We start from the raw sequence: 243,793 nt of genomic DNA on the forward strand, positions 1-243,793 counted from the left end.
ATACACATGCATTAGGACTGTTGCAAGCCCTTTATTGCTCTCCCTTTCATATTAAGCTTTCTAGTAATCCCTAGACAGGGTAAAATAGAGGGGTGGTGGTGTCTGTCTCTATGTGAGAAGTGATCTCAAAGTGAGAGTGAAAGAGGACCTAGTTGATGGAGAGTGTAATGAGTGAAGCATTATGGGTGGAACTGTACATGGGTGTGTGTACTGCAAAGGTTGTCATTGGAGGTTGTTATAGACCTCCCAGTGTTAATGAGGAGGTGGAGACTCTGTTCCTTGCACAGATGGAAAGGGCTGGGCCAGTGATAATGGGGGATTTTAACTACTCTGAAATTGACTGGGGTAATGGCACTGCTGGCACAGTTAAAGGGCAAACATGTATAAACCTATTAAAAGCCAATTTTATGGTCCAGTTTGTTGAGGCCCGAGTAGGAATGAAGCTCTGCTGGATCTGGTCATCTCAAACCATGCAGAGCTTATTACCAATATTCATGTAAGACAACATCTGGATAGCAGTGACCAGAACATGATTTCATTTAATGTTAGCTTTAAGTAACAAACACATACGGGTAAGATAAAAACACTTAAGTTTAAGAGAGCAAATTTTCCAAGGATGAGGGCTGCTCTCCAGCAGTTATACTGGTAGGGAATATTGGCATCAATGGACACAGAACAGAAATGGGCATTCTTCAAAGTGACTGTATGTAAACTTACTGCAAAGTATATTCCTATGGGAAATAATTTTAAAAGGCTACAAATAAAACCTATGTGGCTCACGGCCAAAGTTAAAATAGCTATAAATATAAAAATGAAGGAGCGCTATCATCGTTTAGATGTTACAAAGAATATAACAGAATATGTAGAGTAAAAAGGAAATCAAGGATGCAAAAATTCTAAATGGACAAAAAGATAGTCAGAAACCCCAAAATTCCTCAAATATATTCAAAGTAAAAAGGTCAGGTCTGAGCACGTAGGTTCTTTACAAAGAAATCTAGAGTGGGTGTCTGGGGACAAAGAGAAGGATAAATGCATTAAATACTTTCTTCAGCTCTGTTTATACAAAGGAACATGGAGGAGCTCATGTCCATAATGGGGGTGGTAGTGACACAGCCCCAAATGATCCACAATGGCTCAAAAGTGATATGGTCCAGAAATATTTAGAGAGAATAAAGGTGGATTAAGCACCTGGACCAGATGGCATCCACCCACGGATCCTAAAATAATTGAGCTCTGTCATTTCAAGGCCATTCTAATATTTAGGGACTCGTTAATGACTGGAACGGTACCAATGGATTTGTCAAGGGCCAATGTGATGCCCATATTTAAAAAGGGATCAAAGTATTTACTAAGTAACCATAGACCAGTTTAACTTCTATAGTTGAAATATACTGAAGAGTTTAATAAAAGACCACATAAATGTTCTACATGAAGTTTTTACAGCTGCTATAGAAGGGTTGAGGAAAGCTGTAATAGGAGCGAGAGAGCAAGTAATAAACAGCCTTTATGTATGGGTACTGTTAAATTAGACAGCAAGATAAATGGCATGGGTCACTTTAATTGTTTTCTGAAGGCTCCCTCGACAAATATTTTGCTTAATCAATTTGTGGAATGCCAGACATTTGTTCTTTTTTAGTTTAGTGGTGAAGTGTGGGAGCTTCCACAAAGGTTGTAATGTATCTGCTCCAATCAGAGAGATACTGCTCACGTACCCACTTGGACATAGAGTTAAGCTTCCATACCATTAGTGCACTTTTGTTAAGATGCTTTTCTTTTTTAGGAGCGTTGATTCAATTTTCTAATGGTTAGTAGGTGGTTAGATGTCAAATTGACATTTATTTTTAACCAAGGTCACAAGAAAATTTTAAGGAGCAGGATGGAAATTTTTTTTCAAACAAATTTCTAACAGTGAATGTGATTTTTGTTCAGTCAAGTGGATTTGATTCAAAATCAAATGTTAAAAGCCAATGAAATTTTGAAGAACCTTCGAAAGACATTTGTTAAGACGTGAAATGTGCAAGAATATTCATATGAATATTCAATTCAAAGTCTACTAGTGTATGATCAGTCTAAGGGAAAATCTCATCTCTGTTCTTCCTCTGAAAGCAACTGCTCTGTGTATACATTGTTGAATTGAAGGCTAGAAAGCTTTTGAGCAACTGCTGGGAGGGGGGCAGGGTGCAGAAAGAACTGGCCAACTTCAGTGCTTCTGCTCAAAGTTTTGAGGATATATTGCTTCACAGTGCCCGCAGGTACATTCATCACTGAGGTCTGGTTCACACTTATGCAGGTTGCAGTTTGCATAACGTATTCCAGGTGCATTTTGCATTTTTCAATACACGTTTTTGATCCATTAAAGTCTATGGAACCAAAAACCAGAAAAAAAAAATGTCCCTGGCCCTTTCCATAATAATGCACAGATGTGAACGTGACCCATAGGAAACTGTGTTAAATGGACTTTGTTTCTGCAAAACTGAAAACGCACTAAAAAATGCATAGGTGGGAACCAGGCCTGAAGGTGTGTTTTAAAGTTAATTTGCTGCTTAAAAATATAAAATACATCATTGCCTGGCCACAGGGTCACTTTACATAGGACATCTGTGTTACAAATATACTATATGCATTGACGATTTTGTCACCTTTCATTTACCAGTGGTTTGTAGATTTTTAGGAAATTTCTCCTAAAGCTCTACATACAGTGTTGTATTTATTAATATATTTGAGCAAGAACACAATACTGATGTCTGTACATACTTCAGTGTTCAACTGAATGCAGTAGCAACCTGACTGGTATTGTGAAAGGGGTTAATGCTGCCTATTTCTCAAGTTTTTGAATGTGGGATTGGCTTGTTAGTCTTCTTTTGGCCAGGTTTCTTTTTCACAGAAAGACCTAAAGTTTTTCAGTAGACTGCATTTCTTGGATCTCATCTTGGATTAATTTCAAACATGTGCAGTCTATTTAGCAAGGGCCTGGAAAAGCAAACTGAACAGACTGCACAGGTTCAGAATTGCACAGCCGAGATAGAATCCCACATACACTATATTCTCAAAACTATTGGCCCACCCGTTGCAGCTATAACAGCTTCAACTCTTCTGGGAAGGTTGTCCGCAAGGTTTAGGAGTGCGTCTATGGGAATGTTTGACCATTCTTCCAGAAGCGCATTTGTGAGGCCAGACATGTTGGATGAGAAGGCCTGGCTTGAAATCTCTGCTCTAATTCATCCTAAAGGTGTTCTATCGGGTTGAGGTCAGGACTTTTTTGTCAAAACATGCAGTTTTTTTTTCCAATAAATATTTGCCATACGCTACCAGCATTTTTTCAGTTGCTGTGTACAATGCACAGCACATGCTGAAGATAAGGTGGAGGAAATGTAATTTTTGTGCATTAGTGGCCGGTCACAGGGGTCAGTCCCTGCTGGAGATGGGAATTGTGCGAGATAATGAGCTGTGCTTATTTGCACATTATGGTAAGCGCCCACCAGAAGCCTATGGAATATAGTTCTGTTTAAATCTTCTGTGTATAAGGCCAGCCATACATGGTGCAAAATTCTTTCCTGCAACCACGAGTAGCAGGAAAGAAATTCCCCCATCAACACAGACTGTGCTGACAGGGGAATAAGCAATTGTCTTCTCCCGGTGGGGGTAGGCGGGGGAAGCCGTCCCTACCAGGAGAAGACAGCGATTGCTGCAGCCGCTAGTGATAATCGCAAGGGAATCCGGCTGGCTGGTTGTACCCAATTTGGTACATTCAGCCGACCCATTAACTGTTCAGCAGGAACCGGCCAGGATCTGAACCATGCATGGCAGGCCTAAGTGTAAAGGGAACAAAATTTGAGACAACTGTGCTTTCAGGTCTCATGCAATTCTGTGCACCATTTCTGTAGGTTTTCAAAAACACTATCAAAAATAATCATTGTAAAAATAACATGGGACAGACAATTGGAAATATGGCCTATTTATTTAAGAAGCATTCATTACACAGTGCAATCATTTCTTTGGTAAAATCACTGTTTACAATAAAAAAAAAAAATAGCAAGGCACTTGGTACTTTTGGTAACATCAAGACCTGAAAATAAATATGCACAGTTTGCAGCATCCAGAGGTATAGCCACATAACGGACAAAGTACAAAACTCAGTAATGCAAGAAAAAACAATTGACAATAAAACAGTCCTAATGTATGAAATACAGCTGTACAATTGTGGCAGTGAAGATACAATGTGAAGTGCTCTGAGGACTGTAGTTTCTAAAAACACTTTGAGAAAATAATGATTTTTCAGTGGCAACACCTTTAAAAGAGGAGACATATTTAAAGCCCAATTTAATTTTTAATCTAAAATTGGCCAAGCACATTCCAGACGCATCAAATCAAAAAGGTGTGTAAAATAAGTTTTTCCTCTAAAAATCAACCACAGCCTGAATAAAAATGCTGAGAGGTCATGCAAGGCCTTTGCAATAAAACCAATGCTCTCACACAAACAGCATGGATCTTACTCTGAAGCTGCTGGCAAGGGACGGGCTTTTTTACTCAGGAAATGAACCAGAACACATCAAATGCCTTTTGTTGTTGCACCTGGGATGTACGGTATTTAGCTAATGGGTGGTTCAGTAGGACATTAACTGCATTAAAAGTCATCAACACTAAGCTTTAATCCGGTGGAAAAAAGAGCAAGTCCATGGTAAAAATACTATTTGAATCCATTCTATGGCAAGAGCTTCCTATTGCAGTTTTCATCTTTTCCCCTCTGCTACAGCCATGAAGACATGCAAAAACATCTTCGGTATTTAATATACAATAAATTTAGAAAAAATCCCACAGTGGGACATCCACATAAAGCCCACATCAAGTTTGTGAAACTTAGGTTACAAAGGTAGATAATCCAACCTACATATGTGCAGCTAATAATGAAGTGTCAAAGCAAGCTGCAGAAATCCAGTATCCGCACCTGTCTTCCATATGTTCAACTGAAGTCAGTATAAACTGATGCGATATCCTGACATAATGGAACTGACAGTCTGGACATAGACCAGAGAAACACCAGGCCGACAGCGCCCCAAGTTCTAATACAAACATCTGTATTTGCATTGAGAACTTGTAGTGGTATTTTTTTCTGGGCTATGGGTCTCAGAGACAAGCTGAATGTGCACCCAGTAAATCTTTTGTGGGCAAGAGTGGACTGGCCTAAAGTGGTAATGTTTACTCGTAATATTGTCTGGACAAGGAAAGGTTTGGTCAGGGACTTTAAACAGCTAGGAAGGTAGATGGATTATAGTAGCATAACAAAATAATCTAATCCCTAACCAAATATTTCATTCAGATGGAGTTACTACTGAAATGTTGCCTCATCAGTGCTTAAGTGTAGTCTCACGTGGGGAAAGCTGGTAGTTTAGTGCCTAATGCCCTTACAAAATAGCATCCATTATATGGGCTTTGCCAATAAGAGAACAGAATAGAAGAGTTTAATGAGAACACCAAGGTTCAAATTCTGAAATTCATTTTTTTTTTTTTACACATAATGCATACAACAGTCACTGTAGTACTTTATATACAGGGAGTGTCTTTTTACCCAAGAACCCTTTAGAGCTAATCCGTGGCCACCCCAACAAAGTTATATTTATAATTATTATGCTCTGAAATGTATTTTGTAGCTCTAAAATTCAAAGCTATGGATTTTGAAACTACTTGCTAATGACTTCTCTAATGGCAGAAAATCCAGCGGGGAACGGCTGTAGCCTAAGCCCTTGTGAGAGTGCCCACACTGGAACACCACCACATTGCATTAAATTTAAGACTATGGACTTGAAGGAACATGAACAGCACGTTTCACGGATCCCTACTGCCTGTAAAACCACTCTGCAGGAGGCAATGCTCCAAAAAAAATGCACATATGCATATATACACGCTGAACAGGTTCATTTTACAGTATTTGTTAGCTACACTCTGCTTTCCAAAATATCAGGCAATTTTCCAGTAGACAAGGAAAAACTGATCCAATTGTAGCACTGTACACAGCATTCAAATCCACCATTAAAAGTAAATGGTGGTAACAGGCTAAATACAGCACTTAATCTTGTAATTTTTCATGACACCTTGCTTTTCTAAGTATATTTGCAATTCCTTTCAGTGCTTGGATGTAGGGCCAGTGATTGGCAGGTGTGGAAAGATGCATGAGGAACATAAAAACAGGAAATAGTGTGCGAAACCGGCATCAACTGCCATAATAATCCTTAAAGAAAATGTTTTGTTTCAGTGTTCCCACTGAAAAGATTTTCTATTGCTTGAGGTTCTAAGAAGAAGTAAAGGAACATTTCTCCAATGGGCACACATTCTGTTCTATTCCTCCCCCACTGTCCGAAACTAAAGAAAAAGGCTTGAATCTCCCGTTTTACTAATTTTCCCATGGGACTGTTTAGAATAGACAAGCCCATCCTCCTCCAATAAACGCATAGCCAGTAGAGGAGAGTAGAAATTATTAACCTTGGCTGGAGAAACTACTGCTCCAGGATCCTTCCCTTCAGTGGAGAATGCATGACAAAAAAAACAATGCATCGAACCATATGATCACCCACTAAAGGATCACAGTGCCAGGATATTTTGGTGGAAGCTGCTACAGTTGACTAGTTAATAAAATCTGGTATTGGGTCTGTCAAGCTCTGACCTGGAACAAGCATCGCAGCCACTGATATGATGAATTCCTTTCCTGCATACTTGCATGGTAGTAAAGTAAAAGCGCAGTCAGGATGACAGACCTGGAATTCACACCTTTGCAAACAAATCAGCAATGGCAGATCACCTTTTTCTATCCTCACAGATCATTAACTATGAGGACTACAAAGTCAGCTAATCTAAACACAGTAAATGAGAATGCTTCACTGTAGGGTGTAACTTCATATAAACCTCAAACAGAGACAGCAGAAATGTTCTACTTTCTCTGGAAGCAGATTTGCAAGTTATATAAAGTTAAAATCCTAAGTGAAACTCTCAAGCGAATGAAAGCTGAACAAAATCATAAAAAATACTGTCCTTACATAAATAACAGAAAATAAGCAAAGTGGTCCTCCTTGGTATAAAAAACTAAACTAAATGGGGATGATAATAAAGGCAAATATGTTGTTCACTTTGCAAATAAAGTTGCACTCTGAGAAGGAACGTTTCCTAGAGATTAGTGAATGTAGTGAAGCTTCATTTTGCAAAGAACATCCAATCACATTTATATAAAAACATTTTTACATGTACATGATTGGATGATGCAAGTCAGAAGAGCTTCAACTTATTCAATAAGCTCTGGAGATCATTGCCTTGCAAAGTGAACTATTTCCCTTAAGTAAATCAGCCCCATTAAGTCTTTACAGGTATTGTACATACAAGAAATATTATATTTGCGCAATTACCATTAATAGCAACTAATTCAAATGTATCAGTAGGGTACTACGAAGATGAGTACACTCTTTGCTCACCTTGTTTAGTTTAACTGTTTGTTAAGAATTAGTAAATCACATTGCTGTGTCCCTATACATAAAGAAAGAAGACATGGTGAAGAGGTGCTTTTGTTTGACTGAACATCAGTCATGTGAGAAGGACCAGAACTGTTCAAGCAAGCAGGAAGTCCACAGCTGGTCACATATCTGTGCTTTACAATAATGGTGAGCAGATGGGTTCCTGTCAACACGTTGACTCCTAAATAGGATGGGCTACACCAGTTCCCCTTTTATCAGCCAAGAATGGCATAAGTATATGACAAACAACTGATCAAACTGGTTGACAAAAGACTGCAATAAGTCGCCTAGTCTGATAAATACAGTATTTACTTCTGCTGTCCTATCCACCTGGTAGGTAATTCTTTCAAACTACATTGAAAGGGAGGTTCAAGACAATGAGTGTGAAGATCAAAAATCTGCAAAAAAACTAACATACACCAAAATACCACAGTGACATTTTAGTACATTGCTAATCCATACTGCTAAAGTCAAATTTGGAGTTTTAAGCTGGCCATACATTATACAATTTTCTTATTCAATTTCCTTTAGTTTTACCTTCAACCATGTAGTGCAAGGGCCTGCCTGATTACATACAAATTAAAAGTGTTTAGGTTTGACCTCATATTATATGGTTTTGGTAAATCTAAAGGTAAGTTGTACAAGAAAATTGTATGGCCAGCCTTAGGTGTGTCAAATAAATTGAGGGCATAAAAATACTTTGGAGGTCACTAGAGGCTTTTTGCAACCTTAAACTGGTAGAATAGATAGAGGAATGCAGATTACTCACTTCTAATCTAAGTCCAGATGGGTCTACGGTGCTTTCTATCTAACACAGATTGTGTCCTTCCATAATTAAATAGATCAATGCACAGTAATGTATTTCTTTCACAGTGCATCATATTAAGAAGACAGCCAACGGAATCTCTTTTTTTTTTTTCTTTTGCACTACTGTCTTCAGTTACCTGCTATTGTTCACCCAAGTGGGTAGCTGCAAGAGTGCCACTGGTGTTACCGAGGAATACTACAAGTTTTATGTAGATGCTGGATGAGTTTCAGCTTCCTGCAAGCCTGTGTACCAAGCATGAAACCTGCCAAACACAAAACATCAAAAACACTACACTCAAAGTAATTTAAAAGTGTCCTGGCACACAACAACGCAGGAGTAAACAGGAAAGTGCAAATCTCTACAAGTTTGCTGACTGCTCTTTCAAGAACTATTGTACTCCATGACAGTGACACTATTCATTATGAACAGTACTTTAATTTAAAAAAATTGGAGAAATGCTGTATTGGATAACGAATGGATATAACCATGTGCTCTAAAAAATAAACTTGTTCTTGAAGTCAAAGGACTTAGAGTGGATGGTGAACTTAGAGTTCACTCACATGCCTTTTCGGGCCTTTTTTGTTTTCATGGTCTCGGAGGGCCATAGTCTCTTAAAAAAAACTGCTTTCTTACTCTGGAGAAACAATTGGTCCACCAAATACAAATAAATCTTAAAAGCAGCATAGCCCATAAAGCCTACACACAACAGACTTGAAACACATAATGATAGCTGGAATCTGACCTTTAGCCGCTTTGATTTTATACATCAGTTATATTGTGAAGACAGCATAACCTTAAATGAGGACAGGTGTGACATGTTCACTGTTATCGGTCAAGTTTTTATGATGAAGATTGGGTATGATTAAATTACATGCACTTAACAGGACATAATGATATTTTAAAATATTATATATTTGGCTGCAGTTCAAGAAGTCTGTTTTGCCCATGGAAACTATATCAATGAATGTGTTTTAAATATGGCATACAAAAATAACAGCTGTAATGAGTTTGCTTGCTATGTACTGTATAATATCTCCTGCAGCTATTAGGTTAACAAAGTGCAATGGCTATGAGCCAAATCAAAGCCACCCCAACCAAACATAGAACAATAAATCTGACAGGATGCTATGGTTTTACGACACTATTAAGATGTACTCCTTTAAGAGCAACTGTACATGGAATTATTTAACCAGATAGATTTGGGCTTTGCTTTTTAATTCTATATAATTTTATTTAAATATCAAGAATACACCTAAAACATCTGTGGACAGTAGCCCTTACAAAGTCTCTCCAGAAAAAAGGTAAACCGTTCAATCTCTCAGGGAGTAGACTGCTTACTGGGTCACAAACTTGTACTCTTCTAAAACCCCTTAAACATCCACTATCATCCAAATGCATACATTTCTCTGGGAGCCCTGAATCCCAGGTGCTCTATTAAGAAACTCTTGACTTGTGACATCAGTGTTTTGGCCTGCTTTTTTTCCGCTCCAATGGATCTTTGTTCTGATGAGACCATCTTTTTATGTTTGACCCAGCGCTACGCAATTGATAGCTGTAATCTGGCTGGCTGTTGTAGGAAACAAACACTTTTTACTTTCTTAGATATACCATGGAGGCAAAGGTGAAGTTGAAACTTGGATAATATATTGAGGCTCCTGTTATGCTCCGGGAGAAAGCTAAACCTACCTGTGGGCAACTGGAAATGCATGTTTTTCAATGAAAGTAGGCATTTTAAGAGATAAGAGAAATATAAGTACACTTCAACTCCCATAGAAGAGTGGAGGACCTTGTGCAACCAGGGCCCTTACCTAAAGCTAGATGTGAGGTTGTCTGATGGTGAGGTGAAGTTCTGCTGTAGAAAATCTTTACAGCTCAGTAGGTATTTATGGCAGAACCCCCCCTTAACAACTAGTAGTCTCAGCACAGTTAGTCTTAGGCTGGCAACAGACATAATGGTATTCAGAAGATCCAAGCACTAAATTTGTTTGGTAGAACAGTCACTGATCAGGCGTGCAGAGGTGCCCTCATATATACAATGATTTTCGTGATCCAATTGTTAGCAGACATGCAATCTTATAAAGAAGCTGTAGGGTGTATGAAGACTGCCACTGCTCACCTATCCATTAAAAACAGTAGATATCATGCCAAAACTTGGCTTCAGTCATTTCTAAGTCAATATCCCACACACATATGCAAATCCAAAGTTCTGACTATACTTAGCCTTTCCTGATCTGTACATCTTTTATGGTCAGTGACTTAGAAATTGGTAAGCCCAGGGACAACTAGCATCTTAAGAAGGAGATGATCAGCAATGGCAGCCTGCATATTCCTTTCATCACAGGTCTCCTCAATCTGTGGCAGCTTTAGAAAAGTTAGGGTTAGACTTCACAAAAGTCTCTGCAGTTCTAAGATAGTTACTGAATTGAGGGCTGTAACCCACTGAACAAGCCCTGATTCTGAGCACATGGAAAAAGTAAAATTTTTCCTTCATTCTTAAAGAATACATGTAATAATCATTGGCTAAACTTTGTTTTTTTACTTTATTTCCCTATGCATTCACATATGCTGGTTAGTTTTCTTTCTTACAGCCCACACAGTGAGCAGTTTATGAGGTATGGCTACTGTCCTTCAAAGAAGCTAGAAAGCTGTACTTTTTGAAGCTTTCTACCTTAACAACTAAACAAAGGCAAGTTTGATGCAACTGAAATCCTAAAGCAAACCTCAAAGTATTAAAATGTATCTGTTCTGTAGCGAATCAAAGGTCGGCCATGTTTGTGCAGCAATTAATGGAGAATGGGAATGCAGGTCATCTGTTCACAAGGAATGTGTGTCCCATAAAAGTGTAGGTAATTGGCTGACTGCATTACAATGATATTGGCTCAAATCTCAAAATGGCTGCCTTCAATTAAACAATTTTAAAGGAGTTGTCCACACCGCTGACAAATTTATATGGTAAACACAGCAGCAAACAACAAGCAACAAAGTATAATGTTCCCCGCTGCAAGTTATAACAGCTGTTGCATTAGCATTGCCTTTTCATAACAGCAGTGCATGGAGTTCTAATATGTACATGAAAAAGTACATAAAAATGTAATTAAGGAAACAAATTCCTTTGTCAAGCCTTACCATTAGAGGAAATGACTTCAGTTTGCAATAAGCATTTTCTATTCCCAGGGGTAGGGAAACATGTACCATTAATCTTTTTTATTATGAAGTGGACAGGGAGCTACAAAGTCAGTAAAGAACTTTGATATAAAAAAAACAACCCAACTGGTATACAAAGCCATTCATTTACATGCAAATGCAAATATTGTCAGCAATAAGGAAATGTTGGGATTCCAACCAAGCAATGGGTTCAGGTGGCACCATCTTCAACAATTCTGGTCTTGTGTAACATAAGCAGCACCTAAGCCACAGTTTGGGGGTAGATGTGGTATAGCAGAGGTAACTGCATAGTGACTACATACAACAAAACATGTAGTAACCCCTTCTGACCTAGCTCCTATGGCCTCATTCACTTCACATGCAAGATGGTCATTAGTAGACTGAGTTTAAAGCTTTCAAATATTTGAGCATCTTAAAACAACCTAGAGACTGGCGGTGCCAAGTTGTAAGATATTAGTATGAGTCATTTCTGGAATGCAACTTTAAGCACTTGCAAAACATTCCAACTTGCTAAAGACAGCTGCAGTGGCATTGCAGTTCAGAGTATTATGCTAAAAGTGTATGTAGCCAAATACTGTCCCCATCCTACTTGCCCAATATCTGTGACTAAGATATTTTCAGTTTCAATAACCTTCAATATTCCAGAGCAATCTGTAAACAGGTCTTTCACATAAACTTGTATTCAAGGCATAGCCTTTAAGGGCAATGTGTAGAAAACAAAATGTTGGCAGAAGTGCATAGAGCTGTTTAATACCTAATAACAATTGTTCTCACTATAATACTTTGTGATGTGATGAGGTCTAGTAATAAGAAGACACATAATACAAAAAAAACAAGAAAAAAACCCCCACAAAGAAGTAGTCAAGCCACAAACGTTAAGTCCTTTTGCGCAGTGCCTTTAAACAGTAATGGTATGAAAGGTTTATTGTGAAAGGCACAGTATAGAATCTGTATATAAAAACAAAAATATATATTCAACATTCTTGTTCACGTTGGGCCTGAGTTATTATAAAAATGTAAATACCGTACTATTCCATAGGCACACAATAGTCTCAATTAATAACACTGCTCAAAGAACACTGGAGAGCCAGTAACTGCTTGCAACATACGCTAGAGCTAAGCTAGGCTGCTGAAAGCCGATTTGATTGGTTATTTGTCACTGACCCCCACTGCTCTTTTGCACTGTGTTATTAAGGATGCCCATTGGTATTTTTATTACAGTATGTCCTTATGACAAAAAAATATTATTCACGTTTAAATAAATGTTTTCTGTCACTACATGATAAAAGGATATCTTAAAAAATAAAAAGTACAAAAAAAACAACAACTTTGTACATAATGAACATTTAATTTCTAAAATCTTCTAAGTTTGAGGGGTTGGTGTTGATTTTGGTATGAAAAGAATATTATGGGAGTTTAGCACCACTTTCGTTTCCTAACCTGAGAAACATTTGAACCAATAAAATATGGCTGACATATAGTCCAATATCCTGTCATCATTTTATATATTTCCCTTTAAAAGAGATTGTGTACGTACAAAAGAAAAGAAAACATATAATAACAACCAAAGCAAATCGTTTTCCGATATTGTAGAGGTGAAGATTGTGAATCTGTGGGGAGTGTATGAAACTCTTGCTGTGACCCTGGTTTTACTGACTTCAGCTGCTGTGATGCATGGAAATCTGGGTATTATGTTTTCTGGCTGTTATCTGTGCACACCGGACAGCAAGATCCTTCCTTTAATACTGGCACCAAGCAATGAGTGGGAGGGCAGGATTCCACAAAACATGTAATTGAGCCATCCTGGAAAAGAAACCATCAGTGTTAATTAGATATAAAACAGCTGGGATTGTTTAGGAAAGAACCATGAAGATCATTGTAAGGTCCGTCAAAAGTGGACAAAGTCTTTCAATGCAGTCCTGGCTTACAAGCTGGGATAAACCAAGTATGGATAGAGTAAGGATGATTTAGAACCTTCAGTACGTCTGCATCATTGGAGAGATTTGCAGTGGGGACACAGACAGCAATAAAAAGCTAATAGTTTATAATTACATCCTGGACAGACTTTGGGTCATGACATAGGAAGAATTGACCAGCTGACCTCATTAGCACACACCCTGCATCATCTACCCTCAGCTGGTCAACTCCTTCCTGCGTCAGGATCTAAAGTCTGTCCAGAAAGTAGGGCGGAAGTAATAGAGCAGTGTTTTCAAACAGCCATGAAGGCAGTGAGGTAAGCGTGTGTATAATAAATGGAAAACTTTTTTATTTTTGCAAAAGAAGTACATTAATGCTATATATGTGCATAGCAGTGCTGGGATTTAGAAAAAGAAAAAAAAAAAAGGAAAGGTGAACAAAAAGGTGAACTTAGCCTTAAAAAGCAGTAGTCTTCCAAACTGTGGCCCTTTGCTTGCTTTTATCCGGCCCTTGGGGCACAATTTTATCCACTGACACCAACATTAGGGCATAATTCCCTGCACTGACACCAATGAAGGGGCACAATTTTTCCGAATGACACCTACGATGGGGAACAATTTCTCCCAGACACCAACGATGAAGCATCATTTATTACCAGTCATGTCAGGACCTTTTCTACTTCCTAAAGTCTGAAGGACAGTCAACAGCCCATTTTGTTTAGAAAGTTTGGAGACACCTGCCTTAAAGCGTCATTAAACCTATTTAAAAAAAAAAACATAGATCTTCCTTTTTATTCATAAAGAATTGCTATAAATAGGCTGTATAGAAAAAAAGAAGTTGCCCATATACCTTATTACAGAGTGCCTATACTGTGGTCATGGGACATAGCTATATCGCTCCCTGCCGCACTGAGGAGCAGCAATGAAAAAATCCTGTGATAAAGCCATTCACATCACTCCAAGATGTCTCCCTCCCCATTGCCACCCCACCGATCTGCTTGAGGGGGTAATCATTGGCAGAATGTGACCATAACAGCACCAATCAGCCCTGTGTGGGCACAGGAAGACCCCATAGGATCTGACATGCAGATTTTTCTGTAAGAGCGATTTATTTTAGTTGTTTGCATAGTACACAGATTATGTGCTATAATATACTTTTAAAGCTAAAGCATTCAAAAGTATTTAATACAAATGCGTTCTTCCAACTTTGTTGCAAGATTTTGGGGACGGCCTTTTTCTGTTCCAGCATGATTTGTGCCCCTGTGCTCAAACCCAGCTCCTTAGAGACAGCTCATTTTTGATGGCTACCTATAAATCTTTATTTGCCCACTATATCTACCATGAGTAGAAAACGCTATATAATAAGTATGACTGTGGGCAAGTTAACAGATACCAGTTAGGAAAACTACGTGAATTTAGGCTCAGATTCAAAAGTTTGGGAATTTCACCTGACATGACTGCTCATTTCACAAATGGTATGGAAAAGCTGGCAATACTGAGAGGCAAGAGAAGATTAGGCAGAAGAGGAAAGGCATTCAGCATTGGCAACAGAGACAGCCAAGAGATGTGCACTATATGGCCACAAGTATGTGGGAATTCCTTCAAGCTCAGGTGTTTTGAGTAAATTATACTTTTAAAGCTAAAGCATTAAAAAATATTTAATACAAGTTCTTCCAAATTTATGGCAAGAGTTTGGGGACAGCCTTTTTCTGTTCCAGCATGATTTGTGCCCCTTTGCTCATACCCAGCTCCTTAGAGACATGGTCTGAATAGTTTGGAGTAGAGGAAATTGAGTGGGCTGCACAGAGCTGTGACCTCAAACCTACCAAACACCTTTGAGATTAATTGGAATGCCAAAAGCAAACCAGTTCTTTTCGTCCAATATCAGGTCCTTGGCTTAAATAGGCACAAATTTCCAAAGACACCCTCTGAAAACTTGTGAAAAGCCTTTCCAGAAGAGTGAAGACTGTTATAAGCAGTGGCACCTGGTCCATAAGTGTGCTGCCGCCGCCACAAAAGTTTCCAATGTGAGTTTGCAAATAAAAAAGCTAATCATAGAACCATTTATTTTTAAATAACCTAATATGACCAACCTTTTTTTTTTTTTTTAACATATTGAAAGTTAAAAAATGCTAATCATATTAATATTTATTTAGAAATAAATCATATTATCATTTATTTAAAAATCAATCGTTGTATATGAGTGCACTGTGCTGGGCGCCAGACTATTAGGTCTGTCAACTTTTTACAAGCATGTGATTAGAACCTAAGGCTCTAATTGGCTTATTTTAGATTGTCCTAACAACACGGAAGCCGCCGGGTATCAGGGGAGCCATGACCGCTGGAGAGTTCCATTTGTAGGTAAGCCTCACAGTGTCTTCTGGCGAGTGAGGACCTGGAGGTTTTTTTTTTTTTTTTTTTTAGCACTAGCCGCCACTGGTTACAGGGATTGTTAAAAAAAAACAAAAAAAAAAAAACAAGAACAGTCAAATTTTGCTGTAACAGTTGATAGAAGTGAGCAGATCTTCCCCAATAGCAGCTGCCCAAACTTCAAACATCTACTTTTTGGTGGACTAACCCTTCGCTCCACCAAGACACTGACCACATGGAGTATTAATGTTCACCCCAAATCTCTTAAGGTATTACAATTTACCCACAGTGTGCAAACTCACTGGAGGGTAACTACCTTCAGAGCAGATTTGCATGGGATGGGTATAGCAGAGTAAAAATATTTACAAATCTTTTACTATCCAAATGGTGCAACAGCCTCTATTTTAACAAGGTATCTGCATTTTTGCGTTCACTGTGATAGAGGGAAAAAGACAGCACGGAAGGATTCTTTTTTTTTATGAATAAATATATATGTGTATATATTTATATATGAGAGTAGGAATATTGCTTATTGGTACTTACTTTACATTCACATTTTGTACAAGGATCTTTTCTCCATCTTTCATTAGTGGCATATGGTTTTCCGGTTTCATCAGTGCAGTCTGTGCTGCTTAAGCGAGATTCAAGGTTCTTGATCTAAATATAAAAAAAGATGACAAGTTGAAGAACAGTGCATGTGGTAAGTAGTAGAGACAAGTTGGGACATTAACGAAGCCATGGCCTGGTAAGGTCATGTATTTCCATCCTAGGGGACTTTAAATGAAACCATGGCCTGGTAAGGTCATGCGTTTCCATCCCTATTCAATTCAAAAGAAAGGGGGCAAGGGGAGAGAGGGATATTGGGACTTTATATGAAGAGCAGTGCATGAAGCTGGACAAGGAATCGGCCATTGAAAGGATGCATAGGCACCATGTGTCTGCTCAATGTTCTTCAGGGCATGTGTCAATGGGCTCTGGGTTTTGGATTTAAGAATTCATTGTCCGGTGCATCTGACCTGCATTTTACCTGCTTCAAGCAAATGTGCATTCACATATACTTCTAAAGGAATGCAAAAGCCAGCTATGATGAACTATATTAAGTGTACTTAAAGCGGTGTTTCAGCCTTATATTTTTTTTTTTTTTTTTAAAGTCAGCAGCTGAAACAAAAGTAGCTGCTGACTTTTAATAAGGAGACTTACCTTTCCAGGGCACCCGCGATGTCGGCCGCCGAGGCTGACATGTCCCTCGGCTCTCGGGTCCCAGTGCTGCCATCCTCATTAAGGGAAACAGGCAGTGGAGCTTTGTGGCTTCACTGCCCGTTTCCTACTGCGCATGCGCGAGTCGTGCTGCGCTTTGTGAATGGGACGCGCCGTGTTAGGGAACACACAGTTCCCAGAACACAGCGCACCCCATTACCCAGAAGACAACGCGGAGGAGGGGAGAAGACGAAGATCACAGAGGAGCAAGAAGAAGGCAGATTAGGAAGACTGCCTAGCAACAGGGATTTCTGGCAAGGTAAAAACATTTTTTTTTTTCACATTTTTTTTTTTTTTTTTAAGAATATTAACTAAGTAACATCCATAAATGCTAATTCACGTGGCAAACCAATCAATACAGACACAAAAGTAATACAAGATTTTTTTTTATCTTATGTTAGACAAAATATCCATATGTTGAATAAACTGAATATACTTTGTATTTGATTTGAAACAATTTTAATGAAATGCGGTGGACAATATAATGACTACTATGTTCGATTTTTAGTTTTAAATTTACTTGCACTCAAATGTATACTCGCTCTATACACTTAATCATCTATAAAGACTGAATTTATACACCTGGTTTAATCATTATGCATTTTTGATGCAAAATAATAAAAATGTCCCTAAAAAAAAAAAAAAAAAAAAAAAAGATACAAATAAAACACACACATCAGTTTTACTTGCCAAAGGATTCATATTTCTGTTGATCTAGTCCCAAGATTTACACAGCTCTTCCACACAGCACAGTTCTGTATAGCTGAACAGCGTACCTGATTTTAATATGCTGCAGCTAAAAGATACATGCAGGTCTTCTCCCGTCCCCAGCCTGTAACTGGACTATTTAAAATAGAACTAAACTCTCTCTAAACTCTCTCAATCAACACTATTTTTAATACTTATGCTGCTAGCATTAGAATATAACAATAGATAGGAAGGTAGAGTATATTTACTTGTTTTAATTTTTTTTTCCCACCTTTCTTCGGTTGCTTCCTGGTTTCTAGCCTAGGTCAAAAATGATGTCATACATCCCAGGAGTCTTCATGGGCATGTTTTTTCTTTCCCTTACTCAAGATGTCCATGGTTAGAAATGCTAGGGGGTGTTTTTCAAAGTGATTTCTCAAAAAAAATAAAGCATGAAGACATGGATGGATGGGCAAGTTTGCTTTGAATATTAAAAATGAATTAAATAGCTTTTTCACTTTGTGGTGCGCAGATACAGTTTAGTTCCACTTCAAGAAGCAGCAGAAGACACATGAGCTCATCTCTCTGCTATCTCCTCTTATCAGCACATCTGATAGCCTTTTGCAATCCCCTGTACATGAGGCTGGCAGAGAGAAAATCAACACAATGAACAAGACCACCAGATCAAACTTGGGTACTTGCACTTCTTGCATTTAAATATTATTTTTAAAGCTGAACTATATTCACCTCCAGCGGTGTAACATCTGCAAGCTCCCACACTGACATCTACATCTTCTTGGATTGTGATCTTTAGCCATCTTGTATGGCTTGGCTGGTATGATGTAACTACCACACATACACATGGGAGTTCACTTCTCAAGCAGAATGTAAAAAACAAACAAAAAAAATAAAAATACGGTTTTTAACCCTCCCCTAATTCAAAATGAAAACATTTGGGCTTTTTATATATATACTTTTATCACTTGCAGACCACCTTCCACTGATATGCTGCAGCAAGGCAGTTCGGCTGTGCAAACCGACGTACCTGTATGTCGATCTGTGCATGAGATGGAAGCATGCAGGTGCGGCAGACTTGATGTCCACTGGCCACCAACAATTGTGGTACAGCGAGGCAGAACGGTGATCTGAATATGTAAACAAGGCGGATCCCGGTTCTGACTGGGGACAACACAGATTGGCAGTTCCTAGTAATCAGGAACAGCGATCTGTGTTGTCCCAGTGAGGCCACACAGTTAGAACACACCCAGGGAACACAGTTAACCCCTTGATCGCCCCCCCCCTCCTAGTGTTAACACCTTCCCTGCCAGTGTCATTTATACATTGATCACTGCACTGCATTTTTTTTTTTTTTAACACTGATCAGTGTATTGGTGTCACTGGTTCCCAAAAAGTGTCACTTAGGGTCAGGTTTGTCCGCCACAATGTCAAAGTCCCACTAATAATTGGGATTACCAGTAAAAAAAAAAAAAAAAAAAAAAAAAATTAAAAGTCCCTAAATCTAGCCCTATTTTGTAGATGCTATAACTTTTGCGCAAAAAAAATCAATATACACTTATTGGGATTTTTTTATCAAAAATATGTAGCAGAATACATATTGGCCTAAACTGATGAAGAAATTTGATTTTTTACATTTTTTTTGGATGTGTATTACAGCAGAAAGTAAATAAATATATATATTTTTTTTCAACATTGTCGGTCTTGTTTTGCTCAGTGCAAAACATAAAAACTGTAGAAGGTGATCAAATACCACCAAAAGAAAGCTCTATTTGTGGGGGAAAAAAAGGACATCAATTTTGATGGGTACAATGTTGCCCACCTGCACATGTCAGTTAAAAACGACGCAGTGCCATATCGCAAAAAAAATTACCTGGTCATTAAGGGGGTAAATCCTTCCGGGGCTGAAGTGGTTAAGCCTACACAGTATTTCACATTTGGGATCATATACATAGTCTTTATATGGTAGTACCTGTTTCCTTAGACTTGTTATCGTCTTTTGCAAATCAAGCACAAACTCTTTGAAGTCATTCACTAGCGGCAGATTGGCTGGTTGCTTGGTGGTTAGAGTTGTGTTCACAATATTCTCTGGCAAGCTGGAAAAGGGCACATAGAACAGTTAAACGAAGCGCTTCGTAAAGAAAACTCAAAAAAAAAAAAAAGCCATAATTTTCCAAATTCACCCAAAATATCCTTGAACCCTGTGGAGAGGAGGAATAAGTAACAAACCCCCACTTTCATGCACCTGATCCACCAAAATAAAATTCTAAAATTGTGCACTTGCACAAATCGCAATGCATACTATGTTGTATACACATTTTTTTAAATTATGTTCAGCATTAAAATTAAGATGTTAAAAAATATATATTTTTTTTAGTAAGGTATGTATTAAAGACTGCCCCTTTAAGGATTTTGTTAAACTAAGGTTTGAAGCTACACTTCACTTCTCGGCCTAAGTTTTGGCTAAGATCAAGTTTAAGGTTTGAAGCTACTCTGACATTATATCATTTCTCATAACCTCTCTTTTCTCAAAAACATTTACATTACCTGGACTTCTCTTCAGTGACAGGAAGGTCCTGAGGTTTTTCTTCTTTATAGCTGTGTTCTGTAGACCGTTTACCTCTGAAGTGACCCGAGAAGGAACTAAATTGTCCTCTTGACCTACAATCTGAATATACAAGCCAACACTGAAATACATGCACCACACCACAGCACTGGAGTTATTTAACAAAGATCTCAAGAAAAAGTAGAAAACAAAACAGTGGGGTCTTTTAAAGGTATTGGTCCCCAGAGGGCACATTTCCCTTTACTTCCTGCCCTGATGGACTGGTGTCACTGGGGCATGGGAATCTCCCCAACATACACACTGACAGCAGTTATAACCTCTCAATACACTAAACAAAGATGAACAAAACTCTACTTTAAATACACAAGCCAGTTACAGAGTTAGCCCTTGTACACACGTTCGGAGATTCCGACAACCAAATCCGTCAGATTTTGTCCGTCGGATCTTGTCCGAAACTGTTGCATACACACAGTCGGACAAAGTTGTTGGAAAATCCGATCTTTCAGAACGTGATGACGTAATTTAGTTACGATGGGACTACGTTCAGGCTAGTAGCCAATAGCTTTGATGTAGGAATTTGATCTGAGCATGCGTGGCACTTTGTCCGATCGGAATTCTCTACACATGATCAGAGTATGTCCGATCGGAGCATTTTGTCGGAAAATATTTCCGGCAAGTTGGAAAATTTGGTCTGACGGATATTCCGACGGAAACAGTCCGATGCAGACCACACACAGTCGGAATATCCGACAAAACGCTCTGATCGGATACATTCCGTCGGAATCTCCGACCGTGTGTACAAGGGCTAAGTCTGGTTGAAAAGACACAAGTCCAACCAACTCAAACCAATCAGCAAAACGTGAAACAAAATTTACAAAATTGATGAAAATTTTAATTTTCCTAGTGCCATCACACAAAAACCTGTACTGATCACTTGCTCCACAGCTACGCCACTCAGCACCGGGAGGAGAAACAACAAGGTGTAGAAGAGCAAGGCACAGTGAAGTGCCAATTAGCTTTGTCAAACGTGGCGTCCATAGCCCTGTGTAAACTAGGACTACTCCGGTGACCCAGGCTTTTCTTCGCTCCTGGCTGAGCGGAGTAGCAGAGAAACAAAAGGCTAAATATGCATTGCTAGGGGAAGATGCTTTAAAGTGACCTTGCATGGGCACAAGACTGGTTGACTTCTAGCTTTTGATTTTTTTTTTGGCACAAAATAACTAAGCATGTAACTATTTTTTATGGGCAACATAATTTTCCAGATTTAAAACAATTGTAATTTACAACAATATTGGTATAAGGATGATATAAGAAATTTCACCTTCACAGCAGTCCTGCCACATTCGTAGGTCCATTTTGGGAATCTTCTTGCAGTCAATATAGCCATGAGGAAATTCGGCAACTCTAAACACATCAGGTTGTACATGGGTTATGTTGTCCCCATTGTCACACATAATTCTGGCGAGAGATGTCTGCTTGATCTGGGTCAGCTGCGCAGGGGCAAACACACCAGGGTTTTCATACCACAGCCTGTAGAACCAAAATGATATCCATGACTTTACTTTTATGTTTTATGCAAAAGAGTTTATACTAAATTGCTGGAGAGTTCACCCTCCTGAACCACATATGGTTAAAGTAAAAAAATGATTCAATTTTTTTTATTTAGTTTTGGGGAACAGAACATGTTTAATTAACAACAACAAAGAGCATTGCTGCAGTTTACCATAGACATCACAGTTTCATTGACACTGGATACAACACACACTGCTCTTCTAGCACCTTGCATTCCATGAAAAGACTACAAGGCTTTTGGTGAGTAGATGAGTGGAGAGAAGGGGCTGGGTGAACAACGGGATGCTTTACTGTATGAGCCTTGAAAATTCTCAGCTGCAGAGCAGGAAAAAAGTAGTGTATAGAGTATCCTGCTATGATTTCACTGTAAACTGTGGATACACTTTATTAAATGTAACTTATTACATTTGTGGTGTTTGAGATAAAAAAAAAAACTGAAATTCTGCTTTAATTTAAGGGCAAGAGCTGAAGTTGTAGCAAGACAGGAATCACACACTCTGCAAAAGCCTACTACAAACATTCCTCAAGGAAAGGGGGATCAAAAACCACCACGTTAGAAATTTTTTTTTTTACAAAAGCAATGGATAAAGGTACATTTACAGTATATTTCATCTGTTTTTCGTAATGCATTACCCTGAAAATCCTTAACTTGCTTCCTAAAGCCTCTTTCAGACGAACGATCCGCTCAGGTCTGCCTGTCAGTTTTTTAGGTGGACCTGAACGGATGCTCCATAGACCTCTATGGAGTGTCGGATGTCAGTGGTGACATGTCCACTGACATTTGACCCGCTCCAATCTGAAAAAGTTTGACGGAGGAAAAACCTACTTTTCCATCCGTCTGCGGATCGGATCGGGTGACGACGGACTCTGCGGTCCATCGTCATCCGATCTACCATAGGGGAGAGCGGCGCTCTGACAGGTCCATCCCGGCACAGACCTGTCATCTTCCTCAGCGGGGATCGACGGAGCAATCCCCGCTGAGCAAGCGGATGTCCACGGGGCGGATCATCAAGGATCCGTTTGTGTGAAAGAGGCCTTAGTCCTTGTACACACGGTCGGACATTCCAACAACAAAATCCGTTGGATTTTGTCAGAAACTGGTGTTTCATACACACGGTCGGACAAAGTTGTCGGAAAATCCAATCGTTCGGAACGTGATGACGTTATTTCATTACGACGGGACTACGTTCACGCTAGTAGCCAATAGCTTTAGTCTAGGAATTTAATCTGAGCATGCGTGGCACTTTGTCCAATCGGAATTCTCTACAAAGGATCAGACAAAGTCCGATCAGATCATGTTGTCTGAAAATGTTATAGCCCAGCTCTAAAACTTTGTTGTCGGATATTCCGACGGAAACAGTCCGATGAAGCCCACACATGGTCGGATTATCAGACAACGCGGTCCGATAGGGACATTTTCCGTCGGAACGTCCGACCGTGTGTACAAGGGCTTAGACTTTGCAGACAATGTACATAAGGAAGGAACCTAGTGTTTCCAAAATATTTAATTCTTATATTTTTAAATAGCCACTAATAGGTATTATACTTTAGCAATACTTTGTGCCTTCTCTACATGTACATGTGACCTTGACAACATGGAACATAATTTGTTGACTTATTTAAAGTCCTTGTACATACGGGCATATTTTTAACTAAATAGTAAACAAGTTATACTTACAGTTGTGCTCATAAGTTTACATACCCTGGTAGAATTTGATTTCTTGGCCATTTTTCAGAGAATATGAATGATAACACAAAAACATCTTTCACTCATGGTTAGTGTTTGGCTTAAGCCATTTATTATCAATTAACTGTGTTTACTCTCTAAATCTAAATTACAATTACAACAGCTACCCAAATGACTTTGATCAAAAGTTTACAAACCCTGGTGATTTTGGCCTGATAACATGCACACAAGTTGAGAAAAAAGGGGTTTGAATGGCTATTAAAAAGGTAACCATCCTCACCTATGATCTGTTTACTTGTAATTATTGTGGGTATAAAAGGTCAATGAGTTTCTGGACTCCTGACAGACCCTTGCATCTTTCATCCAGTGCAGCAGTGATATTTCTGGATTCTGGGTCAAGTAAAAGAAATGTCAAAAGATCTGCAGGAAAAGGTAGTTGAACTGTATAAAACAGGAAAAGGATATAAAAAGATATCCAAGGAGTTGAAAATGCAAATCAGCAGTGTTCAAACCCTAATCAAGAAGTGCAAAAGGAGGGGTTCTATTGAAACCAAACCACGGTCAGGTAGACCAAATGAAATTTCAACCACAACTGCCAGAAAAATTGTTCGGGATGCAAGGAAAAACCCACAAACTTCAGGTGAAAAACAGGACTCTCTGAAAATGTGGCGTGGCTGTTTCAAGATGCTCAACAAGGAGGCACTTGAAGAAAGATGGGCTGCATGGTCGAGTCGCCAGAAGAAAGCCATTACTACGCAAATGATACAAAATATCCAGCTTACAATACACCAAACAACACAGAGACAAGCCTCAAACCTTCTGGCACAAAGTTATTTGGAGTGATGAGACCAAATTGAAGCGGCTTTGGGCAGCTTTATCATCTGAGAAGACAAAGAGCCTCAACCACAAATACCACAAAAGACTTCAAGCTGTCATTGATGTTAAAGGGGGCAATACACGGTATTAAGAACTGGGGTATGTAAACTTTTGATCAGGGCCATTTGGGTAGTTTCTGTTGCCATTATGATTTAAAAAGAGTAAACACAGTTGATTGATAATAAATGGCTTCAGCCAAACACGATCCTTGAGAGAAAGAACATTTTTTGTGTCATCATTCATATTCTCTGAAAAATGGCCAAGAAATCAAATTCTGCCAGGGTATGTAAACTTATATGAGCACAACTATACTTTCTCTGTGCCATGGTATTATACACAATGTGCCAGTGTTCTCCACTTTTTTTCCATGTGGGCCATAGTAAGTTGCTTCCTATGGGGGCACATGTGTGGGTGACAGACACAGCATAGCGCGGCACAACTATCTGCCATCTTCCCATAGGATTTTACTGACAGCAGCAGGCAGCCACTACCTCCTGCTGCTTTCAGCCAAGCATCTGAGAGTAGGGGGAGTATACGAGACCTGCAGATGGGCACAGTAATGATCTGATACTGATACAGGACTTAAGTAAGTATTTAGGGAGGGAGGATAGAGGAACAGTAACTGGAAGGTTTCTTTTGCCTTAATGCACAGAATGCATTAGGGTAAAATAAAACCTTTTTGACATTAGAAACTCTTTAGCTGCTGGAGCCTTTTTTTAAATAATTTTTTGCATAATGCTAAAATGCGTTTGTTTTTTATAACATATTTAAAGTGTTACTAAACCCACATCATAAAAGCGATCAAGCAATGCTGTATTACATGCGGTTCATATTCACTCAGTCACTATGAGATTTGTTTTCTGCATTCTGACAAAATACCTGGTTGATCCTGCTGCTCTCTATCTGCACCTTCTGTCCATATCCCCAATTCAGCTAGGGATTTTGCAGAGCAGTGTTGGCAGCACCGCACATGCTCAGTTTTCAGTGAGTTTCATGCTGAGAATCTCCTCCCTATCACATCTGATTAGCCCATGTGACTATAGAGTTACACATGTGGGTGTATACACAGTGGCAAAATCCCTTCAATTTAGTGGTAAAAAACCTTGTACTCCCTTCCTCCTCCTCCATGCTCACTAATCAGCTAAATACAATGGGGGTGGGATATTACAATTAGATTGATGGAGGCTTCATCTCCCTGTTATTCTAAGACACAGGCTTGAGGGGCGTGACAGCGTGTGACTGGCAGAAATCCACCCACATCAGGTTATTGACAAAAAAAAAAGATTTGATTTCAAATATATATTTGTATGATGATGTAAAACAGTTTGATACTTATTTATATTTACGCTGTAATCTATGGGCTGTTTATATTGAACATGTGACCAGCAGCAGATGACTAGAAGATTCTCCTACCACTGTTTGCCTGCAGACAAGCTGGGAAAGATCTGGGTTATGTGACAGCTGTATATCGATTAGGAGAGAGGTACTTAGATTTTTTTTTTAAATAAATGAAAACAACTACAGCGCCATCATCCACATACTGCATGTACACATACGCAGGGCGGCCCTTAAGTGCAAATTCACGTACCTGTACATGATTTTTTTTTTCGGCTCAGAGGCGTGCGCACGTGCCACCAGAGCCCCACTTCCGCAGTGATTGGACACAGCGGGAGACAATCACTGATCGTTCTGGGGAGAGGCTAAGCCAAAACATGGATCTCTGTTTTCCTTTAGTGAAAGCATGTACCCACAGGTAGAAAGCACTCATATGGAACACATTTAACCCTTTGATCAGCCCTGATGTTAACTCCTTCCCTGCCAGTGGCATTAGTACAGAGACAGTGCATTTCTTTTAGCACCAATCACTGTATTAGTGTCAGTGGTTCCCAAAAAGTGTCAAAAGCGTCAGCTAGGTGTCTGGTTTGTCCACTGCAATTTTGCAGTCCCACTAAAAATTGCTGATCGCCGACATTACTAGTAAAAAAAAAAAAAAATTCCATAAAAATATCCCATAGTTTGCATATAACTTTTGCACAAACCAATAAATATACGCTTATTGGTTTTTTTTTATTTATTTTTTTACGAAACATATGTTGCAGAATACATATTGACATAATTTGATGAAGAAATTTTTTTTTTTTTATTGGGTAGGTTTTATATCAGAAAGTAAAAAATATTGTTTTTTTCTAAATTGTCAGCTTTTTTTGTTTATAGCGCAAAAAATATAGTCCACAGAGGTGATCAAATACCAGCTCTATCTCTGGGGGGAAAAAAAAGGACATGTTATTTGGGTACAGTGTCGCACGACTGCGCAATTGTCAGTTGAAGTAACGCAATGCTGTTTCTCAAAAAATGACCAGATCAGGAAGGGGGTAAAACCTTCTGGAGATGAAGTGGTTAAACAGAGTGTGTTTAGTACCACCATAAACCCCAAACTATTATTTTCTGACAGTAGATGACCCATGTTGGTAGTTGCAAATTTTTTATGTCATGCCACATTTGTGCTACTGTGTATTAAACCTATATTTTCAGCAAAAATTGCACATAATATTTAGGTAATATATTATAATCCCCATATTTTTGTTGGTGAATATAAAATATAAAATTGTGTTGAGTAAATAGACAGCAAATGTCAAGCCTCAAAATTTCATTTGCTAGCTCAGCAGACATAACTGCCAAAAAGATCAGTGGACTGCAAACTTCTCAATACTGCATACCATCAAAACCTAATTGTGCAATCAGGATCAGTGGGATCCTTTGGGCAGTTAGGTTCACCGAGATAACAAACTATGGAAACATGGCGTTGTGTTCTCCTTCCTGATAGGAGTTTTTGTAGTAAACATGGTGGGTTCTTAGTGCTAGAGGGCCCTGAGGATGTTCTATCGCACAAAACACGTAGTGACTCCTTTGTGCTGCCATCACACCGCTGCATCAGAACCCAAGCAGCTGCTTTTTTTTTTCCATGAACTTTTTTTTTTATTGAAATCAAAAAGATAAGTGCACACATAGCAAACTTTGCAGAACATTATATAAGTCCATGGCATGCAAATACACCATGGACCAAAGATGGCACGTAGGCCACAGAATACAGCACAAAACTGCAGGTATTCAAAAATGTCCACTCTACCTAAATACCCACCGCTGCACCTAGACAAAGCCTGCTCCCTCAACTAAAGCTGCCACTTGGAAAAAATGTAAAGTGCAAATCGTATTTTACCTTTTAAAACTAAAATCTGAAAAAAGGAAAAATAGTGGCGCTTAACTATAAATTATATCTAACTCCAAAAATGTGACAACAATTAGATGGTATGAACAACGTGTGTGAGAACAACAATTGTAACACCCTGTGAAAAGTGAACCAAATAAATGTGTCACAGAACAAACAAAATGAACCCCCAGAACCCCAAATCTGATTTGGGGTTCTGCTAATTCTGGTTGATGACTAATTATGGGGTCACGGGATGTGGTTTTGAGATGCATTTGCTCGGTGACCCCATGTTAGTACATCGGATGGGTATATTGAATATAACTTCACAATGTGATCATTACCCAAATGAGAGGATAGGATGGGAGCGCACTATGTTAAGAAAAATATGTACATGGTTGTAAAGCATTCTACTTTAAACTAACCATGTGGAATAATGTTTGAAGGATATAAAGCAGGGTACATGTATTATGTTAAATGCATACCAGATACGACATTGTCTTTGACCTAGGGTGTAATGCTCACTACGAACATAGATCATCGGTAGATTATACCAGCGGGGACACGAGATGTGCGCAAGCTCTGGAGGATCTTGTGAATGGGATGGATGGGAGGGTATAAATGGTTTAATTGTTGTGCCATGCAGCCAACCCCATGAGGAAGTCCGTGTATGACGAAACGTCAGGGGCATGGCTGTATAGCAATCATCACCAGTAATGTGCAGTGTCTGGAGCTGAGCAGGGAAGTGATGATTCATGTCTGTGTCTGGGCACTGAAGAGAGGGTGAGAACAACGAGGCTTGCTGTGACATAGATATCTATTTTTCTGACTTTTGAACTGTGAAATGTGAGTGTAAAGGCTGAAGTGTTTTTGTGTTTTAATAAATTGATTCGTACAGTTTTACACTATTGGAACACCTTTATTATTTTACATATTTGAATTAGCACAATGGATGATTGGAGCAACGGTTCACTACTTGCTGTTTGGCTGATAAGCGCTTAAGCCTGATACGAAAGTGCAGGCATTGGGAGTCGGTGAGTGCATTTCTTAAGGGAGTGGAATCACCGATCACTTTGGTGTGGTGGATGGAATAAGAAGAGACATTACATCAAAGGATATTTTTGGACACTCATGAACTTTATTTTAATTTTGTTTGTTCTGTGACACATTTATTTGGTTCACTTTTCACAGGGTGTTACAATTGTTGTTCTCCACATGTTCATACCATCTAATTGTTGTTACATTTTTCGAGTTAGATATAATTTATAATTAAGCGCCACTATTTTTCCTTTTTTCTGATTTCGGTTTTAAAAGGTAAAATACAATACAGCAAGATTAACAATACATTAAGTCTGGGGAGAATGATCTGTTTAGTAGAAAAATTCAAAGCTTGTTCATATCGCAATGCACATTTTGTCTTGTCCCACTATGCATAGTTCATAAAGTTCAATAGAATCCTTATATAAGGGTTCATTGGAATTTTAGTAAGGTCCGGGGGCAGTGAAAAAAAAAAAAACTGTAGATTTAGTCGCCTGTTTGAAGGCCCTCAAGGAGGGTTGGAAAGGAGGATGTGTCAGGATCTCTTGTGACCAAGGTTGAGGGAAGAGCCAAGAAAGAGTGTGAATTGGAAATTGAGTTTATGAGTTTTCTAGAGCTACCCAGTGTTTCCTGATTGCATGAATGTTCCAATCCACAATTCTTGTAAGATGACAGGCTAGGTAATATTTATGAAGGTCAGGTAGTCTAATACCCCCCTTAGTCTTTAAGCATGTAAGCCAGATGTACTTGATGCGTGGTGGGGAGTTTCTCCAGATAAACGAGCTAGCCTTTTTGTAAGTCGCAAAGAAGGTGGCAAATAAATTAGGATGGTCTGCATTAGGTACAGGAAGCATGGGGGGGGGGGGGGGGGGATAATCATTTTAAGCAAAGCTGAACGACCAAACCATAAAATGTTTAGACCTGCCCAATCTTTCAGATCCATTTGGGCTTTGTGTAAAGCCACTTGAAAAGTATGCTTATATAGATATGGTAATTTGGCCACTATCTGGATTCTCAGATGAGTTAACGCATCTTTTTTAAATAGGAATGGAAAAAAATTCTGACAGCGCACTACCTCTTGCACTGTAAGGGAAACGCTCAAAGCATGTGATTTTGTATAATTGATTTTAAGGTTTGCCAAGGTACCAAAGTGGTCTATATCTTTCAGTAAGTTTGGCAAGGTAATGCAAGGGGACTTCAGGGAAAGAAGGACATCATCTGCAAACACAGCAACCTTAAAATTCCCTCGTATTTGGAGATCTTTAATATCGGGGTTCACTCTCAAATTGTTGAGAAAGGGTTCCCTGTCAGGTTCCATTACTGATGGTGAAGGCGGTGGACAGGTGGCCATTAACTCGTATAGTGCTAAAATATGAGTCATCATGCGTGGATTAAGTACAATTTCTTTCAAAACTTCTTGCATGTAATCCCAAGCCACCTTGTTGAACGCCTTCTCTGCATCAAACGATAGGAGAAAGCCCTGGGTTTTAGATGAGGTTAGCCAATGGTTAAGGTTTAACTCTTGGATGGTATTGTCAAGCATCTGCTTTTATTGTGAGTTTCATGTACTGTCTTTTGGATACTTTAAATGTTTTAATAGTGATTAATTACAACAAAATATTATGCACTATGGTCCTTTTCTGTGCTCCTAGTTTGGTAGTTATGCAGCAAAACTTGCTGATACATCACCATATCAGTCTGTTACATGCTGCATTGTGGCCAGCTACGGAAAGGAGAGTTGTCTTGAGAAATCTTTGTGTTTTCATCTATTCGATTTTAAACTGATACTTCTGATAAGTGTGCAATTCACCTGTGGGTGGTGTGTGGTCATACACCAGAAGATTTGGTGCCAAACCATTGATGAGGGAGAATATAGTGTACATGGACAAGTACTTTGCATATAATTTCATGAACTTCTTGCATTATTATTTGCATTTTTGTATTTGTTGTACACATTTTCACATTGCTCACATCAGTGTTAATTTAGTCGGCTAAAACATTTTAGTCGACTAAATTAATACTAGTTTAGTAGACTAAAACACGACTAAAACTAAAACAATGCCATTTTAGTCAAAAGACTAAGACTAAAACTACATTTAAATTCGACTTCAAAATGAACACTAGTCTGTAGTGCATGTTCATACCTCAATACCATAAATAATAGCATATTCGATTTTTCACTCGAGCAGTATATAATGATTTAGGAAATTGTACAGAAATGTTACAAATGCTTTACGATTTAATTACACCCATTTGATTTTAGACGACTAAAATTTGTTTTTTGTCGACTAAAATGTACTGGAGATTTAGTCTACTAAATAAGACAAACAATTTCAGAAGACTAAAATGAGATTAAAACTAAAATGCCATTTTAGTCCTAAGACTAAAACTAAATCAAAATTTGCTGCCAAATATAACAGTGGTTAATATTTGTTGTGATTGGAGTTTTTTCACTTTTTGTTTATTCATTTGTGTTTTTCTGCTGCCTGTAAATTATGTTTATTGATAGGTGCCTTAAATATTATGGCACAATAATAAACAGTACCCAGGATTCACCAATTCTTACCTGTCTCCATCTCTTACGTTTCTAAACTGAGTAGTAAGTAGACACATCAGTGTTGGTCCCAGCCGACTCCCAGGAATGATGTCCTCCACCATCAGTGCAGGGAAGAGATCTATATTTAATGGTGATCCATATAACCTGAAGACAGAACCAAAAGAGTTCTATATTTAACGGTGATCCATATAACTTGAAGACAAAACCAGAAGACAAACACTAAGCAGTGGCATATTTTTTTTTTTTAATAAACTGCTATTACATGTTTAAGCTGTTTGCAGTAATTTTTAGTGAAACATGGAGGCTGTCATTGTAGACATCTTATGAAAATGCTGGATGCCTGGCATTGGATTCAGTACTTTCAGTTGCTTATCCAGAAAAAAATATGCTGATAAAGACCTTTGGCTTTTCTTAATCTGTGCTGTGATGAACAAAGCACAAAATAATAAAACTCATGGGTAAGTATAACAACCAGGCAATAAGTATTTTCTGAAAGAGAAAAATAAAGATAGGTTTTGTCTAAATAAGTTTAATTTATCACATGATAATTATGGCATCAATTCACATGCAAAGATATTGTTTTACATTCAATAGTTACTTAATCACTAAAAGTCTTTGTTTCTTATGAATCATCATTTCACCTCAAACTATCGCATACGAGTCAGAAGGTAGAAATATTACAGTAGAATGATGGCCTCCTATTATTAAATATATGCTGTGACACCTAATATGTATATCTGCTCATACAGTTCTCTTTTAGTCCCCCTGCAAAATCCCACTAATATAGGTTTATCCTGCCAGCGAAGCACACCCAAAACAGCTTCCTGTGATGGGGTGGCAACGATGCTGCAGTGCTCCTGCACTCACAGCAGAGTTGCCACTCCCTTGTAGGCTGTGCTTGCTTGCACTATAGTGGGATAAAAAAAGTTGAAGGGGGTGTGGTTATCAGCATTGTCACTGCTGATTCACATGCATGTAGCTTGTTACTCGACACCTTACTAGAGGGAGAAATGTCATCAGCACACCATGGATCTCTAGAATGGGTCCACAGCTTTATTCAGCGATCTTTAAAGCTTTGGACCCATTCTGGAGATCCATGGTGTGCTGGTAATATTTCTCGCTCTGATTCCAGCCGGTGGTCACTTCAGCACCCACTTATACTTACAGCCAACTCTATAGGAAGGTGTATGTTGGAAATAGCATGCTGGAATACTAGCACCTGGTTAAGCCAGCCGCTTTCTGGAGTGACAACACTGCCTCTGTTTCTGAAACCCTCCCTTTGTGAGCTTCAGCACCATAAATGGGGGGGGGGGGGGGGGGGCGCATGAAGCACAAATGAAGGTGGATTTGGCTCATTTAGGGAAAATAAAGGATGTTTTATTCCACTTAGCGAGGCTTGTGCATCACTTGATGGATTTGGTACATTTTTAGAATCATAGAGGAGCCAGAAGTCGTAATTTAACACACGAAAACCTGATCCTTGTAAAATTAAATTTCCCATACAAAAATACCCCAAAACCTTAAAACTTGAAAATACAAAAATGAAAAATCCTTTGGCCAGTAGGTGTTAAAAAAAGAAAGAAAAATAAATACTCACCATTCTCTTCTGTGCTGTGCCCTGCAGAGTCATCAATTCTCTTGTGGTTTAAAACCACAAAACAGCTCTGCCAATCACTGGCAATCTCAGAAGCAAACCAAATATCTTGCTGACTCACTCAGAAAACCTGATCTCTCAGCGACTGCAGTACTGGTATCCCACACAAGGTAAGATAAACTCCACAGATGTTCATAGCTCTGCAAGTCTCATGTCTGATTTCAGAACTCTGAAAACAACAACCTCCCCTGTGCCGCATATTTTCTAGGTACAATAGTATGTCAAAATGTTACTTTTGATTCAATAAGACATGCATTTTGACCCTCAGATGTTTCCTTTTCTAATTTACATTTATTTATGTTTTTCTAACAGGCAGTAAATGAGCTTTAAAACAAGCCCAGACCATTGTAGCTGCCAGTGCTGTGGAGTAATTCATCCTCAAAATTCAGTTTGCGCAGCCTATTCTGCTCCCTGCTTACAGTAGTTACTTGACAGCCTTCCAGCATTCTAATCTCTAAAATAAACATGTACCAAGAGCTCTGGGAGAGCAGAGCTCAAGACTTAACCTGACAGACTTCACTGCTTATTTTGTATAATCTGAGGAGGAATTCTTCCACAGTGTTTGCTCCCATAGAACTCACTATGGACCGGATTTAAAGCCCATTTGCTGCTTATTAAGAATACGTAAAGACTTAAATGTCCATAGCCTGGCCCCTTTGTGACCACAATAAGCCATTTTAAATCTACATGAAAAAGGCTCCTTGTCATGACAATACTAATTTACATGCCGCAGAGAACTAGTATTGCGCGAACTAGTTACCTGACACATGCTGGCAAGAGTAAACTTGGTGTGGTTATCTAACCTTCTAAAAACCCTGGTCATGAAAGGGTTCTTGAAATATGGAATTGACATCATCCCTACATTTAAATTTGTTCAGCCACCACCAATGGGAATAAAAAAGCAAAATACGTTTACAGCATGTTTGATAACATCTTTGACATCTGAACAGAAATAGTATAGTTAAACTGTACCTTCTTAAGGTTTCAATTATGTCTGGATTTTTGATTTCATTCCTTAGATCTTCAAAGGTATTTGCTGAAGAAAGATTGCAGTATACTCTAAAGTCATGGTAAGGTGGAATTCCATGGTCGCGTCCCCTCTGGATGTTGATGGCTGCCAAGTCTAAGGCTACAGTGTGTGCCATTGAGAAAAGCTTCTCTGTCAGCTCTGTATTTAACAGCTGGGATGGAACCCGCATTTTCCCAGCAACCCCAAAAAGACCTCGGAGAAGTGGATCTATTCCCCCCTCATTTACAATCCTATAGGGAGAAAAGAAAGCCCTGTGTAGGGGTAAATGTCCTTGAGGAATTGGCTCAAAGTTTTCATCCAGTCTGTAAAGAATAGGATTTATGAGGGTGTGACCAAATCTAAAAGCAGCTGTAGCAAACTCATTCAGAATGCCGGCATTGATATTAGGGTCATATCCCTTGTAATCACCAAGCATTTTCATGCCAAAGTCTCCAAATATCTTTGGCAGCCAATGAGCATAAGTTATGTGCTGCATTTCAGCTCCTACTATTTTACGAGTTTCATGGTAAATTGTATCTCCATCCCAATGTGGGTTCAGTCTCAACAATTCTGCAGCAATTCTATTATGTTCTCTAAACCACAGTGTATGCATGCTGGTTAGACCGAGTTGCTCATTAGCTCTAAAGTCACCAGCTAAAAAGCATGGAATGGGACTTTCATTTTCATCCCTCATGCATTCAGTGGGAGGCCCAGTGGCGAAAGGAAGGAGTGGTTTTCCAGATCTTTGAACAATGCCTTGTTTTAAGAGGCCCCGATGGCTTGCTGAATCTCTGACTTCCTGAGCTTCATGGTCAGAGCTTCCATATACATTGGAGGCATCAATGTAAGAAGTCAACTGGTTCATCTGTTCCCGAGGATAAACAGAATTCATTAACAAGGAGGTCATTCCACTACCACAAACAGGACTAGATCGGACAAAGAACATACAACGAGCACCATTCCTCACGCGTGGGTCGTTTGGTGGAATTGAAAGAGGAAAGCAAGGTGCATCATTTGTGCAGACTGCACTGCAATCCTGGCCATCAGAAAACCTAGCTTGACTCAAGGCAACTACTGTAGAGTCCAGGTCATGGTCAAGGAACTGTCCCCACTGCATCAACATGTGAGTAAACTGCTCATCCGGAGTTATAGTATGAGTTCCAATCAAAGTGGTTGAAACTGTACGAGGCAGAGGAAGCAGAAATCCATTATATAATCTATTGTATACGCCTCTTGGCAAATTGAAGCCGTTCTCATATACAGATTTCAGCAGACGCTCAAAGGCTGTCAATGATGCTCCCCACATTGGGTGCTGAAGGTTATTGCAGGTGCCATCATGTGTCCTGTATTTTTGGTGAAAACACATGTTGGAGCAATTATTTATCCTTCGATGGGCTCTACAACCTGAGAGATTGGCAATCATGTTAAGATAATGAGGAGAAACCAGATCATTGTAATGGTAGCCTGAAAAAAAAAAGAATAGATTTTAGTTAATTAAACTGCAAAAAATTGTACAGGCTATTATAAATGTACCTCATTCAAAGATTTGTTTAACAAACGATAAATGATTGAAACCACAGAAAGTTAGGGTGATACAAAGGGGAGGTACAAATGATACGGCCCCTTGTGTTAGATATTTGTTTCATAGTAGAATTGAAGAATCTTTAGTTCATAGGATACTTAAGAAAAAATGTTTATTCTTCAGAAAGATAAGCAAGACAAGACTTATGTGTGACATTTGGTAACATAGGGTATGGCTTCGGACATTAGAAGGAGAGAGTTGACAGATGTTATGTCTTCCATAGTATAGCGTTCCTTCGTTCTCTTTCGAACCATTTCTAACCATTCACAACCTTGCATTCTTATACTATTTCATAAAGTTATGTCAGCACTTCATGAGAGTAACACCCATTCTGCATATATGGTTTGAGTCTATAGTTAAGTAACATAACTCCACCCAATGTACTGACACAGTAACTCAGAATAGAAATACATAAACAGCAAGATGACTTTTCTCCATATCCTCTGTCAAAGACATACTGAAGTAACCTTCAAAACTAACATCATAACATTATGCATATGCATTTTATATATATTTCAGAAGCTTTTATCACTTAAAATAATATTAAACTCAAAATCACTAACACCTTGCAGATTGGGTGGACTCTGTCCAGCAGATCCATCTGCTCAGCAAGGGACGACAGGTCTGTGTCTGCTCCACTATGCAGAGCAGACACAGACACAGCCAGCTGTTCTCTATGGGGCGGTCGGATGGAAACAGATCGCCTGGTCATTTTCATCTGTCATTCGATCCGATGGACGGAAGGGGAATGGATCCCCATCTGTCTGTTTTTAGTCGACCGGACTGGATCAGAAGCCAGCAGGCGTCAGTGGATTTGCCACTTCATAGCAGACCCGATCAGTCGGTCAGTGTAAAAGAGGCCTTACAAGTCATATTAGTGAAAATAATTGATGATTGCTATTATTAAACCACTGCACACAGAAAAAAAAGGAAAGGATGATTTTAGCTGGAAGGAAAACACTGAAAACTAGAGTTATTGTGCACTTGGGGGCACACTTCAATAAATTCTAGGTGGGGCACACCACATGGAGTAGCAGAATACATAAATACTTACTTGTTCCATTTAAATCAACCATCAAGCCATTATGTACATGGTCTTGTATGATCTGAAGAGTCCGTTCAAATATCTCCCCTGCTCTAGCTTGTTCCACTGTGTAGGGATCACGGGGATATCTGAATAAAGCCAGAAGATCATTCGGAGAACGTGGGCGACTTGTATAAAAGAAGCAACAAAAAAAGATATATTTTACATCAGTGCATTACACCAAAGAGCAACATGTTTAAGAATGTTGAGCAGATTTCATGCATTCTAGCAAATTGCTGATCTAGTGTTGTATAGGAGCAGTAGTAGAAACTGAAAGCATGTGCTGCACAGCCTCAGAGATACCATAACATTTCTCATATGTATCTCATTATTCAGCCACACTAATCCTAAACTGGAGTTAACCTACTGTGTTTCTGGTTAGCCTGGAGTTTAAATAAGGACATCCTGTAATACCTGGTCAGGTCATTCAGAAATGCTCACCGTAAACACTCTGCTCCACCTGAAAACTACACAAAGCCAATAAAAGAATCTCTTATCAAAAACTACACCCTAATATAAACAGACCTTTGTTGCTGCATATCTTATTAAAACATTTCTTTATTTCTTTTTCAAAAGTAGCTGCCTTTAATCTGCACATATCAGACAGCCAACATTTATGGCATGGTTCTCATCTTAATAATCATCTTTTGAGATGTGCAAAGTCGAGAAGGACTGGATTACTATAAAGTATTTTAGAATTGTGTCTATGGCAGCAAACGTTGATCAGGGCTGATCCAAAATAAAAAAAAACGCCACTTATTGTATAACTTTTTGGCTGAGTGAGAGCAGGCTTTCATTCCTTGCCAGATCTCTATTACTCTACCATATCTTCATTTTCTAATACATCTGTGATTAACCAAGCTTGGCTATTTTGGTCTTGTACATATACAAGACCGGGGGGTCGCTGAGTGTAGTAGTTCCACACGTCACCCTGCTTGGCCAGGCATTCACTTCCAGACAATGAACCAGTCCTTCAGCTTGTTTTTTTTTTTTTTTTTTTTTAGGGGCTTTAAAGTGGTTGTAAACTCTCCCCCACAACTTTGTCCCATGTAAATCGGCATAAAAAAAAACATAATGAACACTGCTTGTAGATATCTCCTTACTTGCTTAGTATTGTTGTAATCCTTTTTGTTCTTTGGAATGACATCACTGAGCATGTCCATATCTCCCCCGATTTAAGGCACACTCTGTGTGCTTGTCTATTATCAGGACTTCCTACATCACACAACACTGAAGTTCCACGAGACTGCATAATCACTCAGAGCTTCCTACTATAACCCCATGTGACCTCACATGCAGTGTAAACCTGGGCATCAGACAGCATTACTGCAGTCTTATCAGCTGAAGCTGATAAGACTGACATAGGCAAATAGGCAAACACTAGATAATCGGCACAAGTAAATACTATGAAATAAAACAAGTCAGTTATGAGCAGGGAAGCCATAGAAACGTTGGATTTGAGAAAAAGGGTTAACAGTACAGGAAGTGATCAATGTAAGGGCGGAAATATACTCTACTGTGGACTCAGAAAACAATATTTAAGATGGCGCTGCCTTACCCTGGAAACAAGTTTTTTTAAAGTTTCTTTGAACAGTAAGTAATATGTGATTTGGGCTGGATTACAGTGGCTATGGTTTGGATAATTACTTAATATAATGGACTAAATGATCAGAGTGGGAGAGTTTACTTCCTCTTTAACTTGGATGGGGAAAAGGGACATGGGATGCCCAAATAATTGATCTTGTTGAATTGAACAAACGATTTTAGATCGATACTGGCAGTCTCTAAAGCTCCTTACTCCTCCACCATATCACTTGAGTCAACTGCACTTTCACTACTGCACAATCCTAGATTCCTGTCTCAGTTAGCACATGGTTAGGCCTCACTCTGAATAAGTCCCAACTGTTCAATAGCTGCCATTTGCTGGCAGGGGTCTGCAGGCTCCTTTGGTGTAGCAACCAATATCGATGAAAATAAGTACTTTTGTGCTAACTGAAACTTGGTGGACTACTGGTCCCAGTAAGTCATGTGCAAGTCCTACCAACCCTCCTGGCTGTAGCAACTTAACACAAACACCAGCGACATCACAGTCTCTCCTTCTGGCTTCACATCCACTCCTGTCATGTCTCTCCCATATCTCCACACTGTGCCTGTCACTCACTAACCAGAATGGATCCCCCCTAGTGACATGCCCGGCAATGCTCCCCACTGTCCTCTTCCTGCTCCTGTTCAGGACACCCTGAGATAGCTTTTGTATGAAGCGGTTCCCTCCCAGCTCCCAACCCAGAGTCCTCCTCCTCCCCCCAGAAAGGGGGCTCCCCACAGGGCCATTAACTCCACTAGTTCTTCTACCCGACAACTACTCCCACAGCAGGCTGACCAATATATATATATATATATATATATATATATATATATATATATATATATATATATATATATATATATATAAAGGCCTTGCCCTCATCAGTCCTAGTTGGGGATTGTTCAGGGCTCCCAGATACAATCCATGCCACTCCAACCCTCTGCCCTGCCTCTTTCCCAGAACATTATAGAAACAGAGGAGACACCAAAGAGATGAAATGCATGTCAGTCACCTGCTGCTACTCTCAAAACCACTCCCAGCCCCCAGATAAAAACAAACAGGCCTAGCTCACTGCTAGGCCTGCCTAAATTTACCTGTACTGACTGTAAAAAAACAAAACCACTACCTCTAGCACATCCTACCTAAGGTAGAGGGTGCTACACATATATTAAATCAATGTATAAAGCAAGCTTTTATAAAGTATTTGCAAAGCTTTCAGACTGCTTCCAGGTGGCTTTCTTGAAGCCTTTAAAGCACGCTTTAGCCCCAGTTGGCGAATTACATTATTATTTTGGTGGGAGTATGGAATTTCACTATGAATAAGTAGTTAGCAGGCTTCATAAGGCACTAATCAAGTTTTAAGTTATGCCAAAGCTTACTGAAGCCTACGGGCAGGTCTGTCTTAATGAACTGATGGACCTGGGCACTGCCCAGGGGCTCCAGGTGCATGGGGGCTCCATGATAAAGGTCCAGACAAGAGAAGTTGGGGGTGAGCACTGTGTTAGGGGGTGTACTGGGGATTTGGCCCCTTTTGCGGCTCTTCTTTGACAGGACTAACTGCAATGTCACTCCTGTAATGCCGCGTACACCTGATCGGAATTCTCGTCGATAAAAGCTCTGATGGTTTTCCCGATGGAATTCCACTCAAGCTGTCTTGCCTACACATGGTCACACCAAATTCCGAACGTGGTGACATACAACACGTATGATGGGACTAGAAAAAGGAAGTTCAATAGCCAATAGCCAATAGCTTCCATCTCGTAGTTGAATCTGAGCATGCGTGATTTTTGGTGTGTCGGAATTGCATACACACGATCGGAATTTTTTTCCGATAGAAAGTTTTTCCTTCGGGAAAATTGAGAAATTTCTATCAATTTTTGGCTGGCGGAAATTCGGACAGATAAATTCCGATGGAGCATAGACACGGTCGCATTTTCCGATGAAAAGCTCTCATCTGCCATTTTCTGGCCAGAATTCCGATCATGTGTACGCGGCATTAGAAGGAGCAGTGGCTAGCTTCTGCAGGAGAGAGATTCAGCTTTCTCCTCCTTCCTGTAGGGGGCGGAAGAGAATCGGCACTGTGACTGAGGACTCGGGAGAGGGAGGAGGAGCTGCCTTCATTGCAGGTGGGAACAACATTTGTCATCTGTGAGTACAAGGGGGAAGGCGGGGCACAGCTCTGATGTAAGGGGACATTGTTATGTGGGCACCTGATGTAAAAGGACACTCATGGGAAAACCAGATGTAGGGGGGACACTGATAGGGAAACTTGATTTAAAGGTGGGGACACCTGATGGGGACACCTGATGTAAAGGGACACTGTGATGAGGACATCTGAGGTAAGGGGACACTGTGATGGTAAAACTTCATGTAAAGGGACAACGATGAGAAAACCTGATGTAAGCGGACACTTTGATGGGGACACCTGATGTAAAGGGATACTATGAGGGGGATATCTGACGTAAAGGGACACCGGATGTACAGCATATGGGCACTGTGATAGGGGACACCTAATGTATATGGACATTGTGATAAGATACATCTAATGCAAGGGGGCAACGATGGGAACACCTGATGTATGGGGACACTGTGATGGGAACTGCAGTTTAAGCCGGAGCCAGCGATGCCGACCCTAGTACAGCCCTTGAGTGAGAGCTGCAGCAGTGACTGACAGACAATTACTACTCGCCACTTAGAGCAAACAATTTCATAAGAAATGAGCGATCAGCAGTCATGTCATTGCTCAGTTCTTGATCTTCAAGCTGGCATGGGACAGCTGTATCTCGACACTGATGCTGCAGCACAGAGGCAAGTATTCGTTTTGTTTTTTCATATCCCATACTTCTTTAGGGTTTGTATTTAATCTCCTGAAACTGAAGCTAAAGGGCGATTTAAGCTTGCTGTACACACTGTTCTTATACTAGCTAAAAAAAACGTATGTACAAGGCATTAGCTGGTTTGCTGATGTCACCACCTAAGCTACTTCATATATTATATATGGCTATGGGGAATCCACCTGCAAAAGCAGAACACAGTAAAAGTGCAATCTGCTCTCTAGTATACTCACAATACAAATATGTAGAGGGCCCAGACTGGTGACAACAATGACCTGGGATCAGGAGGAGGTTTTGCTGGGGTTTTGGACAGCAATAATAAAATTTATAGTGCCCAAAAATGACAAGGGGATGCAAAACCTCAAAGCTTAAAGTAGAACTAAAGGCAAAACCCTTTTTTACATTTTGGATAAAGTAAGGACTATAAATGCTATCAATTGTTTTTTCTCCATCTGTGTCCCATTGCAGAGATTTCCTCTTACTTCTTGTCCAATAGCCAAACAGGAAGTGAGAGGAAATCCCTGCAAATTAAGGGAATTCCTTGGGGACCCCCAAGTTGCTATAACCAGTTCATTGGAAGATTTCCCTTTTTACTTTTCTGGAAAAAAACACAAAATGTGGCATTTTCTTTTACTTTCAATGCAAATGGTGAAACAATCGAGAGGGCGAATATTCTTGATGGCGGTACAGACTGCAATACAAACTGACAAGCATTCTAATCTCTCTCTACTCTAGCCAAAACTAACAAAAAAAAATCAGTTCTAAGGGTCCTTTCACACGGGGCGGATCAGTTCTGATCCGCCCCGTGGATGTCCGTTTGCTCAGCGGGGATCACTCCGCCGATCCCCGCTGAGCAGGGAGATGACAGGTCTGTCTCCGCACACTGTGCAGGGACGGACCTGTCACAGCGCCGCTCTCCCCTATGGGAGATCGGATGACGACGGACCGCAGTGCCCGTCGTCATCCGATCCGATCCGCAGACGGATGGAAAAATAGCTTTTTCCTCCGTCACACTTTTTCGGATCGGAGCGGGTCGGATGTCAGCGGACATGTCACCGCTGACATCCGACGCTCCATAGAGCTCTATGGAGCACCCGTTCAGGTCCGCCTGAAAAACTGACAGGCGGGCCTGAACGGGACGTTAGTGTGAAAGGGGCCTTACACCTTCCTGTATGCAAGAGTGCCAGATGAATCATCCTAAATAGACCTAAACAAAAACATTTATCAATAAAGCCATACTAAGTTTATTAATGAAATGGTAAATTAGGCAACTTTTGGTCCTTATGAGCGAAATATAATGCAGCAAGTGATCATGTATAAGAAACACAGATGGAAACTACAATTATAGATAAGTAAAAGCACAAGAAGAGGGGCAATATGCTTTAAATACGACAATGTCCAAAAATATACACAATGGTCAGTTGCCTTATAAATGTGCATAACTCAACGGTGTATGTAAAAATAAATAAAAAAACACATTTTGACTCTGCTGCTATGCAATATTTTTAGCAGTCTTAAATCAAATTTCCATTACCCATCAAACAAATGTGACCTTGTTGAGTTTATGGCTCTATCAACGGTTGCAATAGCTTCATTAATTGATGCAGTAACAAAGGGGTCTCCGGTACGGCTGACTTCCGGCACTACAAAAGGAGGATATAAAACAATGATTAATAAAAAAAAAATTAATTAAGGCCACACCAAAAAAAAACTAGAATTTCACTCTGCAGAATGTCCCGTCCCGATCAGTCGCTGGAAATCGCTCTATAAGTGATTACATGCGATTGGCCATAAATAGCTGTCAGCCTCCTATTGTTTTCAATAAGGCTCTCCATCTGCAGCTAATTGCAGGGAACTCCCACTGGGTCTCCTGCATCCCATCAGAAATAGCCCTATGCCCAAGTGTGAATGGGGCCCAAAGTTTAAATGGCACTACAGCAAAACTAGTATTACAGTAGTATCACTAGAGCTAAAGTCCTCCTTGTATCAGATAAATACTAAAACAGCGCTAGAAAGCAGATACAAATGAAAATGAAAAATTTATGGTAATGAAACCATAGGGCAATGGCAAACACCACGGCCAACAGTCTATGTAGCAGATGGATATGTGGACAGTTCAGATTATTCACAGTCACTTTTCTCTTAGCGTGCACCTTCCACCAGAGTAAGAATGCAATTATCCACCTCGTGAAGCACACACCCCTCTGGGGTACAAACTCACCAGACGCCGCTATAAAGAAAGCCTTGTATCAGTATACAAACATCGCTCTGTGCTGACACCCCACTTATCCAGAAGGTCCACTGGTATAGGTACTCTGATTGCATCATAAAACACAAGCATAAATGTACATAGCGTAATCCTGTTTATTATAATGCAAAATTCCCATACAGCAGAAACCCCCTTTAATAATAGCTGCTTACATTTATAATGCAAACAACAAGCATAGAGAAAAAATAGAGGGCGCTATCACCATCTTCAGCCGTCCACTGGAAGTGTGTTGTTCCTTGCAGACACTGTATTGCACTTCCAAGTAGAAGGCAGAGCACGGTAGAGCACACAACGTCACTTCTGGTTTCCGTGCTGGTCCCGTCCTGACCGGTTTTGTCATCCGGCATGACAGCACAGCGTAATAGCTGATATATATACATCCGCCCGCCCGTTTTTAGCCAATGAGAATTGTCCAGTAACTGGTGACAGGTATCTAACCCAGTCATCCAATTGGACACCATCAGCTTGTAGGAATACACGGGGGAAAGTAATTAAGGCACAATGGGTACAACTTAAAATTGACAAAACACTGCCAGGTACAAACAATTTATAAATATACATCATTACGGTGGAGCAAGCACATAGGGGACCATATATGAGAGACGGATGGGTAATCCATAAATCTACACATTGATACTGTCAAAAAGTTATATGTTAACTATCGTGGATCGACTACATAACAGATTAAAGGCGGTGGGTTATTCATTCTCCCGCTAGAAACTATTGTGATCATTTGTATAAAATATACATAAAAATATCAATAATATTATCTATTCTTCCAAGCATAGTTTAAAATATATAGCTAGACCAATGACACAGGTGGCAGGCATATATCACCCTGGTGAAAGGGCAGACAGAGGACCCTATAACCATATAAGGATAAAATATAACACCTAGTGCTTGATTAGTAATCAAATGGTGTGGGTGGGCTGGATAATAGCCCAAATTGTATTCATACAAGAAAGATGTTTAACTGTAAGACGCATATATCCAGAAGGTAAGAGCAATATAAATATACTAAAAATATAATTATTGCATAAATATATATGGTAATTATGGTATATTTATGGTAAATGGTGCCATGTCTAAAAATCTTCAAATCCAAGAAGTGTATATTTGTGTCACTGAATTCACTGGTTAATTTTATATTATTAGTGTTGTTATTCAGTTCAGCCAAACACAGTTGTAGAGATGCTGATGTTCCAGACCATATAAAAACAAGCCATCCATATACCTATATATTAGTATTAGCTGGTCTCTTTTCATGGAGAAGATGATCTTGTCTTCCCATTCTCCCATGAATAAGTTTGCAATGCTTGGGGCAAACTTCGCGCCCATTGCCACGCCTCGTTTCTGGGAATAGAAGTTGCCGTCGTAACAAAAGTATTTGTGGCTTAAGCAAAAATCCAGGGAATTTCGTAAGAATATTTATTAATGGTATGCAAGATCATCTCTCTGACTTAAGGCCCAATTCAACGCTAGCAAGGCATCATCGTGTTGAATAATGGTATATAGCGAAGATACATCTGCGGTTACCAGGTACACCTCTTCTTTCCCTTGTAAATCAATTTCTTGTAGTAGCTGTAGCAGATTTTTCATATCACGTAAATATGCCTTGGTTTGTATCACACTCTTTTGTTAAAACAAATCCAAATATTGTCCAATCCGGGGGGGGGGCACCGAATCTATTCAATTCACTATAGGTCTTCCTGGTGGACAGAGTGCATCTTTATGGATCTTTGGAAGAGTGTATATCACTGGAATTCTACTACTACTTGGAACCAAGTATTTCTAGTATTTCTTTTCTTTATTGGATAGGACTCCTGATGAATAGCCAGACTCCACCAAGATCTTTAGATCATTTTGGTACTGTCTGGTGGGATCTCTATCCAATTTTAAATACGTTTCTGTGTTATCCAACATCTCACTTAGCTGGTTATGATAAAATTCCTTTGCAAGCAATAGGATTCCACCTCCTTTGTCCGCTGGTCTGATGATGAGATCTTTTTTTCTCCTCTAATGAGTCTCTCCCACCATGCCCTTACTTGTTTTTCTAGGACATTGCCCAGAGCATTAATAGCTCCATTAAAATTGGCTTGTGTTGTAGTCTGCTCATTGACTGCAAACACACTCTTAACATCAATATTTCAGCTGCTTAGGTACTGTAGGGCATCCATGGCAGCCAAGGAGAAACAAATAAATAAATAAATGAGGTGCAACTTCGGCCTATGAGTTACCCGCTCAGCGCTAATTTTAGCAAATCTACACAATTTTAAAGTGTATGTAAGGACAAACAAAGTTTTGGCTTTGCATATGCTTTGATTACTGCAGAACAGAGCTCTTCATTTAACCAACAGCCTAAAGCAGTCAAACCCTCCAGAATGAAAGTGGCACCAGCCTACATCATTGGTAATTATAAAGAAAAGCATATACATTTGAACAGCATAATTAAAAGGAAAGAATGCCAGTGAAATATCTTTTAAAGGTTCTCTAGTTAAGAACATTTTTTTAGATCAAAGTGAAATTCCGAGAACATTTACCTTTATAAAAGATGATGATCCTGCTGGCATTAATTGCATACAAACAATTAAGCCGAAACACACATGAACCATCTGGGCTGGGTAATCTCTACTCTGTATATTTCATGCTCTTTCAGAACACAAATCTACCTTTATAAATGAATAATTCTATACGGGACAATATAGTGTCCTCCTATCCAAAACTTATATTAAGGATGATGTAGTTTATTCAGCTGACAACCTCTCTTTGAGACTCTATTGTTGAAATGCCTTTGCTTGAGTTCCTAGGTCTGAACACCCACTGTTGCCATTGGGAGGGGTCCTATTCTACTTGTTAGATTCTTATATGTCACTATTAAATGGTCACTATTAATTTTGTTAAATATTTAAAGTGGTTGTAAACCCTTACAAACCACTTTGACCTACAGGTAAGCCTAGATTAAGGCTTACCTGTAGGTCCAAGAAATATCTCCTAAACCTATACGGTTTAGGAGATATTTACAAAAAGACAGGCGCTGCTGTCTACGGCGCATGTGCCATAGACAGCGGCGCGCAGGCGCACTGAGCAGGCCGCAGATCACATGATATGCCGCTCGTGTCGGCTCCCGTGAGCATGCGCCGGGGCAGCGAGACCCGGAAGTCACTCCGGGGTACATGGCAGCGGCGAAGATGAAGAAGGAGGACCGCTTCGGGGGCTTCGTTCTCAGGTAAGTTATTCATAATGAGCTAGTATGCTATGCATACTAGCTCATTATGCCTTTGCCTTGCAGGTTGCATTTTTTATTTTATTTTTTTAAATAGTCTTTACTTCCTCTTTAATGCCTCCATTACACCATTAGTGTACCCTAAGCCCCAAACTGGTTTAACTTTTCAGTGGATTACGGTTACATAGTTGGGTTAATAAAAAACAAATCCATCTAGTTCAACCAATAGAAAAAAAAATGAATACATTGAAAACTTCTCTATACAGAACCTTATACCCACAGTTGATCCAGAGTAAGGCAAAAAAAAAACAACCTTATAGGCCTAGCCTACACTTGCAGTTGGGGGGCGATATTACCCACTTTACATCCAGGCCAATTCTGACATTTGTCTCCTACATGTAAAATTAATATTTTTTTTGCTAGAAAATTACATAGAACCCCCAAACATTATATATATTTTTTACTGGTTACATGTTTTTAGTTATAGAGGAGGTCTAGGGCTAGCATTATTGCTCTCGCTCTAACGCTCGTGGCGATACCTCACATGTGTGGTTTGAACAAAGTTTTCATATGTGGGCGGGACTTACGCATGCATTCGCTTCTACGTACGAGCTCACGAGGACAGGGGTGCTTTAAAAAAATGTTTGGGTTGTTAATTTTAATTTTTTTAGTTTGACACTTTAAGAAAAAAAAATGATTACTTTTATTCCTATTACAAGGAATGTAAACATCCCTTGTAATAGGAATATGGCATGATCGAACCTATTTACAGTGAGATATGGGGTCAATAAGACCCCACATCTCACCTCTAGGCTGGAAAGCCTAAAATCAAAAAGAAAAAAAAAGAAAAAAAAACGAGCCGAGGTGGCTCCGTTATTTAAATGCAGAGGCCAGGCGTGACGTCATAACATCGCGCCTGGCCTCCGAACGATCATAGAGACTCCAGCGACCATCTGGTCTACCGGAAATCTCTATGATCACCATCCGGGGGCCGGCGGATCCTGTGTCCGACTCACCGATGGAAGCGGTGAGTCGGTAGAAGCATCGGAGGCCGGCAGGGGGGACATTATGGTGCAGGTAATCGCTGGCTGAAAATGCCGATATCTGAATGATGTCTGTAGCCTTAGGCATCATTCAGATATACCCCCAGAAAGTCAAGGACGTACTTTGGGCACCAAGTGGTTAAAAACAGGCAGTTGAGATGCATTTTTTATACCCTACACCAAGCTGCAATGGCAACCACATAGGGGTATACATAACTCCCCTCCCATTGCATTTGGCAACTAGTACAGCCTGACGGATGCGACTTATTGAAGTAAATGGAATAATCCCATGCAGTGGTGTGGGCTTTTAAGAGTTAAAACAGGCATAACACCTCCTCAGCACCTGCCAAACGTCCTCTGAACTGCAACCCACAGTGGACTGCTCTTCAAAGCCTACCGCTAGTGTAAGTAAGCCCTTAAAGCAGGGCCCAGCATGCTCCAACAGGGGAAAAAAAATCTTCCTGAGGCCTATGGTAATCAGACATTCCCAGGATCAACAATCCCCGGTGTTATTATAGTTAGGTCTGTGCATTTAGAAATTCTTCCAGCTTTTTTTTGTTAACAATCAGCTGAACTTGGTGGAATTTGTCTCAGGGATGTGCCAACCATTTCTTGTTCCATGTTAGGCTCTGGCATGCTTCCCAATGGCTTCATCCTCTAAGTTTATTATGCTTGATATTTGTTTTGGATGAAGCAAGATGGTCATGCCAAACTGCTGCTAGGTTATCTTTGAGAGATTATAAATTTACTGAATAAATCTTTATTTTCTCACCTGTTACAGCCAGCACCATGCTCACTGAAGAATATCCAATGTTATTTCTTGCTACACATTCATATCGACCTTGGTCTGCTGGGCCAGCATCTCGAATAGTCAATCCTTGAAGACTGACATGAAACTTTCCACTCTCAGTAATCTGTATTCCATCCTGCAACAGTTATTTATCCAATTACTATATGCAATCCCACTTCAGTCATCAATTAAATCATATGCTACATCGCCAAAAGTATTGCGAAACCTGCCTTTATACGCACATAAAATTTAATGGCATCCCAGTCTTAGTCCGTAGGGTTCAATATTGAGTTGGCCCATCCTTTACAGCTAAAACAGCTTCAACTCTTCTGGGAAGGCTGTCCACAAGGTTTAGCAGTGTGTCTATGGGAATGTTTGTTGGATGAAAAGGCCTGGGTCACAGTTTCCTCTCGAATTCATCCCAAAGGTGTTCTATCGGGTTGAGGACAGGACTCTGTGCAGACACGTTAAATTCCTCCAGCCCAAACTCCAAAACCTTTGCAGACAGCCTTCACAGAAGAATCAAAGCTGTTATAGCTGCAATGGGTGGGCCAGCTCAATACTGAACCCTACAGACTAAGACTGGGATGCCATTAAAGTTTATATGCATGTAAAGGCAGGCGTTCCAATACTTTTGGTAATATAGTGTATGTACACTATTAATGGTAAAAGCGATCATGGCAGTCTAATCACACCACGTAGATGGGTCTACGTTTCATGCTTGCATGATTGACGGGTTTATGGAAGTGAGCCAGAAACACTCACATACACAAAAGAAATTATAATCAAAGAGTTAAAGATGGCTTTTCATGTCTATACGTAAATGCCTCTGGCTCGTTTCAAAAAACCTATGGATCATGCACTCAAGCATCATGGACCTGTCTATGTGATGTAGTTGTGTTGCAGCAGGACCATGCAAGGTTTTGGACCCATGGAATGGCTAGCAAAGTGGATGTTTTAGCTGGTCAATTTATAGTGGAACTTCACTCTCCCAATCAACATTGATTATTTTTAATCCTTATGCTGCTAGCATTAGTAAATAGATAGGAAAGTATATCATATTTACTTGTTTTAAACCTTTTTATTTTTATTTTTTTTTACACATTTCTTCAGTCACTTTCTGATTTCATGCCTAGGCAAATGTTGTGATACATCCTAGGGATCTTCAGGAGGAGAGGAGGAGGGGCTTTCTCAGCTAAGCACACCTTCCTGTATGCAGGCTTAAGCAGATGGATTCAAGGAAGTAAATACTACAGGAATCATTTGCCCTTACTCAATATGGCCACAGCCAGAAATGCTAGGGGGATGTTTTTCAAAGTGATTTCACAACAAAATATAGCATGAGGTCGTGGATGGAGGGGGAGTTTGCTTTGAATATTAAAATTGAATTTAAATAGTGTTTCTGGTTGGTGAGATGCAGTGAAGATCCACTTTAAAAGCTAAAAATCTCTAAAGTATTAGAATATATAAAGAATACTCAGTCTCCATGGCAGAGTAGGTGCTGGTTAAGGATGAGCTGAACACCCCCTGGTTCGGTTCGCACCAGAACCTGCGAACAGCCCTAAACTTCGTGTGAACTTTAGAACCCTATTAAAGTCTATGGGTCTCGAACGTTCAAAATCAAAAGTGCTCATTTTAAAAGCTAATATGCAAGTTATTGTCATAAAAAGTGTTTGGGGACCTGGGTCCTGCCCCAGAGGACATGTATCAATGCAAAAAAAAGTTTTAAAAGGTGCCATTTTTTCGGGAGCAGTGATTTTAAAGTGCTTAATGTGAAGCAATAAAAGTGCAATATTCCTTTAAATTTCGTACCTGGGGGGTGTCTATAGTATGCCTGTGAAGGGGCGCATGTTTCCCATGCTTAGAACTGTCCCTGCGCAAAGTGTCATTTCTGCAGGAAAAAAAGTCATTTAAAATCACTTGCGGCTATAATGAATTGTCAACTCCCCGTAATACAGAGAACAGTCATTGAAAGTCATTGATAAAAAAAAAATAAGCATGGGGTTCCCTAAAATTCAATTACCAGGCCCTTCAGGTCTGGTATGGATATAAGGGCAACCCCGCATCAGGGATGTGGGGATGAGACCCTTGTCCTCATCAACATGGGGGACAAGGTGCTTTGGGGGGGGGGACCCCAAAGCATCCTCCCAATGTTGAGGGCATGTGGCCTGGTACGGGTTAAGGAGGGGCGCTCTCTTGTCCCCATCTCTTTTCCTGCAGCCTGCCAGGTTGCGTGCTCGGATAAAGGGTCTGGTATGGATTTTTAGGGGGAACTCCACGCCATTTTTTTTTTATTTGGCGTGGAGTTCCCCTTAAAATCCATACCAGACCTGAAGGGTCTGGTATGGATATTTGGGGGGAACCTCACATAATTTTTTTTTTTTATTTGACACAGGGTTCCCCTTAATATCCATACCAGACCTGAAGGGCCTGGTAATTGAATTTAGGGGAACCCCAAGCTTTTTTGCTTTTTTTTTTGCTCATTTCATCAATGACTTTCAATGACTTATCTGTATTATGGGGAGCTGACAATTCATTATAGCAGCGAGTGATTTTAAATGACTTTTTTCCTGCAGAAATGACACTTTGTGCAGGGACAGTTCTAAGCACAGGAAACATGTGCCCCTTTACAGGCATACTATTACACACACCCCAGGTACGAAATTTAAAGGAATATTACACTTTTATTGTTTCACTTTAAGCATTATTAAAATCACTGCTCCCCAAAAAACTTCAGTTTTTAAAACTTTTTTTTTGCATTGCTACATGTCCCCTGGGACAGGACCCAGGTCCCCAAACACTTTTTATGACAATAACTTGCATATAAGCCTTTAAAATTAGCACTTTAGATTTCTCCCATAGACTTGTACAGGGTGTTCCGTGGCTTTTCAAATTTGCCGGACACACCCCAAATTGTTCGTTGTTCGGCAAACAGGCAATGTTCGAGTCGAACATGAGTTCAACTCAAACGCGAAGCTCATCACTATTGCCTACTGGGACAGCCAACGACTTCATATTCCCATAAAGCACACATCTGCATAGTCTGGAACACTCCGCTTTCACAGTAGGCAGAAGTGAGGCAAATGCTGATGTCACTTTTGTCTACAGAAATTTAATGGAAGTCAGTGTTTTTACTTTTTTTTCTTTTTAACATTTACTCTGTGTTTTTTATTTGGGGGTTTGGGACTCCGTTCTAAGTGGACTTATCTGCTTTCAGTCACCCCCACCTACCTCATTCAACGTTTCCTAGTACACTCTCTATGCTACCCCCTGCCACCGCCTGCAGTTGGCAAACCAACCAGTCTGATATTTTTTGAACATTAGATGACTTCCAGTTTTGGGTGAGCAGCTATGACTTCCATCTCTGTTGTTCCACCAACTGCGCAGACAGCGCCAGGCACATCAGTCTACCTGAACACCGTTTTACTGGATATGCTGGATATGTACTGCTGAAATGTCAATAGCAGTGTCCTGAGCAATAGTGAAGAGCGTGGCTGATGGAGAAAGGTCAACTTTGCACATCTGCACCCCATACTTGTGGCTCTCTGCTTCTATATGTGGCCTGGCCTCACAAGTCCCACTACCATTTTGCTGATGGCTCACAAGATGAGAAGGAAGGTGGATGGTGGTCTTGCTTTAATAAAAATACTGGACTGCACTTTTGAATTGGATAAGCTAGACATTTTATTAGCAGGGAAAGTTTAGCACAAAGTCATTGGAGATAGTGATAAAATGCGATCTGATAAAAAGCACCTATGTTACTACAGCTGGATATTAAAGCTGCACACAGTTAAAGAAGAATTTCACCCTCTCAATCAACATTGACCATTTTTCATCCTTAGGCCTCATGCACACTGGATGTTTAAAAAAAAAAAAAAAAAAAAAAATCGTCAGTAGCATTAGCTGTAGCTATGCAATGAGTTTTTCAGCGTTTTTGCAGTAGCGTTTTTTTTTTCCACACAAAAGCTTATGACTCAGAAACACTGAATAGCTGCGCTTTTTTTTCTGCTGTTTTCAGAGTTAGAGCATTTTTATAGCTGAAAAACTCCTCTCAAAACCCACTAGTTCTGGGGGGTTTTCCAGCCAGAAAAAGGCTGGGGAGTTTAATGGCTGCAGAAAAAAAATGCCTGAAGCTAAAAACAGCAGCTGTAAAAATGTCCAGTGTGCATGAGGCCTTATACTGCTAGCAATGGTATGTAGATAGGAAAGTATATCATATATACTTGTTTGAAACTTTTATCTTTACATTTCTTTAGTTATTTCCTGGTTTTCAGGCCTACGCAAATATGTCATACATCACAGGAGTCTTCAAGAGGGGAGGAGGGGTTTTCTCAGCTAAGCACACCCTCCTGCCTATATGCTTGAGATAAGGGCAGATGGATTCCAGGAAGCAAATGCTACATGAATCATCCACCCTGGAACCTTATTCAAGATGGCCACTGCCAGAAATGCTAGAGGGGTGTTTTTCAATGTGATTTCTCAGAAAAATAAAGCATGGTGACATTGTTAGATGGCGATATGGATAGCTGGTGGAGTTTGCTTTGAATATTAAAAATAAATTAAATTGCGTTTTTTGGTCTGTGGTGCTCAGATACAGTGAAGTTCCTCTTTTACTTTTATGTTGTGGACAAGACAAGTATCCTAGATGTGAATCCCAAATATAAAGAAATTGTTGCGGAGTCAAAAAGCTTACACTTCTTTTTTAATAAATTCAATAGGGAACCTGCTTTATGTCTATTATTAATAGTATTATTATAGTTTTCCTTTATTGACTGTCCTGTACTTCATGTCAGCTTCAATTTATTTTACATAGCATCTGTCTGTAAAAAAAAAAAACAAGAAAAAAAAGTATATACAAGTTTTCAGTGTTCAATAAATCATAGATAAATTGGTGTTAAAAAACGGACAGCAATGCAGTGGGGAAAAAACATTAACAGCATGTTTGCCAGAAATTACCTTATTCCATGTTATCGCTGGCAGAGGGTCCCCTTGGGAACTACAAGGAATCTGAACTTCAGTGCCAACTTCTGCTGTCATGTCACTGGGCACAGTTGCAAAAACCGGTGTAACTGAAAGGCAAGAGAATAAAAACAAAACAGCATTTAGTGATTCATAAAAGGCTGATGTGCTCTACTACTGTAACTAACTTTTGTATTGGCGCAGTGTAACTGGGCGCACTGGGGATGATTTACTAAAATTGGAGAGTGCAGCTCTGCATAGAAACCAATCGGCTTCAGTTTTTTTTTTTTTTTTGTCAAAGTTTAATTCAATAAGCTGTAAGTACAAGTAAGAAGCTGATTGGCTACCAGATTTAACACACTCCAATTTTAGTAAATCAACCCATATATATCCAAAAGCTTCTAGACACTCGACCATCACACATACACAAGCTTGTTGGACATCCCTTTCTAATCTAATGGGCATTAATATGAAGCTGACTTCCTCTTTGTGCCTCTAATAGCCTCTGCTCTTCTGTAAAGACGTTCCACAAGATTCTAAAGCTTAAAGATTCTCAAACCAAAATTTGTAACATTAGGTACTGAGGCAGGACAAGAAGCCCAGGCTTGCAATCTAATTTATACAAAAGGTGATCAATAGGGTTGAGACCAGGCTACTCAAATTTCTCTACATCCAACTCCTTATGGGGCTGGCTTTGTGCACAGAGACACAGTCATGCTGGAACAGAAAAGGAAGGGCCTTGCCCAAACTGTTGTCACAAAGCTGGAAGTGCACATTTAAAATGTCTTTGTATGCTCTCACATTAACAGTACTCTTCACTGGAAGTACCTAAACTCAATAATTTGGAGGGTGTAATGTCAGGTGCCCACAAACTTTAGCCACATAGCGTACATGTAACTACTTTCAGCTACTGCACCATTAGATGTTAAAAATCCACTGGATTCTCCATATGTGATCCTGTTGCCCTGTTACTTCTTGAGAACTCTGATGCCGCGTACACACGACCGGACTTTGACAGCAAAGGTCCGACGGAACGAAACCGGACAATTCGATCGTGTGTGGGCTCCATCTGACCTTTGCTGTCCAAAAATCTGATGTACTTTAGAAATGGAACAAGTTTCAAATTTTTCCACTAGAACTCCGCCGGTCCCAGTTCCTATTGAGAAATCCGCTCGTGTGTATGCTAGTCCGATGGACAAAAACTGACGCTAGGGCAGCTATTGGCTACTGGCTATGAACTTCCTTATTCTAGTCCGGCCATACGTAATCACGTTCAAATCCGCCGGACTGTGGTGTGATTGTGTGTGGCAAAGTCCGTCCATTCAGAAAGTCCGTCGGAATTCCGCCGAAAGTCCATCGGGAAGACCGGTCGTGTGTACGCAGAACACACGAAAAGAACATTTAAAGCACCATTCATTGCTATATGCTTAAGTTGATAAACTTGAAAAATCCACATTATGCTCATCCATAGAAAAACATAGGCAGGGAAACCTGATCCTGGGACAGAAGTAACTGCAAGGCTCAAATATCTCATTGTATCCCCTCATCCAATGCTGAAATGCAATTAAACGAAAGCTTATTAAATGGACATTCTTTGAAACAGTCCATCAGGGTCTGCTCAGAAATCTCAGCGTTTTGAGTTATACTTTTTCATACAATGTTCAGCATGTTTTAAATAGTAATAAAAATTATTTATGTCTTTTAGAAAATCTGCACTTATTCCACAAAACAAAAACCTTGGCTGGCCAGCCAGCTTCTGAGAGAGACCCTGCCAAAATCAAGAGTAGGAAATTCAGGCTCACAATATATCACTGCCATTTACAAAATGCCTTGTATTAACAAAAACACAAGATACAGCATAAATGATAATGAAAACGAATATAGGGTCAGTTTAGCCAATGCATAATCTGCACTTATTTGGATCAGTCTGGGATTTTATAGAGATCAGACATGTCCCCAGTTCTGCCCTCCTTACTAAAGAGGGGAAGCGGGTGGAGCTAGGAATCCAGGACAGTAATGTTATTGTTGGAGTCCCTACGAGACAAAACTCACACATCATCCAACCAATGACAATCTACTCAAAACTTGATCATGACTTTCAGATGACGTGACCTATTAAAGTTCAGATTAAGGTATGTAAACATACATGCCTACATGACAATCACACGCTTATGCTTACATGTTCTAAATTTTAAGTATTGTTGTTCCATCTCACACAATAGACAAACTGAAGTAGATTATCAGCTATACTTTGACTATAAAAAAATGAATAAAACATAGCTCTCTCCAAATCCCCTTAAAATTATCTAACCTAGGACCCCTCCAATCAAGTGCAAAATTGCCTGTGGTGGCTGCCTCTTAAAGTGAAAAATATCTCCATTTAAAGCAGAACTCTGGGGAAAAATTGTCCCCATGCAGTGGGGCCATCCGAGCACTGCATGCATGAACTGCTCGTTTGTCCAGGGGCACACAGAAAGGCTATACACAATTGATCCTTTGTAAAACAAAGCTCCCCTACCTCCAGCAGTGGACTGTTCCTGCAGTCCTCACACCCGGAGCTGGTCTATGGGTGTGATGACGTCAGGAACAATCAATGCCCAACATCTCTAGCGTGCGGGGGAACAGGAGCAGCAGGTACTGGTTTTGCTCTTGGAGGATTGATGGATTAGATCAGTATATCTTCGCTCTCCTCACCCCTAGACAAAAACAAACATTAGACCAATGCATTGCAGGCAAATTTCCCCCACTTGCATGGGGGACATTTTTTCCCACAAAGTTCTTTCTTTGAGTCTATAGGAAAGTGTGCTTCCACATCAAGTATATGAACACTGTGGGGGGTTCCTTCTGCCAAGGAGAGGTATGCAATTATGTGAGCTTGAGGGTTTTGATAGTTCCAAGTTGACCTAAAGCGCTTGAAAGATACATACTGATGCATCTCACTTTACCTAGTTTGAAGGGTGGAAAGGCTTGCTTTACATAAAAATGGATTTTCTTGGAGCTTCATTCCTGTGTCAAAGTCTAGCTTGGGTATAAATAGAAGACATTGATCGTTCAGAGCAGCCTAAAACCAAAAGAAAACAGCTCCCCAATTTCTGGTGCCATTCCCTGCAGATTAACCCATTCACCCACTCACTAATCTAGTGATGTTTGCCTATTAGGCTGATTGATACCCAGGGTCATACAAACCACTTCCTGTGATCCCTGGGCATCATGTCTCCGCCCTGGTCTTGGACTCAGAACAAGAGAATACTGCAGAGGGCGATCCTATGTCAGTACAGGACACTGTTCTCTACAGTATTTAGGATTTGCCCACCACTGGAGAAGGAAGAGGCCAAAAAGGAACTGTGACTGCACTGGGCATCGCTGGAAAAAAAGTTATATAGAGAGAATAGAGGAATTGGGGAGCATGGAGTTGGTCACTATCATTGAAAAGCAGCACAAGACCTGACACAGAAACTTCTCATTTTTTACTAGCAACCTAAATGCTATTCAACTCAATTATATTTATGTCACTTTCTTGTTTCACGATTCTCCACGTTTCTGTGCCCTTCTGGAACAATGAACTGAAAACTCTCTAACTTGTACCTGCTAGACAGTGCAGAGCACAGCAGCCTCAGCATATATGGAAAAAGTTACAGAATACCAGAATCAAATGCCCCTGCAAATGTAGATTCTTGTGAGATAGAATAAAAAATAAGATTTTAAAGTGGTTGTAAACCTCAGACATGATACCAGAACAAAACATATCCCTTTATAGTGTATTCCTGTTTTTTCTGTTTGCCTGTTTTTTTCCACTGCTATCACCATGAATCACTTCTGACAAGTTTTACTGACATCAATCGAAAAATAGTGACAGGGGAGGGGTCTCCAGCTGATTAACAGCCTCAGCTGCTCCTGTGTAAAAGGGGGGGGGGGGGGGGGTGTCCCGAGGAGGGTTTCCCCTCCCTCCAATTGGCTCTCAGAGCTCTCCTAACTGCCCTCTGCAGTGTGTAATTTCAGCTCTCCTCTCCTTTTTTAATGAACCCTCAAACAAGCTTTATAAATTCTGGACTTTGAACAGATGTAGAGAAGACTGCAGATAAACATGTACAACGTATGTAGAAGGATTTGTTTCATCTCTGTATCACCTGAGGCCAGTCACCTCACTGGGTATATGTAAGGGTTTACAGCCACTTTAAAGCGCTCTTAATATTAATTAAATTATTAATCCCAGTTAAAGGAGTATGTACATAGAAAATCTCATAGCTTTTTGTTATTATTTTAAGGCATGAATGTTGAGTTTTATTCAAGATGTATTCAAATGGCTAGTTAGGGTTACAGAGAGCTGGCTGTATGCCACCAGAATGCAGTCTGGGATCTCATTCCTATTCAACAGAGTACAGAGAAGCTGGAGTAGGACCCAGGGATCCGTGAGGGCACTTACCTCTGGCTTGTACAGTCAGATGTGCTGAGGAGCTCTTAGACCCAACAATGTTTACAGCTTGACACTCATACTGGCCCTGGTCATGCAACGCCACACGAAGAATCCTCAATGTCCCAGAAGACAAGACTTGATGCCTTCTGTCAACAGACAGGGGGTTTCCTAACAGAGCACAAATGCATTACCCAATAAACACAGAGCACATAATCAAATAAACAGTTCTGAGTCATTTATTTAATATTAATCTCAGAGGGATTAGACTTGAATGAGAAATAAGAGAAAGAACACGATACAGCAATAATCCTGAGAACATTCTGTAAAAATCTGAGGTTAATTCCCAGCAAACAGAAGGACAACTGTTATTGACAGCTTATAAAATGATACAAAAAATAATTAGGAGTTGACCAGCAAGGCAAGTCGTTTACAACAAAGTTTTTTTAAACAGTTCGGAATATGTGACATATTATACAGACCTTTAATCTGGGTATTTATTATAACGACATAAAATGTGTTCTGAAATACATCTAGTATAGCTACCTGAAGCTATCCTTATTTTAGCTGACTAATTCTCTGCACTGCAGAACTGGGGATGGCCAAACAGACCATAGTACTGCACAGTGCAGTCAATCTAACAAAGGGTAAGTAAACTTATCACTAATGTCCTCGTCTTTTTACTCCTACCTCCCTAAGCATGTGTAACCCACACTCCCCTCTCAAAGCTCTATACTTACATATTGTTCTGAGAACCATGGCATTATTGACATTGATCCCCCCAACTCCTTTGCCCAATATATGTGCATTTAAAGTTAGCAGCAAAGACTTCTAGTGGACAAATTGGTTCCACTGATGACTATAAATATTTAAATATTGCACTTAATGTGCTTATATAAACAGGTTTAACCCAATGTCATGGTGCTTGGAAGTATCATTAGTTCTGGGTGGGTGAGAGCTGGAGACTGGTACAGACCAGCTCTCCTCCAGCTGCTCTGAAACCAATTTGCTAACTCTGCTGATTGCAAGACCCTATATGAAACGCCCTGCAATTTATGTTAAGTTCTTTTAAAATTTACAGTGTCCTTGTATAAAGCTAGTACTAAAAATGTTCATATATCTGACAGTCTAGGGTACATTGTTTTTTGATAATGAATCTGTTTTTTGGATGCTTCCAGTCTATTTGAGTTTTCTGTACCTATTGATGCACTAGTATGCTTTTCTTATATGTATAAAGATAAAAAAAAAAAAGAAAAAATATCAACTTATGAACTTATGTGTGTGTGATTTTTAGTCTCCAACAATTCCCATAACTGTGTATATTCTGTTTCCTGGGGAAGGCATCTACATTTTTTTGAAACTGTTAACACTCTCAGCTATTACCACTTCCTGTGGGAGAGGGATCCACATTTTTAGTGCTCCAACAGTAAAGAAGGCTTTCAGTAACCTAAGAAACCTCCTTTCTCCTAACTTCAAATCGTAGGCATGTGAAGATGAAGTCTTTAGCATTGTATCTATGGCTAATTTCTTTTTAGTTTTGGATAGTGTAGGATAGGGGTAATCAATTCTGTCAAGGTTCTTTCTTTACCGAGTGTCCCTGCTGGGGAGACTCACCCTCTCTATTTATTCGGTTGACCATTGAAAGTGAGGGCAAATCCAAAAATGAAAGATTTCCCTCACTTTGGAGAGGATTTACTTGTTTATCACAGTACTACAGTGGGCTGTGCACCTGGATGCTCAGTGGCATAAAGGGTATGTATGGTTGTTTGATTTGTATTCCAGGTCTCCCATAGATAAGCCCCATCATAACAGAACCACTTTATTGGCACAACCATGCCAGTGTGGAGTAGGTGACTAAATTAGATGCTCTGAAATCAATCTAAGGGCACTTTCACATGGGTATTGAAAATAGACAGTTGGGACGTGTTCTTACTGCTTCTTGATGGACTATCAACACCACTCAATATAGTTAAAATAGGGAGTGGATGGAGGTTTTCATGCTGCAACATCAGCATTGCCTCGCATCACATTCAAATAAAGTGAACACTGCCTGCATAGTTCGGCAGGCCTTGATGCTTTGCAGCCACCTCCGTTCACTTCTATTGAAATGCACCACAATTGCACCATAAATGCACTGTAATCACACTTAAGAGTCAATCAGTGATTTGTACAAATGAAAAAAAAAAAAACCATCTCCCATGGTATTTGAGATGAGTTGCCTGATGCCACATGAATGCCTGGGCAATGCAACCAAAATGCTATTAACGCTATAGGTGCATTATTGCTGCTGTAGAATTCAATGCCTGTTTTAAGGAGCCCTAATAATGGTATCACAGTCACCTTCATCTCAGCTTTAGAAAGATAGCATGTTGGAATTTCCCTTCCACAGGCGGTGGTCTCAACGGGGGGGGGGGGGGGGGGGGGCACTGATAGATTCAAAAAACTATCCTCCGCAACAACAGGGATATACAAAGTAACACTGACATATAATCACACACATGGGTTGGACTTGGACTTGTGTCTTTTTTCAACCTCACCTACTATGTAACTATGGGGCTGCCTGTGCAAGTTCCAATGAATGAATCAATAGCAATCAATTAGTAAGGACCCTACATAATTTTCCAAAGCATTATCCATTATATTTACTGAAAATGAAAAATCCATTTAAGACACAATGAAGGATCCATCATATGCATCGCTCCACACCACATAGTCACAAAGCAGATTCTGTGCACTTCTGTGTCGTGGGCAAGCTGATCTTTCGCTTCTGTGGGGTATCAGATTTATTTATTTTTCACCAAGGTTAAATAAGGCCCAATAAGTTTGTGGTGTCTGGGATTTAGCCCACATGTAATCCGCTTCTTAATCCCTTTTTGATAACTTACTGGTGTGTTTAAAAAAAGGACAGGAAAAGCCTCAAAGCAGTCATAACACTATTAATCTAAATAGCAGTGTAATGTCTTGGCCTAAGCAAAGGGTTTCACTGTTAAGCTGTTTGTGGCTTCCTGATGAGGGCAAGCAGAAAAAATTTACTTCTTGGATGATGTGCTATTGAGTTGCATTTAAAATACTGCATGAAGCCTGTTACCTCCTTTGGTCCAAGCAATTACTGGCTGTGGATTTCCTTGAGCTTCACAATGGAAATCCACATTATGGCCTTCAAACACATTCCGGTCTTGTGGAACAATGGTGAACTGAGGAACAGCTGAAAAGACAAATGTACATAATGTAATGTGCAGGCCTTTCTTATTGTTCTGCCCTATTTCTACTATATAGTTAATATAAAGTGAAAGTTGAGGCACCAGAATAAAGTCGCAGTTCTGTGGAGAAATGCTAAATATATGCACTTAACTACTTTTTGTTTTTTTTATTAAAATCCTCTGTGAAGAACTAGAAAATGGTCCTCCAAAATCAGGTCACATGATCCTGCTGTCTTGCTTGCTATTTAAAAAAAGCCTAAGAAAAGGTGTTGTGGCGGAGGTTCAATATTGGAACATCTAATGTGATCTGCACTGCATTACATTAATTGGAAAACAGATACGACATGAGGGGTCATTTAGACCTGCAAACTGGAAAAAAAAATAAAGTTACACCCAAGCATGAAAGCTGAAAAAGAAAATCTTTGAGGCCCTCCACTCTCGCATACACACACATATGGACGTAAATACACGCATTGGGAGGAGCCTATGTATAAAAACTTTGATTATGATGCATGTTACAAATCACATGCCAGTGTGAGAGCAAGAATTCTAGCACCAGAGCTCCTGCATAATGCTAAACAGATGACTGTAGCAGCTTTTAAAGCGCCACATATCAAAAACATAGGGTACTTGAGGTTTGCTGCCATTTCATGGGTGCACACAAATTTTGAGGTTTGAGATGTTGGGTATATATTTACTTGGCACAACCTTATCTTTAATGTGTTACCAAAAAAATGTAGTAAAATATTGTGTTTGTTTGTGTGCCCTAAAATTAACTTTAGTGTATTTTTTACTGGTTTCCTAGATCTTTTTGCCAATATCATGTAACATACAAAAATTGGAACTGCTTCTAGAAAATATATAATGTTCTGGGGTTTTATGCAATCTTCTGGGATAAAATGATTTTTTTTAACGTGTGCAAAAAAAAAATGGCCCTGGCAGTAATAGAGTTAAAGTCCAGTCATCATACATATGCGTTTATTGTGGTAGGAGGTTTGTGTGCTGAGGGCGCACACACAGCACAGCAACCGAGCATTCACTGACAGCTCTTGGTCAAGCCTTCTGATAAGGTCAGCAAGGTGGGCTCCCAATCACATGACCTCTGTGAGTACCAAGCAAAGCAGTCATATAAAGCAGAAGCCATGTTGCCTCTTGAGCATTAAAGTCTGTTAAAAAGGGCCGCTTGGAGGCAGTGTTAAGGGGTTAATATGGATCCATCTCCCCAAATAAGCAAATATGCCTTATTTTCAGTTTAAATGCAATCTCTAGGGTTAGAATATCCTGACTTGGCACTGAAGATAATTATTATCATCAGTTTAGGCATAGTACTTAGAAGAGCCCCCACCAAAGAGATTGTTGATCTTCTATAGTGGCTAGGATCCAGCTGGCTGATGTGGGAGACCTGATTAAGCAGAAATACTTATGGAGGGATATTGATGGAAACAAGACTGCAGCTGGGTCAGCCAGATGACCAGGACTCAGGACTTTGCAGCTGCTAAACACCGAGAGATCTGTGTAATGTGTGTATAATATATATAGTGTAAGTTATAGTGCAACGACTCAAGGACCCTCTAAAACACGATCACTTTACTATTTCATTTTCCATCTCATTACTTTTTTTGGCAGATGCTAAAAAAGCAAACAAAAAAAAATACATAAGTAAATAGCAGCAAAAAATGAAATAACGAAAAAAAAAAGCAATGCAGCCAGAAAAGTGATAAGTGCATCGTCGCAAATCACACAGCCTGTGCTCTTACCAAGCTTTCTTAAAGTAAACCTTTTCAAAGAGAAAGATAGCTAATTCGAATCTTATTCTAACTGCTTGGCTGTCATGCTGATTCATTGGCCACAATTCGATTACTTGTTGCAGAACAGATATGCAGATTAGAAAATTCAAGGAAAAGTCTGCAGTCCTTATTTGAAAACCTTATTTTCTGGTCAGTGACATAGTATGAATGCAAGAAAGTTGAAAGAGAAATTTTACTTTAAGGCCCCTTGTGCATGGGGGCATCTAGCTGCTGTGAATCCCTCACGTGGGAGGGCAGGTGTAATGTACCGCCATGCTGCCTGTCAAATGCAGGCTGCAGCTGGACGGGGCTGATGCTGTACCGAGTGGTACTCACGTTTGCAGCCCTATGCATTTAGGGACAAATTCCCAAAATGCAGAAGAACACACTCCTAATGAAGACACTCATTAGAAATTGGTTTTCCACCTATGCAACATGCGACAGACTCATGTAACTGTCAGTAAGTTGTAAATAAATCTGTTGCAGAATTGTTTCTTGAATTTGTTGTACGTGTCAGAAATAGCAAGAAAATATTTGCATGACTTTCATTAATTAGATGCAGGACTTTCTAATATGCCCATGATGCCAGAAAAGTGTTACAAATGATTTATTGATCTGAACCCCATTGTAGTAAAAATAATTAGAAAATAGCAGAAAACATTGCATCTGTCTGTACATACCTTGGACTATAATGTAAGCCGTGGAGTGAATAGTGTCTACAGTGTTTGAGGCAAAACATGCGTACTCTCCAGCATCCTCCTGGTTCACATCCTGGATATACAGTCCTCCAGAGGGTGTGATGTTAATACGGGGGTCACTTGGCAGTGGGGTCCTGTCTCCTCTGGTCCATGTGATCCTTGGTTGTGGCTGGCCTGCTGCGCTACATTCCAAAGTAATGCTTTCACCAATCAGAACTTCTGTGTTTTGGGGCTGAATCACAAAACTGGGCCTAGCTGTTTCAGATAAAAAGTCAAAAGACCACAGTTTTACAAAAGATAACAGATTTTTCACAGCCACGTTTAAATCAAATTTGTTCAAAGAATTCACTCTATATTAATGAACTGTCATTTCATTGCAGAATAGTTCTGGATCGCTCAGAAAAATCTCACGCCTGTCAATTTTTTCCTTTCCATCTTATTCTAAACTCAGATTGACTGCAGGTTAGTTGTAAATGTGGCTGCTTGTCTTCTTCCACTATTAGCTCTTCAGGAGTCCTAATATGTATGAAAATATGGACATGGTCCCAAAAATCAAAATAAAAAATCACCACTGCATAGAAGGACAGATTCACATCTTCGAATTGTGGTAACCTTTTGGCTAAGATTAAGTGTATATTGGACCCCGTGCTAGGGAATGTGCAAAAAATTTTTTTTATAATATATATATACATATACATATACACATACATATACACATACATACACACACACACACGTGTAAACCTATAGGAAAATCAAAAGGAGACAATAACTGCTGCAGTTATCCCAATGTGCTATGCTAAACACGAAGACCAAACTTATATAAAATTTAAACCACGCTGCTTTCTTCACTAATACTCAAAATATATATACCATCAACATTGAAAAAGTGTATGTGTCCAGAACATCAATTAAAACAGAATTAAAGTCCCATATGCAACTTGTATGGGGGAATATAGATGCGACGGCCATCTTTCACCATACAAGTTGTATATACCCGGTGTCGGCTTCAGAGGCGCCTGTAAATGTGAGTTTGATGTACGCCTGGGATTACTGATGGGCACCGATTGGTATCTCAGGTGGGCCCTGCTGGGCATCGCTGATGTGGCTAAACTGATAATCACTGCACTGACTATCAGTGCAGATCCCCTCCGTCAGAAGAGCCACTTATCAGATTCCCTCTCATGCCCTGTCAGCAGTGAATGGAGAAATGCAGATTACCGGCACAGCCTAGTAATGCTGTGATCAGCTGTGATTGTATACAGGTATTCACATGGTAAAGAGCCTATGTCATAGGCTCCTTACCATGATCGGAGATGCAGTGTGTTGGCGTAACACACCGCACTACCGATTGCCACACTACGCACTCACTGAGGCATGCGCGAGTAGCTTGTTCTGCTGGATGTCATATGATATCCAATCAGAATGGGAGAGCCACCGCCCATCCATCATTGTGATATAGGCCGAGCGGGAGGGTGTTAATTGATGTTCAGGACTAATTTGAGTATTATTGAAGAGAGCAGTGTGGTTTAAAATGTTATAGAAGATTAAGTGTAGTATCTGTTCTTATCAAATTTTGGTAAAAAGAATGCTGTTGTCCCTTTGAGCATGAATGAAGGTGCCATTTAGTAATTTCTGATGTAATAAAGTTGGTATGGTGTGAGGGATCTTATTCCCTCAGGTTGAATCTGGTCTGGTGCACCAGGCTTGTCCTTGGTTGTATGCAGGTTTTCCCTAAGTGCAAAGGCCTATCTAGTAGGAATGGGGCTGCTCTTGTCTGGCCAGGGGCTGGGATGGCAGAGAGACCACAGTATCAATGCCCCCCAGAGAGTGCTCTTAGTTTCACTATGGGTTGTGGGACCCCATTGTGAGAACGAGCACTAGGACTCGATGTACCCCTTTGTTCTTTTCCTGCTGTCACTTTTCTAGGTTTCTTTAAAACCACAGCTTTTTTTCTGCACTATGCCTCATGGGCTAAGCCATTTGACCAAGAACAGGGCAATTTATGTTACTAGGCCACAAAGTCTAGCTATTGTCTTGCACATTGGCGCTTTAGTTTTTCTTCACATCTGTCAATGCAGCTATTTATTTGTATCTTTCACGCATAGGATGTTAGGGTATAGGTCTTCTGGCATAGTCTAGGGGGGAGATGTGTATCCCTTAGGTTCCTTCCTCCACTGCCATAGGGGTCTCTCTTTAAGAGTGCCTTACCCCTGACAGGAGCCTCGTGGAGGGTCAGGAATAAATCCCTAATTTTTAGTTAAGAATCATAGCACACACCCTAATGCACCTTTGTGGGTGTGTTTGCATGCACTTTTCTGGTTCACTATGGGGTATAGTTTTTGCAAAATAATGCCATGCACATGAACGCACAAAGCACAGTGTAGCATTCCGTAGTTCCATTCATTTTGTGCACATCCTCAATGCACAACAAAAGACCTACATTTTACAGAATCCACAGATCTGTACCATCTGTAGGTTGGGGGTGCACGGCATTGACACAAAAGGTGAAATATGCTTAGAAGCATAATACTTGTCTATTATGATCAATTTAGGCCTTAGTGCATGGAAATGAGAATCTGATTAGGTGCTATCAGCAATACAGATTTTTTTTTAAGTCACACAGTCATTATTAAAGTAGATGTAAACCCTATTTAAATGCAATTTAGAATTTGCAAAAGCACTGTGTATCACAAGTGACATTTTTTTTTAAATAAAACCCTTATTTTTTCACTTTGGTAATTTTTTGTTGCATCTTAAAACAAGTAACCAGATTATTATTATGAAGTTATATGGTAAATAAAAAAGAACTTACTTGGTGTTCCATAATATCGAAGAGTAACCTCGTGAGTCTTCACCTCTCCAGCCACATTTTTTGCCATACACTGATAGATGCCTTGATCAGCCTCTTGGGTATTTTGGATCATCAATGTGCCATCTTCCAGGAGATTCAGTCGGATATCATCTTTCATGCTCAGTTCATTTCTACACAGATGAGGCCAAAACACATTTACTATGGGTAGAGAAGCATAAATCTTGATATACAACAAAAGACTACGGTGGGGTCCAGTCCAAAGGGTATGGGGTATGAAAGGTTTTGGGCATGTTCTGAGACTCCTTGGGTCCTGGTGCAGGCTTGACTAGTCTGGATCCTTTGGGTATTTAAAGAGCACTTTTAATTTTATCTACATGCAGAAGTATAGACAAATATCTAATCCGCTGATCATGTTGCAGCAATGAGTGCAAAAAATCATACAGATACAGTAAGGCTCGGTTCACACAGGGGTGACTCTGATCCGACTTCAGGTCTCCCCTAGTCGCGCTACATTTAAAAATCAATGTAAGTGAATGAGAGCCGTCTTAATGCACACTACTGAAGTCGCTCCGACTTCAGAAAAGGTTCCTGTACTACTTCAATCCGACTTGTAGGCGACTGGTACCCATTGATTTCAATGGAGGTCGCCTCCAAGTCAGATCTCCGTCTATACGGAGGCGACTCTCACAAAATTATTAGCTCTCAAGAGGGAGTTCCACGCCAAATTTATTTAAAAAAATTTGCGTGGGTTCCCCCTCCGAGAGCATACCAGGCCCTTAGGTCTGGTATGGATTTTAAGGGGAACCCCCTATGCCGAAAAAATGACGTGGGGGTCCCCCCCAGATCCATACCAGACCCTTATCCGAGCGCGCTACCCGGCCGGCCAGGAAAGGGGGTGGAAACGAGCGAGCGCCCCCCCGAGCTGTACCAGGCTGCGTGCCCTCAACATGAGGGGTGCCTTGGGGAAGGAGGGGCCGGGTAGCGTGCTCGGATAAGGGTCTGGTATGGATCTGGGGGGGACCCCCACGCCATTTTTTTGGTGTAGGGGGTTCCCCTTAAAATCCATACCAGACCTAAGGGCCTGGTATGCTCTCGGAGGGGGAACCCATGCCGTTTTTTTTTTATTTAGCGTGGAGTTCCCCCTTGAGAGCTCATTCTCTGATTGGCCCGGGGAAATTTAAAGTCATGTTGTAAGTCGCCCCAAGTCCTGTCCAAGTCGTGTTCAAGTCGTGTCCAAGTTGCCGTGTTGAAAGTAGAGTTGCCCCTGTGTGAACCGATCCTAATTGTTCGCACCAAACATCAGGATGGGCAAACTCAGAGATCTCAGAGATTGTTGGCATGATTGCTATTGCCAAACAAGCTGGTTTGAGTATTCTTGTAACTGCTGATCTCTTAGGATTTTCATGCACAACAGTCTTTAGAGTTTACTCAGAATGGAGTGAAAAAAAATAAAATAATTCTTGAAGGTAAAAATTCTTCAGTGTGCAGCACCGCCCTCAGCTTCTTCTAATACTTACCTGAGCCCAATCGCGAACCAGCGATGGGCACGGGAGCCTCGGGTCTCCCAGGTCTCTCCCTGCTCATTGGCTGAGATACAGTCAATGGCTCCCACTGCCATAAATCACAGCCAGTGAGGAGGGAAAGGGGGGCAGACTTAGCCACGCTCTGTGCGCCCCATGGACACACCGAGGCAGCTCAGGAGTGAGCATGCATGAGTGCCCAAGAGCAAGCCGCTTACTCTGGGGGAATTTGAGAAGGGCCAGACGCGCCAGTGGGGGACCCAAGAAAAGGAGGATTGGGCTGCTTTGTGCAAAACCATTGCTCAGAGCAGGCAAGTATAACATGTTTGTTATTTAAAAAATAAGCAAGCAACAAAGATTATGTACTGCGTTAGCCAGGATTTATTACAGAGGTAAAGAAGGCAAACAACGTTTACCTTTTTGTGGCTAACAAAAAAGAAAAAAGTACATGATTTAAGAGTTTTAACAGTCCTTCAGGTATTATGACAGATCAAATGTCTTAAGAAGCTCAATAGTCTGAAAGCTTCTTCTTACAGTGGATATAAAAAAGTCTACACACCCCTGGTAAAATGTCAGGTTTATGTGATGTAAAAAAAGAGACAAAGATAAATCATTTCAGAAATTTTTTCACCTTTAATATGACCTATAAACTGTATAACTCTGTTGAACAACAAACTGAAATCTTTTAGGTGGAGGGAAGTTAAAAAAAAAAAATAATAATAAATTTATAGTTGCATAAGTGGGCACACCCTTAAAACGAATACTTTTTTGAAGCACCTTTTGATTTTACTATAGCACTTAGTTTTTGTTTTTTTTTGGTATGAGTCTACCAGCATGGCACATCTTGACTTGGCAATATTTGCCCACGCTTCTTTGCAAAAACACTCCAAATCTGTCAGATTGCGAGCGCATCTCCTGTGCACAGCCCTCTTCATATCACCCCACAAATTTTCAAATTGGATTCAGGTCTGGGCTCTGGCTGGGCCATTCCAAAACTTGAATCTTCTTACTTCACGTGAAGCCACTCCTTTGTTGATTTGGATGTGTGCTTTGCGTCGTTTGCCATGCCAAGAGATGAAGTTCCTCTTCACGTTCAACTTTCTAGCAGAAGCCTAAAGGTTGTGTGTCAATATTGACTGGTATTTGGAACTGTTCATAATTCCCTCTACCTTGACTAAGGCCCATGTTCCGGCTAAAGGAAAACAGCCCCAAAGCATGATGCTGCCACCATAATGTTTCACGGTGGGTATGGCATTCTTTTGGTGATGTGCAGTGTTGTTTTTGCACCAAACATATATTTTGGAATTATGGCGAAAAAAAAGTTCAACCTTGGTTTCATCAGACCACAACCCATTTTGCCACATGCTTTGGGGAGACTTCAGATATGTTTTTGCAAAATTTAACTGGGCTTGGGTGTTTTCCTTGGTAAGAAAGAGCTTCCATCTTGCCCCTCTACCCCATAGCCCAGACATATGAAGAATTCGGGAGCTCTTTGTCACATGTACCATACAGCCAGTACTTGCCAGATATTTCTGCAACTCCTTTAATGTTGCTGTAGGCCTCTTGGCAGCCAGCAACCAGTTTTACTCTCATCTTTTCATCGATTTTGGAGGGACATACAGTTCTTGGTAATGTCACCGTTGTGCCATATTTTCTCCACTTGATGACTGTCACTGTGTTCTATGGTATATCTAATGCCTTGGATGTTCTTTTATACCCTTCTCCTGACCGATACATTTTAATAATGAGACCCCTCTGATGCTTTGGAAGCTCTCTGTGGACCATGGCTTTAGCTGTAGGATGCGACTAAGAAAATGTCAGGAAAGACCTACTAGAACAGCTGAACTTTATTTGAGGTTAATAACAGGCACTTTAAATAATGGCAGGTGTGTACTGACTCCTATGTAACATGAGTTTGAATGTGATTGCTTAATTCTGAACAAAGCTACATCCCCAGTTATAATTCGTTTCATAGCCCATCCAGTTCAACCCGAGTGAGTGTCTACAATTGTCCCTATCCCTGTACATTGCACACTCACATTGGTCCCTACCCTCAATGAGCCCACAATCCAAGGTCCCCATTCATATACTAGGGCCAATTTTTGGACAGAAGCCAATTAACCTACCTGCAATTATTATGTGCACACTTATGCAACCACATTATTTTAGTTTTTTAGTTTTACTTTCCCCCTAAAAGATTTCAGTTTGTTTTTCAATGGAGTTGTACAGTTTATAGGTCACATTAAAGGTGGAAAAAATTCTGAAATTATTTATCTTTGTCTCATTTATTTTTTTCCATAAAAGAAAACTTCCATTTTAACAGGGGTATGTAGATTTTTTATATCCACTGTATAATTATGGTGAGCAGAAATTAATCTCAGAGTGCACAGCCAATTGAATCTTTAGGAGGATGGGCTATAACAAGAGAAGAACACATTGGGGTCCACTGCTGCCAAGAACAGAAAGCGGAGGCTGGTCTGACGAATTTCGATTTATGCTGTGGCACACACACAGATGCTATGATCCAATTCCAAAAGAAAACCTTTGGGATGTAACAGAATGGGAGATTTGCAGCATCAGCATGCAGCTGATAAATCTGCGTGATGCAATCCTGTTATCATGAACCAGAATCTCAAAAGGAATGTTTGTGGGATGTGGAATCCATGCTATGAAGAACTGAGGGCATTTTTGAGGGCAAACGGAGACCCTGCCCAATGTTAGTCTCCTTAGTGTTTTGAAGCCCTTCCTTTCTCCTTTAATTATCTTGACATTTTTATACATCTGTTTGGAGTAATGTTTCTGTAAATTCTTTTTTTGTGAGCACACTAAACATTTGCCCAGCTATCCATAATCAAAAAATAGCTTTTACACCAAGCAACACCATCTCCTTAGGGGACTTGCTCAACTCGTAAATAAAGAAGCAATGTAAAAAATTCAGTCAACTGAAACGGAGTATGCAGGAACCTGAGCCATACCAAACCTCTTCATTTAGGCAATGCAACATAACCTTGCTTTGATGGAGGGGTCCTGCATGATTCAAGCATCACCGTTTCTATGACTTTCATTATGCTTCAAGAATAATACATTGAATAAATATTAAAGTGGTTCTAAAGCCAGGACATTTATTACCCTAATGCAGGGGTAGGGAACCTCGGCTCTCCAGCTGTTTTGAAACTACAAGTCCCATGAGACATTGCAAGACCCTAACAATCAAAGGCATGACTCCTAGAGGCAGAGGCATGATGGAATTTGTAGTTTCAAAACAGCTGGAGAGCCGAGGTTCCCTAGCCCTGCCCTAATGCATTCCCTGCATGAAGGTAAACATGTCCCAGTGTTTGTATCACCCCATCACTCCCCCCATATACTTACCAATTGCAATCCAGCGCTGTGCCAATCTGGAGTGGCTCTGTCCTCTCTCTCTGCTCGCAGGGGCAGCAGCGGGACCCATAGGCTGCTGTTGCTGTTGGACAAATCCTGTAAGAAGAGATGGGGGGGAGAGGGATTGTGTGCTGAGACATACTGTGTGTGTCAATTGGCACACACAGCCTGGTGCCCGAAGGTGTGCTCCTATAGCAAACATCATGCTACAGGGGAGCACAAAGAGGAGGCGGTGCCAAGAGCACTTGCAGGAGAGCCCAGAAGAGTTAAGTAGAACATGTTTTTTTTATTAAAAATTTACCTTTGCAAATGATTTAACGTATACAGGTGACTAAATGTATACTTCAAGAGAATACTAATTTTGGAAATGCTATAAGGGGTAAAAAAAAAAAAACTCCCACAATGCCATAGTCACTTCTAACATTATTGTGAAAGAACTGAAAACTGTTTGAGGATTTCTACAAGCAGCAAAGCAAAGAGGTCTGCACCTCTCATGCTCCCCTGTATAAAACCGAGGCACCACTGTCCTGCTTTTTCCACGGTTTTTTGGACCAACAATGGTGATCACAGAACTCAAATGAAACTTTACTGTTGCACTGTAGTAACAGAATTCACCTGCAGCTGAAGAGGCAATCTGTGAGTGCAGCGCCTGGCTCAGGAATACCTGGAAGCTGCAAGAGAGGATGGAATACTCCATAATATAACACAAAAGAGGGCTGCAAGAAGTGAATTTCCCCTTTTTTGCAACTCACAATGCATAAATTAGTTGGAGAAAAAAAAACCCACAGGTTGTAAACTAAAATAATAAACATGTTCTACTCACCTGCTCTGTGAAATAATTTTGCACATAGTAGCCCCTTTCTGGGGTCCCCCACTGGCGCTCCCCCTCTTCTGTGTGTGCCTCTATAGCAAGCTGTGTGCTATGGGATCACTCCCAAGCCGAGCTGTGTGCATTCATAGACATGCACAGCATGGCTCGGCCCTGCCCCACGCTCCCTCCCCACAGGATTTGACGGACAGCAACAGGAGTAAGGAAAGCAAGGAATGCATAAAAAAAAAAAATGTAACTTAACTACTTTAAGAGTATGTATGAAGATATGTAAATGTAATCATCATAAATTCATATAAGCTTTAAAGCGAAAGAAAAGCTAAGAAAAAATGACCCTTGCAGTGGGTACCCAGGCCCCCCTCCCCCACCACATCACACTGCAAGTATTAAATGCTCAATAAGTCTAAGGAGTAGAGTACTAAGATGTATTGGATATCTTATTTATTGCTCCTGCAGGCTTTCGTCATTTGTGTGATCAGTCCCCTACAGCTTCCCATACAAAGGTGCACTGGCCTAGGGGAGAATGCTTACCTTCTTGCTTACAATGCGGGACTAATAGTCTTGCATTGTTAGTGATAACACAGGAGGACAGCTCACAGCCTGAAGCATCAGGAAGATGAGGAGGAGAGTGCCAGAGCAAGTAATACAGTCTCTTTCTTTACCCTCTAGAGTTAATGAACATGTAATCCCTGCACTGCACTGCAAGTGCTTTTTTTTTTTCATCCTAGAGTTGGACTTTAAGATTATGTCACAGTGCGATCATAAACTATTATGATGCTCTCAGTGTTTTCCATGTGTGATGAAAAGATTGATCCTGCTAGAAAAGGTGCCAGGATAGCACTTCCTTTTACAGGAAATGAAGGACATGGTACCACTGAAATGGCAATCAATGTTGTCGTCCCTTCTTCAGATACTGAGGCCTGCACAATGGAGTGATGTGTAGCTGCCCCAGCTAAAGACTTACCCCCACTGGGAATGCCAGAGAATTTCAGCATGGTATTTCCCATACCGACTGACGTTTTGTAAGCTGCTTTTTGGCAGTGGGGAAAACCTGTGGTATGAACTTAAATTTAAGATATTAACAATTGCATTTTAAAAATAGCCTTTACAGGGTTAGCAAATAACCCTTTCCATGTGCTTGCCTTCTACCAAAGTTGTATCACTGCCTATATAAAAGTGTCCAGGGGTTGTCTGAAGACAGGAAGTTTTGGATAAAGCAGTATACACTATTGTGACAAGGAGTGACCATAAATGACCAGTACAACACACAGGGATGTTTATAAAAGACACATGACTTGGCAACAACACTGCCATTTTTTTTTTCTTTAACATACTTGTTTCGGAGCCAGATGATCTCCGGCTTGGGGTTGCCTTCAGCTCGACAAGTGAAGTACACAGTGTTCCCAAAGGTGACATCCACATCTTGAGGCTCTGATGTAATCCTTGGCCGCTCTGTAAATGGAAGTCATTTTAGGTCTAATTTAATAATGAGAAGCTATTTCCAAGTATGGATTTAAAAGAAATGTACATGCTAGGTGGACAGAATACTAGCTCTTCTTCTCATTCTGCATGGTACATAGTGGTCATAAAGTGGTTCTAGCATTAAGCAGAACCAAGACAGCTGAACAAATATCTGTCTGGAGCTCAGCTGTAATGCACATAAAGATTATGTGTACTTTCACACGCGTTCATTAAAGAAAGTTTAAGGCAGAGGCATAGCTTGAAGCTTGTGGGCCCGGATGCAAAAGTTGACCTCCCCCCTCACTACCACCCACCACTTCCACCCTGTGTGCAGATATACCCACCGCACGCCAAGATACTCAAAGTGGCTTAAGAGTTTAGGAGGTCCCAGTTCCCCCCCCCCCCCCCCCCCGGGCCGAAATCATATTCTTTTACACACAGTCTATCAACCTCCACAGGGTGTATCTGGCTTTTAATGTTTCCGTTCTGACCTGTGAAATCTCTTGGTCAGAATGGCGCTGTAGTAGCAGTAGGCAAATATACCCTGTGCAGATCATGGCTAACTGGCTGTGTTGTAAAGGAATGTGATTTCAGCCCTGCGGAGGAGGAACAGTATAGAGTGTTGTAAAGGTGAAGGAGCTCAGCAGCTGGGCATAGCATGCAGGGTGGAGGGGGTGGACGACTTATATCTGGGAGGGCAAAGCCATGTGACACAAAATCTGGAACCTGCAGCCCTTCAGCGCCCCCCCCAAGGAGGTGTTAAGGGATTTGTTTTAGCAATTTCTGAAGGTTTCTCACTCAGTGTTGGCGGGTATTGGGAGAAGGTCACTTCCCGGAGGTGGATGTATTTTCCCCAGTTGTCAGGGAAGTGAGGCAAGGGGACATCCCCAGTGTCTTCTAGTGACTAGAAGACACTGAGCGGTGTCTTACCTCACCAGTGACATCAGTCCCATTGTGGCTACAGGATGGCACTCTCCTCCTCTTAACTTGCTGAGTTCAGTTATCATTCCATGTTGCCAGCACACAGCACAGACACTTCCCCATCCTGGGCTGTTCTCACCCCATGTTCCTCCTCTCCATTCGAAATGGAAATGGCTCACAGCTTCTCCCCAGCCAATAAGAACAGAGGGGTGTGGACTGTGTGAGGCAAAGTGGAAGCCCAGTACTGGAGCATGGCTGTGGGGCCCTAGGGCAGATTGGAGCTGGACTTTGTGGAGGATATGATAATATGACAGGGAGGCTGCAGGGACCCCCTGGAGCTAGGGGCGGGTTGTGATTGTGACCCCTGCACTGCCACTGGTGTATATTGTTGATGTGAAATTGGGTTCATAAATATGCATTTACCGTCCTTAAACCCTGGTGTATAAAAAAAAAAGTCCAATAATAAAGTGACAATGTGCTCCTTCAAATTGTTCTGTGCTTCTTGGAAAACAGTGCCCCATAAGAAATGCACTCAATGCTATTATTAACCCCACAAGAAGGTATTTCACCTTCACAGTATAAGCCACTGTGCAGCCTGTAGAGTGGGAGGGAACTTCCTGTCCTGTGTTCTCTTGTCTGCGATGTAAGTGGTCTCCTCACTGTTACCTCTTAGATGTTGCCCACATGTAGAGAGGAATGAGACTCCATAGTGTGATACCGTACAAATATCCAAAAATGTATTAATACTGATGGGTACTCACATTTAATAAAAACCATTAAAAGCGAAAACAGTATTCAAAAAACAGGAAACCGGAGTGATCTGCGCTCCACAGCTCGAAAGGTGATGCAATGATGCTGTATAGTCCTTCCCTATGCGTTTTGTCAATGGGACATCATCTGGAGCGGGCCAAGAAGCACAGATCAATTTGAAGGAGCACATTGTCACTTTATTATTGGACTTTTTTTTTTATACACCAGGGTTTAAGGATGGTATGTGAATATACAAATATTTATTTTCTGCACTTTTAGTCACTTTTTGCACTAAACGCACCCGTGGCACACACCCCTCAAGTATTTAGAGGTTGTAGGTCACCTCTTAATAAAAGCAGCACCATGCCTATCCCCTCCTTTTCACAAACATTCTTCAAGCACATGTATTTGTGTGTCTTCAGCTAACACATCTGCCCTACACAAAACATCTGCAGCTGACAAATAGGTATAGAGCCGAACATGAGCTGACAGATATTCTGAATCAAGCAGAATAGTTGGTGGACATACTATCATCAAGGGACTATCCTTCCTCTATGACAGGGGTCTCAAACTGGCGGCCCTCCAGCTGTTGCGAAACTACAAATCCCATCATGCCTCTGCCTGTGGGAGTCATGCTTGTAACTGTCAGCTTTGCAATGCCTCATGAGACTTGTAGTTTTGCAACAGCTGGAGGGCCGCCAGTTTGAGACCCGTGTTCTATGATAACAAACAAGTGATCTTAAGAAGTTGATGATGAAGTGATTGCTAGGTACATAGTTAGAAAACCTTCAGTGTAGTGCCAAAGTTAAAAGACAAGTGTCCGGTTCAGAACACTTAAAGCTCCTCTGCAAATGAAGAGGCACAGCAATTGGGTCTGTCTGCCCTCTCTAACAATTTTATCTTAAAGCAAGGCACACTGGGAAAATATAAAAACAGAAAAGGTATTCACTATGTAGCACCCCCTGACCCCCAAAGCACATGAGGTAGGCAGGACCTCAGGGTCTAGTCTTCACCAATAGACTAATGCAAACAGATAGGTGTCCGTTACTTTCCAGCAGAGTGGATAAAAAAATAAAAATATTGGATTTTCTTTTTTATTTAAATCAGGTTTTTTAGATTTTTATCAAATTTATTTAAATAAAATGCTTTTGGAGTAAACATCTTTCTATTTAAGATACATTAATAGTTTGGTTATCAAGCATGAAATGTAGCTCAGTTATGTAGCGTGTTAGTTATTAACCATGGAATAAAACAAAGTTCAGGAACATTCCTTTATCCCATTGTTTTGCAAATCTATGTACACTACACTACTATGATTGTTTGAAGAGAAATGCATCTGTACGAGGCTCCAAGTGTGAGGAGCAAGGACAAGCAGTAAAAACGAAAGTGAAACCTTCTAAGCAGCTTACAAACATTGTGATTTTTCTGCACATACCGTATATACTCGAGTATAAGCCGAGATTTTCAGCCTCTTTTTTGAGGCTGAAAGTGCCCCCTCGGCTTATACTCGAGTCACCGCTGTCTGACTGCTCGATCAGCGTATCGAGCAGACAGACGGCGGACATTAAAATTTAAAAGCCGCGCCTCCTTCTCCGCCTCCGCCTGTGATAGGCGGAACACTGAATTTCCCAGCAGTCAGTGTTCCACCTATCACGGACATCCGCTCATTCTCATACTACGGACGAGTATGAGAGGATGTCCGTGATAGGCGGAACACAGGCTGCTGGGAAATTGAGTGTTCCGCCTATCACAGGCGGAGGCGGAATTTTGAATTGTAGAATGGCCGCCGAGAAGAGCGGCGATCCATCGGCACGGCACGGGACGGAGGAGGCACGGGAAGGAGGAGGCACGGCACGGGACGGAGGAGGCACGGGAAGGAGGAGGCACGGCACGGGACGGAGGAGGCACGGGACGGAGGAGGCACGGCACGGGTCGGAGGAGGCTCGGGACGACGGCGGCTCGGGACGGAGGCTTGGGACACAGGTAGGCTGGACACACACACAAGGCTGCACGGACACACACACACACACACACACACACACACACACACACACACACAGGGATGGATGGATGGATGGATACACACACACACACACAGGGATGGATGGATGGATGGATACACACACACACACACACAGGGATGGATGGATGGATGAATACACACACACACACACACACACACACAGGGATGGATGGATGGATGGATGGATACACACACAGGGATGGATGGACACACAGGGATGGACGGACACACACACAGGGATGGACAGCCATGTCTCACCCTCGGCTTATACACGAGTCAATAAGTTTTCCAGTTTTTTGGGGGTAAATTGGGGGCCTCGGCTTATATTCGGGTCGGCCTATACTCGAGTATATACGGTAGCTTAAATTGCTTTACTCCTCCCTTGAGGAGCAAAAAGGCAACAGGCCATAAAACAGTCCCAGTTTTGGAATATTTTAATGAATTTCCTCTATCTATGGGTAAAGCAAGTATGCATGCAAACTGCAAGCAATGCAGCAAAGATATGCAAGGCCTGGTGAGAAGTTTTGAGAAGAGAAGATGTGCTGTGAAGAAAGGACTGTGTGTGACGTTTATTTTATGTGGACCCAGCTGATATATATATATATATTATATTAATATTAATATATATTAAGTTCTTTTAGTTAGTTTTTTTCAAATATATTTTGTTTATGCACTTCAGTTACTAAACATAGATGTTGAAGCAAATACAAGGATATGTAATATAATGTTATTGTTTTAATTAAATAAAAGAATTTGAGTAGTTAAACTGTGTGTGATTAACCTATTAAGCTAAAATTGGTTCTGATATCGCTGTTTTACTAGCCTGACAGCTTATTATTCTTAATACAAAACCTTAATTTTGTTTGCAATTATTAAAGGTTCTAACTACCAGCAAGAATAAGTCCTTACATTAACCACTTGCCGAACAGCTGCCGTCATACTGCGGCAGGACGCGCGATCCCACGAACCGTCGCAGCTATACAACGGTCCCTTTAAGTGGGATAGCAGGGGTGCCGATGACCACCAGCCACGAGCGATTGCGGGCACGAGAGGCAGAACAGGAACGTGTGTGTGTAAAAACACACATCCCAGTTCTGTGAGGAGAGGAGAGGAGAGAAAGATTGTGAGTTTCTACCAGCTGGAAACCACGATCTCTCATCTCCTATAGTCAATCCCATCCTCCACAGTTAGAACACACACCTAGGGAACACGGTTAACCCCTTAATCGACCCCTAGTGTTAACCCCTTCCCTGCCAGTGACATTTATACAGTAATCCATGCATTTTTATAACACTGATCACTGTATAATTGTCAATCGACCCAAAAAAATGTGTCAAAAGTGTCTGATGTGTCTGCCATAATATTGCAGGCTCAATAAAAATCACAGATCACCGCCATTACTAGTATAAAAAAAAAATGCCATAAATCTAGCCCCTATTTTGTAGACCCTATAACTTTTGCACAAACCAATCAATATATACTTTTTGGGATTTTTATTACCAAAAATACGTAGAAGAATACATATCGGCCTAAACTGAGGAAAAAATTAGCTTTTAAAAAAAAAAAAATTGGGGCTATTTATTAGAGCAAAATTTTTCAAAATTGTTGCTCTATTTTTTTATTTATAGCGCAAAAAACTAAAACCAAAGAGATGATCAAATACCACCAAAAGAAGGCTCTATTTGTGGGGGAAAAAAAGGACATCAATTTTATTTGGGTACAGTGTCGCATGACCACACAATTGTCAGTTTAAGCGACGCAGTGCCGAATCGCAAAAAATGGCCTGGTCATTGAGCAGCCAAATCTTCCAGGTGCTGAAAGTTAAAAGAGCACCTGTCATTTCAGAGCTATCATGGCAGTCTGTTAGTGGACATCCACTCAACTACTGCCAGCATGTCCCTCAACTTGTTGCGTCACTGCTTCACCACCAGCCGTTCCATTAAAGTGAATGGGACTGTCGGTGAGTCAACAGTCAGAAGAGGAGCCGCTATGGGACAGAGATCACAATTGCTCTTTAAAAATTATGGATTTAACTCGAGTCGATTTAAATCAAGCCTTTTTACTAGCGACTTAAATCATGATTTAAATGGTGATTTAAATCAAATCCACCCTGCTTTCCAGAGCAAATAAGGAGTTTATATACTCTTATTCAACATTCCTGGGAAATGGCACAAGACACCCATGCACTTGGCAGACTCTAGATGAGGGACAAAAAGTAGATACAATCTCCATAGATAGGAGACCTAAGCCAACCTGGCAGTCTTAACTACTGGCTGCAATATACTTGTTGGCTCAGTTACATACTTCTTAGGGAGGACCACAACACTTCAGTTGAGGACCAAGCTTATGCCTAGCTTCTCAGGTTCCCCAATTAGGCAGCATTTTACCCATAGTGCTTCGATCCCTTGCTTAGCATAGCAGGCCTTCAGCCAAAACCTGTATCCAGACACATGGTTGCCCTTTTCAGGCAGCAGGCCTAAGAGAATCAGACAGACATACAACTCCCCCAGGCAAATGGCCCAGGGAAAGGCCGACTTGCCAAGTCACTCCTGACTGTTTATACCCTCTCCCAGCCTGCACTACTGGCAATAAACTGGATTGCCAGGGAGATATAAATATTAATAACTCTGATTTGTGCAGCTTCCCACACTATTGCCAGGGACACTCTCCAGCAGCAGGCAGAATCAAACAATAACCAGTCAGGAAAGACCCAAGAAAGGTGAAGTATTAATTGGGCTAACCTGAATACAATAGTATTAATTGGACTAACCTGAATACAGGTTAGCAAACACTAAATTTGAATAGACAATCCTGCCCATGTCATAGTGTCTACAACTATTTTCAGATTTGTGATGCTTTCCAGTTGCTATATCGTCTGTGGTCAAATATAGTGCTCAGCCTCCTTCATTCCTTGCTTCTTTTTTTTTTGTAAATAGTCTTTATTGAATTTTTAGTGTACAAAAATACAGAATGCATAGGGCGAAAAGAAAATACATTGCCCAGCAATTAACAGATGCCGATCTCCACATTGCATTAGAAATACTGGCAAGAAAGGAAATAAAAGAGAAAAAAGAGAAAATAAACAACATCAGAAGAAAAAGAAAAAAAACAAAAAAAACAAAAAACAAAACAGAAACCCCAGTTACAGGACATCGGTACAGTGATGTGAATAAACCAACAGATGCAAATCGCAACAGATACGCAGCCCAGGGAGTATCAGGATGTGAATCATAAATATATATTGACCCATACGTAAAGCTAACCATCCGACATCCCTGGGCTGCGGAAGCACAGTCATATCAGTATTCAGCTATAACAATATTCCACCGAATAGTATGTACACAAAAAATCGTAATAGGGGGCGTAAGGAAGGGAGTCAGAGAAGGGACGGGGAGGATATATTCGGTCTGGTCCAGTCTACTCGGCTGGGGGTAACCCCTCAGTTCTTACATTTATACCAAGTAGTCCAACATTTCCATTTGTTATCAAAACATTTTTTGTTTCCCCCTGCTGCTGCTATTAGTGACTCATAAGTATAATGGGTCTGCATAGTAAGAAAAACCTCGGCTACTTCTGGGGCTTTGTTGCTCTTCCAATGTCTTGTGATTAGAGACCTGGCAATTATCAACACGTGGGTAACCACTACTCTAAATTCTGGTGGGAAAGAATCTATTCCCAAATTTAGTATGGCCAGGGCCGGGCTGGGGGGAGTGATAATTCCCGTGACGCTGGAGAGTGAGCGGAATATGGAATTCCAATAGCTAGTGAGATGTTTACAAGTCCAAAACATGTGGAGTAAGTTGCCTACTTCCCCACATCCTCTCCAGCATAACGGTGAGCCACCCCTACCAAACTGGGCAATCCTGTATGGGGTAAGATACCACCGTAGGGCAATCTTTTGTGACAGCTCCCAATGGTTTACACACTTGGAGGCCCTGTATAGCCACTTGAAAGCCCCCTTCCACTGTGGAATAGTGAAGGTCGTCCGCAGGTCGGCTTCCCATTTGAGATAGGGGGGCGATTTAACAAAGTCCATTTTACATTGGAATAGATTATAAAATAAGGAGATACCTTTAACAGATGTAGGGGTGGTATTATAAAATTGCCAGGCCTCTTTTGAAAGGCGAATGGTGGGTGTAGCGATGGATCTGCAAAAGTGATGAATTTGGTTATATTTATATTTGTCAAAGGATGATAAATTAAAACGGAGTTGGAGAATGTCAAACGGGATAAGGGAGTTCCCATCATATAGGTCAGAGATAAGTTGAAGTCCCTTCTCCTGCCAGCTCGTGAGTGACAAGTTGGGTATGGCCTGTTGTAGGGTCGATAAGGGTATTGGGATGGTAGTCAGTCTGTCAGATGGGAGAGGGAATTTTAAAAAAGTCCTCCAGGTATCCAGGGAGGCACGAAGAGTGGGAGGTAAGCTATGTGTGGGAGTTGGGTGCAGGGAGTCGACCAACAGAAGCTGTTTAAGATCTTTGGTCGGACTCAGGGCACGTTCGACACTGCACCAAGGGGTGTCCGCCGGTTGGCGGAACCACTTCCGCAGTTGAGTAAGGATAGAAGCTCTGTAGTAGTCCTGTATGTCAACCAGACCCATCCCCCCCGCCGACCTATGTTTGGTCAGCAAAGGTTTTGTGCATCTGGGCCTCGAGTCTTTCCAAATGAAATTTTTAAGTAGAGAATTAAGGGCTTTGATATGTTTCGCTTTAACCGGGATAGGCAGGGTCCGGAAGACATAGAGCACTTGAGGAAGAAGTAGCATCTTAAATGTAGCAAGTCTGCCCGACCAGGTCAATTCAGTAGTAGCCAAGCGTTTGGCTTCTTTAGTAAGTTTGTCTATGAGGGGTCCGTAATTAGCGTCCGCTATCTTCTTGAGATCAGTAATTTTTAGACCAAGGTATGTTATACCATCTTTGTTCCAGGTGTAGGGAAAAGCTTTCTGTAAAGATTCACAAATGGGGGGGGGGGGGGAGTCCTAACAGGAAAATAAGCGATTTCGTGCAGTTGACCTTATAGTAGGATACATTACTAAATTCTATAAGTGTGCTATGGGCATAGGGAAGGGAGGTTCGTGGTGAAGTTAGAAACAGAATAATATCATCCGCGAATAAATTGATAACATGGGAACCATGTGGAAGGTCAAAGCCGGCAATATTAGGGTGAGTCCTAATTCTTTCCGCTAGGGGCTCTATGAGTAAGTTAAAGATAGAAGGGGATAGGGGGCACCCCTGCCTGGTACCATTAGAAATGGTAAACGTGGTTGACAGCATATTAGATGTATAGACTTGCGCACAGGGGGACGAGTAGAGGGCCATTATGGCCGATAGGATAGGGCCTGTAAATCCATATTTTTGTAATGTGAGTCTCATATAACCCCAATGAATCCTGTCGAATGCCTTCTCCGCATCCAAAGAGAGGAGCAGAGAAGGCATCCGACAGGCCCCGGCGTACTGCATAATGTCAATGACTCTTCTCGTGGCGTCAGAAGCTTGCCTGCCCGGTGTGAAGCCAGCTTGGTCAGCACCCACCAGTCCAGGCAAGATCGTGAGAAGTCTGTGTGCGAGGATTTTCGCATATAGCTTAACATCAGAGTTAAGCAAAGAGATCGGCCTAAAGTTGGCAGGTGAAGTGGGTTCTTTTCCCGGTTTCGGGATGGTAACTACATATGCTTTAAGCATTTCTGCAGGAAACGAGGCAGAGGACATTGCTGTTGAATATACATTTATAAGTGTCGGGATAAGATTGTCTTGAAAAGATCTATAATAGTCATTGGGGAGCCCATCAGGGCCTGGAGATTTCCCCAGAGGGAGGGTTCTAATGATTTTTCTAATCTCAGGCTCCGTAATAGGGGAGTTCAAAGAGTTAAGTTGATCAGGGGTAAGGGAGGGTAAATTAATTTTCGCTAAGAACTCCTTTATAGTATGCTCATCCGGTTGAGGGGTGTTGGGGTCATTTTTTAGATTGTAGAGCGAGGCATAGTACTCAGCAAAGGAGTTTGCTATTTCCTTGGGGTTATAGATTTTCCGTTTAGTTGGAGGATGTAGAAGGTACGAGATTTTTGACTTAATTCTTGCTGCTCTAAGCCTTTCGGCAAGAAACTTGCCTGCCCGGTTCCCGGAAGAGTAGTGGGACAGTTTGAAATATCTGACATGTTTGTCGTATTGTTCTATCAAAAGAAGTCTGAGATCAGAGCGATATTGGGCAAGACTTTGCGCAAGTTGCAAAGTCGCACATGTCTTATTAAGTGATTCTAACGATCTAATCTTATGGATAATTTGGTCAAGTTTTTGCGTCCTCTGCCTTTTTTCTCTTGCACATATTTGTAACATAACACCTCTTATATATGCTTTGTGTGCACACCATAGCAACATTGGATCCGAAACCGACTGGTCATTTAAGGAGAAAAATTCAGAGAGGTTAGCGGCTACACTCGCAGAGTGTTCTGGTTTTTGAAAAATACGAGGGTTAGCCCTCCATAAATACGCAGGGCCTGGAGCGTGCCCCTCCAACACCACGACAGAGACCGGAGCATGATCAGACCAGGTGATGTCGTGTATGGTGGAGGAGGACACTGCCTGCAAGAGATGTTTATCAACTAAAATTAAATCAATTCTAGAATATGAATTATGCCTTAAAGAGTGATAGGAATAATCACGCTCGTTTGCGTGCTGACACCTCCAAACATCAAACAAGTCCTCTGCATGTAGAAGAGGTTGGAGTGAGGATGGTTGTCTAGCTGTGGAGGTAGTGTCCATAGTGCAATCTGGCGTCAGATTGTGGTCTCCACATATCACCACCGATCCCTTCTTGTTGGTACAAATTTTCTTGTGAAGGCGTTTCAAAAAGCGTAGTTGGTGAGAGTTGGGTGCGTACAGGTTTACTACAGTGTAGGGTTTGTTGTTGAGTTCGCAGACCAGGATAAGATAACGACCCTCCTGGTCAGCTATAAGGTCCTTCATGGTGAATGCGACTGAGTCCTTGATAGCGATTAGGACTCATTTTTGCTTCCTGGCACAAGAAGCCATGAAAATGTGCGGAAAGTTTTTGTGGCGAAATTGGGGCACACAGTCGGCAGCGAAGTGGGTCTCCTGGATGCAGAGAACATCGGCATTTAATTTAACCGCTTCTTTCCAAAGAGAAGACCTCTTAGCAGGGTGGTTGAGACCATTAACATTAAACGAAACTATATTAATAGCCATCATTAGTCATCAAAGATGAATAAAAAGGTAATGAGGGTACCGCAGGCATGATTCCAAAGTGTCCCAAAGGTCTTCTTCTGCTAATCCAAGGAGACTTGCTAGGAGAATGGTGAATGGGAAGACAGGTAGACCGACCAGATCCTTTAAGAAGAGATTAAAGGGGGGGGGGAGAAAAAAAATAAAAATAAAAACAAGCAAACGAAGTTCTGTAAAAAAGTAGGTGCAAACCTGCACATAGAGGCATAATAGCTGCCCATATTCAAGGGGGGGGGGAGAATAAACACACTGAGTTGGGGGACTCAGTGCAACGGGAACATTATATTGAGAAAAGAACAGACACATCCACAGACGTGTATCCAAGGCTGACTTCATTTATTTTTCTTCTTGCGCACCACCTTTTGCCAGTCCATCGGTAAATGGTCGTTGGAGGAGGGGGGAAACGCCATCTGAAGACGGGGCAGGAAGAATGTCCAATGATCGCAACAATGCGAGGCCCTCATCAATGGAGGTGACCACATTAGTTTTGCCTTCGTGTGTGACCGTCAGTTTAACTGGGTATCCCCATCTGTACTGAATATTGTGGTTACGCAGGGCCTTAGTTACAGACAGAAGGGATTTGCGCTTCTGCATAGTAAACTGTGAGAGGTCGGCAAACAGTTGGATGCGAGCGTATTCTGCAGGGGGGTTCTGTTGTTTGCGGAAAGCAGACATGAGTTGCTCCTTCGTTTGAAAAAAGTGAACTCTCATTAAGACATCACGAGGTATATTGTCAGGGAGAAAAGCAGGTTTGGGCAGCCGGTGAATACGGTCTATTTGCAGCTCCATTTGGGGCAGGGAGGGGAGGAATGTCTTCATAAGGTCTTGGGCATACTGCTGAAGTTGTGCAGGGAGGACATCCTCCGGGACCCCCCGCACCTTAATGTTATTTCTGCGGGACCTGTCTTCTAGGTCTGCGACTTTAGCTTTGAGCCATGCGACTTCTTCGGCTTGGTCGCTGTGCGCGTCAATCAGGGTATTATGTGAAGCGGCAAAGTCTCCCATTTTAGATTCAATATGATCAACTCTTGAGCCCAGTTCTCCTACCTCAGTTTAAAGTTATTAAGGCAATGAAGCATGTCATTGTGCATAGAGGTGCGGAGTGAGAGAAGCATCTCTTTCAGGGTTGTGTCAGAAATGGGCCCATCCGTGGTAGGGAAGGCAGTGAAAGGGTCAATGAGTTCCCTCGTGTCTTCTAATGGATCCCGGCCCTTGCTCACCTGTATGTTGTCCGATGCCATTCGTGGCTTGGATTTGGCCGGGCTACGAGACAGCGGCGTGGAGACCTCCGGGGAGCGGCGGTAATCTCCCTCTCCATTCTCCGGGCTGGTTGTTGCAGAGCCGTCTGAGGCGGAGGCCGCGCGAGAGCATGGGCCGGCGCCATATTGCCGCGGCCTGCTCGTCGGAAGAAATCATCCAGTTTCTTCGGAGCCACCGCTCCTCTCCGCTTCCTGGACATTCCACCTGGGTGTCCGGGTCTTCAGATGTCTGGTAAGGTGTCTAAAAGTCAGCCGTGGCGAGTATATGTCGCTCGGTTCCCGTTGCTGGAGCGGAGCTGTGCTAGCAGACGTCCATCCAGCAGCGCGGTAGCCAGGGCCCCCATTCCTTGCTTCTTAATGCACTCCACACATATAGGTAAATCTTCTTTACTGTTGTGGTCAACTAAACTGTTGGAACAAGAAGTGCTGTAAAAGCTCTTCAGGGGGACACAAACAAAATACTTTATTTCCTTCAGCATAACAGAATAGCAGGAACTTTTGTCAGGATATGATATAACTTTGATGACGACCATTCCCCTACTTTCACATACTGCTCTTGGAAAGACGTGAGATGAAATCTCCCCAATAAAGACACGGTCCGAAAAAAACAAAACCTTGACAAGTATTTCCTGCCTATGAAGAAGCTTACCATCTCAAGTCCCGATCAGTCAGCCACATCTAGGAACAATAGCATCAATACAGGAGAAAGCCAATTAACCCACAATTAATTTTGTAATTGACCTGTGCAATACCAAATGCAGTGTGAAAATTTTACATGCAACTCACCGCAGTTCAGCTCAGCTGGTGTAATGGTGGACAGAGATCTCCCCTGGAGCCTGCGTGGGTATTCACAAGTTGCAGCAGCCTGAGCATTACCGGATTCTGAATAAATCTTCAACAGATCAGCCAACCACAAAATCTCACAGTCACAGTGAAGAGCATTTGAATCCAGCCGCCTGAATGCAATTATAGGCACAATCAACACGTATAATTGTTTTGCTAAATGTGCATATCAAATACGAATCAGGAAAACGCCTTTAATTAGTTAGGAAATTATTAGCAAAAGTTTTCTCAATGTCAACATTTTTTTACATCAGTATAAAAAAAAAAAAAAAAAAAAAAAAGTTGTAACCTAGCATATCAAAAGCCCATATTAATTCCATATTGTCAATGGGACACAATATACTGGGACTTTAGGGAAGAATGTAGCCTTACTACTCTGAAACCAGCAGAATCCCCACAAGCACATATGCACATGGACTCAGAGGAAGCCCATCTGAACACATGAGCATCATCTGTATACAGGTACATGACCAGTGCAAATACAGACCACTGCATCGGAAAATGCTTGTGCTTGTGTCAATGAGCTTGGGGTTTGTGCCGATGGGAAAATGTAGCTGCTTTTAAAATCAGTTTAAAAGAGAAGTATCGGGTTAAAAAAAAAAAAAATGAACAGTCAATCTCACTTAGGTGGATACGGCATTGATGCAATGCAGCATCTATCCCCACCCAGCTATAAGACTAAGAACTCAGCAATCAAACACCACTGATTGCTCTGTCTCAGTGTTCAGGCTGCAGAGAGACAGTGACTGTCAGTGCTCTGTAACAGACCCACCACCACTGTGCAGGGGGGACAGGAGGGCTGGCTCAGTCTCTCAGCGGCTTGCTGAGCCGTCTGAAAACATGTCATAGGAGTGAAGAATGAACTGCATTCCTATGATACCCAGGAGGAGATGTACAGCCCAAATAGCATTGGCTATACTTCTCCTTAAAGATGATTTGGAGATCATTTAGAATTCCCCAAAATGTGCATTTTACCTCCTCCTGGTCCGCTTTAAAATGCTTTTTTAGTTCTTTAGACTTGTGTAGGAAGAGGAGCAGTTCTAATGTGGACAAAAGCCCATTGACACAGGCTTTAAAATGGAAACCATCTACCTTTGCATGTACAGTCTTAGGGGATACAAAGTAAAAACTGATTGCTATGCTCCTAACTGACCCAGACTTTGGGTCTTTTCTTTTCAAAGTAGACCTGCCACAGAGGTGTGGATGCTACCATTATGGACCGCTCTTGAAAATGCTAGTTGGCTGTTATGCTGACCTTCTCGAGTCAATACTTTGAATTAACAACTCAAAACAATCTTGCAGATAAGGACTTCTGACGCGTCTCTTACATTCAGGATCAGCATGCTTGTTTCTGTTACATACTGTGACTGTGTATATGCATTATACACATCATACGATACAGGAGGTGGCGCTGTAGTAGGTTAGTGTGTATTCTATGGTACAAGGTAATAACAGGATGTACCATCTGTATCTAAATATGTACTTGTATGCTCCTTGTTCCTGTTCTATGAGAAAAGCCACTTAATATATTTCTCTATAAAAGTAAAGCAGTTTGTTGTATCCAAGAAGCTTCCAAAGCTTGATTTCAATACTCAGCTAATAGGTTATGGGTCCCAGACCGGGGTGCTGACATTGCTGGATTCCAGGACAGCTAAGTGTCCTAATATTAAAAGTCAGCAGCTACAGTATGTGTAGCTGCTGACATTTCATTTTTTGCTTGGAGGGGCGGAACACCTCTTTTAAGTATGCTATTGAAAATGCTTATATCTGGTCAATATGTGGAAATATTGTTTTTTCCGACAACTTTCTTTGCTGCATTGAAATGCCAAGCAGTGTTGTCAGTCCCACCCAACTATATTTGCGAACTTCAGAACCCCCCATTTTTTACAGAGATGAGAAGAGGTAGATATGTTTGGTAGTCCTAACACACTCCTATCCTAGGGTGACAACAGTGCTCCTCCATAGAGTACTGTGACCAAAATGGATGCACTCAGAATCTGGTGCAGCTGTGTATAGAAACAAATCCGCTTTCAGGTTTTATTGGCAAAGGTTAAATGAACAAGCTGAAGTTAGAAGATGATTGGTTAGTATGCACAGCTACACCAGATTTTTTGTGCACCAGTTTTAGTAAATCCCCCCCCCCCCCCGCCCATTGAGTCTCTAACCTCAAACTATTAGCTAAGTATTGAATTTAAGCTTTGGAAGCTTCTTGAATACAGCAAACAGCTTTACCTTTTATGGAGAAATATATTGCATGCCTTTTATCATAGAACAGGAACAAGGAGCATACAAGTGCGTATTTAGATACAGATGGTACATTCTGTTATTACGTTGTACCATAAAATACATACTACCATACTACAGCGCCATCTGCTGGATAGATATGTATAATGCATATACACAGTCACAGCATTTAAGCAGATTGCTGCTATTATGCCAAAACCCCTTCTCAACAGCATGTGCTTTGTCAAATTATATTCAGCTTCTTCTGGAAATGGCTATGATGTTCCTTCAACAAGATGTGGTTAGTGCATCGGCAGTCATCTCCTGTGATGGGCAGTATTATAGTTTCCATCTGCTTTTGGGTGCTGCTGTCGCCATTCATTGTAAGGGCACCTGGCAGTGAAGCCTTTCAAATTCACAGCCAGTTTCCTAATGCGCATGCGAAAATAGCTTTCTAAATGGCCCGGAGGAGGGGTTCCAAAGTTCAAATGATTTTTGAAGTAGGGAAGGGTACCTATCAAAAACAGGTACTCGCTTTCCCCCAGAAAGGTGCTGGGGGTGTTAAATGGAGCTCCTACTTTTGGGTGGAACTCCGCTTTAATAAACCAAAAAAAGGAAACAAAAATATGTAATATTTACATTTCAAAAAGCCACCCAACAGCTCCTGACATAAAAAACAAAAACCCTGAAAGCACTGTCAGCATATTCATAGACTAGGTACTGAAAGTAAGCCAAGAACAATAGTATATAACGAATACTTACAGCCGTTTCATAGACTGCAGCTGGCTAAACGTCCCAGGTACCAGGTGAGTGATTCGATTGTTGTGCAGAAATCTATCCCGGACACAATGCGAGGAGAATATTACTATCACCAACATCAATATTCATCTATAATACAACTTTGCAATAAGTAAGTTACTCACAGTCTTTCAAGCTTGGGAAGATGATGAAAAGATTCTGGTTCCAATGTCTCAATGTGGTTAAAATGAAGATATCTGAAACAAAACCAGGGTTATGTATTTCTCTATTTATTACATACATCCACACTAATAACTAAAATGGACTAGTAGTTGTAAGAAGCATGCATTAGAGAAAGCCTGACATGGAGAAAATACGGGCGGGCTGCCACTGCTAATACATCTCTGAATATGATCGTTTTTTGGTGTCTTTAGCTTACTAGACCAGTGGTCATCAACCCGGTTTTATGTATTACCTTGGGGAGATGCAGACTAGAATACTGCAATTGCTGAGCAGCAAATGATATCACCTGTGATGTTTTTAAGTTATCTTGCAAACCAGGCCTGTTAGTGGGCCCTGAGGACAGGGTTGATGACCTCTGCACTAGACCACATACTAGCACACTATGACAGACTTGCCTGAAAACGGAGCGCTGTCACCTCTGTAGGTGCTTCCATTTTCACCTGGTCTTCCTTCCAGGTTCATGGACTTCGGCCGGATGTATAACTGAGATGCAATGACATCTTTCCCACGCATACGAGTTCTAAATAGACGACACAGTCCATTCAGAGCTCAGTGCGCATAAGCCAGTGATGTCACCGGCTGCTGCTAAAGTAAATATCTCATAAAACCATTCACGTTTAGGAGAGATTTACTGAACCTATACGTAAGCCTTATTTTAGGTTTACCTATAGGTAAAAGTCAACCAGTGATTTTACTACCACTTTAACATTATGGCCCCAATTATGGCCTGAACAGTGCTCACTGGAACATTCAGAAGTTTAGAAAGCCTTCTGTAACCAATGCTATTGGTATGTTTTGCAACAATAAGGTTGCAAAGGTCTTGAGAGAGTTCTTGGCTTTTGCCCATTATGAGATGTTTCTTGTGTGACATCTTGGAAATAAGACACCTTTTTATAGTTATAGTTATAGTTGAGACTGAACCAGTTGGTATTAATTGGCACTGACAAAAGGGGCAGGACTGCTTTCTAAATTACTGATAGATTTTAGTCGGTGTCTTGGTTTTCCATGCCCCCTTTTGCACCTCCCTTTCTTCATATGTTCAATACTTTTTCCCTGTGATATTATATTTTATTACACATAACTTAATTTCTGAACTTATTTGCTTTGGTTTCTTTGTATGTATGGATTTCATGGGTTGTTATTGACATGTGGTGAAAATGTCATGTCAATAGAACCTTTAGAAATATATTTACCTAGAAAAATGGTGATGTGTTCAATACGCAACAGTCTGTGCAGCAATTTATAATATAAAGGGAGTCGGTACAGCAACAATCCAATTCAATACAAGAGGGATATGATCTTTAACCAATGTTGCTTGGAAATGCTTTTTCCCTCCATCTTATTGGTTGCCCTTGGTATTCAAAAATAATCCTAAGACAAACCATAGATGATGACATTTTATTTTCTGCAACCATCGTTACAATCAATTGTTTGACTCCATCAACAGAGCCTGTCCCTACCAGAACAGTTATAGCCTCTGGCAATAATTGCATGCAAAAATTTGACATGTTGGTTGTACCAAAGTGGGTATGACTAGGGTACAGTCAGCCTGTCCACAGATAGCTCGAATGGCCGGCCGAACCAGCTGAGATTCAAACCATATATGGCCAGCCTTGGTGTCAGGGTAAGGAAGTGACAAAAAAAAAAAAAAAAAAACTACCAGTGGCCAATGCTATGTTCCCATTGATCAAAAATGATTTACTGTAGATACATTTCAGGTTGAGAGCTTCTGATCTAGACAGTTCTTAACCATGAAAGACAGACATGCAGTATTTTCATTTAATAATGCTACTATTTATGTGAAGTGAAAAATTGGACTAACATACTAACAAGAAGGAAAGCCCTACCAGATGGTGTCAGTAAGCTGCAGTGTGAGCGCTAAAGTGAAAAGAAAAGAGACATTACACGTAATGTGTTAATTACATTTTTACAACCAATAACCCAGACAACGGTTCTTTGAGACTGACTTTGTACTTTAAGAGACCATTGACAATACATGCAATTGCTGTCTCCTTTTAATCCTGTTTCTACAGCCTAATACACAAAAGAGCCAAATGAAAGCACTGATAACACATCTTCAACATACAGTGATGGTTAATTGCAAATATGTAGCTATAGAGCATTTCCTTTGCATTGGTCATGATAAAATTAGCATATGCTGCAGCATAGGACACCAAAATACCTGCTTCTACCATCAGAGTTACAAAAAACATTTCTTCCATGGTGCATGTATAGTTACACACCCCCCTCATTTTAAAGTTAAACCGTCAACCATGGAGATTCACACATTAAAGTGAATTTGTTTCGGACCAAAACATCTCTAAGGCCGCGTACACACGGGCGGACTGTTCGCCCAACCTTGTCCGCTGAACAGTGTTTGGGCGGACAGTCCGCTCATGTGTGGGCTTTCAGCGGACAGTTTCAGCGGACAGTTGGACGGACAAAGTCTTTCGGAAATTCCGAAAAACTGTCCGCTGAAACTGTGTTTGAGCGAACAGTCCGCCCGTGTGTGGGCCTGTCCGCTGTACTTTCGAAATGAGCGGACTGTTCCCGCTCGGAAAGTCCGCCCATTTCGAGCGCGTGTACAGGTAGGCGGGGCCCGCGAAGGAGACGTCGCGGGCTCCGCCGCCTGGAATGGGCTTAAAGGGGAACCCCAACGCCGAAAAAAATCGGCGTGGGGGTTCCCCCAAAGTCCACACCAGACCCTTGTCCGAGCACGCTACCCGGCCGGCCAGGAAAGGGGGGCGAGCGAGCGCGCCCCCCCTCCTGAGCCGTACCAGGCCGCGTGCCCTCAACATGGGGGGGTGCCTTGGGGAAGGGGGGGGCCGCGCGGCCCCCCCACCCCAAAGCACCTTGTCCCCATGTTGGTGAGGACAAGGGCCTCTTCCCGACAACCCTGGCCGTTGGTTGTCGGGGTCTGCGGGCGGGGGGCTTATCGGAATCCGGGAGCCCCCTTTAAGAAGGGGGCCCCCGGATACCGGCCCCCCACCCTATGTGAATGAGTATGGGGTACAATGTACCCCTACCCATTCACCTGTGAAATAAAGTACAAAAAAAAACACAACACAGGGAAAAAATATTTTATTGCACAGCTCCGGGGGTCTTCCGTCTTCGGGGGTCTTCTCGCCGGACTCCTCCGCTATCTGTGTGTAGCTCTTTTACTAGCGGAGGAGTCCGGCTTTCTTCCTCCCCGCCGCCGGCCTCTTCTCCCGACTTCGGGGGTCTTGTCCCCCTCTTCGGTTCTTCTGCCGGGCCACCGCGCCTTCTTGTAGCTCTTTTGCAGGCGGTGGCCCGGTCTTCTGTCGCCGCTGCCTTCCGTTCTTCTGTCGCCGCCTTCGGTTCTTCTGCCGGGCCACCGCGCCTTCTTGTAGCTCTTTTACAGGCGGTGGCCCGGTCTTCTGTCGCCGCTGTCGTCGCCGCCGCCGCCTTCCGTTCTTGTTCTTCTTCTTGTTCTTCTTCTTCTTCCCCAGGAGATGTTGACTCGACGAGCTCTCCGGCCGGAATGCCAGAGCCGCGCTGTGCGGTCACTTATATAGTGACAATGGGGCGGTGTCACATGGTATATGTCACATGGGTTGGTCACATGGTGACCCCGCCCCCTTACGATGTCATAGTCCCCATGTGACATCAACCCATGTGACCAACCCATGTGACATATACCATGTGACACCGCCCCATTGTCACTATATAAGTGACCGCACAGCGCGGCTCTGGCATTCCGGCCGGAGAGCTCGTCGAGTCAACATCTCCAGGAGAAGAAGAAGAAGAACAAGAAGAAGAACAAGAACGGAAGGCGGCGGCGGCGGCGACGACAGCGGCGACAGAAGACCGGGCCACCGCCTGTAAAAGAGCTACAAGAAGGCGCGGTGGCCCGGCAGAAGAACCGAAGAGGGGGACAAGACCCCCGAAGTCGGGAGAAGAGGCCGGCGGCGGGGAGGAAGAAAGCCGGACTCCTCCGCTAGTAAAAGAGCTACACACAGATAGCGGAGGAGTCCGGCGAGAAGACCCCCGAAGACGGAAGACCCCCGGAGCTGTGCAATAAAATATTTTTTCCCTGTGTTGTGTTTTTTTTTGTACTTTATTTCACAGGTGAATGGGTAGGGGTACATTGTACCCCATACTCATTCACATAGGGTGGGGGGCCGGTATCCGGGGGCCCCCTTCTTAAAGGGGGCTCCCGGATTCCGATAAGCCCCCCGCCCGCAGACCCCGACAACCAACGGCCAGGGTTGTCGGGAAGAGGCCCTTGTCCTCATCAACATGGGGACAAGGTGCTTTGGGGTGGGGGGGCCGCGCGCCCCCCCCCTTCCCCAAGGCACCCCCCCATGTTGAGGGCACGCGGCCTGGTACGGCTCAGGAGGGGGGGCGCGCTCGCTCGCCCCCCTTTCCTGGCCGGCCGGGTAGCGTGCTCGGACAAGGGTCTGGTGTGGACTTTGGGGGAACCCCCACGCCGATTTTTTTCGGCGTTGGGGTTCCCCTTTAAGCCCATTCCAGGCGGCGGAGCCCGCGACGTCTCCTTCGCGGGCCCCGCCTACCTGTACACGCGCTCGAAATGGGCGGATTTGCCTCCGCCTTACGTGGGCGAGTCCGTTCATTTCAAAAGTTGAGCGGACGGTTTGGCAAACAGTTCGTTGAAACAGTCCGCTCGTGTGTGGGCAAGTCTGCTCATGCAAATTTTGAGCGGACTGTTTGACGAAACTGTTTGACGAACAAGGTTGGGCAAACAGTCCGCGCGTGTGTACGCGGCCTAAGACTGAGCTGATGTTACCTTACTGTTAGTCTTCAAGTCGATCCCTCTGTCCCTGTGGAACACCTTGAATTCTATGCCCAGCCTCCACAACAGGCCTCAACTTCCACCCATGTTGATATTAAAACCATTACCTAACCCCCCAAACCCCCCCCCCCCCAAAAGTGAGCAAATATTTCAACACATTGGTACTATGGGTTGAAATGTCACCCACCAAGACCCCAGTCATAACCAGAGCACAAATCTGGATATGGATGCACTGTACAAAACTGATTTTTGCACAGCACAAATAGTATATGCTATTTTATTAATGTATACGTAAATAGGATACTCTAATAAAACACTCAGGGCTCAGCTACAAAAATGTATTTTTATGGTCAAAATAGCCTGATATTTCACTTTTTGGGTTAGCATTAGTGAGCCGATTAACCTACTGGTTTTTCATATCTCAACAACGGTAGCATTTCCTTATAGATGCTTGGTTCAACTTCCCCCACAAAACCAAACCAAAGTGTTACTTTACTATCCCAAGATAGAAAGGCATCTACGCGACCTATGTCCTTGTTAAAACATAGCTTTTACCAGCACAAGCAGTAAAATTGCAGCAAGAGATGGTTACATGTTTCGGCCAACAGCCTTAATCATGATTATAGCTGTTACCGAAACATGCAAGCTTCTCTTGATGCCCCCTTTCCAACATTATGTATAATGCTGGACCGGTGTTCTTGAATTGCATCTGAGGACTTTGAGAGCCTGCACACATTAAGAACCCTTTCACACGGGCAGATGGATTGGGTTGCCTGTCAGTTTTTTTTTTTTTTAGGTATACCTGAATGGATTCTCCATTGTCCTCTATGCAGCGGTGGGTTGACATGTGTCCGTTTACATCCTCCAACATCTGATCCACTAAAAAAACATTCCTCATCCATCTAGCAGAGCCATTTACCTCCGACCACCCATAGAGGAGAGCAGGCTGTGTGTCTGTGTCCGCTCTGTATAAGCGGAGATGACACAGACAAGTCATTCACCTGCTCACCAGGGATCAGCGGACAGATTCCCAGTGTGAAAGGGGTCTTCGGGAGTGAAGGGAAGTGACTATTGTTGGGGTAGTGTTGGATAAGACAAATAATTCTCAAATGTAGACCTATCCTAGAACAAACAAGCATCCAACCCTAGCTAACCAGGATGGGGGCAAAAATGACTCAAGTATTATGACTGACTGGAGTTCAGCTTTAAATCCTACAGGATTCTCATCATGAAAGGGCCTGGGGGAAGGAGAATACACATTTCCAATGTGTAATTTTATTTGATAATTCCATTAAAATGTAAAAAGCATTACATGTGTGGTTTTCATCATCTTGCCCCTTCAAAACAATTTAGTTTTTTTAATTTTCGAATTCACTAATACACTAGGATCAGCTAAATGTATCATACGTACCCTTTTTTAAGAATTTTTTGGCATTTTGATTGGAAAAGTCAGCCAAAACTTCTTTATAGCCTTGACTAGAAGATAGTGATTATTGCTAGCCGCTAGCGATAATCGCAAGTGAATCCAGCAGCCTGGTTGTACCCAAGTTGATCAGTCGATCAACCTGGCACATTCAGCCTGCCCCCACAGCTTAAATCTCGGCTGGTTCCTGCTGAACCAGCCGAGATTCAAAAAGTCTATGGCGGGCCTGAGACCTGAATAGCAGCGAAAACCCACTGGGGATTCAAATCCTTTTCCAATCCATCCAGAACAAAAAACAAATTTCCTCATTGGGACACTTGACTTTGGGTGCAGCGACTCAGTGTGGCACCATTATTAGGCTTCCTTGGTCTTCATTTTTTTGCGCCTGGCTTTCTGTTTTATTTTTGACATATACATTTTACATACACTACTGCTTGGTCCCCGAGCCATTTGCTTGCCAATAATAGCCTCCTGTTCTTTTGTTTATTTTATGTGCTCATTTGCCTTGGTGGCATTACTGGCAAGAATTACGTATATATAAGCAAAGGGGGCCATGCAAACCCAGATGGATAGTGGGAAAAACCACAGGGAAGTACCACAGGGAAGCCCAATTTCAGACATTTTTTTTAACTGCTTGCCGACCAGTGGCTGTCATACTGCAGCAGGTCGGCATGTTCCTTTGAAATGTTGTAGCTGTACATCGGCCCTTTAAGCGGGGATAGCAGGCACGCACGCCCACTGCACTGTGGGGGTGTTGATGCGCACTGCCAGCGGTCGCGGGCACGAGAGTAGCAACAGGGACGTGTGTGTGTAAACACACAAATCCCTGTTCTGTGAGGTGAGACAGATTGTGTGTTCCTACTAGCTAGGAACAACGATCTGTCATCTCCTCTAGTCAGTCCCATCTTCCTACAGTTATAACACACAGGAGGGAACACAGTTAACCCCTTGATTGCCCCCTAGTGTTAACCCCCTTCCCTGCCAGTGACAATTACAGAGTAATCAGTGCATTTTTATAGCACTGATCGCTGTATAAATGTCAATGGTCCCAAAAATATGTCAAGTGTCCAATCTTTCCGCCATGTTGCAGTCCCGATACATATCGGCCTAAATTGAGGAAAAAAAATTTGCTTTTTTTTTTTTCTCAAAAAAAAATGGGGATATTTATAATAGTAAAAAGTACAAAAATAAGATTTTTTTTCATTATATTACCTGTAAAATCCTTTTCTTTGAGTACATCATGGAGTTAGGCTAATATTCATTACCTGCTGGGCTATACTTCATCTCCAGATGAATGCATGAACACTAGTAGACCAAAGGTCTTTAGACAGGAAGTGATCCCCTATATAACACATCCCATACCGGGAGTACTTCAGTTTTGTAGCAAACACTGAATCCTCAAAAAGAGGGGAGGGACCTCTGTGTCCCTTGATGTACTCAAAGAAAAGGATTTTACAGGTAAGCATGGTGAAAAAAATCCTATTTTCTTTTTCATACAACATGGGAAACAGAGTTGGGCTAATATTCATTACCTGCTGGGACATCCCAGAGCAATAGCCTTGAGGGGAGGGAAGACACCCTGGCAAACAATAGACCTTATATGGCACCCCACAGTACACTGTGGCCGAAAGCCGAATCCTCGACTGCTCAAACATCCACTTGATAACATTTTGTGAATGTATGCACTGAAGACCAGGTATCAGAGTAACAAATCTGAGCCACTGATACCCGATGGCGAAAAGCCAAGGAGGTCCCTACACCTCTAGTAGAATGAGCTCTCACCCTAAGGGTCCGTTCACACAGGGGCAACACGACTTGTAGGCGACTTGAGTGAGGCAACTTGGACATGACTTGAGTTTAGATCACAGCGCGACTTGGGACGACTTCAACACGACTTGTGATGACTTCAACCTGACTTGGGACGACTTACAAGTCGCCCCAGGCCAGGCGACTTTTGCCGAAGGGGGAACTCCACGCCAAATTTCTGAAAAAAATTTGGCGTGGGTTCCCCCTCCGAGAGCATACCAGGCCCTTAGGTCTGGTATGGATTCCAAGGGGAACCCCCTACGCCGAAAAAACGGCGTGGGGGTCCCCCCAGATCCACACCAGACCCTTATCCGAGCACGCTACCCGGCCGGCCAGGAAAGGGGGTGGGGACGAGCGGGCGGCCCCCCCTCCTGAGCCGTACCAGGCCGCGTGCCCTCAACATGGGGGGGTGCCTTGGGGGAGGGGGGCGTGCGGCCCCCCCACCCCAAAGCACCTTGTCCCCATGTCGATGAGGACAAGGGCCTCTTCCCGACAACCCTGGCCGTTGGTTGTCGGGGTCTGCGGGCGGGGGGCTTATCGGAATCCGGGAGCACCCTTTAATAAGGGGGCCCCCGGATACCGGCCCCCCACCCTATGTGAATGAGTATGGGGTACAATGTACCCCTACCCATTCACCTGTAAAATAAAGTACAAAAAAAAAACACAACACACAAGATAAAATAATTTATTGCACAGCTCCGGGGGTCTTCCGTCTTCGGGGGTCTTCTCGCCGGACTCCTCCGCTATCTTCTTGTAGCTCTTTTGCTAGTGGAGGAGTCCGGCTTTCTTCCTCGCCGCCGGCCTCTTCTCCCGACTTCGGGGGTCTTGTCCCCCTCTTCGGTTCTTCTGCCGGGCCACCGCGCCTTCTTATAGCTCTTTTACAGGCGGTGGCCCGGCCTTCTGTCGCCGCCGTCACCGCCGCCGCCTTCCGTTCTTCTTCTTCTTCTCCTGGAGATGTTGACTCGATGAGCTCTCCGGCCGTAATGCCAGGGACGCGCTGCCACTTATATAGGGACAATGGGGCGGTGTCACATGGGTTGATGTCACATGGGTTGGTCACATGGGTTGATGTCACATGGTGACAGTCCCAGCATCCTCCGGGACTGTGACATCGTAAGGGGGCGGGGTCACCATGTGACATCAACCCATGTGACCAACCCATGTGACACCGCCCCATTGTCCCTATATAAGTGGCAGCGCAGCGCGTCCCTGGCATTGCGGCCGGAGAGCTCGTCGAGTCAACATCTCCAGGAGAAGAAGGAGAAGAACGGAAGGCGGCAGCGGCGGCGACAGAAGACCGGGCCACCGCCTGTAAAAGAGCTATAAGAAGGCGCGGTGGCCCGGCAGAAGAACCGAAGAGGGGGACAAGACCCCCGAAGTCGGGAGAAGAGGCCGGCGGCGCGGAAGAAAGCCGGACTCCTCCGCTAGCAAAAGAGCTACAAGAAGATAGCGGAGGAGTCCGGCGAGAAGACCCCCGAAGACGGAAGACCCCCGGAGCTGTGCAATAAATTATTTTATCTTGTGTGTTGTGTTTTTTTTTGTACTTTATTTTACAGGTGAATGGGTAGGGGTACATTGTACCCCATACTCATTCACATAGGGTGGGGGGCCGGTATCCGGGGGACCCCTTATTAAAGGGTGCTCCCGGATTCCGATAAGCCCCCCGCCCGCAGACCCCGACAACCAACGGCCAGGGTTGTCGGGAAGAGGCCCTTGTCCTCATCGACATGGGGACAAGGTGCTTTGGGGTGGGGGGGCCGCACGCCCCCCTCCCCCAAGGCACCTCCCCATGTTGAGGGCACGCGGCCTGGTACGGCTCAGGAGGGGGGGCCGCCCGCTCGTCCCCACCCCCTTTCCTGGCCGGCCGGGTAGCGTGCTCGGATAAGGGTCTGGTATGCTCTCGGAGGGGGAACCCACGCCAAATTTTTTTCAGAAATTTGGCGTGGAGTTCCCCCTTCAGAGCTAATAATTCTGTCAAAGTCGCCTCCGTATAGACAGAAATCCGACTTGGAGGCGACCTCCATTGAAATCAATGGGTACCAGTCGCCTACAAGTCGGATTCAAGTAGTACAGGAACTTCTTTTGAAGTCGGAGCGACTTCAGTAGCGTGCATTAAGACAGCTCTCATTCACTTACATTGGTTTTTAAATGTTGTCCGACCTGAGGCGACTAGGGGCGACCTGAAGTCGGATCCCAAGTTGCCCCTGTGTGAACGGACTCTAAAGGGAGGAGCTTTAAGTTTCAGACCGTAGGCCTGAATGACCAATTGACGGACCCATTTGGCAATGGAAGCTTTGGAAGCTGCCTGCCCCTTCCTCCATCCTTTTGGTAAAACAAAAAAAAAAATAAGAGTCTGATCCTCGGATCTCCACAGATCTACACAAATAAACCTTGACTGCCCGGACAACGTTCAAAGAATGCAGTCGTCTCTCTTCCGCCGAACAAGGCTGAGAGAAAAAAGGAAGGCAAAATAATGTACTAATTTAAAGGTCGACACCAACTTTGGCAAAAAGGGTGGAACAGGTCGTAACACGACCCTGTCGTGATAATTGATCAAGTATAATTCTTTCCAGGAAAGGGCTGCCAACTCCAACACCCTTCTAGCCGAGGTGATAGCCATCAGGAGGGCTAGCTTGCGTGCAGCAAGTCTAATGGAATTTCCTTGATAGGCTCAAACGGTTGTTTCTTTAACACAGAAAGCACCAAGTTCAAGTCCCTAGGACACATTGATGACCTAATGGGGGGGAGGAAAACGAGCTGACCCTGCATAAAGGTTCAGACCAGTGAATGGGAGGCTAGAGGCCTTTCGAAGAATACTGATAGGGCTGAAACTTGATCTCTGATTGTACTCAAAGCCAATTTGATTTCCACAGCTGACATTAGAAAAGAGAATTCTCCCAATCACGTACTTCCGAGGATGCAATTTTTTGGCTTCACACCAAGCAATATAAGTCTTCCAGACCTTATAAAAGATCTTCCTAGTGACAGCTTTTCTAGCATTCACTAGGGTAGACACCACTGGTCCAGAGATGTCACAGTCCTTTAACACCCTGGCTTCAATAGCCATGCTTCCAAATTTAGAGACTGTAAATTGGGGTGGAATATAGGACCTTAAGACAGTAGATCAGGGCAACGTGGAAGCGTCCATGACCCATCTATTGTCAGTCTCACAATCTTTGGGAACCAGGGCAGGGCTGGTGCCACCAGAATGACTGGAACTCCCACTCTCTGAATCCTGCGCAACAAATGTGGAAGGAGAGGGATCGGAAGGAAAGCATAAACCAGGGAGCACTGGCTCCATGGAACTACCAGAGCATCTGCTCCGGTTTTCAGAGGATCTCTTGTTCGGGGCAAAAACTGTTGTAGCTTGTTGTTGAACCTGGATGCCAGTAGGTTGACCTCTGGCCGTCCCCAACATTGGCAAATTTCCTGGAATACCCCTGGGAGCGGAGATAATCTGCCTTCCAGTTCTCTTCTCCTGTGATATGAACTACCGATAGGATTGGCACATATCCCTCTGCCCAGGCTAGTATGTGGTTCACCTCCTTCAGAGCTGAACGACTCCTGGTATCGCCTTGGTGGTTTATATAGGCCACTGCAGTGGCATTGTCAGACTGAACCCTGATAAGGCAGTCCTGAAGACTGTAGGGTCAATCATACTGCCCATAAATCCAGGATGTTGATGGGCAGGATCTGTTATGTCCTTGACCATTTCCTCTGAGCTTTGAGCCCTTCTAGGGTCGCTTCTCAGCCTGAGAGACTGGCATCTGTAGTCAGAGCTTTCCAAGTTACCGGGAGGAAGGATCTTCCCTTTTGCAGGTTCTGATCCTGCAACCACCAGTTTAGGCTTAAGCGTGCCTGAGGAAATAAGGCCTGAGGTCGGGTATGAAACTGGGCATAGGGCACAGCCTTGAAGGATACTAGCCTCCCTAGAAGACTCATACAGAGCCAAATGGAGGGTTGTCTGCTGCCCCTTATCCAATGTACCTGATCATTCAGGGAACAGATCTTTGAGGGTGGCAAGAAAATAGCTTGGACTGAATCTAGGATCAGACCTAAATACTTTAGGCTTTGAGCTAGTCTCAATGTTAATTTTTCGGCATTTATGATCCAGCCTAAGCTTTCCAAATACCGCACTGTGCATGTTATGCTCTGTTCTAGAGCCTGTAGTGAGTGATCTCTGAGCAGGAGGTTTTCCAGATACCTGAGCACCAAGATCCCTTGGGCTCTTAAAAGACCCAGTACTGGTGCTAGGACCTTTGTGAACACCTGGGGAGCTGTAGCAAGCACAAAGGGTAGAGCCACAAATGGAAAATGACGTTCCTCTACTGCAAATCACAGGAATCTCTGATGAGGTTGAATGATAGGTACGAGTGAATGATGAGGTTGAACGATAGGCTACTACTGAGCGGACAGACTCCACCTGAAAGGACTGGATCAGTAGATACCAGCTCAGGGATCTTATGTCCAAAATGGGCCTTGTGTCCCCCTTTGGTTTTTGAACCGTAAACAGGTTAGAGTAAAACCATGTGCCCCTTTCGGATACAGGAACCTCTACAATCACTCCTTGATGCACGAAATGATATAGTGCCTGAAGTAATAAGTCTCTTTTTGGAGGATCCGAGAGAACGCTGGATCTTAAAAATCTCTGTGGGGGAACCCCAAGCAACTCCAGATTGTAACCACAGGATATAGTTGAGGTGACCCACTCATCCTGAATTATTGTTCTCCAAATGTCCGCAAAGTGCAGCAGCCTTCCCACCACCATATGGAGTGGGGGAGTCCCCTCAAAAGGAGGGCTTGGTATTGGGTTTAGAAGAATTTTGGACCCAGGGCTTTTTCTGGCCCTGGCCTTGCAGCTTGCCCCTGGCCCTAGCGCCCTGTTGGTGGTGGAACTGCCTTGGCACTGAAACATTTGAGGAAGCAGTCCCTGAGGTTTTAAAAGAGGGATGTCTGGTGCTTTTCTTCACAGTAAGAAGTCTTCCATCCGGAAATCTTTTGGATAGATTTGCCCAAATGATCACCAAATAAACGTTCCTCATGAAAGGGGAAACCTGCCAATAACTTCTTACAAGGAAGCTCGGCTGACCAGTTCTTAAGTCACAAAAGTCTGCGCATCAGACATACCTGGCCCCGAATAGACTGTACAGGATGGGGAGGATGTCCGCACCAAACTGCACAAGATGTGGGCGGGGGGCGGACTTCCTTCATGTGATGTGGCAGTGTGGGAGTATAGGGAGGTACTGGCAGCTGGTGGTCGGGAAAGTAAGAAAAGTCTTAAATAAGACTATTAAGGCTACAGTGGAATTATGCTTATTGGCAGTTATGAATGAAGAAAGAGAGTGTAGATACACTAGGATATTTTTACAAGAAGTATTATTCCTGGCACAAAAACCAGATAGTGGAAAAATGGATTCAGCCAAACCCACCGACAATAAGTCAATGGGTTAGAGCAGTAAACCATGTTGTACCACAAGAGAGAATAAATAATGTATGAACAAAGGGGAAATCTGCAGCAATATGAAAATATTTGTGAAAAATTTAATATAGATCATACTTTACAATGGATGCAGGAAGACCTGACTATACAGTGTAAAGCGAATAAAGGAAATAGTGTCTAAAAGAGGGATGATGGATATGAAAATAGAAATATATATGTTAAAATTCTGGAAGATTTTTTTTTTTTTTTTTTTTTTATAAATTATGTATATTAACGTGTAAGAAAAAATTTGTAGAAAAAAAAAATAAAAAAAAAGGAAGAGGCTTGCTGCATCTATGGCTGACATGCTCCACTTCTTAAACTTTTCATCCATAGGATATAAAAGGGGAAAACCTCTTAGGAGGAACAAAAATCCTGTCAGGATGTTCCCAATCAGCATACACCACCTGTTCCAACAGAGGGTATAAGGGGAAAGCCTGTGTGGCCTGAAGAGGCCTCAGGGATCCCAAAGGGGACCAGGGAGTCTCAGTAACCTCTGCAAGAGGCAACTTAAAGGCAGAAAGAACCATGTCGGTAAGAGTCAGGACCAAAAGCCTCTGTGATTGAGAGGCAGACACCAACTGGATCTCTTCCAAATTGCTCGGAAGCAGACTCATCCGCCAGGCCATCCACAGAATCCTGAGCTTTAAACTCTTCCCCACCCTCAACCCATTCCTACTACAGACTAGGAGGCTCTGGGGAGGGGATCTGTCACACTTCTTGCCATCCTGTGGGATGGAGGGAATGGCAGCAATTCTGTGCTCTAACCTGGCTAGGGCTGAGGACAGTTCACCCTTAGTGATAAAGGGTGAAGCAGCAGCGTTGACTGTAGGCACAATCCCAGATAGGCACAGCGGCTCAGATCGCCCAGAAGCCTCTGGTCCTTCAGGGGTTACAACACTAGGGATACGACTGGGTTTAACAGGAACTACTGATAACATAGGTGTGCCCTTCCCTGTAGTGTTAGTCCCGCTTCTCTTTTGAAGACATTTACTAGCCACAAAAAGGGAGCACCTGGGCGTAGTATTAACACACCTCAGAAGGGAGACCCTTTAATAGGGCTCACCAAGCTCCTATGCAACAATCCTGCTAAGCCCCTTTAGCCTGCCAAGCAGCTCCTGGTGACTCACGTGACCTGGGTAAGGAGAAATGAACCGCTGCAAACGCTTGGTTCAGAGCCTGCTCTGTGTCCCACAGCTGCCCTCTGGAAGCCCCCCACATGCTTGGCATATACAGCTTAAATAAGGAGAAAAGATGAAAAAAATCTTAAAAGGGAAAAAGGAACTGCTGCCCCTGCAGATATACTTTCACCTAGGTGAAGTATGTGTTTAGATTGGAAAAAAGGAGTAGCAGGTGTGGCGCTGTTCTAATTAGGAAGGTTTTAGGATATTTGGTTTGAACCTATTTCAATGATAGTTCTGTGTTGCACCCTCTGCAGGGTGCAAGGATACAAACTTTGAAATCCAAAATATAAATACAATATATAAAAAGTGATAGAATATACACCATCTAGTTATACCAAAGAACAATATGCATATGCTCTGCAGGATGCGATATCCAATGAACCATGTACTAATAAGTGTGTTGCAACCTCTGCCTGATACAGCAAGCCAAGACAAAAGCCCTAGGAGGAACGTTCAATATTTGGTGATACCACTTACTGAAATAAACCAAATGGTGTAGACAAAAAATTGGTGAAGTGCAGCCCCTTTGGTATGAATGTTCTAATGTACTACACCCTCTGCATGAATGTCATGTAGTAAATCTTGAATTCCACGTGAAAGAAAAAGAAATGATAAATTAAATATTAGTGTAAATGATGTGGGGATTATATCCTCAGCCTGAGCGGAGTGTACAAAAGGAAAAAAATAATAAAGATTAATAAAAATAAATGTGAGTAAAAGTAAGATGTGTACTTGGACAGACTTATTGCACAGCTCGCATGTAAATATGACAAAGAATATAAAAGTGTTTATGTGCATTCAATAAGTGCTGGTGCAGTGTTTCGTTGGAATTTTTATATCATGTGTTACAGCCCCTGGCAAGTGTTTTCACAGTAATTATGACCTGAATATATTGTCCAAAAAATGAATTAAATGCCTATATTATGATGATAATAAAAGGCTTAACATCATACGTAATAAAAAATATATTGTATATAGTATAGTATATATTCTATCGCTTTTTATATATTTTATTTATGTTTTGGATTCCAAAGTTTGTATCATTGCAACCTGCAGAGGGTGCAACACAGAACTATCATTGAAATAGGTTCAAACTAAAAATCCTAAAACCTTCCTAATTAGAACAGCACCACACCTGCTACTCCTTTTTTGCAATCTAGCTTAAATAAGCTGGCTGTGTGCATGTGCGCGGTCCCAGCAAACAGGCGTGGCTGTATTCGCATATGACGTGAATCTTTGTGCTCCCAGATAAAGGCTACAACACATGTACTGTGAAGCCGCATGCGCCATGGCTGCTAAACAAACTGCCGAGCTCAGTGGCGCTCTTACGAATGCACATGCGCCATTAGCAAAAAACAGCCGGACACAAGCAAAAAAAAAAAAGGTATGCTTTGAAAACACCCACAGGTAGCCCAAAAACTCCCCCGTATGGTCACCGCACACAGGTGTCCAGCCTCTAGCTAGCTTGCCTGATTTTTACAATCACTGGGACATCCCACAATAACTTACCTGTCCCAATGGAGAGCAGCTTAGAAACTAAGAGCCCAATCTTCACCTTCACGGTGGGTTCCTGTCACTTGAGGACCTTCAAGGACTGGGTACCCTTTTCATGTTTGGGGGTCCACTACCTTGGACCTGCACAGCACTCTGCAGTAATGCCTTAGCGCTGTGGTGTTCAGGATTTCACTTTGCAGGGTCCAACGCCCAGAGGCCGCATTACAGGCAAAACCTTGCAGGATCTTGAGTCTTTTTTGCAAGGCTCGGGTACCATTTAGCTAAGCGTATAAAGCCTGTGTCAAACGGATCCGACCAGTCAATCCCTTGATTCATGTAAGAACTGTTTGTGGGACTAGAGACCTGGAGCTCAAACAACCGTGTCAGCCACCTTGCAGACACTGGTAAAAACTTAAGTACTTCCTGTATGGGTTATATAGGGGATCACTTCCTGTCTAAATACCTTTGGTACCAGTGTCCATTCACCTGGAAATGAAGCATAACCCTGCACTTAATGAATATTAGCCTAGCTCTGTGTCCCATGATGTATGAAAAAGCAATAGTGTTTTTTTTAAAAATTGTCACTCTTCTTGTTTATAGCGCAAAAAATAAACAAATCGCAGAGATGATCAAATGCCACCAATAGAAAGCTGCATTTGTGAGAGAAAAAAAGGACATCAGTTTTGTTTGGGTACAGTGTCGCATGACCGCGCAAATTTGTCAGTTAAAGCGGCGCAGTGCCGGATCTCAAAAAATGGTCTTTGAGCAGCCAAATCTTCCGGGGCTGTAGTGGTTAAACTGAGCTTAGGATAGGGAGGAGCAGGATAACGACCTTTGTTGGGATATTGCTCTTTGTGTCCTGATTGCAAAGAGCATAATTCATGTTCTACATTGTAACTTGTACAAGTAGCAGGCAGACTTTTGGTTGGGATTTGGCCAAAGGTAATCTGGATAGGACTTCCCTGCAAATACAAAATTTAGAACTAACCAGAGCTAAAACGAAGGTCAAAAATAATAACATATAAGGCTATATGTTACCATATGACTGTGTTTCTCCTCTGCTCCACTTAGTTTGGAGATCAGCAGATTTCTTATGAGGTTTAAAGTTCATCCAAATGCCAAAACATCGACTTAGATGTAGATTCCATACATTCATAATAAAAATCACACTCCGTTTTATATGGAAAGGGCTTACAGCTATAATCCCCCCAAAAATGTGAAGTTTCTTAGAATTTATTTGAACAGCCCACAGTAATATGATGGTGGGAGGAAACGTTTTCAGTCAACACAGCAAACTTTCTGTTATTAAAAAGACCACTTCTAATACCAATGTACTTAGAAAACAAAGCACGATACAGGCTTTTCAAGGAAACATGATCTTTGCCCACAGATAGACTTTAATGCCTCCTTCCCCACCTCAATGGGGCAAAAGATAAAGTTTCCCCTTGCAGTGGGGCTGTGCCTGGACTGCAAGTCAACTGCTTGTTTTGTCCAGGGGCAAGTAGAAAGCTTAGACTTACCCAATAATTTGTTCCACCAGCAACCAGTTCTTCCCTACGATCCAGCGGTGGACTGTTCCTGATGTCCTCATGTGGGGGGGGGGGGGGGGGGGGGGGGAGGCAGGAGCCATAGGAACCAGTTTTGTGCTGGGAGGATTGAAAGATAAGGCAAGTATATCTCCATTCTCCATCCCCTAGGCCAGTGATGGCGAACCTTGGCACTCCAGATGTTTTGGAACTACATTTCCCATGATGCTGCACTACACTGCAGAGTGCCAGAGCATCATGGGAAATGTAGTTCCAAAACATCTGGGGCGCCAAGGTTCGCCATCACTGCCCTAGGCAAAAACACGCAATTAACCCCTGCATTGAGGGAACAGATCCACTCTAAGGCTTGGTTCACAGCTATGCAGTTTGCTTTTGATCTGTTTCTGCAGTGCTTTTTGCACACGCCTTCTGATGCATTTTTACACATTTTCAGATGCGTTTTGCATTTTTTTGCAAAACACATATTGCGGCAAAAATGCACTACATGCTTTGCTGCAACGTCTCCATTAAAGTCTATTGAATCAAATACGCACCATTTTGCTTAAAAAAAATAAATAAATAAAAAAAAAAAATCCCTGACCCTTTCCAAAAACACAGTGGCTGAAAAAACTCAAAACAAAACAAACAAAAAAAACACATACATGTGAACGTGTCCCATAGGAAACCATGTTATATGGACTGTAGAGCATTTCTGCAAAATCATAAAGAAGGTGTGAACCAAGCCTAAGAGAAATTTTTATTTTATTTTTTTCGCCCAGAGTTGGGCTTTAAGCTTCCCTTTCTTTTGTAGGTATGTCACTCATTTCCATTTCAATGACGTGACACTACTTGCGTTTGGTGATTGTCCCAGTGATGTCAGTTGGAAGACAAATGGAGCAACTCAGAGCTGGCACAGGGCTTCCATTCCTCAGCTCTCCAAATCCTCCAGGGAGCCCAAGACCGCAGTACCCTGGCCAGACAGTGGGAGAAAGGGGAGAGATATTTTTCGGTCTCCTGTGACTAATGCACCCAGAGGTAATGAGTATTTTATCACTTCTAAATTAAGAGCGGTCACATTTTTGGCTACTGTAGCTGGCACAATATGTGCTTGATTAGCTGCAGTGGCAGGCAGGGGAGACATTGGGGGTCTAATGGCTTCCTGATGTCGTTATAAAGAGTACCCATTACTGTCCAATGCTATACCATTGATATTAAAAAAGTAAAAAAATAAAAATAAAATGAAATAATTAAAAAACTAAATACATAAAAGCACCCCCCCCCCCCCACAAGCAAATGCAAGTGTACTAGTAGGTCCCTCACATGTATGTAAACAGCGAGTGCAACACACAGGTATGCAAACGTCCAAGTGAGAGCCAAAAATCCTGGTCAACTCTAAATTGATCATCTAAAATGCTTTTAAAAAGTTTTGCCTATGAAAAGTTTTAGGTACCAAAAGTTTTCGCTATTTCACAGGGGCACAAAATTTGGAGGCTTGACATGTGTGGTATCCATTTACTCAACACAACCCCAATATTGCATTTGTGCACACTAAAATAAATGTTTGTATACTTCCTGAAAATATGCACGTGATAAACAGCTAAACAGATAAATAGTGTGTGCCATAAAAAAAAAAAAAACTAACAAAAAACAGGGCACAACTGTTTTCTATGGAAGCAAAAAGCAGCACTTCTACTTCCTAAAAAACAAAACAAAAAAAAAAAAAAAAACATCCACAGCTGAATGGATGGTGCTCAGGCACTGGTTGTGGTCTACAGAAGAACAAAGATTGCTGGCATAACAGTCAAGTGCAGCAAGACATCAGCTTTATGAAGGCATCGGTTTATACCGCACAAGCAGTCAACGCGTTTCCATCATAGTCATGAGTAAGGTCGTTATGGTAGTAACACGTGGGCTGTTTGTGCTGTATACACTGATGTCTTGCTGTACTTGACCGTGATGCTGGCGATCTTCCTTTCTTCAATTGTGTTCTATGCTATATTTCCAAAAGTATTGGGAAGCCTGACGTCTATACTCTAATTCATCTCAAAGTGGTTCTATCTGGTTGAGGTCAGAACTCAGCGCAGGCCAGTCAAGTTTTTCCACCCAAAACTCTTTGTCTTTATGGACCTTGCTTTGTGCACTGGTCCAAATCATTTGGTGGAGGGGAGTTTATAGCGTGGGGTTGTTTTTCAGGGGTTGAGCTGCAGCATACTAAGACATTTTGGACAATTTCATGCTCCCAACTTTGTGCGAACAGTTTGGTTTTGGCCCCTTTCTGTTCCAACATGACTGCGCACCAGTGCACAAAGCAAGGTCCACAAAGACATGGATGAGCGAGTTTGGGGTGGAGGAACTTGACTTGCCTGCACCGAATCCTGACCTCAACCCGACAGAACACCTCTGGGATGAATTAGAGTGGAGACTGCAAGCCAGGCCTTCTCTACAACATCAGTGCCTGACCTCACAAATGCACTTCTGGAAGAATGGACAAACATTCCCATAGATTTCTCAACCTTGTGGACAGCCTTCCCAGAAGAGTTGAAGCTGTTATAGCTGCAAATGGTAGGCCAGCTCAATATTAAACCCTACGGGCTAAAACTGGGATGCAATTAAAATTCATGTGCGTGTAAAGGCAGGCATCCCAATAATTTTGGTAATATATGTGCCCTGTCTACACCATGAATGTGTGGTGGTATGCAGAAAAATGCAGGTCACCAAACATGATATGAACAAGCCCCTTACTGGCCGAGCAATCCAATAAGCATTGCCAGCAAGTTAAATTCTGATAGTCCACTCAGTTTATCTAATAACTAGATATTTGAGAAGACTTTTCTCACTACTATTGTGTTGAGCTGCAGCCTGCACATAATGTGCAACCTTCTTCTAAAGCCCAAGTGCATGTGTGCCTTGAGGCTGCAGTTTGAAGGCACAGAGGAGAGTTGACTGAACCACTGAACACACCACTGTTCATACTCTCAAGATATAGGGTTAATCAGAAAATACAGTTGTGCTCATAAGTTTACATACCCTGGCAGAATTTCTTGCCAATTTTCAGAGAATATGAATGATAACACAAAAACAATTCTTTCACTCATGGCTGGTATTTGGCCGATTATCAATCAACTGTGATTACTCTTTGTAAATCATAATGGCAACATAAACTACCCAAATGACCCTGATCAGAAGTTTACATACCCTGGTGATTTTGGCCTAATATCCACGCAAGTTGACACAAAGTGGTTTGAATGACTATTAAAGGTAACCATTCTCACCTGTGATCTGTTTGCTTGTAATTAGTGTGTGTATAAATGGTCAATGAGTTTCTGGACTCCTGACAGACCCTTGCATCTTTCATCCAGTGCAGCACTGACATTTATGGATTCTGAGCCATGGGGAAAGTAAAAGAATTGTCAAAGGATCTGTGGGAAAAGGTAGTTGAACTGTATAAAACAGGAAAGTAATATAAAAAGATATTCAAGGAATTCAGATTGCCAATCAGCAGTGTTCAAACTCTAATCAAGAAGTGGGAAACGAGGGGTTCTGTTAAAAGCAAACCACAGTCCAGTAGACTAACTAAACTTTTAGAAACAACTGCTAGGAAAATTGTTCGGGATGCAAAGAAAAACCCATAATAAATTCAGGTGAAATACAGAACTCTCTGAAAACATGTGGTGTGGCTGTTTCAAGATGCACAATAAGGAGGCACTTGAAGAAAGATGGGCTGCATGGTCGATTCGCCAGAAGAAAGCCTTTACTACGCAAATTCCACAAAAGCATCCTGCTTACAATATGCCAAACAGCGCAGAGACAAGCCTCAAATCTTCGGGCACAAAGTAATTTAGAGTGACAAAACCAAAATTTTGGCTTTTGGCCATAACCGCTACATTGGGAGAGGAGTCAACAAGGCCTATGATGAAAGGTACAGAGGTGGATTGCTGATGTTTTGGGGATGTGTGGGCTACAAAGCCACAGGAAATTTGGTCAAATTTGTTGGCAAAATGAATGCAGTATGTTATCAAAAAATACTGGAGGAACGTTTGCATTCATCAGCTAGGAATCTGCGCATGGGACGTACTTGGACATTCCAACATGACAATGATCCAAAACACAAGGCCAAGCTGACCTGTCATTGGCTACAGCAGAATAAAATGAAGGTTCTGGAGTGTCCATCTCAGTCTTCTGACCTCAATATCACTGAGCCACTCTGGGGAGATTTCAAATGTGCAGTTCATGCAAGACAGCCCAAGAATTTAAAGGAATTGGAGGCTTTTTGCCAAGAGGAATGGGCAGCTTTACCATCTAAGATAAAGAGCCTCATCCACAAATACCACAAAAGACTTCAAGCTGTCATTAATGTTAAAGGGGGCAATACACAGTATTAAGAACTGAGGTATGTACATTTTTGATCAGGGTCATTTGATTGATAATAAATGGCTTCAGCCAAACACTAACCATGAGTGAAAGAAAAGTTTTGTGTTATCATTCATATCTGAAAAATGGCCAAGAAATCTAATTCTGCCAGGGTATGTAATATTATGAGCACAACTGTATATGCAACTTGAGGATATCGATGTAGCAGCCAGCAGCCCAAGATGAATGTCAGAATGAAACCCACAGTTATTCTGCAGGTAGCCTGTATCCCTTGAATCAGTCTAAATGCAAATTCTAAAATGTATTAGGAGAGTATACCTTAAGGCTCCTTTCACATTAGTGTCACACAATTTACAGTGCAACTTTGGAGCAAGACTGATGCGACTTTTCATTCTCTGGACCAAAGTACCCTCAAAAGTTGCACCAAAATAATGCATGCACCTTTTCAAAATTACTGTGACAAAGTTGCACCGATCTGAACAGATGCCATTGCAAACAATGGGTTTACGACTTGTTATGTCTAAAGTTGCATGACAACTTACAACGTGTGAATGGGTTATGAATATTAGCACCAAATGCATTGCACAAAGCAGGTATTCTGTATGTACACAATACTTCCTATACAATACACACAAAGATGACATGACCTTAATACACAGACACAAGACTAACAGATCAAAAGTCTCACAGAGGATGTTCAATTTATACAACATATTAACCTCCATGACTGTTTACGATACCTCCATGTTGGGTCCCACAGCTTTTTTTTTTTAGCCCTTTCGGTAATGTTACTCATCCATTCATCTATAACAATGCTATATAAAAGTGTCATTATAGCTTAATGGATGGATTTAGTGCCAAGGCACATTAAGCAATAGTATGGCGAGTTTACTATGGTTGGTAATGTTGGAGGATCCACATGTGTTATTGACGAACAAATCTTAGGCAGGTATGCACTTTTGATGTAAAGGAGAACACCAGACAAAACAATTCGGTTTAAAGGGGTGTGAAAGGCATGGATGCAAATGCTTAGCCCCACCTAGGTGTCTAACAACTCCTCAGTGAATGCTTCAGGCTTACATCTTCTCAGGTGTTGTCCTACAAAGTTCCATGGGGGATTGGTCTGGAAAGGCCAATTGTAATGACGGGAAAACAATCTTACCATATTTCTTTATTAATAAATCATGCACTAAAGTAATTGAAAAAAATTAAACAATGTGTGCTAGCTACAGATCAAGTGTGGCCTTGAACTTTCACAGACCAGCACAACCCAAAGGGATGGAGACATCAGAACTTTGAGGAAATAGGAGCACAGAGGTTAGAACGAAAATGTATTGCTCCCTGTCTTGCTACACCCCCTTAGCAGGAACAAAAAGACGCATGCAGTAGGAAGGGTACATAGATGTTTTTCTCTTGATGACCGAGAAAAATAGTAGTCATGCAAAATAATGCAATGTGACACTTACAGTTGTTCTAGAGAGGCAAGTCCTTTAAAAGCTTGCCTGTCAATGGATTGGATTTCATTCTTGTACAAATAGCTGAAACAAGAAACAATTAGGAAGGATTAGCATACACACATAAAAAGCAACAGACACAAATGGCAATGAGCATGGATAAGTAGCAGCAAGCATGGCGTTCAGTGTTAAAGTGTACCTGTTCCCTACAAACCATCTTTAAACATTTTTCAGGTGGATCACAAATTTAGTTTTCAAGTTAACACCACATTATGCGTGAAATACATTGCTGGGATTATAACTTATAAAGAAAACAGGTACAATTTAAAAAGACATAAAAGATCCTTTGGAGAAACATAACGATACCACTGCAAAATACAACACATAACATTAACTGAAACATACAAAATACAATTTATTTATGGTGCAAGATAACATTTTCTGTACAGGATTTGGGAGAACGTGGGCTTAAAAAGATAACATTAAACCATATCTGCAATGAATAAACCCTACTAAGACACTACATACAGTATGTTCGCACATACTACCCCTATATAAATAAGCTTTGTGCATTTTAAATATGTGGGGTAAAGTGCTGTGCTCAAGTGTCAGCGGTTCAATGAAGGGAACTGCACAAATGTGGCCATAATAGAAAAAGTGCTAAATGTAACGTATATACTACTAGAGGTTACATGTATGACATATACACCAATGTATCAAAACAAATGTTACATATAAATAAACCCAGATGATGTCTCATTAGACAAAACATGCCAGATCGAGTTCAAGACAGGCCATTGCGAACCACGTGTCTGATATAACAATGCATTTTATTGTTTGAGCACTAAACCTACTGATGGAATGCAAGTGCGCTGTACTACTTAAATAAATTTTGCTATCTTATGGTTTTACACTATTTGGAGACATTTCCGTTTTTTGGATGTTTGGACTGTATGATATTTATTTTTTTCCCCAATACTTTTTTTTTCAAAAGGAGAAAGACACCCGGTATAGTACAGAGAGGGAACCCATACAGTGGGATCAAAGCACTTACACAACGGTACAACAGAGGTTATCATTACAACAGAGTTAATATGCATAAAATCTTAACTTTTCCCAAAGATGCAAATGCTCGATGTCTGAGTCAAGGCGTCGCCATGCCCCGTGTGTCGCATCTCCCCCCCTTTTTTTTTTCTCCTGCGGGAGTGTCTGCATTATACAATATTCAGGGAAAGCCCAACGAGTTAACCGGATTTGTCCAGTCTTCATGGGGGGATTTAGAGCTAGTCCTGCGTACTCCTCAGAGTATATGAATTTGCGCCATAGAACCATTTCTTAGTATATTTCTCATGCAGGCCTTTTTTAGTAACCACCAAGCCTTCCATCCCACTTATATCAGCCACCTTTTTCAACCAGGTGGCAATCGACGGAGGCTTCGCTTGTTTCCAGTATAGTGGGATGCATCCCCTGGCAGCCATAATCAGGAGGGGGAGGATAGACTTTCTATAAACCTTACTGGGGATGTTGTGGTGATGCAGGAGAAAGAAGGCGGGTCCCTCGGAAACTCACTGTCGGTAAACTTTTGGACGATTCTATGGACTTCAGTCCAATAGGGCTGCAAGAGATGGCAGGACCAAAAGATGTGGAGGAAGGAACCGATCTCCTCCCCACACCTCCAGCATAAGTCTGAGCATTGGAGAAACATTTTGTTGATCTTTACTGGGGTGTGATACCACCCGCCTCTTGGTGTTTAGCACAAAACAAAGTCTTGTAGGTGAACAGGTAGATTCTGTCCATCTGTTCTTCAGTCAGTTCTAACCCCAACTCCCATCCTGTGATATATGGGGGTTTGTGTTCTGCTGGTGGTGATGTCAGCAGTTGATACATTAGAGAAACTGCATGGGAGAGTGTAGATTGATCCAGGCAGAGCTGCTCAAAATTAGTGAGAGGCCTCTGGAACAACGCAAGGGGAGGCAAAGATCCAAGAAAGTGGGATAGTTGGACTCTCTGCCAGAAAGATAATCCCGACAAGCCTGAGTCGGTCATAATCTGTTTCATTATCCAACGTCCCCCTGAGATGTAGTTTCGAGCCTGTGACCGCTACATGGTAAAGGCTGACATCTGGGAAAGCCATGCCACTCCTGAGTTTGGGTAATCTCTGGGTGGATTGTGCCAGCCGGGGTGGTTTCAGTGACCACAGGAAGTCAACCAGGGATTCACAGCCTTAAGGAATGAGCTTGGAATTTTAATGGGAAGTGCCTGCAAGTGGTACAAAAGGTGAGGCAACACATACATTTTTACACTATTGCACCTTCCAAACCATGAAAACATGCCATTAAACCAAGATTGCAGGTCTTTCTTGATTGTCAGTAGAGGGGGAAAGTTTAGCGAGAAGACATCCTCTAGTTTTCTGGGGAGGCGGATCCCCAGGTATTTAATGTGGTCTGAGGCCCATTTGAAAGGAAAATTCTTTTGTAGTAGCATCAGGGTGGAGGTCGGCAAAGAGACGTGCAGTGCCTCTGACTTTTGGTAGTTGACTCGGAACCCCAACAACTTCTCATAGGCCTTCAACTCCGAAAGCAGGTTTGAGATAGAAATCAAAGGGTTTCACAGGAAGAAAAGAAGGTTGTCTGCAAACCCAGCGATTTTGGGAGAAAGAGAGCTATCCAAATGGAGGCCTGTGACGTCAGGGTTGTTTCCAATGGTCCTCTGAAATGGTTCCAGGGTCAGGATAAAAATCAAGGGAAATAAGAGGCACCCTTGGCGGGTTCCGTTAGTGATCTCAAATGGACTTGAAAGGTGACCATTTACCTTTACCAGAGAGGCATGAATATATGGTTTGGACCAGTGTAACATCCTTTGCCCCAGGCCTATAGAGCACAGCGTCTCCGAAAAGAAAGGTCCAATCCACTCTATCAAACGCCTTTTCGGCATCTGTGGAAAGGAGAAGCAGGGGGATCATACGTTTCTGAGCGGCATATATTAGGTTGAGCACTTTGGTCGTATTGTCCCTGGCCTCTCTCAATGGAACAAATCCGGCCTGATCTAAGTGGATGAGTTGGGGTATGTGCCCTATCCGGCGCATTGCGAGTATTTTGGCAAAGATCTTTAGCTCCACGTTTTAAAAAGGATATCGATCTATAGTTTTGGCATAGCAGGGGGTCCTTGCTCTGCTTCGGGAGGACCGTATGATATTACCAAGAAAGTGGAATCTCAGCTACAGCCTGACAGTGTGAAACCCCTGGAGCCACCTAATGGATTACTCTTGTGGAGAGTTATCTCTGTCAGCCCGTTTTCTGAGTCCACGCTTTCCGGTAGATATATGTTCCTTGGTGGTGGATATCACTTTCCCGGTGATCTATTTAGGGTCCTACGTGGATTTGTCTACTCTCACGGGATTTCTCCACAATTTGAAAATGTATATATACATCTGTTTTCCAACACTGGACTGTTTGCACTGTATAATTTGGGACTATTATCACCCCTACATGCACGTTGCACTTTAGGGTCCACTTATGTGGAGGTTTCTTTTCACATATTTGTTATGTATATTCAGTTATTTATATGTAACATTTGTTTTGATACATTGGTTTATATGTCAAACATGTAACCTCTTGTAGTAGCTATGTTACATTTAGCACATTTTCTATTATGACCACATTTGTGCGGTTCCCATCAAACCACTGACGCTTGAGTGCAGCACTTTACCCCACAGATTTCTCTAACACAATATTTTGTCTATTGTAGCGTTTGCGGCCCTTCAATTTAGATCGCGAAGCGCAGTCATTTCCACTACTTTTACATTTTAAATATGGTCACTGTACAGAGATGTGGAAAAGTTTTCCATTATTCGCGGCAAAGCACTAGGGTATTGAATGACAGTTGAGTAGATTAAAACGAACACTCTTCCATAATTAACCTTTTCCATTTGAATAACAATATCACAAACAGGGCCCCAGAGTGTTTTACAGTCCACATAATGGGGATCTATTTGATACTGGTATGCACCCTATAAAGCTAGAAAACATATAAGCATGGAGGTCAGGCAAGTGAAAGGGCAGTTATTTCAGAGCACAAGGGGCCACTCATCTCTAAGATGAAAGCCAACCTCAGATAAAAGCCAAAGGAAATCTGTACTTTTATACTAAACTAAGACAAAAGAGTTGTCATAAGCTGACACAAGCTAGGTTGTCTATAAAATGTTACTCATTAGTGAACACCTGCCTTTCCAAGTACTTTTTTGGAGACATCATTTTTATGTACTTCTTTTATTGCATTTAAAGCAATACCACACAAAAGGGTCTAAAATAAGTGCTAACCAAGATATACATCATGAATCATAGCTTTGAAATGACTGCAGTTTGAAATCATACAATGGGAAAAAAAAGCATAAAAAGTGTAAACACTGTTCTATCAGTAAAAAACAAAATGTGAAAAAACAGCCATCAATAAAGAATCTTACACGAGATGTAAATATGGCCACAGGGCATGTATTTCTGGCTTTTCTGCACTCAGAGAACCAAAAATATGAAGGATATCAGCTCCCAGTCAGACGGAATGTTGCAAGCCAAGAGATGGGAACCAGTAAGACATCCCAGCATCCCTGTCATTCCAGTGACATGGAGAGGTCAGGATTCCAGCACGGTAAATCATTTTAATGAGCCTAGGGTCCTAAAGTTAACCCCATAAAATGTAAACTCCATCATCCCTAACTTTAAAATTGGTCTTCTAGACATGGACTTCTAGACATGAGAGAGGAGAAGGAAAAGCAATAGTGATCATACACAAAAGCAATGAATCAGTTCCAACAATGAGAGGCATGGAAATAAACTCAATAATTCTTCACATGAATATTGTACAGGATGATTGACAGGGGATAAAATTTCACTGATCAAAGTCAGAAAATGTTTGCATGTTGCAACGAGCACTTCCAATACCTGGAAGTGAATTCATTTACTCAAACTACAGGGAAAAGCTGTCACAAGCACATCTGTCGTTAAGCACAACCAACATGCCACATCCTAAAGCAGCCTTTCTCACCAGGGTTCCTCCAGAAGTTACAAGGGGCTGCTTGAACAATTTCTACCTCTCAGATAAGTAATTAAAAATTCGTATCACCACAGAGTGGTACTGTGGATACGACACTTTTGCATAAATTGCCACGTCCCGATAATTTCGATTATTGAAAAAATTTCATTTTTAGATAATGGACTTTTTGGGCATAAAAGTATATTACAAAAATAAAATCAAAACAATTACATAAAATTTCAAAGCAAAAACAACGCACCTCCTACATACATATAACAATCGACCAGGACCAAACAGATCACTATACAATATTGAAAAATTTGAAGAGGTAGGGTGTCATAAAAGCTGAGTTTTTATGACACGCTACCTCTTCAAATTTTTCAAAAACATCCTCATAGGCACATTTTGTGTACAATCTATGAAATTTTATGTAATTGTTTTTATTTAATTTTTGTAATAAATATACTTTTAACATATACTTAAAGTCCATCTAAAAAATTTAATTCTCTCAGATAAGTAATCACTGTCTGTTGAACTAATCTGTAAGTGGGGGGATTCTTCCCACTGACCACAAATTTAGGGAACATTTTTCCAACTGACTATGACACTAATGTACCATGAGCTGTAGATACAATATCTATTAGCAGGGGTTCCTTAACACCAGGAAGTTATTTCAGGGGTTTTCCAGAGCTAAAAAGGTTGAGGAAGGCTCAAATCTGTATTGAGAGAATAATATCTGGAGGGCCACCTACATTACAAAACAGGGAAAGAGCAGGTTGGCATAAATGATATAGGAGGTAAAATTTTAAACTCCCCCCAAAATTTCCAAAGACCATAGGTACTACTGTGGAGAGCTGCTCTCCATGACTATAGTAACCGACTAGACTACAGTAAAAAATAAGTTGGGTTCCTGGCATTTAGAAACATGAGAGAAGTGCAATTTAGCCATTGGAAATTATTAACATGTGTGGCCCAAACTGCGTGTAGCACTTTCAGCCTATAGCCTGATGCCCACTTTGCTGAACCGTAGTAGTAGTAAAAGAACTGTACACTTTGAAGCTTACCAATTATTAGATTGGTTGCCAGGTGTTTCACGTAAAGGCATTGCAGTCAGCAGAGAACATGAACCCTTGGATGCACTGTGCACCCATCACTTGTGTCTCAGTAAAGGGATGAGGTGGTAACTGTGAAGGCTGACCTCTATTCTGACCACAATATCTGAAGTAGAACACTTTCGAGACACTGTCACCTTTCTCATGCAAGGTAAAGTAGCAGGGTCTGAACAAAGGTCATCCTTCAACCCTCATATACTCATCTTGCCTGCATTCCCTTGCTGCTTTTTTGCAGCCGGTGCTGAGCTGGCGATCCAAGGAAGTGGTGACATAATTTCACTGGTCATGCAATATCAAGTAGTTGGTTGTTTTTTTTTTTTTTTACCTTAAAGCGTAGTAAACCGCTACAATAAAAAAAAAAAAAAAAAAAAACAGAAAGAAAAAACGTTCCCATGCAAAATACAAAACAATGTGCTAGTATGCACCTTATACTATAACATTATGAAATACTTCGCTTAAAACAAATCCCTCCAGCAGCACACTGTCACTGCTGAGAGGGCTTCCATCTTCCCATGGTCTTCCTCCAGGTACGCTATACTCAGGCTGCCTCCTACTCTTTCACTGAGAGTATGGTTAATGGTTAACTTTAATTTTTTAAAGACAGTGCAGTCTGAAACCAGTCTGTTACCTTGGAGAAGGAAGAAAGGGAGGAGCAAAAGAGTGCCTTGCCATCCTAGGCTATGGGGCTACGCGTTTCTTTTAATGCACACAGTGTATGGAGACAACTCTAGTTCCTGCACGCAAGGGTGACTCTCTATAGGACAGGGGTCTCCAAACTTTGTAAACAAAGGGCTAGTTTACGGTCCTTCAGACTTTTGGTGACCAGCCTACGGACACTGGGAGTAGAAAAGTTCGCAATATCAGCGGGGGAAAAAAAAATGTACCATCTTTGGTGTCAGTGAGAGGAATTGCACCCCATCGTTGGTGTCATTGGGAGGAATTGTGCCCCATCAATGGTGTCATTAGTAGGGAATTTTCCCCATTATTGGTATCATTGGGAGAAATTGTGCCTTTTCATTGGGGTCATTGGGGAGATTATGCCCCATTGTTGGTTTCAGTAGAGGAAATTGCGTCCCAAGCGCTGGATAAAAGCAAGCAAATGACTGCAGTTTGGAGATTACTGGTCTAGAACAAAGCTTTTTTGCCCATCTTTCTCATACGGATCACAGTGATGTCTGATCGCTCAGTTCTTGGTCTGAGAGGCAGAAGGGGACAGCTCCAGTCATCTAGGCAAGTATAATTGTTTTAATTTTTTATCATCCCATACATGCCACATGTTGCAATGTTAAAAAAAAACTAGTGGCAAATGCACGCACAGTAAAAAACATGCAACTCACAAAATACCAAAATGTCCCATAAGCCACATGTAGTGCATCCCATTCAAATCAACAGGCTGCCCTATGCTTGTCACAGAAAAAATGAGCTACAAAATGTGCCCTCCCATTATGCTGGATGTGAATGGGGCCTGAAAGTGAAATTGGTGCGTTAACACAAGAACAATGAGGCTCCATTCACATCTGTGCATTTCCTTGCATTTCAGAAATGCCCTGCACCAAAAATCGCAGTAAAAAAAACACACCAAGCTCTGCTCTAAAGAAAAAGTTTTGAAGCTTCTTTGGGGCCATTGCTATGTGCATGACAGCCTATTCAGATGGACAGACTGCCCTATGTGCGATGAGTATAAATGCTCCAAATCCCCCCCCCCCCAAAAAAATGCTCCAAACCCCCCCCCCCAAAAAAATGCACGTGGGAATGTGAGTTCCTGCTATGCTGAGATGTGAACGTGGTTTGACAGCTGAGTGTTCCTGTCCACTCCCTTCTATGTACTTATATAAAGATGGCCATACACTGCTATCCGATTGTATATTGTGTATTTAGTGAGAAGGGTGATTACTGATTGATTGCATTTCATTTAAGAAACGTGCAGCTGGGAATGGGTGGGTAGGGTAGGAGGGTGGATGATGCAGGGTGTGTGCTAATGAGGTCAACTGGTCAACTGCTTCCTGTGTCATGACCTAAAAGTCTGACCAGGAAGTAAGGCAGAAGCAATGAATACGTTTGGAAACATTAATGAGGACAAGTGATAAGTGTCTGTAGATTTAATGCTAAGTTTTGATATTTTTGCAAAAAAAAAAAAAAAGTACATGATTGCTATATTAATACATAGAGGAAATGCAACTTAGAAAAAAAAAAGGTGAACTTATTTAAGCAACCAAATTTAAACTTCTATTTCTGCGTTTTTTGTTTTTGTTTTGTTTTTTAACAAAACTACACAGGTACGGTAATATAATAGGATGTACACTTGACAAATCAGCTAGAACAAAAGAAAAGTTGTTGTAAAAGCGTAGGCATGATTTCCAACAGAATATCTACAAAAAGACCACAGTAGTTCCTGTACGGTATACTGTTAATACATGGCATGTTGTAACAGGACGAGTGCCGGAGGGCCCACCAACCTGGAACGAACCACAGAGCCCAACGTGTGAGAGTCAGTTCATGTCAAACTATTTATCATGTTTTTCTTGCTGACATGAACATTTTCTGCTAAAAAAGTGTCAGTTCCTTAAGGTACAGATTCCACGCTCAAAATCACTAGCTTAAATCAAGGCTGACGTGTAGTCGTGACTGACTCCTCACACTGCTTCTTTCTTTCTTAAAGGTGCTTCCTATCAAAGATATTAGAAAAATTCAAGTAACATTGGCTACACAAGGCTAGTTTAAACAGAGTCCTGAGTCACACAGGTGTACTTAAGCATACACCCATGCGAGGGCCGTGTTTTGTGTGCATGGGATGCACAGGTGTTCTTTACATCCGCATGACGACAGTCCTATTCAAGTCAATTGGGACGCATCTGCTGCACAGACACAGCCACCATCACTGTTCATGTAGCAATCAAATCTCTGCAGGATCAAACCCTTGTTTTTCTCCTGGGTCATCTGTGCAACCACTTCAGAATTCCCAAGAATCAAGCCCTAGGTCCTTTGCAGTCCACATGTTGAGACGCTAGAACATTCACCCTGCAAATTCCTTTCTGAAAAGTACTGTTGGATACTTCCCCGAGATTATGTCCGGAAATACTATTTAAACCTGCTCAGTCTATCCAGGATTTATCTAAGCAAAAATCTCACTGAGTAGGTGTTCCATGACTCCTATTCCAGTGCCGATTCCTGTGGCCATCCAAATACAGTAGTCGGCTCTGCAGATTCCTCCATACTTCCTGTTTAGCTTGGATGGAGGAATTTATTGAATTTCTCTCGGCTGAATGAGAGCCTATGTCTAGCCCTAGACCCTCAGGCATCTTTGGAGTCTATATTTTCCTGGTAACATGGAGGATTTACTTTCTCCATGACACTAAGGCCCTTCAAATGTAGGTTAATTTTTTTAGGTGAATATTAGAGATATTCTTATCTTTTAAAATAGAATAACCATTTTATTTGATACAGTTAATACATGGGGGGGGGGGGGTCTTAAAAGCAAAACTTTATGCTCCCTACTGCCCCCGCTTTTTTTTTTTTTTTTTTTTTAACCCTCCCTTACCTGTCTGCAGGCCCTGCACATTTAGGTGACTCATTCACCCAGCAGATCCAGAATTGTCCTGCTGTGATCTGCTTCTTTTCTTCACCCCCCTCGGTCCCGTGCTACCTTATGTGACGTCATTAGAAAGCTGCCAGCTCTTCTGGATTAGCCGACTACTTCACCAATGATGCGCCTCCCTGTCCCTTCTCCTTTTCCAATAAAGGACTAAAGGGGTTATTTACGAAAGGCAAATCCACTTTGCACTGTAAGTGCACTTGGAAGTGCAGTCACTCTAAATCTAAGGGATAGATCTGAAATGAGTGGAAGCTCTGCTGATTTTATCATCTAATCATGTTCAAGCTAAAATGCTGTTTTTTATTTTCCTTGCATGTTCCCCTCAGATCTACAGTGACTGCACTTCCAAGTGCACTTGCAGTGCAAAGTGGATTTTCCTTTAGTAAATAACACCCTATGTCTCCTGGGATATGAGATGTACATATCCCAGGAGGCAATGCAGGTAAAGTGCACCTAGACGAATAATGTGCGTGCAGGGTGGGGGAAAGCAGGCCAGGGTTTTTTTTTATTTTTTTACAAAAAAAACTCCAAAGGATGAAAAAAATAAAAATAAGGATTTTTGCAGTGGAGGAGTTAATGGGAAGCACCATGTCCTGGAGGGTGACGTTCCGCTTTAAGGCAAAACTGTAGTTAAACACACCCAAGTACATTAATCATATTAAAAAAGCTCTCTCTGATTGGAAGTGGAAGGATCTGTATTAGCTGCCACAAAGTCTCTAATGCTTTGAACAAAGGTTTCAAACTGATACTGATACTTGCTGGCAGAAAGAGAAAGTATATTGATGACCACATAAACTAGCTTATGCAATGTCCTGCCACTCCAAGCTAAGCACTGCAAGTGTGATCTTTAGAATTGATCCAGTTGTGGCAAGATGGCTGTAACTTTCAGTCTCAGTAGAATTAGCAGACAGTGACTTGATCCAAATTACTTTGGAAAGCTTCAATCCAAAACCTCTGCAGATCTTCACAGATGATCAGGAAGAACAATCGTAGTAAGTCTAGCACCAGCAATTATATGTGCTTAGAACAAAAACTAAACGCACACTGAAAATAGGGTGGGACTAGCTATACAGAGTATCTTCTAGCTTTAGTCATAGCTACAAAATTAGGCAAACAAACAATGCACGTGTAACACGAAATGCTCCATTACTATCTAACTTCAGGCTGCGGGTCTTCACCAAGCTGTACTGCTTTAAATGCAATAGAGAAAAGGGTGAGGTCAGGGACCTGGCTGTGCTGTCCAGCAGGAGACCCTGGATCACAAGTTAAAGTGGAGCGCCACCCAAAAATTGAACTTCCACTTTAAGTGCTGGTGACCCTCTGACATGCCACATTTGGCATGTTATTTTTTTGGGGAGGGAGCGGGTACCCAGTTTTTACAGACACCCAGATCCCACTCCCCCTGTGGCACCGGAAGGAAGATCACCTCTTCCCCCTCCCTGCAATCTTCTGGGACACGTCACAGGTCCCAGAAGTTTGCCCGGCCATTCACAGCATGCAGCTCACAGTAAGAATGCCAGTGCCACAGAGAGGAGGGGGGCTATGTGCACCCGCTTCACTGGACCGTGGGACAGGTAAGTGTCTAATTATTAAAAGTCAGCAGCTACACTTTTTGTAGCTGCTGACTTTTAAATGGATGGATCTCCGCTTTAATGCAACAAAATTACAAATCTTTAGACAAATCTGTTCCAGATGCAGATCAGAGCTGCTGAGGCAGTTCACAGTTCAGTAGTAAAAGGTAAATAAAGAGATGAAAAGCCTACAAAACATGCATGCACAAGTCTTCCATTAGCTACTGTTTATTCTTTGCCATAGCAGCCTGACATCAGCAGCTCTCAGCCGAAGACATCTCCAATAAATATATCAGTCGGAAAGGGGTTGAGAGGGAACAATTATTCCTCTGGAGAATTGATATTTATATATTTTTTTAAATGCAAAGACAAGTTTCATTAACAGTACAACTAAAGGAAAAAACTTTTTTTCCTCTTTCATAGAGTACGGGAGGGATATAACCTGTCAGATAGAAAAAAAAAAAACATGTCTTATTGGGAAGTTTTCCCTTAATTTCCTGTCCTATAGCCCAGGGGTCTTCGGCCACCAGGCCACAGCCCACTACCAGGCCCTTGCATCTCTGCAGATGGGCCACGGCATGATACTGCAATGCAGGCAGGTGGGCGTGTGAGAGCCCAGTGGATCAGAGGCAGGCGGGTGGATTAGAGAAGCTGGCTGGCAAGCAGAGATTACGGTACATCATCTCTCTCCGCCCGCCTAGCATCACCGATTTTCCATCCTCAGTGTGCAGAATGTCGGGAGGAGCACCGGTGAGCAGAAAGATGCCATCTCTCATCGCCCCCCCCCCCCCCACATCAACGCTCTCCTGCCCTCACTCAAGAGTGACCACTGCACAGAGGCCTGCCTCTGTGCTAAATGAACCACTTGCCACATCACCTGCCGGTGCTACCAGATGTGGCTTGTCACTGCATTGGTGGCACTGGCAGGTGACATGGCAAGTGACATTCCTCATCTGGTGCCAGGCAGCGTTGCAAGTGGCATTCATCATCTGGTGGCAGCTAGGTTGGCAAGTAGCATTCCTCATCTGGTGGCAGGCAGCATTCATCTGGTCGCAGGCAGCGTGGCATTACTCATCTGGTGGCAGCTAGGTTGGCAAGTGGCAGTCCTCATCTGGTGGCAGCTAGGTTGGCAAGTGGCAGTTCTCATCTGGTGGCAGCTAGGTTGGCAAATGGCATTCCTCATCTGGTGGCAGGCAGTGTGGCATTCCTCATCTGGTGGCAGACAGTGTAGCAAGTGACATTCCTCATCTGGTGGTAGGCAGCCTGGCAAGTGAAATTTCTCATCTGGTGGCAGGGGACGTGTCAAGTGACATTGCTCATCTGGTGGCAGGCAGCATGAAGGTGACATTCATCATCTGGTGGCAGGCAGCATGGCAAGTGCCAATGCTGCACTATGGTGATTTGAATGATTTCATTTCTATTACAATGTAATAGAAATGACCTTCGCACAATTTTCAGCCTTCGCACAATTTTCTTTCACACAGCCGGTCCCCGTGCCAAAAAAGCCTGGGGACCACTGCTATAGCCAAAAGGGGACATAAGAGAAAATCATTCCAAAGTGAGGGAATCCCGAGGTATAACCAGGACTAGTGTCCCCATTGGAAGATTTTCTCCTCTATCAATGTTCTGGTGACAACCCAAAATTTGGCAATTTTTTCACTTTTGTGAGAATGGTAACCATAATTTATAGAAAGTGTGAAACTAACAGGAGCACAAGACAGCAATACAAACTGAGAAGTGTTCTAATCCCTCTCCACTCTATCCAAAAAAAAAAAATTGCCTTTAGTTATACAATAACAGTTTTAAGGGCCCGTTCACACTAGAACGCAGTGTGAGAAAGGAGCAATTCTAGAACTGCATGGGAATATGCTGCCCTTTTTAGACGTGCGGGGGCGCCGTTAATTAATGGGAACCTCACACACATCTAACAAATGCAGCATGTTTGCAGCCACCAAACTGCATCGTATACAGTTTGGTTCAGCTTGATTTTAAATGTTGCGCCTACTGTACTTTTTGCACGTGTTTATGTGTTTGGCTGCCCACTGAAATAAAGGGTCTGTCAAAAACGGGGCATTCCAGTGTGGACCAACCCTTAGGCAATTTAAAGTACTTTCAACCAGCTTGGAATTGCAATAAACAAACAAGTAGGAGAAAACTCTAAGCCCCCGTACACATGGTCGGAAATTCCGACCACAAAATCCGTCTGATTTTTTCCAACGGATTTTGTCCGAAACTGGTGTTGCATACACAAGTTGTCGGAAAATCCAATCGTTCAGAACGCGATGACGTTCGTTCGTTCCGATAGGACTATGGTCAGGCTAGTAGCCAATAGCTTTGCTCTCGTACTTTGATCTGAGCATGCGTGGCACTTTGTCCGATCGGAATTCTCTACAAACGATCAGAAAAAGTCAGATCGGATTTTGTTGTCAGAAAATTTTAGATCTTGCTCTCAAATTTATTCAGTCGAAATTACTGATGGAAAAAATCCAATAGATCCCACACACGATCTGATTTTCCGACAATATAATCCGATCGGACCTTTTCCGTCTGAAATTTCTGACCGCGTGTACGGGGCATAAGACCTCATTTTGACTTGTTTTGCTGAAACGTGCTTTTGTGTTCGGATTTCTCCTCAGACAGCATTAGACAGGCGGTGAGGAGGCTTTGTATCAACACCTCACAGCCTTTTTTAACCCCTTAATTACTGGACAACCATGCAGTTGTACGCAGTTGTGGGGCGGTTGCAAGGCTGCCCATTCACTTGAATGGGTGGCACTTGACAGGCAATAGAGGTGGTATAATTATTGCTGCAGTCCTGAAGCAAAGCATCATGGCTGTGGCACATGTACACCCCTAACCGTAGCAGCAACAGGGGGCAGTAAAAAATGTGTCTGAAATGTGGGGTTTTACCACCCACCCCAACCTATTTTTTTAAAATGTTCCCTCCTTCTACCTATCCGCCTAACCTATAGTAAAAGGATCTGTGCACTTATGCAATGCTGCAGCCTAAGGCCCCTTTCATTCTGTTGATCTCCGCTGAGCAGGTAGATAGCAGGTCTGTGTCCACTCCGCTGTGCAGAGCGGACACGGCTTGCTGCTCTCTCTGGGGCGCTCGAATAGAAATGGACTGACTGAATCTGATGCTGGCAGGTATCAGTAGACATATGTCTGCTGACATCCGCTACCGCATAGAGAACAATAGGTGGTCCGATCGGGTCCACCTGAAAAACAGACAGGCAGACCTGGTTGGTTCACTGGTGTGAAAGGGGCCTAAGGAAGCTCAACATTGGCTGTGAATTCCAGGAGCTGTGGCATCCCTCATGGCCATTAAAGTAGCTGTAAACCCTCTTATATACCCAGTGAGATATATAGCCTCAGATGATACACAGAGATGAAATCATCCTACATAAGTTTTACTTGTTAAGCTGCAGTCATCTCTTCTCTACAGCCATTCAAAAGTGCAGAATTGTGATACAATCCTTCTGCATCCATCATTATCACAGAGGATTGGGTGGAGAGCTGCAGTTAATGTGCGAGAGCCGATTGGAGGAAAGGCTCACACCCCCCTCCACACACAGCACAGGACTGAAGGAATGATACAGAGCTGTGTTGCGAATAGACAAGCTGTGTGCTGAGCTCTCCTCCCCATCACAAATTTATCTCATGTGTCGGCTTTGCATGCTGATAACAGAGGAACAAAAAAAAACTGAGAGAAACATCACTTAGACCTTTCGAGAGAAGAAAACACTACAGATATGTGTGCTTTGTTCAGATTTCATAACTGAGGTTTACAACCACTTTAAGTTTATCTATTTTGATATAGCAGGGATGGTGGTAGGTTGCATTGATGACAATAGGGTCATCCCAGCAACCATTCCACTGCACATGCACAGACCCATAATCAGCAACAAGTGGGTGGGACCCGAAAGACCCAGCACAGTAAAGGGCTGTAAAAAACTGTGAATAACAGTAATAAATAAAAAATAACATAAAACTAACAAATAGTAAAGATGTTACAAGAAAAAAAAAAAACAATCTTTGATAAAAAGAGATCATTTGCATTCCCGTTTATCCTTTAGTGATTAGGACTCTTGTTTTATAAATGCAGTTATTGTCTGAATTTAACAACTTGATTGTACTTTAATAGAGTGGGAACAGAAGGCGCTTCCTGCCCGCCATCCCTCGCTTCCATAGAAAACTCCACATAGTCTATATCAGCTCTGTGATTGATTCCAGCGCTGGATCTGCTCCATCCAAAGCCATGGGGACAGCAGCTGCAACTAAAGAGGCTTAAAACACATCTCCCCTAAACATGGCAACCATTCTAATTCTACTACTTCCTTTACTAGGAAAAGGAGAACATTGAATTACAGAGCAGAAAAACCCAAATCTGTTACATTTCCAACAAGGAATAGAGTTTTATTAGTCAAACTGCAAATAATTACCGAAAATCTAAAACACACGGGGGTTTTCACAAAAGAGCAAGAGAGATAATGAGGTGAAGGACTGGAATCATGTGCACTGCAGATTTCTTGCTTTAACCCTTTCGCTGCCAGGCCCTGCGTTCCATTTTACACTCCAGGTGGTCAGGTATCAGGAACCATGAATCAGACCGAGACCAAAGTAAAGTTAAAGAGGAAGTAAACCCTTATGGGTTTACTTTCTCTTTGTCTCCCTGCAAAGGTAAAGCATAATGGGCTACTATTCATCGCATAGTAGCCCATTATGTGTCACTTACCTGACATATGAACCAGCAATGTCACCGCTGTCCCCTGTAGTCCGGAGCGTCCATCATCTTCCGGGTATCGCTACTCTGGCCACTCACAGTGCCGCAGCAGTGATGACGTCACTCCCGCGCATGTGCACGGGGGCCACCACTAACGGAATTTCGCCGTTAGCAGCGGCATGCTGCTAACTGTGATAGTGCACCGTAGACAGCTGTGACTGTCTTTTAGTAAAGATAGTTTTAGGCTTACCTGTAGGTCAAGGTGGTTTGTAAGGGTTTACAACCACTTTAAATCACACTTGCTTAATAATAAGGTAAACAGAGTAAACGTAGTCAAAACAAGCCAGAGTTCAGTAACCGGATTGGGTAGTCTGCCAAGCAAATGTCAGAGAGCCAGAGATAATCGTAGTAGTATAGCAAGCAGGATCAGGAGCCAGAAGGAACATCAGCCAAGCAAGTCTTCAACAGGAACGCAGGAGAAAGTCTCTGCGATATTGACAAAAGCGAAGGCAGAGATCAAGTGAGCTGGACGGTTTTAAGTAGGCAGGACTGACGAGCAGAATCAACAACAGCTGGGTAACTGTGAAGAGAGATGGGAGCTGATAATTAACTGACAGCTGAGTGGCCAGCTCTGGGTCCATTGAAAAACCAGCAGTGGAAATGATATAGCCCAGGAATTTAATCTGTTCAAGATGGAACTCGCACTTCTCAAGTTTACAATAGAGATTGTTTTCTCTTAGTTTCTGAAGCACACATCTATGTGCTGGCTTTCCAGGGACTTGAAAAATATGAGGATATCATAGAGATAAACCACAACATATAACTGCAACAAATCGGAGAACATCGTTAATAAATTCCTGGAAAACTGCCAGGGCGTTACAAAGGCCAAATGGCATTACCAGGTACTCATAATGGCCTGTTCTGGTATAAAACTAAATTTTCCACTCGCCGCCCTCTTTAATCCACACAAGATTGTATGCCCCTCTCAAATCAAGCTTTGTGAATAAGGAATATTGTGAATAAGGATGGCAAACATGATCAACCTCTCCAGCTCAGTGGGTATTTTTCGGGCTGCTATCTCACCCTTGATGGAATCCGAGAGACTATGAGAAAAAGCAGCCATGAGGGTCTCATTGTTCCAAGCAACCTCTGCTGCCAAAGTACTGAATTCAATGGCGTAGTCTGCAACAGTTCTCATACTCTGATGGACATGAGACACTTGGCAGCAGAAGTGAAGCATGGGGGAACGTCAAATACCCTTTTAAAGGAGGCCACAAACTCAGGGTAACTGAAGACAACAGGTTTTTTGCGTCTTCCATAGAGGGTTTGCCCAGGCCAAGGCTCTCTCAGAAAGCAAAGATATCACAAAACCTACTTGCTTCTATCCATGGGAAACGCCTGGGGCAGCATCTCAAAGTAAATCTCAAACTGGTTGAGAAACCCTCTGCATTGAACTGGATTGCCCCCAAATTGCTGGGGAAGTGGAGCGGAACCAGACATACCTCTTATGGAGGTAATACTTGAGGCGGGTGCCTGCACAGAGACTGGCACAGCAGCAGGGACGGCCTGTAACTCAGGTTGTACCAGAGTAGCCACAGGGGGAGTTGTCAGGTGAGCCGTGTGACTCAGGAGCGTTTGTAACACCATGGCAAACTGATCAATGCGGTGATCTTGGTCATCCAATCTGGAAAATATATTACCAACAAGTGGATTGACTGTATCTTCTGAATTCATGGCCTTCGCCTACAATCAGGAACCATGAATCAGACCGAAGTATAGTTAAATCACACTTGTTTAATAATAACAAGGTAAACAGAGTAAACATAGTCAAAACAAGCCAGAGTTCAGTAACTGGATAGGGTAGTCAGCCAAGCAAATGTCAGAGAGCCAGAGATAAACATAGTAGTACAGTAAGCAGGATCAGGAGCCAGTCTTCAACAGGAACGCAGGAGAAAGTCTCTGTGATGTTTACAAAGGTGAAGGCAGAGATCAAGTGAGCTGGGTGGCTTTAAGTAGGCAGGACTGACAAGCAGAATCAACAGCTGGGTAACTGCAATTTTCCCATTGCTTTTCTTTTTTTTTTTGCTCATAGCTTTCAGAGTTTTTTAGACCCCCCCCCCCCCCCCCCCCCAAACCATATATTTTCTGAAAGCACGTGACCAGTAGAATAAAAAGAAGGTGCTACTGATTTTTAGGGAACAATTATATTTGCACAAATATGTTTATACAAACAATATTTTGTTAGCAGATAAAAACAGTACATTTTAGAAAATGCCTACTAAATATAAAAGCTTAACCGGTATTGAGTTAATGATAACAAATATTTGTAATTTTTACATTATGCCTTTTTTGCAAAATACGGAAAACCAAATGTACGCAAAAATGTAAATAACCACATTTCTCAAAAAATCTGAAGGTTTTCATTGTTCCTTCCCTTACAGCTTTCAGAGTTTGCTAAAGACCCCCCAAACCATATATTTTCTGAAAGCATAGGACCGGTAGAATAAAAAGAAGGTACTACAGATTTTTAAAAGGTCCCCAAGATATTTGTGCAAATTATAAAAACAATATATTCTCTAGAATCTTTTTTAGCAGATATAAACACATCAAATTTAACAAAATCCCTACTAAATATAAAAGCTTAACCTGTACTGAGTTAATAAATAACAAATTGTAAATTTTAAATTGCGCCTTTTTTATCAATAGTGAAAATATGAAGTACGCAAACATTTCTTAAAAAATCTGGAGGCTTTCCTTTTTTACTTACAGCTTTCAGAATTAGTAAAAGACGGAGGGGCCATACATTTTCTGAAAGCACTTGGCCAGTAGAATAAAAAGAAGGTGCTACTGATTTTTTAAGGCACCGCAATATTTGCACAAATGTTAATCAAAACAATATTTTCACTAAAAATACACTATAATCATTAATAGTGGATTCATACATGGCAAAATGTACAAAATTCCTAGTAAATATAAAAGTTAAAACTGCATTGAGTTAAATATTTTTACAGTTTAAATTGCACCTTTTTGTGAAATGGTGAAAACTGAAGGTACGCAAAACTGTAAATAAAAACAATTTACTCTAAAAATCCGAAGATTACAATTTTTCACTTACAGCTTTCAGAATTTGAAAAGACCCCTCAAACTATTCATTTTCTGAAAGTATATGACCTGCAGAATAAAAAAATAAATGCTACTGATTTTTAGGGCCCCCCAATAATTGCACAAATGTTCATCATATCGCTATTTTCACTAAAAATGCACTAAAATCATTAATAGTGCCCATAAACACAACATAGCTTAAAAAATTCCTGCTAAATTACTACTAAAGCATCGTTCATATGAGGCATACTAAAGTGTACCCCCATGTTTACCCGTATAGGGATGCACAGGTGTTCCATGCATCCCCCCATACAGGCAGTCCCATTTATGTCAACTGGGATGCAGCGGCTGCACAGACATAGCTGCTGTTCCCGATCTGACATCCGTATGGGTGTGGGTACAGGACCCCGAACGCAGACAGTGTGAGCTCAGGGGACATGCATGCGGACCTACATGGATGTAAAATTGGGAGCCGCGGCTCTGTCCGTGCAGGTGCTATATCCCAATTTACATCAATGGGACTGCCTGTGCATCCCTGTAAAGGTAGGCTACGTATGCCCTGTGTGAACAAGGCCTTAGGCCCCTTTCACATAAGCATACCAATCAGGTCTGCCTGTTCCTTTTTCAGGCGGGCCCAATCGGACCACCCATTGTTCTCTATGGAGAGGCTGATGAAAATGTCAATTTATACCCACCTCCATCTGATCCAGTCTGCTAAAAACAGATAGGGATTCCATTCCTCATCCATCTAGCAGATCGGATTGGATGGTATCTGATAGAAATGTACAGGCTGTTTCCATTCTGCCTGCCCCATAGAGAACAGCGAACTGTGTCCGCTCTGCATCAGCGGACAGGACCCGGACCCATCATCCACCTGCTCAGTGGGATCAGCAGACAGATCCCGCACTGAGCAGGCAGATCTGCTTGACAGAGTCCGCTCTATGTGAAAAGGGTCTTACCAGGAGTGGCTGGTCCATTAGGGGGGTCAGCCCCCTCCAGTGCATGGGATTCGGGTCCCCCCCCCCAAGACACATGACTAGAGCTGGAGGCTCTAATTGGCTTGAAAAAAAGTCTGGCCCAGGGTGCAGAGCATTGCACCCTGAACCCACCCACTTGTGACCATAGCAAATTAATATGTGCCATTGTCTATTGGCTAGAAGTCGAGGAAGCCGTGGAGGGGTGAGTGCGGGAAGGGGGAGCACCATCACCACGTACAGCCTGAGTGCGGGCAGACCTGGGGGGGGGGGGGTTCAGCAAGGGGACCTTGCTGGCATTACAGGATTTCAATCCTTCAAGGCGTAGTGTGTTACCAATTGTTTTCTTAGCGACTATGGTCTCAGCTGCCTTGTGATCATTGACAAGATTCTCCCGTGTAGTTCTGGGTTGATTCCTCACCATTCTCATGATCATTGAAACTCCACGAGGTGAGATCTTGCATGGCACCCCAGACTGGGGAAGATTGACATTTATTTTGCGCTTCTTCTATTTGCGATTAATTGCACCAACTGTTGTCACCCTCTCACCAAGCTGTTTGGCGATGGTCTTGTAGCCCATTCTAGCCTTGTGTAGGTTTATATTTTTGTCCCTGACATCCTTGGACAGCTCTTTGGTCTTGGCCATGGTGGGAAGAGTGAAATCTGATTGATTCTGTGGACAGGTGCCTTTTATACAGGTAACAAGCTGAGTTCCACTTTACTTACACTGCATACAGTAAGACATGATGCCAAACATACTGAAAAATAGATTTTGGGGTTACAAACACTTTACAGATTTAAAAACATCACAGAGATGTTTTCAAAGGGCTAGTTTTAAAAAAAAGCGCTTCATGGACTGCATAAACACTATTCCATAATTTTTCACTCATTTAATTTTAAAAATATCTATTTATGCTCCTCCCATACGTGTAGGCCATTTGTAAATGCAATTAAGCCGGAGCTATGAAACACTTATGTGTTTCATAGCTCCGCCCTGTCCTCTTCTCTAGGAAAGACCAGTTATTAAGGGCCGGTTCACACTGCGAGGCGAGGCGAGGCGACACGGCTCGCCTCGCCTCGCTCCCGCAAGTCGCCCCCATTCAGTACTATGGAACCGTTCTGAGAGGAGCGACTCGAGTCGCTCCGACTCAGAAAAAAGGTTCCTGTACTACTTCGGGGCGACTTCGGGGGCGACTTGCATTGACTTCTATGCAGAAGTCCTCTGCAAGTCGCCGCTGAGCTCCCCGCAAGTCGCGGCGAGGTAAGTCGGAGACGCCTCGCCGCGGCTCGCTGTGTGAACCGGCCCTAAGAGCGAGCACGGTCCTTCTGAGTCCTGCACATGTGCAGTGTTGTCTCGTCGCCAGAGTTGACCTTAGCAGCTGCAATGCTCGCTCTTGTGTTGCAGTCACTGAGCACATCTGCTTAGCGACTTGAACAATGTGCATATGCGACACGCTGGTGCACTGCACTTCCTTCTGTACTGCTAGGGGATGCTCATCCTAATGGCTGATCTGTCCTAGAGAAGGATAGAGCTGTGAAAACAGAAGGTTTTAGGGCAGGCCTCACTCCATTTACAAAAGTCCTACAGGTATAAGAGGAGCATAACCATTTTTTTATGATAAACTAGCCTTTTAAAGTATCATTAAAACCCACATCATAAAAAAAAAAAAAAACTATTAATAAATGATGCATTACATGTTGTTCATACTCACTCAGTCGCTATGAGATCCGTTTTCTGTATTCTGCAAAAAAACCTGGTTGATCCTGCTGCTCTCTATCTCCCCAATTCAGGCTTTGCAGAGCAGTGTTGGCAGCTCTGCACATATTCCGTTTTCAGTTTCTATGCTGAGCATTTCCTCTCTACCACATCTGAGCAGGCTGTGTGACTATAGAGTCACACATGTGGGTGTATACACAGTGGTAAATAACAGCCCACTCCCTTCCCCCACCTCCATACCCATTAATCAGCGAAACACAAATGGGGGGAGGGGGGGCGGGATATTACATGTAGATTAATGGAGGCTTCACCTCCCTCGTATTCTAAGAGACAGGTTGGAGGGGCATGACACAGGGACTGGCAGAAATTTGCCCACACCATTCCACAAAATAATAAAGATTTAATTACAAATATATATTTGTATGCCAATTTAAAACAGTTTAGTGACCCTCACAAAAATATATAGTATACCGTATCCGTACCCTAATTACCCCGCATATACTATATTGACAGCGCTAAAACAAAAAAGGGGAAATAATCAAAAAATAAAATATAATAAATATATAAAGGAAAAAATATAATAAATACATGGAGGATAATAACTCAGTGTCTAAAAAAAGTCACTAGCAAGTGTCCATAATATCTCCAAACATATATGACTCAATATTCAATTGAGCTATCACACTTTGGAAAAAAGTTCAGAAAAGCAGATCCATCTCCGAAGAAGAAAAAACCAGTGTGCGAAGGGTCTGACGGCCGGTGACACCCCTTATGGTAATTCACTCACCAGAACCCAAAGGGTTAACAGGCACTTCACTACGGCTGCAGAAGTAGTCCCACTAGTGTCCCTCCGGAAAATCGTCTTATCATAACACCATAGGTTCCTCTCTCTCGGGCTCCCTGCTCTCTCACCGATAAGAGTTCACTTAATTCTCATTCACAGCTCCAGATCCACATATAGAAAACAATAAAATATAGATTCCATAGTGCAACACAGCTTTATTCATTAAAAACACTCATGCGCTTAAAATCATACGTACACAATGTGCACAGCAAAATGTCACATTTGAAATGTCACTTGCAGCGATAACGAGGTGGTCTCACCGCAGTCCTGAGCGCGTTTGGTCGAATACTGCCTCAGCTTCCACGGCGGGTCCCGGGTAACCACTCCGAATAGCCTGCTCTGGTGACGTATAGCTGCCTGGTCACGCCCATACGCGTTTCGTCATCACGTCTTCGTCCGTGGGCGTGGCCAGGCAACGCAGCTAGTCAATTTAAATACCTTGCGGGGCGGGAAGCCAGATCAAAATAACGCCCACGTCCGGCCCCCTCTCCTCGCATTCGATGTGACAATGTAATGACATCGCCGTATAAGCGATCGTCATAACAACGGCCTGCTAAAAATCACTATCTAGCTTAAGGGGAAGGAAATGAAGAAAACCTTCTGCTTTGTTTATTGTTACATGATTAGGTCCCGCCGTGCAAGCCATCAGCATACCGGCCAGGATACTAATAACAAAACCTTATCCTTATTGCCTATCTAAAATACCTGTATGCCTACCCCATCACCTATATTAGTTTAAACAGGGCATATCATTACTATGATATAACAAATCCGGGGCATACTGCTGTAGATATTATGAGTCTACACTAAACCATATTACAATATACCAAAGTCACCTATGTGCAAACTATAAGTGATCAAAATTATCATTCACTGATCAACCAATAAGCACAAAATCCCAATTATCCAGTCTAGATGACAGAGGTGAGAAAAAATGAAAATGAAAATAAAATAATATGGTAAAAGAAAATATAAGACAAATAAATAAAATAAAAAATAAAAATAAATAAAAATAAAATTAAAAATGAAAATAAATATAAAAATAAAAATAAATATGAAAATGAAATAAAAATAAAAATAAATAAAAATAAAAATAAAAATAAAAATAAAAATAAAAATAAAATACACTCAAACTCAAATCCCAACTGTTCTATAATAGATAAAATCAGTAATCACTAATAAAGCAGTTAATATCTAACTCTATGTTCAAACCAAAAGGACTCAAAGTATTTGTACGGAAAATCCATTCCGTTTCTCGCTTGGATATCTCCCGGACTAGGTTGCTGCCCTTCCAATCAGGAAAGATCCTATCCACTCCCCAAAACTTGAGTCCAGTTGGGTCCCTACCATGTTCACGTCTAAAATGTAGGGAAACACTATGCTCTTTATAACCGATGGAGATGTTATAAATATGTTCTGCTATCCTGGTGCATAGCTTTCTTTTAGTACGTCCTACATACATAAGCCCGCATGGGCACTGAAGGACATATACTACATGCGTGGTAACACATGTAATGAATTGATCGATTTTGAAATTTTGTCCATTACCAGTGGAGGTGAACTGGACCAACCCTCTTAGATGATTACAAACTGATTTGCAAGCCCGGCAGTTGCGACAGGCATAAAAGCCAGCTCTATCCCAAAACATAAGCGGTTTAGAGGGAGGATCCAGTACCTTTTTAACTAATTTATCCCCAAAGGGGATAAATTAGTTAAAAAGGTACTGGATCCTCCCTCTAAACCGCTTATGTTTTGGGATAGAGCTGGCTTTTATGCCTGTCGCAACTGCCGGGCTTGCAAATCAGTTTGTAATCATCTAAGAGGGTTGGTCCAGTTCACCTCCACTGGTAATGGACAAAATTTCAAAATCGATCAATTCATTACATGTGTTACCACGCATGTAGTATATGTCCTTCAGTGCCCATGCGGGCTTATGTATGTAGGACGTACTAAAAGAAAGCTATGCACCAGGATAGCAGAACATATTTATAACATCTCCATCGGTTATAAAGAGCATAGTGTTTCCCTACATTTTAGACGTGAACATGGTAGGGACCCAACTGGACTCAAGTTTTGGGGAGTGGATAGGATCTTTCCTGATTGGAAGGGCAGCAACCTAGTCCGGGAGATATCCAAGCGAGAAACGGAATGGATTTTCCGTACAAATACTTTGAGTCCTTTTGGTTTGAACATAGAGTTAGATATTAACTGCTTTATTAGTGATTACTGATTTTATCTATTATAGAACAGTTGGGATTTGAGTTTGAGTGTATTTTATTTTTATTTTTATTTTTATTTTTATTTTTATTTTTATTTATTTTTATTTTTATTTCATTTTCATATTTATTTTTATTTTTATATTTATTTTCATTTTTAATTTTATTTTTATTTATTTTTATTTTTTATTTTATTTATTTGTCTTATATTTTCTTTTACCATATTATTTTATTTTCATTTTCATTTTTTCTCACCTCTGTCATCTAGACTGGATAATTGGGATTTTGTGCTTATTGGTTGATCAGTGAATGATAATTTTGATCACTTATAGTTTGCACATAGGTGACTTTGGTATATTGTAATATGGTTTAGTGTAGACTCATAATATCTACAGCAGTATGCCCCGGATTTGTTATATCATAGTAATGATATGCCCTGTTTAAACTAATATAGGTGATGGGGTAGGCATACAGGTATTTTAGATAGGCAATAAGGATAAGGTTTTGTTATTAGTATCCTGGCCGGTATGCTGATGGCTTGCACGGCGGGACCTAATCATGTAACAATAAACAAAGCAGAAGGTTTTCTTCATTTCCTTCCCCTTAAGCTAGATAGTGATTTTTAGCAGGCCGTTGTTATGACGATCGCTTATACGGCGATGTCATTACATTGTCACATCGAATGCGAGGAGAGGGGGCCGGACGTGGGCGTTATTTTGATCTGGCTTCCCGCCCCGCAAGGTATTTAAATTGACTAGCTGCGTTGCCTGGCCACGCCCACGGACGAAGACGTGATGACGAAACGCGTATGGGCGTGACCAGGCAGCTATACGTCACCAGAGCAGGCTATTCGGAGTGGTTACCCGGGACCCGCCGTGGAAGCTGAGGCAGTATTCGACCAAACGCGCTCAGGACTGCGGTGAGACCACCTCGTTATCGCTGCAAGTGACATTTCAAATGTGACATTTTGCTGTGCACATTGTGTACGTATGATTTTAAGCGCATGAGTGTTTTTAATGAATAAAGCTGTGTTGCACTATGGAATCTATATTTTATTGTTTTCTATATGTGGATCTGGAGCTGTGAATGAGAATTAAGTGAACTCTTATCGGTGAGAGAGCAGGGAGCCCGAGAGAGAGGAACCTATGGTGTTATGATAAGACGATTTTCCGGAGGGACACTAGTGGGACTACTTCTGCAGCCGTAGTGAAGTGCCTGTTAACCCTTTGGGTTCTGGTGAGTGAATTACCATAAGGGGTGTCACCGGCCGTCAGACCCTTCGCACACTGGTTTTTTCTTCTTCGGAGATGGATCTGCTTTTCTGAACTTTTTTCCAAAGTGTGATAGCTCAATTGAATATTGAGTCATATATGTTTGGAGATATTATGGACACTTGCTAGTGACTTTTTTTAGACACTGAGTTATTATCCTCCATGTATTTATTATATTTTTTCCTTTATATATTTATTATATTTTATTTTTTGATTATTTCCCCTTTTTTGTTTTAGCGCTGTCAATATAGTATATGCGGGGTAATTAGGGTACGGATACGGTATACTATATATTTTTGTGATTTTGTCCTTCTGTATGATAGCAGCTTGTTAGGGTGAGTTTTGACTTACTGCATAGGGCGCTGGGATCATTGGCTGTCACTTTCAATATTTTGTGTGCACATTCCAGTGATACTAGTACTAGTTTAGTGACCCTATTTATTTTTGGTATTCCAAAGGCAGCTTTTTTTTTTTTTTTTTTAAACATGTGACCAGCAGCAGAGAACTAGAAGTTTCTGCTTATGTTTCCCTGCAGACATCCTGGGAAAGATTTGGGTCACGTGACAGCCGTATATCACATTAGGAGAAAAAAAAAAAAAAAAAAAGGTACTTCATACTTTTTGTATTTTTTTTATATTAAAATAATTGCAGTTCCATCATCCAAATACAAAAATAGAAGGGACAATGCAAATTAAACTGTGTGTGTTTAGAATAACTTTAAAAGAGAAGTATGGAATTAGATTTTTTTGTGAATCATACTTATCTAGCTGGATGCAGCATTGGTCCGATGCTGCATCTGTGCCTTTTCGGCTCCAACACTGCAGAACCGAGTGATCAAACACCGCCGATCACTTGATTCTCACAGCTCAGTGAGCAGAGAGCAGGTGATAGTCACTGCCTCCCTGCTCTGCCCCCTCCCAGCCTTGCAGGCATGTGGGCGGATCCCGACCATATAGTCTCGATCCTTTCCAAGGCTGGACCGGCTCTGTGACGTAAGCAGACAGCGGACTTTAACCCACTGTCTGCTGAAAACGGGTCACAGGAGTGCAGAACGCACTGCACTCCTGTGATCCACAGAAGTACAGCCAAACGAGCTTTACTGTACTTCCCCTTTACATTTTGATAAACTATCATGTGGCTATCATTAAATATGACAGGGGAGTTCTTTATTCCAGAGGCACAACTAAAAATAGACAGGAATTTTCTTTTTTATATACTGGGACAAGACGGCTTCTGTCTAATTACAGCTGTGTTGGATATTTTGGGAGAAATGCATCAATCAAGATACAAACTAGAAGCAAGTTTGTTTTGCCTTGTGAGACAAAACTATGCAATTCCTTATGAACAGCATTGCGACAACTTCCTCTACAATCTGGGAACGCTAAGAGACAGGACATCTGGATGTCACAAAATCTATAAGAACACAATGCACCCAACAGGCCCTCCCCTTCCTCCAACACTCCGCAGTAATCACAGCCAGGCCGGCGTTTTACTAGCCGCTGGTCTTCGACAGACAAAACAAGTGCAAAGAAAGAAAAAAGGAAAACCAACAAAGCAAAAGTTTTTTAAGAACTCACAGAAAAGTGGGAAGATAGCTTTGAAGTTACAAACACGAGATTACAAACCATAACTACAGCACCCAGTGTAGGATGTACAAAGCCATAGCATATACAATCAGAATGACCATTTAACAGTTAATTGCTACCATCTGGTAACCCATAAACAACATGGGGGCTACAGCCAATATCCCTGACCCTGCGGAGTGACCTACAGTCCGGGGATTATGACCATATCCTGTGGGCTGGATGGTATGCTAGGGAAAAAAAAAAAAATCAAAGCTTTTTCTGAATCCAGAAATATAACCTCATTTTCTATGATGAGCAGATGAGTCTATGTCAGTGAAAAACTATTTTTGCAATGGTGATTTTTATTTATTTTTTTAATTCCTAAAGTTGTTTTTTTTTGTAACAGAGTCACTTTAAAGCCTAAGTTTTGTCAACTATTAAAAATAAATTCAGCAAAGGCACAGTAGATAATATAAATGAGAAGTGTCCCTTGTGCTACTGACTGCCGTTTTAGGTAAAATCTGAAGTCCTCTGACACTCATCATTCAGTGAAGCCATACTAAAGTTTAATAAATGAACAGTGATCTATGAATGGATGAATGAAAGATCCACCTCCTCCATACACCAATCGCTTTCATAAATGTACCATATTATTTAAAAAATGTAAATATAAAAAGGTAACCGATATTGTATATTGCTGTAAGGCAGTCTGCTGTTTTAACTTCTTAACGCCGATGCCTCCCGGCCCTTTAAGAGGTTTATGACGCTGGGACTTAAGAGCTCATGACCACCGTGATTGGTTGTCAGACGATCTAAAAACTCCTGACCGCAAGCAACAATCGGGAGCTTTCGGTTAGGTGCCGGTAACTAATGCGTTCTCGGCACAGCCGTATGACAACCAATTCATGCAAATACGTGTCCCCTCAGCACTAGGGGGTTAAGAAAAGTAGAGGTGCTCTCTTAACAACTCCTCTTTAGTCATCCCAGATAGGGGTCTTTTTTAACTGGTGGGGGGAGGAAGGGGAGTTCCTACATTCCTGGGTGGTGGCCCCCCTTATCACCCCACTGTAGTCGTTCTAGCTGCAAGTCTTCCTTATCTTGGGGGGAGTTCCTGTATTCCAGAGTGGAGGTTCCCCTCTGATCACCACCTGCAGTCATATTATCCAGGGGCCCATTTAACTGGAGAGAGAGGGGTTCCTGTATACCTGGATGGGGGAGCAATGTAATCACCACCCTGTGGTCCTCCTTGTCGTGGATCTCTAACTGGCAGGGGGTTTCTGTATTCCTTGGTGGGCCTTTCCCTTTATTTGTCTGTAATCCTAAATGGGTGGGAAGGAGTCCCTTATAATCACCCCCAAGCACTCCTCCTGTTAAGGGGTCTCTTTCTCCTGTAGAGGGGTCAGTACACTTGGAAGTGAGTGTGTGCATGTTGTTTGGAGAGGGTCCTCTGACTCCAGTTTGGGTTTTCATATTACTCTTTGCACTTCTGGATGTGGGTCCCCGATTACGCCTTCATTATGGGTTCCTCTAAAATTCTCAGCTCTCAGATTATTGCCCCTGGGCAGTAGTACAGAGTTCTCCCTGCCCCCTTCACACCGATGTCTGTTAGCATTAGCTGAGCTGGTGGAATGTACTGGGGGACAGACTGACCTGGGGAGATTACACTGGGGGACAGACTGACCTGGGGGGATTACACTGGGGGACAGACTGACCTGGGATACAGACTGATTTGAGGGGATAATACTGGGAAACTGACCTGAGAGAACATACTGGGTGACAGACTCACCTGGGGGGGGGAGAATTATACTGGGGGACAGACTGACCGGGGGGGGAGGGATTATACTGAGGGATAGACCAACCATTTGGCCATACCCACTGTTCATCACGGCACTGCATTACAGCTCTTCTTGAGGCACCCAAAAGTGTCCCAAGTCTAAAGTGTTCGGGTTTGGCTTAATGAAAAGGTGACAACCCTAATGTAGTGTCTGAGACTAAATTCTGTCTGATCCAGTTCTACAACAAATTTAAATACACTTTACTGAGAGTTACATGAAGTTGTGCCATTTGTTTCATGGAGAGGAGACAGATTTTTAATGAGAATCTATAACCATCTTTATGAATTCCAAGGAGAGAGTCTTATATAAAACAAAAGCATGTACAGGCTGCTCTCCTGTACATATACACTATAGTTACAAAGCATATATACATACAATCAAAGTATTAAAAACTGTTATGTACACATGTATATTTAAGATGAGAAAAAATATATATATATATTATATATATAAATAAATCTGGAAATGGGTTAAACTCATGTTTTTTGTCGCAAAAATAACAGAAAGCACCACCTAGAGCAGTTGAAGGAACAAATAAAGAATGGCTACTTACAGATACTTGAGGTTTTCTAAGTCTTGAAATGCTCCACTGGGTATCTTTTTGATTTGGTTGTTGTTAAGGAGCCTGCAAAAACAACAGAAGGAATTTAGCACTGTATCCACCATGTCGGTGTCAAGCCATGGGTCAGCTTAGGTCTGCCATCAAACTACTCAATCAGAATTCATGCGATAGCCAACAAAGGGACTCTGTTACAGCTATACTTAAAGAATGAATATAAACAACGAAAAAAGTGCAGCACTCAAAATATACATACAACCCAGTACTTTAAAATCAATATAAACCAAAAGTTCATGGATGGAGTCCAATAAATATTAAGTTCAATGGTCCTCCAAAGCTGAAGAAAAGGCTCCACCACATGAAAATGAGAAAGAGGACACTGAATGGCAACCTTCTATGCACTCATCAAAAATATGCTATATAAGGAACCCTTGGTTCATCTATCATCATCACGAATGACCTGAGTTAAATGTTTTCTTTTCTATTTTGTTAGATTTTCTATTTCTGGTTAAAGTTTTGCACCGTATACCATATCGTAGATAAGATCATATCTTATCAAGAACTTTAAGCATAACGTTAAAGGTTGAAAAATTTGATGTTTTATACATAACTTGGTAATTCAAATTTGAGATTTATGGAAATGCTTTTACGATATGTTGTTTTATATCTCATATCATTGTGTATGGTAAACCTTTTTATCTCAATAAAAACGCTTAGTAATGAAAAAAAATTCTATATAAAAACACATGCATTCCCTGAGTACATGCATGCACATGAAATACATTTGTAGGGGCCTACATGACGACGTCATCTCGGATTACAGCTCAGCGGCCATTTTTGTAAGTCCTGCCAAGGTTGTTTGTTTTATTTGAATGCTTGTGCTGCAGCTTTTTAACTGAGCCATCATATATATAATAAATACTACACTAAATTCAGCATTTTCTGGTTCCAAGTGGTGAGATAAGTACACAGCTTTCGTCCATAAGGAGGTGTTCTATGGCGTGGAGGCCTGGTAGGACACTTTGGTAGGCATTGGTAATTACATGCATTTAGACATATTTCTGATGAGTGCATAAAGGGTGTAGGATTGATATCACCTGTTCCCACCTTCACTTGGTGAAATATAGTGGTCAACTTCAGGGGATTTGATGCTACCTGTGTTTCTATAGCATATTTATGGTGAGTGCATAGAAAGTGGAGGTTCGGCATCACCTTTATTGGACTTTATCCACGGAATTTTTGCCTATTTTTTTTTTAGCACTGGCTTGTATGTATATTTTGAGAGCTGCAGTTTTAGTTAGTTGTGTTAATTTACAAGGTTTGTGTCATCACCTTGAGTGCCAGCTGCCTTCTACCCCTTTCTTTGTTTTATATGAACAATCCATTAAAGTAAGCAAATATGTAGCTATAATCACAATATTGGAGTATATACCTTGCCACACAATGGTCATACAGTGATCATGCAGTATGTCACATAACCATGCTTCTTTATTTACTAGTTTTTATTAGTTGTGATTGGTTAAGAATGTGCGGTACTCGTTTCCTGTAAGGTATATTATAGGGACAACACCTAAATGCCCGTGTCCTAAAGTAGCCCCATGCTAGGACTACTTTAGGAGGTTCTTGGTGTTTGATTACCTTCTCTAACTCATTAAAGGTCACCTCTGGGCCAATTAACCCCCCAATCCTGCACAGTTTATTTTCTTTCTTACCTTGTTTTGTCCAGACATCAGCCTCAAGGCTTTGAATTCTAAATGTAAATGCAAGAGGCATTCTGACTTAAAGCTGAACTAATGACTCTAAATTTACCTTCTAATGGTTCGGCCCCTTGCCAGTGTCATCAATCTTCTCTGGCTGCAGGTCTCCAGGCCTCTACACTGGCTGGCGCAGGACTCCTGCGTATGTGCAAGAGTCAGTCATTCCAGCACACAGGGACCGTGCCAGCGATGTAAGCTGAGCAATGCATGTGCAGCTCAGTTTGCACTCCGCAGAAGACTGCGAGCAGGAAGGTATAAGAAACATTACATATCTTTTCTGCAATAGACTGCCTTCTTACAGTCTTTTGCTAAATGCCTTCAGTTCTGCTTTAAAGCTTAAAACTTGTTATACTTTGATTCTTTCAGATCTGTGCAGTAATCCAGCGTGAACAGTTTACACACAAAATCTTGCTGTAATAAAGACCAGTAACTGCTACTCTCTCTTCTTGTACAGGGCGACTGGTCATGTCTCCACCCCTCTCCTGTACTTTTTCTACAGGCAGTCAAAAGTGGATGGGACCTGCTAGGTCATTTCTATGTATAGCACAATAATGCCATCACAGGTACTGGTACAGGATAATGACTGGGTTTGCTAAGGCATTTGTTGCATACAAATTCAACTTTGGCTTTGTGACGATTTTGTAATATACCGTATTTTTCGGACTATAAGGCGCACCGGATTATAAGGCGCACTAGCAACGACCGGCTGATAAAATGGATATTTCCATATATAAGGCGCATCGGACTATAAGGCGCACGGTCGATTTTGTGAGAAAATTTAGGCTTTTACGTGCGCCTTATAGTCCGAAGGTTAACGTCAAGAGACTTGATCTGTGACTCCATGCGCGCCCATCTGACAGATACTGTTAACAAAGAACTCCAGCGATGTCAACAGGTCATATATAAGGCGCACCGGATTATAAGGCGCACGGTCGTTTTTGGGAGAAAATTTAGGCTTTTACGTGCGCCTTATAGTCCGAAAAATACGGTACTTCAATTAACGTTTATGCACCTGGAGTTTACCTTTAAATAATTGTATATCTATCCTATTGCTTTGCTTCTCAGCCTACTCCTTTCACCCACTTCAAAAAAGCTTAAAGGGTTAATTCATTTTTTTTTTTAAATGAAAGGGTGAACTGACAACCTACACCCTGCCCACCCCTTTGGTCCCTGCTGTACTTACCTCCATGGGCTATGAGCAGCCAGTGCCCAGGCAGCAGGTGTAACCATCTGGAAATTTGACATCCTCGCTCTTCCTCCCCTTCTTTTTACAGGGCTTCCAGGATGGACCAGAACGATTCTGGTTGGTCAGTTCCGGCACTGAGATCATTCTGATCTGTCCCAGAAGCCCTGTAGAAGAAAGGGGAGAACAGCGGGGATTGCAAATCCCCGGGCTTTTCTACTGGCTACATGGGCGCTGGCAGCTCATCACCTACACAGGTAAGTACAGCAGGGACTGGGGTAGGGAGGGAGTAGAATGTTAGTTCACCTTTTCATTTTTTTGTCTGAAAAGGGAAACTAAAACTTTAACCCTATAAATTGGATTTCAGTGGTTTTCCACACTCAGCATGTAAATAAAATTCCCTACATTGACAAAATGATGGTACTGGGGGAGCTTGCTCTTCGACAATGAGTGACACATCGATGACCATTTGTCTTTTTCACAAAGAAAGATGGTCTCTTAAGGTAAATCTGCATTGAGTGACGAAATGCCCAGTCCTCACAGTCCCTGAGCTGTCCCTCCAGAAAGAAGAACTGCAAAAGTCCAAAGAAAAAATTTCCCTCTTTATGTGCTGAAGGAGATCTTTTACTTTCTTGTTAAAAATGGAAAACCACTTGACCACTGCACAACCTAAGTTGAAATCCTGATTCGAAACAAAATGTTTCATTTTCCACACATTCTTCAGAAAACAGGTATACAACTAAAGTCCTTATTCCTTAACAACTTTAATATACACACTCAAAGAAGATCTCACACAGCCTGCAACCCCCATTCCAGGAACAGATCCAAAAACAAAGCTGGCTTGCCCATCTCCGATAAGCAATGTTTACATATCTTAGGTATGAGTGAGATTTATTTTTGCTTGAGAATAAAAGGGAGTAATATCTTTTGGCAAAACCAATTCTTCTCTAAGAGAAAGAACCTATCATGTGGAGATCTGCTTACTAAGCACATCTAACGGAAAAATATAGACATGTTTCATAAAACGGCTATTTTGTTACACACCGTCCGAACGTGTTATGTTTCATGTTTTCCCCCACGGGGTTTTTAAGTTAGAGGATCCATGACATGAGTTTATCAGTTTTTCACGTATACCTTTGATTTCATCCTTACTTTTGAAAATACCTTTAGGTGGTACATATTGTCTCCCTGTAGTATTCACATTCCACTAGAAGTTGGACAAAATGTACAGTTTGAACAATAAAAAAATAAAAATAAATCAAAATATGAGGGAATGGGGCATTCTTCTCACTGACCACCTATGTAAGGGGCATTTTACACCTGACCCCCAAAGAATTGGTTTCTACAGAGGTTCCCCAAGACCTGAAAATGTATTATAACAAGGGTTGAGAAAGGCTGACCTAGGGTCAAAATTAAAGACCACAGGGGGGGGGGGGGGGGCGTGGTTTGCACGCAATCCGGATGGACGCTTGTGCTTGAAGCTCCCGCTAGCCGACCGGACATCCACCGCATAACGGGCAAGATTTCTTCCACCGACCCGCTCATCGACCACCGGGAGATCCGCACGTCCCTCAGGCATGTCCTCCCGCAAGCGGAAAGACGAACGAAACGTTCAAAAGCTGACAGCCCTCTCCTTTCAGCGTGGAGGGCCCAGGCAAGATGGCGCCGCCGGAGCAACAGCGCGGAGCTCGTCGGCCTATACAGATCTTCCTGACGGAGACCCGGGAGAAATAACAAGTGATCATCCATCCGCGCCCCGGGCGGATTCACCTCCACTTACACCGAACTCCCAGAGCCCAGCCAAGGCATGGATGCGCCTGGATACAGCTTACCAGGCCGGAGCCACAGTGAGTACAAACCTCCATAATACTAATGCAATAGCCTCACTTCAGTCCTCCATAGCGGCATTTCCCACATCGGGTCAACCAGTTTTGGACTCAACCATGAAAGACATGCTATTATCCCTCCAGTCATCCCTCATGTCTAACTTGTCATCACTGATTCATAATTTCTCAGCAGAAATGAGACACATGGGTGACAGGGTGCAGTATATGGAGGACAAAATGGAGGAATGTACAGAGACTGTAAATGATTTAGTGGACTCGTGTATGGCACAGAAGGAGGACACGGAATGGATCAAACATAAATTAGCGGACCTCGAGGACCGCTCTCGCCGCAACAATGTGAAAATTCGCGGTATACCGGAAACGGTGCCCCCCGCAGATCTCCACAAGTTTGCTAGCACCATGTTTGCTGTCATGCTACCTGAACTCTCCCCCATAGAGCTGACAATAGACCGCATCCACAGAATCCCCAAGCTAAAGCACCTAGTGGAATCAGTACCGCGAGATGTCCTCCTGAGAATCCACTTCTTTCAGGCGAAAGAGCAGATACTATCCAAGGCCAGGGCTCTGGTCACTTTCCCTGCACCCTATGCAGACATTCAGCTGTTTGCCGACCTATCACAATATACACTTCAGTTGCGGAGGCAACTGAAACCAATTACAAAAGCCCTCACCAATCTAGTGCTATACAAGTGGCGCCACCCGGCTACCATTCTGGTAACTTACAACGGCATCCCTCACACGATCTCTACCCTGGAAGGCGGACTGAAATTGCTCAACTCCTGGGGTATCCACCAGGAATTACCTCAGAATAACCAGCCAGGCCCTAACAAACAGGCCTCCCCTCCCCATGGCCGTCAGAGGGAACGTTTCCCACTCAAACCAAAGTGAGCTCTCTTGCCCGTTTCAGCGTGAGCTACAATGTATAATCCGGGCCGGCCCCAGGCTCGCTTCTACTTGAACCTAGACTCTACCCCCCAGATTAGTCAGCTCCCGTTCGAGGCGGGTATTAGCTGACCTGTTGTGCAGAGACGCCCAGCCACTGTTAGCTGCATCTCGACCGGCTGAATTTTTTGCTGTTCTGTTTTTCTCTTTTTTCTTTTCTTTTTTGTGTGTTTTTGTTTCCAGTTCACGTTAGTGTTCCTGAATATCCAGTATACCAACTCTTGAAGCAACGTGACTGACCGAGCACGCTTCACACCTCGAATATCGCTTATCCGATTACTGCTACTCCCACCGTGATCCTCGCAACGGATTAACCACCGCAACCTCCTGTGCGTTTAAGGTACAACAGTAACCAGCAGTCTTTGGATTGGACATCTTCAAACTGTAAGTGCAACTAATTCTCACTCACGATCACTTACCACCATGTCGTTCACTATTCTATCCCTGAATGCTAAGGGATTAAATCATCCGGCTAAACGAGCATCCTTATGGAAAACGGCCATGTCACTCAAGAGCGATGTGCTCTGTGTACAAGAAACGCATTTCACCATGGACTCTCCACCTACATGCCAGCATAGGTTGTTTCCTCATATCTTCAAATCATCCTTTACGAAAAAGCAAAGAGATGTTCTCATTGCTATAAGAGACACTGTTGACTTTCATCTCCAACAATGCATCACGGACGATGAGGGCCGATACATTGTCCTGATATGCAAGATCAACAACACAATGTACACTCTAGTGTCCCTATATGCCCCCAACTTTCGCCAAATGCAGTTTATTAAATCCCTATGGAAGAAAGTTCAATGTCTCCAACAGGGGCACGTCCTCTGGTGTGGAGACTTTAATCTCATCCCTAATCCACTCATGGACTCTACAGCAGGTTGTAAGAGACTTGTGTCACCACTAGAGGGCTTTCTTCAAGCTAATGATTTGTATGACGTATGGAGGTGTTGTCACGCGACTGAACGTGACTATACGTTTCTTTCACCGCGTCATAACACCTACTCGAGCATAGATTTATTTCTATCCGATAAATATCTGCTTTCAAAAGTATCAGCCTCGGTGATTCACACTACCACCTGGTCGGATCACGCTCCTATTAGTATTACCATCAACTCGAAATCGCGCCAAGCTAACCCCACAATGTGGAGGTTAAACAGCTATCTCCTTAACGATCCGACAGTAGCCTCGCATATTCAGCAACAAATAGAAGAATTCTTTTCTAATAACTCACATTCTGTATCCGATCCGGAGGTAGTGTGGAACGCCCACAAGGTGGTTATTAGAGGTGTACTTATTCAGGCAGGAGCCAGAGCGAAGAAAAAAAGATCTCAACTTTTGGACAAACTGACTGCCGATATAGCGGCTGATGAATCTCTCAATAAAAGTAACCCCTCCCCTGATACCCAATCACAGATATTTAAACTCCGTCATGAGCTACGGTCCTTGTTTTAGAGTCTTTTGAAAAATCATACACTAAACTAAAAGCTTCCAACTACTCCACAGGCAATAAAGCGGGTAAACTAATGGCCATGAGAATAAAAGGTCACAGGATTAAATCCAAGATAACTCATTTATACCACCCTCACACTAAAGCTAAGGTTCTTAAACCCACTGAAATCGCGGACGCATTTAGCTCGTACTATAGCGATCTATATAATCTTAAAACGGACAAAGGTACCATACAACCCACTCAAGATGACATTATGAGCTTCCTATCCAAAGTTGATCTCCCCGCACTATCACCCACCCAACTAGACAGCCTTAACTAGCCCTTCACGGTCCCTGAAATAGCATACACGATTAAAAAACTCCCGAGCGCTAAAGCCCCTGGTCCCGATGGGTTCAACGGGGAATACTACAAACGCTTCCATGAACTACTAGCCCCTATACTTTGCAAAGTTTACAACTCGGCAGCTCAATCTTCCTCATTCTCCAAAGAAATGCTGAGTGCAATCGTAATAATCCTACCAAAACCAGGCAAGGAACCTACCTCGCCCCAGAATTTCCGTCCCATCTCCTTACTCAACGTTGACATAAAAATCTACGCAAAAATGATCGCCAACAGACTATTGGACATTATCCCAACCCTTGTACATCTCGATCAATCTGGTTTCACAAAGGGACGCCAAGCCTCTGATGCCACCAGGCGTATGGTGAACATCATTCACCAGGTGCCGCTCACGGGTGCCCCCTCTGTACTCCTGTCCCTAGACGCCGAAAAAGTGTTTGACAGAGTGCGTTGGGGGTACCTGTCAGCGGTACTGGGAAAATTTGGATTTACCGGAACCATTTATAGTGCTATAATGGCCCTATACTCCTCTCCCTCTGCCCGAGTGTACACGGCGGATACGCTCTCATCCCCGTTCGGCATCTCCAATGGTACCAGACAGGGATGCCCCCTGTCCCCCCTAATCTTCAATCTAGTGATAGAACCCCTTGCACAATCTATCCGAGCGAACGATCAAATACAGGGCATAACCATAGGCAAGTACGTTCATAAGATCAGTTTATTCGCGGACGACGTGATTCTTATGCTTTCTAACCGCATCGCCTCCCTCCCGGCAGTTCAAAGGACCCTTGCGCAATTTAGCAAAGTATCATTTTACAAAGTCAATGAGGCTAAATCTCAAATCTTGAACCTGAACCTAGACATTTCTACCAGTTCTAAGCTACAAAACCAGCTTCCATACTCATGGGCTGATAAGAGCATTACTTACCTAGGGGTTCAACTAACCAAGGAATCGACAGACCTTTTCTGCCACAACTTCATCCCCTTTCGCACTAAATTACAGAATGACCTCCGCAAACTGGCGTCCTTTGAGCTATCGTGGATGGGCCGCCTTGCAGCCTTTAAAATGCTCCATCTACCCCAAATTCTGTACCTATTTAGGACTCTACCGATCACCATCCCCCTCTCCTACCTTAGATCATTACAAACTATTCTATCCGCTTTTATATGGCAAGGTAAAAAGACTAGCAGCGCACATAAACACCTTATCAAACTCCGTTCAGCGGGGGGGGCGGGTTACATTGACTTCCATGACTATTATATGGCAGCCATATTGACGCAACTGCGAGAATGGATCACTCCTACTCAAAGCACTCTTTGGGGACAGTTGGAGGCATCACTTACCCCGGGCCATCATCTCCTTGCCTGGCTACTCTCCTCCACATATCCCATTCCTAAGAACTCGCGCTTCCCCCCCACGATGCTAGCCACTCTCAGGAATTGGAAAAGATTCTTACATCTAACCACCAATTACACCAACAGGGCCACCCTCAAAACTCCACTACTAGTTCTTCAAAAGAAAATTGACCTGGTATCCTTTACATCCTGGCAGACTAAGGGTATATTACATATTGACGACCTCTTCACGAAGGGACAAGTTAAACCCTTTCCCGCCCTACAACGAAAATTCAGTCTACCAGACACGGACCTCTACTTATACCTAAGGACCAAACATTACCTCCATGCCTCACCTAACTGGCCGTGTAAAATCCCCCACCCTGCGTGGATTTTTCTTACAATCCCGACCTGTAAACACAAGGGCATCTCGCTCTTCTATAACCTGCTCCAACAAAAACACATACTTGATAAATCTACCCCTATGCTCAAATGGGAGAGAGATCTCAACAGCACGTACACAACTGAACAATGGTCCGCAGCTATCAAAGCTACCTACCATTACACTAGATGCACCACTTTGTGGGAACTGACTATTAAATTAACTCAACGATGGTACCTAACCCCAGATAGGGTATCTAAATTCTCTGATCAGCACTCAGCGAAATGTTGGAGGCAATGTGGGAACAAGGGGGATATGCTCCACATTTTCTGGAGCTGCCCCGTGCTGACATCCTTTTGGGAATCAATCTTCCAATTAATATCCGATGTATCACAAGTTACAATCTCCCCTCGTCCTGACCTAGCTCTACTATCCCCGACTCTGGATCAATATCCAATGAAGGTGAGACACTCTATTTCACACATCCTGTTGGCCGCGAGATTGGGAATCACTAGAAGGTGGAGGAATCCTACTCCACCGACCCTCTCAGAGGTGATTAGCACCACGCATCTACATCACATATATGAACTGATAATAGCACGTAGCAGTCCCTATAAAAACCAGGCTATCCAAAAATGGAGCCCCTGGTCCACATGGATTGCACTTACTAATATTCTTCCATTAGGAAAATGACCTTCTTTACCCTAATATACTTGGGTACTATTTTGACAGTAGAGAGTTGAACTGTTAGATTATTGTTCTTAAGTAACTATCGTAATATGGTTTTCCAACATGTTGTTTCTCAGACGGATGGGTTCTCAGGCCACACCTTGGGGGGGGTCTGCTCTCCCCCCGGACACAGAATAGATCCCGTAAGGGGTGTCTGGGAGGAGAGGGGAGTCCCGCCGGGGCTGAGAGGTGCTCTCCAGCTTTACTCCTAAGAAGTGACTATATAAGGAGGCATCATATGGTGCCTCCACAGTTTTATCTTTACTGTTCATTCAGCTACTAACCTACGATGTCATTCTGTATCTTACGATTGATGTAAAATGTATTACTATGTACACCATGCGATTTTGTTATATGTGAAAATCGAATAAAAATTTATCTTTAAAAAAAAAAAAAAAAAAAAAAAAATTAAAGACCACTCTGTAAAACAGGTAGCTATACTTATGTTCTTTGGAGGCCCGTAAGCCGACTGCCATGTTTGCTTTTGCTTTAAATAGTTAGTTTGGACCGAGTTGGCAATTAGCAAAGGAAATAGTTACCAAACAAACTATTTAGGTGAGGATCGCCACTGATCACAGTCCATAAACGGTTTATGAAACAGTCATAATTAGGGGAGTACAAGTTTGAACATGTTCTCCCGCCGATGATCTCCCCACACTGAGAATCCACATTGACTGACACAGAAATGGCCCGTTTATGAAGCTGCGATCTCAGCGCTTCACCAGCGATCTGTGTCAGAATTTACCCTCCCAGATTCCCCAGCTCAGAGGTGGAGAATTGGGGAGTGAAGAGAGAATCCCGGGGGAACTGAGGGGGAAAGAGGGGAATTATTAACTTCCTTATACCTCGTTTAGACCCCCCAAGACAGTAACCATGCCCCCCCCTGTCATATTTGTGTGTGTGTGTGTGTGTGTGTGTGTGTGTGTGTGTGTGTGTGTGTGTGTGTGTGTGTGTGTGTGTGTGTGTGTGTGTGTACGTACGCATGTACATAGCATACTAGCTCATTATGAATTACTTACCCGAGATCGAAGCCCCCACATCGGCCCTCATTCGCCTCCTCCGATGCCGCTATCTATCCCAGAGTGACTTCCAGGTATCGCTGCTTTGGCGCTGTGACTGGCCGGAGCCGCGATGATGTCACTCTCACGCATGCGCGCTGGTGCCGCCATTAACGGCATGATTGCCGTTAGAAACGGCACACTCAGTGCGCCTGTGCCCGATGTCTACGGCGCATCCACCGTAGACATTGTGCCGCTATTTCTGCAAATATCTCCTAAACCTTTTAGGTTTGTGAGATATTTCTTGCACCTACAGGTAAACCTTAATCTAGGCTTGCCTGTAGATTAAAGTGGTTGTAATGTGTTTACAACCACTTTAATAAACTGACACCTCAGTGTTTAGTTATATAAATTAGTAAAAATGCGGCGCTACCAAAAATTGCTAAATAAAAATAGTGTATGATAATCTCAAATATATGTGAATCAAATAATATACACTAAATATAAATACAATAAGTAATGAATAAATATCAAAAAATGTAAACAAATATACGTGTATACAATAGACGTGCAAAGATAGTGAATAGAAATCCGTGACAAAATATTCAGACACCTAAACAGTCCACATAGACAATCCAGATGCAAACAAACATAATAGAATATCCAAAAAAATACTAGTGAAATATCGTGAAAAATAAATAAATAGATTGATATTTAGTCCATAATTAAAGTGCATTAGTGACTGATGCCATTGCAAAAATTAATAGATAAAGTTCATGCAAAAAAATGTGATCAGACGATTCCCACACGTGCCAAATCACTGCAAGCTTCAGTGCTTAATGGGTGCACCACCTATTTCCCCCAGCCTCTCACCTCCAATAACTGGTATACAGGCACTGTATAAAGGGTAACTGCTGGCTTCTACTTTGTTCACACTGCTTCACCGCTGATACTGTGAGGATATCTATTACTTGCCCTCCCAATAGCTCCAGGGTTTCCAGGCCATACAGGATAAAAAAACACAGAGGGCTCTCATGTGCAGTAACTTCGCTATTTTATTGAAAGACACAGTAAAATCCACACTTACATTTAAGATCTCAGCAAAATGTGCAGCAGACGCGGACTTCCGGTTTCGGCCGAAAACCGGAAGTGATGGGTCCGACACCGAATTCCTTCCCTGACGCGTTGCGTTACAGAACGTTACGTTCTGTAACGCAACGCGTCAGGGAAGGAATTCGGTGTCGGACCCATCACTTCCGGTTTTCGGCCGAAACCGGAAGTCCGCGTCTGCTGCACATTTTGCTGAGATCTTAAATGTAAGTGTGGATTTTACTGTGTCTTTCAATAAAATAGCGAAGTTACTGCACATGAGAGCCCTCTGTGTTTTTTTATCCTGTATGGCCTGGAAACCCTGGAGCTATTGGGAGGGCAAGTAATAGATATCCTCACAGTATCAGCGGTGAAGCAGTGTGAACAAAGTAGAAGCCAGCAGTTACCCTTTATACAGTGCCTGTATACCAGTTATTGGAGGTGAGAGGCTGGGGGAAATAGGTGGTGCACCCATTAAGCACTGAAGCTTGCAGTGATTTGGCACGTGTGGGAATCGTCTGATCACATTTTTTTGCATGAACTTTATCTATTAATTTTTGCAATGGCATCAGTCACTAATGCACTTTAATTATGGACTAAATATCAATCTATTTATTTATTTTTCACGATATTTCACTAGTATTTTTTTGGATATTCTATTATGTTTGTTTGCATCTGGATTGTCTATGTGGACTGTTTAGGTGTCTGAATATTTTGTCACGGATTTCTATTCACTATCTTTGCACGTCTATTGTATACACGTATATTTGTTTACATTTTTTGATATTTATTCATTACTTATTGTATTTATATTTAGTGTATATTATTTGATTCACATATATTTGAGATTATCATACACTATTTTTATTTAGCAATTTTTGGTAGCGCCGCATTTTTACTAATTTATATATCTATTCTGGTGCAGAGAACACTTTTTTATGCTGGCTGCTTCCTAGATACATTATTTCTTTCCTGTAGGTTATCTTAGGTGGAGCGCACTAGCATTTTCTTATTATATTTCAGTGTTTAGTTGAATTTCTGGTACTGTAATCTCGTAAAGTCTCACGAGATTCCAATATCAGGGGCCTTTCTCCACTGTTTGAAGCATTTGTAGATCGCTTCACTCCTCCAAAGGGGAAGTGATCTACAAAGCTTCATAAACTGGCATCCAGAGGAGAACAATCTCCTCTGAGAATGCCGGAGAATGAAGCAGTGACATTTTTTCACTGCTTCATAAACGGACACCTTAACCCCTTGCCGACTGTCTCACACCAATGGCAGAATGGCACGGACAGACATATTAACGTACCTGTACGTTGCCTTTAAGATGCAGCATTGTGGGTGCACATGCGCGCTCCGTGAATGTGATAGCGGGTGCTGCAGACTCGATGTCTGCGGGGATACCCACGATCATCTCACGGAGAGGAGAGGAAGAATTCATTTCCACATTCTTCCTAGTGACAGGACACTGATCAGAGCTCCCTGTGATCGGGAGCTGTGATCAGTGTCGTGACATATGCAGCCCATCCCCCTACAGTTAGAACACATCCCTAGGACACATTTAACCCCATCAGCACCCCCTCCTGGTTAACCCCCTTCACTGTCAGTCACATTTACATTGTAATCAATGCATTTTTATAGCACTGATCGCTGTATAAATGTGAATGGTCCCAAAATAGCACCAAAAGTGTCCACCATAATGTCGCAGTCACAATAAAAATCACTGATCACCACCAAAAAAAAATAAAGCCATAAAACTATCCCCTATTTTGTAGGTGCCATAACTTTTGTGCAAACCAATGAATAAACTCTTATTGTGATTTTATTTTACCAAAAATATGTAGAAGAATACGTATCGGCCTAAACTGAGGGAAAAAAAAAAAAACTAACATTTTTTTGGGGGGATATTTATTATAGCAAAAAAAAAATTTTCTTCCAAAATTGTTGCTCTTTTTTTGTTTATAGCGCAAAAAATAAAAACCGCAGAGGTGATCAAATACAACCAAAAGAAAGCTCTATTTGTGGGGAAAAAAGGACGTCAATTTTGTTTGGGTGCCAAGTCGCACGACCGTACAATTGTCAGTTAAAGTGAGGCAGTGCCGAATCGCAAAAAGTGCTCTGGTCTTTGGCCAGCCAAATTTTCTGGGGATTAAGTGGTTAATGTGAAGGTGAACATGGAGTTAGGCTTTGCCGTGTTCCTGATCTGCAGCCACTGCAGGTATCTGACACTTCCAGGTGTGTCAAATACCTGCTCCTCCGCTGCAAACTGTTACTCCTTTCAGAACAAGCCAGGAACTAAACGCGTTTCTCCACCAGCAAAAATGATTAAAGAGTAACTGCCAAGAGGTGGGGTTACGCTTTAATCACTTTCCAAGACACAGCAGTATAGAATAAGTCAGGAAACCTTTTTAATAAATAAAAGGTATAAAGAAAATCAAATAGGGAATTAAAACAGGTTGTAAAAAATGAAAGTCAACTTACAGAGTGTTCAGATTCTTCAGATGCTTAAAAGCACCAGGCTGAATATCCTTGATTCGATTAAAGCGTAGATCTCTGCAAAGACATAAACAACCATTACAATGTGCATTTCTGAAAATATGTATACAGGAAATATACTAAAATGTAAACCAGTTCTGTTAAGAGTCCAATAATTATTATAAATACAGATTGCGTCATTACAGAACGGTGAATCAAATCTTTTTGCAACACTGGCTCGACAATACAAGAGTTCACAAAGCAATGTCACTCGTCATTCTCATCATGCCACTTCCTGTACATGGTTGCCCCCTTCCATAGTATTTTGGTACTTATGCTGAAAAATGTCTATTTTAAATGCACAAATATACAAAATAGGTTTCAATTTATCCAGCAAGATCCCTGTGTTCAGCAAATGTTGGGGTACTTCCAGGATTTTTGCTGGCACCACTCCTCCATCCCTCACTTGCCAACTCCATTTGCCAGTGGGCGCCAGGAGGCTCAATTCAATTGTATGCTGAACCTGGACAGCAGCCGCCTTGTGAGAGAAACTTGTGCATTTAGGGTGAGTCATTCAGATTCCTAAGCAGCCCTTTGATTTGAATGCATAGTTCTCACAAAGTGCACCTCCAGGCTTACCACAAAGGCCGCCCGAGCACATAATGATAGGAAATTTCAGGGGAAGCATGCTAATTGTGTTATCTTGCAGGACGGAGAGTTATAGTTTTACATTTTCTCTGTCCAGAACACGACAGCATCAATTACTGCACAGTCATTACTATACCTTTCACAGCCTCAAGTGAGGTCTGGGCATTATACGGTCAAAGCATGGAGACAGAAAACATTGTTTCACCATGAAAACCACAAATATTCCATCGATAAATCAACCATCTGTGGTATTTTCCAGGAATTTAATAATCAATACACAGTGCCTCCTTGAAAAAGTATTCACACCCTTTGAAATTCTAAACATTTTGTCATGTTACAACCAAAAACAAGTGTATTTTATAGGAATTTCATGTGATAGACCAACACAAAGTGGCATATAATTGTGAAGTGGGAGGAAAACAAATGGTTTTTCACTGTTTTTTTTTTTTATTACAAATAAATAAGTAAAAGTGTGGCATGCATTTGTATACAGCCCCCCTGAGTCAATACTTTGTAGAACCACCGTTCACTGCAATTACAGCTGCAAGTCTTTTGTGGGATGTCTCTACCGGCTTTGCACATCTAGAGAGTGACATGTTTGCCCATTCTTCTTTGCAAAATAGCTCAAGCTCTGTCAGACTGGATGGAGAACATCTGTAAACAGCAATTTTCAAGTCTTGCCACAGATTCTCAATTGGATTTAGGTCTGGATTGACTGGGCCATTCTAACACAATAATATGCTTTGATCTAAACCATTCCATTGTAGCTCTGGCTGCATTTTTAGGGTTGTTGTCCTTCTGGAAGGCGAACCTCCGATCCAGTCTCAAGTCTTTTGCAGAATAACAGGTTTTCTTCTAAGATTGCCCTGTATTTGGCTCCATCCATCTTCCCATCAACTCTGATCAGCTTCCCTGCTGAAGAAAAGCATCCCCACAACATGATGCTGCCACCACCCTGTTTCATGGTGGGGATGGTGTGTTCAGGGTGAAGTGCAGTGTTAGTTTTCCACCACACATAGTGTTTTTGCTTTTAGGCAAAAAAGTTCAATTTTGGTTACCTGTGACCAGAGCACCTTCTTCCACATGTTTGCTGTCTTCCCCACATGGCTTCTCGCAAATTGGACTTCTTATGGCTTTCTTTTTCGACAATGGCTTTCTTCTTGCCACTCTTCCATAAAGGCCACATTTGTGCACGACTAATAGTTGTCCTCTGGACAGATTTTCCCACCTGAGCTGTGGCTCTCTGCAGCTCCTCCAGAGTTACCATGGGCCTCTTGGCTGCTTCTCCGATTAATGCTCCCCTTGCCTGGCCTGTCAGTTTAGGTGTATGGCCATGTCTTGGTGGGTTTACAGTTGTGCCTATTTTTGATTTTTGGATGATAGATTGAAAACTGCTCTCTGTGAGATGTTCAAAGCGTGGTATATTTTCCTATAACCTAACCCTGCTTTAAGCTTCTCCACAACTTTATCCCTGACCTGTCTGTTGTATTCCTTGGCCTTCATGACGCTGTTTGTTCACTAAGGTTCTCTAACAAACCCTCTGAAGGCTTCACAGAACAGCTACATTTATACACACTGAGGTTAAAATTACATACAGGTGGACGCCATTTACTAATTAGGTGACTTCTGAAGGAATTTTAGTTAGGGGTATCAGACTAAAAAGGGGGTTGAATACAAATGCATGCCTCACTTTTCAGATATTTGTAAAAAAATAATTGAAAAGCATTTATCATTTTCCTTCCACTTCACAGTTATGTGCCACTTTGTGTTGGTCTATCACATAAAATCCCAATAAAATACATTTGGATTTTTGACTGTAAGATGACAAAATTTGGAAAATTTCAAGGGATATAAATACTTTTTCAAGGCACTGTATGTGACCTATTCCACATGTGTCAAACACAAGGTCCACTAGGCCTTATGTGGGCCTCGCACCCAATTTTGCAGCCAGAACTCCTAGACTTGTAGAGCACCCCTGAACGTAGCGCCTGAACTCTGTATGTAATGTACTCCTAAACTCTGCACTCAGTACTTAACACACTCCTGAATTCTGCACTCTGTATGCAGTGCACCCAGATACAACCAGCCCTTTGAGGGCAACCATACTGATGATGCAACCCGCAATTAAATTTAATTTGACACCCCCAACCTATTCATAGAAATGTAATATCAAGATTATATACTGCTGAAGAATGTTTAAAACTGAACGCCAGCCTTACTTTCCGGTGTCTTGTCAAATAGCGTCCTCCATCAGATAGTGTCCCCTGCGTACTGCGCATGCGCAGTACACAGGAACACAGATTCCGAAAATTGCCGAGGATGAACGGCGCCTGCGCCGTGAGTCCAGGTTCTATCCCCACTATCCAAGTAGACATAGAGTTAGAATAAAAAAGAGCCGAGCGCAGCGAGGCCGAGCCCGAAGCGTGGCGAGTGAAGCTCGCCCGCGAGGGGCCCTCTAAAATTCACAACCCTATGTCCGCTTGGATGGTGGGGCGACCACCTCCACTCACGGCGCAGGCGCCGTTCAGCTTCGGAGATTTTCCGAAGCTTCGTCTGCTCCGCACTGCGCATGCACAGTACGGAGTGGACACTATGTGATGCCCGGACTCTATACGCCAGAACACCGGCTTGCTCAGTTGTACAGGCTTCTGTATTAAAATTGCTTAATTGCTGTTGATTTAAACAGTACACTGTGAGATGCTCAGAGTGTGCATAAAAAGATATAGCAAGTGAGATAGTGTCTGCCTCATTTCTCGGCTGGAGGACATCCAGCATCATTTAGCTTGACCGTCCCTGGCCTGCCCCTTCGCTGGATTTCAGTTGTTTCAATCATGGAGTCCCGGCATCATGCCAGGGCATTGTCTAGGGAGGCCGGCACGCAAATACAGTCTGCCTAGTATCAATCACATTTCCAGACTGACAACCACCCATCAACTTTGATATTTGAGTAATTTCTTCCAAAAGTCAGCCCACTGCTTGCATCAGGGCTGAGGACTCTTACGACAAGTACTAAGGCAGGGAGCTGAATGTTTTCAGGAAGCTATGTACAGCACCTGCTGGCCTCTCCCACCAGCCATGATCTGCCTGTATTGCATAGAGAAGCACAGAGACATGGTGAGGACATCACTGGGTTTAAAATTAGGCATGTATTCACAGCAGAAAGTTTTATTTAAAAATGTCATTATGTAAGAGTGTGGAAGTATTAGAATCTGTCTGCTTTTATTGCCATCTTGGATTTCTGTAGAAAATCAAATTTTTTGTTCTGCGGACAATGTATATAACTATGCAGAAGTGTAGGAGAATCTGAAACGAGGACACATATACTGTAGAAAATATATTCCGACAAGGTTTTAGCCACCCCCAAAGCTGCCCATACATGGCCCAAAATTCAGCAGATTTAGCAGGGACCCAGTCGCATTTCGATCCATGTCTACTAACTGACTTCTGTACAACTGCCCTGTCTGTGTTGCTGTTGGAGAGTTCCCCTCACTTCCTGTCTGGTAATGTCAGCAGGATAGAAAATGAGGGGGAATCTTTCTGGACATTAGTAAAAACAGACAGGGATTCCAAAATGTCCCCAATCTATCCAAGACAACAACAAGTTTTGGCGGGACATGCACTTAAATCTGTATTTGTTATCAATCTTTCTTTCTCCAGTGTTGTCTAACAGATCTATTATCAAGCAATGCAAATCCCCTCGACAGAGACCGTTCTAAAGAAGCTAGTGCAAACCATGCCCGCCATCCTTGTTTATTGCATTGGCTTCGTTAATAAGCTTTTTAAAATAAATAGGTACACAGTCCATTAGCACCACTTCTAAACCACACAGCATGACAATACAATCTCTAAAATAAGGGAATCTAGAAATAGACTGTTTATAAGAGAACACTGAATTCAGGCCTATGTTGGAATTAAAACGGATGGACAATAAGTTTATGTGCTGAACATAACTGTCCCACCAAGAATCTTCTTGTGTGGTCGAGAGATGAAATATAAGAGACTTTAGGTGACCCATTGTAAGTCCTTGTTCACACCAGTGTGATTTATTGCATTTGGCCTTCATCCGACAACAGAACTTCCATTACAGTCTATGGGGTTCGCTCACAACTATGCAACATGCTTCCATAGGACTTCAAAAAAGATGCAGGTACACCTTTGGTCCCCTGGACCAGTGCTTCCTAACAGGGGTGCCATTTAGGCTCCCCTAGGATGCCACAAGTGCAGAACCCAGTTTCCCTGGATTAGATTCATGAGTTTCCATAGTGCAGATGCGCAACTGCCAGCACTATAACAACCAAAGATGCACTAAGGCATGACGCATGTCGTCTCTATGGTAGGGTACTCTAAAGGTAGGGCACTAATGTGAAGAGGGGGCTCTGATTGGGGGGCAACGGTGTGACTGGGTGGCTGTGCGACTGATGAGGTGGACTCTACGATGAGGACTTTCTGTAATGGGGGATGCTGTGTGATTGGGGGGCTCTGGGATGAGGAGGACTATGTGATTGGGGGGAAACTGTGTGACAGGGGGGCTGTGCGACTTATGAGAGGAACTCTATGATGTTGGGGGGCAACTGTGTGACTGGGGGGGCTGTGCGACTGATGAGGGGGACTCTATGATGAGGACATTCTTTAATGGGGGCTGCTGTGTGATTAGGGGGCTCTGATGAGGGGGGACTATGTAACTGGGGGGGGTTCTGCGATGGAGACTATGTGATGAGGGGGTCTATGTGATTGTAGAGGTTCTCTGATGGTAGAAGTTGTGAGATCGGGGGGCTCTGTGATGGGGTGGCCAAGTGCGATTAGAGGGATGTGTGATGGAGGACTGTGTAATAGGAGGACTCTGATGCCATGGGAGGACATTTGATGTGAAGGGGGGCTTCTGATGTGAAGTTATTTCATCAGGGTGGCTGTGTGCAGGACTTATCTGGATGATCTACTAGATAAAAGGTTGTCCTATTCTCTGTTGGTCTATGAATACCTTTACACAGGTGTACAACCATAACTAAAGGGATCATTGGGTTATATATCCAAGGAAGTAGTAGTCTGATCTGTGTATTTGAGTTTACAGCTGCTTTATTCTTTTGATAAAAGAATTTAAAAGGTAGCAGCAGAAGAAAGAATTTGAGATTTAAAAATAATCATCCTAAAAAATAATAGGATTAGTGTCAGCGGTAAACTCGTCCTAATACCCTCTCTAATATTCCTAAATCATGTAGGTGTTCTCCAAAAACTTCATCTGCCTTATCATTAGTTTGATGATACAAGGCCATGCATGCACCTGCAGGAAAACTGACAGATCTCTACCTAACCGTGAATGACAGATGACAAGGAGTCTGGCAGCTGCTTCTACTCATTCACACGTGTAAGCTGACACAACAAAGGTCATCTAAGAAATAACCCCCACCAACCCACCACACACCATTCACAGGGCCTACCCTTCCCCCATCAGCCACATTTATCAAAAGGTCTGAAGAAAGATCTCTTTTCATGGTCTATAGCAGGGATAGGCAATTAGCGGACCTCCAGCTTTTGCAGAACTACAAGTCTCATCATGCCTCTGGCTCTGGAAATCATGCTTGTGGCTGTCAGAGTCTTGCTATGCCTCATGGGTCTTGTAGTTCTGCATTTGGAGGTCTACTAATTGCATTTCCCTGGTCTATAGCAATCAATTCCCAACTTTATATAAGGGCAGTGTGAGGGACTCTGGCTGATTAGATTTATCATGACTATTCAATAAAGCTCAGCCAAGTGTGATGACCAATTACTGTAACAGACGACCAATCAGATGTTAGTTTACTCAAGTTAGATGATTACTCATTTTTGAAAGAAAAAAACAAACAGAAAAAAAAAAAAAAAAAAACAGACAGGTCCTAACAGAAACAGCCACACCACCAGTGGATAAATATACATTTTGTTCTTTTTACCAACAACAAAGTTAAGCCTAATGTAGTGTAAGTACATAGAAATACAAACATCATATCTAAAAACGAGAGGTGGATTACCGAAAGGACAGCCTCCCAGTACCCAAAGTGTAAATATTCAAATACAGTTAGACCCCTTTCATATGGCGGACCGATCGGATCTGCTTGTCAGTTATTTAGGTGGACCTATAGGACCATCATCCAATCCGATCCGATATACTATATTATGAAAGCCAAAAAACGCAGTACTTTTCATCCTATGCTCTGCATTTGCCAGTAGTGTCTCCCTGGTAACTGAACAGTATATGTTAGACCCAACATGGGCACATATTACTTGCTGTAATGCCAGTCATATCAATAGATGTGCATTTCTTGCAGCACATACCACACAGGCTGCTGCTGGGTATTTCTCTGTAGGTTAGTCCCTTCTGGGTGGTGTTGGGATAATTCAACCAATCTGCTCCACGTCAAAACAAAAAACTGAAAACCCACTTTTTGGTCTATCTGGTTAAAAAAAAAAAAAATAGAAAACCTCCATATATAGGAACCCTATTCCACAGTGTACCCAGGAGAAGGAAAAAATCTAAAATAAAAAACCACCACACAACATGATCCAATATTCTTCAATTGGGGGGGGGGGGGGGGTCCTTCCTTATCCTCCTAAGAGGCAATAGGATATTCACCATCTCAAACTTACCTATAAATATTTGTTTCCAGTTATATTATGTTCATTTAAGAATGCATCCAGCTCTTTTCTAATACAATCTACTTAGCTAGCCAGAACCTAGCCAACGAGTCTATTCCACATTTTCACAGCTTTTACAGTAAAGAAGCCTTTCCATATGTAAAGGCTTAATCTCTTTTCCTCCAGACATAAAAGAGCACCCCCTTTTCCTCTGTAATGACCTGAAAGTGAATAACACCACCAAGTTCACTATATGGACCACTTATGTATTTACATATGTTGATCATAACCCCCCTTAAAGAGGAAGTAAAGCCTGAAAAAAATAATAATAAAATACACCCTGCAAGGCAAAGTCATAATGAGCTAGTACGCATAGCATACTAGCTCATTATGAATAACTTACCTGAGATCGAAGCCCCCCTCGTCCACGTCCTCCGTCGCTGCCATGATACCCAGTGTGACTTCACGGTTAAGGAGATATTTTACAAAAAGCGGGCGCACTGACCGCGCCGCAAGTGAAGGCAAACGTGCCATCACTGATGGCTCCCGTGCGCATGCGCTGGAGTGACGTCATCGTAGCTGCGGCCAGTCATAGCGCGGGAGCGGCGATGATGTCACTCTGGCGCATGCAGGCACGTTCGCTTTCACTTGCGGCACGGTCAGTGCGCCCAGTTTTTGTAAAATATCTCCTTAACCGTGTCGGTTAAGGAGATATTTCTTGCACCTACAGGTAAGCCTTAATATAGGCTTACCTGTAGGCTAAAGTTGTCCCAGAGGGTTTACAACCACTTTAATCTCCTCTTCTCAAAAGAGAACAAATCCAGTTCCTCTAATCTATCCTCATAGCTGAGCTCCTCCATGCCCCCTGCCCACATTTTCTTTTCAGATATCCTCTCTGGAGTCTATACCACTTTTGATACAAGCAAGTATTTTGCTAGCTTTAAAAACTGCAGCTTGGCATTGCATGCTATTATTAAAGTGGAACTAAACCCTCTTATGCTTTTCAGCCAAGGAAGCTGCCATTTAAAGTGATTCTAAACCCCTTTTTAGATTGTGTACCTATAGGTAAGCCTAGAATAAGGCTCATCTATAAATACTGTAAATATCTCCTAAACGTGCTCCATTTAGGAGATACTTACCCTGTAGTGCGCCAATGTCATCAGCACATGCACTGTGAAGAAACAGCCCTCCCAGCCATTTCTTCCAGAGCGAGTACCGTGACTGCCAGCTCCAATGCGCATGTGCGGGAGTGATGTCATGCAGCTCCAACCAGTCACAGAGCCAGAGTCCGTGGCCCCGGAAGGAAGGGGAGAGAAGATGGATGTGTCTACCAGCGGGGACAGCGCAGGCTTAGTTTGCAGGTAAGTGCCACATAATGGGCTAGTATGCGATGCATACTAGACCATTGTGCTTTTTCTTTGCAGGGAACAAAAGAGGAAGCAAAACCCATCAGGGTTTACTTCCTCTGTAAGCTTCAGTTTGATCTGCAAATGGCACCAGCTATTTGATGGTTTGACAGTTTGATTGAGAGCACAACCAATGTGACAATAACATTCCCGGAATGCCAAGAATGTAACTTTTTTTTTTTAAATGCAGAAGTAAAGCCTTTTTTTTTTTTTTTTTTTTTTTTTAACACTTGTACCAATAGGTAAGCCTATAATAGGACTTGTCTGTAGGCACAGTGAATATCTCCTAAACCTGCATGGTTTCGGCCTGCATGGCTTTCGGCCTAGTCCACAGCGTCCGGCCTCACGGACTAGGCCGAAGCTGCGGCCTCGCCTAAAAACTCCTGCCCGCAGCTCCTCAGGACCGGCGATGTGTCAGCGCCGGACCTAGGGAGCTGCAGGCAGAAGTTTTTAGGCGAGGCCGTGGCTTCGGCCTATTCCGCAGCGTCTGGCCTCACAGACTAGGCCGAAGCCACGGCCTTGCCTAAAAAAACTCCTGCCCGCAGCACCTCAGGACCGGCGCGATGTCAGCGCCGGTCCTGGTGAAAAACAAAAAACAAAAAAAGATTTGCTGAAATTGTGAATCGATTTGACCTCTCCACTTGATTCAAGATTTAAATCAAATTTTCCCCAGTCCTACATACTAGCATATGCCAATGTCTTGCAGGGTTTTAAACCACCGCTTTAAATCAACAGGTTTAGTTTTAGTTTAAGCCTACCAGAACATGTAGATCCTTCTCCCCCATTGTCTCCTCCAGCTGTTCTAGTATATACGACGCATGCATGTCTTAGCCCCCAAGTGCATAACTTTACATTTATCAACATTAAACCTCATTTGACACACAGCTGCCCAATCAAACAGGTTGGCTTGTAAGCTAGAGACTTCCTGTGAGGATGTTATTCCACTGAATAATTAAAAAATGAACACAAATATATATTTGTTGCTTTCCACCCTATATGAACAAATACAATGTTCCCATCAAACATCTGAGTGACTATAGAAATATTGTCCAAGACATCACCACACGCCATATTTTGCTCAATCTCCATGTTGCTTTATTATCAGGTACTGCAAAATGTACAGTACTACAGTTCCAGGTGCCCCCGCCCTTCACCGGGTACACAGGTTATATAAAAAAAAAATAGAAGTTTGCAGCTTAAATACAGCAGAACAGGCAAACTATGTTATGAAAAACATCACAAAAACGTCAAAAAAAATAATAAAAGCCAGCAATGTTGTGAATACAACAATTGAGTATGTAGTAAAAACATGCCATATTGGTAACATTAGCACACATTTTGTTACAGTGTAATGTCAAAAGGTAACTGTCCCATGTGTAACATTGTAACTCAGTGGAATGACAAGAAATGCGTATACACTCTAACACAAACGGCCTCATTCATTCTCCCCGAAGGCCCTAATGTTTGGATGGAACATGGAGCTCCAGCCTACCTATCAGCGGGGACCACAAACCTCTGTTATAGATGTTAATTAAATATGAACACATCTCCATATCTTTTTATAAGAGTCATTGTTGGCACAGATACAGTTTGTGAATGTTTCCAATAAAGGGGTAAAGATACAGTAAAATTTAAAAAAAAAAAAAAAAATTCTGCCTTATAGCATCCAATTAGTCTTGATCCAAAGCAAAAAATACCAAATGGATTTTCAAAATGTAAAAAGTGATGTTACACAAATAAGTGATGCAATGAAATTCCTTGAAAATGTGAAAAACGGCCATGTGTCTTTTGTCAATTATAGTATATTTAAAACATGTGCGATCTGTATGGTAGGAACATTAATGCTGTGTATAGCTTTGGTGCACTCCACATAATTATGGGTTTACAAATGAAATCTATATAACCAAACAGTGGGCCAAAAATGGGTCCAAACTGGCCCATCAAGGTGCCCAATCCTCCACTGCGCATCATTGACCCCCTTCATGACCAGGCTGTTTATGCACTGCGCTACTTTAACTGGAAATTGCACACCCATACAGCACTGTATTCAAACAAAATGTATATATTTTTTTCACACAATAAGGAGTTTCTTTTGGTAGCATTTGATTACCACTGCGCTTTTTATTATTGTTTTGTGATATAAATGAAATAAGACAAAAAAAAATTATATATATATATATATATATATATATATATATATATATATGTTTTTTTTTTGTTTTTTTTCACTTTGGAATAAAATATATCCAATAGAAAAAAAATGTCTTCATACATTTTGGCCAAAATGTATTCTGCTACATTTCTTTGGTAACAAAAAAATATAAAAAAATCCCAATAAGTGTATATTAATTGGTTAGTGCCAGAGTTCTAGCGCCTACAAACTATGGTATACATACACTGGAATTTTCATTTATGAACCAACTGCCACTGACATCACCAGTGACATTAATACAGGGATAATACTATACACTGTCACTGTGCGAATGATACTGGCTGGGAAGGGGTTAACATCTAGGGCAATCAAAGGGTTAATTGTGCACCTATTATTAATATACAGGATTTATATAGTGCCAACAGTTTACGCAGCACTTTACAATATAAAAAGGAGACAATACAGTTATAATGCAATACAATACAAGAAGATTAAGAGGGCCCTGCTCAGAAGAGCTTACAATCTGTAATGTATGTAAAGTGTGCTGAATTCACTAATAGATCTCTCAGTTTCTCATCCCTGTTTTGCAAACTAAACAGATCTCTCCCTCTGTACAGAGCTCTGTGTTCTTTATCAACACAGAGCTCTGGGCTGTGATTGTACACAATGATTCATGGCCGAGGCCTGCTGATCAGCTGTCTGGGACTTACCGACAGGCTCCTGCTGTGTACAACCACCCGGTACACCCGGAAGTAGGCAGCGACATATAGGTATGTTGCTTAGCCTACACCGGCTGCTTGCCTGCAGTACATTGTGGGCGGGCGGGCAAGTGGTTAAAGCAGTAGTAAACTCCACTTTATGACTTGTACCTACAGGCAAACCTATAATCACCTAAAAGGTGAACCGTTTAGAAGATAATCACATTTGTGCACTGCGCTCTGAATGGACGGCTCACCGGAGTATGTTGTACATACTGTACCACAACTCCCTTGCACAACCATAGGAGTGATGTCATCGAGGCCCAGCTATTTAAGTGGCTGGAGAGCGCCTAAATGGAAGGAAGGCCAGATGAAGGAAGCACTGACAGAGCACAGATGGAGGGCTTCATTTTAAGAAAAGTCTGGCACTGCCTGGGGGTCCAATGGTTTTTTTTGTTGTTTTGTTTTTTATGCAAAAAGACTTAATTGGAAACTTGTTGACAAAGCAGTATCCCTGCTGCACCTATTTAAATATCACAAAAAGGTTTTGGTCCATTTCAGGTAACAGGGATACGTAATGTAAATTATGCCACATGAATAAAGGAATGCTGAAGCAGAATAGACTGGTTGGATCCTCATGGGCGGGATACAGTTTAGCTGCTCTCTCCTATGGTGTGCTTGTCAAACAGGTTGTTGCCCATGCTGTTCTTGGGCACCCCAAGGCGCTTCAGGTTGGTGATGTAATTTCCAAGCTGCTTAAAGAGGAATTTCCAGTAATTTTTTTCCAACTTTCCATCCATTAAATCCTCTGCCCTTGTTGTTTTAACTTTGGATAGTAAAACATTTTTTTTCTGCCAGAAAATACCTTATACAGCCCACTTCTTGTTTCTTGTGTAAAAAGAAGAGTGCAAGCAGGCAGGCAAGTTTATTTTATTGCAGAAGAGACAAATTAAGTGTGATGTCATCTTCAGCCATTTTACATCATCTGCTTGGGCTAAATGGGTAGGCAATCTGCTGCACAGCATGTAGGTCATTAGCCTAGGCTTATGACATCATGCACAGCACTCGTTCTGAGAGTTTGCCAGGAAGAGAGGGGGATGAGTCATAAGAGGGCCAATGAGAGCTGCAGCTGTGCCTCGGTGTGAATCCAGGAAGTGAACAGGCAGCAGCTTCAGCTGCCCACAGTTTAAATGAATGCAGCCAATGTTAGTGGAGGGAGATTTCTGCAGCATATTTGGCAAGTACAGAATCACAATATATATAAAATAATATGAAAAGTGGTTGGAGGGAAGCTTCAGAATGGCAAAGATGTTTTTATTACAAATGATGTGAGCAGACTGCAGTTCCTCTTTAATAGTCGTCACCTGATTCTCCAGGCCTTCAGACTCCAAGAAGTCAAACAGATGGGGGTCAACCTTGTCAGATGCCACTTTGTGTGGGTCCAGAAGAGCCCGATTCAGTCTTTTCCAGAGCAGCCTGCATGGTCTCCAGGGTGTTATGCTACTTGGCACGCTTAGATTTCTTGGCATCCTGCAGGACAATGCGACCCCCACCTTTGTTATGATCCGTTATCAATTTCTCATCATGCTTCTTCTCTTCGTTTTATTTTTAATTTTTTTAATTGTAGAACTTCAGGCAAAAATTATCCTTGAAACAATGAACAATGCTTTCTGTATTTAACCAATCAGAAGTGTGATTCGTAGAAGATAGTTTTGGACTGGTTACGATGAACAGTGTTGTTTGCGCTCAGCGATTTTCTCCGATCACTAAATAAACCCACATGTTTATATTACAGAACGTAGACTAGGTTGACAGATTCACGTCAGCTTGTCATTTATGTGTTTATTTTTACTTTGTAAAGATGTTATCACACTGTTAATAGATGGTTACATACTGCAGAAAATATGCCAGTATTTTGCTAGGTATTGCGATTTTTTCCATCTATTATCAGCGTTTAGTCTGAGCGGTGCAATCAGTCTTCAGAATGACGTTCTGTAGAACTCAGCAATTCCACAAATTCCTCATCTGTACTATAACTGGGTGTTATTGCACTTCCAGTTATCAAAATCTTTTTATCTTTTAAGCTCACTACATTTATTTCTTCACGTTCAGTCCATGGCGTAACATAGCAGTGCTATTCACTTAAACAGCAGCCCAACGCTCTATTGTCATCTCCGGTAACGCACCCAATTCTTGTGCACTATGGCGCACCGAATTTCCACTTTTGCGGTCAAATTGTTACATGTCAGTCACATAGCAGAATTAAAATAAATAATAATAATTACACCACTTGTACCTATAATAAGGCTTACTTGTAGGTACTGGAAATATCTCGGAATTGTCCCGATGCACGGCTGCAGAGATCGGGAAAATGTCTCACTGCCTGTGATTAGCGCAGTGCAGCGCCAACTTCCTGGCGGGCTCTGCACGTGGGATGTGCGAACACGCCAGAGCTCATCCTTAGCTGCAGCCTTCCCACACCAGCTGTAAGCCTGGGAACTGAAAGATCATATGACCACTAATCGCTCAGTTCACAGTTTGCTCAGAATGGGGAGCAGCGACTTTCAGTCATCGCTCTCCGCTCTGCCCCTCTTAGCACTCACTGGAGCACCAGGCTGGGGAGGTGCTCTCGGCTGCACACTGAGAGGTGCACCCAGCTGTCAATCAGGCAGATGGATTGATCCTGACAATATTGTCGGGATTCTTCAACAGATTGGAGCAGCTCTGCCATGTCAGGTGATCAGCTGACTGAGTCACAGGAGAACAAAAGTAAGTATGAAGCTTTGGCTAAGACTAAGGGAGGACTATTATGGGCCCTACATTGGTCTGGATGATGTTAAGACCTTAGTCTGCTGGAGCATAGGGGAGAAGTCTAGTAATAAGGAGGACTGGGTAAGTGAATCTACTTTAACAAGTCCCCATGGGCCAAATAAGCACTTAACCCTTGCAGTGTGGATTAATTTTTTAAGGTTTCTCAGGGTTGAGCTTTAAAAATTGCCACCTACGTTTTTATTGTATAAAAATTATACTCAGTTGTTCCCCTTCTACGTAATGTTATAAATGGGAACAGTGGAGGTTTCTCAAATTTGAGTGTAATGCTGTGGGCCTTAATGCACATTCATTAAGTTGATGCATGTGCATTAATATAATCGGGCCCCATGAAGCTACTACCTCTAGTGACAAAAGTACACTTTTGCCCATCTAGTAACTTTTCTGACAATTCCTTCCTGAAATTCAAAAAGTCAAAAGTCTCATCAGGCCCTGCTATCATAGTCTTTTGTCCTGCTTCCTCTAACATTAGCTCTATCTAGGACAATTATGTTACCATTTGACAAGTGTACCACCCCAGCCAAACACTATCACCTGTCTTGTTTCAGCAACCCCACCAGAATTATGGTAGCCCCATCTCACTTGCTGCCCTACCATAAGGGCTCCTCCAAAATACCCAAAGAAGAACTCAAACAAACCTCAACTGATAATTCTTGCGTTCCCCCACAATTCTTATCTCCTTAATAATATGTCCATGCATGTACATGCGTTTATGCAGCCTACGTGTGTTGCTACTGTTGTGTTCCTGATCCCACAAATCGTCCTTTGCATCTGTCACAACAGCTAACATTACCTGCTTGGTAATGAGTCTTCCCATTTGGGTAAGAAGAGTGTGTGGGTGTGTATGAAAGATCATTGGGGGGTTATTTACTAAAATTGGAGTGTGCAAAATCTGGTGCAGCTCTGCATAGGAACCAATCAGCTTCCAGCTTTTAGCCTACGTTCACATTGGGACGATTTGACATGTCACATCGCAGCCCATTGCTGGAAATGGCACAGGCCCAATCGGTGGGACGTTGCAGTGATGCAGCGATTCCCAAAAGTAGTTCCTGTACTACGTTTGGTGACTTCAGGGGCGATTTCAATAGACATCTGTGCATGAACCCACACAGATGTCTGGCAAATCGCCCCCGAAGTTGCAATGAAATGCGGGTTCGAAATCGTGCGTGTCCAGCTGGACTCCTTTCCGAAGCTTAATTAAACAGCCTGAAGTTAGAAGCAGATTGGTTACAATGCACGGCTGCACCAGATTCTGAGTGCTCCAGTATTAGTAAATCTCCCCATGTGCCCAATTTTGTGTAATAGGGAAGGACCTGAGAAGTGTAAATGGATATTGTTGGAGCCTTACATCTGTAACACGCCTTGAAATATTAGACCTATTGTAACACGTTCTTCCTCTAGTCCACAATGGTAAAAGTTGATGATGTAAATATACACACTCTCCGGCAACTTTATTGGGTACACCTTGCTAGTATCGGGTTGGACCCCCCTTTTGCCTTCAGAACTGTTTTAATTCTTCGTGGCAAAGATTCAACAAGATGTTGGAAACATTAGTCAGAGATTTTGTCCATATTCATATGATAGCATTGCGCAGTTGCTGCAGATTTGTCGGCTGCACATAGATGTGAATATCCCATTCCACCACATCCCAAAGGTGCTCTATTGGATTGAGATCTGGTGACTGTGGAGGCCATTGGAGTACAGTGATCTCATTGTCATGTTCAAGAATCTAGTGATTTGAGCTTTGTGACATGGTGCATTATCCTGCTGGAAGAAGCCACTTAAAACCCCTTTCTTCCCAATCTGGTGCTTGGTTTTAACTACCGTAAGTCGTCTTCACCATGTCTAGATGCCTAAATGCATTGAGTTGCTGCCATGTGATTGGCTGATTAGCAAATTGTGTTACCAAGAAATTGAACAGGTGTACCTAATAAAGTGGCCAGTGAGTGTATAATTCCAATTTTGTAAAATGTTGTAGGAAGACTCGACTCATTTTTGTACATTGTGTAATAATGTGAAATGCCAAACCAAAAACAGATAAAAAGCATGTCAAAAATTGCTCTTTAGACATGCTGCATTTATTATATATACTGTATATAGAAAAAGCACTTGACACAGGTGGAGGTCAGGAATGCCCGCAATGCCTGGGTGAACGCGGCCTTCCCAGCCCTTCCAATCATGGAGGTACATTCACCGTTATTTGGAGCATGCACATTAAATGGTTCTTCCTTTGCAAAAACATAAGAGCCGAACACTCGTGTCTGTTTATAGAGATGGTCATTTAACCGAGGCGTCTCTCCATCTGCTTTGCACCAGTAAGTGGAATAAACAGCAACTAATGCCACTATAAGCAAATTAAAACATACTCAACAAGGAGCCATGGCAACATAATAGCACAAAAATTCTAACTGGAACAAACAGAGGAGAAATGAAATACATGCTTTCATCTGCAGGAGGTTTGCTACAAAGGATGTCCACACAGAATAAACATTCTTACAATGTAATGGATTTTTATGGTACTACAGCTTCAGGAAGCACACCATAAATTGCCTTAGTAAAAAATTAAGTGCAAATATACAAAAATGGAGGGGTAAATTGCAAATGTAATCGATTAAAAAAAAAAAAAATACATCCACATAGTTAATAAGGTTAAAGGCCAAGTTCACCTTTATTACTTTTCTAAAATGTCAGCTCCCCCATGTACCAATATACAATTAATGTACCTCTGTTCCAGAAAACCAAAAGCTTTCTTTGATTTTTAGAACCAAGCCTTACCTTATCCCCTTAATGTGTTCCACCGAAAGTTCATGACTTCCTGGTATGTAGATTCGGAACATAAAAACCAGTAGGAAACAGATCACCAGCTGACCTCATTAGCACACACCCTGCACCCATCAACTATGTTTGCATGGCATCCCTCCAGGTGTGCGTTTGCCTGGCTTGCCAATGTAGGCTGCCACAGCTGCTATGTTTGAATGGCATCCACAGCGCCCCCCAATTGGGCCTGGGCGGCATACTAAACTCTCTTGACAAACACATCTGCGTGTTTAAAAAAAAAAAAAAAAAAAAAATGCGCCCTTTGCTGTGCCTTTCGGAAATGTCCTGCAAATGCAAACATAACCAAAAAAAAAAAAAAAAAACAACCACAAGTAAAGAAATGCACCATGCTCCACTCAAAAAAAATAAAATAAAAAAAAAAAAAAGAGTTCTGGAGCTTCTTTGGAGCGTGTGCAATGAGCAGAAAAGCTCCTAAAACTCCCCACCAAAAAAAACATGTACAGAGAGGTAAATGGGGTCTGACAGCTGAGTGTCCCGTCCATTCCCTCCTATGTACATGTACAGTGCATTAAAAAAGTATTCATACCCCCTGACATTTTCCACATTTTGTCATGTTACAACCGAAAACGTCAATTTTTATTGGGATTTTATGTGATAGACCATCACAAAGTGGCACATAAATGTGAAGTGGGAGGAAAATGATAAATGGTTTTCAATTTTTTTTACAAATAAGTATCTAAAAAGTGTGGCGCGCATTTGTATTTAACCCCCCCTCCCCCCCGGAAGCCAATTGCCTTTAGTCACCAAATTAGTAAATAGAGTCCACCTGTGTGTCATTGAATCTTAGTATTAATACAACTGTTCTGTGAAGCCCTCAGAGGTTTGTTAGGGAAGCTTAGTGAACAACCAGCATCATGAAGGCCAAGGGACACACCAGACAGGTCAGGCATAAAGTTGTGGAGAAGTTTAAAGCAGGGTTAGGTTATAAAAAAAAATATTCCTATCCCTTTGAACGTCTCACTCAGCACTGTTTAATCCATCATTTGAAAATGGAAAGAGTATGGCACAACTGCAAACCTACCAAGACATGGCCATTCACAGAAACTGACAGGCCAGGCAAGGAGAGCATTAATCAGAGAAGCAGCCAAGAGGCTCATGGTAGCTCTGGAGGAGCTACAGAGATCCACAGCTCAGGAGGGAGAATCTGTCCACAGGACAACAACTATTAGCTACGGTACATGAACTTTCTATTAAACACACCAAGGGCCAAGGTAAGGCCTTGTTCTAGAAATCAAAAAAAAATTAGTTTTCTGCAACAGAGGTACATTAATGATACCCAAGGGAGCTGGAAATGAGGAAAAAAAAAAAGGCAAGCCTTTAAAGAAATACTTATATACATTAAGTTTAGTCTTTTGCAACTCTTAGGGCTCATCCACTGTGGATTGCTTTTTAGAGAGCAGTTGACATACCGCTGGGAGGTGAACATGTTACCACCTCACCATTTGTTTTAACCCTCAAAAAGGCCAACCCACCACACCCTCAAATATTTCACATGCTGCCATAGGAGTGATCAGGCTCCACAATCCACAATCACATTACAGGTGTTGGCCTGGCTCACCCTCACCAAAGCGACCCGTTGTATCAGAAACAGGAATGCTGCATGCCAAGATGCAAAATAATATTTTATTGAAATAGCCAACAGGAACATGTTTGACATCTTTCATGCTAGGCACAGCCTTTCTGCAAAGGGAACTGTATTGTATGTGGTTGGGCTGCAGGCCATTAATATGTCACGTTTGGTGGTAGTACGGTTCACCACTTGCATTAGAGCATGTCATTTTTATTCGCCAATGGTACATGTACAGCCCTGAATTACTACATGTTCTTGTTTAGGTGGTGTCTCTGGCCACCTGTGTGAATGAGCTCTAACAGTTTTATCAAAAAAAGAAAGCCATGCCAACCCTGGGAAACTCTTGTCAATTTTGCCACACAAGGGAATCCATTCTGTGAACCAAAATGTTCCAATACGATCCTTTAAAATTCATAACTTTTCCATAATACTTTCATAGAAAATAATAGAGTTCCCCTTGTTAAATTCCAGTATTGTTGTTGTTTTTAACCAAATCATGTCGTAAAGCATTCCACTGCTTGATCACTCTTACTTTGAAAAATCCCTTCCTAAATGAATGGTAAAGTCTTCTCATATATATATATATATATATATATATATATATATATATATATATATATATATATATATATATATATATATATATATGCATTTGAGGTCCCTTTGGGATCATTTGCCTTTGTACTGGTCCAATCCGTCTTTCTAAGTTACCTTTTATCCCTTAGTTTACAGTAGTTGCCTTTATGGGCAGCAAATAAGTGTAGTGGTTAGCATTTTCAATTAGCAGCAAAAAGGGTCGCTGGTTTGAATCCCGACCACAATACCATCTGCCTGGAGTTTGTATGTTCTCCCTGTGCCTTCCTGGGTTTCCTCCGGGTACTCAGATTTCCTCCCACACTCTAAAGACGTGCTGGTAGCCTAATTGGCTCTTGTCTAAATTGGCCCTAGTATATGTATGAATAAGAGCTGCACGATTGTGGCCAATAAAAAGATCACAATTCTCACAACGTAAAATCTTTCACATTATACAAAAAAAATGGGCCAACTTTACTGGTTATTTTTTATTTTTTTCAATGTGTGTTAGAGACCTTAGGTTGTAAGCTCCTTGCGGATAGAGACCGCTGTCCCCTGTAGTCCGGAGCCTCCATCTTCTCGGTGAGTCTCGCTGCTCCACCGCTGTCATTCGACGAAGCCGCGATGACATCACTCCCGCGCGTGTGTACGGGACCCGCCACTCGCGGCATATCGCTGTTGACAGCGACGCTCTCAGTGCGCCTGCGCACCGCTGTCTATGGCGCATGCGCCGTAGACAGCGGTGCCTGTCTTTCGGCAAATATCTCCTAAACCGTGTAGGTTTAGGAGATATTTCTTAGACCTACAGGTAAGCCTTAATCTAGGCTTACCTGTAGGTCAAAGCGGTTTGTAAGGGTTTACAACCACTTTAAGATAAAAAATTGAATTTCTGTTGATTTTTAATGCTGCAAATATATTCCAGCATAGATATTTTTAATGTTTTCTTCATTGACAGAACTGGCTACAGAAAAGAACTACTCCGTACCAACAGCTGTGTGAGTTAGAAAGGAGAAACGGCTTGTCTGGTTCTGATGAATCCCAGCACACTTTGCCTGGGTCACAACACACATTCCAAGATCGGCATCTACAAATATCACTACTAATGTTACTGGACGATAAATTCCAAGCTTAAACAGCCAAAAGAGTGCATATTTCTGGCCATCCAGTCCTAAGATTTACACAGTACTGCTCCATAACACAGCCTTGCCTAGCAGACGAGGGGACTTGAAGTGGTTATAAAAGGCAAAGTAAAAAAAAAAAAAAAAATGAAAAGAAAAATTACAAATGTTATGCTTACCTGCTCTTTGCAATGTTTTTGCAGAGCAGCCCAGATCCTCCTCTCCTAGGATCCCCCGCAGCCACCAATGGTCCCTCCCTCCTGCCAAATGCCCCCGAGCAAACATCTTGCAATGGGGGCACCCAAGAGGACTCGCTCCTGAGCCACTGCTCTGTGTGTCCATTCAGAGCCACATCTTGGCCCGCCCCCCTCCTTTTGCACCTGGAAAACTCCTCCTCTAGAACTTTTCTCCTCCCTTTGCCCATCCCAAGAATGAAATGCCAAGTAAATCTAGCAAAATGCTTGAAAAACACCTAAAAATAAATGCTTCAAATCACAAGGATTACACTCTGCTTACAATTTACATATCTTCTCCCCATCCCCACCCAATGACTGGTCACTGAAAGGTGAAGCGATCTCTTCTCTGTCACTTTGCTCGCTCCTTCTATCCGCATGATCCCTGAACTGCAGAACACCTTATAGGGGCTCCTTTTGACGTTTTTTTCATCTCCTCACTGTACAGATAGAAAGAGGCTGATAAATTCTGGTGCTCACACTGCTTGCATATAACAAAATACATTTACTGATGTTTTAAATCTAAAACTGAATGTTGTGTCTTTTATATATGCCTGGAGTGCAGCCACAAGTGGTTTATGCATGATGTTCCATCCTAAAATGTTAATGCTCTCTGTGGGGGAAATTAACTTAACTGAAAAATGCTGAAAGCTGCGATCATAGAAGAAAATAGCATGACCTCAGCACTGTGCTATGCATTTATTAAACAATGCTTTTTTTTCAAAAAAATAAAATGTTTTTTTGTTTTTCAAAGCAAATAAATATTATATATGTGTAGGTATGTATATATTTTGGGGGGTGTGTACCTAGTTTAGAGAGGGACCTCCCTTGCCACTTCCTCCTTCCTGCTTTTGGCGACTCCCCCTCTCCCCCTAGGCGGCCCCTCTGCAATCTTCTGGGACACATCACAGGTCCCAGAAGATTGCCTGTCCACTAGCAGAGCGCAGCGTGACTCACGCATGGGCAGTGCGTGCCCGTCCATGAAGCCGACAGCTGTCACGGCCAGGTTTCCACAGTTGCTATGACGGTGCCGCGGAGACCTACATGGTTTAGGAGATATTTACAATTCCCCCGTACGAGGATTCCTTCTGCGCATGCGCCAATATACTCAGCGCATGTGCACTTTAGAAGGCTCACGGCGTGCAGTTTTCATTAAACGACATGCCGTGACTGGTGGCTCACTTGACTCCGAAGTCCGACACCCCGGAAGGAAGATGGACGCTTCCAGCCCGCGAGGAAATCGGGGGGATTGCTGGCTCCTGTGTCAGGTAAGTGACACATAATGGGCTACTATGCGATGCATAGTAGCCCATTATACTTTGCCTTTGCAGGGAAACAAAGAGGAAGTAAAACCATTAGGGTTTACTTCCTCTTTAAGCAGTAATAAAGCCCCAAACAAAAACGATTTAAAAAACTCGTACGATTTCAAACCCACATTTCATTGCGAGTTCCAGGGCGATTTGAAATACATCTGTGTGGGTTCTTGCACAGAGGTCTATTGAAATGGCCCCCAAAGTCACCAAAAGTAGTGCAGAACTACTTTTGGAAATTGGTGCAGCACTGCAAAGTCGGCGTCACAATGGCTGGCAATAGGCTGCGATTAGGCGTGCCACTTGACATGTCAAATCGCTTCAATGTGAACGGGGGCTTATTTGGTGATCCATACAGTAACACCCTTCCTGTCTTAGGGTGTCTCCTCTACCCATGGAGGAGCCATAGAGTCACCCTGTCTGAAGAGTGTGGCGTTAGGCCCCTTTCAGACAGTACTTTTGCCGCAGCGAGGGTGCAGCACAGTGTATCCAGGTTTTTGTCTGTGGTAACTGTTTTCCCATAAACTTTTTATATATATATATATATATATATATATATATATATATATATATATATATATATATATATATATATATATATAAGATAGGTTCACCTTTAAAAATAAATGCACTTTTTTTTTGCAGGTAAGGAGCCTGCAGAGCATTACACCCACAATTTGCAATGTCCAGCTTTTGCTGACTCAGCAAAGCGGTCAGCTTGTGCCTCGTATGGGCAGGAAGTTACCCAAGAGCAGGAAGATCAATGGACTACAAGAGTGCTCACCAGCATCCCTGCAGCTCACTGCAAATTACAAGCTGTCCGTGGCAATGGCTGACAGTACTTGCAGGCATTCATTCGTAGGAAACAGTGAATTAATGCACAGCCGTGCTGTTTTCAAATAGTGACAGCGGGTGTGGGGAAAAAAATCCCCAGCCCGCTGTCACAAGGGGGGGGGGGAGCTTTAGATGCTGGAGCAGGTTACATGTTCCAACCTAAGACAGGTGTAACATATAACATGTTCCAAAAGTGAACTTATACTTTAAATCTAGCGTTTTTAGTGCATTTTCTGAAAGCACACCAAAAATGCAGCATGCAGGACTTTTACTGCAGTTTCAGAAAACAAACCAAAAACACCCGATCTAATAGAAGTCTATGGGAAAAGGCAGGTAACCTAAAACTGCGGGTACACTGTACTACAGGGAACCAAAGCGGGGGGGGGGTTGTGAAAGGGGCTCAAGATGGACAAGTAGATTTAGTTGGACTTCCAGGTTCCATGCAGAGCGCCTGCTCTCCTGTGCTCACAATGCAGCGGGGCAGCCACTCTACATATATGCTGTGCTGGAACAATGTAACTATGCATCGATAGTTTCTAAAAACTATTAGATAAGCACCTGAATGACCACAACATACAGGGATATACAATGTAATACTGACATATAATCACACACATAGGTTGGACTTGATGGACTTGTGTCTTTTTTTCAACCTCACCTACTATGTAACTATTTTAATTACCATACCTGGAATTCAGCTATAAATGGTTTGTTTCAACCCTCTAACTGCCACTTCTGCTGCATAGCTTGGTCTGCTAAAGGAAATTGAAAAATAACTGCAGGATAACCAGGTAAAAATGTTACAGGGGGACTTAGGGTCGGTTCACACCATGCCTGCACATGAATCACACAGCGTTCCACACTGCATGCAAAACGCACTCATTTGAAGCTGTGTCGATACAAAGTTAATGACACCCCAGTGTGTTTGCCCGCAGCAGATTGCCTGGTACATTTGAACCATGCGATCAAGTTTCTGTGCATTTAAAAAAAAAGTAGTGCATGCACCACCTTTGCTGCAGTGTGGTGCGATTTTAGCCCATTCAATAAGAATGGGCTGAAATCACTCCGCACAGAACTGCATGTGAATTGCACAGTATGTAGACATGGTGTGAACCTCAAAAAAACAAAAGCTGCATTGTTAGTGCTAATGACAGATTGCATCATATGTGTGGTTTTGCGATTTTGCCTTTAGTATCACTTTAAATGACACAATGAAGAATACGGAATGACCATTATGGATACAGAACATATGAAATGATTTCTGCCATTAACTCCCTTCATTTTGGAGCATTTATAATCCCACATATCACTTGCAGACCTTTGCCGATGGAAACGGATATTGCGACTTATCAATTAATAAATAATGGTACTATATGAGCACCGGGGAAAAAGTCCGTCAGCGAGCGTTTTTGTTTTTTTACACATACAACGTGTACAAGAGGACTTTCTCATGTTAGCGATTCAGGTTCTGTAAACCCCTGATGTCTCAATAAAGGAGAACCTGTCAGATTCTGTATGCCAACACATAGATGGCTATTGGTCCTTTATTTGACAATAATAAAATTATGATCCTTGATACTCTGCCCTTAGCCCAGCAGTCTCCAAAGTCTGGCAACAGCTCTGGGGCAGAATTTCTTCCACCGATACCAAAGATGTGGCACTATTTCTCCCACTAGCACTAATGATGGTGCGTTAATCCTCCCACTGGCACCAACAATGGGTCACTAGTCCTCCCACTGACACCAATGACGGGGCACAACTCCTACCATTGACACCCACGATGGTGCACAATACCTTCCACTATCACCAACCACGTGGCACTATTGCGCTCACTGGCACCAACCAGGTGGCACTATTGCGCTCACTGGCACCAACCAGGTGGCACTATTGCGCTCACTGGCACCAACCAGGTGGCACTATTGCGCTCACTGGCACCAACCAGGTGGCACTATTGCGCTCACTGGCACCAACCAGGTGGCACTATTCCTCCCACTCACGCTAACAATGCTGCACTAGTCCTCCCACCAAAACTACGATGGGGCACAATGCCCTCCATTGATACCAAGGATGGTGCACTATTCCTCCCACTGGCATCAATAATTGTGTACTATTGCTCCTACTGACACCGGCACAATTCCTTCCATTGACACCAAGAATGGGGTACAATTCCTTCAACTGACACCAAGGATGGGGTACAATTCCTTCCAATGACCTTAATGATGGAGTAATACTCCCACTGACACCAAAGATAGGGGGCATTGTTCACTCCCACTGGATGTCAGGACATTTTCTACATCCATTGGCCACAATCTGGCCCAGCCAAACTCTGAAGGGCAGTAAACTGGCCCTTTGTTTATAAAGTTTGGAGACCTCTGCCCCAGACTAAGTCAGCAATTAACCCTTGCAGTGCGAGTCTACTACAAGTCTGGATCCACCCCGAAGTTGGTACTTTTGCACCATAAAAATGCAGAGATGAATCCAGAGCAGACGGTGAAAAAATGAAAATTTACAAACAGCAGGCATGAAAAAAAAAAAAAAGCTTGCCGTCCAGGAGTGCCAAAGCCCAGCCTCTGCTCTCCTCTCATCGCTGAACAAAAGTTCTGCATATGCCAGCAAGACTGCAGTAACCATGTCTACTTTATTCCCATTCAAGGTCAGCATAGCAGGAAATGCATAACAGCCAACAGCCTAGCAAACACATTGAGAGAGAACAGAGCATGAAATTCACACAAAGGGACTCGGGATAATCAACTTAGCGTACTAACTGGATGATGTCACTGGCATGTCAATGCTGTTTTAACTGCAGCCTCAAAAATCTGCCACTTAGCAGAGAAAACAGAAACCTCCTCACCTCAAATAAAATGTTACATCTCCGTGAAGATCGTGAATAGACCCCCGAGAAAAGGCATGATCAACAGTGCCGCCATTCATATTATAAGAGGGGGGAGGCTATCAGAGGCAAATAAAACTCTGCATCATGGGATTAAAAACTGCCTGCCACCACTTGCCGGTTTCTGCATCACAATGAACACTTTATTGGGCTTGTTCTGGTGGGGCACCTGGGCTCATTTATAGTGAATTATACATAAAAAATGGAATATATACCATTAGGAAAATGGGCACCTATCCACCAGGGGAAATTTTGTGTGACAGAATTACAAACTACTTATTTGCTCCACTTTATAAAACAGCAACTAAGCTACAGAAACTATTTCTTTCAAATATTTTATTGGATTTTTGAAATCATACAATGCATCAGTAGCACAGGGCATGGGTATACAAGTACACTAAACAAAGGGTGGCATAAAATGTACCCAACATCAGTACCAGACTACAATCCAGGAATTATTTACAGTGTGGAGAAAAAAGTGTTTGCCTACTCTTAAAGAAATGATCAGTCTATAATTTTAATGGTAGGTTTACTTTAAACAGCGAGAGACAAAAACAAAAAAAATCCAGAAAAACGCATTTCAAAAAAGTTATAAATTGATTTGCATTTTAATGAGTGAAATAAATATTTGACCCCTTCGCAAAACATGACTTAGTACTTGGTGGCAAAACCCTTGTTGGCAATCATAGAGGTCAGATGTTTCTTTTAGTTGGCCACCAGGTTTTCACACATCTAAGCCCTTGTACACACGGTCGGACAGTCCGATGGAAAATATCCGATCGGACTGTGCTGTCGGATAATCCGACCATGTGTGGGCTACATCAGACTGTTTCCATCTGAATATTCGACCGACAACGTTTTAGAGCTGGGTTATAAAATTTTCCGACAACATGATCCGATCAGACATTGTCCGATCGTTTGTAGAGAATTCCGATCGGACAAAGTACCACGCATGCTCAGATCAAATTCCTAGACCAAAGCTATTGGCTACTAGCCTGAACGTAGTCCCGTCATAACGAAATAACGTCATCACGTTACGAACAATCAGATTTTCCGACAACTTTGTCCGACCGTGTGTATGCAATACCAGTTTCGGAGAAAAGGCGACGGATTTTGTTGTCGGAATGTCCGACCGTGTGTACAAGGGCTTAGGAGGGATTTTGTTCCACTCATCTTTGCAGATCCTCTAAGTCATTAGGGTTTCGAGGCTAACATTTGGCAACTCGAACCTTCAGTTCCCGCTACATATTTTCTATGGGATTAAGGTCTGGAAACTACAGGGCCTTAATGTGCTTCTTCTTGAACCACTGCTTTGTTGCCTTGGCTGTGTGTTTTGGGTCATTGTCATGCTGGAATACCCATTCACGGCCCATTTTCAATGCCCTGAGGGAAGGAGATTCTCAAATCCTACTGCAACGCAACACACCCGTAAGCAGTGCTCGACAAAACCCGGTCGCCAGGTCGCATTGGCGACTAGAATCAGCGACCTTGCGCCTGGGGCAGCATAGCTGGGGGTATCCCGTCTCCGTGGACCCCCCCCCCCCCCCCCCCCCGCGCGCGCGCGCGATCGCGTCGGGCCGCGCCGCAGGCGGCCAGTAATTGAGCCCCCGGCTTTGAGGCCTTCTGTGATCCTATGGTTCCTTCTGGAATCTGGCGCCCTCTTGTGGTGGCCGTTGGAATTACAACCAACAATGCTAATGGGCCAGTCTTTCTCCATCCCTTTACTTAGAACCCCTAAACAAAACAAAAAAAATTATATATATATATTTTTTATTTTTATTTTTTTTTTATTTATTCTAACACCCTAGAGAGTAAAATGGTGGTCGTTGCAATACTGTCTGTCACACCATATTTGCACAGCGGACTTACAAGCGCACTTTTTTGGGGAAAAAATTTTTATTTAATAAAAAAAAAAAAAGACAACAGTAAAGTTAGCCCAATTTTTTATTTTTTTTTTATATTGTGAAAGATAATGTTACGCCGAGTAAATCGATACCCAACATGTCACGCTTCAAAATTGCGCCCGCTCATGGAATGGCGACAAACTTTTACCCTTTAAAATCTCCATAGGCGACGTTTAAAAAATTCTTCAGGTTGCACGTTTTGAGTTACAGAGGAGGTCTGGGGCTAGAATTATTGCTCTTACTCTACCGATCGCAGCGATACCTCACATGTGTGGTTTGAACACCAATGGAAAATGTTGCCTTGTAGTCTAGTTTTTGTTACAATTTAAAAAATGTATATAGGTTTTCAGTGCTGGCAATACTGATCACCAGGACAGTGAGACAGAGGTGCCCTGAAGGCCATGAGATTATGCCCATACATTCAACCAACACCTAAAGCAGTGGCGGCTAATTTACTAGACATAATGACCCTTAAAGTATTGGTTCACCTTTTGCGAAAAAAGAAAAAAAAATGAACAGACTAACAACCTATACCTTACCCCAACCCCCCCCCCCCCCCCCCCCCAGGTCCTTGCTGTACTTGCGTCCATGGGTGGTGAGCTGTCACTGCCCATACAGCCAGTACAGCATTCTGGGAATATGGCATCCTGCTTCTTCTCCTTTCTTCTGCAGTGCTTCCAGGACAAACCAAGCCATTATCTGTGCTGGAGCTGACCAATCAGTATCGCTGTAAAAATAGGGATTTCAAATCCCCGGAAAGCTGCAGTGGCAGCATGGGCACTCACAACTTCTCACCTATGGAGTTAAGTATAGTGGGGGCAGGGAGATGAAGGGGGTGCAGGGTGTTGGTTCACCTTTCTATTATGTTTGAAAAGGTCAACTTGCACTTTACTTCCTCTTTAAACTCTCCCACTCTGATGCTTCTTTTCATTTAGTCCATTATAATAAGTAATTATCAAAGTATAGCCACTGTAATCCAGCCCAAATTGCATATTACTTACTGTTTAAAGAAACTTTAAAAAAAAATGGGGTTAGGCAGCTCCATCTTAACTATTGTTTTCTGAGTCCACAGTGAAGTGTATTTCCGCCCTTACATTGAGCACTTCCTGTACTGTTAACCAAGCCTCCTTCTCAATCCAACGTTTCTATGGCAACCCTGCTTCCCTGTTCATAGCTGACTTGTTTTATTTTTCATAGTATTTACTTGTGCTGATTACCTAGTGTTTGCCTGTGTGAGTCCTATCAGCTTCAGCTGATAAGACTGCAGTACTGCTGTCCCATTCCCTGGTTTACACTGTATGTCATGTCACATGGTCACATGGTGTGTAGGAGGAAGCTCCGAATGATTCTGAAGTCTCCTGGAAGTTCAATGGTGTGCCTAGGAAGTCCTGATAACAGATAGATAAGACAGAGAGTGTGCCGTAAATCAGGGGAGATCTGGGCATGCTCAGTGACGTTTTTCTAAAGAACAAAAAGGTTTACAACAATACTAATCAAGTAAGGAGATATCTACAGGCAGTGTTCATTAGGGTTTTTTTATGCCGATTTGCACAGGACAAAGTTGTGGGGGAGGGTTTACAACCACTTTAAGCAGGTCCTCTGTTATTAGTAAGAGCCAAATACAATTATTACCATTTTGAGAGGCTGAAAACATACTACAGGTGTGATTGGAGACAAGTTGCAAAAGACAATTGGGGGCTGAGGTCACGTTACACACTACTGCTAGAGATCATTACCATTACAAGTCAACATTCCCATTACTTACTACTGGGCATGCCAAAAGGACTGCGTGTGGCCCTTGGGTTGGGTATTGGGTATGAGAATTAGGCAGCCTTCGCTAACACTTTTTGTTGTAGTCTGAGAATAATTCTTGAAAGTTGCCTTTGGCTGCTATGCCCCTTTCCATTTCCATGCTCTGATCAGAATCAATCCTGTGCAGCTGGTCTCTCTCTTTGATTTTAAAGAGTTCACAAGTCAGGATCTGTTGTCACATTTTCTCTTAGCCATAGGAAGTTAATAAACTTCAAGTGCCCCAGTGGTGCCAGATGTAGATACGGAATACCCTCGTTGTTGGGAGACATTCCTAACTGAAGAGGTTTGCTAATATCTCAACTCAAACTGAGCATATAACGAGGTATAGATCCAAAGATATATGCAATCGTTTTTACGTGGACATGTCAAATTTTCCAACAAAAAAATGGGCTTCCCTTATCTGTCTCCCAGGCTTTCCCATTGGTCTTCTAATGTGATGGAAGGGCTCCGTGGCCAGCATGAATCCTGAGGAAGCAGGAGCAGCGAGTCCAGGAATGACTGAGATTTGCACGCAACATCAGTTGTCTTTATCTGGGATCAGATGATCTAAGTTAGGGTTTTCCCTGAAGGTAACCCTCTCCATGTGCATTCAGTGTGAACTGGGTTTACTCCTAATTCTTTCCCATCTTGTTGGAGAACCATAATGATGAAAATTATATACATTGAGGAAGGGGAAAAAAAATTAAAAAAAATGTGTGGCTATTCTCTAGTCAGAACATAAAATCCATGTGAAAGAATTCTTCCATTATCCTATCAGACTTTCTCAACCTTTTTAGTCCCAGGGGAAACTTTGAAATCATTTTCAGGTCTCTGGGAAGTCCTTCTAAAAATGATTTATTGGGGTGAGGGGAAAAGTTTACCCTTTTATTGGTGGCTATGTGGGAAGAATTCCACTCTTACATTGGTGGTCAGAAATGAATGGCACAAAGATGACAAAGATCACTGGCGTCATGGAGCCTGTAACCATTCAGGCTCATCAAATGGAAAATAGTATATAGGAAAAAGTGTTGCGCTAAAAAATAAAAAAACAATTACGTGTAAAATATCATAAATGTGACTTATGTGTTTTGCCAAATATAAATTCTTACAATTATTTAACAACAAAACATGATTGGTGCAATTGTAATATAAACATATATATGGAGAAAAAGTCTTTCGTGGAAAGACAAATGCAATCCCCCTTAGTGCAAGATAAAGAGATCAAAATGTCCTTCAATCCATAGGGATATTGAGTATAAACACCCTGGTGCCAACACTGCCACCCAAAACAGATGTAGGCTTACCGTCTCCTATTGACCCAAGCGAGCATACGCTCCAAAGGTCAAACGCGCTTTAATGTCATACAGCTGAAGGGCGCTCCGGCCGGAAAGTGTTAAAACTTGAAACTCAACGCTGAAAATCACTTCTCAAGCCAAGTTGAACACGAAGCCAGTAATCGCAGAACAGGTCACGCTCCCCAAAAAGAACCATGCAGGACGAAAAAATGGGACCCAAATAGCGTAATTCCATAAAACAAACTACTTTATTAAAAGGTTATCAAACTTACATTTATGTAGTTGATTAACTCCACTGCTGCCATATTTTATGTGAGAAGCGCTTAATCAATTACGCTATTTGGCCCAATTTTTGCGTCCTGCATGGTTCTTTTTGGGGAGCGTGACCTGTTCTGCGATTACTGGCTTAAGGTTCAACTTGGCTTGAGAAGTGATTTTCAGAGTTGAGTTTCAAGTTTTAAACACTTTCCGGCCGGAGTGACCTTCAGCTGTATGACATTAAAGCGAATTTGACCTTTGGAGCGTATGCTCGCTTGGGTCAATAGGAGTCGGTAAGCCTACATCTGTTTTGGGTGGCAGTGTTGGCACCAGGGTGTTTATACTCAATATCCCTATGGATTGAAGGACATTTTGATCTCTTTATCTTGCACTAAGGGGGATTGCATTTGTCTTTCCACAAAAGGACTTTTTCTCCATATATATATTTATATTACAATTGCACCTATCATGTTTTGTTGTTGTTAAATAATTGTCAGAATTTATATTTGGCAAAACACATAAGTCACATTCATGATATTTTGCACATAATTGTTTTTTTTATCTTTAGCACAACACTTTTTCCTATATACTATTTGAACTAAATTATCCATTTTAGTGTGTTAGCTGCTTTTTTGTTTGTTTTCGATAGCGCAGTGTTTTGGTTTTGATTTGAAATTTCATCAAATGGAAAGTCAATCAGCCAAAGCGCAAGAAACCTCTAGAAACTTCTGGATGAACCTTAGGATTTGAAGGAATTCGTTAAGAGTTAAGAAGAATGGCTGTCTTATATCATTCATGAAGTCAAATCCTCAGACTGCAAACACTCTTGTACCAGCTTTCAAACACCTAACTACAGCAGAGGAAAATCAGATCTCCTCCCTTGTCAGATAAGGCTTTGCTGAGTGGCAAAGGTGTGGAAATCTCAGGACTGGATGGTCAGAAATACAATTCCTTTGGCAGATAAACCAGCTCCCTTTATGTATCTCATCTGTGTATTTAACAGTTTCCCTGGAGTTCCCCTTTAATAAGTGAATGTGGCTGTTTAATAGTAAATAGTTAAATTATGGCAAAGTAAGGTGTGCAAACAGTAACACGCATTTAAAAAGATTATTTAAAAAGCAATCACATCCACATGTACAGTATATCTAAAAACAGATCCTGTAACATAAGCAATGTCTTTATGATTTATATGTAGATTGCGACATCTAAGGTTTCATGGCAGACAAGGCAGGAATTCAGAGGCGGTGGTGTGACTAGGCATAAGCAGCCATGACGACATAGGTGTATGCAGAGGTAGTGCTGAGTATAGACAGAGGCAGGTCTGAAAGGAGCAAGATTAAGTGTTTTCACAGCTGACTGCAGACCACTCAGGCAGAAGAAGGCCTTGGGGGGGGGGTTCAAGAAAATCTTATACTTCATTTTAGGGACAGTCTAGTTAATCACACCTGGGCACCTGTTCCCTTTCTGGAATATCAAGTGCCGGCCCTTCTACGCACTGCAGGCACCATTACCGGGCTACTCACACTGCGGGAGAGTGCAGAATGTGAATGCTACCAACCGAAGACACAAATACAGCTCCAACCTTCAAACCGGTCAAGTGTTGACTTATTATTCAAGCGTAAAAGTTCAGTCCAGCTTGAACATGTAGCAAGCAAGGACATAAAGGGGACATAGGTTATCTGCTCATGGCTTCCCAGATTTTTTATTTTGTTTTGCCATTGCTCATACACTAGGGCATACCACTATGTAAAATTCCTGGTAGCTGGTAATCTGGTATCCTGATAAGTTTCAGTCTAGATGGATATTTGCATGCCAGGGATTCCAAAGTCCACCCATCTGGATGTCTCTACAGCAGTAGTGGTCAACTTATTTGATGTAGCTGGCCTCCAGAGAAGCCCCTGACATTACCAAAAAGCTGCACAGAATAGTAAACATAATGTTACAGAAAACTATCAGACTGCATAAACTATAGACATGCTACGGGAGGTGGCCAGAGACCATGGGCATGCTACGGGAGGTGGCCAGAGACCATGGGCATGCTACGGGAGGTGGCCAGAGACCATGGACATGCTACGGGAGGTGGCCAGAGACCATGGACATGCTACGGGAGGTGGCCAGAGACCATGGACATGCTACGGGAGGTGGCCAGAGACCATGGACATGCTACGGGAGGTGGCCAGAGACCATGGACATGCTACGGGAGGTGGCCAGAGACCATGGACATGCTACGGGAGGTGGCCAGAGACCATGGACATGCTACGGGAGGTGGCCAGAGACCATGGACATGCTACGGGAGGTGGCCAGAGACCATGGACATGCTACGGGAGGTGGCCAGAGACCATGGACATGCTACGGGAGGTGGCCAGAGACCATGGACATGCTACGGGAGGTGGCCAGAGACCATGGACATGCTACGGGAGGTGGCCAGAGACCATGGACATGCTACGGGAGGTGGCCAGAGACCATGGACATGCTACGGGAGGTGGCCAGAGACCATGGACATGCTACGGGAGGTGGCCAGAGACCATGGACATGCTACGGGAGGTGGCCAGAGACCATGGACATGCTACGGGAGGTGGCCAGAGACCATGGACATGCTACGGGAGGTGGCCAGAGACCATGGACATGCTACGGGAGGTGGCCAGAGACCATGGACATGCTACGGGAGGTGGCCAGAGACCATGGACATGCTACGGGAGGTGGCCAGAGACCATGGACATGCTACGGGAGGTGGCCAGAGACCATGGACATGCTACGGGAGGTGGCCAGAGACCATGGACATGCTACGGGAGGTGGCCAGAGACCATGGACATGCTACGGGAGGTGGTCAGAGACCATGGGCATGCTACGGGAGGTGGTCAGAGACCATGGGCATGCTACGGGAGGTGGTCAGAGACCATGGACATGCTACGGGAGGTGGCCAGAGACCATGGACATGCTACGGGAGGTGGCCAGAGACCATGGACATGCTACGGGAGGTGGCCAGAGACCATGGACATGCTACGGGAGGTGGCCAGAGACCATGGACATGCTACGGGAGGTGGTCAGAGACCATGGACATGCTACGGGAGGTGGTCAGAGACCATGGACATGCTACGGGAGGTGGTCAGAGACCATGGACATGCTACGGGAGGTGGTCAGAGACCATGGACATGCTACGGGAGGTGGTCAGAGACCATGGACATGCTACGGGAGGTGGTCAGAGACCATGGACATGCTACGGGAGGTGGTCAGAGACCATGGACATGCTACGGGAGGTGGTCAGAGACCATGGACATGCTACGGGAGGTGGTCAGAGACCATGGACATGCTACGGGAGGTGGTCAGAGACCATGGACATGCTACGGGAGGTGGTCAGAGACCATGGACATGCTACGGGAGGTGGTCAGAGACCATGGACAAGCTACGGGAGGTGGTCAGAGACCATGGACATGCTACGGGAGGTGGTCAGAGACCATGGACAAGCTACGGGAGGTGGTCAGAGACCATGGACATGCTACGGGAGGTGGTCAGAGACCATGGACATGCTACGGGAGGTGGTCAGAGACTATGGACTTGCTAAAAGAGAATGACAGACTCCTAACTGGAATGTCTACCTCACATCCCAGAAAGCAGTATTTCAGCTGACATCCCCATGCATGAGCAGACTACCCCGTTTCCCCGAAAATAAGACATAGCGTGATTGTCGGTGATGGCTGCAATATAAGCCCTACCCTGAAAAAAAGACCTTCAACTAGGGCTTATTTGGGGGGTAGGGCTTATATTTCAGCCATCACCGACAATCACGCTAGGTCTTATTTTCAGGGAAACAGGGTATTACAGGTCTCTCTGCCAGTTCATGGGAATAGGAAGAGAACAGTGGCATGTCTAAGCATGCATGAAAGATGGTGGCACAGGAGCAGAGTGGTGAAGGAGAACTTTGGGCTGGAAGAAAAATAACAAAAAAGGTAAAAGGCACCCCTTCCCACAAAGACACGCAAATGCATCCGTGCATGTAGGGCCTGCATGCTACAAAGAGGCTCACAAGGTAGCTCCACCCCCTTTAGAATGTATAAATGTATTTAAGCTCCCAGCCTCAGAGAGAGAAATTACTTCACCATGTACTGTATACGTGTGCTCCCCTGCCTATGGCTAAAACTATAGGCTTGAATATTAAATACATCTTTTTGAATGTGGTTCAGCAGTCAAAATGTTATTGGAAACCCCTAAGTTCTGGGATTTTTCCTATCACACCCCTTCCCACAAAGACACGCAAATGTATCCATGCATGTAGGGCCTGCATGTGAATGTAAACAATGATTGTGCCAGATGTGAGGTATTGCCGCAAATGCCAGTGTGTGAGCAATAATTTATAAAAACTCTGATAAACCTGTAAAGACTTTTAAAGTGTCATCTATAAAAAAAAAAATATTTGTTAGTACCATAGTTTTGTGCGCACAATAATGAGTTTTGACATGTTTGGTTTCTATTTACTTGATGCAACCTCATCTTTTTTATTTTACCAAAAAAAAGATTACCATGTAATGTGTTTGCATGAAGATTTATTTTAATGTCATGCAATATAAATGCAAATATCATGCAATATAAAAAGAAACTGTAGCAGTGAACATTTTTATTCTACAAGTCATCTGCTGTTAGAAAATACACAATTCTTTGGGGGCTTAAAGCAATAGTATAGCAGATTTTAATACATGCAAAGTAAAAAAAAAATAATAATAATTGCCCTGATAGACTGTAACTGATATCCAGTGTTTCTCTGTACAAAGGATCATTTAGCCAACAATAAACCAGGACTTGAGAGAGAGACGTGTGTCCTACGCACAGCTGGGTGTCCATTTCCCACATTGGGTCCTCATTGTACCTGAAAGTAATAAAACAGGCATCTGCTTTCTGCAGGCAGGGAGTGCATTCATATAGGATTCCTCCACTCTCACCATCCTAATCCATCACACCTCTTACACACACACACACACACACACACACACAAAGGCAGAAAGGGCAATTAACAGATAGTTTAGAGGCAAAGTATCAGGACACATAAATCTTCCAGGCACATGCATAAAATCGCCCTTAGGCCCTTTCACAACTCTAAACTTTCTCTTTTATATTTCTTGAAAGCCATGAAATGTGTTTAACTACCTGAAATCTATCTTTATACAACACATTAACCACATATCTGCTGTAATCTGAAATCAGGCTTGTCGTAGGAAGATCTGCGCTAATCTCAACCAGATGGCTTGATAAAAAGGGGCATATATTTTCAGCAGTGTATCAGGTACTAAAGGACATGACTCAGCATATGCCAGACATAGGACACAGGCGACCATGATTCACAGCATGCTAGACACTAAAGCCTCACACACACACACGGTATGATTGTTGACAGGGGATTGTCTGTTGACAGACTGTTGTCCGAAAAGCTTACCATTAGTACACTCCTTTTGAGAATCGTTGTCCAGTTTTCAGCCAACAAATGTTGGATGACAGGCTAGTAAATTTTCAGCGGACAACGGTTTGACGTCAGATTTTTGTATGGTCAGTACACAAATCCATCACATAAAAGTAGACATGTATGCTCGCAATCAATGCTCACCAAAACACGAAATTAGCAGAAGGGGCCCAAAGGGTGGCGCTCAAGAGCTGAAATTCCTGGTAGTACGTCACTACCTTCGTGTTTGTGGCACGACAATTGTGTACCAATAGTATGCAAGACAAGATCTTGGCACATGCCCTTTTGACAAAAATCAGATGAGCGGGTGGCTAACAATCGTACCGTGTGTACGAGGCTTTAGGATGAGCTCAGGTGTGTTCTCAAGCCGCACGTGCAGAGTCCGCCATGAACTCGGCACTGCACAGTGCTAATCAAAGGCACTGAGACATTTTTCAATCTCTGCAGCCGCGGATTGCTAAAATGTCTCACTGCTTGTGATTAGCGATGTGCAGTGCCGACTTCCTGGCAGGCTCTGCACGTGTGGGTTGAGAACAAGCCTGGGCTCATCCTTACTAGACACATGCCAGGGGCATTTTTGAGTTCTGTAAGTCAACACCCTTTATGTCTGTTACAGACCACAATTCACGCAAATATCACTGGTGACTCAACTATGGCATTAGATGTCATATTTATATTCATGTGTGACTAAAACATTGCACTGGGCAGTATATTGTGTTGTACCTAAACACAATGGAGGAGATTTATTAAACTTGGTGCACACAAAATCTGGCGTAGCTGCTCATAGTAACCAGCTTCTAACATCAGCTTGTTCAATTAAAGTATAACTAAACGCAAAACTTTATTTTTTTTCGTTTTGGACAGAGTGGAGAGGGATTAGAGCCCCTCTCCGCTTTTATTGCTGTCTGTGCTCCTGTTAATTACATTCACCTGCTCCATTTGTCCTGTTTACCATTATCATTGAAAGTAATAGTAAATAGAAAACCCCCATTTTTGGGCTGTCCCCAGAAAAGTAATAGATGGGAAATCTAATGGAGACAATAGTTCTGGTGAGCTGGGGTCCAAAAAAAAAAAAAAAGTTTGGCTATGGGACAGGAAGTGAAGGGAAATATCTGCAATGGGACAGAGATGGCAAAAAAAACAAAACAAAAAAAAAATGGGTTATTACCCTTCCTTACTTTATCCGAAATAGAAAAAAAAAAAAAGAAGAAGAAGTTTTGCCCATAGCCCTACTTTAAGTGTTGACAACACAGCCTAGAAGCCAATTGGCATCTCTCTCTCTCTCACTCTCTCTCTCTCTCTTCAGGCTAGCAACTTTTGGCTATGCAAAAAAACAAAACAAAAAACAGTAAATACACTGCACAACTGATCTGTCAATAAATAGCACAGGGGTGGATTGCCAAAGGCAAATAGACTGTAGACTTTGCGCTTGATCAAGTTGTGATTTTGTAAAGTGAAATTTTAACAACTAAAGGGCGTTTTATCTGGTGCACTCTGTTTTGTTCTACTCTTATGCCGCGTACACACGACCGGTTTTCCTGACGGAGTTCCGACGGAGTTCCGACAGAGTTCCGACAGAGTTCCGACAGAGTTCCGACAGAGTTCCGACAGAGTTCCGACAGAGTTCCGACAGAGTTCCGACAGAGTTCCGACAGAGTTCCGACAGAGTTCCGACAGAGTTCCGACAGAGTTCCGACAGAGTTCCGACAGAGTTCCGACAGAGTTCCGACAGAGTTCCGACAGAGTTCCGACAGAGTTCCGACAGAGTTCCGACAGAGTTCCGACAGAGTTCCGACAGAGTTCCGACAGAGTTCCGACAGAGTTCCGACAGAGTTCCGACAGAGTTCCGACAGAGTTCCGACAGAGTTCCGACAGAGTTCCGACAGAGTTCCGACAGAGTTCCGACAGAGTTCCGACAGAGTTCCGACAGAGTTCCGACAGAGTTCCGACAGAGTTCCGACAGAGTTCCGACAGAGTTCCGACAGAGTTCCGACAGAGTTCCGACAGAGTTCCGACAGAGTTCCGACAGAGTTCCGACAGAGTTCCGACAGAGTTCCGACAGAGTTCCTCTGAAACTGTCGCACATACACACGATCACACCAAAATCCATACGCGGTGACATACAGCACATAAGACAGGACTAGAAAAAGGGAGTTCAATAGCTAGTAGCCAATAGCCTCCGTCTGGTACTTGCTTCAGAGCAGGCGTCGTTTTTGGTCCATTGGAACAGCATACAGAAAAGCGGTTTTCTCGATAGGCATTGATTACGTCAGAAAGATTTAAAGCATGTTCCATTTCTAGGTTCGTCACAATTTTCATAAAAAAAAAGGCCGGTGAGGCATACACACATTCGGAATACACAATGAAAATATTCCACCTGACTTTTTCTGTCGGACATTCCGCTCGTGTGTACACGGCATCACTACCAGCTTTATAGGTCTTAGTCCTTGTACACACGGTCGGACATTCCGACAACAAAATCCGTCGGATTTTGTCCGAAACTGGTGTTGCATACACACGGTCGGACAAAGTTGTCGGAAAATCTGATCGTTCGTAACGTGATGACGTTATTTAGTTACGATGGGACTACGTTCAGGCTAGTAGCCGATAGCTTTGGTCTAGGATTTTGATCTGAGCATACGTGGCACTTTGTCCGATCGTTTGTAGAGAATTATGATCGGACAAAGTGTTGTCGGAAAAGTTTTATATCCAGCTCTCAAACTTTGTTGGTTGGACATTCCGATGGAAAAAGTCAGATGAAGCCCACACACGGTCGGATTATCCGACAACACGATGCGATCGGACAATTTCCGTCGGAATGTCCGACCGTGTGTACAAGGGCTTAGGGTATTCATGGAGCTAGCAAGGAAGAGCAGTCTGCTTTGATTCCAGCCAGACCCCCCCCCCCCCCCCTACATTTGAAGATTTGAGGCTTGGTCAATAATGTGCTCATCACTGTTCTCCTTGCTGGAGACTACCATGGGGAAGCAAAGTCCTGCTTTACCAAGATGGCCACCTACATACAGAGACAGTGCAGAATAAAGTCATGGTAAATCCTTAATGAGGGAAAGCCAGCTGCAGGGAGACCACAGGCAAAAAACTGTGGATTAATCCTTTGCTTTCTGATTGCTTTTTTTCAGACACAACTTTGAGAGTTAAATTCCTCTTTTTTTTTTTTTACATTCTAACCACCACTTAGGAACTCTTGAAACACTCAATATAGGACTCTACAGAACAGCCAGAAATGACTCCATTAGATCACTATGGTTTCCTAGCCATTGATACTTAATACAGCAGGTTTTGGAAATTTCACCTAAAGACTACGTAAAGCAGCCCATTAAAAGGAGCAGATTTTGGCCAGTCCCTGATCAAAATTTGATTCTTTGGTGGCCCTGTCAGCATTCTACCAGCAGGCATTCTTCAACTGAAAAACTGAAGGACCGGGGCAGAAAACTGTTGGGTAAACAACTCCTGCATCCATTCAAATGCAGCCACTGTGCTTGCATTTTGACAGCAAGCTAAGCAGCCTTTTAGCATGGACAGTGTTAGATTGAAGCAAGTATATGGAAAAAGACCATGAAGGGTATCCTAAGACATGCTTAATTTAGTAAGGCCTACACACCAAATTGATCAATGCTTGGACCAATTGATCTACCTGTCCAAAATGGGTATATAAATCTTCCAGTGGCTAACAATGAGGTCAGAATATCCAGGTTTCCTTAGTGTGCTCCATCCCCAGGCACTGCAACCCTCTCACATACAGACAGATGTAGTGAAGCAGATTCCCCATAAAGCCTGTCTTCCTTTTGATAGTGCATGACAGTGGGTGGATCCATAGTTGCTATTCAGTCCAATACCGGCTTTCAAATTTGCCAAATGCAAGTTGGGCATGATGGGGAACTAATTTCACAATTCCCATCATTAGACTCTGCACACCCAATAGGTGTTACGGGCATGGAGTCCATTTCCCAATCAGGTCCACCCCGCTTGTCATCTCCAAAATATGGAGTATTGCTAGATTTTGGTAAGGACATCCCCAGTATCCCTTGTTTACATTTAGCTTTGGGCTTGGGAATCTCCTGGTCAACAGCTGAATGGGACCAGAGATAGAGCCCTGTGCCTTCATGTCAACTTCCCAGCACAACCATTGCCAACTCTTAGCACTGACGTCTCTCTTTACTCCAGCACAGAGCTAGTCTTAACTACCCCCACCTTTATGCATTGCCTGGCCAATATAATTCACAGTAAAACTTAGTGGTCACTGCCCCCCATCTGGTCTTAACTACCACCAATTTACTAGACTACAAACTGGCGGTAATTCTTCATGAACCTGTTGCAGCCATAGAGACAGGTTCTTACATTAACAGTAGTAAAAACGACCTAAAAATGTGCTGCATGTTGGTAAAGTTACAAAAAATTGGCACAAATATTTGTCTGATATGCCCCATCCAGCTCCCAGCCACAGTTTGGAATAAACTGCTATAAACAGTAACCTACACAGGCAATTTTAAATCTCTTGCTACTGATATCTGTGGTGGTGATGGCAGGGCCGCTGATAGAAATCATGGGGCCCCGTACAGCCTACCTGACGGGGCCCCCTTCAGCTCCACCCTGGCCCCGCCCCTAGTCCCTCCTCCAGCCCCACCCCTGGCCCCACCCATTGCCCCTCCCCAGACGTGACACTGACAGGTGGCACTGACAAATGGCACTGATACGTGGCACTGATGACAGATGGCACTATGTGGCACTGACGGCACGTGGCACTGACGACACGTGGCACTGACGGCACGTGGCACTGGGGGCGGATGGCACTGGGGGCGGATGGCACTGGGGCGGATGGCACTGGGGCGGATGGCACTGGGGCGGATGGCACTGCTGGGGGCGGATGGCACTGCTGGGGGCGGATGGCACTGCTGGGGGGTACAAAATTGCTTACGATTTTTAAAATAAAGGATTGTAATCATTATAAGTATGACAAAAATACACATCTCACCTTGTCCCCAACTTCAAGATAAGATCTCACCTCGATCGCCCGGCCCCTGCTCTCTCTGCTTCTGGTTAGTCATGTGTAGAGAGAGAGAGAGGATTGGGCATATCACTCCGCAGCATAACCTTTCTATGTTAATGCTGTGCGATGTGCGGAGCGGGTGCAGAAGCTGTATTCCTCCGCGCCCGAAAAAGAAGAAAGAGTCCCCCCCACTACAGGCAGCCGCATACACATAGCGTAGAACGCATACTGAAAAAAAAAAAAAAAAACTGCCGACGGGGGGGGGGTTGTGGGGATTTGGTTGGGCGGTTGTGCTGGAGGTACAGGGGATTATGGCTGGATGTTCCATGATCGTGGAGGAACTTTTTTTTTTTTTTTTATACATACAGTTTTTGGCAATTAGGTTGCCCGGGCCCCCCTGCTGGTCAGGCCCGGTACAGCAGGGCCAGATGTACTGGCCTATCAGCGGCCCTGGGTGATGGTTCATTCATTCAATTCTTACATTGCTCTGGGCCTCAGGGGTCAGTGGAAGGAACCGCAGCACTGGACTCATTTGACACTCCTGGAAGTGCCGAATATTAAGTATGTGTTGGAGACTGCAGCCTCGAAGACAAGGGAGTTCAGACTCATCTACCTCCAGAGAGGTCATGTATATATTAGTTGTCTATTGCAGGAGGTAAACCTTTCGATTTTTTGGGGTGAGCCTATAAAAAGGGGCACTGCCAGTACAGAAGACGGACACACAATTGTGCCTCTTGTCAGCCAACATTACAGCTGAAACATTACAGATGAAATGTACACACGGCACAACCGTTATTTTACTAACCCTGAACAACGTCACTCACTTTCCATTCACACTGAATAAAACTGTCTTCTTTAAGACACATCTGAACGCACAAAATAAAGTGCGAGATTTATCATCGTGACTGACTGCTTTTTACAATAAGGAGGTGGGGGCACTTTCATCATTCCTAACTGGCAAAACAGTCCTGGAATATTTGGAAATGAAGATTTGTTTGTACAGCTGGCAGTGTGACAAGGAGACGGATGGAGGATCGAATGTTTCCTCCAGATTTGGCTCAATGCATTTCAATAAAAAAGGTGAAAAAGGAGCTCAGCATAGGCTGACATCATACCATGTACTAAATAAACACAATCCACTCAGATGTGTACCAAGTACATTCTCTGGAAATGACACATGAGTTTTCCTCAGATTAAATGGATTTGCTCATTCAGCAACATGAGGCCTATGATGTATTCTAAAGTGTATGTAAACCCAATCATTATAATTACATACAAGCTTCAACTCAAGAACTCCATCACTCCAAACTCAGATCTGGGGATCCTCCTCTTTTGTGCAGATTTAAAATAATTGTAAACACTAGATATCGTTTTTTTAAGACAGAGTACAAGTACTGATACTTTTTTCCCCAGTACTCGCCGATACCGATTTTATGCGACAGTGAACTGTGTCAGTAGTTTATTTTTATTCTATTTTTTTTTTACAATTTTATCATTTACAATGTATTTGTATTATGTTTAGAATTTTTTTTTTTATTATTTTTTTTTTTTTTTTTGGGGGGGGGGGGGGGCGGTTGGGGTCGGGAGTTGATGGAGTGGTATATATTTTTACAATTTTACCTATTAAATATTTACTTCATTTTTTATTATTATTTTTTTTTTCTCAGCCCTGTTTCTTTGGTGAGATATCAGGGGACCCCTGACATCTCCTCTTTGAGACAGGGAAAGGGACTGAGGACAGAGATTCTCCAGTCCCTTGCTCTGCAGCCTCAGCTGCACTAAAGATGAATGGAAAAGAGACCGCGGCTCCTGTTCATTCATAAACACAGTTTATAATGCTCAGTTATGAATGGACAGTCAGTGTTCACCGACTTCGTGCATTTAGGAAAGGAAAGATTTATCAGCTCCTTCCTCCGCTAACCATCCTAACAGATCTGGGACGGGGGGACCGGAGGAGCACGGAGGGCACATCAGGGGACCGGAAGAGCATGGAGGAGGGACCAGAGGAGCACAGAGGACGACACAGAGAAGGATACAGGGGGACAAGTCAAGGGTGATCGTTGCGGCGGTGGGGGGGGTTACAAGCACTGATATGCCTGTATAGATTTCAAAAACAGCTGAAAGCCACGGGGTGGAGCAGCGGCTGTCAGCTGCTTTATTGAAATCTATAAAAGGGAGATCTGTTCTTATAACTCCCTCCAACCTCCACACCAATCACCCGTGACTGCCCAGGTATTGGGTCAAGCATTGGAGCACTTGCACAAGTACTCATGCAAATGCTCAGTATCAGTGCAACCCTAGTAAAACACCATCAATAAAACAGTTTTCACATGGGGCGTATCATTGCGTATCTCGTGAGAGGGTCGGGTTTACATACATCCCCGTGCAGGCATTCCTATTTATATCTATCAGGACACAGCAGCTGCACGAACAGTCACTGCTCACAATTTTCAATCTGTGTGGGCGCATGGCCAAAATGCACACTCTCTGCATTCAGGGCCGTGCGCCTGCACCCACTTGGATGTCAAATTGAAAGCAGCGACTGTTTCCGTGCAGCTGTTGTATCCCAATTAACATCAATGGGACTGCCTACATGAGGATGCATGGAACATGTGTGCATACTTGTGCATGTAAACATGGCCCTCGCAAGAAGTACACATTGACACACCCCTCTTTAACAAGGCTTAAAAGCTCATACGCTTTAACATGCAAGGCTGGATTCAGACCTGTCTGTTCCAGTGTTTTATGCCCAGTATTAGCATGCATCATGTTATAGTGAGAGAAAAAGTATTTGATCCCATGCTGATTTTGTATGTTTGCCCACTGACAAAGAAATGATCAGTCTATAATTTTAAATGTTAGGTTTGTTTTAACAGAACAACAAAAATATCCAGAAAAAAGCATTTTAAAAAACGTTACAAATTGATTTGCATTTTAATGAGTGAAATAAGCATTTGATCCCTTTTCTGGCTCCCAGGCATCTTCTATAAAGGGAAGGAGCTGAGACTAAGAGCACTCTCTTAAAAGGGAGTGCTCCTAATCTCAGCTTGTTACCTGTATAAAACGACACCTGTCCACAGAAGCAATCAGATTCCAATCTCTCCACCATGGCCAAGACCAAAGAACTGTCCAAGAATGTCAGGTACAAGACTGACGACCTACACAAGGCTGGATTGGACTACAAGACCATCGCCAAGCAGCTTGGCGAGAGGATGACACCAGTTGGTGCGATGATTCTCAAAATGGAAGAAACACAAAATAACTGTCAATCTCACTCTGTCTGGGGCTCCATGCAAGATCTCACCACGTGAAGTTTCAATGATGATGAGAGTGGTGTGAAATCAGCCAAGAAATACAAGGGAGAATCTTTGCAATGACCTCAAGGCAGCTGGGACCATATTCACCAAGAAAGCATTTGGTAACACACTGCCGTGAAGCACTGAAATCCTGCAGCTCCCGCAAGGTGCCCCTGCTTAAGAAAGCACATGCACAGGCCTGTCTGAATTATTCAGATGTTCATTAGCAAACTTCAGAGGAGAACTGGGTGAAAGCATTGTGGTCAGATGAGACCAAAATCAAGCTCTTTGGCATCAACTCAACTAGTCATGTTTGGAGGAGGAGGAATGCTGCTTATGACCCCAAGAACATCATCCCTACCGTCAAACATGGAGGTGGAAACATTATGCTTTGAGGGTGTTTTTCTGCTAAGGGGACAGGACAACTTTACCACATCAAAAAGGGACGATGGACAAGGCCATGCACCGTCAAATCTTGGGTGAGAAACCTCCTTCCCTCAGCCAGGGCATTGAAAATGGGTCGTGGATGGGTATTCCAGCATGACAATGACCCAAAAACACACAGCCAAGGCAACAAAGCAGTAGCATAAGAAGAAGCACATTAAGGTCCTGGAGTGGCCTAGCCAGTCTCCAGACCTTAAGCCCATAGAAAATATGTGGAGGGAGCTGAAGGTTACCAAGCATCAGCCTTGAAACCTTAATGACTTGGAAAGGATCTGCAAAGAGGAGTTGGACAAAATCCCTCCTGAGATGTGTGTAAACCTGGTGGCCAACTACAAGAAACATCTGACCTCTGATTGCCAACAAGAGTTTAGCCACCAAGTACTACGCCATGTTTTGCGAAGGGGGTCAAATACTTATTTCACTCATTAAAATGCAAATCAATTCATAACTTTTCTGATGATGTCCTTGTGCCCCCCCCCCCCCCCACACACACACACACGTTGCATTTGGGTACACAAACCATACACGCATGCTCGATAAATGAAGATGCACATGTGCCTAGGTGTTTACATGGGTACGAACGCATACAGCCACTTACTTTAATAGCCAGTAAATACACCTTTGGCACCCTGGACACAGTAAAACATTTTCGTGTTCAATTACTTGATTTTTTTTAATCGATTAATCTACTAATTTCAATTATAACGCACATACGGATCCAACTAGTTTTAGCTGATCTCCTTGCATTGCAACTCTGCATTAGTCAGTCGTAAATGTGGTATACACTATATACAAATCACCCGACACTAGTTAGTTTGCACAATCCATGACTTAACTTCACAGTTCACACAAATACCTTTTAAATTCAAACTGTAGCACTGATGTAAGAATTTTTTTTTTCCACAGTAGCGTGACAAGCCCTCCACCTCTGGTCTAACTAATCACTCTCACCTCATGGCATGGACCCCTGTGCAAACAGGTGGTCATGCAAGCGGGTGTCAAAAGGGTTAACACTGACCATAAACTTCTCACACGTCTCCCTAGATCTCAGCAAGGACGCCAGGTCATGGGTAAAAAGAAAAGATTTAAGTGCTCACCACTTAAGTATAAAGATTTAATTTTTGTGTTCAAAAACAAACTACTCACATAAAGATGATAAAAACACAGCATGTAAAGCTGACAATCATTTTAGTTCCGTAGGGCAGCAGCGGGTGATGTCATGTGTAGCTCCTCCCCCGTATGCGTTATGTTCAATCAGAACTTCAACATCACAGGACCCCTCCCCCTTTCCCTTCGTTAGCAGACGGAGGCACTTGGGGAAGGGGAAGGAGTCCAGTGACGTTGATGTCCGCTATGTCACCGGATCTCTGATGGAACTCCCTGAAGACCCAGAAGCCGGCGGGGGGGGGGGGTGAGTACCGATCAAAAAAATTTATCGATTAATCTTTCATTTCCACAGCCCTACATTTTACACTTGAGTACTTTTTAGACTCTAAACATCTGTGTGCATGAGGCCTAAATCTGATTGGCACATCAACATAATACTTGTGGTCCTCCGCTGATCGCCTTTTACCACAGGTTTCCAAAAGGAGATTACAAGTAGTTGCTTCTAGCACATATAACCCAAGCATAGTCCGCGGTTGTCAGGAAACTTGCCCTAAGAAATGCCATGCAGCCATCGCAAGAGCACGTTTTAGTAGGCAAGAAATGGCTGCAAAGAGCTTGCAGGAGGAGATCAATTCAATGACTTAGTATTGGATTAAAAAAGGTAAAAGTATTTTATGTAAAAAAAAAAAAAAAAAATGCAATAGCTGATGATACATGGTGCTTCAGAAAACTAAATGTGTGTGCAAAATGTGCCAATAGGAACATTTATAATTATCCACAACAACCAATCAGCTTCTACCCGTGAAGAGTTGAAAACAAAGCAAGGTTTCAAAAATGGCTACTATGGGAAACCAACATGTTCCCGTGAGCACATTTGTTGAACATAAACATAAACATAACCATAACCATATAATAGAGATTCAACAAATCGAGTTAAATGCCCAGGGCTTCTGTAACCGCACATGTGAGTATTTAAGTATGAAAAATAAAGAACTACTAAACCCTCCAACTTACATTTAATCAATGTCTGGATGAAAAACTGAAAATGGAACTCCAGTTAAACCATTTTATTTTTAATAGAGAACAGAAGGTTGAAGATCTGTCAGGTATTTATTGCCATGTCTGCTTTCACTTTCTATCCCAGGGACACAATGGGAGATTTCCACCCGCTTTCCTGGAAGAAAGAGGAAATCCCACCTTTGGCCATTGTTACCGCAGCAGGTGTCCCCCGTGTAGCATTTCCCCCCTACTCTTCCAGCAACAACCATCAAGCTCCATTACTCCTTGTCTTCTGTCTCAGTGATAATGCAATGCGGAGTTCAAGGCAGAGCTAAAGCATGCAAATTAAAACAACTCCGGATTTATTAATACATTAACCACTTAAGGACCGGAAGGATTTGCCCCCCATGCCATTTTTTGTGATATGGCACTACATTGCTTAAACTGACAATGGCGTGGTCGTACGACACTGTACCCAAACAAAATTGGCATCCTTTTTTTTCCCCCCCACAAATTGAGCTTTCTTTTGGTGGTATCTGATCACCTCTGCAGTTTTTATTTTTTGCACTATAAAACAAAAAAAAAAAAGGAGCGACAATTTTGAAAAAAAAAAAATATGTTTTTACTCTTTGTTATAATAAATATCCCCAAAAAAAAAAAAAAAAAAGAAATGAAAAAAGGTCTTCCTCAGTTTAGGACAATATGTATTCTGCTACATTTTATTTATTTTTTTTACCAAAAAGATCGCAATAAGCATATATTGGTTGGTTTACGCAAAGGTTATAGCATCCACAAACAATGGGATAGATTTATGGCATTATTATTTTAACTAGTAATGGCGGTGATCTGCGATTTTTAGTGGGACTGCGGCATTGTGGCGGACGGATCGGACACTTTTTTGGAACCATTAACATTTATGGATTTAGACTGGAGGAAAAGAGAGATCACTGTTCCTAATCACTAGGAACAGACAAAAAATAACCACTGATTACTGTATGTCACTGGCAGGGAAGGGGTTAGCACTAGGCGGCGATCAAGGGATTACAGTAAGTGTGTTCCCTGGGAGGTGTTGCCAATTGTATAGGGGCCGGGCTGACTGGAGGAAAAGCGAGATCACTGCTCCTAATCACTATGAACAGACGATCGGTCTCTCCTCCCCTGACAGAACAGGGATCTGTTTGTTTACACCGATAGATCTCTGTTCTGCCTGTCTCTGGAGCGATCGTGGGTGGCCAACAGAGCTAACCACCAGACCTGCTGGTTGGCTCGTGATTGTGCACCCACAAATCGGCATGTACAAACCCTATGTAAAATGACAGCGATTCGCACAGGGGAGTCAACTTGCCGCAGTACAACTGCGTGGGGGCGATCGGTGACTAGTTAAAGCCCAACTCTGGGAATTGTGCATTTTTTTCCCTTGCAGAGGGGCTACACCTACGTTGTAAGAGTTTATTGCTTGGTTAGTCCTAGAGGACTTGCTAAAGTAAATCTAATTACCTGATTCTACATGCTGCTAGACTGGTCCCCACATTGTTTTCTCCCTCACGTTCCAGCAGTCTAAGGCCCCCGACATCATAACGACCAATACAAAATCCATAGCCCTGTACTGGACATGATAACACAGAGTCTACCACCAAAGCATGGTGTAACGCCAGCTGCCGGGGGGAGCAGAGAATCAGGTAGGCAAATGAGCTTTTTCTCTCCCCTAGACTAAACAAGCAATTAAAGTATTCATAAACCCACAACAGTAAAATCTGTATATACAGTCAAGCATGCTCTTTATACTCATTGTGGAACCTAAGGGGTTAATCCTCCACATTGTGTAAAAAAGCTGTTTGACCTTGTCTTCTGTGATCCTCTCCTTCTTCCACTGTCCCCAATCCATCTCCTGATAGTAGAGCCTTGGTGGCACCCTGCACATGCTCAGTTTGGTGTGTATTGATAGACCAGGTTTTTGTTTTGTTTTTTGGCAGGATGCACGTGAGTAGCACAGAGAAAATCAGCACTGTTCAGACAAAGGGCCAGGGGTCATGCAGCCTCAGAGAGGAATGAAAACTCATCCTACAAGCTTTAACCAGACACTCATTGAAGTCACAAGACTGCTCTAACTTCTGATGAGAAAAAGTATTTAGCAGTATATATTTACTAAAATAATTGCATGTCCATGTTCTGTGTACTGTGGGAGACGGGATATAGTGAATCAGGGTCCTGGGTTTAGTAACGCCAAGCCTTGCAGTGTGGGTGCGGCACCCACTGCATGGGATCATTTTCAAGTTTCCTGGAGTTGAGCTTTAAAAGAGAAGTTTAGGATTTCAAAATCACAAAACATACATACTAACCTAGGTGGATGCAGCATCTGTCCCCTGCTGTCTCTAAGGCTGAGAACTGAGCGATCAAAGACTGCTGATCACTTAGTTCTCAGTCTTCAGTGAGCAGAGAGTAGAGATGGTCAGTCACTGGCTCTCTGCTCTGCCCCTCCAGCACCCACTGGAGCACCAGGCTGTAGAGGAGGCAGGAGTCTGGACCGGCTCAGTGACATCGGCCGACAGTGAGTTTTAGCCCGCTGTCAGGTAAATAAGGGTCACAGGAGTGTAGAACTAAGTGCACTCCTGTGACCAGAGGAAAAATAGTAGGGAAAGAGCTTTGGCCATACTTCTCCTTTAAATTATTTTTAAGCAAGCAGTGTAAGTAGCTGAATTTGACCTGGTATAAGTCTCTTGTAATTTACTATACAACAGATCTCGGAGGGTATGGGGAGAAACAGCACAAGGAGTCAATAGGGTGTGCTGCAGTGCAAGAAGCATGCTGGTAGGAAGAGAGAGCAGAGAGGAGTACAACAGTGTACTGCTTCTCCTTTTGCTGTCCAGTAGCAGGGTGAAAGTAGGGAGGAGACCTATAGGAGAATATGAAACTGGGAAAGATCAGGCCCCCCTTGCCAGGAAGGGCTGTACTACATACCAGAGCTGTGTACATCTCAGGAATGGACAAATCAGGTAAAATGGCTCCAATAAAGAAATTCATCTGTGCATTTAGCGGTTTGTCTGATGTTCAGCTTTGGCACAACTAGTTAGTACAAATACAAAAAAAAAGTACCACTTAGTACTCAACTGTTTCAGATGTACTAACATGGCTACAAACACCGGACCAGGACAACAGAGAGGGGAACTCTCCCCAGAGCAGACACGGGCAGCAATAAAAACCTGACAGGGGTTCCAAGGCCTTGTTCACATGGGCACACTTATGCGTACACCTGTGCAGAGGCTGTATTTTGCTGCATCCCCATTCATATCTATTGGGACAGAGCAGCTGCTTCCAATTTGACATCCCTGTTGGCATACCCTCCAACATGTTGAGATGGGCATGAGGGACACCTACTAACAAATGTATGTAGGCATAGGACACACCCCCTGCCAAACCCCCTTAAAGGAGAACATTATTTAAAAAAATTAACAAAATTAAAAAAAAAAAAATAATAATTTAAATCCAAAAGGACTTTTTTTTTTTTTTTACCACCACTATTCCTTTATATTGGCTTTTAAAATTTACAAATGCAGCAATTTAGAATGTGGATGAAAGGTTTAGCACTGGGAAACACTTTTTGAAAGATAAAAAGTGCATTTTCTATACAACTATATGGATCAGACCAAAATGAGGGACAGATGGGGGGGGGGAAAGAGGGACATTGCTCCAAATCAGGGACAGTTGGGAGCTATGCTGTTGGTGCGGGTTCATGTCCACAGATGCAAACGGCGTGCATTTGGGGACACATACTCGCACAGATGTCAATCTGGGAGTAGCCACTTCACCCCAATGGACGTGGAGGGGACATCCTCATGCAGAAAGGCCGTGTTCACTGCATGGATTTCAGGGTTTAATTGGGAATAATAACTCCAGCATTAAATGAAGAAATAAGGGCTTATTTTTACTTCTAATTCAAGGTAAGATAAACCTGCAGTTTCATTTATATGAAGAGCAATACTATTAACCTGTAATGAATACAACACTGAAAGAGGTCTTCTACAGCCAGAGGAGTATAAAACGGATTAAAAGATTATCATGTGGTATCCTGATCTCTCCTGGACGCCACTGACACTGCGCGCTTGTGACTCTTAAACGTCTCATGTTCATTTCAATCTTCTCTTGGATCTTTTCCATGGCTAGAAGCCACAGAAAATGATTATCAAGGAAAAAAATAAATAAAAAAAATGAAAGGTTTACATAAGAACACAATACAAGGGGGGAAATGCTGGGTGTGGAATTCTCAAAAACACACATTTTGATTTATTTCATTTTTTTTCTCTTTTAAGTCTCAGAGTTTGTTGGAAAAATCTTGGATGTTTTTTCTGACTAAATTCCACTCAAGCTTGGTTTACATACACACGGTCACACAAAAGTTCACTGACCTTTCAACCGCCAAGAACATGGTCACGTACAACACTACGACGAGCCGAGAAAATTAAGCTCAATGCTTCTTAGCATGCATCGAATTGTTTCTGAGCATGCATAGGAATTGTGTGCGTTGGAATTGCTACAGACAATTGGAATTTCCCATCGGAACTTTTTCTGTCGGAAAAAGAGAACCTGCTCTTAATCGTTTGCTGTGGAGCATACACATGGTCGCAATTTCCTCACATCGGACTTTTGCTGGTGGAATTTCCATTCGTGTGTACGGGGCATAAGGGTTTTTTTCCCCAGCAACGTTGCCCGGGGCAGTCTCAACGTGAAGACAAAGAAATGTGTGAGATTTCCTTTGAAGCCGGTACACCCCACCCATATCATAGAAAGTCAGCCTTTTTTTTTTTCAGAGCAGGGTATTGAGATGCATTCAGCGTGGTTTGCTGGTGTGCAGAAAGCCCTTAACCTCACTTTTGCATTGCTAGAATTAAATTGGTCAAAGTCACTGTATAGAACATTTGCAAATAACACCACAATAGTTTCCTTTTTTTATTATTATTTTATTTTTACGAATTGTTCAGAGGCATTTAGCAGCTTTTATTATAGATGCAGTTTTGCTTACCATCATCTATTCCTATCCATTTCCACTCTCTAATACAGGCCAAGGATACACTGGTTATTTTTTATTTTATTTTTTTCATCTTAGCTTAACCACTTGACCTCTGGAAGATTTACCCCCCCTTCATGACCAGGTAATTTTTTGTGATACGGCACTGCTTTACTTTGACTATTGTGCAGGAATGCAATGCTGTACCCAAATGACATTTCCCCCCCCCCCCCACCCCCCACACACAAATAAAGCTTTCTTTAGGAGGTATTTGATTATAACAGTTTTTTATTTGTTGCACTATAAACAAAAAATAAATAAAAAAGACTGACATTTTGAAAAAAACAAATAATATATCTTATACTTCCAGCTATAAACACATCCAACAAAAAATAAATAAATAAAAAATCGAATTTCTTCATAAATTTAGGCCAATATGTATTCTGCTACATATTTTTGGTAAAAAAAAAATCCCAAGTAGCATATATTGGTTTGTGCAAAAGTTACAGCATCTACAAAACTATGGTATATAATGGATTTTTATGTGTTTTTTTTTTTTTAATGCTACTAATGGCGGTGATCCGCGACTTATAGCAGGATGGTTATATTGTGGTAGACAGCCTGACACTTTTGACAATTTGTGGAAACTAGTGATCCTAATACAGTCTTTCAGTGCTAAAAATATGCACTGTCATTGTACTGACACTGGCTGAGAAGGGGTTACACATCTAGAGTTATCAAAAGGTTAAGTGTGTGTGTGTACACATTTTTTACTAAGGGATCTGATGGATGCTATTCCCGGCTTTGCAGGGAAAATAAAAGCATCACATCCCCGCTGACCAAACAGAGTTCTGCCTGGTTTACATAGGCAGAGATCTGTTCTGCATCTCTCTTCGCTGATCAGCGGGTTTAGTAAATCAACCCGTGTGTTCTGGAAAAAAAAAAAAAAAAAAAGTATAATATAATTTTTTTTTTTTTTTTTTAAATAATAAATGATGGCATGCATCATTTTCTCCGCACATTGCAACGCAATTCACCGCTACACACTGCGCTGCGGCCAACAGAACTTTGTGACATTTCAATAAAGATCGCTATAAAAAAAGTAAACCGCGTGATGCGCTGCAATCAGTGCATCTACATCGCTGTCATACTACTGCAAACCAGCAGCCATGTCTTAGCGCAGCCGCTGGTGTGTACAGACCCTTAACGATGAGAAGTATTAATTTGCATCTTTTATATCTGCATAGGGAAAGTGGTTTGATCCTTGTGAAATCCTCTCTACCCTTCGCACTGTTATTAGAAAACCCCTAGTCCAGGATTTGCTTGTGTTTAGATTGTATGCCTTTCCTCCATGCCCCTCCCCCACACACAGGCATAAACATGCATGCTTGAGTGATCTAGGAATGCATGTTTACACATCCTTGCAGTCAATGAGGAAACAAAAACTGTAACACACGGGAGTCCTTAAAAGTAGGAGACTGAACTGTGGCTTTACTGCAGGACTTGACACGTTTGCTTTGAATCCAGGAGCCAGCTAAAAAAGTTAGGAGCCATTTTTTTTGTTGGTAGGACTCTGATAAAAGCCTGCTCTGCAAACTGTCAGATTCAATGTCTGTGGTCATATATTGTCCTTGTGGAGAAGGCTGCACATAGGGGTGGGCATGCGGCACTTGGTAGACATGTGCAGAGTAAAATATTTTGTTTCGGAATTTCGTTTTCGTCCGAAAACTTAATTTATTTAGTTACTCCCGAAATTAGTTTTTACATTTGACGCGGGGTTCCCCTTAATATCCATACCAGACCTGAAGGGCCTGGTAAATGAATTTAGGGGACCCCCACGCTTTTTTATTTATTTATTTATCAATTACTTTCAATGAGTGTTCTCTGTATTACGGGAGTCGACAATTCATAATAGCTGCGAGTGATTTTAAAAGACTTTTTTTCCTGCATAAATGACACTTTGTGCAGGGACAGTTCTAAGCACCAGAAACATGAGCCCCTTCACAGGCATACTATAGACAACCCCCCCCCTACAAAATTTAAAGGAATATTACACTTTTATTGGTTCACTTTAATCATTATTAAAATCACTGCTCCCGAAAAAACTGACATTTTTAAAACTTTTTTTTGCATTGATACATGTCCCCTGGGGCAGGACCCAGGTCCCCAAACACTTTTTAGGGCAGTAACTTGCAGAATCTTTTCTCTCTGTCGAATATTTTCTCTATATAACCTTGCACTAATAGAGGTAAGGTTAGGCACATTCGACCACAGGTTCTATAGACAGATTGTTGTCAGAGTCATGTCGAATCTCCTATTCTATATCGAACTGTTGTAACAATGAAAACGAAAATAAAGCATTTATTTATGTCGGATCTTTCGTTTTTCGGATTTTGTGCTTTCGTTATCGTTTGTCAAAACGAAAACGAAAATAGCTGAAATTCGGACGAAAATGCATTCGGACGAAAACGAATGCACATATCTAGCACTTGGTGGGTGGTGAACCGCTTCGCTTGGGGCAGAACAATGCCTTCTATTTTGCTGTGCACAGTGTGTGCCTGGGCCAGACATGTTGGCACGCAGGGGTTTACCTCCCTGCGCTCCTCCTGGTTGGCATTCCTAAGAACTCCCCCCGGCTCAGCCTCTCCTCCAGGCTGAGGAGCTGGGAGCCCCCATGTCCCTGAGCTGGGCCTGTTCCAGCAATACCCTGGGGAAGGCAGCAGCAGCAGTGGGGATGATAGGCCAATGGGAATCCCCAGCTGGGCTGTACTCTGCTGGGCCTCATTCCCCCTGCTGTGCCAGCAGCTACCATGCCACCCTCTTCCTGCCCTATCCCCGCTGATGCAGCTAATCACATTTCCTAATGGTGGCAGTGCTCTGTGTCTGGAGGGCCTATGAGGCATGGGCCACCTCCACCTTCTCAGCCAAGATCCCATAGCACACCCTGTAAAAGCGTCTGAGGCACCCGTCAATGACCAAAGCCCAGGCGCCAGGATGCAATTTCTAGTCTTCATTGCAATCTGGTGCCTGCCATTTGAAGAGCCCTGCTTTAGTGACTGCCCACCTAAAGAATGGCAAGTATGACTGCAGCCACCCAGGGCAAAAGTTTACTACAGATTACCACCACCAAAACGCAACTCATTTAGATGTAAGCAACACACCTCAACTGCATGCAATGTTCGTGGTTGCTCTGTATTTGATTTTTTCTTTAGGAATAAAAAAGGGAGGTGACGAGTGTGTGTGAGGAACTCAGCTATCTTTTAGAAATTTGGAGGAGGCTGAAAGCAATAGAAGGTACGGTACTTTTTCACCTTTGGGAACATGTAACATGTTCCCACCCCTGCAGTGTCTCCCCTATATCTAAGGAAAGCAATCAGGGAATTGTCCCCCCTCACTTGCTGTCACTATTTAAAAAAATAAAAATAAAAAACACAAGGCCACGTCATTCATTCACGGAGTTCTGTGAATGGGAAACTACAAGTACTGAAAGTCTTTTCGGCTCTCAGCTTGTAGTTCTCAAATACCTACCACAGCACTGTTGAGCGCTCTAGTAATCCATTGATGCTCCCTTCAGTGTACATCTGTCTTCCCATACAAGGTATGAGCAGACAGATAAAAATAAATTAAAAGTCTCTATGTGAGGAGTTGATCCAGTCCAAACGTGAAATACAGGTCACCATCCACCTTCTTAAATGAGACTAGCATGCAGGCACCCTGTGATGTTCCCGTCACCTTTAGAATTAAAGGCTTACCGGATAGTATGGATCCAAACGAATCTATATTCGAAGGATCATACAAGCTTATGACTTAGAAGCCAAAATTTGCAGGTGTAGATTTTCAAGGAAGTATCAACTCAGACTCCTCATAAAGTTGTCCCAACTAGTTGTTAAATCCACATCAGTATACTCCAGCTCAAAATGTTGAACTCATACAAAGGAAAAATAAGGAGCCACAATAGTGTAAATCCGTTTAAGAGAAAAAAAAAAAATTTAATAAAAAAGTAATGAACTCACATGTAACCAAAGAAATCAAGCGCTTAATCCATAAAAACAGTGCTACAGCAGTAGTCCCGACGCGTTTCGTCCTCTACAGACGTCATCTGGGGTAGCACTACACTGTAGCATCATCACTTATATAGCAAACAGTCAATTTGGGCGAGAATTCCATCTGCCTGTGTCACCGCGTGTCATTTCCGGTTTAAGATCTTAAACCGGAAATGACACGCGGTGACACAGGCAGATGGAATTCTCGCCCAAATTGACTGTTTGCTATATAAGTGATGATGCTACAGTGTAGTGCTACCCCAGATGACGTCTGTAGAGGACGAAACGCGTCGGGACTACTGCTGTAGCACTGTTTTTATGGATTAAGCGCTTGATTTCTTTGGTTACATGTGAGTTCATTACTTTTTTATTAAATTTTTTTTTCTCTTAAACGGATTTACACTATTGTGGCTCCTTATTTTTCCTTTGTATGAGTTCAACATTTTGAGCTGGAGTATACTGATGTGGATTTAACAACTAGTTGGGACAACTTTATGAGGAGTCTGAGTTGATACTTCCTTGAAAATCTACACCTGCAAATTTTGGCTTCTAAGTCATAAGCTTGTATGATCCTTCGAATATAGATTCGTTTGGATCCATACTATCCGGTAAGCCTTTAATTCTAAAGGTGACGGGAACATCACAGGGTGCCTGCATGCTAGTCTCATTTAAGAAGGTGGATGGTGACCTGTATTTCACGTTTGGACTGGATCAACTCCTCACATAGAGACTTTTAATTTATTTTTATTCGTTTGGACTGTACTTTTTATTTCTATGCAAGTTTTCAAGAATTGTCACACTTAAGGTGTTTTGGTTAAACTGTATGATGATGCACTAACTAGACTATTCATAACTTTGTTAAGCGCTACACTTTGGTTTGGTATTTGTTTTATTATTCACTGTTTTATCCTTGTGATTGTGTTAGCAGCTTTCTTTCTTTTTTGGATAGCGCAGTGTCACAGGGAAAGTTTTATGAGCAGACAGATAAACTGACAAGTCTGGAGGAGTCCTGCTTGGCACCCATGATCTGTTGATTGTGGGTGCAATGTTCCAGGCTACTAGTAAAAAAAAATTATAATAAAATGCTAAATAGGGATGGCCGAACTGTTCGCCCATTAGTCGTTTTGTGGCGAATTTTGCGAGTTCGCGATTCGCCCGATCGGCAGACTATTGCCGCTGTTCGCCCTGTGGACATATGTGTTTACAGTGTGAAAGAACTTTGACCCATGATGACACATCCATCATGGGGTACAGGACAGCCAATTGAGACATTTCACCACATGGACAATTGGGCATTCCCCTTACCTTATAAATAGACCTGATCTGGCGGCCATTTTACATTCTGTCTTATTTCAGTGTAGGGACAGGACGCTGTGTGGAGAAGGGAAGAGACTGTAGTTACACAAATCGCTAACTATTAGGTCTACAAAAGTCCTTTTAAGGACTGGTATGGTATAGGTGTAGTACAGTATATAGGGTTGAGTGCACTGCTGTGCTGGCGATTACAGCAGCCTGTCTTTTGTCGGTGCAGGGAGGGACAGGACGCTGTGTGCAGCAGGGACAGTCAGTTTAATCACTAGCTAGCTATTACTATTAGGTCCACAAAGGTCCTTTTAAAGGACTGGTATAGGTGTACAGTACATAGGGTTGTACACGTATAATATACTTTCTTCCAAATATAGAAAGAATATTATACTTGACTGCTGCCCTATTCTGCAGCAGTCCTTTATCAGTGTAGGGACTGAGGTACAGTCTGCAAATCACTAGCTACATGGTGCTGGTGTGGTGTCAGTGCTAACAAAATGATAAAAATTTTATTTGGGTACAGTGTAGCATGACCGCGCAATTGTCATTGAGAGTGAGAGAGCGATGAAAGCTGAAAATTGTGCTGGGAAGGAAGGGGGCGAAAGTGCCCTGTATTGTAGTGGTTAAGAACCCATTGAAACTAACCCTACGTACCAATGTCAGGCACCCGGTAAGCAAGATATCTGACCCATTGTGCCCCTATGTTTCCAGTAGAATCCACATCCCATGAAGCAATGCAGATGTTTCAGGCGCCAAATAGCCCCTGAATTGCATTGTGAGATGCAGCAGGGGACTGTTTTTGCTTTCGGAAGACTCAAAAATTTGTGTAAAACTTTAGCTGGGATTCCTAAAATGTGAGTTTGATTTACGATCCAGAATTCTTTTTTTTTTTGTTGTAAAAATTAAAGAGATTAAAGTTCTGCACTCTCTTGCATTTCATGAATAGGTGTCTTTGTGCAACCTGTTTTTGTTTTACAGAACACATTTCCCCATCATCCGTTAATGTAAACGATACATTCTGCTCTTTTAATTCAGAAAAAAAAAAAAAAAAAAAAAAACCTTGATTTTACATTTCCTTTGCAGAATACTCTGACAATAACATCCCTATAGTTTGGAAGAGAAACGTGAAACATTCTGGAAAATGTGAGCAGCAGACATTCCACTGGACAGCTGGCAATTCCATTTCCCAGCTCCTCACAAAGTCTTTGCAGTCAGGCAGTCCTGCACCTTGTTCTCCACACTGTACTCCTTCCATATGGCAGGTATTAATCCCAGGGGGTTCACCTGACTGCCATTATCTGCACTCCCAGACAATCAAGGCCTTTGTGGAGTCCTACATATGCTGTGCTTATAGAGTGATGTGTGTTTACGGAATACAAAAAGGAACAGGGTGTGGGCACAGCAGGGAGAATAAAAGCTGTATGAAGTCCCCATTCACACCGGAGCGTTTTTTGTGCTTCGAACCCTAAAATGCTAAACAAGCCTAATCCCACGCCTTCAATCATCCCTGTTCATACAAACGCCTGTAGCCCCACTGACTTCAACTGGACGGAGTAAAAAAAATAAAAAAATAAAATACTTGTCTTAAGCTTGTTTTTCAGATACTCCCGTAATAAACGCAAATGTGGCCATACAAAATGGAATCCTGTCCCAAAGACACTCTTGCACCTAAAAATGCAAAAAAAAACAATACGCCAAGCTCTGGTGTGGACACAAAAATGCGATTTTGGATTGATCACAAAAAAAAATCTGAATTTGAAATCACCCCGATCGAACATGGTGGAAAAATCTGTCCGCTTTCTACAAAATTGCCATGTGTTTTTTTCAGTTTCAATTCCATTTCAATGTGATCGCGATGTTCCTTCAACCCCTCTTTCAATAAACTATGCTGGAGCTATCACGCTACTTGTATAGATAGTAAGGATGAGCTCAGGCATGTTCACATGGTCCATGTGCATAGCCCGCTAGGAAGTTGGCGCAGCACTGCGCTAATCACAGGCAGCGAGACATTGCCCCGATGCGCGGTTGCAGAGATCGGGCAATGTCTCACTGCCTGTGATTAGAGCTGCGCCAACTTCCTGGTGGGCTCTGCATGTGGACCATGTGAACACGCCTGAGCTCATCCCTAATAGATAGAAAGCCCAGATTCAACCTCACAATCAACTAAATTTGAATTATTCCTGTGATTACTTTCAATAGCATTTACAACACCTGGTGGATCGAAGTTGGTTTTATATATATATATATATATATATAAAAAACCATCTCATTTGGCTAGCTACTCACTAATATATCATTTAATTACCTAAAAGCCTGTTGAGTTTTCCTAAGATCAGGTAAGCCGGTAGTAAGCATTAGTATGACACTGTCAACACAGGGTCACTTTTAGCCAAGTACGCATGTGCATAAATGCATTTATCAAATTTTTTTTTCTACTGTAAGGAGAAAAAGCTTCTCAAAAGAATACAGTGTGCATGTGGCCTTATACCGTAGCTGGCTATTTGATGTGTTAAGGAATAAAACCCATAACCCCACCAGTCATCAGATCACCAGGCATTGGTGGTTCCACGCCAAACACCAGGAATTCAAAGCTCTGCTCCTCTACCAAGATGGTCTCCTCTGCATAGAGAAAGAATGTGGAACATTTAAATGGTGAATCAATAATGAAGAAAAGATCAACTGCAGATGATGATAGGGAATTGTGTAGGGTTGCCACCATTCTGGGATTCATTCTGATAGTCTGTGTTTTAGACCGCCTGAAACCAAAGTAGATTATTCAGTCTGGACTGTGGCTCCCCTGAGTATCACAACCACAGAGTGCATAGATGTGCACACAGGCCAGGGGTGTGTCTAGGCACACCCCAATCACCAGGGTTGCCAACCGTCCGGAGGGTTGGCTGCAGTTGTCAAAGCCGAGTGTCTGTGACACTCTCTCTCACACTGCCCAGAGCTAGCACAGGTCCCCCATCTGTGCACGGGTGGGATAGAAGACAGGGTTCAATCTGCTCCTCCTGTTCTCAGCCCTACCCCTCTGTGTCTGTGCCCACCCTAACTCCAATCACCAGCCATTCTGTGCCTCATAAAGGGATGGGGATGTGTGGGTGGGAAATTTGAAGCCCAGCAGCCGACAGATACATTATGCTTAAAAAGGTGCCAATTCCTGAGCCTCCATCTTTAGGTGAGTGAGCAAACATCCACTGTCTGTGACTGAAGTCTCCCGCCTTCGAATGAGCGAGTACCATAAAGTGATTGTAAAGTCATGATTTTTCTTTTTTTTTTAAATAACAAAACATGTTATGTTATATTTACCGCCTCTGTGCAGTGGATTTGCACAGAGCAGCCTGGATCCTCCTCTTTTCGGGTCCCTCTTCGCTGCTCTTGGCCCCTCCGTCCTGTTGAGTGGCACCCGAGCTGAGCTGTCGTTTGGCCCTGTCCCCTTTCTTTCCCAATTGGCTAACTGACTTTGACTGACAGCAGTGGAAGCCAATGGTGCCCCTGCTGTGTCTCAGCCAATCAGGAGGGAGAGTCCCGGACGGCTGGGGGACTTGTGGACATCGCTGGATAGAGATGGGGCTCAGGAGGGGCCCAAGGGGGGTTGCTGCACACAGAAGGCTTTTTATCTTAATGCATAAAATGCATTAAGATAAAAAATCCTTCTTTCTTTACAACCATTTTAAAGGTAAGGGAGACTCAGATGTAAGGGGTGCTCTGAAAACTCTGAAGGGGGGCTTTGCGAACCCTGACTTAAGGGGGGAATGCTGGGAACTCTGATGGAAGTGGGGGCTTTAGTGAGCAGAACCCCCTATACATCAGAGTTCCCTTTTACACCATAGTCCACAAAAAAATTGACATGCCCCGGGCAGGAGAGGGGACGGGCACATATAATTATGGCTCTCAGCCATGTTGAGAGGCGGAGCCAGCTATCGGGTAGCTCTCAACAATATTGCTGGGATCCTTCTGGAGCCTGGAGTGGTTCTATATAAAAAGGTATACCACGCTAGAGGATCAAAATATGTGAACAGTAGCGACAGAACAATGAGATATCATCATAGTAAACAGAAAATAAAAAAAGCTGCGCTTATTCAAAATGAACCAAAAAATAAAAAACGTATCTAAGTGGTAATTCAGTGATTACTAATGAACATTGAAAGGTGATATATATATATATATAAATATAAAATTGAGTAATGATTTTAATACTAATAAATATAGAATAAAAAAAAAAATTATATATATATATATATATATATATATATATATATATATATATATATATATATATATATATATATATATATATATATATATATATATATATATATAGTGTCTCTAGTAGAGAAAAAGGTGTAATCTTGACTACACACAAAAGTTCTAAAGTGTAGAAAAATAAAGTTCCAGCAAAATGGAATATTCCAAAGCTTTTCCACCACCACAAAGGGAATAAAAATTTTCTGTGTAATGACCACTCTAAGTGGGAACTCTTACCAGAAGATGTGGACCTCCTGTAATAACGAGGTCATAAGCACTTGCAGATATAGCCCTCTGCCGGGTCAGATGGTTAGCCTCATCTATAGAGCTAACTGGCAGTCAGGGACAGACATCAGCGAAATTCAGCTAGTACCAAGCTCTCATGTGGAAATATCGATGGATCAAATGTCTAGGAGCATATAGAAAAATCGGAGGCTCCAATCGTGTGTTATCGTTTATTTGGTTTCTTTATTGTTAAAACCAAAAATCGGTAATCACACAGCATGAAAATTCACGTGGATAAAAGAACGTTTGCCGGCAAAAGAAAAAACAAATCACCTGCACTTCCGGGGTCACACGGAGCGTGATGACATCAGCGCGTAGGGAAGAGGAAGAAGAGGAAGAGGAGGAGGAGGAAGAGGAGGAGGAGGAAGAGGAGGAGGAGGAAGAGGAGGAGGAGGAAGAGGAGGAGGAGGAAGAGGAGGAGGAGGAAGAGGAGGAGGAGGAAGAGGAGGAGGAGGAGGAGGAGGAGGAAGAAAAAAATAGGCAGTCCGCAGCAGAGCAGCTCTGTGAAAGTAGGTCAAAAAAAGGAGAGAACTGTGCCAATCTAAGTGCAGTATTAAGGGTTACACCATGTTTATTATAGGTAATGCACCCACACAAGGTAGAAGAGAGCAGGCATGTAAAAGCAAGTCACACTTCAGCATCCCGGTGGAGAGCTATGGTCCAGGGTATCCCATCTTCCTGGCCACACCAGTGGTGTCCGGAGTTCCGAGGTGGGGAGGCAGGTACAGCTCAGACATCACTGGGAGGAAGCGGGAAGCATGGTGATGGCTGCCTGCTTTTACAGGCCTGTTATCTTCTGTCTTCTGTGAGTGCATTACCTAAAATAAACATGCCATAGCCCTTAATACTGCACTTAGATTGTCGCTGCTCTCTCCTTTTGACAGTAGACAATAACCCACTCTCAGATGACTCTGGGTCATAGGACAGTAAAGGTGCACTTCTGTGACCCACAAGAGAAATATGGCCAAAAAAGCTTTGGCCATACTTCTCTTTTAAAGAGGTGGGCTTGTCTGACCATGTTTGTTAGACTACAAAGTATCATTGGCTAGCACACTCAAACTGGTACCTATGAGACTGCACAATAAGGAAAGATAGTGGTCAAATGAATGTCCTCCAAAACCCATGTACTGCCCTCAGCAATGATAGGCACACACTGGAACATTCAAGTAGGGCCCTTCTATTGGTGTTCTTATTGCTAAATAGTAACCAATCCTGGATGTTCCCTCAAGATCCCTGTATTTTTAAACGAGATTGTAGCGTGCATCTTATACTGTAAACTTCACATTCCAAAGAATACAATTACAAACAAAACCCATCTGTAATAAAAAGTCGAGTTCATTAACTGCCATTTTTTGCTAAGAAATGAAAACAATCAGCAGCAAACATAAACCCGGAGAAAAAAAATTAAACAGGCACTGAGAACAAATTCAATCCAACTTAATCCAGGTGCCGCGAAGACAGAAAAACGTAATTCCAGATGTGTAGTTGTAGGACAGAGCGCCACAAAGACGTCTTGTGCTGGATGAGAACACAGAACCATACTAAGGGTAATACGCTCAGCTAGAATATGAACCATAATCGTCTCCAGTTTATGTCTTCATACTACTACCAATAAACCACAAGTAGCAGGCTAAAGAAAACCACAAAGAGCTGTTGCTAAACATCATTCGAATTTGCATCGCACACAGATCAAACTCGGACAGGACCTTTAAAAAAAAAAAAAAAAAAAAACACATACCGCAGCTTAGATTCGCAACGCATTGATGTGAACGGCACTCATGGAAAACGATGTTATTAAAATGACTTGCGAATTTGAGCAATTGCAACGGCTCAAATTTGCAGCAGTGTGAGCCTTATGGCATGACCAAAAAAGGTCAGCACCAAATCAGCACCCTCAGCCAATTGCCCCTTGTCAGAACACAATAGCTCTGCTGGGGAGATTGCTGTACTACCATCAGATTATTAGTACAGTAGCTTCTCCCTAGCTCTTCATTTTTTTATTTATTTTTGTTCAGCCCGCTGAGTTAAACTAAACAAACCTGTGAGTGTGTACTAGGCTTAACTTGGTTTCCAAGACTCATGTGAGATAAGACACCTCCTTCAAACAGGAACAGAAAATGTATCACCTAAAACACTTCAAGGAAAGTCCTTCTGCTAAATAGTTTAGTAAAAATGAGAAACATGGGGCGCAATCTGATCAAAATAAAAAAAATTGTATACAACAGAAAAGAAAAACATAACCCAAGGAAAGCAATCCAGCTGTCCTGGAAGACTACTGGAAGCAGAGATACTGGCAAGTCTAAGCTGGCAAGTCTAAGCCCCTGTACACACGGTCGGAGATTTCCACAACCAAATCCGTCGGATTTTGCCCGTCGGATTTTGTCCGTCGGATCTTGTCCGAAACTGTTGCATACACACGGTCGGACAAAGTTGGCGAAAAATCCGATCTTTCAGAACGTGATGACGTAATTTCGTTACGATGGGACTACATTCAGGCTAGTAGCCAATAGCTTTGATGTAGGAATTAAATCTGAGCATGCGTGGCACTTTGTCCGATCAAAATTCTCTACACATGATCGGAGTATGTCCGATCGGCCCAGTTGGTCGGGAAATATTTCCAACATGTTGGAAAATTGGGTCCGACGGAATCAGTCCGATGCATACCACACACAGTCGAATTATCTGACAAAACGGTCCGATAGGACACATTCAGACGGATTCTCCAACCGTGTGTACAAGGGCTAAGAGGATTAGCAAGAATTTACCAGATTATAGACACAAAAGCCTGGAGGGCTCACCTTTCACAGGGCTGACCAATATTACAGATATACCAGTGAACCCAGGTTTAAGAACCTCTTAACACAGTGATATAAAAAGAAAGGCAGGAGACCAAAACTGGAGAAAGGTCTATGTCATAATCGGAACATAAGGTCATACCCTGAATAAACCTGAGGGAACTTCAAAAAAGTTACACAGGTCTGATTCAACAAGGAAATATATTTTCTAATAACAAAAGCAGAACTAAAGTCTCAAATAAGAAAAATAAAAATAAAAATAAAAAAGCGAGCGGGCAAGCTCTTATTGCAGAAGAGATATGCAATAGCCGTGTTGTCCATGAAAAATGGCCAAAGACTGGCACTTGAAAGAAGCTGGGGAGAAGATGCCAACAAGGACCTTGCATGCGTTGGACTGTTTAAACAGAAGTATTGCAGGATTTAGATCTGCTTTAAGACCAAACCACCATGAGGTCTAAAGTAGAATTCAAGGCAAAATCTAATTAGCCTTAAAAATGCTCTCTCCCACCTCCTAACATCTATTCAACAAAGATCTGCATACTTACCCATTTTTAGGCCGCTCCAATCTGGCCATGTGATCGCCATGTTAGCCAGCGCTAGCTGCACGGAATCAGAGAAAGTAATGCCTGGGAGCAGGGACATCTTCCATCCATTGTCAACGCTTCCTCCTTTCCCCTGAAGGCTGACACAGGGGAACCACATCAAGTGACCGGAGCAGAACAGCATGAAAATAGCTAAGTATATAGATCTTTCTTCACAGGTTAGTCAACATAGGTGTTAAGAGGGGAGAGGGAACATTTTTAGGAGTAGTTAGGATTTGCCTGGAATTCTACTTTAAAGGACAAAAGAACCTATAGTTTGTGCAGCTCAATGTAAAGTTAAAGCGGGAGTTTCTACACCTGTAAGGGAAAAGGCATAATAAGGTAGTATGCACCACATACTAGCTCATTATGAAAAACGTACCTTAGAACGAGGCGCCGGCATCTCTCTCGGTCCACGCCGATGGAGCCGATATGTCCCCTCTGCGTGTTTTCCAGGTATCGCTGCCCCAGCGCTGTGAGTGGCAGGAGCCGTGATGTCATCACTCCTGCACATGCACACAGGAGTTTTCTTTCCGGCAGGGTCTAGCGCCTGCCGGACTTTCAGCCGAGAATCCCCGTAGCGCATACGCCGCTGAAGTCAGCGGCTCATTGCAAGGGGAATATCTCCTAAAACATACAGGTTTAGGAGATATTCTACTTACAGGTAAGCCTTATTATAGGCTCACCTGTAGGCAAAAGTTACAAATATGACTATACAACCGCTTTAAAGAGGAAGTAAACCCTGATGGGTTTACTTCCTCTTTCATTCCCTGCAAAGGCAAAGCATAATGGACTACTATGCATCGCATAGTAGCCCATTATGTGTCACTTACCTGACACAGGAGCCAGCGATGTCACCGCTGTCCCCTGTAGTCCGGGGCGCATCCATCTTTTCGGTGGGGTCTCGCAGCTCCGCCGCTGTCATTCGGCGGAGCCGCGATGACGTCACTCCCGCGCATGCGCACGGGAGCCGACACGCGCGGCAGCTCCGTTGTTGGAAATGCTGCGCTCAGTGTGCCTGCGCGCCGCTGTCTACGGCGCATGCACCATAGACAGCGGTGCCTGTCCTTGAGCAAATATCTCCTAAACCGTGTAGGTTTAGGAGATATTTCTTGGACCTACAGGTAAGCCTTAATCTAGGCTTACCTGTAGGTCCAAGTGGTTTGTAAGGGTTTACAACCACTTACAGAAATTTAGTTGAGAAATCTATTTGGTTTAGTTATCACATGTGCATATTCTACATGACACATATGTATCTACATTTCTTGAATATACAGTATATGAAAAGCTGCGTTAGAGATACCGTACTCATCCATACCCCATACAGTAAATTAGCACATAGAAAAGAAGGGTCTGTCTGCTGCAGAAATGTTAATTTTAACAATGAATGGATAAAAAACAGACAAAAACGGAACGTCTGTGTGAAAGGGGCCCAATACCTTCCATATGTGTGTACATGTGTATAAACACACATACAATTTTCTTTATCCTCTCCTAGCTGCCAGTGTTGCACTTTACACAGATATGGTGTGTATATGTGTAAATGACTGCACTCAAAACGTAAAAGACTTTTTTTTATGGCTCTGAATGCATCACAGATCTTTATGCATCTTAGACACATTAGACAAAGACAACAATGTACCTGTGCTCGTATCCACAAAAAAAAAAGTTACATGGCTACAAAACAGGGCATTTATTTTGCCCATGTGCATGAGGTCCAAGTTAGCAACTTGTGCCATTTTTATTAACTAGCTTCTTCATCGCACAAACACGTGACGTAGTGTAAGCACAGGACAATACAGAAACGTCATGAACCTTTGCAGCAACATAGACTAGACCAGTGATGGTGAACCTTGGCACCCCAGATGTTTTAAAATGACATTTCCCATGATGCTCATGTATTCTGCAGTGTAGTTGAGCATCATGGGAAATGTAGTTGCAAAACATCAGGGGTGCCAAGGTTCGCCACCACTGAACTTGACTATCACACCTATGTAGGAAGCCATGTAAAAAAACGTATTGGATAAAACACACAACTAGGGCATAGACACATTTGCTATGTACAGGATTAAGGCTGCATTCGCTGGTGTTTAATCACGCTGCCAATCCCAGTAGAAAAAACAAAAAACAAATGACTCCTGTGGCTGGAATTGACAGCTGTGTGCGAATAGCTGTGGCTGCTGAGCCTATAAAGTACAATAACAGGCTGTCAGCTGCCACAGCTATTCAGGACCTTTTGCATCTGCACACAGCTGTCAATGGATTCTTGACATTGCGATTTGCAGCATGGTTAAACATCTGTACGAATGCAGCCATGTATATCGAGCTTGTATATAAATTTGCTGCATTTATGACAAATTGCCTTTTTTCCCCCCTTCTTTTTCCACTTATGCAAGCTCATTTTTGTTCTGTATACACATGTGTTTATTTATTCTCTTGTATATATGTAAAATATGTTTATTTGAGCTGAATGTTTGCCAGATTTTAATCAACCACCTCCCGCTCAATACATATACAGCTGAATGGAGCCTCCTTGTTATTTCGGGAGAATCTACCCGTACCTCCTCGCATTGTGGGCACTCGTACTACACGCTGAAAAAAGAAAATATAAATTATTTAAAAAAATATTATATTATAATATATATATATATATATATATATATATATATATATATATATATATATATATATATATATATATATATATATATGTGTGTGTGTGTGTGTGTGTGTGTGTGTGTGTGTGTGTGTGTGTGTGTGTGTGTGTGTGTGTGTGTGTGTGTGTGTGTGTGTGTATATATATATACACACACACATACATACATATACACATCTCCACTGTCATTAGAGTAGTGCAGTGTCACTATGGTCACACTGTACTGCTCTGGTTACTGATCAGTGACACTGTATGTCATTGCAGCATACAGTGTCTCTGATCAGGGCCATATAATGTCACCATAGTGACACTTCATTTCTCTGGTGATTTTTTTCTTTTAAATGTAAAAACAAACATAAATTGTAAAAAATTATTTAAAACACTTGCAATGCGTTAAACAATTTTACCCCAAAGTGCTGCATTACTGCACAGCAACTTCATGTATTGTGCGTGGTTGTGATGCGGTTACAGTGAAGCCCCATTCACTTGAAAGGGTTGCGTTCAACGGATGGTATTGCCTGCCAAGCGCAACAGGGGCATAATTCTTGCCATGGCATATGTACACCCCCAGGTTGCTACATTTCCAACTAAAGTGGGAAGAGTTGAGGGACGATAAAAAAGCAGCTCAACTGCAGGTTTTTACTGTCCCCTAACCACAAGTGTAAATGAGCCCTTACACACTTCCCACTCCTGTGCAGCTAGTCAGTGTGTCCCTGAACACCGCCACACCAGTCCCAATGTTACCATTAGGCCCGATTCACACAGGACGTATAAATGCGCAAGGGCCATAATTACCCATATTGAGATGTACAGTTCCATTAACGTCTATTGGGACACAGTGGCTGCACAGGCACAGACATGGACACGAACACAGCCCCTGCCTCCAATCTAACATTCATGCAAGGCCCAAACACAGACATATTGGGAGCAGCGGCTGTGTCTGCAGCATCTCAATAAACCTAAATGGGATTTCCTGCATGGGGATGCACAGAACATCTGCACATTCCCTCGTGGGTAAGCACAGCCCTTGCATGGGGTACATATTGATACATGCCCTGTAAATGAGGCCTAATATTACAGCCAGTTTCAGTGTTTCTGACAATGTCACCGGACCAGTGCAGCCAGCAATGTTATCCCTGATCTTTTCCACATCAGTACAGTGTCACCAGAGAGAGTGCAGTCAACAAAAGCTTTTCTGATCATCGCCACACCAGCGCAGTGTTGCCTCTGCCTGCTTATTGACCATGTCGCTACCTACCTCCTGAACTGACCCATCTGCACATCCTGCTGACTACAGTATGTGCCTGCAAGACCACAGCCCCAGAATCCCCTTCAGACAATGGCACTCTTTTGTAATTCCTTTCTTCAGTCTCCTATATTTCCTGGGGGTAGCCACTTACCAGTAGGCCAGGCTAGTTTGGCTTATAGGAACGGAGACTGCCATCTGTGACGCTACACTGAGCTATATTCCCTGACCACTCAGAGAGGTGACCCTTAGGCCTCATGCACACTGGACGTTATAAAAACGTCATGACTGCTGAGGAGCATAGGCCTAAAACCATATTAACCATAGGCCTAAAACCATACTAATCATAGGCCTAAAACCATACTAAATCATAACTACCAAAAACCTTGCCCAATAAACTACACTCAGACAGAGGGAAAGGCAACTGCTTTATTTAAATTTTCACGTGAACAACTTTCCAACGTCACCATAAGTTCCGGACAGACTGGTCGCACTTCCACATCAGGAGGAGTAGGAGTGTGTGTTTTGAGGTGAAAATCTATGTATGTCTATGCTGCGTGTGAAAAATCTCTTTACAAAACTGACAACTTTCTTTCCACAATTTCTAAAAACTTGTGGAAAAAAAAAAAAAACAATCAAGTCTTCAAAAGACATTTGAAAATCCTGCCTTTCGGGGCAGCACGTGTAAACTCTTACTGGAATGGTCCCACATACAATGGAATGGTCCTACAAAATGAGTCAATGCAATATAAACATTTTAAATATATACTTCTCAATGGGGGTCCCATTTATGTCCTGGTTTGTGCTTGTTTGGATTTGCCGAGGTCTGGGTCCTTAGAACAGAAGAAATCCCCTGATTGTTCGTCAAAAGAAAAAGATGAAATGAAAGGAACATAAAAGGGCCTCGTCTTGTAATGATACGCTGAGATGACTCAAGTCAATAGAAGGATAAATAGAGTGAGCAGGCTGAAACACACCCCAATTGTACGCTATGCTCTCTCAGATAAAGATCATAGATTCTGCAACTTTCAGACATTAAAAGAGACAATAAAGATTTAGAATAGGCTGGAGGTCATTCATTAGACATCAAAAGGTGTCTAATGACTTATTTGGCAAGTTCCTGTTACTAAACCTCTAATGTGATATACATGAAAAGTAACCTACATTGGCGATCCCCCTGGAGCACTAACACCCCTGCCACCTATGTTGGTGCTATATGTCTGAGACATGACGTACTACCTTCACAGCTACGTGTCACAATCTTGGGGTCTGCTTCTCCGAGATTGCTACTCTTTGGAACAATTACTACAGTCCACAGTTATAATCAGCATGGCTTCATCATGGGAATCTTCAGGCTGGCATTATTGTGTATGTCAACTTCATGGCAGAGACAAAACCTTTTAACCAATAGGTTTGCTTCTAAGGGCCATTCACACCTAATACCTGTTTCACACTGAGGCAGTTTTCAGGCATCTTAGCTCTAGAAACCTGCCTCCCATTCATTGCAATGGGTGCTTTCATACCCGGGCGGTGCGCTTGCGGAACGTTAGAAAAAGACCTGTAAGCAGCATCTTTGGTTTGTATACAGCGTTCCCAAAATGCCCCTACCCATTACAATGAATGGGCCGCGCTAGCGGCCGAAAAGCACCGCTAAAACGATCAATGCATTACTGCGAACGCACAGGCCGGTCTCAGTGTGAAAGAGGTCTAAACGCATTCTGATGCATGACAAAGCTCAACTAGAAGAATCCCATTGTTTTCAATTGTCCTTTTTCACATTTTAGCATTACGTCGCTTGTAGCTTGATGTTCGTCTCTTGTAAAAGTACATGACCTTATTTTCCAGGCAAAAATTTGCATTTTGGCTCTACAGACTTTACTGGGAGAGCGTAAAAAAAAAAAAAAAAAAAAATTAAAAAATTAAAATTAAAAAGTCTATGAGGCTCATTTATGAACTACAGTGCTCCTAAAAAAATAAAATAAAAAAAAAGGCACAAAAGGGGCTTTAACATTGCTTGAAAACGGTACAGGGCCTAATGGAGAGGTCATGGTTGCAGACAATGCGATTTCTGAGCCAGGAAAGAAATTTGCACAATTCTCCCATTAACACAGACAGTGCTGACAGTTGAATCTCCCTTGCCGTCTGCAGGGAGAAGACGGTGATTATGGCAACTGAATTTGGCAGGCAGGTTGTGTGTTCAATGCACTGGCACAGGACATGGAAGCTAGTGGAGATTAGTTGAATAGCGATGTCTACTTCAGTGCAGCTTCTAGAGGGACCCCACAGGTAGGGTATTTGTAAGGCGGACCAATGTAACTATGTAAAACTATCCATAACAGAAATTCACTTTCTAGAAGGTTTACCCCCCTCCTATGTGGTGTGGATAGGTCCTTGTTTTCTCGGAGTGTGGCTGCGTTCTTGCACGGTGTACATACATTATGTCGAAATGCTGTCATAGGGGGGTAATGGAATGAACATTCCCTGGTAAGCACGGCTGGCAGCCAGCATTTCCAGTGTTCAGGACGGCTCCTGGCATTGTTTAATTAACTGCAAATAGTTGCAGGCCATTTCCTTCCATTTTGTTATGGAAGAAGAATAGGCATTGGCCTCAGGATATGAAACAATAACAGTTGTGTTTAGCCTCAGAGCTGGAAAATAGGATAGATTTTCATGGATGAGGAACATGCTAGACGTGTTATCTTAAAAATGGTTCTGGAAAGTTGGATTGTTACTTCATTGCTTGTTCAGATACAGGGTTAAGCTGTACAGGAACATTGCTGTACTGATTCACCACAGGGGCCATGTTTGTCTTGTGTGAAGCACTGCTGAAAATGATAGGACTACAGGGATTGTCCTATGAAAGGAAACTCCTAGAAAAAACATCAAAATCACAGACATGGCTATAAAAAATGAAAAATGTATTTAACATATCTGCATTTTGCTATGGAGTGTGTGTTCTGGAATATGGCATTTTGGACCTGTATCATGGTAGAGTAAACAGAATTTTGGGCATGTTTTTAGGCAACAAGCTAACCTTTCGGCTGGGTTCACACTACTGCTAACTGACTGCAGCTTTCCCCACATCCAATTCACATTGATTGCGACTGGCTCTCTATGGAGCTGGTTCACACATCTCTGCAGTGGTTCCTGTGCGTCTTTTGGTCCATTTCAGGTCTAAATTCGGCCAAAAATTTGGGCTGAAATCGGACCTGAACCAGTGAATGGAGACGCACCGGACCCCTGCTGTGAGCCACTTTAGAGGGAACCCAGCCTTACACATAATGGATGTCGCCGTCTCCTTACTGGAAATCCTGTAGTGAGATTCTAATGCTTTTAGGGTAATTTTTATCATTTGCAAAAGGTCTCTGCTTCACTCTGTAGCAGAACTCCCAGGGCTGGTTGGATTCCATACATCGGGGTATGTAAGAAGTATGTGCCTCCCACTGGCACCTGTGGTTTCTCTTGGAGACCCCTACATCACAATTGTGTCCTGCAGTGACCACAGGTCAGCAGGAGGAACCGCAGTGGCCAGCAAGGGGTAAACCATATTTGATGACTGGATCAGTGCCAGGAGCTCTGCTACAGAGTGAAGTTTTAGCAAACAGGCTGATGGACAGGTATGTATAAAGCCCAATTCTGTTTTGACAACTCTAAAAATTGTGGTTCTTCCCCAAGACCCTATTAGATTTCCTGCAGATTATTGTCTTCAGATTTATAAAAACCATGTAGTGCAAGGGCCTGCCTTATTGCATACAAATTTAAACTCTTAAGGTTTGACCTCATATTATATGGTTTTGGTAAATCTGAAGACAAAAATCTGCAGAAAATGTAATAGTGTGTATGGAGCCTTACTCTCAGTCCTGGCGACAGTGGTAAATACTATCCATAGAGAAGGCAAATGATCTTGGTAGGTACAGGGACTGCATTTAAACCCTTACTGGGGTAGAACCAGAGAGGCTGAGCAAGAAAATTTCAGAACCTTCAATGTTTGTGGCAGGCAGAATCGTCTAATGCTGTCTTTTAGACCCAGCAACTACTTGATTTTGAATAGGGGTCCTTGTGAGTTCCTGATGGTTCTTGGACGTACTCAGACTGAAGTGTCATCCACTCATTTGTAATCTGTTATGTCTAAGTCAGTGGTTCCCAACATCAGTCCCCGAGTACCCCCAACAAGTCAACAGTGCCAACTGTGTAATACATTCCTTCTGTGTATGCTTTATTGCAGACGCCTTTTCTTTTTCTTTCACTGAATATGTACAACATAGGTGCATGACCTTGTCAGCACTCATGTTATTTTATGCTCATTTTAATACTCATAAATAAAAAAATAACTGATATGGATTGAAAAAACTGACAGGGGTCCTAAGACACCCCCACTCTTTCCAAAAGAAAAAAAAAAAATGGTGAAGTAAGGTGCACTCTGCTAGCTCTTATCTTGAGTGCCACAGGCCTCGTGTATGCTGCCTATCTACACATCTGGGCCCAGAAAGTATCTGCCCACGACAATCACATTCCTAGTTTCATATATCAGAATGAAATGGAAAACACCAGCTGTGTGAAATCTAGATGTTAAACCAGGGGCCTTCAGATTTTCAAAACAAACCAGTTACTGGTCCTTCAGACAGCACCCCGTAGCTGTAATCAGTGGAAGGAATAGCAGCCCAACCCGTTGCGGTCAGTGGAAGGAATAGTGCCCAACCCATTGCGGTCAGTGGAAGGAATAGTGCCCAACCCGTTGCGGTCAGTGGAAGGAATAGTGCCCAACCCGTTGCGGTCAGTGGAAGGAATAGTGCCCAACCCGTTTCGGTCAGTGGAAGGAATAGTGCCCAACCCGTTGCGGTCAGTGGAAGGAATAGTGCCCAACCCGTTGCGGTCAGTGGAAGGAATAGTGCCCAACCCGTTGCGGTCAGTGGAAGGAATAGTGCCCAACCCGTTGCGGTCAGTGGAAGGAATAGTGCCCAACCCGTTGCGGTCAGTGGAAAGATATTTTGTCCAACATGGATACAGATTTGACCATCCGTGGTAATGGACATTAAAGCAGGCGTCCAGATTGGGTAGAGCACAATATAATCAGCAGTACCATGCCCTCATATATGTGCATCATACCACAGCAGGTCTTCCAGCACTGGAGGAGGTAAACACACAACCAAAAGCAGCACCTCTGCGCTAGAATTGCCCCAGAAGTCTATGTGAAGTAATCCCACAGACTTTTCTTCCTGGAGTCACTGATACTGGAAGATCTTTGAGTGAAGTTATGTGTTGCAGTGGCATAGGTAGCGAAAGAAAGGAACCAGTAGGCACCTTTTGGCGCCTTCTATGTAGTGTGACTTTACTCTGCCTGCTCTGGGCAAAGCGAAGGTTTGCTTTAATCTACATTTTCTGTAATGGAATGCATTCATCAATAATACAGCTTGTACATCCCGATGACTGTGCTTAGTAACTCCCGGTTCCACTTCCCCTAATACCAATCATATTCAATCTTCCAAACAGGATATCAATCTGAATGATGGTTGGGACTAACTTCAGGCGTTTTGCTTTTTCCAAGAAATGTTCCGAATGGGAAATAGGAAAATAAGTGCTGCAGAGGGTGTGCTGGGGATTTCCTCTCTGTATCCCTAGTGGGGATCCTCAGATTACCAGATAAAGTGTGGCGTGCACTGCCCGATACAATACAACAGTGTCTGGATTACAAACTAGTAGAACAGTTGTCTGGCATCTTTCTATGGTGGGGAAGCTGAGGTTCTGCATTGTTTTTCAAATATCATTGGCGTTCCACCGATTTGTTTTTGCCTATTGTCTGTAAATGCTGTTTAAGGTGCAGCTATGCTTAAAAGGTAACTTAAAGCTATGCAAGTAGGGCAACAATAAAGAGTATTTAAGTAAAAAAGAGCTGAAACACATCCACCACTGCTTCTCAAACAACCCAAAGCCTTAAAGTAATTGTAAAGTCTTTTTTTCCCCCTCGCTAATAATAACAACTTATAACTTACCTGCTCTGTACAGTGGATTTGCACAGAGCAGCCTGGATCCTCCTCTTCTCAGGTCCCTCTTCTGTGCTCCTGGCCCCCTGTTGAATGTCCCCATAGCAATCAGTTTGCTATGGGGCACCCGAGCCAAGCTGCAGCTCCCTGTATCCATTCAGACACAAAGCTGCGGGTTGGTCCCATCCCTCTCTCCCCTGATTTGCTAACTGACTTTGACTGACAGCAGCGGGAGCAAATGGCACCGTTGCTGTGTCTCAGCCAATCGGAAGGGAGATTTCCGGATGGCCAAGGCACTCGTGGACATCGCTGGACAGAGATGGGGCTCAGGTAAATAATAGGGTGGGCTGCTACACAAAGAAGGTTGTTTATCTTAATGCATAGAATGTATTAAGATAAAAAATAAAAATAAAAAAAACACAACCTTCTGACTTTACAACCCCTTTAAGTCACATGAACTCTACTGAATGTGAACATCAAACAAGTTAACCCTCTTTTTAGGTATGTTATATGAAAAAAAAAAAAAAAAAAAGTCATATAATAATGTAGAAAAATAAATAAATGTAAAACTAAGTTGAATAGTGGTTTAGGTCTGCCTGGGGTTCAGCCCAATTGGGCCAGGATTCCTATGAGGATTATTCAACATTCTCAGAAAATAGTTGTGAAAAGTGATATATCATTTCAATAAAATTAAATATTAAAATCAAATTAAACATAAAAATAAGAAAAACTTAAAAAGGACTTAAATAATAGCATTGATCGCACAAATGCTTTGATAGTACAACTGATACCTTCAAGTTAGCAGACTGTAACCGCTGCCTTTAAAACAGGGTTACATATGTGCGTTGCCAGTTTCTGTGCGATATGCAAAAAGAGTCCAGTGCGATTTCGTTCAGCAGTTTAGGTGTGAAATTTTAAAGTGTACAACATTGGAAATTACACCTGAACCAGACTGAAAATTGTTCCCGACTCTTTGAGAAGGAAAAAATAAAAAATAAATAAATTGCGCTGTCTGGCACGCACATATGTGAACCAGCTCCATAAAAAAATGATTTAGTTCATATGTAATGCGAATTGGATGCACTTCAAAACACAATATAGAATATAATAATAAAATAAATGGAACCACATAAAATGTATTTAGTATTAGATTAGCATATTAGTTAAATAACGTGTCATATGACACTAAAAATAGGTGTCGGTAATTGGTACTTGAAAAAAAAATGATCTGCGCTCCTACCATCTTTAAAAAAAAAAAAAAAAAAAAAAAAAAAAAAAAACACGGTATCGGCGTATCCCTTATAAATAAGCTTACATTTTTTCTGCCAGCTCCCGGCAGAAGATCAGCGTAAGGCTGCATTCACACCTATGCATTTTTAGTGCTTTTTGCAGATTTGCACTACAGTCCATCTAACACAACTTTCAATAGAAAACGTTCTGTAGTGCAAATCTGCAAAAAGCACTAAAAATGTATAGGTGTGAATCCATCCTAAATGGGATTATTTTATCCTGTGTGCAGCCTAAAATTTGAATCCAAAGTCAAACATTTCTAAAACAATACAGAGAAAAAAACAAGAAACATTTGATCTTCTCAGCACAAGTTGTATCAAATAACTCCAGCATTGTAACATATTCATACAATTAGGATACTTTTACAACCCTCTGCTCAGTGACTTATTAAAGAGTTCACCCCACTGAGAAGTACAGAAAGCAACCGAAAAAAGTTAAAAATTAATGAGACCTCTGAAGACTCAGCAAGTTTCACTTACATGGAGCCCCCGGGAGATCCCACTACAGCACAAAAAAATGAGAAAAGTTCTTTGTGTAGCACAATACAGAGCAATAACGGGTCAGTGAAGGATCACATCCAGGGATGAAGGCATAAAACAATCCAGAGGTACAGACTGTACAATGTTAATGCTTTACAGCCACTCATCCCACAAATTCCTGGCATAATCTCATATAACCAAGATAAACGTTATTGATGGCATCTGGAGAAAAGTATCTTATACAAAAGGGTCTTGATGTTCGTGAGTATGAAGAGATCAATTGATTGTAACCCCACAAAACATATGGTACTTCTTTACTCAAGCTAAATTACAATGGTGCCCACTTTCATGCCACTTTTTAAGCACATTGGCCAATGTTGGTTTTGGTTGTTTGCCATGCTTGGCATCTTCAAAGTCTAATTTCAGCCAACAGTTTTTTTTTTTATTTTAGCTCAAGATAGAGGGGGAAAAGCTGCACTTTTTTTTTCTGCTCTCAGTGTCCCCATTTAGGAAATTTCTTCTCAAATCATATTTAAACAGTTATCAGCCAGAGCAAGGACCAAATGATCGCTAAGGCAGCCCATACAATCAGCAAGTTGGGGGGAGAGAAAGAAGAAAGAAAAGGGAGGAGAGAAAGAAGAAAGAAAAGGGAGGAGAGAAAGAAGAAAGAAAAGGGAGGAGAGAAAGAAGAAAGAAAAGGGAGGAGAGAAAGAAAAAGGAGGAGAGAAAGAAAGAAAGAAAGAAAGAAAGAAAGAAAGAAAGAAAGAAAGAAAGAAAGAAAGAAAGAAAGAAAGAAAGAAAGAAAGAAAGAAAAGGAGGAAATAAAGAAAGAGGGACTGGATCCCCCATCCACACATTCAAAATCATCCCCACTGAGTTATTGTATTTTGACAGCAGGGATACTTCCCAACTGTCAGAACACAATGATCATCACTGCAGGCTATAATCAGCAGGACTGATTGAGCAGACATTTTCCAACGGCCTGGTTGTACAAAAGTACAGGCATACCCCACTTTTAAGTACACAGTGGGGTATATTTACTAAAGCTGGAAAGTGCAAAATCAGGCTCCCTTCTGCATAGAAATCAATGAGCTTCTAACCCCAGCTTGTTCAATTAAGCTTTGGCAATACAACCCAGAAGCTCATTGGTTTCTATGCAGAAGTGAGCCTGATTTTATACTTTCCAGCTTTAGTAAATAAACCCCATTGTGTACTTAAAAGTGGGGTATGCCTGTACTTTTGTACAACCAGGCCATTGGAAAATTTCTGCTCAATCAGTCCTGCTGATTATAGCCTGCAGTGATGATGTGGGGTATGCCTGTATCTGCAGAACCGGACAATCCATGTATGGCCAGCTTAATGGTTTTACTGCTTCCAACTTCCTTCCCTTGCCCAGGGAGTAACAAAAAAAAATAAAAAAGGGGGAAGTGGACAGACAGCATTAAAAACCCACCTAAGAGCATACTCCATCAGACCCGCCAGAGTTTCTAACCCTTATCTGCTTTATCCAGATTTAAAAAAGAAAAAAAAAAAAAGCTTTGGCTAGAGATTTTACAAGGTAAGATGAACACGCGGGTTCATTTTGAAACCATAATCAAAGATCAACAGAAAAACAATAAAATGTACAAATGCAATGCAATGCAATAATACAAAAAAAACTGTCAGAGAAAACCAGAGATGCTTCAATATTAAAATGCAAGTTCTATGAAACAACTGTAGCCTTTAATTTCTATTTAAATACTTATTTTAACAATGAAAAGAAGAACCTATAAGCCCCTGCTCAATCAGAGAACAGACCCTTGAAGTGGGCAAGGAGACAGGAGAAGAGATCAGACCCTGGATGTGGGCGAAAAGACAGGAGAAGAGATCAGACCCTGGATGTGGGCGAAAAGACAGGAGAAGAGATCAGACCCTGGATGTGGGCGAAAAGACAGGAGAAGAGATCAGACCCTGGATGTGGGCGAAAAGACGGGAGAAGAGATCAGACCCTGGATGTGGGCGAAAAGACGGGAGAAGAGATCAGACCCTGGATGTGGGCGAAAAGACAGGAGAAGAGATCAGACCCTGGATGTGGGCGAAAAGACAGGTGAAGAGATTAGACCCTGGATGTGGGCAAGAAGTCAGGTGAAGGGCTAGGACCCTGGAAGGGGGCAGAAAGCCAGGAGAAGAGATCAGGCCCTGAAGAAGAGCAAGAAGCCAGGAGAAGAGCTCAGGCCCTGAAGAAAAGCAAGAAGCCAGGAGAAGAGCTCAGGCCCTGAAGAAAAGCAAGAAGCCAGGAGAAGAGATCAGGCCCTGAAGAAAAGCAAGAAGCCAGGAAAAGAGATCAGGCCCTGAAGAAAAGCAAGAAGCCAGGAGAAGAGGAGATAAGGCCCTGAAGAAGAGCAAGAAAGGAGAAGAGTTCAGACCTTAAGGCCCCTTTCACACTGTGACTTGGGACTGCAAAGTCGACAAGTTGTACCCTATGGTTTCCAATGGATTTATATCTGTGCGACTTCAAAGTAGTCCCTGCACTACTTTGGTCCAACTTTGATGCGACTTGTAGTCCATAGACCTCAAGTCTATACACAGGCATTGCTTCAAGCCACTTCAAAGTCACTGCAAAATCGTGCAACTTTCAGGTCGCACAAGTGTGAAAGGGGCCTAAAGAAGAGTAAGAAGCTAGAAGAGATCAGACCCTCAAGAAGAGCAAAAGGATTGGGGGCAATAAGTCAAAATAGATCAGATTCTGGATGAGGACAAGAAGCTGGGATTAGAGATCTGACCCTAGACTGGGGTCAGGAGAAGGGAATAAAAAGATAGGAGACAAGTTTAGACTCTGGATGAGGGCAAGAAGCTGGAATTTGAGATCAGACCCTGGACTAAAGGCAAGAAATCAGAAAAAAAGAGAGGATTAGCCCTGATTGTGTAAGCAAGAAGGGAATAAACCCTGGATGAGGACAAAATGTCATGAGAAAAGCTTAGAGAAGAGATAGGCCCCTGGGAGAAGATAAGAAGTTAGGAGATCAGACCCTGAATGAGGACAAGTTAGGAGAAGAGATCGGCCCCTGGAAGAGGATACGAAGTTAGAAGATTAGTCCCCAGAGAACAAGAAGTTAGAAGAGATCTGCCCCTGGATGAGGACATGAAGTTGGATGAGGATACAAAGTTAGATTAGCCCTAAGAGGACAAGAAGTTAGGAAATCTGACCCTGCATGAGTACAAGAAGTTAGGAGAAGGAGATCCGCCCCTGGATGAGGATATGATGAGGATAGGAAGTTAAACGATTAGCCCCCAGAGGACAAGAAGTTAGGGAATCAGACGCTGAATGAGAACAAGAAGTTAATAAAAGAGATCAGCCCCTGGATGAGGACATGAAGTTGGATGAGGATACGATACGAAGTTAGAATATTAGCCCTAAGACCCCTTTCACACTGGGGCGTTTTTCAGGCGTTTTTCAAGCGCTTTAGCGTTAAAAAAAGCGCATGTAAAGCGCTTGAAAGAAGCCTCATCTGCAGTCCCAATGTGAAAACCCAAGTGCTTTAAGAGCCCTTTCACAATGTCAGCGCCCGGAAAACGCTCGTAAAGCGCCGCTTAAACTAGCAGAGCTTTACCAGCGTTTTTCGAGCGTTATTGGGGCGCTTTTAACCCCTGCTAGTGGCCAAATAAAGGGTTAAAAGCGCCCACAAAACGCTGCTGCCAATAGCGTTTTTCAGTCATTTTTCAGGCGTTTTACAGGTGCTTCCCACTGATTTCAATAGGAAGGGGCGCTTTAGGAGCGTTGTATTCACCGCTCCAAAAGCGCTGCAAAGAAGCTGCTTGCAGGACTTTTTTTTAAGCTCTGCCAGCGCAGCGCCTCGGTGTGAAAGCACTCGGGCTTTTACATTGGGATTGCAGTTGCAGCTTCTTTCAGGCGCTTTTTTTAACGCTAAAGCGCATTAAAAACGCCTGAAAAACGCCCCAGTGTGAAAGGGGTCTAAGAGAAGAGGTCCTGAGCTCAGCCCCTGGATGAGGATATGAAGTTAGAAGATTGGCCCCCAGAGGACAAGAAGGAGATCAGACGCTGAATGAGAACTAGATGTTAGGAGAAGAGATCAGCCCCCGGATGAGGATATGAAGTTGAATAAGGATATGAAGTTAGGAGATCAGCCCCAGGATGAGGACAAGAAGTTAGGAGAAGAGATCAGACCCTAGCCAAGGATAAGAAGTTAGGAGAAGAGATCAGACCCTAGCCAAGGATAAGAAGTTAGGAGAAGAGATCAGACCCTAGCCAAGGATAAGAAGTTAGGAGATAAGGCCCTGGATGAGGATAAGAAGTCAAGAGAAGAGATTAGATCCTAAATGAGGACAAGACATTAGAAGAGATCAGACCCTAGAAAGTTAGGTGATCAGCCCCTGGCTAGACTGGCTCAGATTAAGTCTTTAGTGTTAACCATCCCCCAATACCTGTCCCATCTCCCTCTCTGCTCAGTGAGTGACATTCAGTTCACGAATGAAGGATGCAAGGATTGAAGGATGCAAGGATTGAAGGATGCAAGGATTGAAGGATGCAAGGATTGAAGGATGCAAGGAAGGACGGTAGGCAACGAAGGACTGAGGGAATGAAGGACTGAAGGATGGTAGGAATGAAGGATGAAATGAATGAAGGAATGAGGGATGAAAGGAATGAAGGATGAAAGGAATGAAGGATGGTAGGAATGAAGGATGGTAGGAATGAAGGATGGTAGGAATGAAGGATGAAATGAATGAAGGAATGAGGGATGAAAGGAATGAAGGATGGTAGGAATGAAGGATGAAATGAATGAAGGAATGAGGGATGGTAGGAATGAAGGATTGAATGAAGGAATGAGGGATGGAAGGAAGGATTTAATGAAGGAATGAGGGATGGAAGGAATGAAATATGGAATGAATGAATGAGGGATGGAAGGGATGAAGTATGGTAGGAATGAAGGATGAAATGAATGAAGGAATGAGGGATGGAAGGAATGAAGGATGGTAGGAATGGAAGGAATAAAGGATGGAAGGAATGAAGTTCAGGGACGAAGGGTGCACTTACAGGATGGTGGTCTGCGGGGAGACGGAGGGAATGCTCTCCAGCATCAGATGCATGCAGCGCACCGTGCTCCGGAAACACAGGCAGCGGCTGGGACAGGAGCTGCTCTCCCGGGGAAGTCCGAGCAATAGCCCCGCTGTAAGGACAAGCCACACACAGGAGGGAGCTCCGGCTCTGTACGGATCCATGATGATAAGGGGACACACGGAGGGGAAGAGGACATATATACAGGAGAAGGGGACACAGGATCCAGGGAGGCAGCTGCCGCACAACCTCCCCTCACCCACACAGGCTCCGGTCTGCACACATTCCTCCGCTCTCTTCTCTTCGGAGCTCTCCAAAGGATGTGACGCTTTGTGCTCTATAGGCACGGCCTCATGCGCCATCTAGTGGCCGTGCGAGGTATGAGCGCTATACTGTAGCACAGGCACTGCAGAGAGCTGGCAGCAGTGGCAGTTGGCACTGACCATTACCATATAGGATTTCAGTCTTCACATAGCTTTGTCTGAGTGCATTTCACCATGTCCTGGCTGGGACCCATTATCCTCATAAGAGCTACATTTCCATAGACTGGTATGTAATCAGCAGGAAAGTGCCACTGAATTATTATTATTATTATTATTATAATGCAATAGCAAAGCGATACAGATAGTCTTGGAAAGAGCAAGATAACACATGGGGGGGGGGGGTATTTATCAAAAACGTGCATAGCTGTTCCTCCATTGAAACTGCTTGCCAATTAAAAAAAGCAAACGTTTATTATATTGCGGCATACCGATTTCAAGATGTGGTGGCTGCATTTGTTTTCTTTTGTAAACTTTCTTACCCTTATTTTCACCAGATGATCCTACCAGTAAGTCTGTTGTTGTTTTTTTTTCAGAAGAACAAGCTCTCCTGCAGATGTAGCAGTTACAGGGTTGAGACAAAACATTTACAGCAGACAGGGGTGCTTACAATGATCAGCTGTTAGTTATTTCTGTAAACATTTGCTGAAACGGATCATAAAGTGTGAGCTGGAGTTTGGCTTCAATTTGATTCATTTATTTAAATCTGTTTTACAATGAATTTGATTGAATTTTCATTAAAGAGTAGAAAAAAAAGGAAAATGTTTTGAATTATTAGAATGACACAGAGCACAATACAGCACATAATTTATATAGCATTTAACTTATCATACATTTTTGGGAATAAGAACAATTAGTACATAATAAAAAAGTAAACGGATCGCAAAAGATCCAAGTTAATTTATTTAAATCTGCTAAAACATCTAACACCCCCCCCCCCCCCCCAGACTGGCAAGGCTGTTGTCCAAAGGTGCTCCTTCATCCAGGTAGGTAATCTAATACAGGAGGTGTGTTGTGTTACTGGCCCTATCACCAGCTGAAAACAGAGGGGAAAAAAGCCTAAAAATGAAAACCAATGCAGCCACCACATCTACTGATTGGTCAGCTGCAATGTCCAGTATTACATTTTTGGTTTTGAGTTTAATGCCACTTTAATTCTTTGCTACTGGGGTAAAAAAAAATCAAATGCTCTCCTGCTATAATAACTGCGTGTAAAATTAGGGCCACTAGATGGCACCGAGGAGCATACTTATTTATAGGATAGTCCGTGCCAACTAGTGGCCATAATGCAGTATTTTCCACATTCACAGATAATATAGCCAGAAAACATTTTTTTTCCCCATTTACACAGAGCAATTTTACATGTAGTTTCAAAGAGTGAACAGCAATGCACATTTATAAATTATACATAAACGTTTTAAAATGAATCCTAGTTTGCATTAGCAAAATACTGTACATTCCAGGGTTATCAAAACAAAAGGTGTGCAACATCTTAAAGTTTGTTTTCTTTATAAATCAGCCACAGCCTGAGTAGAAATATCTGTCCCCTGCCAGCATGCTGCAGAGTGGGACCCCCGATGAGTCAGAGCCAGCGCTCTCCAATAGGCAGAAAGTATGAGCTTAGCTGATTGCAGAGCTATAGGTATACCCCAGCAAGGAGCATGTCAGACCCCTATAGGTATACCACAGCAAGGAGCATGTCAGACCCCTATAGGTATACCCCAGCAAGGAGCATGTCAGACCCCTATAGGTATACCCCAGCAAGGAGCATGTCAGACCCCTATAGGTATACCCCAGCAAGGAGCATGTCAGACCCCTATAGGTATACCACAGCAAGGAGCATGTCAGACCCCTATAGGTATACCCCAGCAAGGAGCATGTCAGACCCCTGCATTAAGACCACTGTTTCCTCACAAAGAGAAACGGTACCCATCCTGCAGCATGCTTGCAGGGGACAGGCTTTCCTAGTCGGGCTGTCACAAATTTTCAAAGAAAACAAACTTTAAGATGTTGTATTCAATTGGTTATCAACTATGAAGCTCCCTGCAAAAGAACTCTCTTCATACTTAGCTCTGCAGTGAGCAGCAAGTTAGTTTTGCTCGCTAGCTACTATGCTATTAGAGGACATATTAAGGACATTAAGGATGGAATCACAGAACCAGATACTGGACACACCTGGAAGTGCGCTGGATGCTGAAGATTCCTTGCTGGTCAAAGCTCTTGAAGACACTAATGCCGCATACACACAATCGGAAATTTGGCCAGCAACCGATGAGAGCGTTTGGTCGGAAAATGCGATTGTGTGTATGCTCCATCTGACTTTTGCTGACCGAATTTTCAGCCAGCAAAAGATTGAGATCATGTTCTCAATTTTTCAGTGGGAGAAAGTTCCTATCCGAAAATCCATTTGTGTGTATGTAATTCCAACATGCAAAAACTCACACATGCTCAGATTCAACTACAGGAAGGAACTTATTGGCTACTGGCTATTGAACTTCCTTTTTCTAGTCCCGTCGTACGCGTTGTATGTCACCGCGTTCTTGATGGTCGGAATTTGGTGTGACCGTGTGTATGCAAGACAGCTTGGGCGAAATCCCCTCGGAATTCCCTCGGGAAAACCATCAGAGCTTTTTCCGACCATTCGGGATTGCGGGCAGGATCGCAGCAATTCCGCCCAAGATCTAGGATGCCTAGATGTGAACAGAGCTTAAAGATTGATAAGTAATAGTTGGTGTTGCGCTCAAAGAGAGAGCAACACCAGAGCTTAAAGATTGAACTCAGCGCCTAGCAGAGGAATAAGTATTAAAGTGGAATTCCAGCTTACATGGTCCCTTCCCCCTCCTAACACCTACTCTATGTTAAGATTTAAAAGGACAGTCCCTGATTTCGAGGGACTGTGCATGGTTTAGAACAAAGTCCCTCTGTCCCTCTTTCCTCCTTGTTTGTCCCTCATTTTGGTCTGATCTATAAAGTTGTTAAGGTTGGGCGAACGGTTCGGCCCGAACATGAGTTCTGGTGGAACATTGGCTGTTTGGACGTTCTCTGAACAAACTAATTATAGGGTCGTTCAGACGTTTGCTCGGGCCGCCAAGCGACCACAATGCACTGTGCCTCCCCACAATGCATTGAAATCCCTGATTGGCTGAAGCAATGAAAGCTTCGCCCAATCAGGGCACAGAGCACTGTCAGAACCATGATTGGACGCTGTCATGATGACTCTATCCAATCATGGCTTATTGCTCTTAATCCCACCCAACACTATAATAGTATTCTTTCCATAGCGACCATTTGTAGTGTGATAGCAGTGTGGAGAGAGCAGTCCACATTGCTGCTGACACATGGTCCAGCAAGCATGGGCAGGGATGATAAATTCAGTTCACAGCACACTGGGTAACTTTGCTTGCAACTCAGAAGGATGCAGGACAGAGCTCAGTGCTGCAGCTTGTTGTGCCCCCATGTCTCCATACAGCTGGTGATGATGCCAGATTCATCAGCTGTACCCCCTCCTCCTTCT

The 243,793-nt window shown here is 42.4% G+C and overlaps 1 protein-coding gene across 2 annotated transcripts; it reads right to left on the minus strand.

Moving 5' to 3' along the window:
• Window positions 1-3,939: 3,939 nt before the first annotated feature.
• PXDN (peroxidasin) lies at window positions 3,940-240,256 on the minus strand. 2 transcript variants are annotated; one of them, XM_077488703.1, is made up of 23 exons: window positions 239,939-240,256; window positions 157,746-157,817; window positions 143,202-143,273; window positions 113,108-113,179; window positions 89,527-89,598; window positions 89,366-89,437; window positions 86,324-86,493; window positions 73,220-73,337; window positions 66,159-66,328; window positions 63,326-63,598; window positions 60,747-60,863; window positions 57,671-57,829; window positions 53,245-53,357; window positions 48,271-48,424; window positions 42,498-42,606; window positions 36,515-36,672; window positions 33,842-35,342; window positions 31,225-31,359; window positions 21,602-21,810; window positions 20,262-20,382; window positions 19,687-19,810; window positions 16,299-16,412; window positions 3,940-13,272 (listed from the first exon to the last, which is right to left on the minus strand). In XM_077488703.1, the coding sequence occupies exons 1-23, from the start codon at window positions 240,121-240,123 to the stop codon at window positions 13,159-13,161; spliced, it is 4,404 nt and encodes a 1,467-aa protein (XP_077344829.1). In that variant the 5' UTR covers window positions 240,124-240,256; the 3' UTR covers window positions 3,940-13,158. The 2 variants fall into 2 exon arrangements, with proteins under 2 accessions (XP_077344829.1, XP_077344830.1); XM_077488704.1 differs by lacking the exons at window positions 113,108-113,179; window positions 143,202-143,273; window positions 157,746-157,817; window positions 239,939-240,256 and adding an exon at window positions 91,432-91,462.
• Window positions 240,257-243,793: the final 3,537 nt, after the last annotated feature.

Source organism: Lithobates pipiens, unplaced genomic scaffold, assembly GCF_037356315.1.
Source record: "Lithobates pipiens isolate NorthernLeopardFrog02 unplaced genomic scaffold, aLitPip1_a1.2 Scaffold_18, whole genome shotgun sequence".
In the NCBI taxonomy this organism is placed as follows: domain Eukaryota; kingdom Metazoa; phylum Chordata; class Amphibia; order Anura; family Ranidae; genus Lithobates; species Lithobates pipiens.

Coding starts and splice junctions, on each gene's coding strand:
- PXDN (XM_077488703.1), bottom strand. CDS start 240,123: ATGGATCCGTACAGAGCCGGAGCTCCCTCCTGTGTGTGGCTTGTCCTT. Junction 63,599..66,158: donor TCGATATTATGGAACACCAA/GTAAGTTCTTTT, acceptor TATCTGAAACAG/CTAGGCCCAGTTTTGTGATT. Junction 21,811..31,224: donor AACGTAAGAGATGGAGACAG/GTAAGAATTGGT, acceptor TTGGTTCTACAG/GCTGTGGTATGAAAACCCTG.